Consider the following 288,358-nt stretch of genomic DNA (forward strand, 5'->3'; position numbering starts at 1 on the left):
TTTGGCATCTAACGCAATTTCACCAATGGACTTTAGATTATATTAATTTAATGTTGAAGCACTTTTATAATTTATTTATGCACATGTAATATAAATACATATATGATTTTTATTTTGACTATTTAGGTACTGTGATCATAAGTTTATAGCACATGTATTATGTATTATATGGTTACGTTTATTCTTGGTTAGCACTTTTAGAATTTTCACAGCATTTGCACATTTATATAAAATTGTTGCATACCATTAGCAGTGCCACACCCACTCCATAATTCCTCTTTAATAAATTTTTTACATCTGCTCTGGCAATTGGTTTTAGTGGGAGCAGCAGCTTTTAAGTCGTTTACCAACTAGTCCATAGCACAGAACTATCTTTTTCCTTTTTGTAAACCCAATTGAATTTGAAAAATTTGAAAATCCATGGTTTGTTGGTGTGTATATATATATATATATATATATATATATACGCATATATAAATTGATTTGACCTAGGTCTCAGGATTGAAAGGTACAGCCTTGGAATTTCTAATTTTGCCCTTTAAAATCTCTAGTATGCCAACCAATGGATAATTCAACCCATTGTCTGACCAAAACTGCAAGATCACTTTTGGGTGGACTTGACTCTTTAAGTTTATGACATTTGGCACTTGCACTGATGACAGGCTGAGCAAACAAATATTTACTATATTTATGTATGCGCCTAAAGATATTTATTGCTAGTCATAGTAAAATGCAACTACCGTCCCAATAATGTCTTGTGTGTAAGCTTACACTTCGAGAGCGCGCATGGTAGAAGTGTCGATTACATTTACTTGGCAAATAGATAAAAATAGATCAAGGCAAGGCATTAAAGGTAGAAGCTAGCATCACAAGCTTTTCATCAACTTCTGCTCAGAAATAAGGTAAGACAAACTGTTAAGTACTTAAAAACTCAAGAGTTTCTGATCGTAATATTACTTGGAGTGGATGCCTTAATACTGGTGTCACCCGGGTGACGTGTCACTGTCGTATTCTTGGAACAGAGAATGATGGCTGTTTAAATTCCCCTCTTTGTGTGAATGGCTAGCTGTGAGTGAATGCCTGGGCAGGAGATACAAGTAGATTGGGCTTTTGGTCGCATTAAAGGAGAAATACTTTATTTTATGCATCAAAAAAGAGACAAATGGACTATGACACCACTACAATATATGCCCATAACATACAAATAGCTAATACTGCATTTTAGTCTTCAATTTTAGTAATTTGGGGCAATTCCTCATTTTGTACCACCCGGTGTGCTTATTGTGAATCTTTCATGTGTTGTGAAGTGGATGAAAACAATTTTGAGGGCACTTTTTTTTTCTTTTTTAATTCAAATACATACATTTGAAAATTGAATCTTCTACTGAAATCTCATATTCTATAGCGGAGATCTGCATGGGTTGGGGGCAGAATTCTGGTCTGTTCCTAGACACCGAAGATAAGTATTCCAAACAGCCATAACTGAATAGAATTTAGGTGACCTGAAAACAACCAACGGCAGCCTTAGCAAACCCTGATTGGATGCATTTAGTTTGCTGATGCACTGTGTTTTATAGAGAACTATCATGCTTTTTTTAACAATATTTTTACCTTTGTATTTTTGTATGTCACTGATTTCCTATCGCCTCTTTCGCTTATTTCTAATACACAGGAAATAACCCAAATCTGCTTGTGCTTGGTTCGCTTCAAGCATGTTAATCGATTTTCAAAAACATTGTTATAAACCCAATTGAGGTCTATGTGGGAGGCGAAACTTGTTATTCAATACTAGCAATTTGTAGGGATAATAAGCAAGCTATTGGCTAATAAAAGTCATGGGAAGCCAGACATTGCCACGGGGACCAGGTACAAATGCCAAAATTGAAGTACAATATAGCATAATATTGCTTACCTTACAAAATTGTCAGCTCTGCCTAAGAGTTCCAATTTATACTGATAATATGGCTGCCCTGAGCCCACTCTTCGGGAATGGGTTATCCATTCCTTCAGATTATTGGCTTTTGGGACTCATTGACAAGGGCAAAGTCATTACATTACAAATTGTTCCTTATTTCTGGGGGTGTCATACTGTATATGTGTTCCAGTGGTGGCTGTATGTCATTGCTTAAGGAAGACAATGCACAAGCTGACATAGAAGGAGAGCAGTTGGCAGACAGAGTAATAGTATTGTCAGCCTGTAACTGTGTAAGAGAGGATTAGTGTCTATTTTATGGTGGTCTTCTCCCTGTTTATAGTTAGTCTGGGCTGGACATTCTTTTCTTTACCATGGCATATAAAGTGGGGGAAAAACAGCTAAGCAGGGTGGTGCATGGGAAAAGATAGCCATAAGGATCTATATTATGTGGTGGAAATATAGCCATGTGCTTCCCTTCAGAAGACCCCAACTTGGGCTTTGTTCAGCAATGTCAGGTTAATGGACTGTAGCCTATGCATGAACTCAGACTTGGAACACCACCAACCAATGTGTCTCTGCAGGACCAGGGATATCATGGAAATAACTGTTCTGCCAGTTATCATTTGTTGTTAAGTAAAGCATTCAGAAAAGCAAGTTCCATGACTAGTCAATCCGTTAACCGTATGACCGTATGATATGTCTAGCATAGTGTAGAGCACTAGTCAAACATAAGGCCCCCTGGCTTAATCCGGACCACCAGACCATTTTATGTGGCCCTCGCACCCAGCTGGAACATGGCTTAACCTCCACCTCTGACTCTTGCCCTCTGCTCCCCACTCACCTGTCAAGGTTAAGCATGAAAGCCTTTTGTGATTACAAAGACAGCTTTCCTTTTGGTGGCTTGTGGCTCTCACAGATCCCTTCCTGCCCTGCTTTTTTTTTGGGGGGGGAGGGGGTGTATATAGGGGGCTGTGGAAGATGTGTGCAGAGGTGGCAAGTAGGGGAGCGTGGTGCACAGGTCAGAGCTGAGGAGGAGTAGGGATTGAAGGGAGATTTGTACAGCCTGTGAAAGACTGCCAAACACTGTATTCTCTATATAGCGCACTCGTCACCCCTTCACTCTGCATGCCGCGTACTCCTTAATTCTGCACACTGCACACAGCGTACTCCTGAACTTTGCACTCTGTACGCTGCATACTCCTAAAATCTGCACTCTGTATGCCACATACTCATGAACTCTGTACTCTGTATGTAGCGCACATCTGAACTCTGCATAGTCTTATAGATAACAACCGGCTCTCTCAGGGGAGCCATAATGCGGTTGAGGTCTGCAATGAAATTGAGTTTGACACCCCTGGTGTATAAGGCTCTCACACCCTGGAGGGGCTGTTACAGATCAAGGGCAGATGCCTGGTGTCTGTTCTTGTGGCCTTCTGGGTGAAAGAGCGAGGAGGATTCTGCTGCTGTTCTGCAATGTAATTGGTGGAGACTGGTCCAGGAAGCAATATGCCTTTTCAGTCCCTCTGTTACAGAGCTACCTTTAGACTGTAAGGTTGCATTCACCATGGGCCATATGGCTGTGCTGAAACTTTCAGGCCCTGTGGTCACAAGAAGGCATTGAGCGCTTTATTAGTATAAGATTACTGGTAGCACAGCCTCTTAGGTCCCATGACTTACAATAGGACAGCTGGCATGGGAACTGCTTATCAACTGCCACTATTATATAGAGTTAGTTAGTGCCCTTTTAATCTAGGTACCCACCCTGCAGGTATGGAATAGCTCTCCCCTAGGATTTAAGGGATATAAGGGGATAAGGTGGAGTGTAATGAGTTTGAGAGCTATGGCAGAGCTTTAGCAACATGTAGGAGCTGTAGTCAAACAGATTTCCCCTCTGGGGTATCCAGCTTGAGGGTGATGACCTCAAGAGTGAATAGGGAAAAAAAAATAAGCCTCCCAAAGAGGACCTGGCTATTGATTTGTGAGTACTGCAGTATTCCTTCCTTACCCCCTAACTGGGAACAGTTGTTTTCTGTTAAAAAAAACATTACTATAGATGGTAAGATGGACCAAGAACCTGTATAATTTCATTCTGCTCTTTAGAATGTATAATGAAGCATGATACTGTACCAATTGTTTGGACTGATTGTGTTACATTACAGTAAAGCAAGTTATTCGGCAAGGATTCATGTCTTTGTGTGATGGGACTAAAGTCTTATGTAAATCGGATAGATGCATTTGCTGCGGTGGCAGGCCATCTTTTTAGGTGGGATTGGGAAAGCCATTTAATTATTCACATCTAATTCTAGGGAACAGAAGACAGCAGCCATTTCTGGTCTAGGATGGTGGACAGCAGTCTTCCATTGTTGCACCTGTAGGTGGGGTGCAGCGTGGCGCTGCGACAATAATTCACACAGGCATGTGCAATAAAACTTGCATTGAAGAAATGCAGTAAAAGCTCAGAAGGTCACCCAGCCGGGCATACTCACAGTTCAGCAGCAGGACAGGAACAGATTCCAGCCGGAATGACAGCGTGTGTTGAGCCGGAATCTTTTGCGGTCTGACCGTCAGCTCCCAATCAGGAGAATGTCCAGAAGAGATGCGACCCTACACTTACCCTCCTCATTGGGCACTTTTCCCTAGCACTATTACTGCCCCTCACAGGAAGGATATCTGTCCACTCGCCAAAAATGTGCCAAACCCGAGAGTCAGGACCTTATATAGGCTCTACCTTACCCAAGATGGCTGCTTGAGTCACATGAGGTGGCAACATCCAATTGAATAGCTCCCCCCAGTGACCTAGGAAACCACAGAGGAACCTTGTTCCTCATGACTTCCTCATCAACAGCACCGCTGCGGTGAGTGCCACCTGCTGGGGAGAAAATAAACTACACCTGCCTACACACCTCCCTCGTCACCGAGCACCTTTGTATTATGGGCCTCTGTGAGGAAGCAGTGCATTGTGAAATTGACCTGGAACCCCGTGTGTACTGATGCCTCAAATGTGTACTCTTGCTCAGGCTTGGTGATTGCAGGGGACCAGTTGCATTGCTGAAGGTTCTTTCTGAAGCACAGAATAAAGGTACAGTGCATCTGGAAAGTATTCACAGCACTTCACTTTTTCCACATTTTGTTATGTAACAGCCTTATTCCAAAATGGATTATATTCATTATTTTCCTAAAAAATTTACAAACAAAACCCCACAATGACAATGTGAAAGAAGTTTGTTTGAAGTCTTTGCAGGTGTATTAAAAAGAAAAAAAAGAAAAAAATCCTATGTACATAAGTATTCACAGCCTTTGCTCAATACTTTGTTAAATCACCTTTGGCACCAATCACAGCCTCAAGCATTTTCTATTATGATACTACAAGTTTGGCACACCTATTTTTTGGCAGTTTCTCACATTCTTCTTTGCAGGACCTCTCAAGCATCATCAGGTATTCCTTTTTAGTCTTGGCTGTATGCTTGGGGTCATTGTCCTGTTGGGAGATGAACCTTCGTCCCAGTCTGAAGTCCAGAGCCCTCTGAAGCAGGTTTTCATCAAAGATGTCTCTGTAAATTGCTGCATTCATCTTTGCCTTGAACTTGACTAATCCCCCAGTTCCTGCCACTGAAAAACATCCCTGCAGCATGATGCTGCCACCACCATGCTTCACTGTAGGGATGGTATTGGCCACGTGATGAGCGGTGCCTGGTTTACTCCAGACATGACACTTGCCATTCAGGCCAAAGAGTTCAATTTTTGTTTCATCAGACCAGAGAATTTTGTTTCTCATGGTCTGAAAGTCCTTCAGGTGCCTTTTGGCAAACTCCAGGTGGGCTGTTGTGTGCCTTTTACTGAGGAGCTGCTTCCGTCTGGCCACTCTATCATACAGGCCTGATTGGTGGAGTGCTGCAGAGATGGTTGTTCTTCTGGAAGGTTCTCCTCTCTCCACAGAGAAACGCTGGAGCTCTGTCAGAGTGACCATCAGGTTCTTGGTCACCTCCCTAACTAAGGCCATTCTCCCCATTTGCTCAGTTTGACTGGACAGCCCACTCTAGGAAGAGTCCCGGTGGTCAAAAGCATCTTCCATTCACAGATGATGGAGGCCACTGTGCTCATTGGGACCTTCAATGCTGCAGAATTTTTTCTGCTCCCTTCCCCAGAACTGTGCCTCCATACAATCCTGTCTCGGAGGTCTACAGACAATTCCTTGAACTTCATGGCTTGGTTTGTGCTCTAGCATGCACTGTTAACTGTGGGACCTTATATAGACAGGTGTGTGCCTTTCCAAATCATGTCCAATCAACTGAATTTACCACAGGTAGGCTCCAATCAAGTTGTAGAAACATCTCAAGGATGATAAGTGAGGGTTCACCTGAGCTCGATTTTGAGTGTCATGGCAAAGGCTGTGAAAACTTAAGTACATGTGATTTTCTTGTTTTTCATTTTTAATAAATTTGCAAAAAATGTAAAACAAAGTTCTTTCACGTTGTCATTATGGAGTGTTGTTTGTAGAATTTTGAGAAAAATAATGAATTGACTCCATTTCGGAATAAGTAACAAAATGTGGAAAAAGCGAAGCGCTGTGAATACTTTCCGGATGCACTGTATTTACGCCTCATACTGATATCCCTAGACATTAAAAGCATTTATGTTTGGGGGGGCCCCACTACAAGTGTAGATTGGGCTTTAAGAGTTGGGCTTTAGAATGACTCTTTTTATCCTCCCACCTTGCCCTTCAAACATGGAAGAAACAATCCAGGGGATTGCTTTGGGCAGTAATAGCGGTTCTTGTGTCAGATACTTTTATCCTCCAGTGATTGATCCGACCTGGCTGGAGTTTTATGTGAAGAATTGAAGTGTGATGTTACTGTCCCAAAAGGTTAACAGTGAGCACAGTAGCCGTGAGTCCCAGATCTCTTAATACCCTGGTGAATGATTTATGTCGGAATACATATCGGAAAAAGAGCTGACACGACATGCTAGAGTCCTGACAAATCCCCCAAAATATTTATGATCCGTGTTTCACCCAATATGCACCGGATCCCTATGCTATCCTTTGTATTCAGTTTTCCATGATCCATCTGTTATTACAGAAGTCCTCTACAAGAAACATTTATATATACATAACTTTATGGGACTTACAGAGCTTACCTGGATTGTGCTACGTGTTAATGGTGCATCTGCTCTAGCGATTATTCCTGGACTGTGCCTTCCAACTGTCCTTTCTTAGCAGGGACTGTCCCACAGGATGTAACTGAGTGCATTGAAGGCATCACATCAAATGTGAGGCCTTCTCTTTCTTGTGGCTGTAGGTTAAAGCTGAATTCTAGACAGATATAAATTAACCACTTCAGCTCCGGAAGGTTTACCCCCTTCATGACCAGGCCATTTTTTGCAATATGACACTGCAATACTTTAACTGACAATTTGTGGTCGTGCAACACTACCCAAATAAAATGCATGTCTTTTTTTTCTCCCACAAAAAGCTTTCTTTTGGTGGTATTTGATCACAATATTTTTTACTTTCTGCTAAAAAATGTATCCAATAAAACATTTTAAAAATCAGGGTGTGGTCTGGATATGTCGCAGAGTGAAGATGTGCTGCACTCAAGCTCCCAGCATTGTTTCAGGCTTTGACCATTATTATTGCCTATATACAGCAGTATGCCATCTGGGAAGAAGCGCAATGTGAAGACCCCTTGCAAACCTCCCAAGACGAGCAACTCCAAAGTGAAGATTCCTCATTTTTATACAGGCACACACAAACCCAGCTCTGGATCCAAAATGGTGACTACATTTGGCTGCATGGCCGAGGCTTCCTCCTCTTGGGTGCCTTCAACCTCCCCGGCTTCGTCTATGTGCTCTGACTCCTATTCCGGGACCCCATTGGCACTGGCATTGGGTAAACAGGTCTCACCCTACTACCCTAGCAACACACCCACTCGGGCGGATGAAGGACTCACAAGCCCTTCCCACCAAGGCCGACATCGAAGCCCTTATGTTAGGGGTTGAAAATGCCCACCGTAGAGATCTACAGGGAGTCCAGACAGAAGTGCAGGTGCTGTCAGACCGACTAACACCATGGGAGACGGTGACTACGGCTGGGCAACGGGTGACGGAACTGTAAACCAGTGATTTCTAAGCTGAGGCGGCCATGGCCCTACAACTGCATCTTGAAGACTTGGAGGATAGGAGCTGCGGCTTCACGGCCTCCCAGAAGCTACAGGCACATTTGCGGGAAACAGTACTAGCCATCTTTCATTGGATTTTAGACACTACTCCACCTGCCAACATGGAGCTGGACAGAATACATAGAGCCCAGGGTCAAACAATAGGACCCAAACTGGCCGTGGGATGTTATATGCCGCCTCCATCACTACACCCATAATGAAGCTATTCGCCGCAAGGCTTGGGAGACTGGTGAGGTAGACTTTGATGGAGTACAAATCAAAATTCTTCCAGATTTATCCTGGGCTACCCTGCAAACTAGAGCCCTCCTTTGCCCGGTTCTGAACTGGGTCCAACAGCTGGGGAATACATACCGTTTGGGTTACCTCATCTCAGTTATGATTCAAAAGGGCCCCTCCTCTTTCACCCTCCGGTCCTACTCTGATTAATCAGGACTTGCCTTGCTAGAAGTGGATCCTTTCCCAGTGCCCAACTGGTTACAAATGCCACTTCCTATCTGGCCAGCCTTCCCTTCAGCCCAGGACTCGTCGTCATTCCAGAGCACTATCTCCAGAGGGTCCTCAGGAGTTCTCATCCATGGTGATGTTGGATCTCTGAGTTGTGCCTTGCAGTTTCTCCTAAAATTTTGTATTACACCGAGTTGTACGAGCTGCTCTGTCTGTGAGTAATTTTTTATATGCTCTGTTGTTATACGTCCGCAGTAGTAAATGTTGTAACGTTCTTAGAACTATTCTCCACTGCGTTGTCCACTTTCCCTACTGAGACTGATGTGTCCTGTCACTATCGCCAAGGGCTTCGTTCAGATTAGATGGCTGGCTAATTATCAATGCTTAATGCACTGGATCTCTGCATTGAGGCTACAAGACTAATGCTGTGTACACACGACCGGACTTTTCGACGGACTCTGATCCGACAGTCTTCCCGACGGACTTTCGGTGGAGTTCCGGCGGACTTTCTGAATGAACGGACTTGCACACACACAATCACATTAAAGTCTGATGGATTCGAACGTGATGACGCACGACCGAACTAGAATAAGGAAGTTCATAACCAGTAGCCAATAGTTACCCTAGCGTTTTTTGTCCGTCAGACTAGCATACACACGAACGTATTTCTTGGTCTGAAGGGGGAGGCGTTAGCACGGAAAACTCCCAATATCTCACCGTGCCATGCCAATAAATTTGAGGACTATCTTGATACCACGAGATAAAAAGTAATAATTTTTATTTAATACATAGAAAAAGGAAAAAATATATATAATTATAAACATTAAAAATAATAAATTACAGAGCCAATGTATACTTCATAATGGCATACAACCAAATAGTATAAACATGTCCAGCCCTCTATTGTTTAGGAGAAGCCAGTAATCCAAGAGTTGGTGCCCAGACTGATAGCAGTTCTTTTTCTCAACTAGTTTCACGACCATTAGTCACTTCTTCAGGAGATATTAGGGCGTATCTGGGGTATAGGTTAATAATAACTTTTGATTAGAAGTAGGCAAGAGTTATGTACATGATTGAATATAATTACAGTACAAGTTCATTCATTAAGTACAGGGAGCATTATTTACAGTAAATAGAAGGAGACGGGGCTTACCATCCGAATCCTCAGAGGCACACACAGCATGGGTGGTGCCCTGTTATTAACAGGGCTTACCACCCTGGGGGTGGACACGGGAGGCTCAATTTATAAATCAGATCGGGCTGTAACAAGATTTTTTTTTAAAGTAAAAAAATAATAATAAGTTGTGTAGACGTGCATAGCTAAAATTTTCATTCATATATCTAATTATTATTACTAACATAATACCTCCGGGGGGGGGGGGGGGGGGGTAGAGAGAAGAAAGAGAACTTAAGAAGGCATAGACAGGGGAATGGGGGAGGAAAGGAAGGGGACAGGGGGGGGGGGGGTGAAGGGAGAAAAAAAGGGGGAAATGAAGGAGAGAAAGAAAAGGAAAAAAGGTGTAGGGAGAAGTTACAAGGAATGGATAAGTAGAAGGGGGAAAGAAGGGGGGAGGGAGAGAAATAGAGGGAAAAAGGGGGGAAGAGAGAAAGAAGAGAGAAAGGGGGAGGGAAAGAAGGGGAAAAGGGGGAAGGGGAAAAAAATAGAGGTAGCCACCCACATGTGTGTGCGCACGCACACACAAACACACGTATGCCTTTATATGCACCCACGTGCGTCCGTTCACCCACGCACACACACAGCTGGGGTACCACAGAATAGTAGAAATAGACACCACCTACCTGGCAGTAATAGATAATAAATTTAAAATAAAATTGGCAGCATCCAGAGAGAGCTGTTTTGGCGTTCCCCACTATGTAAGCACAGTTGCTTAGGCGGAATGTCTCTGTAGATATTCTGGGACCAAGATTCCTATGGTAAAAATATTATGCTCTAAGTACTTGAGCTAATTATATGAGAAATATTTAAGAAGAGGTCCATTGTAAAGACGGACCTCTGTTACCTGTAAATGTGGGGAGCATCAATTGTTGCTCTGGTGGGGCATCTGCTCTGAACGAGCTGTCACAAGAGACGCCCTTTTTGAGCCTCCAACCCGGCGCGTCACGAACCCGACGATGGCGCCGAGCAATGACGTCACCGGGTCCGCCGCTCCTAATGCGCATGCGTCAAGACGTGACTACGCCCCAGCCTCTGATTGCCTTGGAACGGTCCGTGGTTCAGAGGCACAGGCGGGTCCTTCCTCCAAAACACGAGGGGGAAGGAGGGAGGAACTCCGCTCTGATGGAGCGGCGCATGTCCGCCCACGGGAGTTAACCTCCCAATGCCGATCAGTCCCGGAGGATAATGCAAAGCAAGCCCTGACTCCATGGTAGTACAAAAATGAGTTTTAGATCCATAAAAAAGAATTACAAAACAATAGTACAATATATAAATCGTTATACATGGGTAATCTCACCGACAATATTATCCAAGTAATCTATGAAAGATGGAAAAGAGTTGTTATATGAAATAAACCATTTATGACAACAATAAATGGTAAAATGCAAAAAAGAATATTTCTTGGTCTGGCGGAGTTCCAGCAGGAAAATTTAAAACATGTTCAATTTCTAAAGTCCGCCGGATTTTCCCTACTGTTATGCATAGATACGTATATACCTTTGGCCCAGAGTTTAGGCTATTAGATTACTATCCTTCCATCTTTTGATCCTGTGGGCTACAGTTCCCGGGCGAAAAAATGGAGGGGCTCTGCTGCGTTGTAGTTGGGGGTATGGGTCTGAGGGGATCGGCTGTCAAAACAAGCAGGCATTCCCACCGTGTTCAGCTTACACATTGACAGAAGGAACATCAGATGAAGATCCCACTCTCTACACACTCTGTATACAACCTCTGTTGTTCCTTTCTGGGTTCTAGATCCATCTCTAGATGCCTGATAGTTAAGCTTCAATTTGCCCTACCTCTCTCTACTGCATTGAGGGAAGAGATACCCTTTCCTACCTGGGAGTTAGTCCTACCTATGTAGCACTACACCCTACGCACTACAATTCCTATACTTGCTCCCATGCTGTCAAGGATCTGGGAGTACTCACAATTCACAGCTGCCCTCTATGTATGTAATTTTAGTTCATGTTGCATGTCGTGACGCATAGAGAGTAGTACTGCAGTTCGGTAATAGAGATTAGAGAGTAGTACTGCAGTTCGGTAATAGAGATTGGATAGATACAGCTGTATATTTAGCTTGATGCCTTTGGTTGTTTTTCTTGCAACAAAAAAAAAACTCTATGAGGGATGCTCTGATGTTGCTCACCACAGGCAACTTGGTTGCGGGGATTGGGACAGAGGGCTCTTACCGTTCTGTACTGTTCTTTGACATGTATGTTTACCTTTGATTATTAAGAATTTATGGCATTTCCACTGTTCATGTGTAATGTTTGCTGGAGTGTGCCAGGTGCTCCATCTCTTGGCTGTGTTTAACCACTTCTCTCCCTTAAGCCTGCACTTAGGCGGCCTTGTGGCCATTTTTTGAGTGTTCTAGTGGTTTTCCACGTGCTGCTCTAGAGGGGGCAGCTACGTTAACTTTATCCTCTTTGAGGTTTCTTTCTTCTCTGTCTCCTTTTTTACTATCCATCTCTTTCATCTTTTTTTGTTGACCCCCTCCCCCCCTTTTTTTCTTTCCTCTAAGTTGGTCGAGTGACAGATACCCTATGTTTTGTATCTCTGAATGCCAAGGGACTCGGTACACCAGAGTAGAGATGCATGCTTTTGAATGACCTGAAACGAATAGGTGCAGATGTTGCATTTCTCCAGAAAACACATTTTAGAGATGACCACCTTCCTTTCCTTAGAAACAGGTATTATCCCTTGACTTCCTATGTCCTAAGGGAGTTTCTGTTATGAATTCTGGTTTCTGGTAAGGTTCCATGGAAGTGTTAGAGAACTCTTGTGGATGCCGGAGATCACTTCCTGTTCCTTAAAGGTACGATCAGTGGTGTCAAAGTAACCCTGGCCACTATCTATGCTCCTAACATGCAACAGGATCTCTTTCTTAGAAACACCCTGGATAAACTTTGGGAATTTGCTGATGGCCAGTTGATCCTGGGTGGTGACCTTAATGTCCCTCTAGTACCTAGCGTAGATACCTATTCGGGTTCTTCTTCGATCCTTCCTGGAGCACGTAAGCGCATCTCAAAATCCCTTCATGAAGCTCAGCTGGTCAACGTATGGAGACTGCTGCACTCCGATGAGAGGGACTACACTTTTTTTCTCCACCCCTCATAAAATATACTCTTGTATAGACTATTTATAGTCAGCTACAACCCATTGTTGAAACCTTGATTAGGTCAATTACCTGGTCAGATCATACACAGATTATTTTGAAATACAACATTACAGACTCCCAACTACTCCATGTTCCGTGTGTACTACTTTAGTACCAGAATATGGAGACTAAATGAAAGTCTCTTCCGGGACCCTGCCTTTCTCGTGGACGTTCTGAAGGAGATAACATGTATTTCCAGGTAAACGATACCCCTGACTGTGACCCTGGGGTTGTTTGGAAAGCTCACAAATCCGTGATCTGAGGGGTCCTGATCAAACATGGAGCCCGGGTTAAGCGAGAAAGAGAGGCGCAAGTGTCTACTCTTCTTGCAGACATCTAACGCTTTAAGCTCTACATGAAAAAATCCCCTCTCCAGACACTGAGTGAAACTCCTGAGTCTTCTGCTTTACAGGTCTAAAGCGGCATTACAAAGGGGTCAGAGGTACTTTTTAAATTCAGCAATAAATGTGGTAAGCTCCTTGCTAGATCCCTCCTTGACCACCACTCTACCACATACAGTATGTTCCGCAGATATCATACCCAGATGGAAGGAAAGACACTCTTCCCAAACAAATAGCCCAGTCATTTCAAAATTATTACTCTTCTCTTTACAATTTGAATCTGAAACCCCCTCCCAACCTAGAATTAATGATTACTTGGCAGCCTCTGGAATTCCATGCCTTCAATCCCTGGTATGGCGAGAATTGGAAGCCCCAAGCAGTGGTTGGCTCAGCTAAGTCTGGTAAAGCTCCGGGCCTGGATGGCTTTACAGTACAGTACTATAAGTTCCTATCACCTGCTCTGAGTCCCTACTTGGTCAAATGCTAAATATTCTAGGAGACTCAGCTTCCTTTCATAGGGAGTCTCTGAAAGATCTTATTTCGGTCTTCCCTAAGGATGGGAAAGACCCCATGCAATGCGAAAGTTACAGGCCGATCTCCCCGATAAATGCAGACCTGAAGTTTTTACCAAGATACTGGCCTCCCACCTTCAAAAAGCCTGTTAATCTCGGACTCCATGCATATTCTTGGGAACAGATTTGGAGAAAGCGTTTGACCAGGTTAACTGGCAATTCATGTTTGCTGTTCTGAGGCATATTGGCCTAGGGGACAACATGCTCCGCTGAATCTCGAGTATTTACTCTTCACCGAAAGCACTGGTCAAGGTGAATGGTGTCCTGTCATCCCCCTTTCCAGTCATGAATGACAGGGATGCCCATTGTTACCCCTTCTATCTGCTCTTACATTAAAGCCCTTCCTATGCACTGTTTAAACCCTGATATACAATGCATGTGCATCGGGTGATCCCAAAATAAGGTCTCGGCTTATGCCGACCGACATGATTTTCTCTTAGACCAATCTGTTAAAGTGGTTGTAAATCCACTTTGAAAAAAAAAAAAACTAACCCCCTCAAGACAAAGGCATAATAAGCTAGTATGCATATCATAGCAACATCACTCCCGGGGGTTACTTCCGGGTATCAAGGTGCTAGCACTGTGATTGGCTGGAGCCGCGATGATGTCACTCCCGCGCATGCGCGCGGTAACTGCACACTCACTGAAGCAACGGCACCTATGTGCTGTTGCTTCAGTTTGTGTCAGTGCGCATGTACCGATGACATTGGCACATGCAAATACAGGGGATATGTCCTAAACCATGCAGGTTTAGGAGACATCCTGGGTAGCTACAGGTAAGCCTTATTATAGGCTTGAAAAGTGAAAAGTGGTCTGTAACTATAGGGGTCCCTTTATTATCTTAAGATCCAGGGACTGACAGTCACCACTGTTTGCTCACTGAAGGCTGAGAACTGAGTGATCAGCGGCCTTTAATCGCTCTGCTGTTGGTCTTAGAAGCAGCTGGAGACAGATGCAACATTGGATCGATGCTCCATCCACCTAGGTAAGTATAATTTTTTTTTTTTTAAATCTCTTTTAAAGGGAAAAAAAACCTTCTCTCTCCTAAGAACCCTCCCTCCCCAAGCAAAGATTCCCACTGTAAAATATCTCCCTCCCTCAAATATACCCCCAAAAATTAAAATGTCTCTAAACCGACCCCCCAAAGCAAACATATCTCCCTCAGTCAACACCTTCTCCCTCAGCAAAGATTCCTAATTATGATGAAAATCTTTCTTCATCCAATCAAACTCCCTCCCAAAAGCAAAACCCTGCCATTAACCACCCCCTGTAAACTTATCTACAAGAAACTCCCTCCTTCTCCAAAAAGCAAAACCACCCCCCTTTCCTTAACCCCCCCTCCCCCCACAAAAAGAAACTCCCCCAGGCTGAAATTCTCACTTCCTCCTTCCCAAAACTAAATTCATGCCTTACCACTTACCAGACTTCAGATTCAGGATGGAAAAAAAAAAAAAGAGTAGGAAAACTCCTGAAAAGTCTCCCTTCGGTTGTGTGATATGATACCTCGAGGAGTCGTCTAGGACAGTGATGGCGAACCTCGGCACCCCAGATGTTTTGGAACTACATTTCCCATGATGCTCAAATACATTGCAGAGTGCATGAGCATCATGAGAAATGTAGTTCCAAAACATCTGGGGTGCCAAGGTTCGCCATCACTGGTCTAGGAGTTCCCTCAACCATGCACTGTCAATTGCTGGCATCGGAGACCTCGCAGTAATTTCATGCTTTTCCAGAGGACCTCTTATTAAACTGAGGGGATGGGGCACAATACAAGTGAGGCTGGCTGCTGCACTCCAAAACTCTGATTGTTTCTACTGTGCTGATGCTGAGGCTAAACAGCAGGTACACTGTCTGGGCATTTTGCCAGGATGACCACCCCTGACCCCCACTTATCTATGCCCCTGAAGGACTGGGCGATCTCTGTTGTCCCTCCAAAAACAATTTGAGGGCCTTGAAGTCCCAGATCTTTACAAATACTACCAAGCAGCACACTTGGGACATCTTATAGACTGTTGCCGGCATGGTGATGTCAAACTCTGGCCTCCTATAGAACAAGACCAAAGTTCGGTGATGTTACATACAGTGGTGTGAAAAAGTGTTTGCCCCCTTCCTCATTTCCTGTTCCTTTGCATGTTTGTCACAATTAAGTGTTTCAGAACATCAAACCAATTTAAACAATAGTCAAGGACAACACAAGTAAACACAAAATGCAATTTGTAAATGAAGGTGTTTATTATTAAAGGTGAAAAAAAATCCAAACCATCATGGCCCTGTGTGAAAAAGTGATTGCCCCCTAAACCTAATAACTGGTTGGGCCACCCTTAGCAGCAACAACTGCAACCAAGCGTTTGTGATAACGTGCAATGAGGCTTTTACAGCGTCCTGGAGGAATTTTGGCCCACTCATCTTTGCAGAATTGTCCTAATTCAGTTACATTAGAGGGTTTTCGAGCATGAACGGCCTTTTTAAGGTCATACCACAACATCTCAATAGGATTCAGGTCAGGACTTTGGCTAGGCCACTCCAAAGTCTTCATTTTGTTTTTCTTCAGCCATTCGGTGGTGGACTTGCTGGTGTGTTTAGGATCATTGTCCTGCTGCAGAACCCAAGTTCGTTTCAGCTTGAGTACACGAACAGATGGTCGGACATTCTCCTTCAGGATCTCTTGGTAGACAGCAGAATTCATAGTTCCTTTTATCACGGCAAGTCTTCCAGGTCCTGAAGCAGCAAAACAGCCCCAGACCATCACACTACCACCACCATATTTTACTGTTGGTATAATGTTCTTTTTATGAAATGCAGTGTTCCTTCTACGCCAGATATACTTGGACACACACCTTCCAAAGAGTTCCACTTTTGTCTCATCGGTCCACAGAATGTTGTCCCAAAAGTCTTGGGGATCATCAAGATGTGTTGTGGAGAAATTGAGACGAGCTTTGATGTTCTTTTTGCTCAGCAGTGGTTTTCTCCTTGGAACTCTGCCATGTAGGCCATTTTTGCCCAGTCTTTTCCTGATGGTGGAGGCATGAACGCTGACCTTAACTGAGGCAAGTGAGGCCTGCAGTTCCTTGGACGTTGTTGTGGGGTCTTTTGTGACCTCTTGGATGAGTCGTCGCTGCACTCTTGGGGTAATTTTGGGCAGCCGGCCACTCCTGGGAAGGTTCAACACTGTTCCATGTCTTCGCCATTTGTGGATAATGGCTCTCACTGTGGTTCGCTGGATTCCCAAAGCTTTGGAAATGGCTTTATAACCCTTTCCAGACTGATAGATCTCAATTACTTTCTTTCTCAATTGTTCCTGAATGAACATCGGCATGATGTGTAGCTTTTAAGGATCTTCTGGTGGACCTTACTGTGTCAAGCAGCTCCTATTTAAGTGATGCCTTGATTGTGAACAGGTGTGGCAATAATCAGGCCTGGGTGTGGCTAGAGAAATTGAACTCAGGTGTGGACAACCACAGTTATAGTATGTTTTAACAAGGGGGGCAATTACTTTTTCACACAGGGCCATGATGGTTTGGATTTTTTTTCACCTTTAATAATAAACACCTTCATTTACAAATTGCATTTTGTGTTTACTTGTGTTGTCCTTGACTATTGTTTAAATTGGTTTGATGTTCCGAAACACTTAAGTGTGACAAACATGCAAAGGAACAGGAAATGAGGAAGGGGGCAAACACTTTTTCACACCACTGTAGATCCCCTTTGTGTTTTGAGGACCTTCCTGCTCCTCCTAAAAAAACCTTGCTTATCGGAACTACGACCCATCTGTGTTTCCAGCTCATCTCTACGAATAAGTGGTCCTCCCTAGAATCTCCACTGTCACCTATACTAGGTAATCCCCGTTTGTCTACTGGTCACTGAGAGGGGCCTTTTAACCCGCTGATTGAGTGGGGGGATTATCAAGCTTCACATTTTGGCTCCTATTACAGACCCTGATGGATCATGATGGACTTTTTCAACTGGGTATTTGGAGAGCTTTGCACATATTCAATTTTCTACAGACTCTTCCAGCTCCTGACAATTACTGCCACAACCTGATTACACTTGAAGAGTACTGCTCTGAAAGTGGCACATTCTCGTGCCCTCTTGGCAATGTACAACCTTTTAGTTTCTCCACCCGAAAACTTCCTGCCTCCCTACTTGGCAAAATGGGAATCGGACCTGGGTAGATCACCGTTCCAATATAACCCGATTTGCCTTGAAATCCTCAACGAAAGTGCAGGAAACCAATTTCAAGATCCTTACCCGGTGGTACCATACCGCATCTCTCCGTCATAAATACTTCCCGACCACCTCTGCTCTGTGTTGGAGATGTCAAGAGGAACCACTAGGCTGAAACGAGAGACCTACACACACATATGGACATTATGGAACATGTCCATTTATACTGAGGAAGGTGAGGCTCTCATTGAATTGACACCTAATTTTTGAAGGTACCCCCACATCTCATAGCAGACTAACTCAGAGTCTATATATTATATATACATTTTTCTTCCTCCCTCCCTCCTCCTCCTCCTCCTCCTCTTCTCCTACCCCCTTCTAGTTCTTCCCCACCTGATTTGTCAATTACCTGTAAAAATTGGACAGTTTCCCATCACCTATAGAACTAGCCTGAAAGTTTCTCTGCTGTGGGATTATCTCCCGAATTATGACACAACATGACAGCCTGTTAGCCCTAGGGGGGTTTCCCTCATGATCCCTTGATGCATTCAAGTCCTCTTTCACACAAATCTGTTGCAAGTGTAACTCGCTATCATTGAATGTTATGTTTACTTCTGCTCTTGCATGTGTAAATATATTCTGAATCTGCCATTTTCACTTTCTTAATTTAAAAATTTGAAACAAAAAATGTTAAAAAAAAAAATCTAATTTCTTCATCAGTTTAGCCCAATATGTATTCTGCTACATATTTTTGGTAAAAAAAATCCCAATGTATGCGTATATTGATTGGTTTGCGCAAAAGTTATAGCATCTACAAACTATGGGATATATTTATGGAATAAAAAAAGTGACGTTTCTGCCAGCCGGAGAACCTGTCAGTGGTCGGAGGTAGAAGGGAAGCTGTCACCACAAGGGGGCCACAGTGAGTAGCTGAAGAAAGTACCAGAATTATATTTTCACTGAAAGGGCACAGTGGAGAATCGGGAAACTTCAGGCCATGATCAAGTCAGGAACCCAACTAGCGGAGGAAATGCTTGCAGACCACCCTTGTGTGTCAAGCGAGGGACTGAGCCAGTTAGCAGGGGTGAAGCTGGAGAATAGGGATGAGCCGAACACCCCCCTGTTCGGTTCGCACCAGAACCTGCGAACAGACCTAAACTTCGTGTGAACTTTAGAACCCTATTAAAGTCTATGGGACTCGAACGTTCAGAATCTAAAGTGCTCATTTTAAAGGGTAATATGCAGGTTACTGTCCTAAAAAGTGTTTGGGGACCCGGGTCCTGCCCCAGGGGACATGGATCAATGCAAAAAAAAGTTTTAAAAACTGCCGTTTTTTCAGGAGCAGTGATTTTAATAATGATTAAAGTGAAACAATAAAAGTGTAATATTCCTTTAAATTTCGTAGCTGGGGGGTATCTATAGTATGCCTGTGAAGGGGCGCATGATTCTGGTGCTTAGAACTGTCCCTGCACAAAGTGTCATTTGTGCAGGAAAAAAAGTCTTTTAAAATCACTTGCGGCTAAATTGTCGGGTCTCCGTAATACAGAGAACACTCAATGAGTGTTCTCTGTATTAGCCGACAATTCATTCATTCATTGATTAAAAAAAAAAAAAAAGCGTGGGGGTTCCCCTAAATTCAATTACCAGGCCCTTCAGGTCTGACATGGATATTAAGGGGAACCCCGTGTCAAATTTAAAAAAAAATTGCCGTGGGGGTCCCCCCAAATATCCATACCAGACCCTTCAGGTCTGATATGGATATTAAGGGGAACCCCGCATCAAATTAAAAAAAAAAATTGACGTGGGGGTCCCCCTAAAAATCCATATCAGACCCTTTATCCGAGCACGCAAGCTGGCAGGCCGCAGGAAAAGAGGGGGGGATGAGAGAGCGGCCCCCCCTCCCTCCTGAACCGTACCAGGCCACATACCCTCAACATTGGGAGGATGCTTTGGGGGTCTGTGACCCCTCAAAGCACCTTGTCCCCATGTTGATGAGGACAAGGGCCTCATCCTCACAACCCTGGCCGTTGGTTGTGAGGGTTTGCGGGCGGGGGCTTATCAGAATCTGGAAGCCCCCTTTAGCAAGGGGACCCCCAAATCCCCCCCCCCCATTTGAAATGGTAAGGGGGTACAAAAGTACCCCTACCATTTCACAAAGAAAGTGTCAAAATGGTTAAATAAGACAAACACACTTTTGAAACATTCCTTTATTAAAAATGAAAAAAATAAAAAAAAGATTCCAGCGGTGCTAATCCACTCTTGCTATCCAGCGACGGGTCTCCGGGGTCCAGCGATGGATGATCATATCCAGCGACGGAGGATCTCTCAGTCCAGCGCTGTCCATACATCCTTCTTCTGTCTCCACTCCGGAGACACTGCAGAGAGCCCAGCGCTGACGTTTCTTATATTAGGAGGGCGGGGCCACCCGTCACCTGACCCCGCCCCTCTGACGCTGGAGAGGGAAGCCAGGGTTTCCCCAGTGACGTGTGGGTGACCCCGCCCCCTCTGATGTAACGCAGGTTTCCGTTACATCAGAGGGGGCGGGGTCACCCACACGTCACTGGGGAACCCCTGGCTCCCTTCACCAGCGTCAGAGGGGGCGGGGTCAGGTGACAGGTGGCCCCGCCCTCCTAATATAAGAAACGTCAGCGCTGGGATCTCTGCAGTGTCTCCGGAGTGGAGACAGAAGAAGGATGTATGGACAGCGCTGGACTGAGAGATCCCCCGTCGCTGGATATGATCATCCATTGCTGGACCCCGGAGATCCGTTGCTGGATAGCAAGAGTGGATTAGCACCGCTGGAACCTTTTTTTTATTTTTTTCATTTTTAATAAAGGAATTTTTCAAAAGTGTGTTTGTCTTATTTAACCATTTTGACACTTTCTTTGTGAAATGGTAGGGGTACTTTTGTACCCCCTTACCATTTCAAACAGGGGGGGGGGGGATCTGGGGGTCCCCTTGTTAAAGGGGGCTTCCAGATTCTGATAAGCCCCCTGCCCGCAGACCCTCACAACCAACGGCCAGGGTTGTGAGGATGAGGCCCTTGTCCTTATCAACATGGGGACAAGGTGCTTTGAGGGGTCACAGACCCCCAAAGCATCCTCCCAATGTTGAGGGTATGTGGCCTGGTACGGTTCAGGAGGGAGGGGGGGCCGCTCTCTCGTCCCCCCTCTTTTCCTGCGGCCTGCCAGGTTGCGTGCTCGGATAAAGGTTCTGATATGGATTTTTAGGGGGACCCCCACGTCAATTTTTTTTTTTTATTTGATGCGGGGTTCCCCTTAATATCCATGTCAGACCTGAAGGGCCTGGTAATTGAATTTAGGGGAACCCCTACGCTTTTTTTAATCAATGAATGAATGAATTGTCGGCTAATACAGAGAACACTTATTGAGTGTTCTCTGTATTACGGAGACCCGACAATTTAGCCGCAAGTGATTTTAAAAGACTTTTTTTCCCGCACAAATGACACTTTGTGCAGGGACAGTTCTAAGCACCAGAAACATGCGCCTCTTCACAGGCATACTATAGATACCCCCCAGCTACGAAATTTAAAGGAATATTACACTTTTATTGTTTCACTTTAATCATTATTAAAATCACTGCTCCTGAAAAAACTGCAGTTTTTAAAACTTTTTTTTTCATTGATCCATGTCCCCTGGGGCAGGACCCGGGTCCCCAAACACTTTTTAGGACAGTAACCTGCATATTACCCTTTAAAATGAGCACTTTAGATTTCTCCCATAGACTTGTATAGGGTGTTCCGGCTTTTCGAATTTGCTGCGAACAGCCCAAATTGTTCACTGTTCGCTGAACAGGCGAACAGGCAATGTTCGAGTCGAACATGAGTTCGACTCGAACTCGAAGCTCATCCCTACTGGAGAAGTATCTGGAGTGCCAAACTAGGGACCCAGCAGAGAAGTGAGGGTGACGCTTCAGGGAGATACCACTGCCAACCTTGGAGGAGTTCAAGGGATTCATAGTCAGTGAATCAGTGTGTCTAGTGAGAAACCAGGAGCTCAGTGTTAAAGAACTACAAGTAGAAGTTGTAGTGGAGCTGAAAGAACTGTTACATTTGAATTAGGAACTGTTAAAGGACTGTTAGCATAGGAGACAGCAATCCTGTATGTTTAGAAGTAGCACCTTGCAGGGGCCTTTCCCTCTACGGCTGTCCTCCTATTGAAGTCTCGGAGTCTGCCAATTGAGTTTGCAACTATCTAAGGGTGTCCTGGCCCTAACCCTCTTTCCACCAAAATATATACAAAGGACTGTCAAAAGAAATAAAACTTGTTTTACATCCAAGAATTGTCTGGCGCCCAATGACTTTTCACCATCTTTCCCAAAGAATGACAAAGCAGTGGTAGTTGGAACAATCATTAATTCAGGACTGGACTACGCAAACTCGCTTTACATAGGATTACCACAATATCAACTTGCGCGATTACAACTGATCCAAAACACGGCGGCAAGGCTGATAACAGGAAAAAAACCCTGGGAATCCATCTCTCCTTCGCTGAGGAGCTTACATTGGCTAACCGTAAAAAATCGGATCACGTTCAAGACCCTTTGCCTCACCCACAAATGCGTGCATAGAGAAGCTCCGCAATACCTAATGGAGAAAATAAATCATTACACACCAAACCGCAGTCTTCGATCAGCCAACAAAAACCTCCTCCTCGTGCCCAAAGCCCGGTATAAATCCAAGGGTGATCGGAGATTCGCTGTCCAAGGGCCTCTGCTATGGAATGCTCTACCAAACAACATCCGCCTGGAAGAAAATCACCTGGCTTTTAGGAAAAAACTCAAGACCTTCCCTGTTTTAGCAGATGATCAAAGCTCGCCACAGCGCCTAGAGGCGATTCAGTTCGCATTGTGCGCTATATAAGTATTTCATTCATTCATTCATTCACAATCCACCACCTATTGAAGGATGTCAGCTATCTTTGGCCTTGCAGGTTCTCATTAGACCAAAAGAGGTAAAAGACCTTGCTACATTCGACACGCCCCTCCCCCATAAACTGACAATGCTGCTGTCTGCTATGCCACCTGTGCTCGTTCATCCAGAGTGGAAGCATTTTAATGCAGGAGGTATACTACTGACCAGATCACCAGGTGAAAACAGAGGGGTAAAGCCTAAAAAAAAAGACAAATTCAGCCACCACATCTAATAACTGGAATAAAGTAATACCGCGCTAATGTTCAATCATAAACAGGTTCTGAAAATGCTGCAGCTCAATTGTGGGATACACACAGTAAATACGATAAAAACAGAAAGGATCCACGCTAAATTATTAAATTGTCCAATAATAAAAAAAATTGCAAAATCCTTGAGGAATAAGCATTGTTCTAATAAATCACCCAATTGTGGCAAAGGTGAAGATCCCTTTTAGTTAATATAGTGACAGCACCACAGTGATTCTCTCCGCCTTAGTGAACACCACTTTACGAAAAACACACTTACCAGATGACAAGCTATACAGGCATGTGGCTATTGTCCAGCCAAGGCCTTGTAAGCTTGAACGTCTACTTGAAGATGGGGCTGGATGACTGGAACCAAGAGCTCATAATACTCATGTCCGGACAATGAAGTCAGACGACGTCCTAAAAGACCAGGATAACCCAAAAAGAGAATCTCTCCATAGTGAAAGATTGCCTTAAACTTTTATTAGATGTAAAAAAATATTGCAGTTACAGTCAGATCCGTAACTTCGGCATAAGGATTGTCTCTAAGGGCTAAGTCGGTCAGGCTGGGGCGCGAATCGGGGCTGGGGGAGGTGCCGCCACTGCCCCCGGGTGACCGGGGCTGGCACGGCGGGGAGCAGATGGTGGTGGCAACTCTGGACGCACGCCGGCCTCTCCCATGGATCGCCCCAGCTGTGGTGGGTGCCTCTCCCCTGCCCCTTTCCCGCTCGCCTCCCCCTCAACCCTTCGCGGGTGAAGGGGGTGCCAGGGGACTGCACCTCGGCCAGCACCTAGCAAAAAGACATAGATTGGACTTGATGTACTTGTGTCCTTTTTCAACCTCACCTACTATGTAACTATGTAACTTATAAGTCGATTAAAATCCTGCATGGATATAAAGCCGGTCGGCTACATCAAACACCTGTCCTTCCGGGATACAGACAGCGATGTGGCGTACCTCCAACAACGCGTTTCCTCATAAAGTGACGTTGTCCTGGGGCACGTACTGCAGACACCTTCTGAGGCACAGAATAAGGTATTTATTCCTTATTCTGGCATCCTTAGAAATAAAAAGCATTTATGTTTTGGAGGCCCCACTGCAAGAGTAGATTGGGTCTTACACAAAGCAGCCCCAATCCTCTTCTACTGGGGTGCTTGCCAGCAACATGGGTGCCCCCATGGAAAGTGGATTTCCCTGGGGGCACTCGTGTGGGCTCGCTCCTAAAGCCTCATGCACACGAGACGCAGTTAAACGCGCGTTCAGATGCAGTTGGACAGTTTTTTCAACTGCACCTGAACTCATTCAATGTTATCCTATGTGTCCATGCACACAGTCTCGTTTTTTTCCGTTTATATGCAGTTGCGTTTAATCTCGTTTTTCCAGAAGCAAAAAAATGCGTTCAGAAACAAAAATTTCTGCGTTTCAGACGCAAAACGCGGCAAAACGCGGTAAAACGCGGCAAAACGCCGCTACCGCGTTTAGCCGCGTTTGCGTTTATATGCGTTTTTAAAGGTGACCTTTTTTTTACATTAAAAATCTCAAAAATGATTGCAAATGATGAAAAACCATTAGAAAAATATTTTAAACAATTGCAATTGCAAGTGGACAATCCACAACTTGTGGCAAGTGACGTGGCAAGTGGACAATCCACAACTTGTGGCAAGTGACATGGCAGGTGGCAAGTGATGTGGCAAGTGGACAATCCACAACTTGTGGCAGGTGACTGGCATGTGACGTGGCAAGTGGACAATCCATAACTTGTGGCAGGTGACGTGGCAAGTGGACAATCCACTTGTGGCAGGGGATGTGGCAAGTGACGTGGCAAGTGGACAATCCACTTGTGGCAGGTGATGTGGCAAGTGACGTGGCGAGTGGACAATCCACAACTTGTGTCAGGTGACGTGGCAAGTGGACAATCCACAACTTGTGGCAGGTGATGGGGCAAGTGATGTGGCAAGTGGACAATCCACTTGTGGCAGGGGATGTGGCAAGTGACGTGGCGAGTGGACAATCCACAACTTGTGTCAGGTGACGTGGCAAGTGGACAATCCACAACTTGTGGCAGGTGATGTGGCAAGTGATGTGGCAAGTGGACAATCCACTTGTGGCAGGTGACGTGGCAGGGGACGTGGCAAGGGACGTGGCAAGTGGACAATCCACAACTTGTGGCAGGTGATGTGGCTGGTGACGTGGCAAGTGGACAATCCACATCTTGTGGCAGGTGACGTGGCAGGTGACGTGGAAAGTGGTGTGGCAAGTGGACAATCCACAACTTGTGGCAGATGGCATGGCAGGTGACGTGGAAAGTGGACAATCCACATCTTGTGGCAAGTGACGTGGCAGGTGATGTGGCAAGTGACGTGGCAAGTGGACAATCCACAACTTGTGGCAGGTGACGTGGCAGGTGATGTGGCAAGTGATGTGGCAGGTGATGTGACAAGTGGACAATCCACATCTTGTAGCAAGTGACGTGGCAGCTGACGTGGCAAGTGACGTGGCAGGTGACATGGCAAGTGACATGGCAAGTGGACAATCCACATCTTGTGGCAAGTGACGTGGCAGCTGACGTGGCAAGTGACGTGGCAGGTGACGTGGCAAGTGACATGGCAAGTGGACAATCCACATCTCGTGGCAAGTGACGTGGCAGGTGATGTGGCAAGTGATGTGGCAAGTGACGTGGCAAGTGGACAATCCACAACTTGTGGCAGGTGACGTGGCAGGTGATGTGACAAGTGACGTGGCAGCTGACGTGGCAAGTGACGTGGCAAGTGGACAATCCAAAACTTGTGGCAGGTGACGTGGCAAGTGACGTGGCAGGTGACGTGGCAAGTGATGTGGCAAGTGGACAATCCACAGCTTGTGGCAAGTGACGTGGCAAGTGGACAATCCACAACTTGTGGCAGGTGACGTGGCAGGTGACGTGGCAAGTGAACAATCCACAACTTGTGGCAGGTGACGTGGCAAGTGGACAATCCACAACTTGTGGCAGGTGATGTGGCAAGTGATGTGGCAAGTGGACAATCCACTTGTGGCAGGTGACGTGGCAGGGGACGTGGCAAGGGACGTGGCAAGTGGACAATCCACAACTTGTGGCAGGTGATGTGACTGGTGACGTGGCAAGTGGACAATCCACAGCTTGTGGCAGGTGGCATGGCAGATGACGTGGAAAGTGGACAATTCACATCTCGTGGCAAGTGACGTGGCAGGTGATGTGGCAAGTGACGTGGCAAGTGGACAATCCACAATTTGTGGCAGGTGACGTGGCAGGTGATGTGGCAAGTGGACAATCCCCAACTTGTGGCAAGTGACGTGGCAGGTGATGTGGCAAGTCACGTGGCAAGTGGACAATCCACAACTTGTGGCAGGTGATGTGGCTGGTGACGTGGCAAGTGGACAATCCACAGCTTGTGGCAGGTGGCATGGCAGATGACGTGGAAAGTGGACAATCCACATCTCGTGGCAAGTGACGTGGCAGCTGACGTGGCAAGTGACGTGGCAAGTGGACAATCCAAAACTTGTGGCAGGTGACGTGGCAAGTGACGTGGCAGGTGACGTGGCAAGTGATGTGGCAAGTGGACAATCCACAGCTTGTGGCAAGTGACGTGGCAAGTGGACAATCCACAACTTGTGGCAGGTGACGTGGCAGGTGACGTGGCAAGTGAACAATCCACAACTTGTGGCAGGTGACGTGGCAAGTGGACAATCCACAACTTGTGGCAGGTGATGTGGCAAGTGATGTGGCAAGTGGACAATCCACTTGTGGCAGGTGACGTGGCAGGGGACGTGGCAAGGGACGTGGCAAGTGGACAATCCACAACTTGTGGCAGGTGATGTGACTGGTGACGTGGCAAGTGGACAATCCACAGCTTGTGGCAGGTGGCATGGCAGATGACGTGGAAAGTGGACAATTCACATCTCGTGGCAAGTGACGTGGCAGGTGATGTGGCAAGTGACGTGGCAAGTGGACAATCCACAATTTGTGGCAGGTGACGTGGCAGGTGATGTGGCAAGTGGACAATCCCCAACTTGTGGCAAGTGACGTGGCAAGTGGACAATCCACAACTTGTGGCAGGTGCCGTGGCAAGTGACACGGCAAATGCAAGTGTACAACTGCTCTCTATGCTGCTGCTGCTCACTCTGATCAAAATAGCAGAAATAGTTAAAAAAAATGCTTTGAGAGCTTGGGGAGGGTCTACATGATGTTATCTTTATAAACGCGTTTAAACGCAAACGCGTCTAAACGCGTCTAAACGCGGCATGCAAACGCGGCAAAACGCGCGTTTCTAAACGCGCGTTTCAGCTTTTTTTTAACAGAGGTTTCATCTGCGTCTCGTGTGCATGAGGCCTTAGTCCCACTGCTGCGTCTATTGACACAGACAGCAGGAATCTGTCCCAACCCTGGATTTGACTGGATTTGATTGACAGCAGCAGGGGCCAATCTGTCAAATGAGGAGAGAGACCGCAGCTGGAGCCTCTGCGCTTGTTCACATCGCTCGATTAAATCGGGCTCAGGTAAAAAGAAGGGGGGGTGGGGGAAGCTGCAGCACAGAAGATTTTTCACGTTAATGCTTAGTTAGTTTAAAAATTACCTTTGCAGTGGTCCCTTTCTCATACATGCACATGCACTGCAAGGGGGTAAATTCTCATTTAGTCCTGGGGTAGAGGAATAAGCAATAATACTTCAAAGAGAAATCCAGCCTGAGCTTGTTTGTGCTGGGCTTCTTCTATTGGTTACAGAAGTACAATTCGTTTTGCACTCCTGTGACCCGTTTTCAGCAGAGAGCGATCTGAAGTCTGCCCTCTGCTGACGTCACTGGAATCAGTTGGTGCATCACGTCATCAGGGCAATCACATCACATGCCTGAGGAAGGGGCCCTGCGCGGCTCCGAAACGTTGCACTATCTTTGTGTTGTGATCATGCAATAAATCACCCATTTGGACGCTACTTGTGTTGTTCCATGGTGTGCTGGCAAATATCTTCACCGTGACTTGAACCAGTATCCAGCTGGTTGTTGCTACAGCATCCAAATCTGAGAGCGCATTCAGGAACGTGTGAGATGGGAATATGAAGTACTAATCAGGACAATAAAGTCTGTATCCACCGGGTGCCTGGACTGACACCTGTCTCACCGCACTTTTACCCCCCGCTAGCGGCCAAAAAAGGATTAAAACCGCCGGCAATATGCCGCAATATCGGTATTACAGCGTTGCCCCATTGATTTCAATGGGGAGCAGCGGTGGAGGAGCGGTAAACACACCACTCCTTCACCACTCCAAAGAAGCTGCTGGCAGGACTTTTCCCTGACGTCCTGCCAGCGCACCGCTGTAGTGTGAAATCCCTCGGGGGTTTCACACTACAAACAATGGTGCAGCTTTTTAAGGGCGGATTGCAGGCGCTATTTCTAATGCTATAGCGCCTGCAAAACGCCCTGGTGTGAAAGGGGTCTCCGTGTAGAGGCGCTGGGGGACAGATGCAGCATCTGACTGATGCTGCATCTGCCCAGGTAAGTATGATGGGGGAAAAAAAAAACAAACCAATGCTTCTCTTTTAATTTGTTTAGCTTTCCCTGGAAGCCATCACTTTTTTCCACTCCCAGGATGTGGGTGGTCCCACTCTCCAGTACAATGCAGAACTGCCATTCCTGCATTGTACATATTGACATTGAAAAGCCTGCAACCAGCAGAGCATTGAAGCAAAGCAGCTTCAGGAGACTGGCCTTGCAGCTAGGAAAAACCCTTCAGGAGTGAGGAGTAATGTACATGTCACAAACCTGGTGGAGATCGAGCTGTAGAGAGGGCTTCTCTTGCACCTCCTGTCCAACACCCCTGATAGAGATGACAAGGAGTGAAGGACAAAGAGTGTCACAAGGGCCAATATAGCAGGTGGCACCAGCTGGGCCTTGGCAGGAACCCGATGGCCGTAGATCACCAGACAGGCATTGAGAACTGGAACTCTGTGTCGCTGGGTCAGCAGGCAAAAGCATTGTCAGAACATAAGCCAGGGGGTCATCAACTGCTGGGCAGAGCAGGTACAGGAACGTGAGACTGAAGCGAAGACAGGCTACAGGTCGGCTTTGGTACACAATCGGGCAGTGAGTCAAACACAAGCCAAGGTCACAGATAGGCAGGCGGATGTCCAAAGGAAGGTACAGGTGAAGCCGGGTCAAACACAGGTAACTGGAACAGATCAAAGCACAGGTTAACAGAAACTAGCTGAAATATCACTCAACAATGTGTATGTGTCATTGCTCAGTTTAAATAGGCTATCTGATGCCATGACCTTGTAGAACTTATGCCGCGTACACACGGGCGGACTGTATGGCGTACTTAGTCCGTCGAAACACATTTCAGCTGACAGTCCGCTCGTGTATGGGCTTCAGCGGACTTTTTCAGCGTGCAGTCTGGTGCACTAAGTATTTCGGAATTTCCGTAATTCTGTCCGTCATACTTTGGATTCAGCGGACAATACGGTCGTCAGTGTGCTAGTTGGACGGACTAAGAATGGCGCATGCCCAGAAAGGATTTACACGGCGGAAGGGTGCTTTGCTGTGTATTGGACTTCCTATTTCTAGTCCCGTCGTACGTGCTGTACACATCATCGCGCAAGCTTTCGAGGGACTGTTCGTGTATCCGTGTGTGTGGTCAATTCCGTTCAGTGGAAAGTATGACGGACTGTCCGTCGGATTGTATGACGGACTAAGTACGCCATACAGTCCACTCGTGTGTACGCGGCATTAGGCCCAGTGACCCAATGCCCTTTTACCCCATGACCACACACCACCCCTCCAAAACCCTCTTCACAAAAGACCCAACTAGGTCACTACAGCATGTTTTAAACATGTACCTCTCCGATCTCCTCTTCCAGCAACCCAAAGAGCTGCCTTACCACAGACCACCAATTTACCTAACACCTACCATAGGGCAGGAGGGTTGGAAACGCTTCCTCCTCCGCTCTGTGACTGAACGTCACTTCCCCTCACCTCCTCTCTTCTTAGCCCAGGCTCCGCCCCCACTCCTACCCCTCCCTCTTTCTTAAAGCGTCCACCCTTACTAAAAATGGCAACTGTGCAGTCCAGCACAGTCATGCCATCCCTTCACCTATCTCTTTCTGTCTTTGGCTCCGGGACTCCCTTGACCTTGTAGGGCTTAGGCCCAGTGACCTAATGCCTTTTTACCCCATGACCACATACCACCCCTCCAAAACCCTCTTCACAAAAGATCCAACTAGGCTTTGGAGTAAATGGCCATCCGGCCTTATTTTATTAACAAATATAAAATTTAATAACATAATTTAACATTACCATCAACTTTCAACTTCTTTGAGCTGGTTCCTGGGTGGGGGGGAAACACCCACCCACTGGTCACTGCTACCACATGTTTTAACTTCAACCCTATGCCTCCAGTCGGAATCCCCTGACTCAGAGGCGTTACCAAACCTAGCAGTGACCTACCCCTTTTAACCCTTCCAGGTACCCCCTGTAACCTGGAAGTAACATAAACCACTCCCATCACATGGATGGGTACAGCATGTTTTAAACATGTGCCTCTCCGATCTCCTCTTCCAGCAACCCAAAGAGCTGCCACAGCCCACAAGGGGTAAACCCTTACCCTTCCGAGCACCTCCAAACCCTCAGAGCCCTCTGGATCCCCTCTTGCAATCCCAGGGCCCACAAATCTGTACCGACCCAATTCAAGTGCACCCCATTACTCTTCAAGTACCTCCACGTGTCCACCTCTAATTCCCTGTTTCGGATCGCCAAACCCCCGTTCTTAATGAAGAACCTGCTCACTTCTTTGTTTACTTTTATTCTGGCCCTATCAACTTTTTTGTCCGACCAAGCCCACCTCCAGGACATCCTGCCTATCATATCCGACCAAATGACCACCATTTTAGGATAAGCAGCTTTTATCCTCAAAAAGGTTGCACTTTATATCCCTAATCAAGTCACTCATGGATCTAGCTCCCATGTCATTCCCCCCAACATGTAATAACAAAACATTGGGAGGTCGGTCCAGTCTGCAGAATGTAAAAACTTCCCCCAGTACCCTATTCCACCGCATGCCCGGTACCCCGATCCACCAGACCAGAGCCTCCTGCCGGGGTATCCTGGATTGTCTGCCGTTCGGCCGAACGTCAGCCGTCTTGGCTCCCCAGTAAACGTACGAGTGGCCAAGTATCCACACCAAGCCAACCTCCTGACCTGGAAAAGAAGATTAACAGCACAAACAGATACGTTAGGGAAAAACAAACATTCCAACACAATGTACCATAGCCCCACCGTGCAACTCCCTACAACATGTGCGGGCGAACATACAACTTAAACCTATCCGAATCCCACCTACCTATGCGCCTAACCACCTCCTGACTCATTCCTGCCTTTGACGCTTCCGTCGCAGCCCCAATTCAGAAGGAATGGGAGGAAAAACTCTTGTGGTCGAAGCCTGCTGCGGCCAAACATTTTCGGAACACTGCAATAAATTGGAATTTTGAGAGGGACCCACCATCCCCATGTATAAAGAAAGAACCCCCGCCTCGCGGGTGTCTCTCCAAAAAGGCTGTCACCACTTGTACCAGGCAGAGATCAAACCCCGAAATCCTCCCAACCTCTATCTGTGCCCCTCGTCCACTTTGATCCGTCTTGGATCATCTGATCCATATCCTGAGGGAATCATAGCTACATTCTACATCCCCCGCCACAAGCCCTCCAGCAACTCCCTTGGACGGGCTTATCAGCTCGCTAACTCTCAACGGACCAAAGAAAGCAATTGCCAAAGCCGCCCGGAATAAAATGTGTTCATAGACCGAGCTACAAACCTGCTCGACCACTGAACCCAAAACGTGAAGCATGTCAAATGATACCGGCGCCTCCCATCTCTCTTTCTATAGCCTTCCTATAGCCCTTCACCACCTGCTTCACCCAGAAATCCTTGGTGTAGTCCCTGTGCCCCTGCCATTTAAACAGGAACGTCAGACCTGCTAACTTACGGTCAATCGATGCGACACTCCCGTATATAAACCCAGGCTGATAAAATAAAGCACTGCATGAGCCATACCTGGATCCTCCGGAGAGCATGGAGTCGGAATATGTGAGTGATATTTTAATATCTTTTTCTGTGATATTTCATTTTAACTAATAAACTTATTGCGCAATGTTCCCGTTTCTGGCCTTTTCTCTCTGGCCCATAGCCAAAACAAGAAGTAAGAAGAAATCCTTCCAAGGTGAGGAAATCCCCTGTTAAGACCAGGGGAACCAAAACTAGCATCCCCATTGGAAGATTTCCTCTTAATTCCAGTGACAACCCAAAATCTGGGGTTTTCTTTCACTTCCACATTCATTGATATGAAACAAGACAAATAGAGAGGAGGGATCTCCTTAATGGTTCTTCAAAAAGTTAAAGGTTGTTCTAATCCAATTCCACATTATCCAAAACAAAAAAAAATAAGTTTTGCCTTAAGTTAAACCAACCTAAGGCTCGGTTCACACAGGACGCGGCACGACTTGCAGTGCCGCGACCTGCCGCGACCTCAGCGGCGACTTTCAAAACGACTTCTGTATAGAAGTCAATGCAAGTCGCCCGAAGTCGCCGCAAAAGTAGTACAGGAACCTTTTTTCTAAGTCGGAGCGACTCGAGTCGCTCCTATTAGAACGGTTACGTAGTACAGAACGGGGGCGACTTGTCAGGCGGCGAAGTCGCCTGGACAAGTTGCCCCTGTGTGAACCGAGCCTAAGACTCAGGTTAAGGTTGGTGGTCAGGAGGTGTAGGGACTCATTTTAAGTATATGCTTATTGACACTTAAAATTCCAAACTATGAACTACGTCTGACACTGGGTTCCCAACTCCATAACTCAACATATTACAGAAAAGTGTTTGTGTATTGTGTACTATGGTGTAGGTGGGGTGCAGCATGGTGCAGTGGCAATAGCTCACGCAGCCAGTTGAAATAAAAAATATATATTGATGTAATGCACCAACAGTTCACAATAACCCAGTGGGACAGCTACCCAGCCAGTCCCACTCACAGTTGCCAATAACTTGCTGTAGTAGTTTCAAGCCGAACCAACAGTATCTGTTGAGAGGGGACAGAATGTGGCCTGGCCATCTCGTGCCTAATCAGGAAAATATCCAGGGAGATGCAACCCTATGCTTTCCCACCTCATCAGAAACCTTTCCCTATCACTAGTACTGTCCCTAACAGACAGGGTATCTTTCCCTATTCTACTCACTTGTATAGAGCGGGCGAAACCCAGAGGCCAGGGTCTTAAATAGATTCGGGCAGATCTAAGATGACCAACAAAGTTACATAGATGGCCAGCATCCAACTGCCCCCTTGCTGATGTTACTTCTGCCCCCTGTGTTCCACGGTGGTTTCAGGAAGTGAGGCAGCCATCTTGCTCCCCCAGACCCTCGGTTCCTACAGCTGCTGGTTGGCACAGTGACAGGGAAGACCATCTCAGGAGGACTTCATACATCAATGAGCCTGTTTATTCTGTGATCCTGTAAGTGCTTTAAAACTGTTGCCTTTTAATAAAATTGCTAACATAATGCACTTAGAAGTGCCTTTCTCTGCATATATTTTTCCGAGCCTGCGTCTCTCCTGCACGGGTTCCTGTCAGCTTGATATCCTGCTATCTTGGATGATCCTGAATGTATATAGCACCTAGAGGACCCTTCTAGCAGAAGCGCTCCTACTTACCATTCTTCAGCATCCAATTGGATCGCTGCCCCAAAGACTCAGGAAACCATAGGGGAGCCCTGTTCCTCATGATCTCCTCTCCCCCTGCACTGCCACTGTTGTTAAGTGCCGCCTGCAGTGGAGACAGCAGACTGCACCTGCCTACAATATTTTAGTTACTGTAAAATTAATGGATGGAAAATAGTCAAGAACTTTTAAGTTCCATAAATCAATGTTTCTGGTCATATCCATCTATTGCAAAAATGACTTTACTAAAAATCAACTTCTTCTTATATAAACAAATGTTCAACTCATGGAAACCTTCCAGCTATTTAGAATGACTGGTACACACTATGAGGTTTTTTTTTTCCAAAAAAACTGTCAGCTCTGGTTGGAGCCACTGTACTAATGATCCAATGTTAGTACAGCGATCTCCCCCTGCTGAGCTGTTGTGTTCTGACACCCCCCCTGCCAGAGCGCTGATCGGGAGCCGGTTGGCTGCTGGTTTTACAGCATGCTCATCCAACAGAAGCCAGCCAAATGTCCGGCTTCTATCAGACCGGCTGCCATACACATGGGCCGAATGTTGGCCGGTTTTTATTCAACCGGCCAATGCCACCCGGCAATCAGCCTGTGTGTACGGGGCTTTAGATGTATTGACTCAAAAGCAAAAATGAATCCATTAACAACTAAGAAAAAGTAATTATTGCAAAGTAACTGAACTAATTATTTTCTATTTTAGGAGAACCTTAAAGCAATCAGGACATGTGAAGCATAAACAACCTACAGCTAATAATGCAATTACCTTAATTTTCATGCATCCACAGTGCAGACACAATTCAAAGACTCATGGAAGGGGATTTCAATCCGATTGGGGTCAATGACAATAGACCAAAGAATGACCCTCCACCAGATCTGGAAGGGGATTCCAATCCGATTGGGGTCAATAACATTACACCAAAAAGTAACTCTCCACTGGATCCCTTTGTAGTATTGAGAGGCCTGCCATTCCTTCACATAGAGGACACAAGTGACCACAGCTTGGACGATGACACAAACTTTGACACTGAAGAAGATGAGCCAACTTTCTTTACAGGTGATACCCTCTTTATCCTAGAGGATGTCGACCCCGATACAGAAAATTGCAAATTTGTTCTCTGTCCAATGACTCCATATAGTGCTGATACTTCATTAAACATTGAAGACTCAAGTCAAAATATAAATGTTGACCTAGTACCAAATCGCTCACTGTCTCGTAGGTTTAGATGCCATACCAGTAATGTTGACCATCATTATTGCATGTGGCATGGTTCTAAATATTGTTGCAGAACTCCAGAGCCAAACTGGGATGTTAAAGAGACTATAGAAAAGGAACTTTATGACGATTGTCTCAACTATTTGGAATGTTCTGATGTCCTGACGGATTATGCCAATGGAATCTGGCTGAGTGCACTGCTAGGCAATGAGTCCGTCTTTTTACTGGAAACTGACCAGGATGATGAGACAAAAGCGAGCCAAAATGAGAGTGATGTACTCCCGAGTGATGTGACCTATGTAAATGAAGGATCAAGTAACACTTTAGCTATGGATGATTTAACTAGCCTCTGTGTCAGTCACTCAAAGGCACCGGCAGTAGATGAAAAGGGAGACCTCTCTGGAGAGCTTCTAAAAGTTCCAGAGACAGAGATGGTGATTACGGTAGGGCACCAACAAAACAACACTTCCAGTCCTCAAAAAAAGAAGAAATGTAAACTTCCTGGTGCCTCTGCAGCCATCCAAGATGACCAGGCAGGAATTGAGGTGGAAAACAGCCCAGAAGAACACCGATCGGCATCGATGAAAAAACGTAGCAACGGTAATCCATTTATGGAACTGTATTTGGTGACAATGACAGATGAACCAGGGTCAGATCCATTAATATGTGATCCTTTTGAAGAAAGAGAACAGGGGGTGGAAAAGCTGATCTTGGTGGAGGACACGATTGATAAGCAATGTCCAGGAATTCATACAGAAGAGGAAGTCCACCAGCTGTCCAAGGGAGAAATTCAAGATCAGTTTACTCTGGAAAGCACGAACTTTTATGACAGTGGGCAAAGCCAGATGCAAGAGAAGCAATTGATGGAAGCCGATATTGTTGTAGAACATGTGGATATAAATAGAGTGTGTACAATAGAAAGTGCAGAAGAAGATGATACCAAGGAAGATAATTATATCAAAGAAGACGATCATATCAAGGAAGACAATAATACCAAGGAAGATTATCATACTAAGGAAGATGATCATACCAAGGTACCATACACCCACATATATTACTACTAAACGCTACAGCGCACTGAATTTAGATTGAACTGTACAACATTCCTTTTGCCTTATGCCCCATACACACGGACGGACAGTCCGACCACAAAATCCGTCAGATTTTTTCCGATGGATTTTGGCCGAAACTTGTGTTACATACACACGGTCCCACAAAGTTGTCGGGAAATCCTATCGTTCGGAACGAGGTGACGTACAAAACATACATCGGGACTACGTAGAGGCCAGTAGCCAATAGCTTTCGTCTCCAAATTTTTTTCTGAGCATACGTGATACTTTGTGCATCGGAATTCTCTACACATGATCGGAAAAAAAGTCCGATCGGATATTGTTGTCGGAAAATTTTAGATCTAGCTCTCAAACGTTTTCAGTCGGAAATTCCGAAAGAAAAAGTCCGGTAGAGCCCACACACGATCGGATTTTCCGACAACATAATCCGATCGCACTTTTTCCGTCGGAATTTCCAACCATGTGTATGGGGCATTAATCTCACCGCACATGTTCCAATCTGAACATACAATCTCCTTTAAATCTACTAAATTTGTAGTGTGTAGACATGCTTGAGTGGATACAAAGTGTATAGTTTAAGTAGGTTATTATATTAAATAGCGATGGTAAACCTAAAGGAGATTGTACAAAGATTGCACAGTCAGATTTTATTGTGAGCTTAAAGTGACCCTGTCATAAACAATTTTTTTGGAAATGAATACACCTGGAAAATAAGCAAGCACCGCTCCATCCAATGAGAAATCTTCATATGAAGTCCAGAGTGCAGCTGACACCTCAAGGAGTGTCGATCTCCTGGGTCTCTTACAATACAGAGGTGTGAAGGTGACCTTATGCAGGTTTGAATTTTTCTGATACAATCCACCATAATCATGGAACCCAAACATCATTGGTTTAACCGGCCAGTTAACGTTGGGTTTATTTCTTGCCACATCTCTTTGGATACACAGGGGATTGATTTACTGAAGGCAAACAGACAGACTGTTCACTTTGCAAAGTGCAGTTGCTCCAGAGCTTAGAAAATGAGGTGAATCTTCACTTGCAAATACTATCCAATCACGTGAAAGGAAAAAAAAAAATGTGTGTTTGCATGCTCATGATTGGATGATGGTAGTCAGCAGAGTTTCTATTCACTTACTAAGATCTGGAAGAACTGCACTTGCAAAGTACACAGTCCATTTACCTTTAGAAAAACAACCCCATAGTGTAAAAAATGCATGTTATGCGCATTGGTACGCTGTGGGGCTACTCATTCTTTTTTTTGGGGGGGGGGGGGGGGATTTCTTTTTATTTTGTTTTTCATACACAAAGTACACAAAACAGACAATCAGCACTACATTGTCACAGTACCAGAAGCCCGCACGGCTCCATTAAATACATTCAGGTTTCTCATACAAGGGTATGAGTTTGCTTCACAGTATTCACAGCTATTCATTCTTAATGGCCCCCCAATGCACCGCACCACAAAGCACGAACATGTGCTCCCACGTGTTGTGGTGCACTGAGTTACCAAACATCATGAATTTTGGTGTATTAGAGCTGGTTCACACCACACAAATGCACTCCAAATCTGTTGCGGATGCGTTTCTGCATGCACGTTTTTAACGTGTCTTTGATGCGTTTCAGTGCATTTTCAGTTCTTTTTTTTTTTCACTCTACTGGAGTCTGGTGTGTTTTTGATGCATTCCAGTGCATTTGTGACGTGTTTAACATATTTTCCAAACCTAAAAAGAGATCCGTTATCCTTCCCATTTATAGTGGAGCTGGAGGATCTCATTAAAGACGAGTGGGAGAGGTCTGACAAAAGATCTAGTCTTACAAACAGATTAGCCAAGATGTACCCTTTAAAAGAGTCAAAAGTGAAGCCTTTAATTAATGCTCCCATCATCGATTCCTCATTAATGTGCCTCACCCGCCACGTCACACTACCAATCGAGGATGCTGTTTCCTTTCGGGATGTGCTCGACCGAAAGATGGACCTAGAATTGAAGAAGGCATATTCCATGGCTGGGGGAGCCTGTAGACCAGCAATTACCACAGCAGCAGTGGCCACAGCCATCTCAGGATGGGCATCTAAAATAGAAAAAGACCTACAGGATGGCATTGAAATGGGAAAGATTATTTCCTCTCTGCAAGAAGTCAAGCTAGCAGAGGCATCAGTAGATATTATAAGATCTTCAGCCAAGGCTATGCTGGCCTCCGTAACAGCTCAAACCGTGGATGGCCGATACAGCATCAAAAATAAATTGGTGCAGAATTCCATATGATGGCGCAAATCTGTTCGGTGCCAAGTTAGACTCTGCCATATCCAAGGTAACAGGAGGGAAGTCAGGCCTGATCCCCTCCGACAGGAGACCCAAGACACAGAAAGGACCTGTTTACAGACGTAATCTTCCGGACAAATATAGAGAGTCCAGGTCCTACTCTCCTGGTAGGGAATTTAGAAGGGACTGGAAAAACACAAAACCTTCTTTTCAAAGGATACAGAAATCTAAGGCCACCCCGGCAGGGGAACAGAAGGAACTTCACCAAGATCTGGTCAGACCATATAAAGGATTTATGGACATTGTCCACAATCCGATTCGGACACAGGTGGAAATTCAAAAACAGACTCCCACCAAATCATTTCCAGGCAACCAGAGTACCATCCTCAGTACCCCAAAGGATTCTGCTAGTAAAGTACGTAGCAGAATTGAAACAAAAGGGAGCGATCCTGGAGGTCCCATCATGCCAAAAGGGAAGAGGGTTCTACTCTTCCTTGTTTCTGCTAAAAGACAGGGGATTTGGATCCTGTATTAGACCTCAAGATGCTCAACAAGGATATCAAAGTGGAGGCTTTCAAAATGGAAAACTTTCAATCCATACTTCTAGCAATAAATCTGGGCGATTGGATGCTTTCAATAGATTTATCGGACGCTTATCTGCATATACCAATTCATCCGGCCTTTCAATAGTTTCTCCGGTTAGCCATAAACCAACATCATTTCCAATTCCAGTGCCTCCCATTCGGCATCTCTTCGGCACCCAGGACATTTACAAAAGTATTGTTACCGTTGGTGGCTTTCCTCAGAGAAAAGGGATTACGCGTCCACCATTATCTGGACGACATCCTACTTTTAGCAAAGGATCAAGAGACGTTGATTCATCACCGAGAGATCCTCCTTACAACCCTCCAGAAGTGGGTGGATAATCAATTGGGAAAAGAGCTGTCTGCGACCCACACAAAATATGATATTTTTAGGGGCAGATCTAAACACCAAAACAAACAAGATACAGCTCCCACAAGAGAAGATCCGGCCTCTGATACAGAAAATGTAGAAGCTGCTATCAAGGAATCACTTACCAGCCAGAGCCTGTCTGAGTGTACTAGGGTCCATGTCCGCAACCATACCCATGGTGCGATGGGCACAGTGACACATGAGAACCTTACAGAACTCATTCCTCAGGCAGTGGGATGGAGTCTCAATGCGTCAGCCCATCTTCATCTCCAGATCGGTGAAGCAATCAATATGGTGGTAGACGCGCCCGAGCAATCTCAGGAAATACAAACCGATAGTCCCTCCAGACCCGGAAGTAGTCACTTCGGATGCCTGCCAGAGCGGTTGGGGGGCCCACTATCAAGACCAGGCAGCCCAGGGCCAGTGGCATATTCAGGCTCAAGGTTTGGTCTCGAACATTTTAGAGCTCAGGGAAGCCGTTTATGCCTTAAGGGCATTTGCACCATTTCTGACGGACAAGAATGTGCTCATTCGAATGGACAACCAAGTAGCAGTGTCTTATGTTCAGAAGCAAGGGGGTACCAGGAGTGCCACCTTGATGGAAGAAGTTCGGCCCATCTTGGAATGGGCTCAGATACATCTAACAAGTTTAAAAGCAGTGTATGTCCCAGCGGCACAGAACATACTACCCGACTGCCTGAGTTGAGAAACGCTATCCAACAACGAGTGGTGGTTGAACCCTCGGACTTTCTCCCTCCTTACGGAAATCTGGGGAACGCCGGAAGTAGATTTAGCAGCCACTCCGACGAATACCAAGTGCCACAGATTCCTGTCAAGAGGTTCATTCCCATCGGTGGAGGGAGTGGACTGTCTAGTTCACCCATGGAACTTCAAGTTGGGGTATATATTCCCTCCAACTCCGTTAATTGTGAGGTTCCTATCCAGGCTTAGGAGATCCTCGGTGACGGTATTTACGATTATTCCACTGTGGCCGAGGAGGCCGTGGTTCACGACTCTTACAGCTCAGCCTTCAACCTCCAGTTCCTCTCCCAATAACTCCGAATCTTCTGTCTCAAGGTAAATTTTTACATCCTGCATCAGAGAAATTGCACCCGATGGCCTGGAGATTGAGAGGGCTAGACTAAGAGCGCAAGGCTGTTCTCATGAAGTCAACCCTGATGCAAGCCAGGAAAGCCACTACCAATACCATCTATTCAAAGGTTTGGGGAAGATTCTGCTTCATGGCACAACAGAAAGGATGGAATTCCCTTTCTCCGCAACCCTCTCAGGTCCTGGAATTCCTCCAGTCGGGGGTCAACAAGGGTCTAAGCTTAAGTACCCTAAAGGTTCAGGTATCAGCTCTGTCAACTAAAACAGATACTAAGTGGGCATTCCACCCATTGGTAATCCAATTTACAGAGCCTATCTAAACATTAAACCCCCCCAGGAGGCCAGTCTTTCCATTATGGGATCTTTCAATAGTTCTCCATGCTTTCGCTTCTCCTCCGTTTGTTCCATTTGAAACTATCTCTTTATGGGACTTGACTTTAAAACTGTCTTTTCTCATTGTGATTACATCAGCTAGGAGAGTGTCGGAGATCCAATCATTAAGTTAGTTCTCTTTCCTGACAAAGTAGTCCTCAGACCTTCCGATTCCGAACACTTCATACCCAAAGTGGCAACTTCCTTCCATTACAACCATCATCCTTCCATCCTTCACGGACGATCAGGGTAATCCTCATCCACTAAATGTCAAAACAACCATCATGAACTACTTAACTGCTACCACCTCTTTTAGGAAAACGAACTCTCTTTTGATCATTCCCCATGGAACCAGGCGTGGGCAAGCCGCCTCCTCATGCACTATTGCATCCTGGTTAGTCAGAACCATTAAAAAAAGCTTACTCCACCCAGCATATGGTGATTCTTGAAGACATCAGGGCTCATTCAACTAGGGCAGTGGCTACCTCTTGGGCAGCGTATTGCAGGGTCTCACCAGAGACAATATGCAGGGCAGCAACGTGGTCCTCCAGGAATACCTTTTATTTCCCACTACAAGGTGGATTCTGCTCATTTATCCATGGCCGACTTCGGCAGAACCGTCATTAGAGCCAATTCTTCAGCATTATAAGGAATAAATATTATTTTACTTGCACCCACCCAACTGGCGAGTTATTTCCCAGTGTGTGCTGCCATGAAGGCGTCAGGAAAATGGAAAATTGTATACTCACCTTTCCGTAATTTTCCTTTCCTGACGCATCTTCATGGCAGCACACAGTTGCCCTCCCTGTTTCTTTTGTGATGATATTTACAGAGAATGCAGCAGGGTGTCTCCCCTTCAAATTTTATAGTTAATCCAATCCTGTCAGGTTGTGGGGGCGGAGTCACAACCCAGTGTGTGCTGCCATGAAGATGCGTCAGGAAAGGAAAATTACGGAAAGGTGAGTATACAATTTTCCATTTTCCATGCGTTTTTGATACAAAAAAAAACAAAACACTAGTCTGCATGTGGTGTGAACTGACCCTTAGGCAGCTTACTAAAATATGCAGACTGCTTTTACACAATGCATGTTAATATGTAACATAACTTGCTTGCAGATAGTATAGCTGATATCGCACCGCATTCGGTGCAAACACGCACAGGACCCTTATTTCAGTTCGGACCAGAATCGGATCGCATGTGTGTTCAACTGTCAGTTCGCAGTGCGATATGCGAGCTGAAATGGGGTTGTCGTTAACATATAATAACACTCCCCAGCAGTTCGCATATGGCAGTGTGAACTGCCGTGCGTGCAGGGTGCGATGCAGGAATCCGCAGTTGATTTGCAGGGTTCTCACATTGCAATAGTGTGAACTGGGCCTAAGGGATCCTGGGGGGTCCATCCTTAACCGCTTCCCGACTGCTCTCATACAGATATCCTGTGGCAGAAGGGCGAATACAGGCAGATTAACGTACCTGTGCATTGCCCTTTAAGAGTTGGCTTGCGGGTGCGTGCACACCAGGAGCTCCGTGACCGCGATCACGGGTCCTGCGGACCCGATGTCCGTGGGGTTACCCGCAATCGCCTCACGATGAGGAAGTATGGGGAGATGCTAATGTAAACAAGCATCTCCCCCGTTCTGGCTAGTGACACTGTCACTGATCACAGCTCACTGTAATCGTGAGCAGTGATCAGTGACATGTCACACACAGCCCCTCCTCCCCACAGTTAGAATCATTCCCCAAGACACACTTAACCCCTACAGCGCCCCCTAGTGGTTAACTGCCAGTGGAATTTTTACAGTAATCAATGCAATTTTTTAGCACTGATCGCTGTATTAATGCCAATGGTCCCAAAAATGTGTCAAAATTGTCCGATGTGTCCGCCATAATTTCGCAGTCACGATAAATATCGCTGATCGCCGCCATTACTAGTAAAAAAAAAAAAAAAAGGATCAATAAAAATGCCACAAAACTATTACCTATTTTGTAGACACTGTAACTTTTGCGCAAACCAATCAATGAACGCTAATTGCGATTTTTTTTTAACCAAAAATATGTAGGAGAATACGTATCGGCCTAAACTGAGGGAAAAAAATGTTTTTTTAAATATTTTTTGGGGATATTTTTTATTGCAAAAAGTTAAATATAATGCGTTTTTCCAAAATTGTCGCTATGTTTTTGTCTATAGCACAAAAAATAAAAGCCGCAGAGGTGATCAAATACCACCAAAAGAAAGCTCTATTTATGGGGAAAAAAAGGACGCAAATTTTGTTTGGGAGCCACGTCGCACGACCGCGCAATTGTCAGTTAAAGCAACGCAGTGCTGAATCGCAAAAAGTGCTCTGGTCAGGAAGGGGGTAACTTCTTCCGGGAATGAAGTGGTTAAAGAGAGAGGACTGCCATTGCTAATCCTCTCCTGAAACTGCTTGTTGACTGGTTGTGTCTAACTTCTTTACTTTTAAGTCATTGATTCACAACAAGCCAGTTAAAGGATTCCTTACGTCTATATTTGTTACGAAAGTCCAAAAGCAGCAACATGGCAGCCAGGCAACTGGTATTTTCTCATCAGGTTCCCTTTAATCAATCACATTCTATATGCTTGTATATAACGTATGCAAGAATGTACGAGGAATTCCCAGGATACCATTTAGGCAGGGGAATGACTGACAGGTGCTGCTGCCGGATAGAGACAGTGATTTGAAAAAGATTGGGATAAACAGAGCGGGATCCTAATTATAGAAGGAGGCTGATAATAGTTGGATAGCCTGGTGGAGATTAGGACAGCTGGATCAAGAAATGTGATCTGCGTACTTGTTTTATATGTCGCACATTTAACCCCCTCAGTGCTGTACACCAAATGACACTCTCTATGCCCCGAATAAGGGACTACATTCATCACCCCTGTCTGCACTCATTTACCTTTTTAACCACTTGCTTACCAGGCACTTAAACCCCCTTCCTGCCCAGACCAATTTTCAGCTTTCATCGCTGTCACTCTTTGAATGACAATTGTGCGGGCACGTTACAGTTTACCCAAATTCAATTTTTATCATTTTCCACACAGATAGAGCTTTGCTGCTGCTTTTTTATTTTTTTTGCTAAATAAAACAAAAAGGGACCGAAATTTTGAAAAACAAAACAAAAACAAAAATGTTTCATTGTTTGTTATAACATTTTTAAAACAGGTAATTTTTCTCCTTCACTGATGTGCGCTGATGAGGCTACACTGATAAGGCGGCACTGATAAACACTGATGAGGCGGCACTGATAGAAGGGACTGATGGGTGGCACTGATTGTTGGCACTAATGGGCACTGATGGGTGGCACTGAAGGGCACTGGTAGGCACTGCTAGGTGACACTGATAGGCAGCACAGATCTGTGGCACTGCTTATTAGACACTGATGGGCACTGATGGGTGGCACTGTGGGCACTGGTAGGTGGCACTGGTAGGGGGCACAGTGGGCAGTGGCAGGTGACACTGGTGGGCACAGCCGTGAGGGTCTGATGTCCCTCTGACAGAAGCTGGTGATCGGCTTTTTTTTCCCCTCATGCTGATAGCGTGAGGAAAAAAAAATACAGAATACCAAGTTTCTGTTTACATCACGTCATCATCCGTCATTGGCTGACAGCTGATAACGTGGTAAGGATCGACCCCTTACTCGGATCTGTGATCAGCCGAGTCTCATAGACTGATCACAGAGTGTGCCACCCGCAGCGTCGTGCAGACTGCACTTGCTCGGGAGGACATCCATGGAGGGCGACAAGTAAATCAATTACTGATTTTTTCAAAAAAATATTAGATAAGCACCTGAACAACCACAACATACAGGGATATACAAGGTAACACTGACATATAATCACACACACACAGGTTGGACTTGATGGACTTGTGTCTTTTTTCAGCCTCGCCTACTATGTAACCTACATAGGATTGCATTCATCATTACTGTCCCCACTCTGATTTACCCAAAAGCAGATTCCATTCATCAACACTGTCCCTTTACTAGGGCCATATACAGGTTCATCTCATTAGATTAAAATATCATCAAAAAGTTTATTTCAGTAATTCTATTCAAAAAGTGAAACTCATATTTTATATAGATGTATTACACACAGTGATATCTTTCAAGCATTTATTTCTTATAATTCTGATGATTATGGCTTACAGCTAGTGAAAACCCAAAATTCAGTATGTCAGAAAATTAGAATATTACATAAGATCAGTGACGTACCTATGGGGCGGGTCGCCCCGGGTGTCACACATTGATTGGGGGGGTGTCAGGCCAGCTATCAGGGACGGGACAAAGCAGGGCGGGTCCTCTGTAGCTGTGGCTGGCTCTCTATATTTGTGCGTGTCAGCAGTAGGGATGAGCTCCGGCGTGTTTGCTTGCTCCACGTGCAGAGCCCGCCAGGAAGTCGGCGCAGCGCTGCGCTAATCACAGGCAGTGAGACATTGTCCGATCTCTGCAGCTGCGCATCGGGGCAATGCCTCACTGCCTGTGATTAGCGCGGGCTCTGCACGTGGAGCAATGCGAACACATCAGCAGCGAATCGTAATGCTCCTCTGTTATTCAGCTCACAGTCAAGCTCTTTACTGCCACCTCTGGCTGCTTCCTGCATGTACACCCCTCGTGGAATGCAGCTCCAATGGTGTCTCACAGGGACATGTAGAAACAGGACCTGGGACTAGGAAAACCACCTTACAAGTGGGGGCTGTGAGTAGAAGTAGGGAGCTGTTTGTGTACAGGGGGGGGGGGGGCAGCTGAGTTTGTACAGGTAGTGTGTGGTGTGGGGGGGGGGGCTGAGTGTGTACAGGTGTTTGTGTGTGTGATTGGGGGGGGGGCTGAGTGTGTAGATGTGTGAGGGGGGCTGAGTGCATACAGGCATGATCAGTGAAGGGGGGGGGGTGCCAGATATAGGATCTGCCTCGTGTGCCAATGCTCTAGGTATGCCCCTGCATAAGACCAATAAAAAAAAAAGATTTTTGATACAGGAATGTTGGCTTATTGAAAAGTATGTCCATGTACAGTATAGTACGCACTCAATACTTGGTTGGGGCTCCTTTTTCATGAATTACTGCATCAATCCGACGTGGTATGAAGGTGATCAGCCTGTGGCACTGCTGAGGGCTGAGGTGTTATGGAAGCCCGGGTTGCTTTGATAGCGTCCTTCAGCTCATCTGCATTGTTGGGTCTGGAGTCTCTCATCTTCCTCTTGACAATACCCCACAGATTCTCTATGGGGTTTAGGTCAAGTGAGTTTGCTGGCCAATCAAGCACAGTGATACCATGATCATTAAATCAGGTATTGGTACTTTTGGCAGTGTGGGCAGGTGCCAAGTCTTGTTGGAAAATTAAATCAGCATCTTCATAAATCTGGTCAGCAGAGGGAAGCATTAAGTGCACTAGAATTTCCTGGTAGAGGGCTGCGCTGACTTTGGACTTGATAAAACACAGTGGGCCAACACCAGCAGGTGACATGGCTGCCCAAATCATCACTGACTATGGAAACTTCACACTGGACCTCATGCAACTTGGATTCTGTGCCTCTCTACTCTTCCTACAGACTCTGGGACCTTAATTTCCAAAGGAAATGCAAAATTTTCCACAGTCTGTGATGATTTGGGCAGCCATGTCATCAGCTGGTGTTGGTCCACTGTGTTTTATCAAATCCAAAGTCAGCGCAGCCCTCTACCAGGAGATTCTAGAGCACGTCATGCTTCCCTCTGCTGACCAGCTTTATGGAGATGCTGATTTCATTTTCCAGCAGGACTTGGCACCTGCCCACACTGCTAAAAGTACCAATCCCTGGTTTAATGATCATGTCATCACTGAGCTTGATTGACCAGCAAACTTGCCTGACCTAAACCCTATAGAGAATCTGTTGGGTGTTGTCAAGAGGAAGATGATTGACTCCAGACCCAACAATACAGAAGAGCTGAAGGCCACTATCAAAGCAACCTGGGCTTCCATAACACCTCAGCAGTGCCACAGCCTCCATGCCATTCTGCATTTATGCAGTAATTCATACAAAAGGAGCCCCAACCAAGTATCGAGTGCATACTATACTGTACATGGCCATACTTTTCAGTAAACCAACATTTCTGTATTAAAAATCCTTTCTTTTATTGGACTTATGTAATATTCTAATTTTCTGAGATACTGAATTTTGGGTTTTCACTAGCTGTAAGCCATAATCATCACAAATAAAATAAAGAAATGGTTGAAAAATATCACTCTGTGTGTAACACATCTATATAAAATATGTGAGTTTCACTTTTTGAATTACTGAAATAAACCCCGGGTTGTATGGGAGTCCTTGTCACAGCACTTGGAGGGGGAAGAGAGGAGAGCAGGCCGCCGGATAATCGGAGTGCAAGGAACATCACTAGTAGCAGAGTGTTCCCTGCACTCGCTGTCACACACAGCCCCGCCCCCTGGTCCCGGGACTTTGATAGACAGATCACCCGTCCAACCTGGAACGAGTGACGTGTATCAAAGTTCCCCAGCCAGGGGGTGGGACTGTATGTGATGCCGAGCGGCGGGAACATACTGCTATTGAAAGGAAAGCTGTTCCAGTGATGTCCCTCGGCGCTCTGATCATCCCGCCAGCTATCCTCTTCTCTCCTCTCTTCCCCTGCATGATGGACACGGGAAGGCAGCATGATGGACACGGGGAGGCAGCATGATGGACACGGGGAGGCAGCATGATGGACACTTGTGGGCAGCGTGATTGACACGGGGAGGCAGCATGATGGACACTTGTGGGCAGCGTGATTGACACGGGGAGGCAGCGTGATTGACACAGGGAGGCAGCATGATGGACACGGGTAGGCAGCATGATGGACACAGGGAGGCAGCATGATGGACACGGGGAGGTAGCATGATGGACACGGGGTGGCAGCATGATGGACACGGGGTGGCAGCATGATGGACACGGGGAGGCAGCATGATGGACACGGGGAGGCAGCATGATGGACACGGGGAGGCAGCATGATGGACACGGGGAGGCAGCATGATGGACACGGGGAGGCAGCATGATGGACACGGGGAGGCAGCATGATGGACACGGGTAGGCAGCATGATGGACACGGGTAAGCAGCATGATGGACACGGGTAGGCAGCATGATGGACACGGGTAGGCAGCATGATGGACACATGTAGGCAGCATGATGGACACATGTAGGCAGCATGATGGACATATAGAGGCAGCTTTGATGGACACGGACAAGCTGCATTGGTGGACACAGGCAGGCTGTGTTGGTGGACACGGTTCAAGCAGCATTGATGGGCACAGGTTAGGCTGCATTGTTGGGCATGGATAAAGTTGTTAATATTTATTTTTAGAACTTAATTCTGCATAAAATATTTAAGTGTAATTTCAGGAGATAGTTTATGAGGGTGTATTTAGGGGTGGGGCAGGGTAGGGGTTGGGTGGGGCAACTGGTGGCGAGTAACTATTGAGGCCTGGCTCAGCCCTGTCTAAATGCCTTGGCTGCAGTAAAATAGTTCATGTTAGGCAGTTATTTCTATTGCCCATTACAAAACATTCTACTTCGGGGATTTACCTAATACCTGTGATGACTCCTTGTAACTATGACTTCTATAAAAACCTGTAGTTCTTTAGCAGGGATGAACTCCTCTAGTGGACTGGGACAATAAACACAGCCCTAGTTTGTCATTGCATCAGACAGCGGGTGTCACTATAATACCAGGAGAACATAAGGATTATATATGTACTCGGAGAGCAACAGGAATTTTTGTTCAGTGCACAATAAACTCTACTCAACAGGTTTCTGCACTGTGCTATAGTGCTTTGAATGAGAGTCAGCTAACGGCCCAATCACACCATATATTATTATTATTCAGGATTTATATAGCACCAGCAGTTTGCACATAACTTTACAACTTAGGGCAGACAGTACAGTTACAATTCAATACAAGAGGAATCAGAGGGCCCTGATCATTAGAGCTTACAATCTAAAACCATATACACACCATTGCCCAATGTAGTCCCAATGAATAGACAAGGCACTTTGCTTTATGCCCTATTGTTACAGTTCACACCAGCTCTGTTGGTGTGCGCTAATGCAGTTTTATGCAGCATGTTTTGTATTTTGTCTTACTACATACATCCCAACTTTTTCAGATGGGAATGAGTGACACCCATCAGCAAAAGTATGCAGGCATAGGACACACCCCTTATTACGCCCCCTTAAAGGAGAATTGTACAAAAAAGCAAGATTGGTTGCTGCTTTTACACTGATGCACTGCCGAATGCCACAAGTGCAGCAGGCACTGCTACTCCTCTGACAAGTGATCCTAGTGTGTTTGACAGGTGTGAGGAAGCGATATGTTGCCTCCTCACCACCTGAATTAAACCAATGATTGCAGTGCAATGCATGCGATTGCGACATGGTAGTACGGCAATTCGAAGTTAAAATCAGGTGTGAGGAGGTGACACTGTGCCGGTGATCTTTGACTTCTCCCGTGTTGTTGAGGTAGATCTCCACCTTTTTAAGGTTGCCTACCCTTGGTGTAGACTTTCCCTCTCTTCCTGTCTGGTAAAATCCATTGTCGGTGGGACTGTAAGTGAAGGAAGATCTTTGCAATGGGCTCCCAGACAGAAATAAAAACTTAAGAGAAAATGAGCCCCTCCGTACTGTAGTCAGACTTTAATTGAACTCATTGCTTAAGCCGGCCATACATGGATCGAAATTCAGCAGGGTCTGACAAAATTTCGATCCATGAAGGGCAAGGAGGTTGTACAAAAGTCAATCTACCAACCGACTTCTCTGCAACTGCCCTGTTGGATATTCTCCGTTTGATCATTCTATAGCCGGCAGCACCGATCAGTGTATTCTGATGAAGGGGAAGTCTCCCCACTGTCAGACTACAATAGCTCAGTGGGAAGGATTCCCCAATCCACACATTCGATTGTTAAATTAAATAAGCTGATCCATCTGTGGGCTGCTTACACAGCTAAGTTTTAGTGAGAAACACTTGGTTGATATGGCTCATTCAGAACTAAAACTAGCCTACAATTGATTGCCCCATCCATGGGTGGATGGAGGAATCTCCACTGCCAGCTATTATATTTAGCAACCCACGATACCCATGATTGCCTGAATACAGTCTTGGTGGTGCTGAACAATGACTTCTGATAGGTTGAAGTCACTGCCGGGCTGATAGATTTTCCCTCCCGACTCAGTCGATTTTACTTTAGCTGGGTGGTGTGAAATTCAAGCCAGGCAATGTGACAGAGTTTCTTTCCAGGAAAAATAGGTACGAAATAGGTCAGGGAATAGGTCTCTTTCAGACAGGCGGTTGTAAAAATGGGCTGCAAATTTTTTCTTGTAAAATTAAATTCTCACTGGACTCATTAAAGATCTTGTGGTGCTCTCATCCTTTCAAAGTATTTTATGTTTCTATGGTATAGTTAATGAATGGGAGAATGGTATTTGTTTGCATACCTCCCAACTGTCCCTGGTTTTAAAGGACTGTCCCTGATTTGGAACAAAGTCCCTCTGTCCCTCATTCCTCCTCACTTGTCCCTCATTTTGGTCTGATCTGATTTATATAGATGTATATAAAATGCATTATTTATCTATCAAAAAGTGTTTTCCAGCGCTAAATCTTTTATCCAATTTCTAAATTGAGGATAAAATGGAATAGTAGTGGTAAAAAAGGCACTTGTTGGTTTAACCGTTTCCTTACCGCCTCACGCAGATATACTGCGGCAGAAGGGCACGTACAGGCGGATTCATTTACCTGTACATTGCCCTTTAAGGCTGGATTCACACCTATGCATTTTTAGTGCTTTTTGCATTTTGCAGATTTGCAGTACAGTCCATTTAACATGGTTTTCCTATAGAACATGTTCTGTAGTGCAAATCTGCAAAATGCAAAAAGCACTAAAAATGCCTAGGTGTGAATCCAGCCTAAGAGGCGGCTTGCAGGCGTTCACGCGCCGGGAGCTCCATGACCGCGTTCACGGGTCCCAGGGACTCGATGTCCACGGGGATACCCGCGATCGTCTCACGGTAAGCAAAAACGGTCAGATGCTAATGTAAACAAGCATCTCCCTGTTCTGCCTAGTGAAACTGTCAGTGATCACAGCTCCCTGTAATCGGGAGTGGTGATCAGTGACGTGTCACACACAGCCCCCCACAGTTAGAATCACTCCCTAGGACACACTCAACCCCTACAGCACCACCTAGTGGTTAACCCCTTCACTGCATTTTTAAAAAAAATTGTGGCTATTTTTTTGTTTATAGCACAAAAAATAAAAACCTCAGAGGTGATCAAATACCACCAAAAGAAAGCTCTATTTGTGGGAAAAAAAGAACGTCAATTCGCGCAATTCTCAGTGCCAAATCGCAAAAAGTGCTCTGGTCAGGAAAGGGGTATATTCTTCTGGTGCCGAAGTGGTTAACTAATCTTTCCTTTTGCACAATTCTCCTTTAAGGGAGGCGTGACAGGGAGTGTGTCCTATGCCTACATACTTATGCTAATAGGTGTCCCTCATTCCCATCTCAGAAAGTTGGGAGGCATGGGTTTGCAATGGGCAAGATGAACATAAATAGATTCCAAACCTTGAAATGTATGATAGAAAATCTCAAGTACTGGCTGACCAGCCACAGTAAATCTGGGATTCCCAGCATGCATTACAACAGACGGGGTGCCGCTGGTTTGATGTGTTTGCTGAGTACCTTCCGCCACCTCTTCCCCCTGTGTTGCATCTATAAATAAATGATCGTCCAGATGGAGGGTCATAGAGTGTTTTCACAACCGCACATGCTTTAAATAAAGCTTGATAGATGACCTGTTAATGAGAACAAGCAACAGCATTGGAAAGGGAATCATCTATGGTTGCCACCTCATCCCTTTAGGCTGGATTCACACCTGTGCAGTTTTAGTGCTTTTTGCATTTTGCAGATTTGCACTACAATCCATCTACCATGGTTTCCTATGGAATACGTTATTTAATGCAAATCTGCAAAATGCAAAAAGCACTAAAACTGCATAGGTGTGAATCCAGCCTTAAACCCGAACACATGCTAATTACACAGGTTATGTGGCTGATTAAGGTGGTAAATAAATTCACGTGGTGCCTTATCTGCATTTGATTAGCATCAGAACCTGTGTTCGGGTTTAAAGGGATGAGGTGGCAACTCTAGAATCATCATTAATGAGAGCGCCACTCAAAAGGAGAAGTTCTGCTTTAAAGACTCGTCCCCTGCTCCTCTTGAACAATTGCCACTTTTGAGGGGGGGGCAGGTACACCAACTTTGCCAGGTACTCACTTCCCACTTCAGTTCTCCTCCTTTCCTCCCCCCCTGCAGTCTTCTGGGAAACTGACAGGTCCCAGAAGACTGCATCCACCATTCACAATGTGCAGCGCGACTTAAGTTGTCACACCTGGGTGCCCATAGTGAAGATGCCGGGGAATGAAGACAGTGGGTTAGACCGACTAGGGTGAGCACACCGCTGGATCCTGGGACAGGTGAGTGCCTGTTGTTTGACTGCTTGCTGCCTGCACACTATCAAATGATGGCAGGGTTGGTGTGGCTCTCGTTCTGGGACAACGTCATTTTTGTTGCTAGGACATGGTACGACCCTGTTCTCTGTAAAGAGCTGTGTCCACGGCTCTTTAACCATGTGATCAGCTGTGTACAATCACAGCCAGTCACATATAAACAAGGAGGTGCCGGTAACCGTCTCTCCTCGCCTCACACTGAGAGCGTGTGAGGAGAGGAGAGCCAATCAGTGGCATCTCCTCACAAGGGGACATGTAGGAATGTAATCAGGGCACTGATCACAATAGTGCAACACAGTGTCACCATTCAGTGCCCACCATAGATGGCATTGATGGGCAAGCAGTGGAAATCAGTGCCCACCACTGCACACAAGTGCCATCAATCAGTGCCCATTAGTGATGCCAGTCAGTGCTGGCAATCAGTGCCACCTATCAGTAATGCCCATCACTGCTGTCAATCAATGCCCATCAGTGTCACCCATCAGTGCCACCCATGAATGCCCATCAGTGCCACCTAACAGTGCCCATCTGTGCCGCCTATCAGTGCCACATATCAGTGCCCATAAGTGCGGCATATTAGTGCCTCCTGATCAGTGCCTATAAGTGCCACCTCATCAATGCCCACCAGTTCAGTCTATTAGTGCCCATCAGTGCTGCCTCATCAGCGCACATCAGTGAAGGTGAAAAATTGCTTAGTTACAAAATTTACTGACACAAAAAAGTAAAAAAGTTTTTTTCAAAATTTTTGGTCTTTTTTTTGTAAAAAAAATAAAAAACCAGCAGTGATTAAATACCACCAAAAGAAAGCTCTATTTGTGTGCAGAAAATTATAAAAAATGTGTTTAGGTATAGTGTAGCATGACCGCACAATTGTCATTCAAAGTGCGACAGTGCTGAAAGCTGAAAAAGGGCTTGGGCAGGAAGGGGGTGTAAGCAGGGCCGGATTAACATAGGGGCTATTGGGGCTGCAGCTCCAGGCCCCTTACCTTAACTATTTCCCACCCAACCACTGCACATATACAACCGGGTGGGCACTTCCTCCTTCTGAGTGGATGTTCAGGAACATCCCTCAGAAGGAGGGGGGTCATGCGTGTGGCCGCACAGCAACGCGATCCCGATTCGCTCGTGTCACCCGGACACGGCGCATCTCCGATTGGCAGGAGGGCTCTGTGATTGGCCCTCCGGATCACATGATGGTTGTGTCCAAATACAGCCATCATGTAATGTAAATTGAGAGCCGGTTGTTAGGCGATCAGCTCTCCTCTCTTCATTCGGAAGTTGTCGGTGAGGAGAAGAGAGCAGATCGCTGCAGCCGCCCGGTGATCAGTGAGTATGAGCTGTTTTTTACAGCCGTTTACACACTGATCACCAGCCCAGTGTTCCCACAAATAACCCCACACATGTCCCCCAACAATGTAAACACACAAGATCCCAAAATAGTGTCCCCAAAACACGTCCCCACACACAGTAAAAACACCTGTCCCACATATGTAATAATAAATCCACATGTCCCATTGATCATCTGCGCACATCTGTACATGACCATCTACACACATAAGTCTGTATGTGATCACACAAACCAATTATTATACACTTAACAGGATTTTTTTTACCAAAGACATGTAGCAGAATACATTTTGGCTTAAATTTATGACAACATTTGATTTTATTGGATTTCTTTTAAAATAAAGATTTTAAAATCTTTTTAAATCTATTTAAAAAATAAAATATTGTTTTTTTTTTTTTCAAAATTTCCGCTCTTTTTTCACTTATATCGCAAAAAATAAAAAATGGAGTCGTGAATAAATACCACCAAAAGAAAGCTCTATTTGTGGGAACCAAATAATAAAAAAAAAATTTGGGTATAGTGTAGCACAATTCGACAGTGATTCCGCTCCCTTAAGAAACTCACTCACCAAATTTAAATGCCTTGTACTCTCATGCTTGGCATCAACACTTTTAAACCCACCAGGGTTAACAGTACTTCCGATATCTGACCGTGCACAACAGAAGAGGATTGCTCCACCTGGTATAGGTGACGGGTCCTCCGGTAGCAAGAGACACATTTATCTAGCTTCCTCCCCAGAGGTCGTTCTCCTGTAGCAATCGGGAGTGAACTCACGTGTCATGGACCGGTGTGACCAGAATTGTGTGGACACTAGTTGTGTATCAGCCTTAGGGCTGATACAAGTGGAGCAATCCTCTTCTGTTGTGCACGTGCGGATATCGGAAGTACTGTTAACCCTAGTGGGTTTAAAAGTGTTGATGCCGAGCATGAGAGTGCAAGGCATTTCAATTTGGTGAGTGAGTTTCTTAAGGGAGTGGAATCCCTGTTACAAACGGTGTGGTGGAAGGAAGTTCATTTTAAAGAATAAATCATAGAGCAGTCATCACCAAGCTAATCACTTGAAAATTGTCACTTTTATGGCCTTTAATTGGATTTTTTTCCCTTTTTCTGTTTTTTAATACATTTTTGATTTTATTATTCATCTTTTTTACACAGTTTGTTGTTGTCACTATCAAAGTGCCGCATCTGGCCCCCCAGGCCGCAGTTTAGAGACCCTTGTTCTAAATTAATACCTTTTTTGATTAAGGGTCAACATTCAAGTTGCCAAGATTTTTGGAGCTTATCTCTACCTATCGACTTCTGTTCAACGGCCCTGTCACATAAAAGCTGCTCGATCAGTGCTGCAGCTCTGATTTGTGAATTCTGACAGCGGGAAGGATAGCTTAGCGGGGAGGATTCACCCATCCACCTTAAGGCTGGATTCACACCTATGGCATTTTTAGTGCTTTTTGCATTTGGCAGATTTGCAATACAGAACGTGTTCCATAGGAAACCATGTTACAGTAACTGGACTGTAGTGCAAATCTGCAAAATGCAAAAAGCACTAAAAATGCATAGGTGTGAATCCAGCCTAAAGGTATGGATGGGGGAATCGGTTCAGTTTTTTTGTTCAGCCTTTTGACTGAACAGAAAAAAAAAACTGAACCATGTCAGCATGGCAAGCTTAATGGGACCCTCACAAAAGCAGCCATCTCTACATAATGCTAGTTTTAGGACAGTGAAGATAAACCTATTTTTACTGCATCACTTGCCTTGAGTATGTGGCACATAAGGCCTGGTTCACATCTATGCAGATTGCAGTTTGGATATTCCAGGTGCATTTTGCGTTTTTTCAATACATGGTTTTGATCCATTGAAATCTATGGAACTACAAACCATAAAAAAGTTCTGGCCCTTTCTATAAAATGCACAGATGTGAACATGACCCATAAGAAACCATGTTAAATGGACTGTAGTCTGCAAAACTGAAAACGCACTAAAAAATGCATAGGTGTGAACCAGGCCGAAATGAGTGAATGACTGCTTCCAGCAGAACCTAATCACGCAGGTGATTTGCTTTGCAACTCAGTGCTCACATTGTTCTAGCTGTAAAAATTTTCATTTTTTTTTTGCAGATCTGCAATTATATAAAACAAAAACTGAAAGGAGTCATTACAGGCATCAATGAGTGACAGCAAAATAAAGTGATAGGAAGCGTTTCCTTTCAGCTAAAACTGATTATGTACCTTATATGAATGATAAATTACATTGCTGTAATGAAGGAACAAAACAGAGATATTTGACATCAAAACTTCTGTTAAAGCTGCAGGGTTTGTTCAGCGCTTTTAGGGCCCCTCCTGCCTTGCGTGTTGCGGTGACGCAGATTTACCACAATGCACAGTAATGCACCATCTGTGGCACAGAGCTATTCATTTAGAATGGCACCCCAACACATAACTACAGTAGTGGGGAGTGCTGCAGCACACCACATGTCACAATATTATGGTGGCTGGCTGGCTGCATATCTCTGATTGCATAGTCACATTATAGTTATTCTGGTTGAAAAAAGACACAAGTCCATTCAGTTCAAGGTACTCCTGCAGGGATTTTAACATTGCTGCTGTGTGTGGTCACTCAATAGTCCTCACCAACATGTCGTAACTCTAATGCCGTGTACACACGATCGGAATTCCGGCCAGAAAAAGGCAGATGAGAGCTTTTTATCGGGAAAAATGCGACCATGTGTATGCTCCATCGGAATTTAGCTGTCCGAATTTCTGGCAGCCAAAAATTTATAGCATGTTCTCAATTTTCCCGACGGAAAAACTTTCTATCGGTAATTCCGATCGTGTGTATGCAATTCTGACACTCCAAAAATCACGCATGCTCAGATTCAACTACGAAACAGAAGCTATTGGCTACTGGCTATTGAACTTCCTTTTTCTAGTCCTGTCATACGTGTTGTACGCAACCCCGCATTGTAAACGATCGGAATTTGGTGTGACCGTGTGTAGGCAAGACAGCTTGAGCTGAATTCCGTCGGAATTCCGTCGGAAAAAGCTCTGATGGTTTTCCCGACAGAATTCCGACGGTGTGTACGCGCCATAATAAAGACTGAACAAGGAATACATTCCTCAGCTCTTAGGACTCTTTCACAGTGCCTACCTTCCTCTGAAAAGCAATCAGCTGTGGATCTCTTTTCAGAAGGTGGTATAACAGCACCTTCCAGGAGTTTAGGAGGTGATCCAGCTTCACTGTTTCAGGTCTCCATTCACCATTTCAGGTCTGATTTCAGCCTGAATTTTGCCATTCACACTGGAGCCACACCGAAAATTTGTGAACCGGCTCCATAAAGAGCCGGGCACAATCTTCTGCTATGCGAATTGGATGCTGGAAACCCACATCTAATTTGCATAATTGTGAACCCAGCCCAAAGGGAATAGTAGAATTAATTTATTAGTATCAATGGACCTCTTTAATAAGGGAAATGCTGCTTAACCCATCACATCCTACATTGAATTTCCAGAGTTCTGTCTAATAATATTTTCCATTTACCCAGATTAAAGCGGGATTCCCTGCCGTTTTTTTTTTTTTACCTGTGTCACTGGTGGGCGATTCCTACGGTGTCTTTGCAGTCACGATCAGCGTCTTTTTAACCCCCGGCGTGACGATTTTATTGCTAAGGAAAACGTTAAAAAAAGCAGTCTGGCGGTTTCCATTTTCACTGTGGGCGTTTCAAGCCCACAGGCATTTACTTCCTGGATGCGATGACACTGAGCTCCCAGCATCCACCGCTCCATCTCGCACATGCTCATTGAGTGTCCTCTTTGTTTTCCTTCCTCTTGCCTCGTGTGCTATAGTGGTAATGGCAGATAGAGCTGCCTGCCCACTTTCAAAATGGCAATTTCGGACATGCCCTCGTCACGTGACCGGCGTCCTCCTTCCGAAATCTCACAAGATTTCGGCATGACTGTGTCCCCCACTGATTCCTGGGAAATAGCTAAAAAAGTTCCCAGGGACCATTGCGAAGCCGATAAACACGCCTACTCCCACGGGAGGAGAGCCCGGAAGTCGGCATAAACATTAAAAATAAAAGGTAAATACTGCATATTATTTTATTTCAATGGTCATAACTGCATCTATGTTCCAAAGCCATTTGAATAAGATGAACTTGCAATTTTCTGTACAAAACCACTTTAAGTCCTTAATTATATACTATGATACTTTCATGTATATATTTTTTTCACAGCTAATACAATTCCTGAAAGAAAACATTCGGCCCACAGAGCCACCTTCTGAGTTAAAAGTTGTTGAGAACACAGAACAAGAAAAAGGAGAAGAGGTCCAAGAGTTGGAGGGCACCCAAATATATCCAGTGGAGTTAAAGAATCAGGATGGGAGTCCTTCCTTTGAGAAAATCGGAGAGTATATCCAGGAAAATTATGGTATTGAAAATGAGGAATCACCTGTATCTGGACTTCTTGTATCCTTTAAAAACACTGAGATAAATGAGGTTATAGGAAATGAGTCAGTAATTGTAGATCATGGTTTGGAATCTGTGAACGGTGAATTACACACTGCTGACAGCAAACCAAAAATTTTAGAAAGTGTATCACAAATTGTGGATGTCACTTTACAGGTGATAAATAGTGATCTACATCTATGTACAAATTCTTTTGATGGAGCCATTGACACAAAATTCACTGAAAACATGACAGATAATCTGGACGTTTGCAAACAAGAATATGAGCATGAAATATCCAGTATAAATGGGAATGAATACAGCCAGACCATGGACAACTGTGCAATAAAAACTGATGATCTACTTGGCCAATCACCAAGAGAGAATGCGGATTCTGACAGCCAGAGCATGGAAAACTGTGATTTAAATCCTGATGATCTAACCAACCAACCACCAAGAGAGAATAGTGAATCAGACAACCAGACTATGGCCAAGTGTGCACGAAATCCCGATGATCTAGTTGACCAACCACCAAGAGCGAATGATGAATCAAACGATATGTCCATGGCCAATTGTACAATAAAAACAAATGATCTAGTTGGCATACCCCCAAGAGAAAATGCTGACTCAGACAACCAGACTTTGGACAACTATGCAATAAAAATTGATGATCTAGTTGACCAACCCCCAAGAGAAAATTATGAATCAGACAACCAGACCATGCATAACTGTGCAATAAAAATTGATGATTTAGTTGTCCAAACCACAAGAGAAAATGATGAATCAGACAACCAGACCATGCATAACTGTGCAATAAAAACTGATGATCTAGTTGGCCAACCCCCAAGAGAAAATGATGAATCAGACAACCAGACCATGGATAAATGTGTAAAAAAAATGTATGATCTAGCTGACAAACCCCCAGGAGAGAATAACACAATGAGCATACCCAAAGTATCAAATGATACCAATGTATGTTTGGAACCTACAGACGGATCCAGTAGCCTGATGGTTGATAACAGTCCATCCACTGACGATAACCTAAGAACTAACTCAGTCCAAAACGTCAGTGGAAAGCAAATGAAGCGAAATGCATCGGCCTACCAGGGGATCGGCATGCATAGTAAGAAGAAGGCACTTGAAAAATTTCCATTAAACAGCTTTTGTGCTTCAATTAGTAGAGAACATCATGATATAATCAACAATGTTGTGGAAAATTACCAAGGGGGCAATGCTGAAAGACATTTGAGTTGTTTTGGTGGCAATGGTGAAATGCTAAGCCTTGTTAAAACCAAGGATGGCATGTGTTCTAATTCAACTGAAATAGAAAAGGCACATTCGCTGCATGTCAAGGATAACATTCCAAATTCTCAGGAGCTGTCACAAGTGTGCCGAGACCCTGACACAATTAGAGGGGCAGAGCTAGTCCGGGCTCAGAGCATTGACCTAGACCAGTCTGGAGGCACCAGCTGTTCCTTGTATTTCATAAGCTCTCCAAGCCAATGTGAGAAGGGCACAGATAGCAAAATGGTAAAGAAGAAGTTTAAATCTGCTGGAAAAGAAGCCACCAAAAATACAGAAAATGAAGCAAAGGCGCTGGATGTTAATGAGGGTTTTCAACCAGAAGAAGAGAAAAGGCTCAAAAGGCAAAGTAGTATTGACACGGCCGTCTCAAAGGACAGCAAGAATGGTAAGAAGGTTTTCTAGGCAAGTCACTGCTTCTCTTTCATACGCTGCTTGAGATGATGTATTTACACTCAAACCCTTAAAGCTATACAACTATGTGCTTAGAAATACAATTACAGTATTTATTTTTAGAATGCACATTTTAAACTATTTTTAGGCACTTTAGATGTGCTCCTTTTGGATACTTAATATTAGTTACCAACTAGTTCCTCCATTTATAAGCACAAAAACACACTAATTTCCACATGAATAGTAACCTTCAACTGGCATTATTTTTAAAGCTTAGCACAGGAAAGCAAGATTAGAGCTGCAGAGGATCACAATGAACGCGTCCATTGGATTGGGCATGTTGACCAAGCTTTTAATGTGTGTGTTGTAAAAAAACAAATAGGTGGGGGGGATTTACTAAACTGGCGAGTGCAAAATCTGGTGCAGCTCTGCATAGAAACCAATCAGCTGCCAGATTTTATTGTCAAAGCTTAATTAAACAGATGGAAGTAAATACTGATTGGCTACCATGCACAGCTGCACCAGATTTTGAGTGTTTCAGTTTTAGTAAATCAACCCCAAAGCAACAATATGCAGTCAGAAGAGACATTTTGGGGATTACAACATCCAGTTAGTATGACTGATGTTATCAGCGCAAAAGATAATTTCATAATGTATGTGTACCATATATGAATCATATCATGCAACAGTTTGCATCTATTTATGGATATCTTTAGTTGCATTAGTTAAAGGCACTCACTCTGCAGTGGCCATCTTCCTTTCTTATATTAGTGCAGCCTTAGCTCTAAGGGACAGGTGTGTGTGCTGTTATTAGTATTCTCTCCCTGTCAAGGCAGGAAAGTGAGCTGTCTGATCTTAAAACTAACAACTGACACTCTTTGTTGGCTGTCGGAGCAGGATAAAACTGTCATTTAAAATATTTCCCTTTATGTAATCCCAACTGTTAGATAACAGCTTCTTATTTCTGATATGAGCACTGAGCTCAGGTAGGAGATGGGCCAGCCTTATGGCTCAACACTCTGTCTGACATGTCTGCTCAGACAGGGAAAGAATACAAGTTAATAAAAACAAAAAATATTTTGAGATATGTGCGTACCAATCATTTTGGACTGGAGATTCATATTATTAGAAATGACCATTGCTGGCTTGTTTTCCCTAAATGTCTTTAAAAAAATTACCTTAATGACATTACCAGTCAGATATGGCTGATTCAGTTCTGTGTATAACTGGATTTTCATTTCCAATAAGATAGATAAGATCCTTACTAATATCTCAAGCTCACCATACACATATAGAATTTTCAGCCATATGCAGTGTGTATGACTATTCGCTCGATAGCGACTTGACTACTAACTGATAGAATAAAATAATTTCCATGATCGAAAGTGATCAGTCAATAACAACATACACTATATTACCAAAAGTATTGGGATGCCTGGCTTTACACGCACATGAACTGTAGTGGCATTCGAGTCTGATGGTCGGATGTTTGGCCAGCAAAAGACAGATGAGAGCTTTAAATCGGCAAATGCGACCGTGTGTATGCTCCATCAGAATTTTGCTGACCGAATTTTCGCCAGCAAAAGATTGAGAGCAGGTTCTCAAATTTTCAGACGGAAAAAGTTTCTGTAGGAAATTCTGATTGTGTGTATGCAATTCCGACGCACAAAAACTCACGCATGCTCAGATTCAACTACGAGACGGAAGCTATTAGCTACTGGCTATTGAACTTCCTTTTTGTAGTCCCATCTAGGGATGAGCCGAACACCCCCCGGTTCAGTTTGCACCAGAACTTTCGAACGGACCCCAAATTTGTACGAAAGTTAGAACCCCATTGAAGTCTATGGGACTCGAACGTTTGAAATTAAAAGTGCTAATTTTAACGGGTAATATGCAAGATACTGTCCTAAAAAGGGTTTGGGGACCTGGCTCCTGCCCCAGGGGACATGGGTCAATGCAAAAAAAAGTTTTAAAAATGGCCATTTTGGCGGGAGCACTGATTTTAATGACGATTAAAGTGAAAAAAAAAAGTGAAATATTCCTTTAAATATCGTGCCTGGGGGGTGTCTGTAGTATGCCTGTGAAGTGCCACGTGTTTCCCGTGTTTAGAACAGTCCCTGCACAAAATGACATTTAACGGAAATAACGTCATTTAAAACTGCTTGCGGTTTTAATGTTATATCTGGTTCCTGCAATATGGTTGAAAATCATTGAGAAAAATGGCATGGGTAGCCCTCCCTGCCCATTACCAGCCCCTTTGGGTCTTGTACGCATATTAAGGGGAACCCCGTACCCATATTAAAAAAAGGAAATACGTGTGGCCCCCAGGCCCTATATACTCAGAACAGCAGTATACAGGCGGTGCAAACAAGACAGGGACTGTGTAGGTTTGTTGTGTTAAGTTGAATCTGTTTGTAATTTTCAACTGGTACATTTTTAAAGTGTAGCTCCAGTCAAAAAAACTATTTTTAAGCTTTTTGGAAAACATAGGGAAGGGTTATCAGAGCACACAGACAGCACACACAATCTCCTACCGCTGACTGCAAGCTCTATTTAAACGAGCAAGATAGTTAGCTATATAGGTGGATATAGCGGTGTATACTGCGTTCAGAACACGCAGACAGCACGCACAATCTCCTAACACTGACTGAAAGCTCTATTTAAATGAGCAAGATAGTTAGCTAGATAGGCGGATATAGCGGTGTATACTGCGTTCAGAGCACACAGACAGCACGCACAATCTCCTAACACTGACTGAAAGCTCTATTTCAAACGAGCAAGATAGTTAGCTATATAGGTGGATATAGCGGTGTATACTGGGTTCAGAGCACGCACAAGCTCCTACCGCTGACTGCAAGCTCTATTTAAAATTAGCAAGATAGTTAGCTATATAGGTGGATATAGCGGTGTATACTGCGTTCAGAGCATGCAGACAGCACGCACAATCTCCTAACACTGACTGAAAGCTCTATTTAAAACTAGCAAGATAGTTAGCTATATAGGTGGATATAGCGGTGTATACTGCGTTCAGAGCATGCAGACAGCACGCACAAGCTCCTACCACTGACTGAAAGCTCTATTTAAAACGAGCAAGATAGTTAGCTATATAGGTGGATATAGCGGTGTATACTGGGTTCAGAGCACGCAGACAGCACGCACAAGCTCCTACCGCTGACTGCAAGCTCTATTTAAAACGAGCAAGATAGTTAGCTATATAGGTGGATATAGCGGTGTATACTGTGTTCAGAGCACGCAGACAGCACGCACAATCTCCTAACACTGACTGAAAGCTCTATTTAAAACGAGCAAGATATTTAGCTATATAGGTGGATATAGCGGTGTATACTGCGTTCAGAGCACGCAGACAGCACGTATAATCTCCTAACACTGACTGAAAGCTCTATTTAAAACGAGCAAGATATTTAGCTATATAGGTGGATATAGCGGTGTATACTGGGTTCAGAGCACGCAGACAGCACGCACAAGCTCCTACCGCTGACTACAAGCTCTATTATAAAAGATAGATATATCGCTAGCTATATAGTTGAATATAGCGGTGTATACTGCGGTCAGGGCACGCAGACAACAACCACTACAGAAGAGCAAGAACGAAAAATCGGCCGATAACGATCGGTGTATACTGTGTTGAAGGTACACAGAACACCCACTAACTGCTACAGACGCCAACACACTACACAAGGCCGCCGTGCTGGCGGCATTATATAGTGTCGGGTGTGTACTACACAGCCTGGGCTATGATTGGCCACAGGCAGGATGCCTGTGGCCAATCATGGCTCTCCACACTGCCGGCGCTGTGATTGGCCAAGCATGCGGGGTCACAGTGCATGCTTGGCCAATCATGAGCCAGCAATGCACTGCGCCATCGCAGTGCATTGTGGGCCATGAGTGCCACACGAATTTGGCGTGAACGGCCCATAACGTTCAGAATTCGCCGAACGGGCGAACAGCCGATGTTCGTGTCGAACGTATGTTCGACTCGAACACGAAGCTCATCCCTAGTCCCATCGTACGTATTGTATGTCACCGCATTCTTGACGGACGGAATTTGGTGTGACTATGTGTATGCAAGACAGCTTGAGTGAAATCTTGTCGGTATTCCGTCGGGAAAACCATCAGAGCTTTTTCCGACCAAAATTCTGATCCTATGTGCGCGGCATCAGTCCGTAGGGTTCAATATTGAGTTGGCCCACCTTTTGCAGCTATAACAGTTTCAACTCTTCTAGGAAGGCTGTCCACAAGGTTTAGGAGTGTGTCTATAGGAATGTTTGACCATTCTTCCAGAAGGCAATTGTGAGGTCAGGCACTAATGTGGATGAGAAGGCCTGGCTCGCAGTCTCTGCTCTAATTGATCACAAAGGTGTTCTATCGGGTTGAGGTCAGGACTCAGGCTAGTCAAGTTCTTCCACCCCAAACTTGCTCATCAAAGCAGACCAGTGCACAGTCATATTGGAACAGGAAAGGACCATCCCCAAACTGTTCCCACAAAGTTAGGAGCATGTAATTGTCCAAAATGTCTTGGTATGCTGATGCCTTAAGAGTTCCCTTCAATGGAACTAAAGGTCCAAGCCCAACCCCTGAAAAACAACCCCACACCATTATCCCCTCCACCAAATGATTTGGACTAGTGCACAAAACAAGGTCCATAAAGACATGAAAGAGCGAATTTGGGGTGGAGGAACTTGAGTGGCCTACATAGAGTCCTGACCTCAACCCAATAGAATACCTATGGAATGAATTAGAGCAGAGACTAAGACATCAGTGCCTGACCTCACAAATGTACTTCTGGAAGAATGGTCAAACATTTCTATAGACACACTCCTAAACCTTGTGGACAGCCTTCCCAGAAGCATTGAAGTTGTTAAAGACAAAGGGTGGGCCAACTCAATATTGAACATTACAGACTAGCACTTGTACACACGGTCAGATAATCAGTCGGAATGTATCCTATCGGACCGTGTCGTCGGATAATCCGACTGTGTGTGGTATGCATCGGACTGATTCCGTCTGAATATCTGTTGGACCCAATTTTCCAACATGTTGGAAATATTTCCCGACCAACTGGGCTGATCGGACATACTCCGATCATGTGTAGAGAATTTTGATCGGACCAAGTGCCACGCATGCTCAGATCAAATTCCTACATCAAAGCTATTGGCTACTAGCCTGAATGTAGTCCCACCGTAAAGAAATTACGTCATCACGTTCTGAAAGATCGGATTTTTCGCCAACTTTGTCCGACCGTGTGTATGCAATAGTTTCGGACAAGATCCGATGGACAAAATCCGACGGATTTGGTTGTGGAAATCTCCGACCGTGTGTACAGGGGCTAAGACTGGGATGCCATTAAAGTTCATGCGCATGTAAATGCAGGTGTCCTAATTCTTTTTGTAATATAGTTTATATAATTCAGAATAATAATATAATAATACAGAAGATTTTTTAAGTTTCGAATATAAAATACACATATACACTTTGCTTCTGATCCATTGACATTAGCCAGGCCTACTGTCGAAATTGATGGTAAGGTCGAGTCCACTAACTGCATGAAAGTCAAACGATCTTTCAGACAATGACCAGTTTCGGCCCAAATTCTATATGTGTATGGCCAGCTTTAAAATGAATGGCTTCATATTTACCTTTGAGTTTGGTTTGCATTGAAAATACACTGGAGGGTGAACCTCTGATTTCTACACCCTTCAAGAAGCCATTTTGTTTTGTGAGCACATCTTTTTATTTTTAGCTGATGGACAAAAAGCTAAATGTATGTAAAGTATTACAAGTATGTTTTATAAGTAATATTTACCCCTCCCATGACTCTCCCATGGAAAAGTATCACGTCATTGTTTTTTTTTTTAAAGCCATTTCCACTATTATGTTGACATGTGTTCTATATTTAAAAACAGATCTGTCGTTTCTGATGGTGGATTGATCCTGGTCAAGGATCAGTCCACTCAAAGTCATATTTTGGTGAGAAGTGGCTGCTGGCTTCCTTTATGTTATGGATATTTCAAAATTGAGATCTGTCTGCCATAATTCCCACGTCTTTTCCTGTTCCCCTGGGAGTTTTATGGGATCCCACCCACCTTTTTGTGTCCAAGCTCCCCTGTTGATTTATACTATATAACACCTGCTCTAGCTCAGTATAGTACACTTTGACAAGAAACCGAATACAGTGGAAAGGACATCAGAGCTTTAGCTTCTGCCCTGTGCCAATCTGAAATAATGAAAGATTTTAAGCGAACATAACATATGATCTTTCTTTACTTTTATAAATCTGAATGTCCACTTGTTGCATTATAACAGGGGTCTCCAAACTTTTTAAACCAGCCTTTCTCAACCTTACCCCAGAGGAACCTTTGAAAAAAAAATTCAGGTCCAATTCATTGGTGGTCAATGAAAAGAATGCCTTTCTTAAAGCTGTAGTCAGGATGCCACCCTTACAAACAAATAAAAAGATCATTGGTGCCATGCAGCTTGCTCTGTCAAGTGGGATTGACCCATAACTATGTAGCCCTCATCAAATGGGAGGTAAGTCAGCCAAAGCCACCCCAAACAACCTCTGGAGCAAACCCTAAGGTTCCACAGAATCCTGGTTGAAAATGGCTGTTTTAAACAAAGGGCCAGTTTTTTGTCCTACAGACTTTAGGAGGCTAGATATGGCCAGTGTGGGTAGAAAATGTCCTGGTCTTAGTGGAAGTAAACATTGCCTAATCTTTGGTGTCAGTGGGAAGGACGGTACTCTATCATTGATGTAATTGAAAGGAATTGTGGCTCTTTGTTGGTGTCAGTGGTTAGAATAGTGCCCCATTGTTGGTGTTAGTGGGAGGAATAGTGCCTCATCATTGGTGTCAGTGGGAGTAATAGTGCCCCATCGTTGGCATCAGTGGATAGAATACTGCCCCATCATTGGTGTCAGTGGATAAAATAGTGCCCCATCATTGGTGTCAGTGGATGTAATTGTGCCCCATTATTGGTGTCAGTGGGAGGAATAGTGCCCCAGGGGCTGGGTAAACACAAGTAAAAGGCCACATCTGACCCCCAGGCCACAGTTAGAAGACCACTGCTTTCTAATATTGGTTACATTTTCTGGTGACAATCCCCATTTTCAGATGTCTGTCCTCAGCAAACAAACATTCCTTGCAATGTCCCCATTGGTGTAGTCCAGGACTGCTATCTAATGCTGCCATGTAGCCATCTTAGGGATGGCCCAGTTCACGTTGACAAAGCGCTGAGTACAGCGGGGAACACATCTAAGCTTTATCTTCTGCCCTGTGCTAATTTGACATAGATTTAACTTTTTGTGGTCATAACATGTCACCCTTCCTTTTTTCTGAATGTCCTCCTATTACAATGATATTATCGTTGTCATCCACCCCCATTTTCTGGGAACAGTTTAGTGTGTGAGATGTTTTTCCTTGGCAAACAAACATTCCCGATGATGTCTCCAGTGGTGTAGTCCAGGACTGTTATCATACACTGCAGGAGTAGCCTTGTTAAAAATGGCTCCAGTAAGAATGTGTGGCCAATGTTTCTCAGGCCAGCTTTCCTATGCACTGCATATATAGCGTATACATTTTTGGTTATTGTGTAGACATAGTTCCAAATGGGGATGTCATTTTGTGGGTTTGGTTATAAGTTAGCATGGTCAATAGAGTTCCCTCTTTCATTGGGAAAACCGAGTAACTGTATAACATAAAAGTACTAAAAAACCTCACAATAGCAATAGTAAGTGTGTAGGTGCAAGAAATCTTAGGCACTGTAGCAGGGGGACCCCATGCCACTCGGTAGATTGGTGGCTTATGCCAGATTTTGAGAGAAGCAAGCACACTGATAATTCAGGTGTGTGCTGGCTTTATAATAGAGCCAGTGATAGAGCTCAGGGCCCCACTCTCCTGAGGGTGGTCAATGTGTCTGAGGGGAGCCATGTGAATTGCTGCTGTGCTTTGAGGTCAGGATGGGACAGAAGGCCCAAGTCTGAGAAGGAGTCCATGTGGGACAGGAGCAGCTGGAGCGAGAGCATCCAGGAGGGACAGGCATGGCTAAGGAGCTGCAAGGAATGATGTAGAGTTAAAGGTAAGCGTATGTGCTTGTGTTTGATGGTGGGGAAGACCAAAAAGTATTTTGATGGTCAGGAAGACCCTGCAGAGGTATGCCGAGCTGTTAAGCTGCCTCAAGAGAGCCAGGAGGCTGAATGTTCTGCAGTGATGGGGAGAACCCCCTGTGTGGATGTTATAATCCCCCTGCTTGGCTGTGATAATTCACAGCAGAAGCCGATCTGCGGTTGCCAGGCACTCAATGTCCTCTGGCACCCGCCGATCCTCGGTAAACTACACAGAACATGGATCTGCTTATATAAACAAGGAAGATCTCCATTCTCACAGGGGAGAAGGGATGGATTCAGTGTTCCTATAAAGCATGGACTAGAGTCCATCTCTTCCCCTAGTAAAAGCAGCATACATAGTAAGCACAAGCACTGGTTAGGCACACAGTTAACCCTTTGATCGCCCCAGATATTTAACCCATTCTCAGCCAGTGTTATTAGTGAATATTTTCAGCACGGATCACTGTATTAGTGTCACTGGTTCCCACAAAGTGTCAAAAGTGTCACTGTGCGATTGTCCACCGCAGTATCGCAGTCCTGCTTTAAGTCGCTGATCCCTGCCATTACTAGTATAAAATATATAATGTACACTGATCTTGCACAAAACCTTCAATACATATTGGCCTAAATTTTATGAAGAAATTCGATTTAAAAAAAAAAAAATATATATATATATATATATATATATATATATATATATATATTGGATATCTTTTATAGCAGAAAGTAAGAAATATGGTTAATTTTTACAAAATTGTGCATATTTTATAAAGCGCAAAAAATAAAAGACAGATTGGTGATCAAATACCACCAAAAGAAAGCTCTATTTGTGGGGAAATAATGACATGCATTTTATTTGGGTACAGAGTCGCACAACTGCGCAATTGTCAAGTAAAGTAACGTAGTACCATATTGCAAAAAAATGGCCTGGTCATAAAGAGGGGGTAAATCTTCTGGAGAGCAAGTGGTTAAGGAAGGAGTAAACTGAAAACGGCCATACTATAGCAGTTTTTCAGTATGCATACATGATAATGAGAGGCAATAAAGGACCTTTTATAAATTACACTGGGAACTGTGATGGATGAGCTACATTGAAATGTGCTGATATTGCACCAGGGAAGCTGTGATTTGTTTACAGTATATATTGGAATTTTATATCAAACTCCTGACAGCCCATGCAGGGTATTGTTGCAATCATTTATGATATATTGCAAAATTGTGTCAGTCTTGCAATAACAGCTCGAAGCTTGATAAATATTTGATACAATGTTGTCTCTTTCTCTGTTAAAAGAAGACAAATGAAAAACATACAGAATTGTGTTTGATACAAACTAATTGAACTTTCATTCAATTGATGAACTGTACAGGTCAGGGGTAGGCAATCCCCGGCACTGGTGCTGCCAGCGGCACATGAAGCCTCTTTTGCCGACACTCGACTCCATCCCCATCAGCAGAGCAGCGCAGGGAAGTGTCCGTGAGACACTAAGGCCCTTTCACACCGAGGCGGTTTTCAGGCTCTACAACGCTAAAAATAGCGCCTGTGTAGCGCCTGAAAAAAACGGCCCCTTTCACCCCAGTGTGAAAGCCGGAGGGCTTTCACACTGGAGCGGTGCGCTGGCAGGACGGTGAAAAAAGTCCTGCTAGCCGCATCTTTGGAGCGGTGAAGGAGAGGTGTATTCACCGCTCCTACACATTGAAATCAATGTGGCAGCGCGGCTATACCTCTGGCAAAAGGCGCTTTGCAAGCATTTTTAACCCACAAACCACCCCGCTAGCAGCCGCATACTGCCGCTAAAATGACGGTAAAGCGCCCCTAAAAATAGTGTGAAAGGGGCCTAATGCATTCCAATTTCTACGCCACACCTGCACTGAGGGGGAGGGACTGCGCCCCCACACATTGTAAATGATGGGAAACATTGTTTGGTTCTCTTAACTTTGCTGTAGCTGCGATCATCAGCTCTTGTGATGGGGAAGAAATTGGGGGCAGTTCTGCTAGAGAGGGGTCCCTGTTTCTAGGAGGAGGACTGTCATTGGCCACTGCTAAAGCCAATCACAACCCTGCTAGTCCTGCCCGCCATCTAGAGGAAGATGACTCGCTTGGTTGCCACTACTAATCACAGAAAGAAGGAATTTCACTGTGATTGAGAAAATCACAATCAGTTGACAGTTTGCGAAATTACTGTTGAGCTTCTGGGAACTTTGTTGAAATGATTCCTGAACCATTGTGTCACTTACTACTGAACCCCGGCACTCTGTGTCCCTTTAGGTCACAGCCAGTATTCAGCGCAATGAAAATCACACCCAACTTTTCCTGTGGCGCAGAGCACCGCACTTTTTCTCAGCTGCGGAGGCCCAACTTATGATCCTCTACACAGCCCCACTGCTTTCAGAAAATGCCCCTGACCTGAGCTCATCATTGCGCATCCATTCCAGATGCTTGTATGTGACATCCCATACATCCCATACATCCCATACATCACATACATCTCATACATCACATACATCTCATACATCACATACAAGCACATGGGCTGGATGTGAGAGGTGGATCAGCAGGATGAGTGTGCCAGGACAGGTAGATGTGTCTCATCTCTGCTTCCTTTCACCACTCTGCATATCACGCATATCATAGATGAGAAGAGGGTACAGCGGTGGAGCAGATGAGCAGAAGGGGTTCAGTGGTGGGACAGAAGAGCAAAAGGGTACAGCGGTGGGGCAGATGTGCAGGGAGGTACAGTGGTGGAAGAGATGAGAAGGGGGTTCAGCAGTGGGACAGAAGAGCAGAAGGGTACCATGATGGGACAGATGAGCAGGAGGTTCAGTGCTAGGCCAAATGAGAAGGGGGTTACAATGGTGGGACAGATGAGCAGGGGGTTCAGTGTTGGGGCAGATGAGAAGGGGGTTCAGCAGTGGGACAGAAGAGCAGGGGGGTACAGCAGTGGGGCAGATATGAAAGGAGGTGTATTGGTGGGACAGATGAGCAGGTTACAGTGGTTGGGTAGGAGAACAGGGGGACATAGGTGGGGCAGAAGAGCAGGAGGTACAGAGGTGAGACAGATATGCAGGAGGTACATTGGTGGGGCAGATGAGAAAGCGGGTTACAGTGATGGGGCAAATGAGCAGATGGGTTCAGTGTTAGGACAGATGAGAAGGTGATTCAGTAGTGAGACAGAAGAGCATGGGGATACGGCAGTGGAGCAGCTGTGCGGGGAGGTACAGTGGTACAGATAAGAAAAGCGGTACATTGATGTGGCAGATGAGCAGGGGGGTTACAGTGGTGGGACAGAAGAGCAAGAGGGTACACAGTGGTGGAAGGGATGAGAAGGGGGTTTAGCGGTAGGACAGAAAAGCAGGTGGGTACAGTGAAGGTGCAGTTGAGCAGAGGGTTACAGTGGTGGGACAGATGAGCATGGGGGGTGTTCAGTGTTGGGCCAGATGAGAAGGGGGTTCAGTGTTAGGACAGATGAAAGATGGTTCAGCAGTTAGACAGAAGAGCATAGGGGTACGGTAGTGGAGCAGATGTGCAGTGAGGTACAGTGGTGGGACAGAAGAGCAGGGCGTACAGTAATGGGTCAGATGTGCAGGGGGGACAGTGATGGGGCAGATGTGCAGGGGGGACAGTTGTGAAACAAATGTCCAGGGGGGACAGTGATCTGAAGTGTGAAGTTGCATGAATTAGAGCTGGTCTGAGGCGTGACTGCAGGATGTTAATTTCTCACTACTATTCTAGTAGTTTACAGCATTTACTTTATAAAAAATGTTTTCGAGAGTGTGACATTTTTTTGTTATAAAATCGCCACGCTCAATTTCTTTGAAAACGTTTTTTGGCACTGTGCTCAAAAGGTTGCCTACCCCTGGTATAGGTGGAAAAGTAAAGATTATCACAAATGGTGCAAGTAGTATTGATGTGTTATAATGGATCTTTATGGAAATGGAGGCATTTTTTAGCCTAGGAATTTATCAGCCATTAAAGCAATGCTATGCTTCCGCCAAAAAATAGAAACGATGGCTCACTGCAATCAAAGACTGTGAATACTTACCTATTTGGTGAGTCCAAAAGTATTGAACAATTGAACATTTCTGAAAGTGTTGAATGCTTCGGCTCCCTATCATGCACTGTGGTTCCATCCTCCAACCTCTATGTCATTACAGGACTCAGCAGGGCTGCAGGGACCAACAGGAGGAACCACAGCGCATGGATGCAGGCATTCAGAGGCTGGAATAAGCAGGAGTTATGGCTCCCCACCCAATGGAGAGTTAAAGTGTTTGTTACCCCAACACTTCATTTCACACTTCATGGTTTGATCTGTGGATAGGGTTGCCACCTGTCCAGGAATCACCCGGACAGTCCGGGTTTTTAATCATGTGCCTGGGTTTCAGGCGGACTGAAACCCAGACACATTATTCAGACCGGGCTGTGGCTCCCCAAGTGACCAAGATAGTCGCACACAAATGTGTTTCTGTCGGGAGCTGTGGGTGGCTGGCAGGCAGGTTCGGCATCACTGAGGGGGCAGGGCAATGACATCAGCAAGAGCAATTTGGCCACACCCACTGTTCACTGTGGCGTGCTATGCGCATCACATTACTTCTCTCCTTGGGGCACCCAAAGTGTTCTAGGCTGATAAAGTGTTTGGGTTTGGCTTGAAGAAAAGGTGGCAACCCTACTCTGTGCTCCGTTCCCTGCGAGCGTCGCAACACATGGGGGTGGAGCCTGGTGGCAAATTCAAAAAGTACAAAAAACATAACACATACAGTACATTACTGTATCAAATCATTTCACCTCCCTTTTGTCCCCAATGCTTTGTCCAGTGCCCTTCATGTAGTTTTATATATATATATATATATATACTGTATACACTGTATACACTGTTCTTTCTGCCTGGAAACTTGAGAATGTCCATAGCAACCAAAAAGTGTCCCTTTACTTCAAAAGTGGTTTTAGACCAGCTGGAAAACAGCGATCGTAAATTATAATCACTTGCAGAATTGAGCGATAGTGAATCGTGGGTAAATTAATTTTATTATTATTATATTATTATTTTTTATAATTATTTATAGATATTTATTTTATTATAATTGATGATTTTGTGTTTCAAACGTTATCATACACGGGATGTCTACTAGACTCTTGTTTGGACAGATTTAAGTGAGTTATTCCTAATGCCGCGTACACACAACCGTACTTTCCGGCAGACTAGGTCCAACGGAAATCAGTAAAATTTCTATGCAAAACAATGGTACCATTTTGAGATTCAAAAATGTGACATAATGATACCGCCAGGGAGGCTACAAAATACACTCATATGCCATTGTCTTGAAGAACGTAACTATTTATACAAAATAAAGTACAGCTGTGAGTGCTTACTTCGCTTATCCAATCATAGGCAAGCAAAAATAAAAATAAAATGTTTCATGTTCCATTGCACATGGATGGGTATTCAAAATAAATGCAATTTTACCTTCTATTCACAAAGATGAACATACTTTCCATACTCTTTAAATGCTGTTCTTACACCTGTAGAATCTCTTCAAATGCTTGGATGAGAACATATAAAAATTGATTGTCTGACCATTCGATCGATGGTACCTCCATAAAGTCAATTTTGAATGCTTTTTCATTGAGCACTCTATTGCGTACACACAACCATCCGATGGGAGCTTTTCATCGAATTTTCCGACCGTGTGTATGCCGATCAGTCTTTTTCTGTCAGCATTTCCAACGGTCTTTAGATTGAGAGCCTGTTCCAAATTTTTCAGATGGAAAACCTTTCTATCAGATTTTTCGATCGTGTGTATGCAATGCCGACACGCAAAATTCCGGCGCATGCTCGTAAACAATTCGATGCATGCTCAGAAGCATTAAACTTCCCTTTTATAGTACCGTCGAATGTGTTGTATGTCGCGGTGTTATTGACCATCAGAATTTGGTGTGACAGTGTGTAGGCAAGACAGTTTGAGCGAAATTCCGTCGGAATACTGATGGGAAAACCATCAGAGCTTTTTCTGACGAGAATTCCAATCGTGTGTACGTGGCATTAGTCAATGTTTTGATTTTCATAGAATGAACGTTCTACTTCCGGTTTAACTGTGAAAAGTGCGCATGAAGCTAGTTATGATTGTTCTCACGTGGGAGCAAATTCAAAGATTAGGAAGCCAGTCGATGCCATTCGATTCAATGAAAATTTTCCATTCTTGTCCTTTGCCTTTTTTTTTTTTTCTCCGGCTCTGGTCGAAACCGATTGTTGAATCATTCCCCTAAGCCCCTGTACACACGGTCGGAAATTCCAACGGAAAATGTCCGATTGGAATGTGTTGTCAGTTAACCCGACCGTGTGTGGGCTCCATCTGACTTTTTCCGTCGGAATGTCTGGCCAACAAAGTTTGAGAGCTAGATATAAAATTTTCTGACAACATGATCCGATCGGACTTTGTCCAATCATTTGTAGAGAATTCTAATTGGACAAAGTGCTACGCATGCTCAGATACTAGCCTGAACGTAGTCCCGTCGTAACGAACGAATGTCACCACGTTCCGAACAACCGGATTTTCCAATAACTTTGTCCGACCGTGTGTATGCAACACAAGTTTCGGACAAAATCCGTGTGAAAAAATCTGACGGATTTTGTAGTCGGAATGTCTGACCGTGTGTACAAGGCCTAACTCTTAGGTAATCCAATTAACATTCTAAAAATAAAAATGTTCTAACAAAATTCTACAGGTGTAAGGGCAGCTCTAAGGAGGCTTCAGAAGTAAGGAAGGTGGGACCAAGTCAGACCTGGACAGATGAAGCCATCTGTTGGCACAGTGCTGACTTCTTTGCACTTGTGTATAGACTGTGTATATAGAAAGTCTTGTGTTGTGGGTGTGAGGGGTTATATGTCTTACCAGCACACAAGCCCCAAGCACATGTATGGATGCTATTTTCAGATATCTTGTAATACAATCCTTGTGGACTCCAGAACCTTCCCTTTCTTTTGCTGGTGTGCAAGGCCTCACTGAATACTTTTACTATAGCCAGAATCTCTGGAGATCTACTGTTACTGGTTGTCAGAAAAAGGTATAATAAAGATCCCTTTACACAAGTGTCATCAGTTCCACCACGAAAAGGCTTCATGCACATGGACACGCAGACGCCTTACAGCGCGCAGAGCCATGACAACCCTCTTGTAATTTATTGTATTGTAACTGTACTGTCTACGTTTATATTGTAAAGCACAGTGCAAATTATTAGTGCTATATACTGTATTTATTGGTGTATAACACTTACTTTTTCACCATGAAAATTGGGTGCAAATAACATGTGCGTGTTATACGCCAATACTTCAATTTTAGCTGCCTCGGATTTGGACAGGGAGGGGGACTGGACAAGCGCCGTCAGATTATATACAGGAGAATCTCCTGTTTACTTGGCGGCCTCTGTAATAGGAAGTCCTGTCTCCTGGGCCGCCATTAGAACACTGTTCTTTTTATCATAGGAGATTCTCACCATATGTAATCTGTCGGTACTCGTCCCGCCTCCTCCCTGTCCCCTCTAAGCTGCAGATGGGCATTGATCAGGCTGCATTAATGGCAATGACGAGGCTGCTGCATTGATGGCAATGACGAGGCTGCTGCATTAATGGCAATGACGAGGCTGCTGCATTAATGGCAATGACGAGGCTGCTGCATTGATGGCAATGACGAGGCTGCTGCATTGATGGCAATGACGAGGCTGCTGCATTAATGGCAATGACGAGGCTGCTGCATTGATGGCAATGGCGAGGCTGCTGCATTAATGGCAATGATGAGGCTGCTGCATTAATGGGAATGACGAGGCTGCTGCATTAATGGCAATGATGAGGCTGCTGCATTAATGGCAATGACGAGGCTGCTGCATTAATGGCAATGACGAGGCTGCTGCATTGATCGCAATAGCGAGGCTGCATTGATGTGGACTGATGAGGCTGCATTGATGGCACTTGTGAGGCTGCAGATGGGCACTGACCCTTATTTTGCTTCAAAGTTCCCTATTTAACCACTACAATACAGGGCACTTTCACCCCCTTCCTTCCCAGCCCAATTTTCAGCTTTCAGCGCTCTAGCGCTTTCAGTGACAATTGCGCGGTCATGCTACACTGTACCCAAATGAAATTGTTATCATTTTGTTCGCACAAATAGAGCTTTATTTTGGTGTTATTTATTCACGATTCCGTTTTTTTTTTATTTTTGCGATATAAGCGCAAAAAAAGCGGAAATTTGGAAAAAAACAATATTTTCTTTTTTCTATTTGAAAAGAAATCCAATAAAATCAAATTTTGTCATAAATTTAAGCCAAAATGTATTCTGCTACATGTTTTTGGTAAAAAAAATTCCGTTAAGTGTATAATAATTGGTTTGTGTGATCACGGACATATGTACGCAAATGATCGTGTACATATGTGTGCAGGTGATCACGTACATATGTGTGCAGATAATCATTGGGACATGTGATTTTAGTGGGACATATGTGGGGGACATGTTTTTATTATTAGGGACATGTGTTTTTATTATTTGGGGACATGTATGTTTTGGGGACATGTGTGTTTTGGGGACATATGTGGGGACTGTGTTTGTACTGTGTGGTGTGTTGTGTGTTTACACTACACTGATGATCAGTGAGTAAAAAGCTGTAAAAAGCAGCCCATACTCACTGATCATCAGCCGGCTGCAGCGTTCTGCTCTCCTCTCCTCAGCGGTGACTTCCGTGTGAGGAGAGGAGAGCCGATTGCCTAGCAACCGGCTGTTTGTTTACATCACATGACGGCCGTGATTGGACACGGCCGTCATGTGATCAGGAGGGCCAATCACAGAGCCCCCCTGCCGATCTGAGATGTGCCGTGTCCGGGTGACACGAGCACATCGGGATCGCGCCGCTGCGCGGGCACGCGCGCGCGTGATCCCGCTACTCCTGGAGGACGTTCCTGAACGTCCTATCAGGAGTAGACGGCTCCCACCCGGCCAATGCATATATACGGCCGGGTGGGAGCCGTCTACTCCTGATAAGTGGTTAAAATGTTATTTTTTTTCTGAAACTTCCCTCTTAACCATTTCAGCCCCAGAAGGTTTTACCCACTTCCCGACCAGAGCAACTTTTACAATTTGGCACTGTGTCGCTTTAACTGCTAATTGAGCAGTCATGCAATGTTGTACCCAAATGAAATTTGCGTCCTTATTTTCCCACAAATAGAGCTTTCTTTTGATGATATTTGATTGCCTCTGCGATTTTTTTTTTTTGCAATATAAACGGAAAAAGACCGAAAAAAAATTATATTTTCTACTTTGTGTTCTAAAAAAAATTCAATAAACTCAATTTTAGTCATACATTTAGGCCAAAATGTATTCAGCCACATGTCTTTGGTAAAAAAAAATTCAATAAGCGTATATGAATATTTCATTTTTTTGTCCCAAGTGATTGAATAATGACCAAAAAAAAAAAGAATTTACAAAAAGTTGTCACTAACTGATATATTACTCACACGTGCCATGGTTATATGTGGAATTGCACCCCAAAATAAATTCTGCTGCTTCTTATGAGTACGGGGATACCACATATGTGGTACTTTTTGGGAGCCTAGCCGCGTACGGCACCCCGAAAATCAATCGCCACCTTCAGGATTTCTAAGGGCGTAAATTTTTGATTTCACTCCTCACTACCTATCACAGTTTTGAAGGCCATAAAATGCCAAAATAGCACCCTCCCTCCCAAATGACCCCATTTTGGAAAGTAGATACCCCAAGCTATTTGCTGAGAGGCATGTTGAGTCCATGGAATATTTTATATTTTGCCACAAGTTTGTTCTGCAAGCTGTACGGCTGTGTGGATGAAGTCAAACTGATATTATAAATGCTTTCATTCTTTTAAATAAATTAAAGCGTTTGTTACCCCAACACTTCATATTCCTGATATGTGCCTGCTGTACCATGCACTTGTATGAGAAAGTCTCCTGTTCGCTTTGTATTGCTGCCCATATGTGAAATCCAGTGGCGGCCACTCCATTATAGCGCAAAAAATTACCTGGTCATTAAGAGGCCAAACCTTCCAGAGCTGAAGTGGTTAATCACTTTTTAAATACAATGGGACTCTTCGACTGCATTGTGGGTGCAGTGAACGTTGCAGGTGCTCCAAAAATGCTTTACCTATGTTGTGCTTTTGGTACTTTTTTTAAGTTATGTGTCTAATGCCGCGTACACACGATCGGAATTCCGGCCATAAAAAGACCGATGAGAGCTTTTCATCGGAAAATGCGACCGTGTGTATGCTCCATCGGAATTTAGCTGTCCAAATTTCCGCAAGCCAAAAATTGATAGCATGTTCTCAATTTTCCCGACAGAAAAACTTTCTATCGGAAATTCCGATCCTGTGTATGCAATTCCGAAATGCCAAAAATCACGCATGCTCAGATTCAACTACGAGACGGAACCTATTGGCTACTGGCTATTGAACCTTATTTTTCTAGTCCCGTCGTACATGTTGTACGTCACCGCGTTATAAATGATCGGAATTTGGCGTGACCGTGTGTAGGCAAGACAGCTTGAGCCGGATTCCGTCGGAATTCCGTCGGGAAAACCATCAGAGATTTTTCCGTTGAGAATTCCGATCCTATGTACGCGGCATAAGTTTCACAGCTGATTGATGGGTAGAAGGCACCCAGAAAATGCACTGGAAATGCAGAAAAAAGGCATTTGCGTGTAAAAGCAGACTTGACTTTCAGAAGATTTACCTCCCCCCTCCTTCATGACCAGGCCATTTTTTGCCTTTGGTTACTTTAACTGACAATTGCGTGGTCATGCAGCACTTTACACAAACAAAATTTATATGATTTTTTGATCACAACAATTTTTTTTTACTTTTTGCGCTATAAATGAAAAAAAGACTGAACATTATGAAAAACTAAAATTTTTTTTACTTTCTGGTATAAAACATATCCAAAAGGTAAAAAATAGAATTTCTTCATAATTTAGGCCAATATGTAGTCTGCTACATATTTTTTGTAAGAAAAAAACCCCAAATAAGTGTATATTGATTGGTTTACGTGAACGTTATAGCGTCTACAAACTATGGGATATATACTGGATTTTTTATTTTTTTTTTAATACTAGTAATGGTGGCGATCAGTGACTTATAATGGGACTTTGATAGTTTGGCGGACAATCTGACACTCACTGACACTTTGTGGGAACCAGTGACAGTGATCAGTGCTAAAAATATGCACCATCACTGTACTAATGACATTGGCTGGGAAGGGGTTAACATCTAGGGCGATGAAAGGGTTAAATGTGTGCCTAACCAGTGTTTATTTGTGTACAGTACTGTGTGGTGCTTTTACTAAGGGATGTAACTGTTTTTATACCCTGCAGGGAAATAAAAGCAGCCATATCCCCACTGACAGGACAGAACTCTTTATTGTTTACACTCATAGAGCTTTGTTCTGTCATCTTCCTCACTGATCAGCAGGTGCCGGCAGTCCTTCACTGGTCGCAGGGCCATCTTTACGGCAGGGCAAAAGCCTGCCCCTTGAGCCTACACTGCCTGAAAATAGTTGACGAGTGGATTCAGGAGGGCAGAAGAAAATGTTTGCCCAGGGTCCAATCAATATTAAAGATGGCCCTGACTGGTTGGCTGATCAGATTGTGCTGTATCTAATCAATGCACAGAGGACGTGTTGGCAGCGTGGCCACGCACCCCCTACCCGGAAGCAGGGGAGCCACTGTGCTGCCATAAAACTATGATTTGCGATCGGGAAGTGGTTAAAGTGACACGAAACTCTTTTTTTTTTTTACATTAATTATGCTAAAATCAAGTATGCTACAGTACTGATTTATTATTATTATTGTTATTTATTTTATTTTTTATGCTTCTTACTGTTGTTTTCAGGCCTTTTCTCTTGTGCATGTGCCCCATCCCCATCGTACTACTGTAGAGTGAGCAGTGGCGTTATTTCTGGTCCTATGCTTCACTCTATGCATACTACAATTCCCATAGAGCTGAATTTGTTGCCATGTAGATATGCGTAGATATGGACTTCTCCAAAGCCTCTCCCATCCTCTTGGACTCCCTTCCCCAGTACGTCTGGTCAGCCCCTACCCTGTCCGCCTTTAAGCGATCCCTGAAACTTACTTATTCAGGGAAGCCTACCCTGCCTCTACCTAAGAACATTACCAGAGTCACTTATTACCTTTTGTACCCCCTCCCTTTAAAATGTAAGCTCCATGAGCTGGGCCCTCCTATTCCTTCTGTATTGAACTGTACTGTAATTATACTACCCCCCCCCCCCACACTGTAAAGCGCTGCGTAAACTGTTGGCGCTATTTAAATCCTGTATAATAACATGCATAGCTCCCAACTGTCACTGATTTCCAGGGACTGTCCCCAACAGTGGCGGCTGGTGCTAAACTTTTTGATGGGAGGGTGACAAACAAACCCCCCCTAGTCTTCACTCAGCCCCCCCCCCATGGTACCCCGCACTCACCCCTACATGGTCCCCCTCCCCCCACGGCCCCTCTGCGGCTTCTTCGGCTTCACCTCCCAGCCAACCCGATCTGCCACCTGTCCTGTTTGGCCAGGAGGAGAGGCTGCAAGACAATATCGACTATTGATTCGCTAGTGTCACAAAGGGGTGGGTTCGGGGCACAGTGCCCAATTGTTTTCAAGCCAATTAGAGCCTCCAGCTCTAATCATGTGGCTTGAAAAAAAAACTCATAGCAAGCTATGAGTCCGGCGCTCTTCATGCATCCCTGCATGCAATCTAGGGGGGCAGCACCCCTGCACCCCTAATGGACCTGGCCCCTCATTTCAAAGTCCCTCTGTTCCTCTCTCCTCCTCATTTGTCCCTCGTTTGGGACTGATTTATATAGTTGTATATAAAATGTGCTATTTATCTATCAAAAGGTGTCTTCCAGTGCTAAACCTTTCATCCTTTCAATTTGTAAATTGCTGCATTTGTAAATTCCAAAGGCATAATAAAGGAATAGTAGTGGTAAAAAAAAAACTCTTGTGGGTCCCCCCCCCCCATAATGATGGGGGCATGGCAGGGTTTGTGCTTACATGCTTTTGCTAATAGGTGTTCAGATCTCAGAAATTTAGGAGGTAAGGATATGTAGTTCATCTCAGGGGCAAGCAGGAAAAGGTGCATACCTCCCAAGTACATTTTAAGATGGGAATGAGGGACACCTACTGGTAAATGTATGTAGGCATAGGACACGCCCCCTGTCACACCCCTTTTAGGCTGGGTTCACATTGCAGCGATGCGGGAACTCCGCGAATCCGCGGCGGGTTCCCGCATCGCATACCTCCCGGCGGCAGTTCACACTGCCCTATGCGAACTGCTGGGAGTGTCAGTGAAACGTTAATGACACCCCCAGATCAGTTCGCATATCGCAGTGCGATCTGCAAACTCGGACAGGACACCCATGCGATCCGATTGTTGAGTCCGATTCTGCTGCGGACCAAAAAAAGGGTCCTGTGCGAGTTTGGGCCGTGTGCGATGCGAATTCAGCCATACTATCTGTATGGCTGAACTCGCATCGCACAGAGATCGGATGTGATTTGCACTGCAGTGCGGTGCGAATCACATCCGGTTCTCGTAACCGCTGCAATGTGAACCCAGCCTAAAGGAGGAGAATTAACCAAAAAATAGGTAAATTAAATCCACAAGGGCTTTTTTTTTTACCACTACTGTTTTAACAATTTTATCTACAACTATATAGATCAGATCAAAGATCAAAATGAGGGACACATGAGGAGGAATGAGGGGCAGAGGGACATTGCTCCAAATCAGGGACAGTCCCTCGTAATCAGGGACAGTTGGGAGCTATGAAAGGTGTCTATGTTTACAAGGAGAACATGAATGTAACCACCCTAGAATAGAAAGTCTGGGAACAGCAAAAAAAAAAAAAAAGCTTTCATTTGATAAATGAAACAGGAAGAAAGAGATAGAAAGTGCCTTCTAGTTTCCCTCTGCCTAAGCATGTTAACACGTGACATAACGGGCATAAACACGCATGCATTAATGTGAATGGACCCTAAAACTTCCCATGTTGCCTTCCATTAAAAATAATGGGTGATCATACAGAGTAGAAGTAGGTGATCCATAGTCATATAAGGTCTGGTACAATTGCTTTGATAAGGTGACATCACTGCAGCACCGTATGTGACTAGGAGCCACCTGACCTAGCAGTCCAGTCCCCTCTGAAACAAACAGCGGTCAGCTTTCATTGCATGTTGTGAAACAAGACGCGTTCAAAGTGCAGCTATTCTAGAGAACTTAATCAAAGTAGTGACTGCACCTGCTTACGCCATCAGTTGTGACTTTCCACTGAACAAGCACTGTGCATGAGAACACGGAAAGGGTCTATTTTTACTGGTGACAAACCTGCTCATTGAGGGAGGTGGGCAGATGCAAGGAAACTAATGCTTGGGGGTAAACTAGACAATAAATTGCTTGTTTTCATCCTTAATAATTTAGAAAGAGCCTTTCCAAGCAGTGTATTTTATTTATAAGGGGAATGTGGTGAGTGAGTGTTCTGTTCATTTGGTATACAGTATCTGTAAACACCCTGCTGTAAGTCGGTGACTAGTAAATTTAGTTTGCTGGGTACTAGCTTCCCCAGGGCAGGTTGTAACTGTTCACATGGCTCTTCTCTAACTTCAGAGTTGCTAGCGTTCTCTGCTGCCCCTGCCACCAGATGTCACTGGTAATTAGGGCAATAGTCATGGGGATGGTAACAACCTTGGATTTTGAATATTTATTTCACCCCTGGCCAATCACTATGAGGTTCATTGCCAGTGGCACGTGCTGGTAGAGGAAATAAATATTTGGGGGGTGGTCTGGTGAGTTCCCTGGTGTTCACAGTTTTTGTGTTGATTAGGCCAGAGACCTGTTTTGGGCTAAGGGTGCCACCTCTCATGTGTCTTGTTTTAGTCTGGCTGAAACCTGAATACATTATTTAGTGGGTGGGGGTGCTCAGTGCCAGTCGTGGGGATGATAGGGTGGATGGTTCCCCACTACTCCTGGTCTCCCACCCCCAGTTTCCATTTCCTTATCCTCACATAGCCTTAGCGGATGATGTCATTGGTATTGGAAGCCATGACAACTCTTCTCTGCCCATCTGCAGTCTGTCCCTGCCCCCCCACCCCCCCAAATCCCTTCACAAAGTGGATACTGGGGGAGAGAGGAGCGAATCATTCCATGGAGGAGTCAGAGCAGACTGTACTGCACTAAACTGACTTTATACACTCCACTAAATACACTGTATTGTACATAACATACTTCTCACCCAGGTCTTTTACTACAAAAATCTTTGGTGTGTGCCACTAAAGTGTTCAGGTTTGGTTTGAACAAAAGGTGGCAACTGTAGTTTGGGCCTAGCACACAGAATCCTCAAACTGCCCTGCCTGGTAAAGGAAAGTATGGTACTCATAGTGGAGAGCCAGTGGATTAAGTCCTACTGGAGGGGGATGCAGTCGACCCTCAGAAGATCTTGGTGCTCCTTTGGATGGAGGAGGAGTGTAGTAGAGTATGGAATCCCTGTTGTTGAAGTTATCTTAAACCCTTAAAGTGTAAGTAAACCCTCCTATCGTTTTCAGCCAAGGAAGCTGCCATCTTTGCCTCTGTTTAATGTTCAACTGCTATGGTGCTGCACATGTGATTCATTATGACACCAGCCATTGGATGGTTTGATAGTTTGGCTGAGAGCACAGCCAATGTGCAGTTAGCATTCCCGGCATGCCTTTTTTTTTTTTTAACTGTTTAAATCGATGGGTTTACTTCTACTTTGAGGCCGGGTTCACACCGCTGCGATGCGGGAACGCCGCGAATCTGCGGCATTTTCCCGCATCGCACACCTCCCGCCGGCAGTTCACACTGCCCTATGCGGACGGCTGGGAGTGTCAATGATATGTTAATGACACCCCCAGATCCGTCCGCATATCGCAGTGCGATCTGCCGACTCGCACAGGAATCGGATCGCATGGTGTGAACCCCCATGCGATCCGATTCTGTTGCGGACCAAAAAAAGGGTCCCGTGCGAGTTTGCTGCGGGAGCGATGCGAATTCAGCCATACTATCTGTATGGCTGAACTCGCATCGCTACGGAGATCGGATGTGATTTGCGGTGCGAATCACATCCGGATCTCCCCCCGCATCAGTGTGAACCCAGCCTAACACTCTTTTCCTGTGAGCTGAAGCAATAAAGGTTTGAAAAAGACTAATGTGACTGGCGCCCTTGGTGGTTGTGACTCTCCACTGTGGCCATGGATCCACCTGGGGTAATGCTGGTGCTTCCTTGCATTGGGGATTCTTCTTTCCCCAGCCAGGGTTTATGCTACATATCTTTTGAGCTCTTCAATGGCAAAACTTTAATGCTGGAAATGTTGCTGAGATCCTAAAAAAAATCAAGAGCACCACCCTAGTTCAAACTGTTGTTGTATGCTTTAGTAAACAGCTATTCTTTTCCTTATTCATATTTTTTTGTCCCTCCTTTTTTCCATGTAGGTTCTTTCCACCTCTATTGCTTAGAGCAGTGGGGGTCAACTTACTTGATATGAGAAGCCTCAAGTGCAGCCCCCTTGACATCACAAAAGGGGCCCACATAGAGGCATATCCATGGGGCAATATGTGTGGTGCACACAGACCCCAAGAGAGGGGGGGAACTGTGCCCCAGGGGCGGACTGACAACTCATGGGGCCTCCAGGCAATAGGAAATTATGGAGCCCCCTGGGCAATAGGAAAAGATTATGGGACCTTTCGGGCAATAGGAGATTATGGGGCCCCCAGGCAATAGATTATTGTGCCACACAGTATACACATACACACATACAGTATACACACACAGACGCACAATATACACACACAGTATACACACACAGAATACACATACACACACTGAAAAGGTACTGGAGAAGCGGGGCAGCTATAATCTTGGGATTTTTTTTTTTAAAAACACAGATTTTTACATACTGTCCCTGGTTTTATTGAGGCTGGCAACCCTGATGGCGCCCCTTAGTGGCATGGGGCCCTCGGGCAGTGTCCAAGTACCCGAATGGTCAGTCCACCCCTGCTGTGCCCTCACACATTGCAGAACATGAGGAGATGCTGGTTCTCAAACTTACTTGCCTGACAAAGGAGCCGTGTGGGCAATACAGAGCAGGGCACACATAACAGTTCACCCCACATCTGCTGGAGGTGGAGCCCAGTGGGAGCCAAACCCTACAGCTGCCAGCCCCATTTATACTATGTAATCAGTGAGCGCTACTGAAGTGCCCATGGCTACTTGATAACTGTCCTCTGGAGAGGAAAGAATGTCTCATCCGATCCTCGCCCCTGGCAACAGTCTACTCATAATACATGGACCATAAAGAAAGGCTGCTGGGACCATTGAAAAATAGCATATAAACTTTATTATCATACAAATTCTTAAAAAATATATTGAATGTATACTGTATATTGCTTCATAATTTGTATTTATTTATAGAAGATTATTATTTTTGCAGAGGAGTAACTACAGTGGTCACAAATGTACACCTGGACAGAAGGGGCAGTGGAGGGGGGGGGCATTTAGTGGAACCGGCCCCCATCCATTTTTCCTCCTGCAACTGCTGAAAGTCTGCTTATCCTCCTCTCCCTCCCGCAGGCATTCAGTGGCTGCAGGAGGAACATTTAGGGGATCAGTTCCTCTATATGCCGCCCCTCCTATCAAACTTTCTCTTCTTTCTGCATCCCTTGACCCCTTTGTGTTCCCCTGGTTCCCCCTCGTCCCTACACAGCTCTGACAGCTTCATCCCTCCCTTCTCCTGCCGTCTGCTGCAGGGGATGTGTCAGGAGGCAGAGTATGTCATTTACCAACACTTCCTTTTCTGAATGTACAGAGTCAGTGATTGGCACCAATCTCTGACTCTGTTCATTCATTCATGAGGCTGCAGAGATGGAGATTGAGTGCTGTGTCCTCAAACTCCTTTCTCTGTCTCAAAAGTAGAAAAACAGAGGTCTATTCAGACCCCTGATATTTCACCAAAGCCCCCCCAATGTGGCTTCTCAACATTTTAAAAAAAATAATAACAAAATTGTAAAAAATATAAAACAATTAAAATAACAAATATAAAAAATTACTGACACCAGTGGCGAGACTACCAGGGTTGCAAGTGCACTGCTGGGGGTCAGGGGGGTTCTTCATTCTTTGTTGCACCGGGGCCCTGAAGGTTCTAGATAAACCTGTGGATTTTTGCATATATTGCAGGTATAGTTGGGGGCTTTTCATTTTACCATGGTGTGTTTTTAGGAGTTTGTCTAATAACAAGGTGTATATGCTAAATTTTAATGGTCACATCAGCCTAATTCTTTATATTTCATGTATTATGAATAGAATGTGGAAGGGTGATGAGCTCTAATTTGGCTTTTTTGTTGTTAGGTTACATGTTGGTCTTTACCTCACGTACTACTGATCTCTGACTTCTCCTCCTCACCTACTGACCTCTGTCCTCTGCATCACTTACTACTGATCTCTGAACTCCGCCTTACTTACTAGTGACATGTGAACTTTGGATCACTTGCTACTGACCCCTGTATTCTGCTTCCCTTTTAGCCAATATTCAGCGCAATAAATACTCTGATACCCCTAACTAAAATCTAGTGCCTTCAGAAGTCACCTAATTAGTAAATAGAGTCCACCTGTGTGTAATTTAATCTCAGTATAAATACAGCTGTTCTGTGAAGCCGACAGAGGTTTGTTAGAGAACCTTAGTGAACAAACACCATCATGAAGGTCAAGGGACACACCAGACAGATCAGGGACAACGTTGTGAAGAAGTTTAAAGCAGGGTTAGGTTAAAAAAAAAATATCTCAAACTTTGAATATCTCACGGAGCACTGTTCAATCCATCATCCAAAAATGGAAAGAGTACGGCACAACTGCAAACCTACCAAGACATGGCCGTCCACCTAAACTGACAGGTCGGGCAAGGAGAACATTAATCAGAGAAGCAGCCAAGAGGCCCATGGTAACTCTGGAGGAGCTGCCAAGAGCCACAGCTCAGGTGGGAGAATCTGTCCACAGGACAACTGTTTGTGCACTCCAAAAATCTGCCCTTTATAGAAGAGCGGTAAGAAGAAAGACATTGAACGTTTTGGCCTAAAAGCAAAATTCTTTGTGTGGCAGAAAACGAACACTGTACATCATGCCGAACACACCGTCCCCACCTTGAAACATGGTGGTGGCAGCATCATGTCGTGGGGAAGTTTTTCTTCAGCTGGGGCAGGGAAGCTGGTCAGAGTTGATGGGAAGATGGATGGAGCCAAATACAGGACAATCTTAGAAGAATACCTGTTAGAGTCTGCAAAAAAACTTTAGACTGGGGTGGAGGTTCACCTTCCAGCAGGACAAAAGACCCTAAACATACAGCCAGAGCTACAATGGAATAGTTTAGAGCAAAGCATATTTATGCATTAGAATGGCCCCGTCAAAGTCCAGACCTAAATCCAATTGAGAATCTGTGGCGAGACTTGAAAATTGCTGTTCACAGACTCTCTCCATCTAATCTGACAGAGCTTGAGCTATTTTGCAAAGATGAATGGGCAAAAATGTCACTCTCTAGATGTGCAAACATCCCCAAAATATAATTGCATCTGCAATTGCAGTGAAAGGTGATTCTACAAAGTATTGAGCCCAGGGGGGCTGAATACAAATGCAAACCACACTTTTCACATATTTATTTGTAAAAAATGTTGAAAAGCATCTATCACTGTCCTTCCACTTCGCAATTATGTGTCACTTTGTGCTGGTCTAACTCATAAAATCCCAATAAAGTACTTTTATGTTTTTTGGTTGTAACACGACAAAATGTGGAAAAAGTCAAGGGGGTATGAATACTTTTTTAAGGAATTGTACATATTTAAGGTAGGTAGCGCCACTCTTGTCTGTGTATAAGATACCTTTTTTGACAGCTGAATAGAGTTTTTTAATGGGAAAACCCACGTTGCAACCACAAGGCTAGAGATTGGCTTGTGGTTGCAGCCCTATTCATTAGAATGGGTTGGGTTGGAAGTGGTAATCTCAGTTTCACAACATATGTACAATAAAAAATAAATATATTCCCAATTTGCTAATTTGTATTATTTTATTTACAGCCCCCAAAATCCTACATGGCATCCAAGCTGAGATGTTTCCTGATCGCTCTGGAAACCTGAAGCTCTTTTGTCACTTTGGGGACATCCATGCCGATTCCACTATCACTTGGACTAAGGACTCTAAGTTGCTAGCTCGAATGCATAGAGGGTGAGTGAATCTCTTTCTACATTGGTTAAAAACATACTATTATATGGATGGCATGATCACAGAACTGTAAACCAGTCTGACACAGTGGTTACTGTATGCTGTTCGATAAATAACTAGCTATGGAAAATTTGCATTTTTTGAGTTTTGCTAAGAAGTCAAGGAGTCCTTAACACTACGTTGTGCTTGGCTTTGCTATTAGTTATTTACTTCAGCTGCTCCCATATTATTTCTTTATGCAGGCCATACACGGTCGAATTTCGAACTAATTTTCTTTTCAAAATCAGAAAATTCGTTTTTTTTGTGATCCGATGATGCCACCATTGATTTTCGAAATTCGGCCGACCAAGCCTTCAATTTCACCTCATGTTGCTACAGAAAATAATTTTCTTAGCTGGGAATCTTCTTTTCTCTCCGTAAATTTTCTTTTATCTCCGTACATTTTCTTTTATCTCCGTACATTTTCTTTTCTTATTACGTTTCTCGCACGATTCTCCCATCATTGATTAGAAAATCGTTCGTTTTTCTAAAAATTTCCAACATTTCCTCAAATTTCCTCAAATTTTATTTCCGCACGAAAATCGGCTGTTGCTGCAGCCCACTAATGGTGCGAAATTCATACGAAAATTCTTAGATACGATTTTCGAAAGAAAATTCTTTCGAAATTCGAACCGTGTATGGCCGGCATTATATTGTAACATTATTTGGCTTGTTACTTTATCTGCCTGGTGAACTGCGCTATACCCACATGCACCTGTCATGACTATGGCAGTGCAGTTACTGTGTATTAAAAATATTTCAAACCTTGAAACACCAGATACAACCTAATCATTACCCCAATGCTACCAACATAACCTTTTTGTTGATAAGGGACACCCACACTTGAGATGGGCCCAACCCATAGTTCTCCAAAATTTTTATTATAACTACCTTCAAAGAACCAGAGATCCCTGACCGCTACTATGAACTTATTGACCATAAAATCGATAAAAAACAAATAGGAAAACATAAAACAGTATAAGGAAGCTAAAAGAGGGAGTGCAGGGCAGGGATGGCGAGATGATCCCGTCTGACTCTCGCAATGCTCCAACTGATCTTCTGGCAAGGTTCCCTTCCTCACACCAAGGACCAACTCCCCCCCCCCAAGCTCCTGCCCCTCCAATCAAGTTTCCCTGCCTGTTTCCCTTAGATTGAATGGCGGTGCTGGGACCTGAGAGCAGAGGGACGGGTCAGCCGAGGGCGGCCGACATCGTGGGCGCCCTGGACAGGAAAGTGTGCTTATTAAAAGTCAGCAGCTACAGTGTTTGCAGCTGCTGACTTTAAAAAAATTTTTTTAAAGCTGGCCCTCCTCTTTAAACTATGCCTTAAACTCTGCTTCTTCTGCACACCCCGGTCATGTCAGCCCTCCTCTAATGCCGCGTACACACAACCGGACTTTCCATCAGAATAAACTCTGACGCTCTTTCCGACGGAGTTCCTCCGAAACTGACTTGTCTACACACAATCACACCAAAGTACGTTCATTTAGAATGTGATGACGAACGACGGGACTAGAATAGGAAGTTCAATAGCCAGTAGCCAATATCTGCCCTTGCGTCGTATTTGGTCCGTCGGAATAGCATACAGACAAACCGATTTCCCGATAGGAATTGATTCTGTCAGAAAGATTTAAAGCATGTTCTATTTCTAGGTCCGTCAGAATTTTTATAAAAAAAAGCCAGATGAAGCCCATCTGAATTGTAAAATGAATTTGATAAATACAGTAACGTATAAAAGTGAAATAAGATTTGATTCCTACTTAGGCTGCTTTATAGAATATAATATAATAAAACAGACTAGAGTAGAAAGGAACAGAATAGAAAGGAATAGAATAGTTCCAAGGGTAGCCATGGCACTCTATGTTTGAAGTAAATGCCCAGATGCTCATCTGCAAACAAATCCATATAAATCCAAAACTGGTTTACACGCACTCACGAGTCTTGCAGAGGAGGTCGATCAAAAACTGCAGTGTTTTTATTGTCAACATTGCGATGAAGCTCAGTCCATCTTTCTCAAGACCTCAGGAATAGAATAGAATAGACAAGGTTAGAATAAAACAGAATGGAACAGAATAGAATATAAAAGAATATAATAGAATAAAATAGAATATAAAGAACAGAACAGAATAAATCAATATTAAATAATGGCATATAATAGAACAGAAAACAGAATCAAAAATAAAATAAAAAAATAGAATAGAAAATAAAATAGATTAGAAAAGAATAGAATAAAATAGAACGAATATAGCCATCATTTTGAATCAATTCAAAAAATTTAAAATATACGAAACTAAACCAAATATGCCAAACGAATTCCGAAAACTAATTATTCTAACATAGTAAATATGATGACATTAAATTATTAACTTAACAAACAAATCCAAAACTAAATGAAACACATTTTCCATCATGCACATCTCTAGTGGAGGAGATTCCAGACTCCTAGGGAATGAATGTGAGGCTGCAACCTTTTCTGCTGCAGTCAGGATGCTGAAACCCTCAAATCCAGTTCATGAGTCTCCCAGCAACCATCAAACTCAGACGTTCTCAGCACTGAGGACATCCAACTTCAAAGGCCTAAACTGCCGGCTGCTCTGAGTCGATTCGGATGGAGACTGGGGACTCTGGGGACTCTGATCTGTTGGACACAGAGGAGGTTTCACTGATCTAATAGACACCTGTTGCCTCTATAAAGAGAACCTGTCACAAGGGGCATAACTACAATTCAAGGTGCGCTATAGCAAAATGTTTACATGGCCCCCTAGGGACCTCTCTCTGTGACACCTGGCAATGTCATTTAGGACAATAGTGTAACTGATCCTAATGTAAAGCATGTGTAAATCGAGAACAGGCAACAGAAGAGCCATAAACATAGTTGGTACACAACTACGGATAAGTGCAGGCGAGTTTGCCATGGAAAGGTCTAACCACTTTTTAGCTGAGTTTTCAGTCTCGGGAATACTGTTTACTCAGGAATACAGAGTTAAAGTGGATGTAAACCCGAATTTTTTTTTTTTTTTGTTTTTGATGTCATAATGTAGAGTATAAGATTTCCTATAATTTGAGCCCAGTCTTTCCCCAAAGAGGTAATCCATCTCGGCGCAATCCTCTTTTATTGTTCAGTGAGATAAATCTTGACAAACAGAGAAAAACTTTGTCAAATCCTCCCCCCTTGCTGTGAGTGACAGGTTATTTACATATCTCGTGCACTAGCCTAACAGACATGCATTCTTTTTTAATTCCCTCCCACTCCTTTCTTCCGCTGCTCTGCAAGGATTGGCTGTTCCACACCTCAGCATGATTTATCATGCTGAAGTCATGTGGGGACTTTTCTGGGTTTTGACTGGATGTTAGTGATCTTAGCAGCAGTTCAGTGTAAGAAATACACAGGAGAAAATGCATGTTGATAAGGGGAGTGTAGAGGTGGGCGGGGAGTCTACTGACATCACGAATCCACCCACTGAGCCCTGGAAAACAGACCCACCCACAAAATCTGCAGTTTTTCGGATCTCATAGCAGACAGAGGGGAGACATTTGACAGATAAGTATACATGCAGGAGGCATGTATATCCTTCTAGATAACCAATATTGCAGTAGTTTAGAAAGATGAGATTGGGTTTACATCCACTTTAATATTAAAATGCTGGCCAGGATGTCTAGATGCCCTGAAAGCATTAACTCTACACACAGATAGGGGGTGCAAAAGAAATCGGTGATTAGGGTTGTTACCTATTCGGGATTCCCCTGGACAGTTTGGATTTGGAATCATGTGTTTCAGACTGTTAGACCCGGACACATTATTCAGACTGGACTATGGCTTCCCAGAAGAGTTGCTGGCTGCAATTGTCTAAGCTGAGAGTGTCTGTTACACTCTCTTTCACATTGCCCAAAGCCAGGACTATCAATCTCCCCCAAACACACACACAGATGGGAATGGAGAGAGGGCTCAGTCCGCACCTCCTTTCTTCTGCCCCTCTTTGTCTGCCCACATTCTAATTCCCAGCGCTGTACCTCAGAAAAGGAAAGTGGGGATGGGAAGTGGGAAGCCCAGCAGCCTCAGACACTTCTGGATGAGAGGTGCTGACTGCCAAGGGGTGAGTGAACTTACCATCCATCCCTGTCTGTGACTGAAGTCTCCCCCCTCCCTCTCCTCCCTCAAGTGAGTACGCTAAGGTAAATCAGGGTTCTCAGAGCACTCATTACATCACTTTACACCAGAGGCCACAGTGTTCCTCCTTACATCAGCATCCTCTCCGTATACCAGAGCATCCCTTATGTCAGACTTCTCAGAGTTCTCTCTTACATCAGAGTCTGCAGAGTCCCCCCTTACAGTGAAAGGGAACTCTGAGTTCAAATGTAAAAGGGGAACTCTGCGGATTCAGCTGTAAAGGGGAAACTGAAGATTCAGATGTAAAAGGGGAACTCTGTTGACTCTGATGTAAGGGGGGAACTCTGTGGACTCTGATGTTAAGGGCGGATCTTGTGATTAACTTCATATTATTAGAAATGTTATTTAATAGCAACATCTATGCATAGTTTATGCATACCATGAACTTTTTCTTCAATCCAACCAAAACACCTGTATATAAATGGTATCATTATAAAAAATAGGCAGATATCTTTCAACAATGTTTTTTTTATTTTATTAAACCCAGCACTGTAAGGAGTGGAGAACACAGGAATATTATTAGATCTAGAAATCCTTTTCTTTTTATCTTTAAACAGCTTCTCACAAGATGTTTTCTTAGCAATTCTCAATCTAAAACAGATTCGGAAAACAAAGCAATCCCACATCAATTTGGCTTCTTTATCAAAATTGGTATCTCTACAGAGTCTCAAAAATTGGCCAATGGGGATGCTTTTTATAGTGTGCAGAAGGTGTTCCCAATCGGCTCTCATCACTGCATTGCCAGTTGTTGACTTTCTGTGAAGTCCAGATACAATCCGATTCCCTTCACTGGACAAATTCACATCCAGGAAAGAAATCAAGCTAAAATCTGGCTTGGCTTCAGCTAAAATCTGGATTGGCTTGATTATTCAGATAATCAAGCCAATCATTCAGCCTTCCAATCTCTGTGAAAAAAATGAACAAGAGATCATCTATGTAGCGAAAGTATGCCTTCACAAACGAGCGATAGGGATTGCTGACCAAAGATGCGGGACCTCTCCCACCAACCCATGTATAGGTTGGCAAGGGAAGGTGAGAACTTGGCTCCCATAGAGTCCCCGCACCTCTGGAGGTAGCAATCCCCATCAAACATGAAGAAGTTGTGCGTTAACAGATAATCCAGACTGAAAAAAGCATAAGTGTGAACGTGTCCTATCGGAAGCCATGTTAAATGAACTGTAGTGCGCTTCTGCAAAAAGCACCTAAAAATTGCGTAGGTGTGAACCGAACCTCAATCAGTTTCAGTTTTTGGTTTGTTGGCTGCATGGGGAAACTATATGTGTTCAATTTTAATATGATTATTTAAAGTGTAAACTATAGAAAAAAACTTTTATTTTTATTTTGGATAGAGCAAGGGAGCATTATAGCCCCTGTCAGATTTTCTTTCCCCATCTGTGTCCCATTGGGAAGATTTCCCTTCACTTCCTGTCCCATAGCCAAACAGGAAGTGAGGAAATCCCTGCAAATTAAGGGAATTCCTTAGGGAACCCCCATTCACCAGAGCTAGTGTTCCCATTGGAAGATTCCCCCTCTTTTACTTTTCTGGGGACAACCCAAAATGTGGGATTTCCTTTCACGTTCACTTTCAGTGATAATGGTAAACAGGACAACTAGAGAGGGTACACGGGGGCACAGACAGCCCAAAAAACGAATAGGTATTCAAATCCATCTGCACCCTATCGAAACCAAAACAGAAAAAGGACTTTTCAAACGGTGGAGAATCCGACGGACTTTGCAGCTGAGGTCCGCCGTACTTTCAAACGAACGGACTTGGCCACACACGATCACTCCAAAAGTCAGACGGATTCGAACGTGATGACGTAGAATAAGGAAGTTCATAGCCAGTAGCCAATAGCTGCCCTAGCTTCAGTTTTAGTCCGTTGGACTAGCACACAGACGAACGGCTTGTCTGCTAAAAGCTGAGTCCGGTGGACAAATTTGAAGCCAGTCTTATTTCTTGGTCTGCCGGACTTTTGGGAAGAAAAACTCTGCTGCAACCTACACACGATCGAATTGTCCGACAGACTCTGGTGCTTCTGACCAAGTCTGACAGAAAGTCCGATCGTGTGTACGTGGCATTAGTTATGCTTTAAGTTGAGTGTTTGCATGATGGCCTGTGTTTATGTGTGGGCAGGGCCGTCTTTAATATTGATTGGACCCTGGGCAAACATTTTCTTAGGGCCCCCCTCCCCCCATGCAATTTCGCTCTCCACCTTCTCTGAGACATAAAATAAATAGCAGCTAGACTTAAAATCAGTTTACTGTATCAGATCAGGCAGCAATTGTGACTGGTTGCCAGAGGTTACAGAATATCATTACTGCTTACTGGCTGGTTGCTAGAGGTTACAGCACTCCTTAAGGCTGACTGATTAGTTGCTAGAGGTTACAGCACATTTCTGCTTGTTGATTGGCTGCTAGAGATTTCTGTACAGTAATACTGCTCACTGGTTGCTATAGGTTACAGCACATCTTCTCCTCACTGCAGGGGGGCATGATAAACCTATGAATGCTGCCTTTATTTACATATCAATGAAGTGTAGTGGGTAGCACTCTCACCTATCAGTAAGAAGGGTTACTGGTTCAAATCCCAACCAGGACACTACCTGCTTGGAGTTTGCATGTTCTCCCTGTGCCTGTGTGGGTTTCCTCCGGGTACTCCGGTTTCCTCCCACACTCCAAAGATGTGCGGGTAGGCTAGTTGACTTCTGTCCAAAATTGGCCCTAGGATATGAATGGGGACCTTGGATTGTGGGCTCCTTGAGGGTGGGGACTGATGTGAGTGTGCAATGTACAGGGATAGGGACAATTGTACACACTCAGGTTGAACTGGATGGACTGGTATCTTTTAAAAGGATAACATCTCCCCACCTGCCAGTGACACCTGCCCTGGCACTGACTACATAGCTGTTTCCAGGGAAATAGTGCTAAACACTGATTCTTTAACAAATGTTACACTTTGTTTAGCCTGAAGGCAAGGAGGTAACGCTTCATACTTGTGCGGCCTAGGTACAGTTTGTAGGAAATCTCTGCTTCGCAGCAGGCCTCAAATTTGGGGTCCCTGCCACGGAAACTGGTAAACCATATAGCCACCAATCCATAGCACTCTGTCACCAGCTACCACTTCCTCCTCTCCTGAAATGGCTGTTTCTACTTCTTTAGTTGCTTGACACTCCTCCTTACCTAGAAGGTTAGCGTGAAGGTTTAATTTCGTTCCCAGTTCCTATACACTGTAGAAGTGAGATCACCTTTAAGGTCTAGCTGGCAACCTGATCAATTTAAAATGTTGTGTAATTTTTGTTTGTTGGATATTGCTTACTATGTATTACTAAGTACAATATATTTGTTGGTGGTGCACAGGTGTAGTTTAGGTTATTAGTTTATCATACACTGTAGAATTTCTCTCACTTGTCATTTCCAATAATCAGACCAGAGGATTCACTTAACCAGCAACTCAATTTACTGAATAAAGATGTGGAAATACAACTGCTTTCCATACAGTTCTTTTTAGTTTGATTCCAGCATTTTACATGGCAGTGCAACTTGAACTGTGTTTATGGCAATGCCTTTAGGGGCTATACTGTGGTGTCTCACCACTTTCTTTGACTTGTAATAGTGCCCATCTAATGGTGGTTCACTCATTACAGTCCCGTTCTGGGTCTTGCTAAGGGATGACCCACTTCAGTGCAGCACTACATTGCTCTGTCTATGGTTCCTCTCTGTCCCATGACCAAACTCCAAGAAAATAGCTCTTTTGGGACATACCCCCTTCCACTTAAATATCTCAACCACGGGGCTCTCCCCAGTAAGCACACTACAGTAAGTTAACCCCAACAATACCACCCCCTCCCAGACTGTATGCAGGCCATGATGTAGGGCAGAGGTCTACAATCTTTCCAAACAAAGAGCCAGTTTACTGTCCTTCGGACTTTAGGAGGGCTGGACTGTAGTGCACCAGTGGGAGAAAACAATGCCCTATCTTTAGTATTAGGGGGAGGAATAGCGCCCCATCAGTCAGTGGGAGGAATAGTGCCCAATTGTTGGCGTCAGTGGAAGGAATAGTGTCCCAGCATTAATGTCAATGGGGGGAGGGAGAGAGGATAGGGCTGTATTGTTGGTGTCAGTGGTGGGAGGAATAGTGCCCAATTGTTGATTTCAGTAGAAGGAATAGTTTCCTATCATGGTGTCAGCGGGTGGGGGTAGTGCTGTGATGCTGGTGTTAGTGGGAGGAATTGTGCCCCCATTGTTGGTTTCAGTGGTAGGAGTAATGCCCAATCATTGGTGTCAATGCAAAGAATATTGCCCCATCGTTGGTGTCAGTGAGAATAGTGTAGGGGATATTCAGCCACAGGCCACATTTATAGTTTGGATTTATCTTTATTTGATTCATAAGTAATTCATGTTTCTAGATCTATTTTACGAGTTGGATTTTCATTTCAGTGTTTGAAGAGTTTGGGCAGCAGCACTGAGGTCATCTCAGTGATGATAACTATCACTCCTTATATGACAAAAATGTGTGATCATTTTTCCTCCTTCATCTTCGCTGTTATCCCATTATTGATTTTCACACAAATCTTTGCAATAAGATGCTGGTCTGACTCTCCGGCAGGGAATCGTATATGTTATGCCGTGTACACACAGCTGGATATTCGACAGCAAAGGTCCAACTGAATGAATCCATTGGACAATTCAACCGTGTGTGGGCTTCATCTGACCTTTGCTGTAAAAAAAACAGACAGACTTTAGATTTAGAACATGTTTCAAGTCCGACTCGAGTCTGGTCGAAAAATCAGTTTGTCTGTATGCTAGTCCGACGGACAAAAACCGACGCTAGGGCAGTTATTGGCTACTGGCTATGAACTTCCTTATTCTAGTCCAGTCGTACGTCATAACATCCGTTGGACTTTGGGGTGATTGTGTGTAGATGTTTCGGCGGAACTCCGTTGGAACTCTGTCAAAAAGTCCTTCGAAGTTCAGTCCGACGAAAAGTCCGGCCATGTGTACACAGCATTACTGTGATTGTATACCGCCTTGGCATACCTTCCTATAATAGCTGGCTAATGTAAACACGTGAGTTCTCCTTCAGCAGAAGCCTTTTAACAATTGTACTAACCACCTCTTACTAGTTGTCAATCAGAGGAAAACTGTCCCGTCTTTCACTACAGTCTTCAGCCGCAATGCGTATGCAAAAAAAAAAAAATCTAGCTTTAGTAGTGGGGGCTGAGGTTCGGACAGACAAAAGACTTTCCTTTACGGAATAGAAACAGCTGGATGTTCAAATAGTTAGCCATACGCAAAAAGAGCAAGGTATAGAATAATGGTCTCAGCCAATCCCTATCTCCATTTCCTTTCCCATCTACTTTTCATCAGATGATTGAATATGGTTGATAGAGGTCTCCATACATCCTTAGACGCGTTTCTTGGATAGAGATCCACATCATCAGGAGTTCATTAGTGGAGAATGGGTATGTTCACTAAATACAAAAGAAATATACGTAGAATATCATCATGGTTTAAATTCATTTTAGGCACTAAAAACTTGAATTTAAACCATGATGATATTCTACATATATTTCTTTTGTATTTAGTGAACATACCCATTCTCCACTAATGAACTCCTGATGAAGTGGATCTCTATCTAAGAAACTCATCCAGTGTGTAAAGGAACTAAATGTATAAGCTACAATATACATAAACAATGTTGAACAGAAATGTATATGTTGAAGTCTGGACAGTTTTAGTATGGAAAAGTCTATGGATTGACATATCTGTTTTTTAATATTGCTGTTCTAATAGAATACATTTTTGTAATAAACGTTATATTTTTAACGTTCATTTTGGTAGTGACGTTAAAATCCCACCATGGTGATGGGTTTATACCCGTAAATAAATTTGGATTTGTCTATACTTAAATTGAACCATTAACATTAGCCCTTGATCCATTAAAGCTTGTGATCTAAACCTAGAAATACAGGTTATCATTGGTGCAATTTCCTTTATTTTACCCAGCTAGTTTGGTTTCATATACTTCGCATTGATTGTTGGTAAGCCCTTACACTATGTCATTGGTCAATTTAAAAAAAGCCAGCTCGGGAGAAGGAGCCGTAGTGACCCGTGACATAGATCCTGTAGGTGGATATAGTCTGGCACTTGGCGTACCCTACTGAGTGGCTGGGTCCCTAACTTCGAGCCCGCTGCAGAACTCCTAGGGACTGACTCTGGAACTACATGTATACAAGTCCTTGCAAACACGTGCGGTGGTGGCTTCACTTGTTTGCCTTCAAGCTGAACGTGGTTAAGTGTAGCGTGTACAGTGTTGTAAATAGCTGGTGGAGGACAATCAGTTCTTAGCACTATTTCCCTCAAAATGTCTCTGTAGTCATGCCGGGACAGGTGTACTGACAGGTGTTAAGACGTAATCCTTCTGTGTGAAGGGACTGGCAAAGTAGGTTATCATCTGGCCTTGAGGTGGCACTAACCCACATGTGAGATAATGCAAATGTAATAGCATGAAGTTCCCCCATGTTACCCAAAACGGTATACCAGTACAAAGTCACGTTACAAAATACGGAACACTAAAGTCTTAGCGCACTATGTTCTTTGCATGTTTTCCCTTTGGTTTGAGTGAGTTAACTTTTAGTAGTCTGCTTTCCTTCTGCTTTCTCAATTAGCCCTAGTATGTGCGTATATTTTGGCTGGGCACATGGATCATCGCATTCTGCATTACAATCTAGAGGTGAGCAGCTGGGGAAGGGTTCAGGGAAAACCTGGCAACCCACCCCATAAGAAAGAAAAAAACACCAATTCTCAGGCCTTGAAGTTAATCAGACTAAATTGGAAGCTCTTTTTTTAACCTTTCTTTGCCCCTGTAATCTCACATCATTGCAACCTTCACTTTCCTTTTCATGGATGCCCCACAGTTAAAATCTAACGGTGCATTGCAAAGCCCTGTATCATGCCAACTACCCACCTATTACATACATTATACATTGTACATTCACATCAGTCCCTGCCCTCAAGGAGCTTACAATCTAAGGTCCCTATCTCACATTCATACATACAAATAGTAGAGCCAATTTAGAACGGAGCTAATTAACCTACCAGCACGTGTTTTGAGTTTGGGAGGAAACTGGAGTACATGGAGGAAACCTATGCAGGCACAGAGAGAACATGCAAACTCCAGGCAGGTAGTGACGTGGTTGGGATTCAAATAAATGACTCTAGTGCTGCTAGGTGGAAGTGCTAACCACTTAGCCACTGTGCTACCCTACCTATGCTTCGTAAACTGACCTTCTATCCCAGTAGGCCCCCTTACTTACTTTCTGGATTGGCAGAGTGGCCGTGGTAAAAATGACCCTAATAGCCAAAATATTGTACCTCTTTCAAGTCCTCTCAGTCCCATCATATTTTTTTAAGATGCTTCAGCGATGGGTACTATAATATGTGTGGGGGGCCCAAAAAACCTTGCTTGCCGAAATCATTAAAATGTTTACCCAGATTGGGTGGTGCCCTCTGCCTTCCCCATTTTTCCAATTATTATTTTGCGTCTCTGCTGGCCCAACTGACAAAGTATCATGTCACCTGGGAAACGCGCTTAAGGGTGAGTATTGAAGCGACGGACTATGACCCCGCCTCTATAGACAATTTATTATGGCTTAACTCTTCAATGGCTAACTAATTCCATATCCCTCCAGGCGTAAACTTCAATAAATATTATTGAACAAAAAAAATTGCCAAATTCTATGGAAAAGGCTTTAATCAAGTGTATCAGCCATAGTGCTCAGAGCACTGACCCGTAACATCAATGAGAGTCAACTGAACAAATATATACAGTGCATGCATGTAGCGATATGTGCTCCTTACATATGCACTATATTACCAAAAGTATTTATATATATATATATATATATATATATATATATATATATATGCACACCGTAGGGTTCAATATTGAGTTGGTCCACCCTTTGCGGCTAATACAGCTTCAATTCTTCTGGGAAGGCTGTACACAAGGTTTAGGAGTGTGTCTATGGGAAAGTTTGACTATTCTTCCAGTTGCGCATTTGTGAGGTCAGGCACTGATGTGGACAAGAAGGTCTGGCTCGCTGTCTCCGCTCTAATTCATTCCAATGGTGGTCTATCAGGTTGAGGTCAGGAGTCTGTGCAGGTCAGTCAAGTTTCTCCACCCTAAACTCAATCATCTATGTCTTTATGGACCTTGTTTTTGCACTGGTGTGCAGTAATGTTGGAACAGGAAGGGGCCATCCCCAAACTGCTCCCACAAAGTTTGGAGCATGAAATTGTCCAAAATGTCTTGGTCTGCTGACACCTTAAGATTTCCCTTCACTGGAACTAAGGGGCCAAGCCCAACCCCTAAAAAAACAACCCCACACAATAATCCCCCCTCCACCAAATGATTTGGACCAGTGCACAAAGTCCTGATTACAACCCGATAGAACACCTTTGGGATAAATTAGAGCAGAGACTGTGAGCCAGGCCTTCTCATTCAACATCAGTGTCTGACCTCACATATGTGCTTCTGGAAAAATGGTCAAACATTCCCATAGACCAAGGATCTTCAAGCAATGGCCCTCCAAGCTGTTGTGAAACAACACTCCCATGAGTCATTGTAAAACTCTGACATTCACTGGCATGACTAGGCATCATGGGAATTGTAGTTACTGAACACCTGGAGGGCCATAGTTTGGAGACCCCTGCCATAGACACACTCCTAAACCTTGTGGACAGCCTTCCCAGAAGAGTTGAAGCTGTTATATCTGCAAAGGGCCAACTCAATGGTGAACCCTACGGACTAAGACTGGAATTCCATTAAAGTTCATGTGCATGTAAAAGAAGGCGTCCCAATACTTTTCGTAATATAGTGAATATCCTTTGCTTCCTTAGCCAAGCAGCACAGTTATTATGATTTACTCTGATTTAAACCCTGCAAGTACCAGTGACCACTGCCCGACTAGCATCATGTTCATAGCTGTGGAGAGGCGAAAGCAGGATGAACTCTGGCAGATTATTTTATAGCAATGAATATATAAATGAAATGTGATCCATGATTTGCAGGTCAGATGAATGAAAGGCCTCCTCCATTCGTTGACCACTCTATGAATGTTTCATTCATAACAGTTATAGTACGGTTCCTATAGATGGAGGAGGGGAGTGGAAAGGGTAACTATAGTTGACACTTTTGATGAGTGCATTTGACAGGTCCTTCGGGCTCTATTAAAGAGGAAGTAAACCCTGATGGGTTTACTTCCTCTTTTTTTCCCTGCAAAGGTAAAGCATAATGGACTACTATGCATCGCATATAGTCCATTATGTGTCACTTACCTGACACAGGAGCCAGCGAAGTCGCCGCTGTCCCCTGTAGTCCGCCGCATCCATCTTGCTGGTGGCGTCTCGCAGCTCCGACGAATCACAGCGGCGAAGCCGCGATGACGTCACTCCCGCTCATGCGCACGGGAGTCGCGTCTTGCAGCTCCGCCGCTGCCATTCGGCGAAGCCGCGATGACGTCACTCCCGCGCATGCGCACGGGAGTCGACAAATTAGGCAAATCCATTCTTGGACTTGCCGCATTTAGTGCGCCTGCGCGCCGCTGTCTACGGCGCATGCGCCGTAGACAGCGGTGCCCATTTTCGGGCAAATATCTCCTAAACCATATAGGTTTAGGAGATATTGCTTGGACCTACAGGTAAGCCTTAATCTAGGCTTGCCTGTAGGTCAAAGTGGTTTGAAAGGGTTTACTTCCTCTTTAACCTCTGCCACACCAGAAAACGATGGCAGCAAGGATAGGTGGGCATTGGAGGATAGAAGATCTCAACTAAGGCAGCAGCACAAGAGACACATCATGTTGACCATAATGCCGCGTACACACGACCGTTTTTCCGTCAGAATAAACTCTGACGGTTTTTCAGACGGAGTTCCACTGAAACGGTGTTGCCTATACACGATCACACTAAAGTCCGATCATCTAGAATGCGGTCACGAACAACACGTACGACAGGACTAGAAAAATAAAGTTCAATAGCCAGTAGCCAATAGCTGCCCTTGCGTCATTTTTGGACCGTCGGAATAGCATACAGACGAATGGTTTTCCCGATAGGAATTGATTCCGTCGGAAAGATTTAAAACATGTTCTATTTCTAGGTCCATCCAAATTTTCGAAAAAAAAAAGTCAGCTGAAGCCCCCACATGATCGGACTATCCAATGAAATGATTCTGTCTGACTTTTTCTGCCGGAAAGTCCAACCGTGTGTACACGGCATAATATCTCTCAGTGCCATCTACTGACAGAAGGCAAAACTGGCAGCAAGGCTGAATTTAGGGAAAACAAACCAAAGACTACAAATTATTAGCTGACTACAGCCATGCAGCACTAAATTTAAAGACACTCCTGCTTAACCACTTCAACTCCAGAAGGTTTTACCCGCTTCCTGACCAGGCCATTTTGTGCGACACGGCACTGCGTCGCTTTAACTGATAATTGTGCAGTCGTGCGACACTGTATCCAAATAAAATTGACGTCCTTTTTTTCCCACAAAAAGAGCTTTCTTTTGGTGGTATTTGATGACCTCTGCGTTTTTTATTTTTTTTGCACTATAAACATAAAAAGACCGACAATTTTGAATAAAAAACAATATTTTTTACTTTAGGTCAATATATATTCTGCATATTTTTAGTAAAAAAAAAAATCGCAATAAGCGTATAATGATTGGTTTGCACAAGAGTTATAGCTTCCATAAACGATGGGATATATTTAGAGACTTTTTTAAAGTTTTTTCTAGTAATGGCGGCGATCATCGATTTTTAGCGGGACTGCGACATTGGAGCGGACAAATCTGACACTACGTGACACTTTTTCTGGACCAGTGACACCAATACAGTGATAAGTACTAAAAAAAAATGCACTGGTCGCTGTATAAATGACACTGGCAGGGAAGGGCTTAACAGCAGGGGCCATCAAGGGGTTAAGTGTGTCCCTGGGTGGTGCTTTCTAATTGTGTGGGGGGCGGATACACTGGAGGAAAAGAGAGATTGTGCTTCAGTTTAGCTGAAACACAAAGATCTCTCCTTTGCTCCCTGACAGATCAGCGGTTTGTCTTGTTTACACTGCTGATCTGTCTCTCCACAGAACGATCAGCGGGCCGCCATGGTCATCACGGCCGCCGGACTTGCTGATTGGCTCTGGCTGTGTCCAATCACAGCGGGAGCTGCGCATGCGTGCCCCTACACCGTGCGCACAAAGTCACGTACAGGTACCTGATTTTGCGCAGGCGGGCCGCCCTGCCACAGTATATGTACGTGGGGGGGGGGTCCAAAAGTGGTTAAGGCAGGGTGGCTATGGCTACAAACAATATTTAACCACTTAAGGACGGCAAGATTTTCCCCTTTAATGATCAGGCTAGTTTTTGCGATACAACACTGCGCCGCTTTAACTGACAATTGCGTGGTCGTGCGACGTTGTAACCAAACAAAAATGACGTCTTTTTTTCCACACAAATAGAGCTTTCTTTTGGGGGTATTTGATCACCTCTGCAGTTTTTATTTTTTGAGCTATATATAGCGATCAGTGCTATAAAAAAGGAACTGATTGCTGTATAAATGACACTGGCAGTGTGTTAACACTAGGGGACGATCAAGGGGTTAAATGTGTTCCCTATGAGGTGTTTCTAACTGTGGGGGGGGGGGTGGGACTGACTGGAGGAGGAGAGAGATCGCTGTTCCTAATCACTAGGAACAGACGATCACTCTCTACCCCCCTGTCAGAACGGGGATCTGTTTGTTTACATTGACAGATCCCCCTTCTGGCTCTCTGTGGAGCGATCGCAGGTGGCCGTCGGTCATCGTGGCCGCCCAACCATGCCCATCGTGCCTGTTATAGCTCTTAAAAGAGCTGACATACAGCTACGGCGATTTGCGGGAGCAGCCGGCTGGTCGGCAAGTGGTTAATATTTACCGTATCAAAAAAAAAACATTAAAAAAAATCTATTTTGTATTCCTGACCATAGGAAATAAAGAAAATAAACATGAAGCCCTTTAACATGCTACGGTTATAAATACATTGGCGATTCTAGTTTGCCCTGTTGTTTCTGAATGTGAATGTGAGATGACAGTGATTGATAGATTAGAGCACCTGCCAGGAGCAGGAAAAGTGCCTTGTGATTGCTAATGATAGAAGGCTGATACGCTGCACATGTCAAACACAGGGCTGGCTGCAGCTGTCAGGACAGGAGAATGTGGATAAACACAATGGGCTTACATAGAGATATTGGAAATTATTTAAAAAAACAAAACAGTACTTGCCCATAATAACTTGCACCCTGCAGGTATATCAACCTCCACTTTTTTTTAGTACACCTCCGTTATTAGAGGAGGATGGCAGCTTAGGGACTCTACTTTTTTTTTTTTTTTCACATTTTTTATTTAGGAAAAGAAGGCAGTTTCCAGAATATACAGGTGTCAATGGGACTCTACATTTTACAGAAGATTTTTTGTGTTTAAATTACATTGCACACCCAGTGGCTAAAATATTTTTGATACACATTAGGATTTATTTCACTTGCCATCTTCTCATCCTCCACCCTGCTACAATACGTGACTGTTGACTGTCTGCAGTTCAGTGCCACTGACCTGCCTTCTGCCTGCTCTATAGTACTAGTGAACGACACCAACACTGGTAATGCCGCTAAAGCTTTGTACACACGATCAGATTGTTGGCCAACAAGACCATGGACTTTTGTCCGACAGGCGTCGGCCCAAATATTTCTTGCATACAAACGGCACACAATTGTTGGCCAACAAATACGAACGTAGTGACGTACTACTTTGTTTTTCAGCTCTTTAGCGCCACCCTTTGGGCTCCTTCTACTAATTTAGTGTTAGTGGAAGTTTGGTGAGTGTTGATTCGCTCTTTTCATTTCGTGCTTTTCAGTTTGTTTCTGAACGGCCGTTCGTCAACCAGATGTGTTGCGGAATCGGAGGAGATAACGTGTTATTTATTATTTGCCTTGGAGTTATTGCTTTGACATTATGTTTTGGTTGAATAATTGATTTGGTATATTTTCTATATTTTTGGATGCAGAGAATGCACTTTTTCTATTGGCAGATAGCATGTCTAATTTTATTTGTTTGCACAATAAAAAATTGTGTAGAATAATACTTGGCTATGTGTTTTACTTCAAATGACAGTTTGGGAGTAGGCAGTTACATTTAAAAAAAATACAATGTAAAATTAACCATTTGCTGCCTGCCCATTGTCAAATGACGGCTGCAAAGTGGTTTCAAAATCCTGACCGGACGTCATAGGACGTCCTCAGGATTTTGAGCTGCTGCGCGCCCCCGGGGGCACGCATCGCGGCTATCGTTGTTGCGGGGTGTCAGTCTGACACCCGGCAACTACGATCTCCGTAAAGAGTCTCCGACGGAGACTCTTTACCATGTGATCAGCCGTGTCCAATCATGGCTGATCACAGTGTAAATAGGAAGAGCCGGTGATCGGCTTTTCCTCACTCGCGTCTGTCGCGAGTAGAGGAGAGCCGATCAGCTGCTCCTCTGACAGGGGGAGTCTGTGCTGATCGATTATCAGCACAGCCCTCCTGAGGATGCCCACACTGGACCACCAGGGACGCCACCAGACCACCAGGGATGCCCAGCACCAGGTATGCCACCCTAGACCACCAAGGATGCCAGTCAGTGCCCACAATAGATGCCAATCAGTGCCCACAATGGGCATCACTGGCATGCATTATTGTTTAGCACTGATTTGCATCCATCAGTACAAAACAATGCAATACAATGTCGCTTATCAGTGCCCATCCGTGCTACCTATCAGTGCCCATCCGTACCAACTATCAGTGCCCATCCATGCCAACTATCACTGCCCATCCCTGCCCATATGTGCCGCCTATCCATGCCCATCTGTGCAGCCTATCCATGCCCATTCATGCCGCCTATCCATGCCCATTCATGCCGCCTATCAGCACCCATCAGTGCCACCTATCAGTGCCACATATCAGTGCCCATCAATGCCATCTCATCAGTGCCACTTCATTGGTGCAAGCTCATCAGTGCCGCCTTATCAGTGCCCGTAAGTGCAGCCCCATCAGTGCCCATCAGTGAAGGAGAAAACTTACTTATTTACAACGTTTTGAAACTGAAACAAAAAAAACATATTTTTTTTCAAAATTTTCGGGCTTTTTTTATTTGTTTAGCAAAAAATAAAAACCATAGAAGTGATCAAATACCACCAAAAGAAAGCTCTATTTGTGGTAAAAAATTGATGAAAATTTCATTTGGGTACAGTGTAGCATGACCGCGCAATTGTCATTCAAAGTGCGACAGCGCTGAAAGCACAAAATTGGTCTGGGCAGGAAGGTGTTTAAGTGCCTGGTATTGAAGTGGCTAACAAGGGACACCAACATAGTTGTATCTTTGATCTTAAAAACTACGGGATAATGGTGTTGTGGTAACTTGCCCAAATAAAAAAAATAAAAAATAAAACATAATAATATTATTCTTGATATCACTAGAAAAAAAAAAGCCTTTGAAAATTAGTTTGCAATAACTCCATCAGTATCACCAGCAAAGCAGCTTCATTATTATCCCATTAAAGAAGAAGAGAATTGTGCGCTGCATTTCGAGATTTCATAATTTGCCGCGTCACGAATGTTAATTCTCCATTACAAATGTTAGTTTACAAGACTGGCCATTTCTGGTTCATCCTTGCTTCCAAGCATGCGTGTTTGTACTTTGGACTGTTGTCTGACGGACTTGTGTGCACACGATAGGAAAATCCGACAACACGTATTTGTCCGCAGAAAATTTTAAAACCTGCCATCCAACATTTGTCTGTGGAAAATCCGAAAATCCGTCTGATGGACCATACATACAGTCGGATTTTCTCCCAACAGCCTGACAATCACACAATTCCCATTGGAAAGTCCGATTGTGTGTACGAGGCTTAAAGCCCCGTACACGCGGACAGAATGTCGGGAGAATCAGCCTGTGTGAATGGCACCCTGTCAGAGAGAAGCCAGTTTCTGTTGGATGAGCATGCTGGGAAATCCAGCAGCCGATCGACTCCCGATTAGCACTCTCAGCCAATGGCGAAGAGCGCTGATCGGAGTGTTCTGACAGAGGGATGCCCCTGTCAGAACACAACAGCTTAGTGGGGGGATCGCTGTACTAACTTCGCTTAGTTCGTACAGCGGCTTCGACTGGAGCTGAAAGTTTTTTTTTTCGTTCAACCTGCTTGGTTGAAAAAAAAAAAAGTCCTAGTGTGTACCTGGCTTTAGGAGCACAATTGATGATTTGATTCTCTTTCCTTTCTTTCCGCTGGGGGGGGGGGAGCCTCCCCCTTACTGCTAGCGGCTATATCAACTGGCAGTAACCGTATGTAAAAAATCCGACAGATTGGTTGTACCAAAGTTGATCGATCGATCGACATGGGTACAATCAGCCTGCCCATACATGGATCAAAATTCAGCCAGTCGCTGCTGTACCAGCTGAATTTTGATCCAATCTATCGCCAGCTTAAGTCTAGGCTCTGCTAAACCAGAAGGGGATGAACACAGCAAAAGGCCATGTCCTGTAACCAAGTTAAAGAGGAAGTAAACTCTGATGGGTTTTGACTTCCTCTTTATTTCCCTGCAAAGGTAAAGCATAATGGGCTACTATGCATCACATAGTAGTCCATTATGTGTCACTTACCTGAAGGAGAAGCCTGCGATGTCCCCATCTTCCTCGCTAGCAGCGAGCGCCCATTCTTCCCCTTCTTCCTTCCTGGGCCGCGAACTCCGGCTCTGTGACTGGCCGAAGTTGCCTGACGTCACTCCCGCGCATTCACGGCATTACCCGAGCTAGAAACGGCACAGCATGCCCTTTCTAACTTCGGCGCATGCGCCGAAGAAATCACCGTACGGTGATTTGCAAATATCTCCTAGACCGTGTAGGTCTAGGAGATATTTCAAGCACCTACAGGTAAGCCTTAATCTACAGTAGGTTTACCTGTAGGTTAAAGTGGTCTGTAAGGGTTTACAACCACTTTAAATCTAAATCAGATATTTTAGATTTTACCCAGTCCTATCCAATGCCGCATAATAAAATATCAAATACAGGATTTATGGTGTTGGGTACTTACTGACCCTCCCAACTTATAAAGCGTTTATTCATGGCATGAGTCATAAATTAAAACCTGCATCTCATGGCCCTTAACTGGCACAGGAGAGGGCTGAAAGTGGCATTGTCCCACCAACTGGATAGACCATGAGACAAAACCAAGATTCTACTGGTTTATAGCTAAAGAGGAACTAAACTCTCTTAAAGCGGGAGTCCGCCGTTTTTTTTTTTTAAAGCCAGCAGCTACAAATACTGCAGCTGCTGACTTTTAAAATAATGTCACTTACCCGCCCAGCGCACCCGCGATGTCGGCACCCGAAGCCGATCTCTCGATCATCTCTCGGGTGCTGCCGCTGCCATCTTGGGTATGGGAATCAGGAAGTGGAGCCTTTCGGCTTCATTTCCCGGTTCCCTACTGCGCATGCGCGAGTCGCGCTGCGCAATAAGGATGGTCCCCGCTGTCTCTGGGATCCATGTGTTTCCCAGCAGGCAGCGGGGGACCTTCGGAAAGGGGCGTAGATTCTGCGGAAAGGGGCGTACCTTCTGCAGAATCTACGCCGGAAGTGGGTGCAGATACCTGTACTGTACAGGTACCTGCACCCCCTCCCCCCTGAAAGGTGCCAATTGTGGCGCCGGAGGGGGGGAGGGTTCCAATGAGCGGAAGCTCCACTTTAGGGTGGACCTCCACTTTAATCAATTTACATTATTTTGAATGCTTATGCTACTAGCCTTAGTAAGTAAATAGGAAAATATATTATATTTTCGTGTTTTAATTTTTTTACATTTTTTTTTTACATTTCTTCAGTTTTAAATCCCACACCACCTTCAGTTGTTTCCTTTGCCCAGGCCAAAATTATGTCATACATTCCAGGAGTTTTCAAGGGCATTTTTCTTTTAATTTAGAGGAGGGGTTTTCTCAAATCTGTTCCTGCCTGCATGCCTGAGCTAAGGGCAGATGGACTTCAGGAAGTAAATGCTACATGAATCATCTGCCCTTATCTAAGATGGCCACTAGACATGTGAAGAATGGAAAGATTTGTTTTGTTTCATTTATATTCATTATGTTACTAATTTTGTTTCCTTTTGGAATTTGTTTAATGTGGTTTTTCGAAATTCCAAATTTTTAGAGCAATTCCAATTCAGATTGGTTGAAAAATGATCGACCAATTCATATTCTGTGTGAAGAATAGCTGATTGTTAAGCAGCGGGCTGGGAAGCCGGCCGCTGAGGCCTTAACAGGCGATGAGTCATCAGTTGTCAGCAGGCTTCCCCACTGACAGCTGAAATGTAAACAAAACCCTTCGGGTCTGGTATGGATTCTAAGGGGAACCCCACACCAAAATAAAAAAGGGCGGGGGACAGGATGTGGGGGCCAGGTTCTGGGCCCGTAGACCCCCACAACCACTGTCAATATGGGGACAAGGTACTTTGGGACGGGGGGCATGTTGAGGGCATGTGATCTGTGGCATGTGGCCTGGTATGGTTTCCTGACCTGCCCGGGGGCATGCTTTTTTTTTTTGTGTGGTGTTCCCCTTAAAATCCATACCAGACGCAAAGGGTCCCCCACCCTGTTTTTTTTTACAGAATTTTCTATTGCCTGCATTGTTTTGTTTACATTTCAGCTGTCAGTGGGGAAGCCAGTGGACAGCTGATAAGTCATCAGTTGTTAAGGATGCAGCAGACGGCTTCCCGGCCCACTGCTTAACGACCAGCTATTCTTCACACAGCATGTGAAACAGTCGATCATTTTTCAACTGATCCAAATTCCAATCGCTCTGAAAATTTGGAATTGATTACAAAATGAATAACCTTAGGAGTTTCAATTTGTATGCAATCAGGCAGGCCCTTGCACTACATGGTTTTGCTAAATCTGAAGGAAAAAATCAGCAGAAAATCTGATAGTGTGTATGGGGCTTAAGAGTTAAGAACTTTTTTAAAGTGGATCTAAACCCAGTGTCATCCTTTCTAAACTACTGCCATCCATAGGGGTTATCTATAAGGATATACATGCCTCCTGCATGTATCTTTACCTGTCCGATGTCTTCCCTCTGTCTGTTATGAGAACCGAAAAACTGCAGATTCTGTGGGTGGGTCTGTTGTATGGAGCTCGGTGGGTGGCGTTGTGAAGTCAGTAGACTCCCCGCCCACCTCTACACTCCCCTTATCAACATGCATTTTTTCCTGTGTATTTCTTACACTGAACTTCTGCTATGAACTCTAACATCCAGTCAAAACCCAGAAAAGTCCCCACATGACTTCAGCATGCCCAATTATGCTGAGGAGTGGAACATCCAATCCTTGCCGAGCAGCAGAAGAAAAGAGTGGGGGGGTGGGGGAATTAAAAAATAATGCATGTCTCTTAGGCTAGTACTCGAGATATGTAAATCACCTGTCACTCACAGCAAGGGGGGAGGATTTGACAATTTTTTTCTCTGTTTGTCAAGATTTATCTCACTGAACAATAAAAGAGGATTGCTCAGAGCTGGATTAACTCTTTGTGGCAAGACTGGGCTCAAATGATAGGAAATCTTATACTCTACATTATGACATAAAAAAAATAAAAAATAAAATTTGGGTTTACATCCACTTTAAGCACTTTTTTTCATCCGGGTTGAATGGATTGAATTGCCACACTCAGCACACATAAACAGCAACACACCAAAGTGCAGTTTAAACAAAGTATCACAATATTACAAAATTGCTACATATCTGGTCAAAAACAGCCCTTTGTCAAGAAAAGGTTTAGGCCTCTTTCACACTGACGTCCCGTTCAGGCCCGCCTGTCAGTTTTTCAGGCGGACCTGAACGGGTGCTCCATAGAGGTCTATGGAGCGTCGGATGTCAGCGGTGACATGTCCGCTGACATCCGACCCGCTCCGATCCGAAAAAGTGTAACGGAGGAAAAAGCTATTTTTCCATCCGTCTGCGGATCGGATCGGGTGACGACGGGCACTGCGGTCCGTCATCATCCGATCTCCCATAGGGGAGAGCGGCGCTGTGACAGGTCCGTCCCTGCGCAGTGTGCAGAGACGGACCTGCCATCTCCCTGCTCAGCGGGGATCGGCGGAGTGATCCCCGCTGAGCAAACGGACATCCACGGGGCGGATCAGAACTGATCCGCCCCGTGTGAAAGGACCCTTAATGTATTTTGTGTTGAACTTCTGTTTGAAAACGTCTCTTTTTTAACTGCCATGTGTCGTCTTTTAATGGTTTTATATATTTTTATTTCATAATATATTTTCAATAACATTTTTTATATTTTTTGCAATAGTTTCTTTACAATATACATTGTCTTTGTTGAAGAGTGCAATAATGAAGAAAATAAAATTTAGCAGCTAATAAACGTTTCTAGTGTCCATTCTAGGTTATACCTTAGTACTTCTCTCGCTGCTCTCTATCAACTTAAATTATTTAAAGTGTATCTAAAGGCATAATGTCTTTTTGTTTTGGGTGTATTTTTCTGGTCACCAAATCAGAAAAATAGGGGAAATCCAAAATTGTACAGTTGTTACCAGAACGAGGGTTGAGAAAAAGTCTTTCATTGGGGACAAATGTTTTGGTGACAATTGCATCCAGCTGGAATCAAGTTTGCAGCTGTGGAGAGCAAAGAGCAAGGGGAGTATTGGTAGTAGGGGTGCAACGGATCGTCACCGATCCGTGATCCGAACGGGTCGCCCCACTCGGATCGGCACATGCCTCAATCCACAGAGCACTCCGCGGTCTTGGCCTTAGGAAAGGCTGTGGCTTCGGCCTAGCTCCGAAGCGGCGCCCATCTTTCTACACCCAGGCCCTTTACAATGTAATCGTTCCGACAGAATGATCACTTGTAAACAAATGACGTCGGTTCCTCTCTCCCCACTCTGTACTAATCTGTACAGTTAAGGGGAGAGATCGGATGGAAGCAGCCATCCTTCCATACCCTGCCAATACTCTGCAATACCCTGCAATACTCTGAAATACCCAGCAATACCCAGCAATACTCTGCAATACCCTGCCAATACTCTGCCATACCCTGCCAATACTCTGCCATACTCTGCAATACCCTGCAATACCCAGCCATACTCTGCAATACCCAGCCATACTCTGCAATACCCAGCCATACTCTGCAATACTCTGTGATACCCAGCCATACTCTGCAATACTCTGCGATACCCAGCCATACTCTGCAATACTCAGCCATGCTAAGCTGTACCCAGCCATACTCTGCCGAACCCAGCCATACACAGCCATGTTCAGCCATACCCAGCCATACTCAGCCATGCTTAGCCGTACCCAGTCATACTCAGCCAATATTACAGTGGGGGAGATTGTGGATATTACAGTGGGGACTATATGGTGGTGGAATTTTCACAGGTTTTTGCAAATTCAATTATTATTTGCTGATCCGAAAAATGAGCCGATCCATGACTCTGATCCGAGGAACGATCTGATCCGTGAGTTTTTTGATCGGTTGCACCCCTAATTGGCAGATTATCATATCTACTTAATGACTGCCCTATAGCAGATTTACTGCTACAGAGCAGCCATTCTATGCAGATTCATATATATATATATATATATATATATATATATATATATATATATACGTGATTCTGCACTTCCGCCTGGAAAGGGGGGGACGTGCGCACACCGCTTCTGCTGTATTTAGTCACAGTAGAACCCAATCAATGTGTGCCAGCCGATAGATGTTCGCCGGCACCCCCAGATATTAGACACGCAGAATGGAGCTCTGCCTATGTAAACAAGGCTGAACTCTGTTCTGTCAGCAGGGATGTGATGGGTTTTCTTTGCACAAAAACACTGGATAGGCACACATTTACCCCTTTGATCGCTCTAAATGTTTAACCTCATCCTACCCAGTGTCATTAGTCCAGTGGCAGTGCATATTGTTAGCACTGATCACTGTACTGTCACTAGATCCTGCAAAGTGTCAAAATGGTTAGTTAATGTCAGATTGACCGCTGCAATATCGCAGTCCGGCTAAAAATCATTGATCGCCGACATTACTAGTATAAAAAAAATTTTTATTCCAGTATATATTTCATAATTTGTACCACCTCAGCGTAATTGGGCATGCTGAAGTCATGTAGTTACTTTCCTGTCTTTTCACTGGATGTTAGAGATCATAGCAGAAGTTCAGTGTAAGAAATACACAGGAAAAAATGCATATTGATAAGGGGAGTGTTGAGGTGGGCGGGGAGTCTACTGATATCACGACTCCACCCGCTGAGCTCCAGACAACAGACCCACCCACAGAATCTGCAGTTTTGCGTAAACCAATCAATATGTACTTATTGGGATTTTTATTTTTTTACCAAAAATATGTAGCAGAACACTTATTGGCCTAAATTTATCAAGAAATTTAATTTTTTTATTTTATTGGATATGTTTTACATCAGAAAGGAAAAATAATTTTTTTAAAAAGGTTTTAAGTGTAACAAATAAAAGATGCAGTGGTGATCAAATACCACCAAAAGAAAGCTCTATTTGTGGGAAAACATTTATATCAATTTTATTTGGGTACAGCGTTGCATAATTGTGCCATTGTCATTTAAAGTAGCGCAGTGCCATATAGCAAAAAATTGTCTGGTCATGTAGGGGGGTAAAACTTCCGGAGGGCAAGTGGATATAGCATTGATTATCCTAAATGTGAACAACAGTATTCAACAATTGTTGAACTAGACACTGGCCAACTGATCGGTTTGGGGGCCTCCAGAAGACATGAGGTCATCATCAACTGATCCAGCTGTTTGAACAGTCATCTTAGGTCTATGTGTACCCTTAGGTCTTGCATAGATGGACAAATACAGATTGCAGTTAGCTTGCATTTGATAATGGTTTGAGATGCTTCTGAGTGCCGATTGAGTTCTTTCATAGGTACTTCAAGGCTTCTGCAAGTTGTGTTTACATTCTTATTGATTGTATGGAGAGACTAGCCCTTACCTAATACTTGCATACAAGTAACCACTAGTAAGAAATCTACAAATATTTCTACGATCTTAAAAGTGTGAAGAAAGAAAAAAAATGGGAAGATGGCGGGACCATGCAGAAAGCACAGTGCGACTTGCGCATGCGCAGTAGGAAACAGGGTGTGAAGCCTCAAGGCTTCACTTCCTGTTTCCCTTACTGAGGGTGCCTGCACCCCGGAGCCAATGAATGGATTGGTTTGGGGTGCCAACATTGCGCGATACCTGGACAAGTAAGTGTCCTTATATTAAAAGTCAGCAGCTACAGTATTTGTAGCTGCTGAAGTTTTCATTTTTTTCCCCCAGGCTGGAACTCCGCTTTAAAGTAAAAAATATCCCAGTGATTGTATTGCCCCATCTCCCCCCTTTATACTTATCTGAGCCCTATCTTGATTCAGTGCTGTGCCCGTCTGCAGTGGCTCTCTCCTCTCTGTTAACAGAGGCAGCCATTGGTCCTGCTACCATCAATCAAGTCCCGTGAGCAGAGAGGGGGAGGAGCTGAACTGAGCCCTACTATGTGTTTCAATAGACGCACACGGCCAAGATCGGGATTGAGCCTACAGGTGTGCCCTCCTTGCAAACTGCTTGCTATGGGGGCACACAAAGAAGAAGAAGAGCCAAGAGAACAACGGGGGACTCAAGAAGAGGGGGATTGGGGCAGATCTGTGTAAAGCCATTGCAGGGAAGTGAAACATGTTTGTTATTTATTTTTATTTTTTTTAATTATTACCTTTATGGATGCTTTAAGGAGTGATAACCTGTGTGGTAATCTTTGTGAATTTACTTTGGTTTTATTTGAAGGGCTTACATTGAGTTTGGCAGTGTTATAATCACACTGGTGGTAAAAAAACAAATAAAACCCTATGTAGAGAGAAGGCTAACTGAGGCATATAATGCACCTCGAATTACATAAGCTTTGGTATCAAGGAAATAATGGCCAGACAAGAAAACAGAGATTGTAAATTGAGGTCGGGATGTCTAAGAAATCAAATTCTCCAAACAGCTGCTTGAAAGGATCACTGACAGATTTACGATCCTCTGGAATCAGGTCACCAGCTGATGCAAACTCTTACTATACAGGCTGCTGCTTCAAGCTGGCCTTAAAGGGTAAGTTCTCTCTTTCATGGAAAATGAAAAAGGTGAACTAACTTGAAATATCCTGGCCACCCCTCTAGACCCCCATGCACATACACTATATTACTAAAAGTATTGGGACGCCTGCCTTTACACACACATGAACATTAATGGAATCCTAGTCTTATTCTGTAGGGTTCAATATTGAGTTGGCCCACCCTTTGCAGCTATAACAGCTTCAACTCTTCTGCGGAAGGCTGTCCACAAGGTTTAGGAGTGTGTCTATGGGAATGTTTGACCATTCTTCCAGAAGCACATGTGTGAGCTCAGGCACTAATGTGGGTGAGAAGGTCTGGCTTACAGTCTCTGCTCTAATTCATCCCAAAGGTGTTCTATCGGGTTGAGGTCAGGCCAGTCAAGTTCCTCCACCCCAAACTTGCTCATCCATGTCTTTATGGACCTTGCTTTTTGAACTGGTCCAAATCATTTGGTGGATGGGGGATTATGGTGTGGGGTTATTTTTCAGGGGTTGGGCTTGCCCCTTAGTTCCAGTGAACGGAACTCTTAAGGCGTCAGCCTACCAAGAAATTTTTGACAATTTCATGCTCCCAAGAGTCCCAACTTTGTGGGAAAAGTTTGGGAATGGCCCCTTCCTGTTCCAACATGACTGCGCAACCGTGCACAAACATCTAGTCCATAAAGACATGAATGAGCAAGATTGGGGTGGAGGAACTTGACAGGCCTGCACAGAGTCCTGACCTCAACTCAATAGAACACCTTTGGGATGAATTAGAGTGGAGACTGCAAGCAAGGCCTTCTCGTCCAACATCAGTGCCTAACCTCACAAATGCGCTTCTGGAAGAATGGTCAAACATTCCCATAGACACTCCCAAACCTTGTGGACAGCCTTCCCAGAAGAGTTGCAGCTGTTATAGCTGCAAAGTGTGGGCCAATTCATTATTGAATCCTACAGACTAAGACTGGGGTGCCATTAAAGTTCATGTGCGTGTAAAGGCAGGTACTTTTGGTAATATGGTGTAGCAGTTTTGCAGTACATCTTAATACACAGCCCCAGAATGAGTATCCATCATAATGCTCACAAGAGCTCATTGGTTTAGCGCAACCATATGACCAACAAGAAGCGATCCTTTCTTCCAGGACACCTTACTGAAAGAAGAAACTTCAGATGCGCTTCTCATTGGCCAACATGGTCACATGGCTGCTCTGACCAATAAGAACTTGCCCTTGCGAGCATTGTAATGGATGCTCACTCTGGGGATGTGTTCTGCTGTGGTGTATAGACAAGTACACCGGTAGGATAAGGCATTACAGCCGCTATGCGCAGCGGATCTGGAGGGGTGGCCAGAATATCTGGAGTTCACCCTTTATTTTTTTGAGAAAAGGTGTACTAAAACTTTACTGGGTTCATTCAATATTTTGTGTGGCCACCATTATTTTCCAGCACTGCCTTAACACTCTTAGGTATGGAGTTCACCACAGCTTCACAGGTTGCCACTGGACTCCTCTTCCACTCCTCCATGACGACATCACAGAGCTGGAGGATGTTAGAGACCTTGCGCTCTTCCACCTTCTGTTTGAGGATGTCCCACAGATGATCAATAGGGTTTAGGTCTAGAGACATGCTTGGCCAGTCCATCACCTTTACCCTCAGCTTCTTTAGCAAGGCCGTGGTTATCTTGGAGGTGTGTTTGGGGTCGTTATCATGTTGGAATACTGCCCGGCGGCCCAGTCTCCAAAGGGAGGGGATCATGCTCTGCTTTAGTATGTCCAGGAAAATGTTAGCATTAATGGTTCCCTCAATGAACTGTAGCTCCCCAGTGCCGGCAGCACTCATGTAGCCCCAGACCATGACACTCCCACCACCATGCTTGACTGTAGGCAAGACACACGTGTCTTTGTACTCCTCACCTAGTTGCCGCCACACACGCTTGACAACATCTGAACCAAATAAGTTTATCTTGGTCTCACTAGACCACAGGATATGGTTCCAGTAATCCATGTCCTTAGTCTGTTTGTCTTCAGAAAACTGTTTGGGAGCTTTCTTGTGCATCATCTTTAGAAGAGGCTTCCTTCTGGGATGACAGCCATGCAGAAAAATTTGATGCAGTGTGCGGCGTATGGTCTGAGCACTGACAGGCTGACCCCCCCCCCACCCCTTCAACCTCTGCAGCAATGCTGGCAGCACTCATAAGTCTATTTCCCAAAGACAACCTCTGGATATGACGCTGAGCACGTGCACTCAACTTCTTTGGTCAATAATGAAGAGGACTGTTCTCAGTGGAACCTGTCCTGTTAAACCGCTGTATGGTCTTGGCCACCGTGCTGCAGCTCAGTTTCAGGGTCTTGGCAATCATCTTATATGTTTATTTAGAGCAACAATTCTTTTTTTTGAGATCCTCAGAGAGTTCTTTGCCATGAGGTGCCATGTTGAACTTCCAGTGACCAGTATGAGAGAGTGAGAGCAATAACACCAAATTTAGCACACCTGCTCCCCATTCACACCTGAAACACTAACGAGTCACATGACATGGGGAGGGAAAATGGCTAATTGGGCCCAATTTGGACATTTTCACTTAGGGGTGTACTCACTTTTGTTGCCAGCGGTTTAGACATTAATTGCTGTGTGTTGAGTTATTTTGAGGGGACAGCAAATTGACACTGTTATACAAGCTGTACACTCACTACTTTACATTGTAGCAAAGTGTCATTTCTTCAGTGTTGTCACATGAAATGATAGAACCAAATATTTACAAAAATGTGAGGGGTGTACTCATTTTTGTGAGATCCTGTAAAATATATGTGTAGACTCTCATCACTCTTGTAAAACAAGAACTTTACATGTCATTCAAATAGCAAAGTGAGAGGGTGTGACAGACCCGACAGGCACAGGGGCTTTTAGAGGGGACTGCAGGGTAGCCTACTGACTATGGGCCCTGGCATTTGAGGGAGCTATAAACATTCAGTAAGATGTCCTGTTACATAATGCAAGATGATATTTCATTACCACATTTAACAGTTAAGGAAACCATGATGCCAACTTGAAACTGAGTGAGACGATGGAAGTGAAAAGAAAACTCGTAAACATAGGCCCCATAAACACTATTAGATTTTTGTCTTCAGATTTACCCAAACCTTGTAATGCAAGGGAACTGTCTGATTGCATGCAAATTGAAACTCTTAAGGTTTGACCTCATATTATATGGTTTTGGTAAATCTGAAGACAAAAATCTGCAGAAAAAATCCAATAGTGTGTATGGGGCTTAAGACAGCCCTGTGTCTTCTTGAATACTGATGCCAGACTGTTTTGGGGTGGACTCCTTAACTAATCAAGACTTGTTCAGGTGCCTGGCTGTTGATTAGCTTACTGTTAATTAGGTCACTGTTTAATTAGGTTATTGGTAGCTGCTATCTGTTCATTAGATGTACTGTTAGATGTACTGATGATATTACTGTTTACATTTTGCATTGTTTAGGATAATGTGATGGAGCTCTTATTTGATTTTGTGTGGTATATTCTGAGTTTTCACTAAAGAGTTCCAGTTTGCACCTAAGCTAGTGTCACCTAGTTTGTGAGTGCAGTTCTCAGCTATAATACCTGTTTCCAGAGTGGAAGAAGCTGTATTTTGGCAGAAGCACCCAGGCAGGGTGCTAGGCGGTCTGTCATAAAGGGCATCTATTGATTTGTCATGCAGGAACTAATCGCTGTAAAGACTCACTAAAATGTTAAGGGAAGCCTCATTAATTCAGTAAAGTATGGAGGGAAGAAGTGACTGGAGGGCCCATGTTAGACTAGCAATCCTGTGTTTGGCGACAAATTACCAGGAACAGTATCGATAAGAGATCAAAAGAAACCACTAACCTGACATCATCAAGTGGTTATTTAGTAATCTTGTTGCTAGCCAGTTCCCACCAGCATCACTATCTCTAGTCTGACATGAACCTAATGCCCAATGACCATATGTTGTTATTACACTCTGCTACGTTCTGTTTTTATCAACATTGATCTAATATGGAACTTGTTATATCTCATTCCAGTCCTAAGGATAATTCTCCTGTGTCCCTCGCCATTGTACAGACCAGTAAGAAGGACCAGGGGGTGTATCTCTGCACACTGAAGAACATGCATGGAAAAGTGACAACGGAATTTCAACTTACATCTGAAGGTAAACATGTGTATTTAGTATGTAGCACCTCCCTGACACCTCATAGGCAGGATAGCACCTCCAGAGGCTAGGGGCGGGCTAGCATTTCACCCCAGATTTGAGTCCTAAGGGCTAAAATGAGAAACTTAGAAAAAATATTGGGCACCAGTCACTTGGCATTGTTTTATTGCAGAGCGGTTAAGGAAGTGAGGGTTAGGGGCCCCAGACACTGTAGCAGAGCACTTTAGAGACTCTCCAGATTAATGTCCAACTTTACAGTGTCAGAACCTTTAAGCCGACCCGACAATACAGTAAGCACGTTCCCTAATTTCAGTGCGTCCTATAAGTGAGTCACAGGCCATTCTAAGAGACCAGCCTTCTTCCTTGGCCTCCTTGCAGGGATCCTCCCCTGGATCTTCTCCCTGGCACAGCTTCCTCCACACCAGGCAGAACAGCTTCAGAACAACTGAACAGCACACATTGGGCCCCAATACAGGCTAATAGGCCTAACAGCAGAGCTCCATCCAGCAGCACCGCAAATCAGCCTAGGAAAGTGAGTGAGCACATGGCCTGTCCCGAATTATATATATATATATATATATATATATATATATATATATATATATATATATATATATATATATATATATATATATATATATATATATATATCCCAGCATGCACCAGTGGGAAAAAATCTCTTACTTGATTGGCTGAAGAAAATATAATTATTCATAACTTAGTTTTGTTTGGGAGGGCTCATACTATGACCAGTGGTGCAGGTGATATCTACTGGTGAAAAATCACAGGCCAACTTAGGCCTGGTTCACACCTATGTGTTTTTATGCTGTTTTTTTCAGAAATGCACTACAGTACATTTAACATGATTCTCTATAGGACATGTTCACATCTATGCTTTTTTCAGCTGCTGCATTTTTGGAAAGGGTCAGGGACTTTTTTAAATGCAAAACAGTGCATTTTTGGTTCAATAGACTTCAATTGATATGCTGCAGAAAAGCTTGTAGTATGTTTTTGATGCAGTATTGGCCAAAATAAGCATAACAAAAGCAAAATACATCAAAAACTGAATTGATATAAAGTTTCTGGACTAGAGATTTTAAACCACATTATATGTGGAAAAAAGGAAGGCGTTGAATGTCTGTTTGATGTAGGTGTCCTCTTTCATGCCTCTTGCAAACCAGTTGTCCTCTTTCTCCAAAATGTCCAGCTTACCATCCTCAAAAGCATGTACCTTTACCTTAAAGAGGAGTTCCACCCAAAAGCGGAACTTCCACTTATACGCTTCCTCCCACCCTCGGGGCCACATTTGGCATCTTTCAGGGGGCAACAGGGACTTGCTTTTGGCAGGTGCCCTGCTATATAAATCCTGTATAATAAATAATAATATTAATAATAATCATTAATCAATAATATGTAATAACTGCTCATCGTTAATCAGACCTTGCTTTTATTTCCAGTGTTGGAGCAGCTGACACGTTATCAGGATGTAGAAGGTAATGTGAATAGCATGGAATTACTGCTTTGATATTGTTGCCAACATATGTACAATTACTGTTGCTTGATGTTGTTTTATCCATTTAGAAAAAAAGTGATAAAATTATATTTTATATTATATGATATACTATATTAAAGCTGAATTTAGGGCACCGAAACTTTAATTTATTTAAATTGTTTAATAGCCACAAAGGACATAAATCCACTTTGTGTGCACCAAATACCTTTGCATGCTCAGATATTACCTTGTAAAAGTAACAGTGACATCATCACTGTGTTGTACAAAGCCTGTGCAAAGAGCAGAGTTGTGGGAGGGGCCTAGTAGCTCCACCTTCTACAGGCTGCCTGCACAGAAAACCACAGGAGGGGGCGGAGACCAGACCAGTCACTCTGCACAAGGAGAGAGAGCAGTAGTGAGTGGTCTTTATTACAAGAAGTTTCTTCACAGAGAGGAAGTCTCACCCTGTATTACTGCACAGATCTGGAAGAAATACACAAAGCACACCAAGGTTCAAGGAAGGATACACACTTCATAGGGACAAGGCCGACGTTCCAAGGATATGGAGGTCCCCTTTTTCTCAGTGACAGGTTATCTGGAGACTAGGTGCATTTATGTTCCCAAAATATTGGTTTCAGTTGCAATTTTGGAGTCCTGGCTATTCTCTATGTTTAGGAGTTAATACCTGACTGAGGTTCTAACCTAACTAAATAAAACATTTAGCTTGATTTGGGAATTATGAAGTTAGGTTGGAAAAAGAAACGTCCATTGCATTCCACCAAAAGACAAAGCAAAAATGAAAACCTACAGCTACAGAAACCTAAACCGACAGTTTATCTGGGAAGATGAAGTAAAAAGTAAAAATAAAGTAATAGTCCAATTTGCTCCAATAGAGATATGGATCGGACTTGATTTTCCAGTACATGCCACAGATACGTGATTGGATTGAGATCTGGCAAATTTGGAGGCCAAGTCAACACTTAGAAGTCACCTTCATCCATTGCTCCATGATCCACCTCTGATGCTCGTATGCCCAATGTGGGGGTGCTTTTGACTGTGGACATGGGTCAGCAAGTGCACGTTAACCAGTCCGTGGCTACACAACCCCATATGCGATAAATTATGATGCACTGTGTGTTCTGACCAGGGCTTTTATTCTCAGAGAATAGGTACGGGAACTCCCCTTTTCCGAGTCTACCCTTGTCTATGCCCCGTACCTACCTCCAAGCACTGTTCCTTGGTGCCACCCCATACCTACCTCCCAGTACTGCCCCTTTTAGACAATACAGAACCAAGTAACATTTGTACAGTTGTATACATTTTGTTAACGATAACAAGAAAAGCAGTAAAATAGATCCCCTGCGCCATAAACAATAGACCCCACTTCCCCAGCAACAATAGATCCCCCAAGCAACAACAATGGACCACCCACAACAAAATATTCACCCAGCTGCAATAGACTCCTGGCAGCCAGGATCATAGACCCCTCCCTCAACAGTAGATCCACCCGTCCCTCAACAGTAGACCCCCCCCCCACCAACAACTGACCCTCCCTCAACAGTAGATCCCCCCCACCAACAACTGACCCTCCCTCAACAGTAGATCCACCCGTCCCTCAACAGTAGACCCCCCCCACCAACAACTGACCCTCCCTCAACAGTAGATCCCTACCACCAACAACTGCCCCCCCCCACCCTCTGCAAAAAATACATCCCCCACAGCAACAATAGTATGCCAGGCAGCCAGCATGAATAGACACTTCAGCACACCCCAGCACCCCTTTCTCATTACATGCAATCAGTGTCAGAGGGGCCAGAACTGCGTTCCCCCTGAAAAGAAAGCCCTGGTTCTGACACCTTTCTACTGGAACCAGCATTAACTTTTTGGGCAATTTGAGCTACAGTAGCTCTGCCATTGGATCGGACTACACGAGCCAACCTCCCCCTGTGCATGCCATCAATGGGCCTTGGCCACCTATGACCCTGTTGCCAATTCGTTGCTTTTGCTTCCTTGGACCACTTTTGGTGAGTCCAGACCACTACAGACCGGGAACATTCCACAAGAGCTGCAGTTTTGGAGTTGACCCAGTTGTCTAGCCCAGGGGGTCTCCAAACTTTCTATACAAAGGGCCAATTTACTGCCCTTAAGACTTTTTTGGGGGGGGGGGGGAGAAAAGGTCCAGATGTTAGTGGAGATAAGCAATGTCCCATCTTTGGTGCCAGTAGAAGTTGTGCTCTATCGTTGGTGTCATTAGGAGGCATTTTGCCCCATTATTGGTGTCATTGGCAGGAATCATGCCCCTTCCTTCATTGGGGTCAGTGGGGGGAAATTATACCTCACTGTTGGATTGTCTGGAGAAGAGACGAGGATATGATTTAAATTACAAATACCGTACTGGTGGCCCCGCAATAGGGATAAAACCTTTTTCGCTGAAGGGAATTTAACAAGACTCGTGGACACTCATAGAAGAAAAGACGTTTAACCTTAAACTATGTAGAGGGTTCTTTACAGTAAGAGCGGCAAGGATGTGGAATTCCCTTCCGTAGGCGGTGGTCTCAGCAGGGGGCATCAATAGTTTCAAGAAACTATTAGATAAGCACCTGAACGACCACAACATACAGGGATATACAATGTCATACTGACATATAATCACACACATAGGTTGGACTTGATGGTCTTTTCTTTTTTGATCTCACCTTCTATGTAAAATAGTGCCTCAAGGGCTGGATAAAAGCATGCAAAGGGCCCCATCTGGTCCCAGGGCTGCAGTCTGGAGACTACTGGTCACATTGACTAAAAATCATTACACTAGCCTGTTTTTTCTGCTTTCAACACACCAACTTCAGGGGCAACATGTTCACATATTGCCTAATATATCCCACCCACGTTCAGGTGCCATTGTAACGAGAAAATCAATGTTATTTATAGATATTTATTGGTACCATTGCACATAATTAGCAGACTGTAGTAATGCCACCTTATGATCCGGGGGGGGGGGAAAAAGACACATAGACAGAACCGTAGCGCTGTCACTTGGTATTTATAATCCTCAGCTCAGCGCCTGCTTATACGATCATTGATTCCAAGTATGGCATTGCCAGGGAATGAATCATTTTTGGGAAAAGACACGGAGAACAGACACTCGAGGTGGGTGATGAGGACACTCTGTTCACTAGTGCAGAAAATGTCCTTCGTCTTGTCTATAATTAGATGAATGGTTCACCCAGTTTACTGCAAAGATGAAAGCTAATCATGCTTTTGGACGGCTCCGCAACTCCCCGGTCCTGATGGACAAATAATATTCCGGAGATGTGTTATCAAATTTGCCTGGCAGAGATTGTCACCTGTCACCTTGTAAAAGGTCCTTTGCTTCTCCTCTCCAGCTGATATCGCTAAATCATCTTAATCAAGGGCAACACTAGTGACGTTAAGGGGGATGTGAACCTTTAATTGGATGACATTTAGTTCCTAAAAGCACTAGTGTGTCGTAAACAATCGCCGTATTTTTTCCTAAGAAAATACAGTTTTTGCCTTTTTTATTTTTCTTTATAAATTTTTTATTATCCTTTCTTATATTTCAATACAGATGATCTGCAGACTCTTTTCAGCCACTCACTGTCTACATTTACTGAAAGTAGAACTATAGGCCAAACTTTTTTTTCCCCCATTTGGATAGAGCAAGGGAGGATTATAACCCCTGTCAAATTTTTTTTTTTGTCACCTGTGCCCCGTTTTGGAGATTTTCCTTCACTTCCTGTCCCATAGCCAAACAGGAAGTGAGAGGAAATCCCTGGGAATTAAAGTGGTTGTAAACCCTTAAAACCACGTTGACCTACAGGTAAGCCTAGATTAAGGCTTACCTGTAGGTCCAGGAAATATCTCCTAAACCTACACGGTTTAGGAGATATTTACTAAAAGACAGTGACAGCTGTCTACGGCGCATGTAGGTGCACTATCGCCGTTAGCGGCATGCCGCTGCTAACGGCGATATGCCGTTAGTGGCGGCTCCCATGCGCATGCGCGGGAGTGATGTCATCGCTGCTCCGGCGCTGTGAGTGGCCGGAGCAGTGATTCCCGGAAGAAGATGGACGCTCCGGACTACAGGGGACAGCGGTGACTTTGCTGGCTCCTGTGTCAGGTAAGTGACACATAATGGGCTACTATGCGATGCATAGTAGTCCATTATGCTTTACCCTTGCAGGGAGACAAAGAGGAAGTAAACCCTTCAGGGTTTACTTCCTCTTTAAGGGCATTCCTTAGGTACCCCTCAGTCACCAGAGCTAGTGTTCCCATTGGAAGATTTCCTGTCTTTTACTTTTCTGGGGACAACCCAAAATTTGGGATTTTTTTTCACGTTCACTTTCAATGATAATGGTAAACAGGACAAATAGAAAGGGTGAATCTCCTTTAGGCTGGATTCACACCTATGCAGTTTTAGTGCTTTTTGCATTTTGCAGATTTGTACTACAGAACGTGTTCCATAGGAAACCATGATACATGGACTGTAGTCCAAATCTGCAAAATGCAAAAAAGCACTAAAACTGCATAGGTCATGAATCCAGAATAACGGGGGTACAGGCAGCCATAAAAACAAATACGGGGGTCCCTGACTTACAAACGCCCGACCTACGGACATCTCCTACTTATGAACCGGGCGCTGCGGGGACCCTCTGCCATTTTGCTCGGACATCGGGCGGAAATCGGCCATTCTGCGCATGCGCGGCCAGACGGAGCCTTGGAAAATTATGGAAAACCTCGGAAATATCAGTAATTTGCCACGCAAGTGCAGAACGGCATTCGACGGGACATCGGAAATGTCCGTAATTGTTGTTCTGCGCATGCACGGCCGACTTACGAACATTTACGAACTACAAACAGGAGGACAGTCCCTAACGGGTTCGTAACCTGGGGACCCCCTGTAGGTGTTCAAATCCCTCTGCACCCTATCCAAACCAAAAAAAAATATTATACTAAATATTAGTGAGTGGAAATCCCTGCAAATTAACCACTTCCCATCCGGGCCAATTCTGACCCTTGCACCTACATGTAAAAATCAAATTTTCTTTTTTTTATAGAAAATTACTTAGAACCCTCACACATTATATATATATATTTTTTTAAGGAAAGGTCCTAGTGAATAAAATGGTGGGTGTTGCAAATTTTTTTATGTCACATTTTTTATGCCACACGGTATTTTTGCAGCAGTTTTTCAAATGCACTTTGTTTGAAAAAAACACTTTCATGAATTAAAAAAAAAAAACACTTAAGTTAGCCCAATTTTTTTGTATGTGAAAGATGATGTTACGCTGAGTAAATAAATACCTAACATGTCAAAATTGCGTCTGTTTGCAGAATGGCAAGAAAACTACAGAGCTTAAAATTCTCCATAGGCAACGCCTTTACAGGATACCAGTTTAGAGTTGCACAAGCGGCCTGGTGTTAGGATTATTGCTCTCGCTCTGACGTCTGCTTACATATGTATGCGGGAGTAACGAATGCATAGTTAGTCAAGTTGAAAAGACACAGGTCCATCTAATTAAACCAATAAAAAAAAATAAAATAAAAAGTCACACTTTTATTTATTAATTTTATTTTATACACAATAATTTTTCCACGCTTTTTTTTTTTTGGAATAACTTTATTTCTATCACAAGGGATGAACAACATCCCTTGTGACAGCATGGGCCGTGACAGGTCCTCATGCATGTGGGAGTAACGAATGCATAGTTAGTCAAGTTGAAAAGACACAGGTCCATCTAATTAAATCATTAAAACATTTATTTTTCAATTACACTTTTATTTATTTATTTTTATTTTATACACAATAATTTTTCCCCAAATCTCTCCTATAGTCTCCCATGCAGCCGATCAGACACAGATCAGTTTGATCAGCTGCTTTCCTGGCCGCTGACAGCCAGGTAAACAAAGGGGTGAAACCGGAAGTGACAAACTACTCCGGGGTTACAGAGAGGAATGATGTCACTTCCTCTCTCTCTGTACAGGGCAGCCATCGCCAGCAGCCACATCGCGCCTGGGTACCACGATGGGACGGTGGGGCCCAGGAAAGGCGGCAGCGGAGGGGGGGGGGGTGGGACCCCCTTCCGCCACCCACAGAACTTATTGAGTGGCTATTTAGCCTTACAAGGAATCGCCGGCTGAAAAACTCCATACCAGGATGATGCCCGTAGGTGCAGGCATCATCCCGGTATAATTACTGAAACCCGAGGATGTCCATAGATGTCCTACAGGCAGCAAGCAGTTGAGGGAATTCCTTGGGGACCCCCAGCTCACCAAAACTAGTGTCCCCATTGGAAGATTTCCCCTCTATTACTTTTCTGGGGACAACCCAACATTTAGGATCTTCCTTTATTTTCATTTTCAATGATAATGGTAAGTAGGACAAATAGAGAGGGGGATAAAAACCTGTAAGGGGTTCTAATCCATCTCCACTCTGTCTAAAACTAAAATTATTGTCTGCCTCTCTATTTGTCCTGTTTACCTTTTATGAGTGAGAAGAAAAGTGAAAAAAATCCCATATTGTGGGTTTTCATCAGAACAGAAATATCATTTATTGAGGACACTAGTTGTGGTGACTACCATGGATTCCCTAATTTTGGAGAGATTTCCTCTTACTCCTGTTTTGGCTATGGGACAGGAAGGGAATCCACCCTAATGAGATCCTCTCTCCTTCTATCGACATGCCCCTTTGTTGATGTAGCACTACCCCCGTAGGAGCTGCAGATGTCTGGGTTCCCCATTTCTGCACAGCCAGTCCCTCAGCATTTCCTTCTTGCATCCAAACACAGAAATCAGCCGTTTAGCTTGTTTTTTGCTGTTTTGTTAGGGGATGATAACTTGGATGAGGTAGGGATTATGGGATGCCCAACTTGAAAAATATCCAGCAAACAGAACTAGGGACAACGTCCTGCCTATTTACGGATTCCACTTCTTCCTCCTCCTGCACAAACTTGGTTCTTTTGCACAGCTCTGCTGAGTCGCACCCCTAGGAACTAACAGTCTCTGGTTAGCCCAGCACCAGCCCGATACAGACTAGGAACTCTCAGTCCCATAGTAAAGTAGCCAGCCTCCTGAGCTCCAGCCCCAGGTAAAAACCCCTCCCTGGCAGGGATCCCCCAAGGAACACCGACAGACTCCCTCATCACTGCTTCTCCATCTTCCACCTGACTCCCTGACTGGCATGATTGCTATTTAAAGGGCACCTTAGTCCCCTGCCAGGCCCACTTCCTGGAGATTGGCTATGGGCCCCTAAATATTCAAAGCAACCCCTCCTAGCTTCCACCCATTAACTTCTAGAATATTCTCCAATATTCTAGAACCAGGGAGAGGCACCGGAGAGCTGAATGGATGAGTCTGCTAGAGGGTGCTACATCAGAAAACAAGCACTTCAGCACAATTTATTGTCTCTGTGTGCTGCATCTCCCTCTCCCAGTCTAAGCTCTGCTGTAAAAGGACTGCAAGTGGCAGATACCAAGTCAAGTTCATGTTGTTATACTGCATCAAAGCAAAAAAAATAAAAAATTTGATGATGTATTGATGAATACAGAGCTACATTCATTTGTGTCTCCTATATCTTCCTAGAGTTCAGCTTTAACTGCTTGCTGACCACCACACACAGATGTATGTCAGCAGAATGGCACAGGCAGGCAAATGGGCGTACCTGTACGTCCCTTTCAATTTGCTGCCTATCGGGTCCCTGATGTTCGCCGGCAGCCCGCAATTGCGGTGAGGAGAGGCACAGCGGGGAGATGTAAACAAGGCATTTCCCTGTTCTGCCTAGCAACATGACAGAGATCCACTGCTTCCTGTCATCGGGAGCAGCGATCACTGGCATGTCAGTGCTAGCCTATCCCCCCTACAGTTAGAACACCTCCCTAGGACACACTTAACCCCTTTATTTCCCTCTAGCGTTTAACCCCTTCCCTGCCAGTGTCATTTACACAGTAATCAGTGCATTTTTATAGCACTGATCGCTGTATAAATGACAATGGTTCCAAAATAGGGCCAAAAGTGTCCGATGTGTCCGCCATAATGTCGCAGTCACGATAAAAGTCACAGATGTCCGCCATTACTAATAAAAAATAATAATAATAATAAAAATTGCATAAACCTATCCCCTATTTTGTAGACGCTATAACTTTTGTGCAAACCAATCAATATAAGCTTATTGCGATTTTTTTTAACCAAAAATATGTAGAAGAATACATATCAGCTTAAACTGAGAAAAAATTTTGTTTTTTTATATATTTTTTTTGGGGGGGGGGGATATTTATTATAGCAAAAAGTAAAAAATATAGTTTGTTTTTTTTTCAAAATTGTCACACATTTTTTGTTTATACCGCAAAAAATAAAAACCGCAGGGGTGATCAAATACCACCAAAAGAAAGCTCTACTTGTGGGGAAAAAATACGTCAATTTTGTTTGGGTACAACGTTCGTATGACTGCGCAATTGTCAGCTAAAGCGACTCAGTGCTGAATCGCAAAAAAATGCTCTGGTCAAGAAGGGGGGGGGGTAAAATCTTCCGGGGCTGAAGTGGTTAAGTATTATGAAACCAGTGCAGAAGTTATAATCAGCATTACCTATCCACACTGTTATATGTTATTCATTCTATATGGAGTAATCTCATTTCTCACCCTTCCCCTCCATTACAGCGAAAAAAAATTAATCCGCACAGTATTTCTTTATAAGAACTAAACAGCAATAAAAAATAATTATAGCAATACTGTATTTAAATTGCTACATGTAGAACAAGATAATGTACACTCAGAACCGATGTGTAAAAGAAGCCATGATCCTGAAGTTCTGTTCTGTGCAATTAGCTGAGGAGAGAATAATGATGTCAAATAGAGAAAAGGAAAAAGGAGACTGGAGGTAGGGAAGACAGAGTAGGGCAGAGTATAAGGTCCATTGACAATACCCATGTTAAAGCTGAACTCTAGAATACACAAATACTGTCTAAATTCCTGGTGCCCAATCTGCGGCCTGAGGGCCACATGTGGCCCTTTGGTGTTTGAAGTGTGGCCCTTGAGCCCTAGTAGTCAGTACAAGGAGCATTCATTTTGTAAATGGTCCATTGACTGTAGTAAAGTTCAGTGGTCTCACGCAGTATGTTCCTAGTCCTTGGTCTTCTATAGCATGCCTTCTGTCTCCAACAATACTAGTAAAGCAAGCTCTGACTATTTCCTCTACAGTTTTCTGTAGCATTACATGTAAGGTCCCCTTTCTCCTGCAGGTTGACAACCACTGGTCTTAATACAAGATTCATATGTATTCTTCCTTGATTCTTGGTGAGCTTTTTCTCCAGATCTGTGTAATAATCCAGTGGGAGACTTTCCCTCTGTGCAGGAACTTATTTTCAAAAAAGACCAGTCACTTCTGCTCTCTCTCCTTGTGCAGGGTAACTGGTCTTGTCTCCGCCCCCTTCTGTAGTTTTCAGCAGGCAGCTTGTAGCGGGTGGAAACTACTAAGCCCCTCCCACAGCTCCAAACTCTGCACAGGCTATGAACAGCACAGTGATTATGTTACTGCTACTTTTAAAAGGTAATATCTAAGCTTGCAAATGTGGATTTATATAAATTGTGGCTATTGAGTAAAATATTTAAATGAAGGTTTTGGTGCCTGGAGTTCAGATTTAAAGATACTTGTAGGGGTCTACTTTTAACCACTTAAGCCCCGGACCAATTTGCAGCCAAAGGACCAGGCACCTTTTTGCGATTTGGCATTGCTTTGCTTTAACTGGCAATCGCGCGGTCGTGCGACGTGGCTTCCAAACAAAATTGGCATCCTTTTTTTCCCACAAATTGAGCTTTCTTTTGGTGGTATTTGATCACCTCTGCGGTTTTTATTTTTTGCGCTATAAACAAAAATAGAGCGACAATTTTGAAACAAATTAAATTTTTTTTACTTTTTGCTATAATAAATATCCCCCAAAAATATATAAAAAAAATTTTTTTTCCTCAGTTTAGGCCGATACGTATTCTTCTACATATTTTTGGTAAAAAAAATTGCAATTAGAATTATTGATTGGTTTGCGCAAAAGTTATAGCGTTTACAAATAGGGGATAGTTTTATAGCATTTTTATTAATATTTTTTTTGTATTGTGACTGCGACATTATGGCAGACACATCGGACATTTTTGACACATTTTTGGGACCATTGTCATTTATACAGCAATCAGTGCTATACAAATGCAGTGATTCCTGTGTAAATGACACTGGCAGTGAAGGATTTAACCACTAGGGGGCAGTGTAGGTGTTATGTATAACGTTATGTTTTTTTTTATTGTAGGGGGGCGTGGCCTGGCATGTGACATCACTGATCGTCCTTCCCTATAAAAGGGAACAGACGATCGGTGACAGCCACACTAGGAAGCAAGGGGAGAGGTTTGTTTACACAGACCTCTCCTCGTTCTTCAGCTCTGTAACCCGATCACTGGACACCAGTGGCGATCGGGTCCGCTGGTCCCGCTGCCACAGTCACGGAGTTCAGGACCGGGTCGGCGGCGCGCTCCCGACCCACGGTTGGGCACTTAAAGAATCACGTACAGGTACAAGGACACCAGAAACTGTAGATCTGCACCAGGCTTGGAAGACTGAATCTGCAATAGACAAGCAGCTTGGTGTGAAGAATTCAACTGTGGGAGCAATAATTAGAAAATGGAAGACATACAAGACCACTGATAATCTCCCTCGATCGGGGTTTCTACCGGTTGTAAACAGCACCATTTTTAAATAGGGAAAGCATCTGAACACAGTGATCTTGGTGTGATCAGATGCCTTTAAGGGCAGAGGAGACATTGGGGGCTATCAGACCCCAGATCTCTCCATAAAGAGTACCTGTCACTGCCTATTGCTATCACAGGGGATAATTATATTCCCTTCAATAACAATAAAAGTGATCAATAAAATTTCTTTTAACACGACGGTGTAAAAAATAAAGAAAAATTAACGCACCCCTGCCCCCCCCCATGCTCACACGCAATGGCGAAGACACACATCAGTCCCACACGCACGCAAACAGTAATCGCTCCGTGCATGTGAGCTACCACTGCGAACATCAGATCGCGGGCAGTCATTCTAGCAACAGACCTCCTGTGTAACTCTAAAGTGGTGACCTGTAAAGGCTTTTAAATTATCGCCTATGGATAGAAAAATGTACTTTGCCATTGCACGGGCGTGCGCAATTTTGAAGCGTGACATTTATGGTATCTATTTACTCGGAATAACATTATCTTTTACATTTTATCAAACAACTGGGTATTACATTGTGTGTTTGTGCAATAGAATTTTTAAAAAATTATATTTTTTCCAAAAAAATTGCATCTGCAAAACTGATGGCTAATACTGTGTGACACAAAATATACTCACCAATTTATTCTTTAGGGCTTCTGCTTTAAAAAATATATAAAGTTTGGTTGTTTAATTTTCCAGTAAACAATGCTGATTGTTACATGTAAACAATAAGTGTCAGAAAGGGCCTGGAAAGGAAGTCGTTAAAGGAATGCTATTAATAGGTTAAAAAAAAAAATTAAACATTGACATTTTTTTTTCAAATTGTTATATATATATGTGTGTGTGTGTGTGTGTGTGTGTGTGTGTGTGTGTGTGTGTGTGTGTGTGTGTGTGTGTGTGTGTGTGTGTGTGTATATGTATATATTAGGTTAATAATAGTGTTTCAACAGTCTTTTCAAGTGGCTTGACAATACATAGCAAATAATGACTATCCTGACAGTACATGGGCACCAAATGGTCAATCATATGCAATGCACAGGAAATAAACAGTTGTTTCAATATGTACTCGACAAATGGGAAATCATGACAAAATGCAGGCGAGAGATGGGCAGTTGTGACAATAGACAAACAACAAAAAACAATAGTGACAATACACAAGCAAAAAATAGGCAGTTATAATGATATGTGGACAGCAAATGGGTAATCCTGAAATTATGACAAACAGGCAATCATAACAATATTATATACAATTGTGCAGCACTAAAAAACACCCAAATGATTCAATGTCATAAAAGCAAGAAGTGTATCATAAAATTCATAATAATAAAATTCATATTGAACAATGATAAATGAGTAATAAACTATAACAGGCATGTGGACTGTGAAATCTCCACACTAATAAATAATGTGCATTAAAAACCTTGATTATAATATTTATATTAAAACATAGTCCATAAATTATTAGAGGTGAGCCATAGCAAGCATGTGCATAGTAAGGTCTCCACACTACTGCAATGTGTATTCCACGGCACGTGTCCTCCACCGATAATGGCTTACCAGACAAACTGTGGCTCTTAGTAAAGAGAGAAGAAAAAATGCTTGTAATAACCATAGATTCAAGTATAAATCCCACAGCTTCAGATCACATACATTTGCTTAATCTCCATCGGCCTCTCAGGCATGGGACATAGAAAAGAGCAAGACCACATGCAATAGTGTAAATCAATGGAGAATTTATATTAAAAACCGGTTTAAATCACTTACATCCGCACTGTATGTAATGCCTCGTTTCCACTGAGCAGATCGGTTTGGGTCGGTACAGTTTGGAAGGGTTAGAATGGTCCGGCCTATTCAGGTGAGTGTTTCCACTGCAAGTCGGACCACCAGGGGCAATACATGGTTTAGAAAAAAAGCCTAGCCTGGCGTCACACTGATTGGCAGACGTTTTTCTGTGCGCCAATAGTGGAATGTATCGTAGCTCCGCCCTAACCGTACCGTACCATTTTCCATGGCCCCACATCTAACGCAGGACCCTGAGTAGTGCGGTATGGTTCGGTTGTATGGGCCGCTTTCATAATGGAAACACTCAAAATAGAGTACCATACCGAACCGCAACGAACCGATCCGCTCAGTGGAAACAAGGCATAACGTTCAGTAAATACTACAATGGCCAGAATCCTTAGTAATGGTGACGTCATGGTTTCTGACTCCTTTCAACGCGTTTCATCATAAATACCATCATCAGGGGCATTAACAAGCAATATACTGTCAAATATTTCTCCTCATTTTCCTACCTCCACTACCAACCCCACCCCAGCAAAAATAGAGCACATTTCGACTGGCTGCACCAGGGTAATGATAACCCATAGCAGCCAAGCAGATTTCTCCATTTAAAAGTTATGGAAACCATCAAGGTGTATTGTTGTTATATAGACCACTGCACTTTTTTTAATATGTAAATTATTCTTGAAACTATCACACATCTGTTAACAGGTGGAGAGGAGGTTGAATTCAATCAGCTTTTCTTCCGAGAAGATTTCATCTCTGACATGTACTTCGGTGGAAATCTCCATGGTCGGATAGCAACAGAGGACTTGCATTTTGGAGAAGGGGTCCATAGGAAAGCTTTCCGAAGTACAGTGATGTGTGGTCTATTGCCAGTGTTTAATCCGGGTCACCTGTGTGTCCTGAAGGTGCACAATGCTATCGCCTATGGGACGAAGACCAACGACGAACTTGTGCAGAAGAACTACAAGCTGGCTGTACAGGTTAGATAAGCTTTAGATGATCTTTTACTATGCAAGAGTTTCTCATCCATGCCACAATTTTTATAGACAACTTTATAGACCTCTACAACTTTTATAGACCTTTATCTATGTAGCATTAGCAGCGTCCCAGGAACTTTCCACCACCCAGCATCTGAGGGTAGATCTTTAGTGAGTGAGATAACAAGATCTTTCCCCAAACCCAGTACTTCAGTGCAGTGCCCTCCAGAAAATGTAATTCTTAGGCAATCTTCCCTAGGCTCTTAGTCAAGCATCTGCTGAGAACAAGACTACAGATTTTTGTCTTTAGTAACTCTCTCCCAGGGGCAACAGCCCCCAGGAGACTGGAAGAGAACAATCTGCTCAGGCATCACATTTATCACCTGCTCAGCCACCTTCTGGGTGCCTTCTTCCAGGAATTGACTGAGGTATGATAAATATTCAGCTGATTGTTTGAATCCCCCAGCCCTATGTTCTGGAAATTGCCAGAATCAGGGGGAAGCAGTCAGACTCTCAGCTCTGGAAACACTGAGCAGACCCACACAATCAATCACTGCTCTATTTAAGAAGAGCCAAAAACGAAATTCATCTAGCAACCTGAACAGAAGAAGGTACTACATCTTAAACCTATATAGATGTGTATCTTTCTATCTATCTGAGCCAGGGCCTTCAAAACTATGGAGGTCCCTTTACCCCTAAGTCTTCGTTTTGCCAATGGTGTTAGTTGACATCTGTGTGGTGTGTTGGCTGAAAAAGTTAATTTCCATTTTTGTTGTGTAATGCCCCTTAACGGGCCTGCCCATGTCAGGGAGAAGTGGTTAATGTTTTTAGCCGCCTTTTCCTCGGTGTGTGTGCCGGCTTTCACTGAGGACCAGGACACCCCCCCATGTTCTATAAAAGGGAAGAGATCTGGATCCTGTGGGGGGGGGGGGGGGGGGGTTCTGGAAGGAACTCTCCTCTAAGGCTACTTTCACACTGGGATGGAGCATTAGCGGTAAAGCTAATAAATAATAGAGTTTTGAGTTCCTAGAGTTCCTCTTTACATCAGAGGACAGGGATTACCGCTGGAGAATCAGAGGACAGGAATCACCGCTGGAGAATCAGAGGACAGGAATCACCGCTGGAGAATCAGAGGACAGGAATCACCGCTGGAGAATCAGAGGACAGGAATCACCGCTGGAGAATCAGAGGACAGGAATCACCGCTGGAGAATCAGAGGACAGGAATCACCGCTGGAGAATCAGAGGACAGGAATCACCACTGGAGAATCAGAGGACAGGAATCACCACTGGAGAATCAGAGGACAGGGGCCCCTTGTCAGGTCACTTGACAGAGCTCCTTTCCCGTCCCAGCACTGTATACAGCTCCCCCCCCCCCCCCCACTACACAGGGCTGAAATAACATTCCTTTACACACAGTCTGTCAGCCCTCAAAGGGTGTATCTGGCTTTTATGTTGAGGAACAGTAAAGAGTGCTGTAATGGGAAAGGAGCTCAGCAGCCAGGCATAGCATGCAAGGCGGAGGGGGTGGTCAGGGGGCTTTGGGGTGGCAACTTAGAGAGGGCAAAGCTAATCTGGAGCCTGCAGCCCTTTAGGGGCCCCCCGAGGAGGTGTTAAGGGATTTGTTTTAGCAATTTCTGAAGGTTTCTATGTCAGTGTCGGCGGGTGTTGGGGGAAGGTCACCTCCCGGAGGTGTGTCTTTTCCCCAGTTGTCAGAAAAGTGGGGTAAGTAGACATCCCGGGTGTGGGGGGTTCAGAGAATCCCAGCTGGTGACTAGGAGACACTGAGCAGTGTCAAACCTCACCAGTGACATCAGTCCCATCATGGCTACAGGGTGGCACTCTCCCCCTCTTGCCTCACTGAGCTTGTTTACCATTCCGTGTTGCCAGCACACAGCACAGACACTTCCCCACCCTGGGCTTTTCTCACCTGTGCTCCTCTCCATTCAGGAAATGGCTCACAGCTTCTCTCCAGTCAATGGGAACAGAGGGGTTTGGCTTGTGGAAGGCAAAGGAAAAACCCAGTACTGGATTGTGGCTGTGGGGCCCTAGGGCAGATCAGAGCTGGATTTTGTGGAGGATATAATAATATGACAGGGAGGGTGCAGGTGCAGAAGTAGTGAAAGTATGTGGAAAGTATGGGGCTGCTTACCCAAGTCCCGGTACATATTTAGATTGTAACATGTAACTTGTTCAGCATCAGACTGCTCTCCCCCCAACATCTCCCCCTCCCTTGTAACAGCGATCCGGGGATCTTCTCCCTGTACCCACTACCACAATTCTAAAAGAGTACAGCCTTGTGGGGCTCTGTCTACATGGCCGCATCATTGATTCACAGATCCCTGTGAATCAATGAACTGCAGCTACCAACAGTCTTTGCAGCTGTCGGCTTGTAGTTCTCAATGAATTGCCAGGGGGCTGTTGAGTGCTCTAGGTAGTTCATTGGTCTTCCTGTCTTTTAATAACTTCCAGCCTGTATTGGAGGTATGGGCAGACAGCTCCATAGACAGTCTGCAGGACCGTGGCATTACACCCACAATCTGCTGATCGCGGGTGCAATGCTTTTTAGGTTCCCAACCGAAAAAAAAAAAATAGATGCACTTTTTTTTAACCTGCAAAAAAAATATGCATTTATTTAATATGAAGTTATCTTTTAATGCTTAACTTTTCACATGCTTATGGCTCCTGCCTGGTCCTCGGGCAATGGTGAGCATGTCTTTGGGTGAGGTATTACCCAGTGCAAGGGTAAGTGATCCAATTCAATGCCTGGTGTAGCCTAAAGAACCCACCCCAAGGGGGAACCTCTCATGTGATCCTGCTTAGTGCCTAATGAGAAAAAGAAACATGGAGGACATGTAGTCTACTCCCCTTATAGGCCTATTGATGGGACGCTTGCCTCTACAGGCACATGAACTTTAATGGCATCCCAGTCTTAGTCCGTAGGGTTCAGTATTGAGTTGGTCCACCCTTTAGAGCTATAACAGCTTCAACTCTTCTGGGAAGGCTGTCCACAAGGTTTAGGAGTGTGTCTATGGGAATGTTTGACCATTCTTCCAGAAGCGCATTTGTGAGGTCAGGCACTGATGTGGATCTGGCTCACAATCTGTGCTCTAATTCACCCCAAAGGTGTTCTATTGAGTTGAGGTCAGGACTCTGTGCAGGCCAGTCAAGTTCCTCCACCCCAGATTTGCTCATCCATGTCTTTATGGACCTTGCTTTGTGAACTGGTGCGCAATCATGTTGGAACAGGAAGGGGCCATTCCCAAACTGTTCTCACAAAATTGGGAGGATGAAATTGCCCAACATTTCTTGGTATGCTGACGCCTTAAGAGTTCCCTACACAGGAACTAAGGGGCCAAGCCCAACCCCTGAAAAACAACCCCACACCATAATCCCCCCTCCACCAAATGATTTGGACCAGTGCACCAAACAAGGTCCATAAAGACATGGATGAGCGAGTTTGGAGTAGAGGAATTTGACTGGCCTGCACAGAGTCCCAACCTCAACCTGATAGAACACCTTTGGGATGAATTTGAGTGGAGACTGCTAGCCAGGCCTTCTCTCCAATATCAGTGCTTCACCTCACAAATGTGCTTCTGGAAAAATTACCAAACATTCCCATAGACACACTCCTAAACCTTGTGAACAGCCTTCCCAGAAGAGTTGAAGCTGTTATAGCTGCAAAGGGTGGGCCAACTCAATAATGAAAACAAGGGTGAACAGCGGCGCTAGATATGGTGATAACATAAAATTATATAACAACTGAAATATAGGTATACATAAAATGTGTGTGAATAAGCACACATGATATTAAAACATTTGTTTAAAACATAATGTCCATAAATGATCCGAGATCTTGTATGATTAGCACCTGGAGGCAGCTCCCTTAGAGTGAAGCGATGAGCTCTGTGTAGAAATGGGAACAGAGGGGCGCCAGACTGAGTGCAGTATAAATCATATATTTAATAAAAACAAGTAGTAACTCACAGGTTAAATTAGATGAGTTCAGTATGCAGTGAAAATCGCCAGTCCTGGAGTCTCATAAATGTCTTCCCTTTGCAGCCTGGGGCACTGGTGTGATCTTACAGGGATCCAGAAAATGCTGGGAACCAGGAGGCAGGAAACAAGAAGCAGCTGGTCGTGACTTCACAGGAACAGGAAGTGTGATTATTCACAGTGGCAAGGAATGGTAATGCATTTCGAAGCTACAGCTTCTTCATCAGACCATGATTAGCTGGTGTAGTGTCACAGTTTGCTGCCTATCACAGGATGGTGCGGAAGTGACGTTGTTGCGTACTGCGCATGCGCGATGCGTTCCAAACGCTCGCGCCGTGCGTTCCAACATAGTTTCGGCAATACAGTTCAGCGAAACCATCACATAATGTTACGGACGTGACGTTACACACAACACAAACACGGGCCACGTTGTTGCGTACTGCGCATGCGCGATGCGTTCCAAACACTTGCGCCGTGCGTTCCAACATAGTTTCGGCAATACAGTTCAGCGAAACCATCACATAATGTTACGGAAGTGTTCGTTACAACACTAATACTTCCCTTGTTACCTAGTAGGTTTTGCATTGCTGGGACTTGTAGTGCCTATCCTGAGCTACATGCTTCAATGTTCAGTGTCCATCCTTATCCCCGTGCTTCAATGTTCAGTGTCCTCATCCTTATCCCCGAGCTTCAATGTTCAGTGTCCATCCTTATCCCCGTGCTTCAATGTTCAGTGTCCTCATCCTTATCCCTGTGCTTCAATGTTCAGTGTCCTCATCCCTATCCCCATGCTTCAATGTTCAGTGTCCTCATCCCTATCCGCGAGCTTCAATGTTCAGTGTCCTCATCCTTATCCCTGTGCTTCAATGTTCAGTGTCCTCATCCCTATCCCCATGCTTCAATGTTCAGTGTCCTCATCCCTATCCGCAAGCTTCAATGTTCAGTGTCCTCATCCTTATCCCTGTGCTTCAATGTTCAGTGTCCTCATCCCTATCCGCAAGCTTTAAATGTTCAGTGTCCTCATCCTTATCCCTGTGCTTCAATGTTCAGTGTCCTCATCCCTATCCGCAAGCTTTAAATGTTCAGTGTCCTCATCCTTATCCCTGTGCTTCAATGTTCAGTGTCCTCATCCTTATCCCTGAGCTTCAATGTTCAGTGTCCTCATCCCTATCCCCCTGCTTCAATGTTCAGTGTCCTCATCCCTATCCGCGAGCTTCAATGTTCAGTGTCCTCATCCTTATCCCCCTGCTTCAATGTTCAGGGTCCTCATCCTTATCCCCGAGCTTCAATGTTCAGTGTCCTCATCCCTATCCCCCTGCTTCAATGTTCAGTGTCCTCATCCCTATCCGCGAGCTTCAATGTTCAGTGTCCTCATCCTTATCCCCCTGCTTCAATGTTCAGGGTCCTCATCCTTATCCCCGAGCTTCAATGTTCAGTGTCCTCATCCCTATCCCCCTGCTTCAATGTTCAGTGTCCTCATCCCTATCCGCGAGCTTCAATGTTCAGTGTCCTCATCCTTATCCCCCTGCTTCGATGAGGACACTGAACATCGAAGCATGGGGATAAGGATGAGGACACTGAACATTGAAGCTTGCGGATAGGGATGAGGACACTGAACATTGAAGCACAGGGATAAGGATGGACACTGAACATTGAAGCTCGGGGATAGGGATGAGGACACTGAACATTGAAGCTCGGGGATAGGGATGAGGACACTGAACATTGAAGCTCGGGGATAAGGATGAGGACACTGAACATTGAAGCTCGGGGATAGGGATGAGGACACTGAACATTGAAGCATGGGGATAGGGATGAGGACACTGAACATTGAAGCATGTAGCTCAGGATAGGCACTACAAGTCCCAGCAATGCAAAACCTACTAGGTAACAAGGGAAGTATTAGTGTTGTAACGAACGGCCCAGTGTTTGTGTTGTGTGTAACTTCACTTCCGTAACATTATGTGATGGTTTCGCTGAACTGTATTGCCGAAACTATGTTGGAACGCACGGCGCAAGTGTTTGGAACGCATCGCGCATGCGCAGTACGCAACAACGTGGCCCGTGTTTGTGTTGTGTGTAACATCACTTCCGTAACATTATGTGATGGTTTCGCTGAACTGTATTGCCGAAACTATGTTGGAACGCACGGCGCGAGCGTTTGGAACGCATCGCGCATGCGCAGTACGCAACAACGTCACTTCCGCACCATCCTGTGATAGGCAGCAAACTGTGACACTACACTGGCAAACCTGGCAGTCTTATATTACAGAGGAAATAGAAACAGAGAGATCTGATGGGCTGGCCAGCCCGTCAATCAAATACACAGATTCAAAGAGGTAGATGGCTGGAGACTGAAGTGAATGTAAATATGAGTAAGAAGCTTGCTGATTAATAGTGGAAGATAAGTTTATAACGTTTGCAGAAATCGATCAATTCACTAATTGATTAAATACATAAATATAAAATGTATAAATATACCTCAAATTTAAAATGAATACATTTTTATAAGTAAATTAATTAAAAAATGAATTAAGAAAATTATTAGCAATTTGGAAATCAATTGATTATTATAAATTATAATGAATTAATAAAATGGTGAGAATGGAGGAAAGAGAGGACTCTATGCTAGGTATAATATTAAGTTTCTAAGTTATATCATGACCAAAACATCATGTACATGTTCACAACATGCAGTTGTAAACATGTACATGTGCAACAAACGCATGTATATACGTGAGTATATACAAACATCTTTCTGTCCCAATACTCTCTAGAGGGAACATACTATTGTATAAAAAAGGGGAAGGGGGAAGAGAAAAAAAAAAAAAAAAAAAAAGGGGGGGGAGGGGGTGGTAAAAACAAAAACAAAAAGGGGGGGTGGTAAAAAAAAAAAAAAAAAGCGGTGCCAAATGTGTGTCTGTTGCCCAAATGAGCTATTTAGTGGATAAAACTGGGTATCCATTCGCCAGTAACCGGGCAACCCACTGAGGCATGACCAGGGGAAAATCACACCAGCACCTGATTAAATAACAGTGCTGATTTCGATCTCCTCGTTCATTCCTCTAGGCGACATAGTATCCAAAGTGAAAATCCAATACGTTTCCTGACGACACAGTCTTTTGAAACGTTCTGCTGGGGGAAATTTATCTGGAATTGATTCAAGGACCCAAACTTTTAGATCCTTGGATGATTGTTTATGATATTCTAGAAAGTGGCGGGGGACACTGTGTTTAGGGAGACCAGCATCGACAAATCTGCAATGTTCCCCAAATCTGGCTCTAAGGGCTCTGATTGTACGGCCCACATATAGCATGCCACAAGGGCAGGCTAGACAGTAAACCACAAACATGGAAGAACAGTTATGGAAGGTGTTTCATCTTTTTTATGCCTAACCCCCCGATCCAGCCCCAACAAAAGAAAACACGACGACGACGAGGCAGGAGAGGGGGCAGATCTAAACACACCACACCCAGAAAAAATGCGGAGACTGTAAAGATCTTCAATTTGTCTTCCATTACATTTACTGATGATGAACTGTCATTATTACAACGAGGTCTAAATTTCGCCCCTACTATTCCACTTAATCCATTTACCATTTTCAAAGATTTGAACAAATTCATCCGAAATATTACTCTCAAGAGACATTTCAGTCTACAGGCCAACAAACACAAAGATACCATAGTAGCCAATGTCAACACCATCCCAGTGCCTGACACCATTTTCGATACCTCCATAGAAATACGAGCCATGAGCGATTTGATGGAACTATGGGAGGATTGTGATAATATGGAGCAAATCCTTGAATTCCAACAACTAGCCCATTCTCCACCTATTAAACATACCTCTTTTAAACCAAAGTCTATCTTTAACCCCACACATAACAAAGGCCCCTACATAGAATCATTTTATCAGGTGGTATATTCAGAACTTCTGGAAATATGTAAACAATCCAAATCCATACATAATAAAGCCAATCTCACCTCTCAAGAACGTCTAGCTATAAACAACTTAAGTAAGAACGAACAAATAATTATCAAAATGGCAGACAAAGGCGGTGGTATAGTCATTCAAGACCGAGCCACCTATCTTGATGAATCACACCGCCTACTTTCTGATCGTAGCACATATACAAAACTAAAAACAGACCCTTTACCAGATTTCATCAAGGAATCCAAGAATTTGATTACCATAGCTTCATCTGAGGGTGTCCTTTCTAAAGCTGAAGCCTCTTTCTTCCATAGAGAATATTACAATGTACCGTACTTCTACCATCTTCCAAAGGTACACAAGAACCTTGAGAATCCTCCTGGACGTCCCATTGTGGCATCCATGGAGAGTATTACCACCAGTTATTCTCTCTACATCGATCAATTCCTCCAACCTCTGGCCCAAGCTCTCCCCTCGTATATCCGGGATGGTACCCATCTCCTAGAGTTATTACAACCATATACTTGGGAACCAACATATCTGTGGGTATCGTTGGATGTGTGTTCATTGTACACCTCGATCCCGCATGAGGTTGGACTACAGGCGGTTTTGCATTTTTTATCCGAGGACAGTGACATCAATTCCAGACAGTCACAGTTTATTCTGAAAGCGACCAGATTCTGCCTGGAACATAATTACTTCAACTTTGAGGATGATTATTACCTTCAGAATACTGGGACTGCTATGGGGGCAAATTTTGCCCCCAGTTATGCAAATCTCACGATGGGCCTATGGGAGACCAGGTACATATGGGCACATAACCCATTCGCAGCGCACCTGGTCTTCTATGGGCGCTACATCGATGACATTATTATCATCTGGGATGGTCCTCTTCATACTGTACAGGAATTTCTATCACACTGCAACTCTAACAATTTTGGTCTTTCCTTTACCTCAGAAATAAATGCCACTTCTCTTTGTTTTTTGGACCTGGAACTCAGTCACCAAGAGTCCACAATTATAGCTAAAGGTTACACCAAGCCCACATCAGGGAACTCTTTTTTACATTTCACCAGTTGTCACCATCCGAGATGGGTTAAAAATGTCCCCAAAAGTCAATTTTGCCGGTTACGGCACAATTGCACTAGGTTGGAGGACTATAATGCACAAAGTGTTCACCTCAAACAGAAATTTATAGAGAAAGGCTACCCCCCAGACCTCATCGATCAGGCTCATATGGTTTACAATACCAATGACATTCCAAAATCAAAACAGCGATCACAAGAAAATGTAGGAACAAGATTCATAACCCAATATCACAACAAACACTGGAAAATGGAGAGCGTTTTCAAAAAACACTGGTCTATACTACAGCAAGACCCACACTTAAAAACCAGTATTCCTACAGTGCCACAATTTGCCTATAGGAAGGCTCCAAATATAAAAGGGAAAATCGCTCCTAGCAAAATTAAATATGCCCAATCTATATCCAATAACATTCAACTAACACTCATTCCTCTGGTGGGCATGTTTCAGTGTAAAAAATCCCTGTGCCTGACTTGTGCTCATATTGAACATGGTCAAAAATCCTTTGCTCATAAGGGTAAGACATACACATTCAACACCTTCCATAACTGTTCTTCCATGTTTGTGGTTTACTGTCTAGCCTGCCCTTGTGGCATGCTATATGTGGGCCGTACAATCAGAGCCCTTAGAGCCAGATTTGGGGAACATTGCAGATTTGTCGATGCTGGTCTCCCTAAACACAGTGTCCCCCGCCACTTTCTAGAATATCATAAACAATCATCCAAGGATCTAAAAGTTTGGGTCCTTGAATCAATTCCAGATAAATTTCCCCCAGCAGAACGTTTCAAAAGACTGTGTCGTCAGGAAACGTATTGGATTTTCACTTTGGATACTATGTCGCCTAGAGGAATGAACGAGGAGATCGAAATCAGCACTGTTATTTAATCAGGTGCTGGTGTGATTTTCCCCTGGTCATGCCTCAGTGGGTTGCCCGGTTACTGGCGAATGGATACCCAGTTTTATCCACTAAATAGCTCATTTGGGCAACAGACACAAATTTGGCACCGCTTTTTTTTTTTTTTTTTACCACCCCCCCTTTTTGTTTTTGTTTTTACCACCCCCTCCCCCCCTTTTTTTTTTTTTTTTTTTTTCTCTTCCCCCTTCCCCTTTTTTATACAATAGTATGTTCCCTCTAGAGAGTATTGGGACAGAAAGATGTTTGTATATACTCACGTATATACATGCGTTTGTTGCACATGTACATGTTTACAACTGCATGTTGTGAACATGTACATGATGTTTTGGTCATGATATAACTTAGAAACTTAATATTATACCTAGCATAGAGTCCTCTCTTTCCTCCATTCTCACCATTTTATTAATTCATTATAATTTATAATAATCAATTGATTTCCAAATTGCTAATAGTTTTCTTAATTCATTTTTTAATTAATTTACTTATAAAAATGTATTCATTTTAAATTTGAGGTATATTTATACATTTTATATTTATGTATTTAATCAATTAGTGAATTGATCGATTTCTGCAAACGTTATAAACTTATCTTCCACTATTAATCAGCAAGCTTCTTACTCATATTTACATTCTCTTCGGTCTCCAGCCATCTACCTCTTTGAATCTGTGTATTTGATTGACGGGCTGGCCAGCCCATCAGATCTCTCTGTTTCTATTTCCTCTGTAATATAAGACTGCCAGGTTTGCCAGCTAATCATGGTCTGATGAAGAAGCTGTAGCTTCGAAATGCATTACCATTCCTTGCCACTGTGAATAATCACATTTCCTGTTCCTGTGAAGTCACGACCAGCTGCTTCTTGTTTCCTGCCTCCTGGTTCCCAGCATTTTCTGGATCCCTGTAAGATCACACCAGTGCCCCAGGCTGCAAAGGGAAGACATTTATGAGACTCCAGGACTGGCGATTTTCACTGCATACTGAACTCATCTAATTTAACCTGTGAGTTACTACTTGTTTTTATTAAATATATGATTTATACTGCACTCAGTCTGGCGCCCCTCTGTTCCCATTTCAACTCAATAATGAACTCTACAGACTAAGACTGGGATGCCATTAAAGTTCATGTGCGTGTAAAGACGGCCGTCCCAATACTTTTGATAATAACGTGTATGTGCAGACGGGACACCTGACATTAAAGTGAACCTGTTGCTTTGCCCTAATTGCTTAGTATGTCGGATCTAGTGACATTATTCCTCCCTCAACTTTTTGACTGTTTTGGAATTGCATCTTATATGTCTTTGCCTTGCAGGAATGCCATGTTCAAAACACTGCGCGTGAATATGCCAAGATTTATGCAGCAGAAGCTGAGGAACTGAAAGAGTTTGGGACAGTTCCAGAGTAAGTGACGTGTGTGAGAAGTGCATTCATGTTTAGCGTTATCTGTTGCACTTTTAGGACACATTCATATGGGCTGTGGCTTGAAACACAGTGGCTTGCGTTGTGTGCACTGCCCAGCCCCATCCAGCCACAGCAGCTGTCAGCCTCTCATAGTTTTACAGGTAGGTGGTAGTGAGGCTGCACAGGGCTCCTGTGTGGGATGTATACATGCTGGATCCACAATGCTTTTCTTTACTGCTACAGCAGAAATTATTACACATGTGCAATTTGTTTCGTTCCGAATTCATTTTTTTATGAAAATCCAAATTTTTCAGAATATTCGTAAATTCAAATATCCTAAAATTTGGAAATTCATACATTTGGAAATTCGTACATTTGCACATTCGTAAATTCGTACATTTGCAAATCCGTAAATTCGTACATTCGTAAATTCGTACATTAGTAAATTTGTATATTAGTAAATTTGTAAATTCAGAAATCTGAAATAATAATTAACTAATAATAACTTAACTATTACTAAGTATTAAATTATAGGTATTGTAATTTCCTTTCAAATTTGGCTGTTAATGAAGGTAACAAATGCAAATGTATCCAAAGTTACGAATTATCAAACGAATGGAACGTAATGAATTAATAATAATAAATAAGAATATTATTTATTTATTTCCGTTCCATTCGTTTAGATGCGGCATTCGTTATTTCGGATAATTTGTAACTTTGGATAAATTCGTATTCATTACATTCACTGACAGCCAAATTATATCCCAGCCTGCTTAGTGCAGTGCCCGGTAGCCTTTGTTTTTCTTGCCCCTCCTTTTACGCCCGCAGTAGGAGCGTTGCTTTTATCTTGCCAGGGATCATGGGAGATTTGCTGTTCTTAGATATCAGATGTGAAAAGGTTGTTTGAAACTCAGTCCCTCTGCCTCCTGCATGTCGGAGGGGCACCTGTGTCTGTCTATTAGCAGCAGCCAGCTACTTGGAATTGTAGAGAAGCTGCGGAATTCATTTCTGACATTTTACTGACGGATCAGAGAGCAGGAGGAGGCCAGGAAGAGGTGCACTATTATCCATTCGGGGGGCAAAAGAATTCATTTCTTCAATGGTACTTGTAGCATAGGGCTGAGTGAAAGACTATTACAAAGAATACAACTACAGCTGTGATGTAAAGAAGAAACATGGTGACCTCTCCTTTGAAAACGCTCAATCTGACCCTTTGGCTTCAGTCTCCAGGAGAAGTATGCAGTTCAGGCTTTGACTTTACTTGCTACATGCTTGTTCTGGGTTCATTTTTGTGGCATACCTTTATTTTATTTTTTTTACATTTTTATTGTGGAAATAAAAGTTCACAATTTTGAAAAAAAAAGAAGTTCACAAAATACTAAAAAGATCATGACAGAGGAGGAGAGGGAAGTCCTCCCCTCAATGATAGAGTATACATCTTACTTGAAAATGGGCTTAAAGTTACATCTTGATGGCTACATTCAAAGTCAAAAGTCTATAAGGGAACATCTAGGTCAGGCTTTCTCAACCTTTTAACCCTAGTTGAACCCCAAAAATAATTTTCAAGTCTCAAGGAACCCTTACTAAAACCAATTCATCAGGAGTCAATAGAATAAATGCCCCTTATACTGTTGGTCAATAGGAAGAATGTTCCCCTTAAAATGCTGCTCAGAATGCCACCAAGACAGCTAAAAATATATTTTGTGTCATGCGGCTGACTTTGCGTGATGCTGAACCTTGAACTCCGTAGACACCATCAAAAAGATGGTTCATCAGCCACAGGTCAAGGAACCCCTAGCAACCTTTGGAGAAACCCCAGGAACCCTGGTTGAGAATGGCTGATCTAGGTAGTCAGCGAGGACACTGCTTCTCAGATAAGAGGTGGTGTCTGGTGTGGGGGGAGAAAAGAGGAAGGGCAGGAGGAGGAAAGTAGGGGAAAAAAGAGGACATAGAGCTTGAGTGTATGTGATAGCATAGCTTATTATGAACCTAAACAGTTGTATTAGGAACGGCGGCTCCATTCTAGAAGTGGTATGACGGTATTGGGAGAGGCAGTCATCTGTACTCAGGTGTATCATGTTTAGCAGGTGTCAGAGTGGGAGTGGGATCCTTGTGGTGTCGGACAACCATGGAAGCCAAAGTTCAGTGAATTTGTTCATTGTTAAATGTGTTTTGGCAAAGAGAAATTCCATGTGGCAGTGATCGTTAATCGATGAGATAACAGTAGAGAGTGGTGGAAGAATGAGATTTTCCCAAGAACACGCTACTGCTAAATGGGCTGTGTAACAATGGCGTGATATTTAGAGGGCCATGATGATAGGCCTAGACCAAAGAGAGCCACCTGAGTTGTTAGTATACATGAGATACCACTAATGTCCTGTAGTAAGGATGAGCTCAGGTGTGCTCGCAACCCGCACGTGTAGAGCCCGCCAGGAAGTTGGCACTGCACAGCGCTAATTAGAGGCAGTGAGACATTTCTCGATCTCTGCAGCCGCACATCAGGAAATGTCTCACTGCCTTTGATTAGCGCTTTGCAGTGCCAACTTCCTGGTGGGCTCTACACATGCAGTTTGCCAACACGCCTGAGCTCATCCTTATCCTGTAGTAGATTAGCAATACTTTTCCAAAAGGAGGCTATGTGGGGGCATTCCCACCATATGTGGAATGTGTTACCGTCGATGTCACAGTTGCTCCAACATTTGGGAATATTCAGGCTAATCTATTTGGCGTGTAGTACCATTGGAAATACATTTTCATTACTGTCTCCCAGTGCGCTACATTCCTGGAGAGAAGAGAGGTAGTTGTAGAGCTTGATACCACGTGTTAAAGGGCATGTTGATTTGAAGTGTTGCTTCCCAGAAGGTCACCTGGAAGGGTTTCATGTTCGGGTCAGGATAGCAGATCATAGATATGGGGAATACCTTTTGTTTTATTTGCTGGTGAGTTGTAGAACATGAGCATGTCCTTTGTTATTTTATTAGTGGGGCATACCTTATTTTGGATGCAGTGATGTTATCACAGGGTTTCTGTGATTCTCTATGCAGTGAGGGCAGATCATAGCTGGTAGGAGGGGCCAGCTTGGTACTGTACATACGGTAGGTTCCTAAAAGCCATCACAGCAATGTATCTCAATACTCCTCTCAAGAGCCCTCAGCCTTAATGAAAACTGTGGGCTGGCTCTTGGGAGGTGTTATGTAATTATTAAAATACCGTGATGGGTGGATGTCAGTCTGGAGAAGTGGGCATTCCTAAGCAGACTCGTGCCGATGCCCACATGTGATGTTGAGGCTCCATTATTGAAAGCATAAAATCAATAAGATCTCTTTTAGAAGGGGTGAGGAAAAATTGCAATGGCACAACCTGCTTATTAAGTTCAATGGGGCTGTGCCGTGCAATTGCGTACCTTCGTATTGAGTTCAATAGGGCCTTTTAATGCAATGACACAACTTGCCTATTGAGTTCAATGAGGCCATGCCCTGCAATGGCACAACCTGTCTATGTAGTTCAATGGGGCCTTGTTGTGCAATGGCACAATTTGCCCATTGAGTTCAATGGGACCATGCTGTGCAATGGCGTATCCTGCCTATTGAGTTCAATGGGGCCTTGTTGTGCAATGGCATAACTTTCCTATTGAGTTCAATGGGGCCATGCCATGCAATGGTGTAACCTGCCTGTTGAGTTCAATGGGGCCTTGTCGTGCAATGGCATAGCTTGCCAATTGATTTCAATGAGACCTCGCCATACAATGGCACAACCTGTCTATTGAGTTCAACAGGGCCATGCTGTGCAATGATGTAACCTGCCTATTGAGTTCAATGGGGCCTTGTTGTGCAATGGCGTAACCTGCCTATTGAGTTCAATAGGGCATGTCGTGCAATGGCACAACTTGCCCATTGAGTTCAATGGGACCTCGCCATGCATTGGCACAGCCTGTCTATTGAGTTCAATGGAGCCATGCTGTGCAATGGCGTAACCTGCCTATTGAGTTAAATATGGTCTTGTTGTGCAATGGCACAACTTGCCAGTTGCGTTCAATGGGGCCTTGTTGTGCAATGGCACAACTTGCCCATTGAATTCAATAGGACCTCGCCATGCAATGGCACAACCTGTCTATTGAGTTCAATGGGGCCATGCTGTGCAATGGCATAACCTGCCTATTGAGTTCAATGGGGCCCTGTTGTGCAATGGCAAAACTTGCCTATTGAGTTCAATGGGGCCATGCCTTGCAATGGCACAAATTGCCTATTGAGTTCAGTGGGGCCTTGGCGTGCAATGGCACAACCTGTCTATTGAGTTCAATGGGGCCATGCTGTGCAATAGCGTAACATGCCTACTGAGTTAAATAGAGCTTTGTTGAGCAATGGCACAACTTGCCAATTGAGTTCAATGTTACCTCGCCATGCACTGGAGTAACCTGCCTATTGAGTTAAATTGGGCCATACAATTGAGTTTAATGGAGCTAAGCCAAGCAATGATGCAACTTATCTATTAAGTTAAATTGGGCTTCACCATGCAATGGCACGCTTCTGCAGCATTATAGGGTTAAATCATGTGGAGATGAGGCTTTATAATGCCTCCTCACCCTCTGTCCAATGTCATTGCTTTTTGGAGGGCACTGCACTCCACCACAAGTCTGAAAGATTCCTAAAAGGATGGGAAAGGGACAGTGAGGCTTGTTTGTAGTGGGAAGCACAAGATGATGCTGGTTGTCCTCCCGCCATGAAATGGTTAAAGGCAATACCAGGCACATTCTAACACACTACAACACACCAGAAGCAGTACAATCATTACACTCATTTGAACCCAGACCCTCATTTTCCTGTGTCACTGCCCTACACCAGACTACTCCTAACTGCAGCTCTCCGGCAAAAACAAATGTCTACAAAAAAATCTGCCAAACTAGATGACGGAACTTCCAAACAGGAAGTTAAAACTACTGCAATACTCTTCACAAGCCATCCAATACAATAAAAACTTGAGTCATGAATTTTTGAATGGTGAAGTATCTTTGTGAATATGCCAGGAACCCTGGGAAGGAGCGGCATTTACTAAGTGCTCACTGACAGATGAATCTATCATTAGCCGCAGTGGTACAGTCAGTGCTATCCGCTCACTGTGGAAGAGACACCTTCCGCCAAGATCCTGGCAATCACAGAGGTAAAAGCAGAGAGTTCTCTGGGCACATTGATTAAAGAAGACATTAATTAGATGTTCTGTCCTGCCGGGGAGAAGGAACACACTGATAGGAGGGAAGGAGCCGCTGCTGGCATTAATAAGGTTCACACTGGCTTCAACCTACAACTCTGCATGGAATCATTTTACTTGAAATAATCACTTTAAAGCCAAACTCCGGGCAAATTACTAAATACACAGGAGAAGTTCAAATATTGGAGCTGGTTTACCTGCCAAAGAATCTGTATCTGTGTCCATCCAGTTCAGGGGTTTACACAGCTCTGCTACACAGTACAGTCAGGTGGATGACACTGAAGTCATCTCTGCACTCTTAGTGCGGGTTCACACAGTGACTCTGAAGCCAACCCATACAGCGCAACTTGAAGAATGACTTCTGTATAGAAGTCAATGCAAGCCACTCCAAAGTCACCCCAAAGTAGTACAGGAACCTCAGACTGTTGAGTCTCTCCTATTAGAATGGTTCCATTGCAATGTAATAGATGCGCGACTTGTCAGGCGGCTAAATCTAAATTTACCCCTCTTCATGACCAGGCCATTTTTTTGCAACAATTGCATGGTCGTGCATTCATGCACATAAGTGAAATGTATATCATTTTTTTCTCACTAATAAAGCGTTCGTTTGGTGGTATTTGATCACCACTGCGTTTTGTATCTTTTGCGCTATAAACTATATAAGACCAACAATTTTGAAAAAATAAAAAACAATATACTTTCCGCTATAAAACATATAAAATAAAAAATAATTAAAAAATATAATTTTTTCATACATTTTGGGCAATATGTATTCTGCTATATATCTTTGGTAAAAAAAAAATCCCAATAAACATATATGAATTGGTTTGCGCAAAAGTTATAGAGTCTACAAACTAGGGCAAATACTGGATTTTTTTTTTTAAATATCAGTAATGGCAGCTATCAGCGACTTATAGTGGGATTGCAAAATTGCAGTGGATAGTCTGACACTTTTTGACATTTTGCAGGAATTAGTGACACCAATACAGCGATCAGTGCTAAAAATATGCACTGTCACTGTACTAATGATACTGGCTGGGAAGGGGTTAAACATCTAGGGAAAGGGGTTAAATGTGTTCCTAACCAGTGTTTATGTGTCTACTGTGTTAGGTGCTTTCACTAAAGGGTTTTGATGGATTTTATTGCCTGCATTTCAGGGAAAGAAGATCCATCACTTCCCCCTGTCATGACGGAGCTCTGCCTTGTTTACATAGGCAGGACTCTGTTCTGTGTCTCTCCTCGCCAATCAGCAGGTGCCAGCGGTATATCCTTCGCCCGGCACCCGCTGATCGGCTTTTGCAGTGTCTAATCATAGTACAGCCACAGTGCATGCTCCCTACCTGGAAGTGCCAGATCACATACTAAGTACGTGATCCAGTGCAGGAGAGCCATATATCTAAGTGATAGGGTCAGCAAACACCATATTTTCAGGTATTTGCACTGCAAAACATTTAATGATTTAGTAAAGTTTTTTAAAGGCAAAACATTTTTCAATCGAGCAGTTTTTATTGCTGCCTTTGCCCCCATTAGGGAAATTGACCCTCTCCATTTGTCAAGTTTACTGTGATCACCGAGAGTAAAAGTGAAAGAACAACCCAAATTTTGGGTTGTCACTAGAACAATAACAGAGGGGGAATCGTCCACTTCTTCTTGTGACCCTATAATGCAGACCCACCCCAAACATGCTCATCCATGTCTTTATGGACCTTGCTTTGTGCTCTGGGGCGCAGTCATGTTGGAACAGGAAGAGACGATCCCCAAACTGTTCCCACAAAGTTGGGAGCATGAAATTGTCCAAAATGTCTTGGTATGCTGATGCCATAAGAGTTACCTTCACTGGAACTAATTGGCCAAGCCCAACCCCTGAAAAACATCCCCACACCATAATCCCCCCTCAACCAAATGATTTGGACCAGTGCTCAAAGCAATGTCCATAAAGACACGGATGAGCGAGTTTGGGGTGGAGGAACTTGACTGGAGTGCGCAGAGTCCTGACCTCAATCTGATAGAACATCCTTGGGATGAATTAGAGCGCAGACTGCGAGCCAGGCCTTCATGTCCAACATCAGTGCCTGACCTCACAAATGCGCCAAATCCGTCAAAATTTGGTGTGATTGTGTGTGGCCAATTCCGTTCATTTGGAAAGTCCATCGGAACTCTGCCGAAAGTCAGTCGGAAAGACCGTCGGACCTAGTCCCTCTAAAAGTCTGGTTGTGTGTACGCGGCATTATACGTATGTTCTTCTGGCGGCCCCTATTGATCATCAATTGATCCAAAAGAGAGTTGAATACCTTTTCATGATATTTTGACCTGTCTCCACTCCTTCCATTCTATGCCCCAGTGCTGCTATGTCCTCCATAAAGCCCTTCAATAGCTTGTTTACATGATGCTTCAATAGTAGAAATAAGTATTGAATATCTGCTTTAGGTGTCCGTTTATGAAGCAGTAAACAGCGGTGAGCCCAAGGATCGCCACTGATCACAGTCCATAAACGGTTTATGAAACAGAGATAATCGGGGAAGAACATGTTTCAACATGAATGTTCTCCCGCCGATGATCTCCTCACACTGAAAATCCTCATTGACTGACACAGAAAAACTGACAGTTTTTTTTTTTTTTTTTCGAAAAGGAACGTTTATTGAGCATGAAAAAAAATACATAGGATAACAGAAACACATGTGGGGTGCAACATGCACCAAATATACGGATAAAACAGCTGTTAACAATAGCATGGGCTGAGAGATCAGTCCTCTGTTTACAAGTTTAATAGTACATTAACAAGAGTAGTGCGGTGTGTTCAAGGAGGGGGGAAGAGAGGATCTCAGGGACTGGGAGTCGCAGGCAAATCCACAGCCCAGGTTGCGTAAGGTTGTTCAGAGGGGGGGGAACATGGAACCATCATCCTGGGGCGGGGACCCCTCCTTCAGCTACGGGGGTCAACAGGTCTCATCGGGCCGGCACAATAGCTACAGGTTACACTGGGCTGTACATGTATCCGGATCCCCCACCCACTTATCCCATATCTTGGCAAACTTGCCCGGGCAGCCCCTATGTGTATACAGCAACTTTTTATAGGGGAGAGTGGCGTTAACAGCCGCCTTCCATTGCCAGGCAGTGGGGGATGTTGAGCTCAACCAGGTGCGGGCTATCTGCAGCCTGGCAAGATATAGAGTCTCTTGCAGGAAGGTAGTCAGAATCCTTGTCTCCTCGGGTACAAGGAGAATCCCCAGCAAACACTGGCGGGGACAGAGCGTCAACGGGGAGCCCATTTGGTCATGGAGGAAGTCAACAATCTGTTTCCAGTAAGCCTGCAGCTCAGGACAGGACCAAAGGAGATGGTAGAACGGGGCTTGGGGATCACCACACTTAGGGCATGTCGGATCGTAGCCAGGTCTAAATTTGGACAGCCGCCTAGGGGTTAAATATGACCTGTGTAGCATGTAAAGGTGTGTAAGTCTGTCTGAGAGTTTAGGGGAGACCAGCTTAGGAGTATCTAACGCATTTTCCCAGTCCGCGTCCTCGATAACCCCCACGTCCTCCTCCCATCGAGTCTTGAGTCGATATGCACGGATGGTTGCCCCCGGCGTGAGTAAGTTGTTGTAGAAGAAAGAAATCATTTTCTTAGGGTCGTCTCCTAGTACCGCCGTCACTATCGGGAGTGTCTCAAGTCTGGGGATAGGGGATCCGAATAGAGAGTTAAAGCGGAGGTCCACCCTAAAGTGGACCTTCCGCTCATCGGAACCCTCCCCCCCTCCGGCGCCACAATTGGCACCTTTCAGGGGGGAGGGGGGTGCAGATACCTGTACAGTACAGGTATTCTGCACCCACTTCCGGAATAGCTCTCTGCGGAAAGGGGCGTAGATTACGCCCCTTTCCGCAAGTGCCCGCCCCTTTCCGCAAGTGCCCCACTGCCTGCTGGGAAACACACAGATCCCAGAGGCAGCGGGGACCGTCCTTATTGCGCAGCGCGGCTCGCGCATGCGCAGTAGGGAACCGGGAAATGAAGCCGAAAGGCTCCATTTCCTGATTCCCATAGCCAAGATGGCGGCGGCAGCACCCGACAGACGATCTAGAGATCGGCTTCGGGTGCCGACATCGCGGGCGCGCTGGACAGGTAAGTGTCACTATTTTAAAAGTCAGCAGCTGCAGTATTTGTAGCTGCTGGCTTTAAAAAAAAAAAAAAACGCGGAGTCCCGGCGGACTCCCGCTTTAAGGGCATGGCGGAGCTGAAGGTATCTAAAGAACATTCGGTTAGGGAGGCCGAATTCGTCTTTGAGGGCTTGGAAGGGTCTGATATTTCCATTGGTAATGACCTGGGACAGAAAAATAACGCCCCCGGCCAGCCACAGAGAGCGGCCGGGGATTCTAGATAGTTCGGGGAGCAAGGGATTATCCCAAAGGGGGGTATGGGAGTGGAACCTGGGGGCCCCAGTAATGGACGTAGCCTGCTGCCAAACCAAGCAATGATGGGACAGCATGCCACTCCCCGAGGTGGGTGATCCCCGGGGGCCGCGCATAATGAGACGGAGCGGATACATGACCGGAGCCGAGTGAGGGGAACACACCAAAGTATTGATCCCTGTCAATCTGATTAAAATAATAGAAGTGGGACAGTTGGGAGGCCAGGTAATAATAGTACAGGTCTGGTAGGGCAGTGCCACCCAGGTGGGAAGGACATTTCAGAACACTCCATGAGAGCTTGTGCCGAGACGAACCCCAAACGAACGTATTTAAGAGGGCCTCCAAGGATTTAAAGGTTCTGAGTGGGATTCGCAGGGGAGCGTGCCAGAACATATAGAGCAGCTTGGGGAGTAGGATCATTTTGACCAAATTTACATGGCCCATCACCCCAAGGGGGAGACGGGACCAAGTCTGGGTTACAGAAACGGACAGTTAATGAAGCTGTGATCTCAGCGCTTCACTGGCGATCTGAGTCAGAATTCACCCTCCAAGATTCACCGGCACAGAGGTGGAGAATCGGGGAGTGAAGAGATTTCTGGGGGATCTGAGGAAGATTATTAACTTCCTTCTACCTCAATCAGACCCCCCAAGACAGTTACCATGTCCGTCTGTGATATATTATGTAGGGGGACTCTTTATTTTCTTAGCATTAACTACGCCATCTGTCCGCGTACTGGGCAGTGATACTTTATCACTGCTTAACCAATTAAGGACCGAGCCTCTTTCTGAGATTTGTTGTTTACAAGTTAAAAACTTTTTTTTTTTGCTAGAAAATTACTTAGAAGCCCCAAGCATTATAATTTTTTTTTCTAACACCCTAGAGAATAAAATGGCGGTCGTCACACTGTATTTGTGCAGTGGTCTTACAAGCGCACTTTTTTTGGGAAAAAAAATGTACTTTTTTGAATTACTAAATAAGACAACAGTAAAGTTAGTCCAGTTTTTTTTTTTTATGTTGTGAAAGATAATGTTATGCCGAGTAAATTGATACCCAACATGTCACGCTTGAAAATTGGGCTCGCTCGTGGGATGGCGACAAACTTTCCTTTTCCCCCCTTAAAAATCTCCATAGGCGATGTTTAACAAATTCTACAGGTTGCTTGTTTTGAGTTACAGAGGATGTCTAGAGCTAGAATTATTGCTCTTGCTCCAACGATCGGGGTGATACCTCACATGTGTGGTTTGAACATAGTTTTTATATGCGGGTGCTACCCAGGTATGTGTTCGCTTCTGCAGGATGGGACACGTTTAAAAAATGTTTTTTTCTTATTTATTTCACATTTATTTTTTATTTTTATACTGTAAACATCCCTTGTAATAGAAAACAAGCATGACAGGACCTCTTAAATATAAGATATGGGATCAAAAAGACCTCAGATCTCATATTTACGCTAAAATGCAATAAAAAAAAGAGAAAAGAAATTGTCATTTAAAAAAATGATAAAAAAAAAAAATGGCCCTTTAGGAGCTATGGGCGGAAGTGACGTTTTGATGTCGCTTCCGCCCTGCAACGTCATGGAGACGGGTGGGGGCCATCTTCCCCTCACTTGTTGTCTCCATGCCCAGCCAGGAGAAGGACCGGAGCACAGTGGGAGGGGAGGGTGCCCTCTCCTGTCGCCGATAAAAGTGATCTTGCAGCGAATCTGCTACAGAGACCACTTTTATCCTGTAGCCGACCGCCCGACGAATACGAGGATACCGGGGTTATGGCAGCTAGCTGCTGCCATAACAACGATATCTGTCCTCAACTTTAGGACGTATATCGGCACGTGCGCTGGTCGGCAAGTGGTTAATAAACAGACATCTCGGTGTTTCTGTGAATTTCTGGTTCTGTAATCTGGTAAAGTCTCACGAGATTCCAGTATCAGGGTTCTCCAATGTTTGAAGCGTTTGTAGATCTCTTCACTCCTCCAAAGGAGAATCGCTCTATAAAGCTTCATAAACTGGCATCCAGAGGAGAATGCCAGAGAATGAAACAGTGACATTTTTTCACTGCTTCATAAAGGGACACCTTAGCGGGAAGAGCTCTTAAATGCTCTCTAAGGTCCCAGTCCATGTCCATCACCTTTGGCTCTGGCTGGAGTATAGTTTTTCTATTAATACATTTATAAGGCAGCGGGTTATCATACTGCACCTGTATAGTGGATATTGATCCTGAGAGGCCAGGGTTAGATGTCAGTTGTCCATGTCCATCCTTTTCAAAATGTCAGTCACTGCTGGGTGTTATATTCCCACTCTTTTCTCCAGCCTTATGCCCTCCAAGAGCCGTCCCATACCCCAGAAAGCTTCCCTCTGTCCCTCTGTAGCCACCATCCATCCCCGGAGGCCTCGGTCCAGAGGACTGCCATGGCTATGGTTTATGCTTGGACTGTCGCCTTGACCCTTGGTCATGGAGTTACTGTTGGGTGTTGTAATCTCATGTCCTTGTGTCAGGATTCCGCAGCCAGGGCAGTCTTTAATATTGATTGGACCCTGGGCAAACATTTTCTTGGGTCCCCCCATACTACTCCCTATTTTTACACAGGACCCCCTTCTCCATACTAACCCCATCATTACATAGGGCCTGCCCCCCCAGCGGTTTCCCCTTGATAGTGTCCAGAGGATGTCAGACGAACACCAGGCACACCCCACCAAACCCTTCGGAGAAGAAGTTCTTCAACGGGTCGAAGGTCTGCTGCTTGACGGGCATGGTGAGGGAGAGGGGTCAGTGTGACTTTGCCTGGGACTCACAGACCCTCTCTCCAGACAAGGTTTACTTTACCAAGCTGGCCAATCACCTCACAGGCTGCAGGCATGACACCCAACCAATCGCCAGTGCCCCCAAAATCTCCTGAGTAATAGCCAGATCCATTTATCAGCTATTTGCAGGCAGCGTGGGCTCAAGGGGCAGCTGCTTTGGGCCCCACAACAAATATTGGGCCTGGGGCAGCTGCCCTTTTGCCTTGTGTTAAAGATGGCCCTGTCCACAGCCCGACCCATGGGACCCTCAGCTATGCTCTGGAGAGCCACATTCCGGCGCTGCGGTCCCTCTCCTCATATCAGGGGAGAACCGCGCCTCGCTCCCTCCTGAGCCACCGCCATCTCCACTGTGCGTCCCGCTTCTCTGCTCTGCGCCGTCAGATACGCCCGTAGCCCACCTGCTTGGCTCCTGCTCCCACCTGGCGTCTGAGCAGCTGTAAGGTGGCATGTGGACATGCTTCCTGCAGGTGAGTAGAGAGCCGCTCACCACCTAATCTCCTGGAGCCCGGGGATCACAGCACGTTCAGTCAGCGTGTCTACTCGTGTCACGCCCCCAACAGCACAATTGTCATTCAAAGTATGACAGCGCAGAAAGCTGAAAAATGGCCTGAGCAGGAGGAGGGGTAAAAGTGCCCAGTAGGTAAGTGGATAAATGAAAGATACAAATTTAAAATATTGTAAGATGGTTTTGTTTAACGTGTTCGATTTTAGTGATTGGTAAACTTGGTCACCTTTAACCAAAATAATGCTTATTATTCTGAAACCCAAAGTAATAATAGATTAAAAAAAGAATGCTAACCAATATAAACACTTATTTCCTATGGTTTTAGTTAAATTAATTAATTTCCAGACGGCCCTAAAATATAATTGATATTCCAAAAAGATATATTTTTTTTAAAGTTTTCTTTCTTTTTATTTTTTAGGATTATCCCAATTTTTCTCATTCACCGTCCAGCAAACAACATCCCATATGCTACCGTGGAGGAGGAGCTAATAGGAGATTTTGTGAAATACTCCGTCAAGGATGGAAAAGAGATCAATTTTCTCCGGAGGGATTCAGAAGCTGGACAGAAATGCTGCACCTTCCAGCACTGGGTGTATGAACGGACCAATGGAAACTTGCTTGTCACAGATTTGCAAGGTGGGATATGTTTACTTTTGTTTCCATATTGTCAGAAGAAGGTGTGCCTTCCATGATATTGCAATACATTAAAGTATATTCAAAGCCAAAAGTGTAGGTAATGGTTAAAGTGGCTGTAAACCTTAGACATGAAATATGAACAAAGCTTATCCTTCTATAGTGTGTACATGTCTCAATCAAGAGCACTAAGTGTCTTTTCTGTCTGCTGTCTAGTTCCTCTGCTGTCTGCATGAGTCACTTCAGACAGGTTTTTCTGACACTAAGAGATACAAAGGTGACAGGGGAGGGAGCTCCAGCACACAGCCTGTGATTGACAACCTCAGCTATGCTCCTGTGTGAAGGGTGGGTGTGTCCCTTCCCCTCAATCAGCTCTCAGAGCTTTCCTCATTGAGTTTTGCAGAGTGTAACTTCAGATCCTCGCCCCCTGTTTTCTGACAGCTCAGACAAGCTGTATAAATTCTGGACTTTGAATGGTTGTAGAGAGGAGAAGACTACAGATAAACAGGTACAACTTCTGTAGGAGGATTTGTTTCATCTCTGTGTATCACCTGAGGTAAGTCACTTCACTGAGTGTATTCAAGGGTTTACAGCCACTTTAAAACTGCCTTCTCCCAGCTCCACTTAAGGTGGCCCTGAATATGAGAGGGCTATACTATCAATTAAATGACCCTTTTACTTTTCCCAGCTTTGGAAAAGAAAAGGGGGACTTTGAACCTGATTTTCAGGCACAAAAACCAACATTTAAATACATTCCCCAATAGTCACAAAGGATATAAATCCACTTTGCGTGCAACAAAAGCCTTTGCAAACAGTTATTGCCTTGTAAAAGTAGCAGTGACATTATCACTGTAATGTACATAGCATGTGCAGAGAGCATGGCTGTTGGAGGGGCTCAGCAAGCTCCACCCACTACAGACTGCCTGCAAAAAACTACAGGAGGAGGCGGAGACCAGACCAGTAACTCTGCACAAGAAGAGAGAGCAGCAGTGAGCGGTCTTTATTACAGGAAGTTCCTACACAGAAGGAAAGTCTCACATTGGATTACTGCGGAGATCTGGAAGAAATTCACAAAGCACACCAAGGTTCCAGAAAGAATACACATGGCTTTTGCATATAGATGACAGTTGCTTTTCCCAGAGTTTTAGGTTTTAACCACTTCCTGGTCGCACTATAGCTGAATGAGGGCTACAGCATGGTCATCACGTTCTGGGAGTGGGTCTATTGACGTTCCCCCCAGAACCATGCCCTTCCTTCAGACACAGTTGATCACAAATTGGAGTAAAGGGCCAAACACAGCGGCCCTTTACCAACTGATTAGCTGTGTCCAATCACAGCTGATCATGATGTAAACACACTTGTCGGTTTTTGGCATTCCTTTGTGAGGAGAGGAGAGCCGGTAACCGGCAAGTGGCAAAGGGGACATCTACACTGATAATCAGGGCACTGGTCATCAGTGTCCTGATGACCAGTGCAGCCCCAACAGTGCCTATCAGTGCAGCCCCAACAGTGACCATCAGTGACGCCCCAACAGTGCCCACCAGTGCTCATTAGTGCTGGCAATCAGTGCCCATCAGTGCCACCAATGAGTGCCTCCTCATCAGTGCCACCTATCAGTGTCTATCAGTGCTGCCTATCAGTGCCCATCAGTGCTGCGTCATAAGTGCCTCCTCATCAGTGCCACCAATGCCACCTCATCAGTGCCCATAAGTGCCGCTTCATCACTTCCCATCAGTGCAGCCTATCAGTGCCCATCAGTGTTGCCTTATAAGTGCCTCCCCATCAGTGGCACCTGTCGTGGATAAACCACCATACTCTTTTGCGCTAATAAGCGCCCATTCAGTCTAATGGTATAATGCATCTTTAAATAACCCATGTCTCCCCTTTGCCCCAGTAAACGGACATAATCACCATCTTAGCGTCATAGCTCCTTCATCTGCCCTCATCTCTTCTACCTTTTATTCATATAAACAATAGAGCCTCATGTTTTCACAATCGACCAATCAAGCACAGGTGTTCCCTCAAACAGGAGGGTTTATACAACAACCAATGAACAATGGGGAGTCTTATGGGCGTGTCTGGGCATGGGCAGCGTGTATGATTTCCCACCCCCTGTCTCTGTAAGCTATCCTCAGCTAGACAATGGAAGCCGCATGGCTGGGTTAAATCATGGACACTGTCCGACCATAACGCACCCAAAGGCTTACGTTTTTACCTTTTTTCGTGAGTCCTTATTCTTCGTTGTTCAGAAAACAACGCATACCTGGGCTATACTACTGTCTCTGTTGACGGGAGATTATCTGCAGGCATAAGCCATGGCACCCCAAATATGTTGCTCAGGCATACAGGGGTGACACGAGCGCACATCCACTAAACCGATAATGTCTTTGCAGAGTGAACACAGTCCCTCCAGACGGTCGTTCTGTGCATCGCACAGCGGCCCTTCGCCGGCCGACATATCCCCACTCCACAAACACTCTTCTACATCCCCAAGGAGCTTTTCACTACCAGACAGATCTCAACCAGGGTCAGTCTGCCCCAGTCAGCTCTTTAAAACAGGCTGCGGGAGTGAAGGGGAGCAGGCTGAAGGAGAAAAATTACCCATTTGCAAAATTTTACAACAGAAATAAAGAAAAACCTTTTTTTTTCTGACTTTTTGGACTTTTTATGTTTTTTTTAGCACAAAAAACCCCCCCAGTAGTGAATAAATACCACCAAAAGAAAGCCCTATTTGTGTAAATGTCACATGAGTGCAGTGTTGCATGACCGCGCAATTGTCATTCAAAGTTCCACAGCGCTGAAAGCTGAAAATTGGCCTGGGCAGGAAGGGGGTGAAAGTGCCCGGTAGGCAAGGGGTTAAGCAGAAGTCTTCTGCTTTGCTTACCTCTCTTATTGCACTATGGTTTTTATCCACCTATAGACCACACAAGAAGAAGTATAGAGCAATATGTAAGGAAAGCTGTAGCCTCTGTAGAGACATGAAGCCATCCATATCTATTCTTCAAAGCAACCAGTTAAGTTGGTTGATGTGGACAACGCCCCTTCTCCTTCCCAATGGTCCTTACAAATCATTCCAACAGTGGTAGGTCATCTCATCCGCTCGTGCTGACCCTAATATATCGCTCTGTACTGCGGCGGGTGAGTGAGAAGCCTGCCAGGGAATGAGATTTCGAGTCCCATTCCCAGCAGGGAACATTCAGATATCAATGTGAAGAAAATCACTGGCACCAGACACATCAGAGCTCTTCTACCATCTGTCTGCTATTTAATGTGACTTACAGCATTCATTTCACAAATTATAGAACACTTCTGCACCGTACCAATTAGAATCATCCGAATTATATCTTTATTTAAAGGGTCAGTCCACTCTAAACTAATATTTCAGGTTTTGGTATATGCATGAAGAACGTCACCCGGGTATATGGAAATTAAAAGTCAGCATATACAAATACTGTAGCTGCTGACATTTAGGAAACAGATACTTCCCATCTTATGGAGCCCAGCACAGTCTTTCCTGTAGCTGACTCTTCTCGGGGCTTCGGAACGTCAGCGCTGCCATCTTGGCTTTGGGATACTAAACAAACACAGTTTAATTGACATTGTCCCTTCTATTTCTGTATGGGGATGATGGCACTGTATTTATTTTAATAAAAAATGTCCTAAACGATATACAGCTGTCACATGACCCAGATTTTCCCAGCCTGACTGCAGGGAAACATAAGCAGGAGGAGCGTCTTGTCCTCTGCTGCTGGTCACATGTTCAAAAACAAAAACAAAAAATAGCCTTTGATAAAACGAAATAAATAATATCAATAAACTGTTTTACATTGTCATACAAAGATATATTTGAAATCAAATCTTTATTAGTTTTTGGCAATAACATGGTGTGGGCAGATTTCTGACAGCCATAGTCTGTGTCACACCCCTCCAGCCTGTGTCTTAGAATAAGAGGGAGGTGAAGCCACCATAAATCTACATGTAATATCCCACTCCCATTGTGTTTAGCTGGTTAGTGGGCATGGAGGAGGAGGGAGTGGGCTGTCCATGACCACTGTATATACGCCCACATGTGTGACTCTATTGTCACCTGGACTGCTCAGATGTGATGGGGTGGAAATGCTCAGCATTGAAACCCGCAGAAAACTGAGCATGTGCAGAGCTGCCACCACAGCTGCAAAATCCCTATCTGGATTGGGGGCATGAACAGAATGTGGAGATAGAGAGCAGTAGGGTCAATAAGTTTTTTTTGCAGAATACAGAAAACAAATCTCATAGTGACTGAGTGAGTATGAACAGCATGCAATACACCATTTATTGATAGTATTTTATGACGTGGGTTTAGTGAGACTTTAACGACTGCACTGGAGCAAGGGGCGCAGGGAGAATGGTTATGTAGCCTCCTGGTATGTGTGGTATTATCCCTGAAGTCGACAGGCGTAGGTAGGGGGTTGAGCTGAGGCAAATTAATAAAAGGTATTTGCTCCCTAAAAAAAAAAAAACTGCCATTTAGTTAGAAGTTGGAGGGATGAAGAGCAAGAGGGTAACTTCAGTTTTCTGGTGCAGGTCCCCTGAAACCCTTTTACTGCCATCGATGTATGGCATATGACGTCGGCAACCGAGGAGGGTGTGCAGATCTCACAATCCATCTGTTGACTTTCAGGCTCTACAGCCAACCACGTGATCACCTTCATGGATCTCTAGAAATGTTCCACCTCCGATCTACCCAGCCCACCAACTTGCACAGTCCCTCCACCACAAATCCCGAGCTCCAATGTCGTACCAGTGAGCCTGGGGCCTACATGATGGATGTCACCAGGTGGGGGGAAGACAAGTGGACATCCCTTGTATATCTATGTACATCCCCTAGTAAGAACCTGGAAGTAGCGTGTCTAATGCGACTTTCAGTTTTTGCTGTCCCATTTCCAGGCCGTTATGGAAAATTTAGAGTACTGAAGTGTGTCGCTGTTTCACAGATGGAGGATCTTCACTCCATCCAGGACAAGAACCTGACATAGATACAGACATGGGACAAGGTCCTCATACTGTATATAGATATGCTGTAGCTACTAATCGGATATTTATGTCCCACGTGGAGATTACTAATACACATTTCTCTCCCTCTGCAGGTGTCGGAATGAAGCTAACAGATGTTGGAATAGCAACCATAAGCAAGGGGTGAGTTTACCGCCATTTCTGACCATCATGTCCATTGCATTTATTTTACCACACGTGTCACATGTACATTGTATATCACTTACCTGTACAATTCATACCTCCCAACTTTCTCTGATTTCAAAGGACTGTCCCTGATTTGGAGCAATGTCCCTCTTTCCTCCTCATTTCTCCCTCATTTTGGTCTGATCTATAAAGTTGTATATAAAATGCACTTTGTATCTATCAAAAAAGTGTTTCCCAGTGCTAAACCTTTCATCCAATGTCTAAATTGCTGCATTTGTAATTTCCAAAAGCCAATCTAAAGGAATAGTAGTGATAAAAAAAAAGCACTTAGTGGGTTTAACTAATCCTTTTTTTTGTACGATTCTCCTTTAAGGGGGCATGGCAGGGGGTGTGTCCTGTGCCTACATACTTTTCCTAATAGGTGTCCCTCATTCCCATCTCAGAAAGTTGGGAGGAGGTATGACAATGTGTATGTGCCATATGTTATTGCACAGCCTATCCCATAGTTTCATTACATAGTTCAGTGTACTGTACTTAAAGAGGTTCTTCACCCTAAAGGGGAAGTTCCGCTCATCTGATCCCTCCCCCCCTCCGGTGCCACAATCGGCACCTTTCAGGGGGGAGGGGGGTGCAGTTACCTGGATAATCCAGGTATCTGCACCCACTTCCGAGCAGACACCCGCAGACGCCATGCCCCCCCCCCCGTTGTGTTCTGGGAAACACACAGTTCCCAGGACACAGCGGGGGATCTGAAGAGACGCGCAGCGCGACTCGCGCATGCGCAGTAGGGAACCGGACAGTGAAGCCGCCATGCTTCACTTCCCGATTCCCTGACAGAGGATGGCGATTGCTCGTCATCTGCCGCCGACATCGCTGGACCCTGGCACAGGTAAGTGTGATTTTATTAAAAGTCAGCAGCTGCAATATTAGTAGCTGCTGGCTTTTAATATTTTTTTTTAGGTGCAGAACCGCTTTAAAGAGGAAGTAAACCCTGGTTGGGTTTACTTCCTCTTTGATTCCCTGCAAAGGTAAAGCATAATGGACTACTATGCATCGCATAGTAGTCCATTATGTGTCACTTACCTGACACAGGAGCCAGCGAAGTCACCGCTGTCCCCTGTAGTTCCGAGCGTCCATCTTCTTGGTGGGTCTCCGTGGGTCTCACTACTCCGGCGCTGTGATTCACCGGAGCAGCGATTAAGTCACTCCTGCGCATGTGCACGGGAGCCGACACTCGTGGCATATTGCCGCGATCTGCGGCTTGCCCAGTGCGCCCAGTGCGCATGCGCCGTAGACAGCGGTGGCTGTCTTCAGGTAAATATCTCCTAAACCATATAGGTTTAGGAGATATTTCTGGGCCCTACAGGTAAACCTTAATCTAGGCTTACCTGTAGGTCAAAGTGGTTTGTAAGGATTTACAACCACTTTAAAGTGCAACTAAAAGCTCCTGTGTTACAGTCTGACAAGTACCAGATCCAGTTATCTGTGATGCATAAGCCTCATAAAGAAAATCCAAAACTTCCTTTGCCTCCCCTGACTGAGCCTAATCCTCCATTTGTATCTCACACGCTCCCCCTCCCAGACACCGCCGTTTTCCATGGGAGGGTTTCAACAACAGAGGCCGTTCTGTCAATCTAGAAAGCAGTGGGTGGAACTAAATGATGATTAACACTTCATGGTCTCACAAAAAACAATGAGAGCAGGAGGAGCTCTGAAGAGTGAAAGAGGGTGGGGCATACTGGTGCTGTGTGTGTTTCTATGGATACACACAGCTCGGATCGGGAACACGCTCACACGGAGGAGGGAAGTACCATCGGGGTAATGTAAACAAGGATGTATGGGACCAAAAAGCTTTTAATCTCACGTTAACCCTTGACAGGCTGCAGTGCCATGCCACAACCTCTTATATTACACACAGTTGCAGAGCAGTTGTGGCATAGCCCCCTTCACTTGAATATTGTATTATTTTTGACACACTGCAGATTGCAGATTGGCTATCGGGGCTCATAAAATCACGACTTAAAAGCCTACTTTTACCAGGCACCAGTTGCCTGCGTATACAAGGCAAACTGCATTAAGGGCTGTCAGATCAGGTCCGCCTGTCAGTTTTTTAGATGGACCTGATCGGACCTTCCAGTCCCCTCTATGGAGCGGCGGATGTCAGCGGATATGTGTCCACAGACATCAGATCTGAGTCTGTCTGCCAAAAATAGACAGATGGTGGTCAAATTTTCCATCTGTCCGGGGGATCAGATGGCATCGGATGGAAACGAACAGGCGGTCAGATCAGCCAATTAGAGAAACCTGAAAATAGGTAAGTATATACATCTTTCTTACACAGGTTAGTAAGCATCAGTGTTGGGGGGACGGGGGATTTTTTAAGAGTAGTTAATTAAGCTGGAATTCCACTTTAGACATTATTCTTATGATAGGACCCCCTTAAAGTGGTAGTAAACCACAAGCTGGCTCCCAATCACAAGCCATGGCCGAAACCTGTCATAGACAGCTCAGTAAGGGTGCCCGTCTCCATACCACTGGAGGGCAGGCGTGACGTCAAAACGTCACTTCCGCTCATAGCTCTTAGAGGGACATTTTTTTTATTTTTATTTTTCAAATGACATAAAAAAAAATAGTTTTTGTGTGTAAATATGAGATATGAGGGCTTTTTTGACCCCAGATCTCATATTTAAGAGGTCCTGTCATGCTTTTTTCTATTACAAGGGATGTTTACATCCCTTGTAATAGGAATAAAAGTGACACAGTGATGGAAAATGTGCGATTGGATCGTGTTGTCGGAAAATCTGATCGTCTATGGGCTCCATCTGACTTTTTCCGTCGGAAATTTCCGCCACACAAAGTTTGAGAGCTGGATCTAAAATTTTCCAACAACAAAATCCGATCATTTAAATTCCGATCGTGTGTAGACAATTCCGATGGACAAAGTGCCATGCATGGTCAGAATAAATTACGAGATGAAAGCTATTGGCTACTGGTCCCTCTATAGTCCCGTCGTACGTGTTCTATGTCACCTCGTTCAGAACGATCTGATTTTTCCGACAATTTTGTGCGACTGTGTGTATGCTAGACAAGTTTGGGCCAAAATCCGTTGGAAAAAATCCGATGGATTTTGTCGTCGGAAAGTCCAGGGCATTAGACTGGGATGCCATTAAATTCATGTGCGTGTAAAGGCAAGTGTCCCAATACTTTTGGCAATATAGTGTATATGTGGGAAGAGGTTATAAAATACATTTTTTAATCAAAACTTTCACCCCACTTCCAACCAAAAAAGCCCTTGACCCTGGCCTTAAAGTCGTTGTAAACCTCAGACATGATATATGAACAATGTATGTACTTGTCTCAAGCCATAGCAAGTATTATTTTTGTCTGCATGAGTCACTTCTGACAAGTTTTCCTGCCACCAAGAGAAAAATGGTGCCAGGGGAGGAAACTTCAGCAGTTTTACAGCTTCCACTCTGTTCCTTTGTGCTGTCTGAAGGGGGGTGTGTCCCTTCCCTCCAATCAGCTCTCAGACCTCTCCTCACTGAGTGCTGCAGTGTGTAACTTCAGCTCCACACCCACTACTTTTCGGAGCTTAGAAATCATCTATAAATTCTGCACTTTCAATGGATGTAGCGAAGAGATTACTGCAGATAAACAGGTATAACTTATGTAGGAGGATTTGTTTCATCTCTCTGTATCACCTGAGGCCAGTCACTTCACTGGGTATATGGAAGGGTTTACAACCACTTTAAATGCCTCAACAGGGGATGTATCTATGCCTTCCAACAGAGCTGGAAGCTCAAAATCCTGTGATAAACTCTAGTCTAGCCCATTGCAAGAATGCATTCTCATGGGATTTTGAGCTCCAATCTCTGCCACCACTGAAGGCCAGGGCCAAGGTATGTACATTTTATATGAGGGAGGCAGAGGGCTGGCCAAAAAGTGGACTATCTGCCATGGGAGGTCCTACAGAGAAATGATAAGGGTTTGGGGTTATTGTTATTTCAGTTGATATTAACCTCTGAAAGGTTGCTGACCCCTGCTCTAAACTATTTATGCACTCTCCAACCATCATCTGGGCACACCTTTCCAGGGATTGGCTGGGGCTGCATAAATATTCAGGCTGCTCATATGACTCTCCCTCCCACTACATTCTGTAAGTCTCCAGGAGACAGGGGGAAGCAATCAAACTTGTCACCCGCAGAGCCCAGAGCAGCCCAAAATAACCATATGCTGCTCTGCTTATTACAGGAGAGCCACAGAGCTAAATGTGCCAAACAAAAACCTAGCAGCTTATCTGGGAGGGTGCTACAAACATAATGCAATAACAGGGCTGGACTAAGACAAAAATTTGTCCCACTTTAATTTCGACATCAGTGTGTCCCTGTCAGCAGTCTCCTTACATCAGAGTGTCCCCATCAGCAGTCCCCTTACATCAGAGTGTCCCCATCAGCAGTCCCCTTACATCAGAGTGTCCCCATCAGCAGTCGCCTTACATCAGTGTGTCGCTGTCAGCAGTCCCCTTACATCATTGTGTCCTCATCAGTAGTCCCCTTACATCAGAGTGTCCCTATCAGCAGCCGCCTTACATCAGTGTGTCACCGTCAGCAGTCCCCTTACATCAGTGTGTCCCCATCAGCAGTCCCCTTACATCAGAGTGTCCCCATCAGCAGTTGCCTTACATTAGTGTGTCCCCATCAGCAGTCGCCTTACATTAGTGTGTCCCCATCAGCATTCCCCTTACATCAGAGTGTCCCCGTCAGCAGTCCCCTTACATCAGTGTGTCCCCATCAGCAGTCCCCTTACATCAGTGTGTCCCCGTCAGCAGTCCCCTTACATCAGTGTGTCCCCATCAGCAGTCGCCTTACATCAGAGTGTCCCCATCAGCAGTCGTCTTACATTAATGTGTCCCCATCAGCAGTCGCCTTACATTATTGTGTCCCCATCAGCAGTCGCCTTACATTATTGTGTCCCCATCAGCAGTCCCCTTACATCAGAGTGTCCCCATCAGCAGTCGCCTTACATTATTGTGTCCCCATCAGCAGTCGCCTTACATTATTGTGTCCCCATCAGCAGTCCCCTTACATCAGAGTGTCCCCATCAGCAGTCCCCTTACATCAGAGTGTCCCCATCAGCAGTCCCCTTACATCAGAGTGTCCCCATCAGCAGTCCCCTTACATCAGAGTGTCCCCATCAGCAGTCCCCTTACACCAGAGTGTCCCCATCAGCAGTCCCCTCACATCAGAGTGTCCCCATCAGCAGTCCCCTTATATCAGAATGTCCCCATCAGCAGACGCCTTACATTAGCGTGTCCCCATCAGCAGTCCCCTTACATCAGAGTGTCCCCGTCAGCAGTCCCCTTACATCAGTGTGTCCCCGTCAGCAGTCCCCTTACATCAGTGTGTCCCCGTCAGCAGTCCCCTTACATCAGTGTGTCCCCATCAGCAGTCGCCTTACATCAGAGTGTCCCCATCAGCAGTTGTCTTACATTATTGTGTCCCCATCAGCAGTCGCCTTACATTATTGTGTCCCCATCAGCAGTCGCCTTACATTATTGTGTCCCCATCAGCAGTCGCCTTACATTATTGTGTCCCCATCAGCAGTCCCCTTACATCAGAGTGTCCCCATCAGCAGTCCCCTTACATCAGAGTGTCCCCATCAGCAGTCCCCTTACATCAGAGTGTCCCCATCAGCAGTCCCCTTACACCAGAGTGTCCCCATCAGCAGTCCCCTCACATCAGAGTGTCCCCATTAGCAGTCCCCTTATATCAGAATGTCCCCATCAGCAGACGCCTTACATTAGCGTGTCCCCATCAGCAGTCCCCTTACATCAGTGTGTCCCTGTCAGCAGTCCTCTTACATCATTGTGTCCCCGTCAGCAGTCTCCTTACATCAGTGTATCCTCATCAGTAGTCCCCTTTTATCAGAGTGTCCCTATCAGCAGCCGCCTTACATCAGTGTGTCACCGTCAGCAGTCCCTTTACATCAGTGTGTCCCCATCAGCAGTCCTCTTACACCAGAGTGTCCCCATCAGCAGTCCCCTTACATCATTGTGTCCTCATCAGTAGTCCCCTTACATCAGAGTGTCCCCATCAGCAGTCCCCTTACATCAGAGTGTCCCCATCAGCAGTCCCCTTACATCAGAGTGTCCCCATCAGCAGTCCCCTTACATCAGAGTGTCCCCATCAGCAGTCCCCTTACATCAGAGTGTCCCCATCAGCAGTCCCCTTACATCAGAGTGTCCCCATCAGCAGTCCCCTCACATCAGAGTGTCCCCATCAGCAGTCCCCTTATATCAGAATGTCCCCATCAGCAGACGCCTTACATTAGCGTGTCCCCATCAGCAGTCCCCTTACATCAGTGTGTCCCTGTCAGCAGTCCCCTTACATCAGTGTGTCCCCGTCAGCAGTCCCCTTACATCAGTGTGTCCCTGTCAGCAGTCCTCTTACATCATTGTGTCCCCGTCAGCAGTCCCCTTACATCAGTGTGTCCCCGTCAGCAGTCCCCTTACATCAGTGTGTCCCTGTCAGCAGTCCTCTTACATCATTGTGTCCCCGTCAGCAGTCTCCTTACATCAGTGTATCCTCATCAGTAGTCCCCTTATATCAGAGTGTCCCTATCAGCAGCCGCCTTACATCAGTGTGTCACCGTCAGCAGTCCCTTTACATCAGTGTGTACCCATCAGCAGTCCTCTTACACCAGAGTGTCCCCATCAGCAGTCCCCTTACATCATTGTGTCCTCATCAGTAGTCCCCTTACATCAGAGTGTCCCTATCAGCAGCCGCCTTACATCAGTGTGTCACCGTCAGCAGCTGCCTTACATCAGTGTGTCACTGTCAGCAGTCCCCTTACATCAGTGTGTCCCCATCAGCAGTCCCCTTACATCAGAGTGTCCCCATCAGCAGTCGCCTTACATCAGTGTGTCCCCGTCAGCAGTCGCCTTACATCAGAGTGTCCCCATCAGCAGTCCCCTTACATCAGTGTGTCCCTATCAGCAGTCCCCTTACATCAGAGTGTCCCCATTAGAAGTCACCTTACATCAGTGTGTTCCTGTCAGCAGTCCCCTTACATCAGAGTGTCCCCATCACCAGCAGCCCCCTTACATCAGTGTCCCCATCACCAGCTGCCCCCTTACATCAGAGTGTCCCCATCACCAGCAGCCCCCTTTTAAGCAGAGTGTCCCTATCACCAGCAGCCCCCTTTTAAGCAGAGTGTCCCCATCACCAGCAGCCCCCTTTTAAACAGAGTGTCCCCATCACCAGCAGCCCCCTTTCATCAGAGTGTCCCCATCATCAAAACAAATCATCTAATACTGTATATTGAGAATATATAGAGAAGTCTTGGCACAAATCTATATTGTGCCAAAATATCACCAGTTGTGTTGAAGGCGACTATCTGCAAGTCTATAAATCTGCCTCTGCAACATGACGTATTCCTTAAACCGCTTAAGGAGCACCCCGCGTACATATACTGTGGCAGGGCGACCCAAAAGCACAAAATCATGTACCTGTACGTGATTTCTTTCTTCGAGTCTGGGAGGCGCGTGCGTATGCCACCGGCAACCCGCTCCCACAGTGATTAGACACAGCGGGAGCCAATCAGCAGGTTCGGCGGACCCCTTGTTCGCCGACACCCGGCATTCGTTCCCGATAGGGGCAGAACGGTGATCTACCTATGTAAACAAAGCCGTTCTGTCAGTGGGGAGGATGGAGATCTTGTGTTTTTTCTAAGCAGGAACATGGATCTCTCTCTTTCCCCAGTCAAAGCACCTCCCCCACAGTTAGAAAGCACACCCAGGGAAGACATTTAACCCTTTGATTGCCCCTGATGTTAACCACTTCCCTGCCAGTGTCATTAGTACAGTGGCAGGACCACGCAATTGTCAGTTAAAGCAATGCAGTGCCATTTTGCAAAAAAATGGCCTAGTCAGGAAGGGGAGTGAAGCTTCCAGGGCTGAAGTGGTTAATTCACAGCAGAGGGCTGCATGCCTTTACTGAAACATTCTTCATTGTGTTTTCATTATGCGCTCAGCATTCTCATCATTAAATTTTCTCACTTCCACACACAAGGATTAATATAGTTCTCCTTTTCTCCAAGTCGTGACTCTCCAAATGCCTTATTAGAGTAGGTAATATTATTTAATGAGTAAAAGGTTTCCAAAGGTTCCAGCCAGTAATGAATGATGGAAGTTTTTTAATGGTGAGCAGTTGCTTTTTCTTTCTGGCAGCTCATTCTTATACTAGACGTTTCTTCACTTAAAGCTGATCTAGTTATATAGTCCTAGAACATTATTAACCACTTAAGGACTGGAAGGATTTGCCCCCTTAATGACAAGGCCATTTTTTGCCATACGGCACTGCGCTGCTTTAACTGACAATTGCGCGGTCGTGCGACGCTGTACCCAAACAAAATTGATGTCCTTTTTTCCCCACAAATAGAGCTTTCTTTTGGTGGTATTTGATCACCTCTGCGGTTTTTATATTTTACGCTATAAACAAAAAAGAGCGACAATTTTGAAAAATAAAACAAACAATATTTTGCACTTTTTGCTATAATAAATATTCCCAAAAAAAAATAAATAAAGATTTCTTCATCAGTTTAAGCCGAGATGTATTCTTCTACATATTTTTGGAAAAACAAAATCACAATAAGTGTATATTATTGATTGGTTTGCGCAAAAGTTATAGCGTCTACAAAATAGGGAATAGATTTATGGCATATATTTTTATTTATTTATTTTCTTACTAGCAATGGCAGCGATCTGCGATTTTTAGCGACATTGCGGAGGACAGATCGGACACTTTTGACACATTTTTGGGACCATTGACATTTATACTATAAAAATGCACTGATCACTATGTAAATATCACGGGTAGGGAAGGGGTTAACACTAGGGGGCGATCAAGGGGTTAAATGTGTTCCCTGGGAGGTGTTTCTAACTGTGGGGGGGAGGGGACTGACTGGAGGCAGAGAGAGATCGATGTTCCTAATCACTAGGAACAGACAATCACTCTCTACTCCCCTGTCAGAATGGGGATCTGTTTTTTTACATGGACATTACATTGAGAGATCTGGCTCTCTGTGGAGTGATCACTGGTGGCTGGCGGACATTGCGGCCGCCGGCCACGCACATCAGCTTTGGCGTCGCACCATGGGTGCGCATGCACCATAATACGATACCCAATGTAAGGGGGCACTACTTTACCACCAATGTAAGCAGGCATTACATTAATCACCTATGTAAGTGTGCAAACATTACCACCAATGTAAGTGTGCAAACATTACCACCAATGTAAATGTAAGGGGGCACTACATTATATCACAACGCCCAATGTAAGGGCTTACTACATTACCACCAATGTAAGGGGCCATTACATTATCACCAATGGAAGGAGGCAATACATTACCACCAATGTAAGGAGGCACTAAATTACCACCAGTCAGGGGCGAACTGACCATTCGGCCACTCGGGCACTGCCCGAGGGCCCCAGGCCACTAGGGGGCCCCATCAGGGTTGCCAGCCTCAGTAAAACCAGGGACAGTACAGAGACATGTAAGAATCTGTATTTTTTTTATATCTTTCTCTGAAATGTTCCTTACCGACATTCTTTTGGTCTAAAAATCCAGAGATTATAGCTGCCCCACCCCTCCAGTACCTTCTCAGCCAGTAGAAACATGTCTGTGCATACTGTGTGATTGTATACTGTGTGGCCCCATAATTTCTGATTGCCTGGGGGCCCCATAATCTCCTATTGCCTGGGGGCCCCATGAGTTGTCAGTCCGCCCCTGCCACCAGTGTAAGGGGGTGCTACATTACCACCAATGTAAAGGGGCACTACATTACCACCAGTGTAAGAAGGCACTACATGAATCACCAATGTAAGGGGGCGCTACATTACCACTAATGTAAGGGTGCAAACATTACCACCAATGTAAGGGAGCGCTACATTACCGCCGATGTAAGGGGGCGCTACATTACTACCAATGAAAGGGTGGAAACATTACCACCAATGTAAATGTAAGAGGGCACTACCTTACCCCAATTTATATGTAAGGGGCACTACATTACCACCAATGTAAGTGGGCACGACATTACCACCAGTATAAGGGGGCTGTACACTGACCACCAATGTAGGGGGGCACTACATTAATCACCAATGTAAGGGTGCAAACATTACCCCAATGTAAATGTAAGGGGGCTCTACATTGACCACCAGTGTAAGGGGGCTCTACATTGACCACCAATGTAAGGGGGCTCTACACTGACCACCAATGTAAGGGGGCTCTACATTGACCACCAATGTAAGGGGGAACTATATTGACTACCAATGTAAGGGGGTTCTACATTGACCACCAATGAAAGGGGGCTCTACATTGACCACCAATGTAAGGGGGCTCTACATTGACTACCAATGTAAGGGGGAACTATATTGACTACCAATGTAAGGGGGCTCTATATTGACTACCAATGGCACCGGCAATGGAACTCTATCTGCACTATTTTGCTGCTATGATGAGATAAAAAGATTTGAGGCTTCAAACGGTCTTTAAAAAAGATCTGTAAACTGAAAACATCATGAAAACTTCCAGGCTTTCAAGCCCATGCTTATATATTTGATATCCTCTGTATTTTCCCTTTCAATGCCTGCGGTGTGTTGGATCGCTCATCCTATTGAACAAAAATGTTCCCACTCATTTATTGATATTATTTGACCACAAGCTGCGATGTGACTCATAGAAGCAGCAAGATGCTGTAAAAATATGCGTTTGATATTTCCAGACGCAGACAGCTTTATTTACAATTGTAGTTTTCTGCAATTATAAAGCTACCTTTTTAGTTGTTTCTTTTTATCGGTTTTCCTGTTTAAGATCCCTGATTGGGGTGGGAGATGTTCAGAGCGTAGAAGGTCCCTTTATTCCACTTCTTATCATCTTGGCTCCTGTACATTCCAATAATATTGCTTAAAGTGTAAGTTCACTCTTTGACAAAAAAAAAGAAAAAGTGAACTAACACCGTTCACGCTCCCCTCTGCCCCAGCTTCCGCTGCACTTACCTCCGAGGGTGATTCGCTGCCGCCGATGCAGGAGTCCGGGAATTTGAAAGCCCCACTCTGCTTCCCTTAGGACTTTCCGGATGGATCAGAACGATTCTGATTGATCATGGGCTGGCATGTGACCGCTTTGACCAATTGGAATCACTCTGATTAGTCCCGGAAGCCGTAAGGGAAGAAGAGCACAGTTTTTATGTTCCCACACTGGTCTTACCCACACAGTATTTTTGAAGAGACAGCCATTGAAGAATAAACTCTTATTGCCCAAACACAAGAGTCATGTGTATTCTTCCTTGCCTAATAGTCCTAAAAATGTCCCCTCCCCCCTCCTAACACCTATGCTGATTAACCAATGAGAAAAAGATATATATATATACATATATATATATATATATATATACACATACACACACTATATTACCAAAAGTATTATGACGCCTGCCCTTACACACACATGAACTTTAATGGCATCCCAGTCTTAGTCCGTAGGGTTCAATATTGAGTTGACCCACCCTTTGCAGCTATAACAGCTTCAACTCTTCTTGGAAGGCTGTCCACAAGGTTTAGGCGTGTGTCTATGGGAATGTTTGACCATTCTTCCGGAAGCACATGTGTGAGCTCAGGCACTGATGTAGACGAGAAAGCCTGGCTCGCAGTTTCCCCTCTAAGCCCTTGTACACACGGTCGGAGAATCCGTCGGAATGTGTCCTATCGGACCGTGTCGTCGGATAATCCGACTGTGTGTGGTATGCATCGGACTGATTCCGTCGGAATATCCGTCGGACCCAATTTTCCAACATGTTGGAAATATTTCCCGACCAACTGGTTCGATCGGACATACTCCGATCATGTGTAGAGAATTTTGATCGGACCAAGTGCCACGCATGCTCAGATCAAATTCCTACATCAAAGCTATTGGCTACTAGCCTGAATGTAGTCCAATCGTAACGAAATTACGTCATCACGTTCTGAATGATCGGATTTTTCGACAACTTAGTCCGACCGTGTGTATGCAACAGTTTCAGACAAGATCCGACGGACAAAATCTGACGGATTTGGTTGTCGAAATCTCCGACCGTGTGTACAGGCGCTAATTCAACTCAAAGGTGTTCTATCAAGTTTTGAGGTCAGGACTGTACAGGCCAGTCAAGTTCCTTCTCCTAAACTCACTCATCCTTGTCTTTATGGACCTTGTTTTGTGCACTGGTCCAAATCATTTGGTGGAAGGGGGATTATGGTGTGGGGTTGTTTTTCAGGGGTTGGGCTTGGCCCCTTAGTTCCAGTGAAGGGAACTCATAAGGCGTCAGCATACCAAGACATTTTGGACAATTTCATGGTCCCAACTTTGTGGGAACAGTTTGGGGATGGCCCCTTCCTGTTCCAACATGACTGCGAACCAGTGCACAAAACAAGGTCCATAAAGACATGGATGAGCGAGTTTGGGGTGGAGGAACTTGACTGGCCTACATAGAGTCCTGACCTCAACCCTATTTATTTTTGGGATGAATTAGAACGGAGACTGCCTTCTCATCCACATCAGTGCCTGACCTCATAAATGCACTTCTGGAAGAATGGTCAAACATTCCCATAGACACACTCCTAAACCTTGTGGACAGCCTTCCCAGAAGAGTTAAAGCTGTTATGGCTGCAAAGGGTGGGCCAACTCCATATTAAACCTTACAGACTAAGACTGGGATGCCATTAATGTTCATGTGCGTGTAAAGGCAGGTACTTTTGGTAATATAGTGTGTGTGTGTATATATTTACCTATTTTCAGCCCCCCCTCCTTGTCATGTGATCGGACTCTCCTGTGTCATCCAGTGACAGCTGCAGGGGAGAAGAGGGAGCGCTGCCAACAGATGGAACATGGGAGCCTATGGGTAATGTCACTGCTCCTGGATTTCCCAGCTGTTGTCAGAGCACTCGCTCTCTATTCTCCTCTGATTGGTTGACACGAGGATCACATGACCAGAGCAACCTGAAAATAGGTAAGAATATACATCAGGTTTTTTAAACAGGTTAGTCAGCATAGGTGTTAAGAGGGGGAGGGAACATTCTTAAAACTACGTTTCCTTAGGCCCCATATACACAATCAGAAAATCGTACGGAAAATACCACTTTCAAATCGATCGTACGATAATCGGATCGTTAGTACAGAGCTTTCGAGAGCCAATCATGACAGTTCATCTGACATTATTTTCCTATGATGCCGGATGGGACAATTTTCATTTAATCAGTACAGCTATCGTTCGAAAATACAATACAAATTTACTACAACACATGGGCGGCACGGTGGTGTAGTGGTTAGCACTCTCACCTAGCAGTGAAAAGGGTTGCTGGTTCAATTCCCAACCACGACACTACCTGCCTGGAGTTTGCATGTTCTCCCTGTGAGGGTTTCCTCCCACACTCCAAAGACATGCAGGTAGGTTAATTGGCTTCTGTCCAAAATTGGCCCTAGTATATGAATGGGGACCTTGGATTGTGGGCTCCTTGAGGATAGGGACTGATGTGAGTGTGCAATGTAAAGGGATAGGGACAATTGTAGACACTCACTCAGGTTGAACTGGATGGACTGGTGTCTTTATTCAACCTTACTAACTATGTAACTATGACATCACTTCCGATTTTTTTTTTCTGTCGTTCGGGACTTTTCGTGACTTTAGTAAACTCATCAGATTCATCACTGAGGGGGCAGCACTGGAGAAGAGGTGAGCATTGCAGCCAGCTGTTTCTTTATTATGAGTACTGGGGGGGGGGGGGGGGGGGGGCATTTTATAATGGAAAAGGAGAGAGTTATTGGCCTAAGGATTATGACACGCACAGTACAAAAAGCACGAAAAAGGGAATGTCAGCTCATGATTTATTTTTTTGCAGAATTCAGACATACTCAGAGCAGAAGAATCATATATAAAAGTTAATATAAAATTCAAATATTATTAATGAAGGCCTAGTCAATTTTTCATGTACATGCAGTATAATAAAATTTGGTTTGCGATTAAAATGAGAATTTCCAGGTTTCCGTATTACAAAGTTATCTATAAAATATGCGAGGCAGATATTAAACATTTACATTGTATTTCTCTGATATTGAGGAGAATATAGCCGTTTCCTTTTTTTTTAGATTTGATAATTCCGTTTTTTCAATCTATGGACATCATAAAGTACTCTGCTGCCCCAATGCAACCAATTAGAATCAGATCTACCCTGAAAAAAAGAGAACAGATGAAGAAAGAAAAAGAAAATCAGGCTGTTTGCCATGGAACAGCTTATCCGAGAAAAATAAATAAGCCCCATTTATTGTGGAGAACAAATAGCAGGAATCCACTCCCTCAATCCATAAATTCTATTTTTTGCACAACTGATGCAAATATTTAGATTGCTGGAGTATTAATTTAACACCATAATTACATAATAGACACATAACAAGTGCATAACAATATACAGTATTAAGCCAAAAGTGCAGGACCCAGAGGGGTTTCTTTTATTGGATCTGAATGCATTGATTACGCATTGTAATGTATATGGATATCTTTTGATATTAGTACCCTGACCCCCTGAAGAAGCTCTTCTGTGAAACGCGTAGGGACATGCCTCTCACCCTTTATTTATTTCATCATAGCAATTCATCTACAATCTAAGACTTCATTTTTGCATGGAGTAGGTTTATCTGTGATATGCTAACATATTCATTAAATTAAGTATTATGTATAGGTTGAGTGGTGAGAGATACAAACAGGGTATTTTTACAATACATTTTTCCAATTAGTAGACCACATACCTTAATGTGAAGTGCGCTAAAGTGTTTTAACAATGCAAAATAAATTGTATTGAATTAATATGTAATCTGTCTATTTTTTCTAGAAAGTTACAACAGTTTTTTAAAGCTTCTAGAAGGATGCATATACATCTATAGCGGACGCTGTTCCTCCCACTGATACAAGGCATTATTCCTCCCTGACACCAACAATGGGGTCTTATTCCTCCCACTGACACTAATGTTGGGGCACTATTCCTCCCTGACACCAACAATGGGGTCTTATTCCTCCCACTGACACTAATGTTGGGGCACCATTCCTCCCTGACACCAACAATGGGGTCTTATTCCTCCCTGACACCAATAATAGGGTATTATTCTTCCCACTGACATCGATGGTGGAGCATAAATTCTTCCTCTGACACCACTGATGGGGCACTCTTCCTTCCACTAATACCAAAGATGGGGCACTATTTATTCCACTGATACCAACGATGGGGCACTATACCCCAACCTAACACCAATGATGGGGCACTATTTGTCCCACTGACACCAATAATGGGGCACTATTCCTCCCACTGACACCAATGATGGAACACTATTTCTTCCACTGACACCAACGATTAGACACTGTACCCCACTCTAACACCAAAAATGGGGCATTATTTCTCCTACAGACACCAGTGATGGGGCACTTTTTCTCCAACTGACACCAATGATGGGGCACTATTCCTCACACTGATACCAATGATGGGGCACTATTCCTCACATTGATACCAATGATGGGGCACTATTCCTTCCACTGATACCAAGGATGGGGCACTATTCTCCCCACTGGCACCAACTATGGGGACACGATTTTTTCCACCAATAACAATGATGGGGCACTAGTTGTCTTACTCACACTAACTATGGGGGCACTATACCTCCTGCTAATACTAAGGATGGGACACTATTCCTCCTCCTCCTAACCACAGGGGTGCTGTGTCATTTTTTATTCCCACTGACCACCAAACATGAGGCATTATCTATTTTCACTGGTCACCGTCTGGCCCCCGCTAAATTCTGGAGGACAGTCAACTGGTTGCGAAAGTTTGGAGGCCGCTGATCTTGAGGAATGGGATATACATACAGTGGAACCTTGGTTAATGAGTAACGTGGTTAAAAGCGTTTTAAAAGACAAGCAATTTTTTTTTTTTAAAGTTCTGACTAAGTTTGCGAGTGTTGTCTCACAAAACGAGCAGAATTCAAGCTAATGTGGTGTGCAGTACCACATTTGGCCAGAGGTGCGTGGGCGCCGGCGACACGGAATGGTTCGGAGACGTTCAGAAATACTCGGAATCACTCAGAAATACTCGGAAACACTCGGAAATCCTCAGTTCACGAGTGTTTCAGATCCTTTCCGAGGGTTTTCAAGTTCAGCCGAGCTGTCCCTGTGTATTTCCAAGGCTCTCCGACGCCCCCCCCCCACTTCTGGCCACATGCGGTATTGCATGCAATAAACGTTAATGCGGAAAGGAATTATCTTAGTTTTCATTGACTTCTATGGGGAAACTCGCTTTGATATGCAAGTGTTTTGCATTACAAGCATTCTCCTGGAATGGATTATGCTCGTAATCCAAGGTTCCACTGTAGTTACATTGGCTCACGCTGGATCAATGTTATTATGTAAAAAAAATGCATATCTGGAACTCTTCTTTAAGCTCATTACGGGTCCCCTTTACACTGTGGGAGAGTGACAACATCATTTAGATTTGCAATTGAAAGTTGTGCAGAACTGCTCTAGCCACTGAACATACATAAGGATTGTGTTTTTATCATAGTAGAGGTGCTATCAGATATTTGAATTTATCAGGAATTAGTATGTGCTTGTGGATAGTTTTTTTTTTCAACCTCTTTGCACTTAAATCCATGTATTTCTTTCTCCATTCTCTATTTCAGTTACAAGGGATTTAAAGGAAACTGCGCTGTCTCCTTCATCGATCAGTTCAAGGCCTTGCACCAGTGTAACAAGTATTGTGAAATCCTCAACCTGCAGCCCCTGAGGCCTGTTAACCCGAAACAAAAAAAACCCGCTCCCACCAAGGAGAAAGCCCAACCAATCCCGACCACCTCTCGCAAAAGTCGCAACAGTACAAAGCCGAAAAATAAAACATAGCGAATCGCTGGGCTACGCCTATCTATATGAACTGTCTTGTGTCATGTGACTGATGAACTCACAGGACCGCACTGGCAGCCATGAGGGTAAATCGGCCAAGGACCCATAGCAATCAGTGCCCCAGTAGCTGCATGGACATAATACTGCCTGCTATCCTGTTATCAATGTTATCCACTGAGAACAAATGTAAAGAGACATTGTAGGTTTGCTGCTCCTTGGAAAATGCTGCCGTAGGCCTATGCCTATATGATAAATATGACTTCTATCTGAACTGGCTTTGGTAGGAAAGCCCTGACGTATAGGCCTGAAAGAAAAATGGAGGCTGCCATTTCTGATCATGCTAGTTCCCTGGTTGTGATGCTGATCTTGTAACTTTTAACACCCTCTAAGCTACTGACTTGGAAAAAAAATGGGGGCAGATCTCAACTTTTGACCTGTATGCAGGGGCAGACTGACCATTTGGCCACTCGGGCACTGCCCGAAGGCCCGGGTCACTAGGGGGCCCCATCAGGGTTGCCAGCCTCAGTAAAACCAGGGACAGTATGGAAAAATCTGTGTGTTTTTTTTACATCTGCCCCTTACCAACATCGTTTGAGTCTAAAAATCCTGAGATTATAGCTGCCCCACCTCTCCAGTACCTTCTCAGCCAATAGAAACATGTCTGTGTATACATGTATGTGTATACTGTGTGGCCCTATAATCTCTGATTGCCTGGAGGGCCCATAATCTCCTATTGCCCGGGGGCCCCACAAGTTGTCAGTCCGCCCCTGTCTGTATGCTGATTACTTTGCCAGTGGCCCATAAAGTACTGAAACCATTAAATCAGCATCATGGCCAGGCAACAGGGGCTTTCAAAAGATGGGATTAGCAATAGCAGCCTCTGCATTTCCTTTTAGGGGGAAACCTATTAAAAAGTTTTCATAGATTCTGGGAAGGATTTGTGTGGATTTTGGGCAAAGGGGAAATGGGACCTTTTGGATTGCCCGGCACAGTGGCATAAATGGATGGAATACTATTCATGTTAATGGGGCCCCTGGCAGTCTACGGCTTTAACAAAGATCCCACTTATCGCTCTGAGCTTTGAAAGTGCCAGTTCTGCTGTACTTTGCCTGTGTGTGCTCTGACTCAATTAAAGGGAGACCACAATGTATTTTCTGCCTTTCTGCAGTATCAGTAACAAAATTAGTGATGTACCAATGCTTCTGTTAGAAATCAGGCAGGCTGTGCAGGGCCCCATGAGAGGGACCCCCTTGCCTTGATGTGTGGGTGCAGGTGTATATCCCCAAACATGGCTCCAGCCACATGAACAAACCACTCATCACGTGGCCAGCATATCCATGTGAATGAGCCCTTAATTATGTTTTTTTTTTTTACACTTTTACATTATTCAAGGCCTGGGGGTGACTTTGGTAAAATTTTAGAGGTCTAAATCGATCCCTGGTGTCTACAGAGTAAATGATTGAGGACAGAAATTCTCATTACTTTTACTGCAGCCTCAGCTGCTACAGTATGAATGAACAGGAAGCACTCTACGGAGGCTCCCTATTCATTCACAAACTGAAGCATAGTAAACACATTGGAGGGGGTGGAGATGCAGGGGAATCAAAGCTGCAGATGAAGGAGATCCTGGACAGGAGATGAGAGGGGATGATCAGAGTGACAGAGTAAGGCCAATCCCTGAAGTTGATTCCCCATGGCTGCTCCTACAGAGGAGGAGAATCCAACTGTGCTGTAGGGAGGGGGAACTGCCTGTGCCTTAAAGCTACTTGGATTCCCCTGTTGAACTGACCGGGCCTATCCCATTTATCACCAGCCCTGGATGTGCCACTCATGTTTGCAAGGTAGAAAGTGTGGTTGGATCCACAATGTATAGCCATTCACACCAAGGTAGTTTGCTCTTGTGTTTTAAACACACATGGGGCAAAGTGTGTTATGTTGCACATGGGTTGAGATCAGGCAGCCCATGCATTTGATAGGGTGGACCAGAATTTTTGCAGCAGTCTGCAACTTACGGTACTGTGTTACCATGTCTTGTGGTGTGCTCCAACATTGGTAAGGTAGGTTGGTTTGCCACACAATAAATGGCACCTAAATGTACATAAGTTGTGCTGTAGTAACACACTCCTTCCTGCAGAGCAATTGGTGTAAATGGGCCCTTAGAAAGTTATTCATTTTCAAACCATGTGACCCAACTTTTCAGTGTGCATTAAAGTAGAACTGTGACCAGGCTATGGGCATTCAACTATATGCATATTCTTAACAAGCACTAAATAAGCTTTAAACCGTGCCCTGACTGACCTCTGTAGTGTCAGCTACCATGGAGCAAATCGTTCTCAAACTTTAGAATAGAAGCAATGAAGTCATTCAAGTTGGGTCTTAGCACTCTGGGAAAAAAGTGTTGCGCTAAAATAAAAAACAAATATGTGTAAATATCACCAGTATACCCCGTGTATTTAGCCCAATATAAACTTCAACAATTATTGACAAAAATAGTAATTTACACAATTACAATGTGAACAAATATATAAAAAGAATAAAAGTCCTTTAGTGGAAAACCAGACACAGTCCCCCTTGGTGCAAGTAGAAAAATCAAGATGTCCTCCAATCCACAGGAATATTGAATGCAAACACCCTGGTGCCGATACCACCAACTTAAACAGATGTAAGCTTACCGACTCCCTTTGACCCAAGAGAACATACGCTCCAAGGGTCAATTACGCTTAGATGTAAGACTACTGAGGGGCACTCCGGACAACAAACATTGGAACTTGGGACTCAGTGCTGGAAATCACTTCCAAGGCCAGGTTGTACACGAAACCAGTATCCAATGGTCGCAGAACAGGTCACACTCCCCAAGAAGACCATACAGGACAAAAGAATGGGGCCAAATAACGTAATTCCGTAAAAAAAAAAGATTTATTAAAAGGTTATCAAGCTTACATTTATGCAGTTGATTAAGCGCTTCTCACATAAAGAATGGCAGCATTGGAGTCCTCCCGATGCATTTCGTCTGCTTAGACGTCGTCTCTGCCCTCCCCACTTCCTGTGCACCTGCACTATAATTACACATGCATCACCATTCTTAATCTTTTTTTATTTCACCTTGCATGGGCCTATGAAATATTTTTTCTGGTCTCAAAAAATGTCTACCTACAGTTTGCAGGTCATTAGTGTGATCACTGAATTTTAGAATGCTTTAAGGGCAGTTTATTTTTACACCCTCCTGCAACATAATTTGTTTGTAAAATTAAATTATTTATAATAACAGAAAAATGCAGACAGGAGAAAAGTAGATTCCCCTAACATTAATGGTCCGTTTAGAGGTGCCCCCTTGCTGGTCAGAGTGGGTAGGGGACCAATTCACTATTGCTCACTGCTCAAAGAACCCCTAGCAACTTCAGGAGGAACCCCAGGATTTCACGGAACCATTTTTAAGAAAGGCTGCCTTAGAGATTAGAAGGTTGGCAGGATGCCAGAATAACTGCAGGGAAGGTGGAGCGTAGCTACAGAGAGAAAGTAGAACTGAGAAGTTTCATGGTCAAACTTTGAGGATGAATTATTCCACAGTGTCTGCAGCTACAGAGATCCGCGAGGGCTTGTTTCAAAATGTATTTGCAATTTGTTAAGCATTTGTAAATATGCAAATGCCTATAGCCTGGCCATATATTTGCTGGAAGGGGGAGCTGAGCTACAGTGAGAAAGTAAATGTAGAACAGAGAAGGTTCATGGTCAAACTTTGAGGATGAATTATTCCATAGTGCCTGCATGCGGCTACAGAAATCAATGGGAGCTTGTTTCAAATCTTATTTACAATTTCTTAAAGGGGTTGTAAGGGCAGAAGGTTTTTTTATCTTAATGCATTCTATGCATTCCTCTTACCTGAGGTCCCTCTCTGTCCAGCGATGTTCACGAGTGTCTCAGCCATCCGAGATTCTCCTTCCTGATTAGCTGGTGCCATTGGCTCCCACAGCTTTCAGTCAAAGTCAGCTAGCCAATCAGGGGATAGAGTAGATGGGGCCGTGTTTGGGCTCCATGTCTGAATGGACACAGGGAGCTGTGACTCAGCTTGGGTGCCCCCATAGCAAGCTGCTTGCCATGGGGGCACTGAACAGGAGGGAGGAGCCTGGATAACAGAAGAGGGGCCCAAGAAGAGGAGGATCCAGGCTGCTCTGTGCAAATCCACTGCAACAGAGCATGTAAGTATGACATGTTTGTTATTTTTATAGGAAAAAAAATGAGCCTTTACAATCACTTTAAGAATTTGTAAATATTTGAATGGCAATAGCTTGGCCATAGTTCTGCTGGGAACAGGAGCTGAGCTACAGACAGACATTAAAAGTAGAAATTAGAAGATTCACAGTCAAACTTTGAGGATGAATTACTCCACAGGGCTACAGAAATCAATGGGGGCTTGTTTCATAACTTATTTACAATTTGTTAAGAAATTATAAATATTTTATTGCCCATAGCCTGGCCATAGTTCTGCTGGGAACAGGAAGCTGAGCTACAGAGAGAAAGTAAACATAGAACTGAGAAGGTTCATGGTCAAGCTTTGAGGATTAATTATTCTATAGTGTCTGCGGCTACAGAGATAAATGAGGGTTTGTTTCATAGCTTATTTACAATTTGTTAAGAACTTTTAAATATTGTAATGCCCATAGCCTGGCCATAGTTCTGCTGGGAATAGGGAGCTGAGCTACAGAGCAAAAGTAAACATAGAACTGAGAAGGTCCATGGTCAAGCTTTGAGGATTAATTATTCCACACTACCTGCAGCTACATAGATCAATGGGGGCTTGATTTATGACTTATTTACACTTTGTTAAGAATTTGTAATTATTTGAATGCCCATAGCCAGGCCACAGTTCTATTTTAAAGTCCAACTCTGTTTTTCGGTAAACTAGAAATTTATGATTTGAAATGAAAATTTAGAACAGTTTCCTTTTCATAAAAATGGAACATAGGCAAAGTACAGAAAACACTCACATCCATTAGAATCACAAGACGGTGAAGTCTTGAATACATGCCATTGAGATGTGGGTAAATACATAAAATAACTTCAACTCTTTGTCCAAAATGGGTAATGCTCATCGAGATTCGATTATAATCAACCTATAAAGATAACAACTGGCTTTACTAGTGCTGTAATAGGACTATATTCTGCCATAGAGTTACTAGAAGTTTAGAGAATAGTTACTATGACCTGTGAAATATTTTGTAAGGTATTCCAATAACTTCAGTGAAAAACAGTCAAGTTCTTTTGGTAGACAGTATTGGATACTTTGTATCACCTGATGATTTTCTTATACTATCAGTGTACAGTTTGGAAGCATTTAAAGGGATTGTCCACTTTTTCGTATAAAAGTGTACCTGTCAGCTACACAAAACAGAGGTCCACATATTGGAAGTAGTGGCTGTACGGGGATATAAAGAGCAATAAGCGTTCTACTCCTGTGTTTGTCACTTGTTGTGTATGGCTAGAAATGAAAACCCAGTCACCCAAGGTCACATGCATGGTCAGCTTAACTCGTCATGTTTTTTCGGTTGGTACAAAGCTCTGCATGCCTGTCAGTGACTGTATTCAGACTGTGTTAGCTTAACCATCAGCAATGATTCCCAGTCTACACACTGATATTAGTCAGAGAAATTAAGTAAGTCACACAATAGGTGAAGTGCAATTATCCCAAAGCATATAATATGCAGCCTGTTCATTTTGTATTTGGCTTTTCTTCGGTCACTTCAGCTAAATTTAGTAAAGTGCTGTATAAAAAGCCATTATTTTGTCTCAGCTCCTGTATGCTCCCAGCTGAACCTGACACTTTTTTGCTTAGTAGTTATTTTGGGGTATTCTGTTTTCTGCTGAGCGATATGTTGTTACTCTTCTCCTATCTATGATATTAAGAAATAATAGCGGTTAAACACAGAGTGATACATTATTTTTTTCATATGAGAACATCTACTGTATTTTTTCTAATTATAAACAATGTAATCACATATTCTATTTATATATATCGTGTGGTCCCATTTACTAACATTTATGTAGGTGGAACATAATGCATGCATCATATATATAATGCCAATCATTATGACAATAAGATATGTAATAAGGAAAAGAGATGAGTGCAATATCCCCTAGGAAACCTTCATCCACAGTTATCTTTTATCCCTTAAAGACTTTAGTGACAAGATGTCTCTGTAATTGCTACACACCCTTTGGCAAGGCCATAAAATGGCGTATTAACTCACTTACCAACCTCTTATATGTCTTGGAGACTAACGTAGTGATATCATCCTGCTTGTTTCCCTAGTTTCACCCACCTGTTGTGGGCAGCACAAGAAATGTGTTCTCCCTGTTAACATTTATTATTGTTATCAATGTTATTTCTTTTGGTAATATACTGTATGCCATGCAGAACCTTCCCACCGCAGTCACCAGCTAGCAAACAGCAGGTGCTTCCTATCAAACAAAGTAGCTTTGGGTTTACTCACTTTAGGGAGAATTGAGCAAAAGAAAACAAAATGATAGTAAAGCAGAGTGTAAAAAATATTAATACACACATTCATCCATTGAATTGCAGAAACCATTTATTTTTTATATTAGTATAATTATGTAATCCTAAAGAAGCTTATAGGATTTTTTTTTTTTTTATTGTTTCATGTCTAAGAGCATTTTACTGTTATTACCTTTGTTTTTCTTGCATTATGTTTAATTACAATGTATAGTTCACAGTTTTTGCGATGTCAGACTCATGTAATAGATAGGAATTTATTGCTTAGAAAGTATCCCGGGGTTATAATATTGGTAGTTTTTTTTTACAGATCAACGGGAGTTGATTAACTAGGCTTACAGGGTGGAGAGAGCTCATGGAGAGCCATCACACTTGTGGTACCATTGTCATGGAGGGGCATCACACGTGTGTTACCATTGTCATAGAAGGGCATCAAATTGTGTTATCATTGCCATGGAGAGGTATCACTCTTGTGTTAACATAATCATTGAGGGGCATCACACGTTTGTTACCATTGTCATGGAGTGGCATCACATTTGTGCTACCATTGTCATGGAAAGGCATCAAACTTGTATTATCATTGTCATGGAGAGGTATCTCCCTTGTGTTACCATAATCATGGAGGGGCATCACACTTGTGTTACCATTGTCATTAAAGGACATCACACTTGTGCTACCAGTCTCATGGAGGGGCATCACACTTGTGTTGCCATTGTTGTGGAGGGGCATCAGGCTTGTGTTATCATAATCATGGAGAGGCATCACACTTGTGTTACCATTGTCGTGGAAAGGTATCACCCTTGTGCTGCCATAATTATGGAGGGGGATCACACTTGGGTTAACATTGTCACGGAGGGGCATCATACTTGTGTTACCATTGTCAAGGAGGGGCATCATACTTGTGTTACGGTTATCATGGAGAGACATCACCCTGGACAGAGCTACAGTTTAGTCCAGGCACATGATCAAACATGTTATTTTAGCATTTAGTCATTTGCTGCATGTCCAAATGACCTTTTCTTGCTGACAGTATCCAAGATTGGAAGTATGCTTTAAGGCAGACATGCCCAATATAGCAGTACAGAGCACACCAGTACAAATCAGATTTCAGTTTTCAGCAGTCAGGTAATTACTGTCTGGTTGTGAGTTATTGTACTTTGTACTATCTTATTAAAGCCTGATGATGGTGGTAGCTAGCCACTTCAACTGGACTTATTTTATAAAGATATGAAAATGAATATGGATTTGACCCCCATACTAATTATTAGAAAGACTAATGAACTTTCTTTGAAACTTCTTTTCCCAAGAATTCTCATTCAAAATTCTACCCATCTATGGACAGCATAGATAAGACATAAAAGCATAGATAAAGACATATTGCCATGTGGCTCAGTTTTAATTTGATAGGAACATACCCCAGCAACACAACTAACACACCTTACTTTTTTCCCCTGTGCATTCCCTGTGGCAAACTGAAAAAGCTACGCCATTGCCTCCGAGCTGGCAGCAGTGTCACCAGCCTTCATGTGAGGTCCTTCAGTTGGCCATTGGACTGCCATCTGACCAATCTAATAGAAGTGTGTTCCTGACACTTATTGGAACTATGGAAGCCATTTGTATGTGTGATGAAACACACAGAATGACATACCTGCCAATGATATAGTTTTTTAAGACGCTCCTCGGTAGCTTTTAGCCACTATTTCACCCACTTCAGTCCAAAAAGTATATGCAGTTATCCAGAGCAGCTCATTACAGATCAACATTCTTATGCTTAGTAAGTTGGCTAAAGAAAGGTTCTGTTACTCGCAGTTACCTGCTCTTCATAATTCTAAGCAAAGGTTTCTGATTTCTTACGTAGTTCTGAAAAAGTCACAAACTTTGCAAATGTTTTGCACTACCGGTCAGCGTGTACCTGTAAATTTGCACATATTTTGTATTTGTGCTTCACTGTGTTTTTCTTGCCCTTCTACATTGTATGTGTCTTCTGTTTAGAATTATATTTTGGAACGATTGTTGTGCGCTGTGCCTGAGAAGTTTACAAGGATCTGTGTGAAATGTCAGGCGATATCCTGTTTAATAAAGTGTTTTACAATGTAACAAGGATTTATGTGCCTCTTTTAAGCCGGGTATGCACTATTCGTTTTTTGGTTGAACAAAAAAAACTGCCAGCTCCGGTCGGAGCAGATGTACTAATCATGCGAGGTTAGTTCAGCGATCTCCCCCACTGAGCTGTTGTGTCCCCCCCCCCCCCATCAGAACACTCCTATCAGCGTTCTCTGCCATTGGCTGAGAGCACTGATTGGGATTCGGTTTTCCAGCATGCACATCCGACAGACCGATATACACACAGGCTGAATGCAGGCCGTTTTTTAATTTAACCGGAAAATGTCTACAGACATTCTGCTTGTGTGTATGGGACTTCAATATTGAACCAAAAATCTCATTAACATTCTGTTTTCAAAATCACAATGTATAATGAAAGCATGCATTTCACTGAGATTGCTATACATTCGTCTGCTGGGTCTCAAAACACAGCTCTACCATATAGCACAGTCCTGTCTGGCACCTGGTTTTTGCTGCAGTTATTTAACACATACAGATCTTTTCCCTCTCCTAGCCTGTGATTGAACAGTGAAAGGAGAAGCAGAACACTGATGAACTCATCTCTGGTTAACCTCTTATCAGTATGCTCCTAATTAGGGGGGGGGGGGTTATTTACTAAAGGAAAATCCACTTTGCACTACAAGTGCACTGCAAGCGCACTTGGAAGTTCAGCCACTGTAGATCTGAGGGGGACATGCAAGGAAAAAAAAAATGAATTTTTGTTTGTACATGATTGGATGATACAAATCAGCAGAGCTTCCCTTCATTTCAGAGCTTCCCCTCAGATCTACAGCGACTGCACTTCCAAGTGCACTTGTAGTGCAAAGTGGATAATGCCTTTAGAAAATCAACCCCATGGACTGCAAGAGGCTGATATCAAGTCAAATTCAGGTGCTTACTAGGGATGAGCCGAACACCCCCCGTTTCGGTTCACACCAGAACCTTCAAACGGACCTAAAATTCGTACGAACTTTAGAACCCTATTAAAGTCTATGGGACTCGAACGTTCAAAATCAAAAGTGCTAATTTTAAAGGCTAATATGCAAGATATGCAACAGACAACACCAGCAATAAGGAGTATCTTCAGGTGTATACTGTGCTGGAGGCACAAAACACCCACTTTAACTCCTGCAGATGGCTGTATTAGAGAACGCCAGCAATAAAGGGTAGATACAGGTGTATACTGTGCTGTGCTGGAAGCACACAATATCCACTAACTCCTGCAGATGCCTTTATTATAGAACACCAGCAATAAAGGGTAGATAAAGGTGTATACTGTGCTGGAGGCACACAACACCCACCCCACTTCTGCAGATGCCTTAATTCGAGAAAAACGGCGATAAAAGGTAGATACAGGTGTATACTGTGCTGGAGGCACACAACACCACTTTAACTTTAAGATGCCTGAAAAAAGAACACACTGTCCCTGCCTATCTAGCTCTTTCCCTGCATGCAGGAACACACTACACAAGGCCACCGCGCTGGCAGCCTTATATAGTGTGGGGCGTGTACTAAACCCCCTGAGCTATAATTGGCCACAGGCATCCTGCCTGTGGCCAATTATGGCTCTCCTTGCTGCCGACGCTGTGATTGGCCAAGCATGCCAAGCATGGCCAAGCATGCGGGGTCACAGTGCATGCTTGGCCAATCATGAGCCAGCAATGCACTGCGATGGCGTAGTGCATTGTGGGCCGTTCGTGCCACACGAATTTGGTGCGAACGGTCCACAAAGTTCTGAATTTGCCAAACCGAAGAATGGGCGATGTTCGAGTCGAACATGCATTCGAGTCGAACACCGAGCTCATCCCTAGTGCTTACACTGCTTGTAAAAAAAAAAAAAAATAAATTAAAGTGTATGTTTTAACTTGTAAAACAACCCGTTCAATTTAAAATAGAAAGAAAAGGCAAACATTTGTGTATACATATAAAAAAAAATATTATAATAGATAGATAGATAGATAGATAGATAGATAGATAGATAGATAGATAGATAGAACCTGGGCAGTGAACTTTGTGTGATGGGGATTAGATATCACTGGTGACATGGACACTGGGCAGTGAGCTTTGTGTGATGGGGATTAGATATCAGTGGTGACATGGACACTGGGGATTAGATATCAGTGGTGACATGGACACTGGGCAGTGAGCAATGTCAGTAGTGATATGGAATACTAGGATGAGAAGTTTGTGTGCTGGGAGATAGGTAGCACACTGGAAAATGATATTGGGTGGTGGAAGTGTGTATGCTGGGGTCATATACAGAGGAGAGACCAATGTGTGTGGTATCTCACTGGTGGCTGTTTTTCTCTGATTTTTTTTTTATCTGCATGGACTTGGATGCTTACATTTACGGAAGACTACACTTACTGTAAACCTTCCAAAATGCCCTGAAAAATTGAAATAAAGAAAAATTGGCATCTATCTTCCCTACCCTCATTTACCTAAAAGTTTGTTTCTGCTAATACTATAAACCCAAATATAAAAGTTAAATCCAACTTCCAAATCCAAGATTTTGTTACCAGGGGTGACACTGCTGATTTTTATTTGCTCTACACAAGCAAACATCTATATCTTCTTAGCCACCCCCGCATCGCCTTCTCAACAGATCAGACCTTCATCATTGAGGATCCTTTTATACCGGTATCTGTTACATTCACAGATTATTTTTCTTACAAGCAAAACACTTAGGAAGGCAAGGCTTTCTGACAGAAATTCAATTTCCTCTTGCACCTAATAGATGGAGACAAACATAATGAGATTAAATGGATTTTAGAGCTCTGCTGTAGAGGGGTCTGGAGTCTGGGAAATGTGACAAGTCTTCTAGCCAAGTGGCAGATGCTGCATGCTGGATTGTAAACTCTTGTGACGTTATGGCCTTAAAGGAAACGTAGAGTTTTTTTTCCATATATTTTCTTTATATGTTATGTTCTAGAGTAAAACGTGCATTTAAAAAAAAAAACTGATAACCATTTATATTCAGAGAATTTTTTTTGCAATCAGCAGGAGATGATTGTAGATGTAGTACTCCAGAATTTTACTTGGCTTAAAGGCTAAGCTCATGTTTATTTTTCTAACTTCCCTAAGTACCAATATACCATTAATGTATCTCTTTTGCAAAAAAGAAAAAGCTTTCTATACGTCCTAGGACAGGCAATACCTCAGTCACCAGTTTTTTGTATTAAAAACTCCATTACTTCCTGGTATCTGTCCCTTAACCACTTTCAGACCGGACCATTTTGCTGGTAAATGACCAGAGGTCTTTTTACACTTTGGCACTGCGCTGCTTTAACTGGTAATTGCGCGGTCATGCAATGTTGTACCCAAACGAAATTTGCGTCCTTTTCTTCCCACAAATAGAGCTTTCTTTTAAAGGTATTTGACTGACTCTGCGATTTTTATTTTTTGCGATATAAACGTAAAAAGACCGCAAATTTTTTAAAAAAAAGGTATTTTCTACTTTTTGTTATTAGAAAAATCCAATAAACTCAATTTTAGTCATACATTTAGGCCAAAATGTATTCAGCCACATGTCTTTGGTAAAAAAAAAGTCAATAACTGTATATTTATTGGTTTGCGCAAAAGTTGTCACATCTACAAACTAAGGTACGTTTTCTGGAATTTACGCAGCTTTTAGTTTACGACTGCCTATCTCATTTCTTGAGGTGCTAAAATGGCAGGGCAGTACAAAACCCCCCCAAATGACCCCATTTTGGAAAGTAGACCCCCTAAGGAAATTGATAAGTGGCATGTTGAGCCCATTGAATATTTTATTTTTTTGCCACAAGTTGCGGGAAAATTACAAACTTTTTATTTTTTTATTTTTTTTACACAAAGTTGTCATTAAATGATATATTGCTCACACATGCTATGGGCATATGTGAAATTACACCCCAAAACAAATTCTGCTGCTTCTCCTGAGTACGGGGATACCACATATGTGGTACTTTTTGGGAGCCTAGCCGCGTACGGGGCCCCGAAAACCAAGCACCGCCTTCAGGCTTTCTAAGGGCGTAAATTTTTGATTTCACTTCTCACTACCTATTACAGTTTTGAAGGCCATAAAATGCCAAGATGGCACAAAACCCCCACAAATGACCCCATTTTAGAAAGTAGACACCCCAAGCTATTTGCTGAGAGGCATGTTGAGTCCATGGAATATTTTATATTTTGCCACAAGTTGCGGGAAAATTACAAACTTTTTTTTTTTTTTACACAAAGTTGTCACTAAATGATATATTGCTCACACATGCTATGTGCATATGTGAAATGACACCCCAAAATAAATTCTGCTGCTTCTCCTGAGTACGGGGATACCACATATGTGGGACTTTTTGGGAGCCTAGCCGCGTACGGGGCCCCGAAAACCAAGCACCGCCATCAGGCTTTCTAAGGGCGTAAATTTTTGATTTCACTTCTCACTACCTATTACAGTTTTGAAGGCCATAAAATGCCAAGATGGCACAAAACTTCCACAAATGACCCCATTTTAGAAAGTAGACACCCCAAGTTATTTGCTGAGAGGCATGTTGAGTCCATGGAATATTTTATATTTTGCCACAAGTTGCGGGAAAATTACAAACTTTTTATTTTTATTTTATTTTTTCACAAAGTTGTCACTAAATGATATATTGCTCATGCATGCCATGGGCATATGTGAAATGACACCCCAAAATAAATTCTGCTGCTTCTCCTGAGTATGGGGATACCACATATGTGGGACTTTTTGGGAGCCTAGCCGCGTACGGGGCCCCGAAAACCAAGCACCGCCTTCAGGCTTTCTAAGGGCGTTACAGTTTTGAAGGCCATAAAATGCCAAGATGGCACAAACCCCCCCAAATGACCCCATTTTGGAAAGTAGACACCCCTAAATTTACGGGTACACTAGTGAGACTAGGTAATAAATGGCGGGTGCCCTGAAACTATAAAAAAATAACTAACCAACCAGCGTCACCTGTAACAGTTATATGGTGATCACTGGTGAAAGGGTTAACTAGGGGGCAATCAGGGGACTTTATGCGGTAGTATATGGGGGTCCCTGGCGCTATAAAAAGCTGCGGCGAACCTAAATACCTACCTGCCTAACTAGCGTCACCTGTGACACTAATACAGCGATCAGAAAAACGATCGCTTATTAGGCTGGGTTCACACTGGAGCGATGCGGGAACGCCACGAATCCGCGGCGGGTTCCCGCATCGCATGCCTCCCGGCGGCAGTTCACACTGCCCTATGCGAACTGCTGGGAGTGTCAGTGAAATGTTAATGACACCCCCAGATCAGTTCGCATATCGCAGTGCGATCTGCAAACTCGGATCGCATGGTGTGAACACCCATGCGATCCGATTCTGCTGCGGACCAAAAAAAGGGTCCCGTGCGAGTTTGCGGCGGGTGCGGCGGGTGCAACGCGAATTCAGCCATACTATCTGTATAGCTGAACTCGAATCGCACAGAGATCGGATGTGATTTGCACTGCAGTGCGGTGCGAATCACATCCGTTCTCATAAACCGCTGCAATGTGAACCCAGCCTTAGTGACACTGGCGACGGGGGGTGATCACGGGGTTAAACCTTTATTGGGGGGGTTAGGGGGGTACCTTAGAACTAAAGGGGGCTAACCCTAACTGCCCTAACAGTTATTACAGTCACAAATGGCACCCGCCGGGTGATCAGGGGGTTAAACCTTTATTAGGTAATAAATGGCGGGTGCCCTGAAACTATAAAAAAATAACTAACCAACCAGCGTCACCTGTAACAGTTATATGGTGATCACTGGTGAAAGGGTTAACTAGGGGGAAATCAGGGGGCTTTATGCGGTAGTATAAGGGGGTCCCTGGCGCTATAAAAAGCTGCGGCGAACCTAAATACCTACCTACCTAACTAGCGTCACCTGTGACACTAATACAGCGATCAGAAAAACGATCGCTTATTAGGCTGGGTTCACACTGGAGCGATGCGGGAACGCCACGAATCCGCGGCGGGTTCCCGCATCGCATGCCTCCCGGCGGCAGTTCACACTGCCCTATGCGAACTGCTGGGAGTGTCAGTGAAATGTTAATGACACCCCCAGATCAGTTCGCATATCGCAGTGCGATCTGCAAACTCGGATCGCATGGTGTGAACACCCATGCGATCCAATTCTGCTGAGGACCAAAAAAAGGGTCCCGTGCGAATTTGCGGTGGGTGCGGCGGGTGCGGCGAATGGCTGAACTCGAATCGCAGAGATCGGATGTGATTTGCACTGCAGTGCGGTGCGAATCACATCCGTTCTCATAAACCACTGCAATGTGAACCCAGCCTTAGTGACACTGGCGACGGGGGGTGATCACGGGGTTAAACCTTTATTGGGGGGGTTAGGGGGGTACATTAGAACTAAAGGGGGCTAACCCTAACTGCCCTAACAGTTATTACAGTCACAAATGACACCAATGCAAAAAAAAAAAAATGCATTGGTGTCACTGTGACTGGGGGGGCAGGGGTAATTGGGGGGGTGATCGGGGGGTAAAGGGGGGGTGTGAGTGTGCCTGGCATGTTCTACTGTGAAGTGTCGTGTTGGTGCAACTCACCGATCCTCTCTCCTTGGTGCCGGAACGAAAAATACCGACACGAGGAGAGATTACATCACTTCCTCTGCCTGTGTTTACATTACAGGAGAGGAAGTGATGTCACGAAGGATTTCCATTCGACGGGAGCGATCGCGAGGGGGTGGCCATGAATGAATGGCCGCCCCCTCATCCCGGATCGCTCCTGAACGAATACCGACCGCTGCAGGCACCTGCGGGAAGGCAGGGACTTATATATACGCCCATATGCCTGCCCGTGCCATTCTGTCGACGTATATCGTCGTGCGGCGGTCAGCAAGTGGTTAAGCCTTGTACACACGGTCAGATTACTGGATGAATTTCCATCAGTTTTTTTTGGATGCCAGTCTCAAATCGAAAGTGAAAAGGGTACTCACCATTAGAAAATGTTCTGACGACAGAATTCAACATCAGAAGTGACGTAATGTGTTGATTGTTTTGTATGTGTTCTTTCATTTCTGAGCATGCCTAGTCTTGCTCTTCAGATTTTTTTTTTGTCAGAAAACCATACTAATGAAAAGAAAATCGGACGTTGTGATAACATCAGACAAAAATTTTCAAGCCTACACATCCAGTTTTTGTCTGCCAAAAATTAGTAATCGGCTGTCAAAAGCAGCATACTAACGATCAGAAAATCAGCAGAACATTCATCGGACAAAATTATTTATCTTCAGATTTTCGAACTGTGTGTACGGGCCTTTAGGTTGGGAAAACTGTTAAATCGTTACGCAGCTGATCTCATTAACACACACCATGCACTTGCCCTCTACCTCCAGGAGATTGCTCTCACCCACCTCTATACTCAAATACGATCAATGTCGATAAACACAATTTTCACTAAATACACAGCCCTCAATTGTTCTGTACCTTTTTATTTGCATAGATTGTTTATTTGGCAGAGTGTGCAGGAGCTGAGCAATCACATAACAGCTAATGTGGAACAGACAGTGATGTAAGTAACTGAGTTAAAATAAACGGAGTTATGTAACACAGTTACTTTAGAGGATAATGAGTAATCTAACTGATTACTCTTCCCCTCATGCTAACTCAGTTGCCATTACTTGGGCGGTGTTACCTCAATTACATCTACCGCCTGGGAGGCCCCGCCGTGGCCACGCTGCCTGGCCGTTCGTTCCACCACGGGGAGGGAGGGATTTTACCCGCTGAGCTGAGAAGAGGCTGAGACTCAGAGAGACTGTCTGGACCGCCCCAACCCGCCCCGCCTATCCAGAGAGAGAATGTAGGGAGGCAGGGCGGACACTGAAAAATTAAGTCAGCTGACCAGCTGACACCAATCAAGTGAAGGGGAGGTTCTCTCTCTCTCCCCATGAGGAAAGGCATCCCTGGAGGCATTCAAGTAAGTGACTGATGATTCAAATTGCAGTGCAATCGATCTATCCCAAGTCCTCCACCAACTATGCTTCTTACTGATCCCATCCCTACCCACCCACCATCACTTCTACAACAGAAGTTATGGGGGGATAGGGTAGGGATGAGATTAGTGGTGGTGGGGGATGGGATCAGTAAGAGGCAGAGGTGGTGAGGGTGGGAGAGGATGGCACCACCACCCTCCCCAAGTACCATGCTGCCTGCCCCCTCCAAGTACACCACCGCTGCCACCCCCCAAAGTACCACTGCTGCCACCCCCCCAAGTACACCACCACCACTGCCACTCCCCCAAGTACACCACCATTACCTCAAATACCACTGCTGCCACCACTCAAGTACCACCGCTGCCACCCCCCTCAACATTTGGGTTCAAATAAATACCAAATGTTCTAAAATACTGTATATAGTGTTTTTATTCTTCAATCAGTTTATATAAACATCTTTGATAGTAAAGGTGTTATAGAACGTAATTGCATTATAGAATATTTTAAAAAAAGTCACAGTTACTGCTGAGTAACTAATTACTTTTCCAATGTAGTAATTGAGTTACTAACGCAACTACTTTTTGGCAGAAGTAATTTGTAACTTAACTAATTACTTTTTTAAAGTAAGATGACCAACACTGGGAACAGAGCTGTAGTACTGAAAAGAGGAGAAGTGTGTCCTCCAAGTCTGTAAAGCTCTCCATTTGCTATACAATCTGATTGTATAATCTTCTTTAGATCCACCATTAACTATATTGTACGTGAGAAACATGTGAAATTGCAGCGCTATAAGTCCAATAAAAGGTAAATAACGTTCATAGATTCTTAAACTTAATGGTCTTCAAACTTTTCAATCAGCTGGATTTCTCACTCATCGGAACTCCAAGCTGCTCAATTAAGTGCAGCAACAACCCATGTAACTCCCAGAAACAGCTCTCTTCTGGTAAGTGCCAAACTTAAAAAAATTTAAACTGGAACTCAGGATGTATCGAAAAGAAAGGAGACCCTGTAGTGTATTATTGCTTCAAATCAGCTGTAAGAACATGACATCCATGCATCTAGTGCCACTCAAAGTGAAAAGATGTGACCATCAATCACCAGCCTCCACCCACATGTAATGCACACTAACCACCGTAAATGCTCCTAGGTGACTGTGTAGCAATAAAGCTTATGTGGATGGGAACCACAGACATCAATCTGGAATAGCCTTTCTACTCTCCTTGGAGGAGTGCGACTTACACACACGTAGCTGAATGACTCAGAGGAGGGACCCCACAACCTTCTCCACTAACTTAGTGCGGGTGCCATTTTTAGCTGCCCATAGATGGATAGAACTTAAAATGAACAGTCTAAGGAAAATTTGTCCGAAAATTCTCAGAACATTTTTTTTTTCCCGGAAGACTTTGTTTGCTTTTAATATTTTATTTTAATATAAGTGGACTTTACCAAATGAAAACCACATGCACTGTTAGAAATTAGTTTGTTCAAGAAAAATGTCCATCCTGCTCCTTCAAATTTACCCATCACTGTGTTCGAAAGTTAACTTTGCTTTGACCCACTAATGATTAGAAAAACAAATTAACTTTCTTTTCCAAAGAATTCTCATTTGAAATTCTACCCATCTATGGCCAGTTTTGGATTTTCAATTTACAAAAGCTGTTAAGAAGTAAAGAACTAGTGCTGGGTTTTCTAATTAGAAATCCCCACCATGCACTGGACATACTGAAGCATGGTGGAACACCCTATATTAAATATGTATTTGTAGAATATGTATCGAATACTAACATTTTTAAATAAAAACTCACATTATACAATTAAAAAAAGGACAAAAAAAACAATATACAGAAATTATAATATCACATTATACAATTAAAAAAAGGACAAAAAAAACAATATACAGAAATTATAATATTTTGGAAAATATTTTAACTCTCATTGTTTTTAACCACTTGCCGCTCGCCCTATAGGCAATTGACAGTGGCAAAGGGGTTTCATAATCCTGATCGGACGTCATATGAATTGATCAGGATTATGAGCCGCTGCACGCCCCCGGGGGCGCGCATCGCGGCGATCGTTGTTGCGGGGTGTCAGTCTGACACCCGGCAACTACGATCTCGGTAAAGAGTCTCAGACGGAGACTCTTTACCACGTGATCAGCCGTGTCCAATCACGGCTGATCACAGTGTAAATGGGAAGAGCCGGTGATCGGCTTTTCCTCACTCGCGTCTGTCAGACGCGAGTAGATGAGAGCCGATCGGCTGCTCCTCTGACAGGGGGGGTCTGTGCTGATCGATTATCAGCACAGCCCCCCCGAGGATGCCCACACTGGACCACCAGGGATGCCACCAGACCACCAGGGAAAAGGTAATCCTCCCTAGACCACCAGGGATGCCAGTCAGCACAATGGATGACAATCAGTGCCCATAATGGATGCCAATCAGTGCCCACAATGGGCATCACTGATTGGCATGCATTATTGTTTGGCACTGATTGGCATCCATTAGTACAGTATAACACCAATGCCGCCTATGAGTGCCCACCTGTGCCGCCTATGAGTGCCCATCTGTGCCACCTATCGGTGCCCACCTGTGCCGCCTATCAGTGCCAACCTGTGCTGCCTATCAGTGCGCACCTGTGCCGCCTATCAGTGCCCACCCATGCCCATCTGTGCCGCCTATCCATGCCCATCTGTGCCGCCTATCCATGCCCATCTGTGCCGCCCATCCATGCCAATCCGTGCCAGCTATCAGTGCCAATTTGTGCCACCTATCAGTGTCCATCCGTGTCGCCCATCAGTGCCGCCTATCAGTGCCACCTATCAGTGCCACATATCAGTGTCCATCAATGCCACCTCATCAGTGCCACTTCATTGGTGCCACTTCATTGGTGCCCATCAGTGCTGCCTTATCAGTGCCCATCAGTGTAGCCCCATCAGTGCCCATCAGTGAAGGAGAAAACGTACTTATTTACAAAGTTTTGAAACTGAAACAAAAAAAACATTTTTTTTTTCTAAATTTTCGGTATTTTTTTATTTGTAGCGCAAAAAATAAAAACCGTAGACGTGATCAAATACCACCAAAAGAAAGCTCTATTTGTGGGGAAAAAATGATAAAAATTTCATTTGGGTACAGTGTAGCATGACCGCGCAATTGTCATTCAAAGTGCGACAGCGCTGAAAGCTCAAAATTGGTCTGGGCAGGAAGGTGTTTAAGTGCCCTGTATTGAAGTGGTTAAAAGAGAAGAGATATATATACACAAAACATGACCTTATTTCCTATTTAACCAAAAAAAAGACCTTATTGAGATGTAAGATAGAACACCCAAAAGTAGAAATACATATACTCTAGAAGAGAAACAGAAGTAGGAGGTCATCAGGGAATTGTCTGAACTTGAAGACTCTATCGAATCAATAAGACAACCAAGTCTTGAGCCAACACTACTAATTGGCTGCCCAGGAGGGTGGGCAGGAGGAACCACAGGTTGTGTTCTCTTCTGCTCCAACTGCTCCTTTCTGATAACTGAGAGGATGTGTGTAGACAGAGGACAGGGGGTCTGTGCTTTACTGTTAGTGCCTGGAGTAGAAATAAAGGAGAGGGCAGACAGGGTGGGAAGAATTCAATTGTCATTGCCTATTGATTGAGCATGTGTATTGTCATTACCTACTTATTTTGATTTATTGTGCTTCCCCACATGTTGTAACAATTGTTTGTTTATTGACCATGTATTTGTTACGACTGCCCAATTTCTGCCTAAGTATTGCCACAGTTAACTATTAGTTGCACACTAGACATGTGCAGAACAACAAAATTAGTTTCGTTTGGATTTGTTAAATAACTAATTTGGTTTATTTAAATTCATTTAATTTGTTTTCGGAATTCATTTCGTTTTGTTTACTCATTTTCAAATATGATTCCAATTTTCCGAATTCAATCACAATCAATTTAACCAAATTTAATTCAATTCCACCGAATTCTAGAAAATTCAAATTTCCTTTTGACTCAAATGCGGCTGCCGAATTTTTCACATCTAAAGTGGGGTACACACTATAAGAAAATCGGGCAAACTTTCATCCAATTTTTCTTGATGCTTCACAGCAAATCGGAACCGATGAAAGAAAATTCATATGAAAATTCTTAAGCCGCGTACACACGGGCGGACTGTATGGCCAACTTAGTCCATCAGACAATCCGACGGACAGTCCGTCCTACTTTCGAATGAACAGACTTGACCACACACGGATGCACAAACAGTCCGTCGAAAGCTTGCGCGATGACGTGTACAGACGTACAACGGGACTAGAAATAGGAAGTCCAATACACAGCAATGCAACCTTTCGCCGTGTAAATCCTTTCTGAGCATGCGCCATACTTAGTCCGTCGAACTAGCCTACTCACGAGCGGATTGTCCGCTAAAACCAAAGTATGACGGACAATATTACGGAAATTCCGAAATACTTAGTCCGCCAGACTGCACGCTGAAAAAGTCCGCTGAAGCCCACACACGAGCGGACTGTCCGCTGAACTGTATTTCGACGGACTAAGTTGGCCAGACAGTCCGCCCGTGTGTACGCGGCTTTACGAATATTCTCGTACGACAAAAGCTTTTTTTGTTGTTTATTGTTTCTGATCATGCACAGTCTTTCTTTTCTGATTTTTATTGTACGAAAATTGTATGAAATCGGTTACACACGATTGTGTACACACTATGTGAAAATTCTTTGGACGAAAATGTTCGTCCGGTTTTCTAATAGTGTGTACGAGCCATAAGAATTGCAGTATGTTTACGCTTCATGCTAGTTTCCAAATTAAAATTGAATTTGAATTGAATTTGAATTTCCTTATTTCAGATGAATTTCATTTTTTGTTATTTCAGAGGATTTGTTTACATTTATTACTATTGTGATTTGGAAATTCGGATACATCCAAACTTCCAACTAACAAAAAATTTGTCTGAATTTCGATTGGGAAAAAAACAAATTGCACATGTCTATTGCCCACATATTGCTATGATTGCCCATATTTTTCCCGTTTAATGCCTACATTTGCCTGCTTGATGTCCAACTTGGCGCCACAAGCCCACCCACTTGTGTGACATTAGCAAATTATTTAAACTCCTAGCCCTTGTACACACGGTCGGACATTTCGACAACAAAATCCGTCAGATTTTATCTGACGGATTTTGTCTGAAACTCTTGTTGCATACACACGGTCAGACAAAGTTGTCGGAAAATACGATCGTAGAGAACGTGATGGCGTTATTTCAGTTACGACGGGACTACGTTCAGGCTAGTAGCCAATAGCTTTGGTCTAGGAACTTGATCTGAGCATGCGTGGCACTTTGTCCGTTTGAAATTCTCTACACACAATTGGACAAAGTCTGATCGGATCATGTTGTGGGAAAGTTTTATAGCCCAGCTCTAAAACTTTGTCCGTCAGATATTCCGACAGAAACAGTCCAATGGAGCCCACACACAGTCGGATTATTCCGACAACGCGGTCCGATCGGACATTTTCCGTCGGAATGTCCGACCGTGTGTACAAGGGTTTAGACTGCAGCCCCTCCTTCCCTCACCGCCCAACTTTCTTTCTGGTCCTCTACCCCGCCCCACCAGCTTATCATATGGTGGCCCCGCCCTGCTTCTCAAATAGTAATCGGATGCCCCGCCCTGCTCTTCCTAGCTTGAAATCTGTTTGTATTCTGCCCCGCCCTCATCCCCTCCCCTTGTTTCCGGCTTCCCTCCTTCGCTAACTCTCAGCCTCTGCAGATCTGAAGCCGATCACAGGAGCAGGTGAGTTGGGCGGAGGACTGTCGGACTGATCCACTACTGCATGCAGGGGGGTGCAACCTGCTGCTCCTTCACTTACTCACAACTCTGTGATGCTCATCCTGCTGCTTCACCCTCCTGCTAGGTCATTGGTTTGTGCTGTGCTCATTGCTATGACAAAGAAGGGCATGCTGCTGTAGGACTACAGATCCCAATGACCCCTGCAGACATATGATTAGCTGTATATCCTGTATGGGGAACTACTGGCTTTATGTTGTCTTCACATGGAGTGAATGGGACTACCTGAGCAATGCATAGAAATCTAGGCTTACCATGTACTGCATTCCATACTAGTCAGCCTGCATACAGGAACACACCCAGAAACTAAACGGCAGCATGTATGGCGATGCAGCACATTGCACAGCACGGTAATGTTGCTGTGCACTGCAGCATGTACATCAGAGCTGCACTGTCATAGTGTGTCGGGGTGCTGGTCAAAATGAATGGCATTAGGCAGTGTTCATATTTGTAAATGTACCAGTGGCATACAGTAACATACCAAATCCTATAGATGGTGCCCTAACGTGTGTACCTCTTTATAGGTTTGTTTGTTTGCTGCACAAGGCAGCAAGGCTGCTGATGTCTCCCTGCTTCACCAGAACAATATGTATAGGCAGGGCAGGACTTACCATTGGGCTTGACTGGGCTCAAGCCCATGGGCCCCACCCAATAGGGGCCCCGCAGGCCCCGCTGAGATACATAGCCAAGTGTACTTGGCTCGGCTCGGCTCACAGTCCCGCCCTATGATGGACATAACAGAGGGTCTGGGCGTGACGGAGAGCCGAGCCGAGTACTCTCTGCTCTGCTTGGGACTGCGAGAGGACCCGAGTGCCTTCGTGAGGACCTGAGAGCCGCCGAGAGGACCAGAGAGCCGCCAAGATACCCAGGACTCTGTATCTCGGCAGCGCTATTTTTAAACTTCAAGACTGCAATGACAAGGCTGCAAATGACAAGGCTAAACTGACAAGGCTGCAATGACGCTGGACAAGGCTGCAGATGGACACTGATAAGGCTGCATTGATGGGCATTTAAATGTAATTTTTTTTCCCCTTAAACGCCCCTCCTAAAAGTTTTTTTTCCTTAAAATTCCCTCCTAAACTTGGGGTGCGTGTTATACGCTGGCACATGTTATATGCTGATAAATACGGTAATGTATAGACGGTAGGGCCCGAAAGTGACTCAAGCCCAGGGGCCCCCACCACCCTAAGTCCTGCCCTGTGTATAGGGCTACTCCAGCCAGACAATATAGGCCTGCATCCCATTAAGAACATACAGTCACTCTTCAGCCATTTGGGTATGCTAATATATAAGGTCAACTTCTGTTCGTTACTCCAACCCGATTTAGTCCTGTGGACTAATGCTCTCCACTAGGGATGAGCCGAACACCCCCCGGTTCGGTTTGCACCAGAACTTTCGAACGGACCCCAACTTCGTACGAACTTTAGAACCCCATTGAAGTCTATGGGACTCGAACGTTCGAAATTAAAAGTGCAAATTTTAATGGCTAATATGCAAGATACTGTCCTAAAAAGGGTTTGGGGACCTGGCTCCTGCCCCAGGGGACATGGGTCAATGCCTAAAATGTTTTTAAAAATGTCCGTTTTGGCGGGAGCACTGGTTTTAATGATGATTAAAGTGAAAAAAAAGTGAAATATTCCTTTAAATATGGTGCCTGGGGGGTGTCTGTATTATGCCACGTGTTTCCCGTGTTTAGAACAGTCCCTGCACAAAATGACATTAAACGGAAATAACATCATTTAAAACTGCTTGCGGTTTTAATGTTATATCTGGTTCCTGCAATATGGTTGAAAATCATTGAGAAAAATGGCATGGGTAGCCCCCCCTGCCCATTACCAGCCCCTTTGGGTCTTGTACGCATATTAAGGGGAACCCAGTACCCATATTAAAAAAAGGAAATGCGTGTGGCCCCCAGGCCCTATATACTCAGAACAGCAGTATACAGGCGGTACAAACAAGACAGGGACTGTGTAGGTTTGTTGTGTTAAATTGAATCTGTTTGTAATTTTCAACTGGTACATTTTTAAAGTGTAGCTCCAGTCAAAAAAACAATTTTTAAGCTTTTTGGAAAACATAGGGAAGGGTTATCACCCCTGTATAATTTGTTTTGTCATACATCTTTTTTCATCTCACTTGCTGTTGTCTCCTTCCGTTTGCAAGTAGGAGATGTTTGTAAGTTGGATGTTTGAAAGTAGGGGCCTGCCCTATATGCTCTGCAGAAATGGCGGAACAAGGTGTTGGTATTGCCACAACATTGTAAGCCCTCAAAGTGACTCTTGGTGGGCGCTGGAGCGCCCTGCTGTGAACGATTATATCAAGAAATGTAATTACATGCCATTGTTGAACAGTGGTAGAAAAATTGACCTTTGGTGGTTGTGGTGCTGGTGCCACAACACTATAAGTCCTCAGTTACTCTGGGTGGGCACAGGAATGGGCCTTCCTGTGAAATATTATATCAAGAATTGTAATTACATGTCCCTGTTAAACAGGGGCAGAAAAATTGGGCCTTAGGCACTGGTGCTGGTGCCACGACACTGCAACCTCTCCCATATACTCTAGTTTTATTGCAGGAATTAGCCCTGCTGCAAAGCATTGCATCAAAAATTGTACTTAAACGCCCCTGTTAAACAGGGGCAGAAAAATTGGGCCTTAGGCACTGGTGCTGGTGCCACCACACTGCAACCTCTCTCATATACTCTAGTTTAATTGCAGGAATTAGCCCTGCTGCAAAGCATTGCATCAAAAATTGTACTTAAACGCCCCTGTTAAACAGGGGCAGAAAAATTGGGCCTTAGGTACTGGTGCTGGTGCCACCACACTGCAACCTCTCCCATATACTCTAGTTTTATTGCAGGAATTAGCCCTGCTGCAAAGCATTGCATCAAAAATTGTATTTAAACGCACCTGTTAAACAGGGGCAGAAAAATTGGGCCTTAGGCACTGGTGCTAGTGCCACCACACTGCAACCTCTCCCATATACTCTAGTTTTATTGCAGGAATTAGCCCTGCTGCAAAGCATTGCATCAAGAATTGTACTTAAACGCCCCTGTTAAACAGGGGCAGAAAAATTGGGCCTTAGGCACTGGTGCTGGTGCCACCACACTGAAACCTCTCCCATATACTCTAGTTTTATTGCAGAAATTAGCCCTGCTGCAAAGCATTGCATCAAAATTGTACTTAAACGCCCCTGTTAAACAGGGGCAGAAAAATTGGGCTGATGGCATCACCCAGAACCAGAAATGTTCTTCCAACATATCAGCGGAGGAGGAAGAGGATAGACAATCAACATAACAGGACAGTCACTCAGCATCAGCATAGGCCGTCTTGAAGGGATGTGACATTTCAAAAAAAATTATTCGGTTACATCAGCTTCAGGTGCTTGGTAGCTGTAGGTGATCCAAGACTGATTCATCTTGATGAAGGTCAGTCGATCAACTGATTCGGTGGACAGGCGCACCCTGTGATCGGTAACAAAGCCACCAGCAGCACTGAAGGTGCGTTCCGAAAGAACGCTGGATGCAGGACAGGCCAGTAGCTCAATTGCATACTGTGCAAGCTCTGGCCAGTGATCCATCCTCAAGACCCAGTAAGCCAGAGGATTTTCGGTGGGAAAGGTGTCCAAGTCTGACCTTGCCCCTAGGTATTCCTGCACCATGTAAATCAGACGCTGGCGAAGGTTGCTGGAACCGATCATACCTTGGGGCTGTGGGCTAAAAAATTGTCTGAAAGCATCAGTCAGACGGCCACCTTCTCCACCGCTCCTTCTGACCGATGCCTCAGCAACACGTTGTCCAGGACCAGGAGTTTGTAACCTCCCAAGGCCTCCCGGAGATGTCTCATCCTCTGCTCCCTCTGCGATGGCAAGATAAGGTCGGCAACCTTACCCTTGTACCGTGGATCAAGGAGAGTGGCCAGCCAGTAATGGTCCCTCACCTTGATCCGAAGAATATGAGGATCCTTCCGCAGGCTTTGCAGGATCAGGGAGGCCATGCAGCATAGGTTAGCTGAGGCATTCGGTCCGGAGTCCTCTGGGTCACTAAAGACAACATGATCCGCAGCTACCTCATCCCAGTCAACGTACAAGTCCACGTGTTTCTTGGGACTGTAAATCATCCCTACAAGACTGCTGCTGCTGATGCTGAGTGCCAGCCTCCACCTCCATGCTGACACAATCATCCTCCTTCTCCTCTTCCTCCTCCTCATCCTCTTCCTGTGTGATGGGTTGCACAGCAGGAACACTGTCTGGATAAAGGGGGCCTTGAGAGGCAAGGAAGTCCTCCTCTTCCTGCCTCTGTTCTTCCTCAAGTGCCCTGTCCATTATTCCACGCAGCGTATGCTCCAAGAGGTGGACAAGAGGTACAGTGTCACTGATGCATGCACTGTCACTGCTCACCATCCTTGTGGCCTCCTCAAACGGTGACAGGACAGTGCATGCATCCCTGATCATGCCCCACTGGCGTGGTGAGAAAAAACCGAGCTCCCCTGACCCTGTCCTGGTGCCGTAGACGCACAGGTACTCATTGATGGCCCTCTGCCTCGTGTGCAGCCGCTGCAGCATGGCCAACGTTGAGTTCCACCTGGTGGGCATGTCACATATAAGGCGGTTCTTGGGCAGGTTCAACTCCTTTTGGAGCTCAGTCAGCCGAGCACAGGCATTAAATGATCGGCGGAAATGCACACAGACTTTCCTGGCCTGCTTCAGGACATCCTGTAAGCCGGGGTACCTGCCCAAGAACCGCTGCACCACCTGGTTAAGGACGTGAGCTACACAGGGTACATGGGTCAGTTGTCCCTGTCGGAGGGCGGAGAGGAGGTTGGTGCCATTGTCGCAAACCACCATTCCTGGCTTAAGCGAGCGTTGAGTCAACCACCTCTCGGCCTGCCCCTGCAGAGCTGACAAAACATCCGCCCCAGTGTGGCTCCTGTCCCCCAAACAAACCAGCGCAAGCACGGCATGGCATCGTTTTGCCTGCGTACTTGCGTAGCCCCTGGAACGCCTATGGAGCACCGCTGGTTCTGAGGACAGAGCACTGGAAGAGGCCATGGAGGAAGAAGAAGAGGAGGGGGTGGAGGAGAGAGGTGTGTCACAACCAATAGTAGCATTTTGGAGGCGTGGTGGCGGAACAACCTCCAACACTACTGCACCTTGTCCTGCATCCTTCACAGCTGCCAGAAGAGTGACCCAATGGGCCGTGAAAGACAGGTAATGTCCCTGTCCATGCCTGCTGGACCATGAGTCAGCGGTAATATGCACCTTACCGCTGACCGCCCTGTCCAGCGAGGCAAGGACATTGCCTTCCACATGCCGGTAGAGAGCCGGAATCACCTTCCGTGAGAAAAAGTGGCGTTTGGGGACCTGCCACTGAGGAACCGCACATTGTACAAACTCACGGAAGGGGGCCGAGTCTACCAACTGAAAAGGCAGCAGTTGAAGTGCTAGCAATTTAGCCAAGCTAGCATTCAACCGCTGGGCATGTGGATGGCTGAGAGTGAACTTCTTTCGCCGGTCCAGCAGCTGGGGAAGGGACATTTGCCTGCTATAATCGGACATGGGTGTACCGCTAGCTGAGTGCCCGGAAGCACTTGGCTGTGACACACCTAATTCTACACCTTCATTCCTCTCAGAGCAGGTTTCAGAGAGGACTGAAGGTCTAGTGGGGTTGGAGATGCCAGCTGATGAGGAGCAAGGAGAGGTCCGCTTTGTTCTTTGGTGTGGGTCTTTGAGGTACGCTTGCCAACGAGCTGCATGGCAGGTCAACATATGTCTGGTCAAGCATGTGGTGCCCAAGCGGCTGATGTTTTGGCCACGCGAGATACGCTTGAGACATATGTTGCAAATAGCAGCGGTGCGATCTGATGCACTCGTCTCAAAAAAGGCCCACACCAAAGAACTTTTAGAATAACGCGCAGAGGCAGCGCCCTGCACAGGCGGAGCTCTGCGGTGTGATTCAGTCGGTGTGCTGCCCCTAAGCTGGCCCCCGGAGGGCATCCTGACTCATTGGACATGTGCCTCCTCCTCCTCCTCCTCCCCCTCTCTCCTACCAGGCACCCACGTGGAGTCAGTGCCCTCATCATCCCCTCCCTCTTCATTGCTGTAGCAAACCTGGTAATATGCTGCAGCTTGTGGAACATGACTGCCAGATTGCTGTCCTTCTTGAGCATCCCCTCTCTCTGCATTCACGCTACTGCCTTCCTCTAGCTGAGTGTCATCATCAGAGCCTACAAAACACTGGGCATCCTCCTGGAGCATGTACCCAACACTGTGCTCAAAGAGTTGAGGAGACTCCTCAGGAGGATGTGGTGGGTCTAAGGAAAGAGTCACTGATGATGACATTGAGACGAGGGAAGACGATGCGTTGGCAGCTGCTTTGCTAGTACCCTGAGACTGGGTGAGAGAGGATGAGGAGGATGAAGAGGGCTTGGTCATCCACTCTACCAAGTCGTTGGCATGTTGCGGTTCAACATGTCCAGCTGCCGAAAATAAGGACAAGCATGTCCCATGGCCACATGCTGATGACAATGCACTGCGTCTATGACCAGCACTGTTGTCTCTAGACACAGAGCCTGCTTGCCCTCTTTTATCGGCTCGCGCCTGTCTGCCTCTCCTTGCTGGCCTTCCAGACATGGTAATGGCCTGAAGGGAGTTGGATAAAACAGCAGTTGGGTAGTGTATATTGTGCTGGAGGCACACAACACCCACTAACTCCTGCAGATGCCTTTATTATAGAACACCAGATATAAAGGGGTATACTGTAATGGAGTCACACAACACCCACTAAGCCCTGCAGATGGCTCTATTAGAGAACAGCAATAAAGGGTAGATACAGGTGTATATTGTGCTGGAGGCACACAACACCCACTAACTCCTGCAGATGCCTTTATTATAGAACACCAGAGATAAAGGGGTATACTGTAATGGAGTCACACAACACCCACTAAGCCCTGCAGATGGCTCTATTAGAGAACAGCAATAAAGGGTAGATACAGGTGTATATTGTGCTGGAGGCACAAAACACCCACTAACTCCTGCAGATGCCTTTATTATAGAACACCAGAGATAAAGGGGTATATACAGATGCAGATGGCAAGTGGGCTCAAATAGAGAAGAGCTATGTAGGTGGATATAGCGGTGTGTACTGGGTACAGAGCATGCAGACAGCACGCACAAGCTCCTAACACTACTGACTGCAAGCCCTATTATAAAAGATAGATCACTAGCTATATAGGTGAGGTGAATATAGCGGTGTATACTGCGGTCAGGGCACGCAGACAACAACCACTACAGAAGAGCAAGATTGAAAATCAGCCAATAACGATCGGTGTATACTGTGTTGAAGGAACACAGAACACCCACTAACTGCTTCAGACGCCAACACACTACACAAGGCTGCCGCGCTGGTGGCCTTATATAGTGTGGGGCGTGTACTACACAGCCTGAGCTATGATTTGGACACAGGCATCCTGCCTGTGGCCAATCATGGCTCTCCTCGCTGCTGGCGCTGTGATTGGCCAAGCATGTGGGGTCACAGTGCATGCTTGGCCAATCATGAGCCAACAATGCACTGCGATGACGCAGTGCATTGTGGGCCGTGAGCGCCACACGAATTTGGCGCGAACGGCCCACAACGTTCGGAATTCGCCCAACGGGCGAACAGCCGATGTTCGAGTCGAACGTATGGTCGACTCGAACACGAAGCTCATCCCTACTCTCCATACTTCCCATACTCTTTTGGATATAGATTTTGGAGCCATGGAACACACTGCACTGGTTCTCCAAGGCTCCGGCCCCCTTTTGGGATCTCACTCCCTAACACAGGAGTTATGTTGTGACAATTTCTATCCTCTTCCTGCCTTGTCTGCTTGGCACAACTAAGGTGACTCACTTCTTCTCTCATTTTGAGTCATGATCTCCCCTGGTTGAATCATTAACACATGGGACTAAGGATACACGTCTGGAATTCTTTAGCCTATTGTCCCTGAAGAAGACTTCCATTCATTGTATGTTGAAACGCGTTGGACATTGTCTGTCTCCTTGACAGTTGTTTTGGGCTAGTCTGGTTACATGCTGTCCTTACCATCATGTGTTTGATTTGATTTTACTGCTCTTCTCTACTTTGTAGCATTTTTCAATACATTTGTACTTTTTGATCTTATCTCTGTTTATGGTTCAATAAAGTCCCACCCTTTGAGGAAGCCCTTCTCCACTCTATGTATTAGGGATGTGGACCCTAATCAATCTTTGCCGCTAGTTGGCCTAAAATCTTTCTATTTCGCTGTCATCAATATCTTCTATCCAGCTTCTTTCAGGTTCTGGACCTTTGGCCACCTTGATTAATGTAACTCCTGTGTATGTGCATGAGAGTTTATAAATTTTGGCATCCAGTAAATCCAAACACAAAAGAAGAATGCAAACAGGAAGGTAAGAAGCCTTTCTTGCAGAAAAGACGTCAAATGTCTCCTTTGCAATAAACAATTTTCCTGTTCACATTTTTTCGCAAAATTACTATATTTACACTTTTAGAAGGATTTCATATTTATAGCACTATGCATATTTGTGTTCAGCTTTAATGCATTAGGATCAATTCTCAGAGCTAACACACCTGGATTCGATTACTTACTTTAAAAAAAAAAAAAAGAAACAGTTATTTTCAGTGAAATTTGAAAATTGCTGTCACATGTCTAAAATGAAGGTACTTATCCATATGCTTTGTGATTTGAGCTTATTATATTTCATCATTTTATAGATTTTCTACTAGACAGCAGCACTTTTTTTTTTTTTACATATTTCCATGGTAATTGATTTTACATATTCAACACGGTAATCAATCAAGTCATTGAAAATGACTGTTTACCATTACCATGCAAGGTGAATAATCTGCAATCCCCATCTCTTGCCTCTCACTAAAGACAGCTGGATAATCTTCACAATGTACATGAACTTCAGCTATTTAAAGGGAAAGAAAACCAATTTAAAAGTACATTTCTCTACAATTGTCTTGTATAAGCGACCAATAAATCTTGTGGGCATGAATAATTCGGAATCTCAAGCTTCACTTCTCAGGATGTTGATTACAGTTTTACTGTAGCCTGATGGAGGTGGATAAGCAGCATTTCTACATGCATTCAACAATAAATGTTTTATACATCACAGCAAGAACTTGGCGAATGAGACAAAGTTCTGCACCAGATTGATTTCTGTATGCAGAAGCATTTTGTCTTCAGAGCCCAGCATTTCATTTGCAGTAAGTCTTTGGCTAGTCTATGCATTGAATTTACAATGTGTAGTTTTCATTGTTCAATATTCAGGCCACAAACTTTCCCCTCTGCTATCACTGTTTTTTTCTGGTTGAGTTGCCTTGATTTTTGCTGCTAAAAATTGATTTATCTTGGTCAAATAATAACAAGCCTGGCAGACTGGGCCAAAGAAATAACAGGAACGCCACTTTACACCTCTGATCTGCCCAGTCTGCCAGGCTGGGCAGATCAGAGGTGTAAAGTGGCATTCCTGTTATTTTTTTTATTTATTTAACTACTTGCTGTCCATGGCAATTTTTAATTTTTTCACGCTAAAATCATATTTTTTGTTGTGAACCCCCAAACAGTAGAAATTAAATAGAGAAATAAATAAATACTTTATTGTCATTGCAACGCAAATTAAAATGAAATTCTATAAAAACTCCACACATGTAAACATATGACATCCTCAACATACACACATGTAAAAATTTCCCCCCCATATAAAAAGCCTAAAAAAAAGAACCCCCACCACCGCAGCAAAGCCAGGTCACCTGCAGTTAAATAATATTATTTAAAATGACCATTTAGAGCCTTGATAGCCCTTGTAAAGAAACTTTCCTTAAATAGGTTTGTCCTCACCTTTATATTTCTGAAGCTCCTGCCAGATGGCAGGAGCTCAAAAAGATAGTTTCCAGGGTGGGACGGGTCACTCACTATTTTTCCTGCCCTGCTGGCACAACGGGACTTGCACATTTTGTTTATATTGCAATTTAGGAGCCATTTATCAAATGCAAAGCTTCAGGAAAAAGTACCATAACATGGATTTTTGTGCACACAAGCACAATATATGAGTAATACCCATTTTTTTGGGTAAAATATAAGAGATAATATTGTGTTGAGTAGATAGATAACAAACATTTTAAAAACTCTAAATTTGCATGCAATGAAAAAATGGCAACACGGGGGCGCATGCGCGAGGCTCGACATGGCAGACGTTCTTCCATAGAGCTCCGCACTCCCCACTGCTCTAACGGATCGCTTATGACAACCTGAACCGATATTTTGCTCTGAATTCCACGGGATCGCTCTCTGAAGCTACGCTGTACCTTGCGGTATGGTACTCACGGGTCCCAAGGGCAAAAACAAGCCGAAACCCATTAAAGAAGCTCTGGCCCGGGCCTCCTCCAAAATGGCGGCGAAGGCCATGGCGAAACACCACGTTGCATCTCCGGCCTCGGACAGCGGTGATGAAGAGGACACCGACACTAACATCTGCGGCTCCCCACCTTTACCCTCCGCAGGTATGTCGCAAACGGCCTTCCTAAGACACATGGAGTCTATGCTCCAGAAAGCTCTCAAGACTACCTCTGAACAGATCACTGACAGGCTCTCACGAGAAATCCGGGAAATAGGTCAGCGCACTGCTGATCTGGAAACGAGGGTGAATGATATGGAACTCACCCTCCGGGAGCACTCACAAGATCTCTCCACACTCAGGGAGGAGAATGTTACCCTGTTATCCCGATTAGAGGACGCCGAAAACAGATCCCGTAGGTCCAATTTACGCCTACGTGGCATCCCCGAATCTGTTGAGGACATTCAGTCGTTCACCACTGCCCTGTTCCAGGAGCTGTCGCCCTCTCTTCCTATAGAGAGACTGGAGTTCGACAGGATCCACCGAGCCCTCACATGCCGTCAACCAGACGGTCCCCCACGGGATATCATTATAAAACTACATTTTTTCCGCACGAAGGAGCAGTTAATCAATGCCGCCCGTAAGAAAGAGGAACTTATCTTTCAAACCCACAAGTATCAACTCTTCTCTGATCTGGCTCCTCTGACTATTGCTAAACGGCGCGCTATGAAACCCCAGCTCCAGATTCTAATGCAACACCAACTTAAATACACCTGGAGATTCCCTTTTGCCTTGCAATTTACACATCTGGGTCAACAACACTCATGCTCATCCCCGGAATCTCTGCAACGGCTCCTGGAAGCGCTCCACTTGGCCCCGTCGGCCCAACACTCGGAAACCGCGCTACCCTGCACACCCGCCCGAGCTGCTGCCCACCCGTACTCGGCTACGCCTAAACGCAACAACCCCACTCCAGCCTCCGTTCGTAAGGGGTCCCCGCAACGACGATATGAAGACACTGTCCTCAGTCCGAAGACCCGTACTCCACGCTGATTTGTCCGTAGATACCTTCTTCTTTTTTTCCTCCTGGTACTCTCGGGGTACCCCCACTGTGTCCCTGTTTTACAGGACTCCACAGTAGTCTTGCTACGATGGTTCTACCACTCAAACATCCTCAAGCTTCTAGTTATTCTGTTTGCCCTTGCTTTCCTGCTTTCTGTTTTTTGTTTCTCTTTTTGTTCTTGTTTTTTATCTTTTAATGTTTCAATTTTTAATTTTTAAATCTTTGGCTCTAATTGTTAATTTAGAATTTTTGAATTTTTTATCTTTTTCTTTTTACTTTTTATTTTTTATTTTTTTCCTCACTGCTTTTGTACCATCATATTGGGTCCCAGCTAATCCTGCTGAACTGTACGCAACCAGATCACATTGAGACGTCCCCTGGGACTTACGTGCTCCATATGGAGCTACTGGCAGGGTTCAGTCATGTATGTACATTTTTCTTTCTTTCTTTTTTTCTTTTTTTTTTTTCTTCTTTTTCTGAACCGGCCGCTCACCCTTATTGTTTTTTTTTTTACGTGGTGTGTACATTGGGGAGGGGGGGTGTGAGGGGTGGGGGGGTTGGGATTGTTTCCTTTCCCCCCTTCTCTCTGCTTTGGGTCACCCTTCCTTCCCAACCGTTTGTACCCTTTTTACTACTCTCGCATTGCATCCCCCTTGAGTGTTCAACTGTCTGTTTACTGCTTTGTAGCTTATGCTGCTTACTCCTCCATATAAGTTTTTTGGGCTGCTGTCCTCCCCTCTTCCTTTTTTCCCCTTCCCCCTATTCCTTCCCTCTCTGCCCCTATCCCCCAGGTTACTTTTTTTTCTTCTCCTTTATCCTTTGTTTCTTCTTTTTCTTTTATCTTATCTTTCATCTATTTCCATCCTTTCCTCAGCATCCCCTCTTTCCTGCCCTCCCCCTTCCCCCCCCCCCCCCCCCCGCCTTCCCCACTATCCCTGCATCAGCCCAAAGGTTACTTATGTTAAGCCCATTCAAGGGGGCTCTATGCCTTCTCGTTATTGTTTATGGTTTCGTGTTATGCTTACTCAGCCTGTTGTTTTCAGGATTATTGTAATGTTTCAAATGTTAGATCCTTTAGCAGCGGGGAGTTGTCACTGCTCCCCTACCTTAGGGTACCCTCTCTCTTGGGCCGTTTTTTGGTGGGCCACAGAGAGGGTGCGCTATTTAGTTGGGCAATACCAGCTGCACTTTCCAGTTCTCAACTTCAATGAGGTGCCCTACGCTCATTACACCACACTTTCTTTCCCTTCATCCCACTCTCTGTCCCTATCCTCTCTTTCTCTCTCTCTCCCCACTCTCCTTTTCTGGTCAGGTGGTCCCTCTGCCCTTACATTCACTTATTAATGGTCCCCCATGTACATCCGGATGGCCCCCCTAAACATACTCTCCCTTAATGTTAAGGGACTTAACTCCCCGAATAAGAGGGTCAAGGCCTTCCGCACCTTTGCTTTCCTGAAGGCTGATGTTGTCGCCCTCCAGGAGACCCATTTTTCTGCTCGTAACACCCCTAAATTTTTGGGTTCTCGGTACCCTTTAGTTTATACTGCCTCTGCTGAATCTAAACAAAGAGGTGTTCTACTGGCCTTCCACCACTCCCTACCCTTCACAGTTACCACAGAAATTAAAGATCCTGCAGGCCGGTACATTATTCTAACAGGCTTGCTACAAGAAGTGGAAACAACATTTGTCTCCTATTATGCCCCCAATGTTAATCCGATCCCCTTTTTCTCCCATCTATTGAGGGTAATTAAGTCCCATGTTAAAGGTACCTTAATTATGTGCGGTGATTCTAATTTGATACTCCACCCGCATCTTGACAGGTCACCCTACTCCCCGGGTCATTATTCCCCCTCCTCACAATTACGTAGCCTAATACAGCAATATTCCTTGTTGGACACATGGAGAGAATGTAACCCGCTGAAGAAAAATTACACTTACTATTCCCACCCGCACAACTCCTTTTCTAGAATTGACCATATCCTTGTCCCAATCGCATCCTCTCCAATCCTGTTACATTCCATTATACACCCCATTACATGGTCGGACCACTGTGCTGTGATCACTACGATCTCTTCATTAATACCCTGTTCTGACACCAAAACTTGGTGCATGAATAAAGCCCTCCTAACAAATCAGTCCTACTGTCTAGACATCCAATCGGCCCTTAACGACTATCTCTCACATAACTCCATACCCGATGTCTCGTCGACCCTACTTTGGGAAGCCCACAAACCAGTAGTCAGGGGTACTTGTATTTGTACTTGCTACCCACCTTAAACGGGAGAAGAAAGCCAGGCTCCGACAGTTGGAATCTGACTTTCACCACCAGTTTTTAAAATTTCAGGTATCCCCCTCTAGTACTAATAAACGGAACTGGACCTGGAGTCTATCCGCCGGTCTTGCCACAAGATCTATACCAAGGCCAATAAACCAGATACCTTCTTGGCACTCCGCCTCAGGCGACCGGATCATAACTACGCTCCGGTTAGGCTTCGACTGGCTAATGGCATCCACACCAGTAACCCTGTTAGAGTCCTTTCTGAATTTCGTAAGCATCTCGCCGATTTATATAAGGAACAGGGACCTTTTCCCTCCCAGGAGGCAGATACACTATTTCGGGACATGCCCATACCTAAACTGCCTGACGCCAGCCGAGAGTCTATCGACAAACCAATCTCGGTCGATGAGGTTCTCAGAGCTATTAAAACACTCAGACCTCACAAGCGCCCTGGTCCAGACGGCCTGCCTGGCTTATATTATAAAAAGTTTGCAACCACCGTAGCCCCGCTTCTTGCCAACTCGTTTAACTCCTTACTAAAACAACAATCCCTCGGTCGCGACACTTTGACTGCCATCATTACTATGATCCCCAAACCCAGCACTGATCACACCCTCTGGTCTAATTATAGACCCATTTCCCTTTTAAATGTGGATGTGAAAATCCTAGCTAAAGTCCTTGCTTTGAGACTCAATCCAATAATAGGTCACTTGATCCACAAAGACCAGGTGGGCTTTATCCCCAGTCGTCAGGCCAGCGATAACGTCCGCCGAGTTGTCCTTCTACAGCACATAGCGAAATCCCGTAAGATTCCCATGCATCTCTTATCCCTCGATATCAGGAAAGCCTTTGACACAGTCTCTTGGCCTTATCTTCACTATATATTAGGACGTTGGGGCTTTGGCCCCAACTTCTTGCATTGGATTAACTCTTTATACGCTCACTGCAAGCATTTATAAAATATTCCGGTTTCAGCTCAGAATACTTCCCCATTCGTAGGGGTACGAGGCAGGGCTGTCCCTTATCCCCACTATTATTTGCCCTAGTAATCGAACCCCTTGCGGCCCTCATTAGAACGAACCCTAATATTCATGGTCTGGACATAGCCTCCACGTCCCACAAACTTTGCCTCTTTGCCGATGACGCCTTACTATTCATCACTTCCCCACACATCTCTCTGCCCAACCTCCTACAACTCCTATCTAAGTTCGCTAAGATCTCAGGTCTGGAAGTTAACCAAGCGAAATCCAAAGCCCTTAATGTGTCCCTTTCAATGACCGACCTTAACCTTATACAGATGAACGTCCCTTTCCAATGGTCCTCTTCCTCGATCCCCTACTTAGGAATTAAATTAACCAGTGACCCCACTCAACTGTTTCATTCTAACTATATCCCAATGCTGAAACACTTGTCCTCCCTACTTAATGTTTGGCTACCCCTCCACGTATCCTGGCTTGGTCGCATTGCGGCTGTGAAAATGTCCCTACTGCCTAAACTGCTTTACTTATATAGGGTTCTCCCGGTCTCCGTTCCGCCCTACTTCCATAGAGTGATCCAGAGCAGGGTATATAAATATATCTGGGGTTCTAAGTCCCCACGCATCTCCAGACCTACCCTGCTCCGCAGTAAACTTAATGGGGGCCTGGGAGTTCCCAACTTCCTTCAGTACTACCATGCCGCTCAACTTGCACAACTAACTCTCTATCACGCAAGGACTGAGATTCCCCTTTGGGTCGTACTGGAGGCAATAGATCTCCATCCCATCTCTATCGCTAATCTTCTGTGGCTCCCTGCTTCAGCCCGAGGCCCCTTATCTAACCCTTTAACCCAGCACTCCCTTAAAATCTGTGACAAGCTGAGTAAACCGTTTAAACTGCTTTCTCCACATTCGCCTTTACTCTTCCTATTTGGCCAACCGCTCTTTTACCCAGCCTTTTCCTAGCCGGCCTCTTTCCAGGCGTGGTCTCAGGCCGGTCTGGCATTTATTCGTGATTTCATCTCCAATGGTACTGTCAAACCCTTCTCAGTCCTCCAGTCACAGTTGAACATCCCCCCACGGGAATACTACCGATACATTCAAATCACCCACTTTATTCGTACACTCTTGGGTTCCCACAGAATCTCAAAAAATCTCTCTATTTTCGAGAACATATGTGACTCCGACCCACATGCCCCAGGTACCATCTCCATCCTTTATGCTCACCTCACATCCCTTCCTTCCTCACCTCCATCATACGCCTCGGCCTGGTCTACGGACCTGTCCCTTAACTTGGATGCAGACGATTGGGCAGGGATATGGGCAACAACTAAAATAGCATCACAGAATGTGATTGCACTGGAGGCCAGCTATAAAGTTCTCATGAGGTGGTACCTGGTCCCGACTAGGATCGCTCGATACACCCCAGCCTATTCCCCGAACTGTTTTTGTGGTTGTGATTTAAGGGGTACACACCTCCATATATGGTGGACATGCCCAGTAGTAGCACATTTCTGGGGAACTATATTTCAAATGGCCTCTGTCTTACTTAATATTACCCTTATTCCTGACCCGGCCCTTGCCTTACTTAATCTTCCTCCTCATAATTTGTCTAGAGCACAATTGCGTCTCCTTACTCAACTTACTACGGCCGCCAAGCAGACCATTGCGAAGGCCTGGAAGACTCCACTGTTGCATATAGCGGAAGTCAAATGCAGAGTTACTCAAGCCATGATACACAGTAAAATTGAGGCTACAATATTAGACAAAATTCCTCAACACCTTAAAATTTGGCGCCCGTGGTCTGATCACTACCTTCCCCATGACTTTGATAAACGCCTCCTGGAGCCATGATTTTGTGATTTTACGATTTCTTTTTTTTCTTTGATATTTTCTTTTAGGACCCGGGGGTGGGGTGTTTTCAGCCCCCTAGGCACCGGAGGACCACCTGGCCAGAACTTACTCCCCCTTTTTGCCCCACTTTCCTTTCCATCTTTTCTCGCTATTTCTCTCTCTCCTTTCTTTTTCCGTTCCCTCTCCCCCCCTCTTCTTTCTTGACTTATATTTTTCACACCCTTTTTCACACTCGTTAAACTTTGTTGATGATGTAGCACTTATTCCTTTTTACATCCCTGTTACTGTTGCCCAGCTTGCTCGGGCAGAGTCTCTCTTCTCATTGGCTGCCCCGATATAAACTGAGCCTATAGTCCTATGATACCAGCATTGCCACTGTTTCTTGATATTTGCTCCTATTGAATGCCAAATTGCGAAATAATCTATATGTATTAGCGCACATAACCTTTATCCTCCCCTATCTCCCTATACAAAAGCTCTGTTACCAATGTCTGTCTCCTGTAAAAGACTGTAACAGTGACTGTACCATTTGTATCTTTTGCTTGTTGTCAATAAAATTTTTGAACAAGAAAAAATGGCAACACACTACGGTATCTAAAAATTTTCATAGGCGAGGCTTTAAAGCGGAGGTCCACCCTAAAGTGGACCTTCCGCTCATTGGAATCCTCCCCCCCTCCGGCGCCACAATTGGCACCTTTCAGGGGGGAGGGGGTGCAGGTACCTGTACAGTACAGGTATCTGCACCCACTTCCGGGATAGCTCTCTGCGGAAAGGGGCGTAGATTACGCCCCTTTCCGAAAGTCCCCCGCTGCCTGCTGGGAAACACACAGATCCCAGAGGCAGCGGGTCGATCCTTATTGCGCAGCGCGACTCGCGCATGAGCAGTAGGGAACCGGGAAATGAAGCCGAAAGGCTCCACTTCCTGATTCCCATACCCAAGATGGCGGCAGCAGCACCCAAGAGACGATCGAGAGATCGGCTTCGGGTGCCGACATCGCGGGCGCGCTGGGCAGGTAAGTGTCCTTATTTTAAAAGTCAGCAGCTGCAGTATTTGTAGCTGCTGGCTTTAAAAAAAAAAAAAACGGCGGAACTCCCAGCGGACTCCCGCTTTAAAAGCTTTAACAGATTATCAGTGTAGATTTAATCATGAAGTTACTGAAGATAGAGTTATTGCTCCTTATGGTTAATGTTATATGCTTGTTGCAGTAATTATTCTGCTCCCGTTTACTTTGATTAGATTACTAGGTCATTTTCCAGAAAGGGAATCCCCTCTCTGATGAAAAAAACTCAACTAAAATATCTCATGCACTATTTTATGAAGTTATGGGACATTTTAGTAGTGAAAACCTGGTGTAATTTACTGCCAGCAGTAGCCGGCATCCTTAAAAAACTGTATAAATAGCTGGTTGTTAAGAAGCGGGCAGCTGGTGTAATTAACAACCAAAAAACAACATGGTTGTTAAGGACTGGGCAGCCGCTGCTTCCCTAACAACTGATGAGTCATCAGCTGCCAGCAGGGAACGTGAAAAGCATTGTTGGCAATGAAAAATGAAGGAAAAACGATGTGGGGTGCCCAACCAATCCATTCCAGGCCCTTCGGGAACCCCTATGCAAAAATGTAAAAAAAGGGCATGGGGCCCCCCCAAAATCTATCCTTATGTCGATGGGGACAAGGGCCTCCTCCCAACAACAGTGGGCAGTGGTTGTGGGGGTCTGGGAGTGGGGGGCTTATCAGAATCAAGAAGCGCCCTTTAACAGGGGGTCCCCCCAGATCTGACCCCCCCCCCTATGTGAATGAGTATGGGGTAGATAGTACCCCTAATCATTCACCAAAAAGAAAGAATAGTGGAAATAAACTTAGGAGGCAGTTTTTGATAAGTGCACAAAAGGCCTATTTCTCTCAAATATTGTTCACAAATCTGTCTAAATATGTATTAGTGAGCACTTCTCCTTTGCCAAGATAATCCATCCACCTCACAGGTGTGGCATATCCATATGCTGATTAGACAGCATGATTATTGCACGGGTGTGCCTTAGGCTAGCCACAAAAAAGGCCACTCTAAAATGTGCAGTTTTATTGTATTATGGGTGGTCCGGGGGTCCGAAAACCAGTCAGTATCTGGTGTGACCACCATTTGCCTCATGCAGTGCATCACATCTCCTTCACGTAAAGTTGATCAGGTTGTTGATTGTTGCCTGTGGAATGTTGGTCCATTCCTCTTCAATGGGTGCACAAAGTTGCTGGATTTTGGCAGGAATTGGAACATGCTATCATATATGCTTCCAGGAATTGTGTACAGATCCTTGCAACATGGGCCATGCATTATCATGCTGCAACATGATTGCGATTGTGATTGAATAGGTGATTGTGAATGAATGGCACAACAATGGGCCTCAGGATCTTGTCATGTTATCTCTGTGCATTCAAAATGACATCAATAAATGCACCTGTGTTCCTTGTCCATAGAATATGTCTGCCCATACCATAACCCCACCACCACCATGGGCCACTCGATCCACAATGTTGACATCAGCAAACCGCTCACCCATACAACGCCTCACACGCTGTCTGTCATCCGCTCTGTACAGTGAAAACTAGGATTCATCCGTGAAGAGAACACTTCTCCAAAGTGCCCAACACCATCGAATGTGAGCATTTGCCCACTCAAGACGGTTACGACGACGAACTGCAGTCAGGTCGAGACCCCAATGAGGACAACGAACATGCCGATGAGCTTCCCTGAGATGGTTTCTCACAGTTTGTGCAGAAATTCTTTGGTTATGCAAACTGATTGTTGCAGCAGCAGGTGGCTGGTCTCAGATGATCTTGGAGGAGAAGATGCTGGATGTGGAGGTTCTGGGCTGGTGTGGTTGCACGTGGTCTGTGGTTGTGAGGCTGGTAGGATGTACTGCCAAACTTCTCTGAAATGTCTTTGGAGATGGCTTATGGTAGAAAAATGAACATTCAATTCAAGGGCAACAGCTCTGGTAGACATTCCTGCAGTCAGCATGCCAATTGCACGCTCCCTCAAAACTTGCGACATCTGTGGCATTGTGCTGTGTGATAAAACAACACATTTTTTAGTGGCCTTTTATTGTGGCTGCCTAAGGCACACTTGTTTAATAATGATGCTGTCTAATCAGCATCTGGATATGCCACACCTGTGAGGTGGATTGATTATCTCGGCAAAGGAGAAGTGCTCAGTAACACAGATTTAGGCAGATTTGTGAACAATATTTGAGAGAAATAGGCCATTTGTGTACATAGAAAAAGTTGTAGATCTTTGACTTCAGCTCATGATAAATAGGTGCAAACACAAAAGGGTTGCGTTTATAATTTTGCTCAGTGTATATTTCTACACCTGCACAATTTTAGATTTTTAAACTATTTACCAAAACATATTCAAGCTATAGTTATGTAATGGATATGGGCTGAAAGTGCACACTCCCAGGTTTAATTTTAGGGTATGCACATTCAAATTGGAGGAAGGATTCAGAAATTAAAGCTCTTAAGATTATCCACCCCCCCCCCCCCTTCAATTGGACAATTGAATTAAAAGCTGTTTCATGGCCAGGTCTGGGCTACTCCTTCATTATTTCTTCATCAATTAAGCAGTTAGAAGGTCTGGAGTTGATTCTAAGTGTGGTATTTGTATTTGGAATCTATTGCTGTAAACCTACATCATGCATTCAAAGGAGCTGTCCATGCAAAAACAACAGGCCATTGTAAGGCTTCAAAAATAAATCCATCAAAGAGCTAGCAGCAACATTAGGAGTGACCAAATCAACAGTTTGATACATTCAGAGGAGAGAAGAATGCACTGGTGAGCTCAAAAACATAAAAAGGCCTGGGCGTCCATAGAAGACAACAGTGGTGGATGATCACATGATCCTCTCTATGTTAATGAAAAACCCATTCACAACCTCCAGACAAGTGAAGGACACTCAAGGTGGGCATATCATTATCAAAGTCTACAAGATTGAGAAGACCTCACGTGAGCAAATACAGAGGGTTCCCCACAAGGTACAAACCAATCATAAGCCTAAAGGATAGAATAGCCAGGTTAAACTTTGCCAAAAAAAATCTAAAAATGCCAGACCAGTTCTTTGGATGGATGAAACTAAGATGAATCTGTACCAGAATGATGGGAAGAAAAAAGTGTGGAGAAGGCTTGGAACAGCTTATGAGCTAAAGCACACGTCATCTGTAAAACATGATGGAGGCAGTGTGATGGCATGGGCATGCATGGCTTCCAGTGGTACTGGGTCATTGGTGTTTATTGATGATGTGAAAGAAGACAGAAGCAGCCGGATGAATTCTGCAGTGTTTAGAGTTGTACTGTCAACCCAGATTCAGCCAAATGCTGGAAGTTGATTGGACGGCACTTCACAGTACAGATGGACAATGATCCAAAACACACTGCAAAAGCAACCCAGGAGCTTTTAAAGCAAATTAAGTGGAATATTCTGTAATGCCCAAGTCAATCACCTGATCTCAATCCAATTGAGCATGCATTTCATGTGCCGAAGGCAAAACTAAAAGCAGAAAGACCCACAAAGAACAACTGAAGACAGCAGCAGTTAGAGCCTGGCAAAGCATCAGAAAGGAGGACACCCAGTCTTTGGCAATATCCATGGGTTCCAGACTTCAGGCAGTCATTGCCAATATAGGATTCTCAACAAAATATAAGAAAATGAACATTTTATTTATGATTATATCCATTTGTCCAATTAAATTTGAGCCCTGAAAATGGGGGGACTGTATATAAAAATGGTTGCAGCTCCTAAAATTTGTACTTGATATTTATGTTCAACCCCTTGAATTAAAGCTGAAAGTCTGCACTTCAAATTCATTTGGATTGTTTCATTTTAATGTTATTCTGGTGGCATATAGGGCCAAAAGTATGAAGATTGTGGCTGTGTCCAAAAATATATGGATCTAACTGTACATACCTTTAATCTGAAATTCTTTTCAAGTATATCATTCTTTTTTTTCCATGTACCTCCTTTTTTTTCACTGGAGCTGCTTTCCTTTAGAAGATTATTTTTGAAAGTCAGACACAGTATTAATTAAATGACCCTTACCCTGGTTGTCAGAGGACAGACTTAAATGCCAGCAAAAAAAATGATTTGTAGAAAATGTGCAATAAGTCCTGGCAACTAAAACAAATGCCATTTTCAGACTTTTTTCTGCAATGTATGAGTCATAAATATGATTCAATTCAATAGCATTGAGAAATATACACTTTATTTATTTTTCACTATTTAATTTGTTTCAAGGAAATTAATCATTTCTGCTGTCTGCTCTGTAACCTTGCAGCAATTTACCCAAACTAATTCCAAGGTAAAGTAGCCTACAATTACTTATCTGACAAAAAAAGGAAATTCAAAGAGGTGTAAAAAATAAAAATAAAAATAATAATAAAAAAAGGCAAATTGTCAGTGTCAGCTGTTCCTTAGAATGACTCCAAACCCAAGAACAAAAATATTGCAGCTTACCAGTCCTTAGATGTGATGGCTGGCTGCATTAGGTTTCTTTTTTTTTTAAGCTTGTTTTACTTTTTTCTTTCACCTGGTAAACCTTTCAGTAATACACTTATGATCCTAGGGTAACGAGGCTTATTCACTATACTATATCTAAGAAGAAGTGCTCATTAACTCACCATGTTCAGATGGTCCCTTTGACTTATTTTCCCCAAATCTCTGGGTTCCGGGACATGCCCAGGGAAGGTAAGATTGTCTTCTTCTCTCCCTCAGCAGCTTAGAGAGGCAAAATTATTTTTCTGGCCAATGAAACAATTACCGGTCATGCGCTTTACGCCTGTAAACGCATCTAAAGGCTTGTAAAATGGTCAGACAGCATCAGCTATTTTTTCTGAAAAGCTTCTAGAAGAGTTTGCAAAACATCCTGTGTGCTTGAGGTCTTAGCCCTTGTACACACGGTCGGAGAATCCATCGGAATGTATCCTATCGGACCGTGTCGTCGGATAATCCGACTGTGTGTGGTATGCATCGGACTGATTCCGTCGGAATATCCGTCGGACCCAATTTTCCAACATGTTGGAAATATTTCCCGACCAACTGGGCCGATCGGACATACTCCGATCATGTGTAGAGAATTTTGATCGGACCAAGTGCCACACATGCTCAGATCAAATTCCTACATCAAAGCTATTGGCTACTAGCCTGAATGTAGTCCCATCGTAACGAAATTACGTCATCACGTTCTGAAAGATCGGATTTTTTCGCCAACTTTGTCCGACCGTGTGTATGCAACAGTTTCGGACAAGATCCGACGGACAAAATCCGATGGGCAAAATCCGACGGATTTGGTTATGGAAATCTCCGACCGTGTGTACAGGGGCTTAAAGTGGTTGTAAGCCCTTACAAACCACTTTGACCTACAGGTAAGCCTAGATTAAGGCTTACCTGTAGGTCCAAGAAATATCTCCTACACAGTTTAGGAGATATTTGCCGAAAGACAGGCACCGCTGTCTTTGCGCCGTAGACAGCGGCGCGCAGGCGCACTGAGCGCCCCGCGGTCAACGGCAATATGCCATGAGTGGCGGCTCCCTTGCGCGTGCGCGGGAGTGACGGCATCGCGGCTTCGCCGAATGACAGCAGCGGAGCTGCAAGACCCCACCGAGAAGATGGATGCGCCGGACTACAGGGGACAGCGGTGACATCGCTGGCTCCTGTGTCAGGTAAGTGACACCTAATGGACTATGTAGTCCATTATGCTTTACCTTTGCAGGGAATGAAAGAGGAAGTAAACTCATCAGGGTTTACTTCCTCTTTAAGGTGGCTTCGGATTGGGTTCATCCTTTGAAAAATACCCATCTTTAAAAATATCTAAATATAAACTGAGATATATTGCAGCTTACCAGTCTTAAGATGTAGTGTAGTGATTCTCAACCAGGGTTCCTCCAGATTCGGGATGAGCCGAACACCCCCCGGTTCGGTTCGCACCAGAACTTTCGAACGGACCCCAAATTCGAACGAACTTTAGAACCCCATTGAAGTCTATGGGACTCGAACGTTCGAAATTAAAAGTGCTAATTTTAACGGCTAATAAGCAAGATACTGTCCTAAAAAGGGTTTGGGGACCTGGCTCCTGCCCCAGGGGACATGGGTTAATGCCTAAAATGTTTTTAAAAATGGCCGTTTTGGCAGGAGCACTGATTTTAATGACGATTAAAGTGAAAAAAAAGTGAAATATTCCTTTAAATATGGTGCCTGGGGGGTGTCTGTAGTATGCCTGTGAAGTGCCACGTGTTTCCCGTGTTTAGAACAGTCCCTGCACAAAATGACATTAAACGGAAATAACACCATTTAAAACTGCTTGCGGTTTTAATGTTAAATCTGGTTCCTGCAATATGGTTGAAAATCATTGAGAAAAATGGCATGGGTAGCCCTCCCTGCCCATTACCAGCCTATTTGGGTCTTGTACGCATATTAAGGGGAACCCTGTACCCATATTAAAAAAAGGAAATGCGTGTGGCCCCCAGGCCCTATATACTCAGAACAGCAGTATACAGGCGGTGCAAACAAGACAGGGACTGTGTAGGTTTGTTGTGTTAAGTTGAATCTGTTTGTAATTTTTAACTGGTACATTTTTAAAGTGTAGCTCCAGTCAAAAAAACTATTTTTAAGCTTTTTGGAAAACATAGGGAAGGGTTATCACCCCTGTATAATTTGTTTTGTCGTCCATCTTTTTTCATCTCACTTGCTGTTGTCTCCTTCCGTTTGCAAGTAGGAGATGTTTTTTAAGTTGGATGTTTGAAAGTAGGGGCCTGCCCTATATGCTCTGCAGAACTGGCGGAACAAGGTGTTGGTTTTGCCACATAGACAAAAAACGTTACCCTGTGACACTGCGCTATCCAAAAAAACAGAAAAAGCTGCTAACACAATCACAAGGATATAAAACAGTGAATAATTAACAAATATCAAATCATAGTGTAGCGCTAAAGGAATTATAAATAACCTAATCAATACATGATCATACAATAATTAGCCCAAAAAACACCTTAAGTGTGAAAATTCATAAGTGTGTACATATATAAAAATAAAAATGTAACACCAAAAAAGATAAATAAAAGTCTCTATATAAATGTTGATCCAATCCAGACGTGAAATAAGGGTCACCATCCACCTTCTTGCAATAAAGCTAGCATGCAGACACCCTGTGGTATTCCCGTCACCTTTCGAAATAAAGGCTTACCGGATAACATGGATCCAAACGAATATATATTCGAAGGATCATGCAGGCTTGTACACTCGAATGCGAGATTACAGATGTAAATTATCCAGGGAAGTAACGAGTCAGACTCCTCATACAGATGTCCCAGCTAGTTGTTAAATCCTCAGCGGTAAAATCCAACTCAAAATGTTGAACCCATACAAAGAAAAATAAGGGGCCACAATAGTGTAATTCCGTTTAAAAGAAAAAATTTAATAAAAAAGTAATGAACTCACATGTAACCAAAGAAATCAAGCGCTTATTCCATAAAAACAGTGCTACAGCAGAAGTCCCGACGCGTTTCGTCCTCTACAGACGTCATCTGGGGTAACACTCAACTGTAGCATCCTTACTTTTATAGCAAACAATCAATCAGGGCGAAAATTCCATCTGCCTGTGTCACCACATATTACTTCCGGTTTAAGATGGCGCCCAGCGTGCGTTCCACGCCTCATTACAATGCTACAACATGAATCAGCAAGCAATCCATGCCATAACATATATGAAATAGGTCAATAAGTAAAACAAACATTGGCCCATCTAAATGTACCGAACATTGGAATTTTATTCCTTGTTGCACCGTTGACAGCGTTTCCGGGTCATGGCTGGGTAATTAAAAGACGTGGGTATGGCTCCAATAGTTACCAATCACGGCCCATTACGCCAACGAGGCCACCCCCACCACGAGAAATTACTCCCATAGTGGGCGTATCGTATGTACATGAACCCTGACGCTTCTAGCTAGCGGCGCTGGAACGCACCGCATACCGGAAGCGCCAACACTACAGGTGCGTCCGACGTCGGAAGTGACGTAAAAGGAAATACGTCACCTCCAATCGGAGAGCATCCAACATCGGAAGTGACGTAAAAAGAAATACGTCACCTCCGGCCAAAGCGTATCCGACACCGGAAGTGATATAAAGGGAAATACGTCATCTCCGGTGCTCAGCGGAACGCATGTAAACATACTCCGGACCATACAATATAAGAGGGCTGTACACTTATACACCCCCCTACTCCACAGTGAGAAAATACCAAAACAAAAGGGCATCATACTAATATGTATGGAGTAAGAGTAATTATATATAGGCAATACTTAAAAATACAAAATACAAACCAGCACCGATATGACGTATGCCGGAATGTACATCGTAACAGATACTGATAACATATAAGGCAGATAGAATTCTGTCCCAAGAATAGTATACCATAAATAACAACAATAAAAAAAGTACCATTTACATAAAAATCATAAACTAGAATAAAAGCTAGAATAAAATGTTGCCGATATACATATTAACCATTATTAATGAAGGCATTAATATCCCATTCTACATTTAAGCCAAATGGCGAGTAAGATCGAATCGTATATATCCAGTAGGTTTCCAATCTGGAAACACCCCGAGTCATGGCACCACCCCTCCACGGGGGTGTGTATTTGTCAATAGCCAAAAACTGGGTACCTGTTGGATCGCTGTTATGACATTCCCTGTAGTGTCTCGGGACAGTGTGTTTGGAGACCTTACCCTTTATTAAGGCTATATGTTCCCCTACTCTAATCGCAAACGTCCTTGTTGTCCTCCCCACATATTGTTTGCCGCACGGGCAAGTGATCAGATATACTACATACCTGGTGCTACAGGTACAAAATGATTTTATAGTGTGTGTTCTATTAGTTGTCGTTGATGTAAACTCAGTTGTTTTATGTCTACCGGCTATATTAGATTGGCATACCACACATTTTTTACAAGGATAAAAACCTGTTAGATTGTGAAAAAATGATGGACGACAGGGTGGGTTAATAACATTGGGAGCAATACGGTTCCGTAGAGAGGGTGCACCCCTGAAGAGTACTTTCGCCCGCTCAGGTAACTTCGAGCTGAGGTGTCACGTACCTGGTTAGAGAGCCCCAACGTGCAGGGAGCGGCGCCTCGTAAACCACCGGCTCTCGAGCCCCTGGTGATGGAGACAGGGGTTCAGGAGCCCGGAGGACACAAGTGCCTAGCCGGATAGCAGATAGCGGATACAACTGGAACAGATGGTAACAGGAACGGCAGGTGCACCTGGCGTTGGATGTCAGTCAAGGACTGCTGGGCGGCTGGCACAAGTGGACCGGCAAGGTGGCAGAGTCAATGGGTGCCGGGCTTCAGGCAGACAGGCGTAGTCAATCAGGCTGGGTCGGTAACTATCAGGCAGCGGAGGTACAGAAGCGAGAGGCAGAGGCGTGGTCAGTCAGGCAGGGTCGGCAACTATCTGGCAGCGGAGGTACAGAAGCGGGAGGCAGAGGCGTAGTCAATCAGGCAAAGGTCAAGGGCAGGCGGAATACAGGCAGAGTCCAGGAACAGGTCGGGTATAATATCAGGAACACAATCACGAACAAACAGCAGAAGTCTCAGGAACGCTGTAGGCCGAACAGCGCCGAGGAGCAGGAGCTGTGGCCTTAAATAGTCTATTGGGCAACAGGATTGGTCGTACGGCCCGTTTGCGTACCCCCGCAGGTGGCCGTGGTTACGCTCGTGACCCCGCGCACGTCCGTACGGTGCGAACGCCCGCTTGTGTCGGCGCGCACCTGCGAACGTCTGTTGGAACCTGCGTGCACCCGCGCGTGTTTGTTCGCGTCGACCCGCGTCCAAGGGCGTCGGAGATCCCGTCGTACAGGAACCCTGCAGGTACGTCTCTTCTGTACGATCGGGGTAGTGGAACGACCGTGACATTGCCCCCCCCCAAAGGGCAACCTCCGGATGCCCAACTGCATCATCCTATCAGGATGGGACCTCTTAAAGGCTTGGACTAGTTTTGCAGCATGCAGGTTGGACTCTGGTTCCCACGAGTTCTCCTCAGGGCCGTAGCCCTTCCACTTTACCAAGAACTGGATCTGGTTCCGTCTCTTCCTGCAGTCCAGGATGGACTCGACCTCGTACTCCAGTTCCCCATCAATTGTCACGGGCTCAGGAGGATTGGTATTCCGGTCAACAAAGGGATCAGGAACCGCAGGCTTCAGTAGCGAGACATGAAAGACCGGGTGTATCCTGAATGACTCCGGGAGTTTCAGCTCGACGGCCACGTCATTTAGTTTCCTTACGATGGGAAATGGACCCACAAACCTCGGGCCCAGCTTCTTGGATGGGCAGGCAAGCTTCAAATTTAGTGTAGACAACCAGACCAGGTCCCCGACCTGGAGGTCAAGTTCCCCTCTTCTCCTCTTGTCAAAGGCCTCTTTATAGCATTTCTGGGTCTTCGCCAGGGTCTCTTGAAGAAGCTTGTTATTGTTCAAAAAAAAATTAAGGTCCTCCAGGACTGCAGGTACAGAACATTCGGGGAGACTACCGGACAAAAAGGACGGATGAAAACCAAAATTTGCAAAAAATGGTGACTGTTTAGTGGCAGAATGAGTAGCATTATTATAAGCAAACTCTGCAAGCGGTAAAAGTGATGCCCAATCATCCTGAGAGAAAGAGGAGAAACAACGCAGATATTGCTCTAACGTCTGGTTGGTTCGCTCGGTCTGGCCATTGGTTTGAGGGTGATAGGCCGAGGAGAGACGGAGCTCAATCTTCAGGGCTTCACAGAGGGCTTTCCAGAACCTAGACCTAAATTGTACTCCTCTGTCAGAGGTAATGTCAGCAGGAACACCGTGGAGCCTTACTACTTCCTTAATAAAGGCCTTGGCCGTTTCTGTGGCCGACGGGGTCCCCCTCATCGGTATGAAGTGGGCCATCTTGGTAAACCTGTCTACCACTACCAGGATAGAGGAGAAGCCTTCAGAGAGGGGCAGATCCACTATAAAGTCCATAGATATCATCTTCCATGGTCTGTCCGGGATGGGTAAAGGTCTCAACAAGCCCCAAGCTCCTAATTTGCTACCTTTATTCCTGATGCAGGTGGTGCATGCTTCCACATATTCCCTGCAATGCTTCCTCATCTGGGGCCACCAGAACGTGCGCTGGAGCAAGTCCGTGGTCTTGGACACCCCAAAATGACCGGCCAATGGATGGTCGTGACAGGAACTGAGGACCGCCGTGCGGATCTCTTGGGGGACGAAGATTCGGTCCAGGTGCCAGAGAAGTCCGTCCTTGGAGGTTAAGGAGAAGTCCGGTGGGATGGCTGGATCGCTGGAAGCCTGTTTAATTTGGGATAGGAGGCCTTCCTGGAGCAGAAGGAAGTTTCCTGGAGGCAGGATGGTGTCGGGGGTATGAGGTTCCACGGCTTCGTTGTACATCCGGGAAAGAGCATCAGGCTTCACATTCTTTGACCCGGGCCGGTATGTGATGTGGAACACAAATCTGGAAAAGAAAAGTGCCCACCGGGCCTGCCGAGGTTTCAATCGCTTGGCTGCTTTCAAATACTCGAGATTTTTATGGTCGGTATAGACCAGGATTGGATGAGAGGCGCCTTCAAGGAGATAGCGCCATTCCTCCAATGCTGCCTTGATCGCTAGGAGCTCCCGGTCACCGACATCGTAGTTGCGCTCGGCTTCTGAGAGTTTGCGGGAGAAGAAAGCCACCGGGTACAGAAGTGACTTGGGTCCCTGTCTCTGGGAAAGTACTGCCCCGACGGCCACTTCCGAAGCATCCACCTCTAGGATATAAGGCAGCGAGGCGTCGGGGTGTTTGAGAATTGAGGCAGAGATAAACAGGTTCTTCAGAGTTTCGAAGGCTTCCTGAGCCCTAGGGGTCCACTGAAATTTCTGGTTCTGCTTGGTCAGCTCAGTGATGGGGGAAATAATGGAAGAAAATCCCCTGATGAATTTTCTGTAAAAGTTCGCGAATCCCACGAAGCGTTGGACCCCTTTCTTGTCCGAGGGAGCGGGCCAGTTTATGATGGCTGAAATTTTCTGTGGGTCCATCTCTATGCCGTTCACGGAGATGATCAAGCCCAGGAATTGGATACTCTGCTGTTCAAAAACGCACTTCTCCGGTTTGGCGTAAAGGCCATGGAGGCGGAGACGGGCCAGGACACTTCTCACATGCTCCCGGTGTTCAGCTAAAGAGGAAGAGAAGATTAAGATGTCATCGAGATATATAACAACAAACAAATCAAGGTACTCTCTAAAGACATCGTTAACAAAGTGTTGAAATGTAGCGGGAGCGTTACAAAGTCCAAAAGGCATAACTCGGTACTCATAATGTCCGAAGCGGGTACGGAAGGCGGTCTTCCATTCGTCGCCTTTGCGAATGCGAATGAGGTTGTACGCGCCCCGTAAGTCTAACTTGGAGAACACCTTGGCCGACCCCAGTCTCTGAAATAATTCGGGCACTAACGGTAGAGGATAACGGTTCTTAATTGTAACTTTGTTGAGTGCTCGGTAGTCCACACAGGGCCGTAAGGAATGGTCCTTCTTCTGAACAAAGAAAATCCCTGCGCCTGCTGGGGAAGTGGATGGTCGTATGAAACCCTTCTTCAGGTTGTCGTCCAGGTAGGTTTTTAAAGCACCCAGCTCGGTTTCAGATAAGGGGAAGATCCTCCCGAACGGGATCTCCGCTCCCGGGAGTAGGTCAATAGGGCAATCGTATTGCCTGTGGGGAGGTAAAGTCTCTGCGCCCTTTTTACTGAATACATCTAAAAACTGGTGGTAAGCTTCGGGCACAACCCGTCGGAGCTCGGTGTCTGTTTCCATGCAGAGCAGAGAAGAAGAGGCAGGGTCTGTGTTGGCGGCTGGGAAGCAGTTTTGATGACAATATGCAGACGGGAACTCTACTTCTCCAGTGAACCAGTTAATCAGAGGGTTGTGGGCCTTCAACCAGGGCATGCCCAGGATCACAGGAAACAGGGGGGATTTGATGATATCCAGACTCAGGAATTCCTGATGAGTTCCGGCTATGGTGACGAAAAGCGGGGACGTCTCCTGAGTAACGGGTCCGGATTTAAGGGAGGAGCCGTCGGCCAGAAAGATTGAAAGTCCCTTTACCCTAGGCCGAAGAGGGATGTTATTCTTCAGGGCAAAAGACAGGTCCATGAAGCCGCTGCAAGCTCCAGAGTCTATGATGGCGTCAACGCTGAGAGTCCCTCCGGAAAACTGTAGGAGAAGAGGTACAACCAGGTGAGAGATGGTGTTGGTGCTGGGCAGAATGGCAGGAGAAGCAGAAGGTGCAAGAAGGCACTTACGTGACTTGGCGGGGCAGGTGCGAACGTAATGTCCAGATTCCCCACAATAAAGGCAAAGGTTGCCAGTTCTCCGGCGTTGGCGCTCCTCGGGCGTCAAGGAAGGGCGAAGTAGACCCAGTTGCATAGGCTCCGAGGGATCCAGAGCAGGTGGAGCAGGAAGGACCGGAGGGTTGGGACTTGGAACCCGCGGCATCATCCAGACTGGGCGAGAAGTGGAAGTTGAGCGCTCTAAACGACGTTCCCTCAAACGCCTGTCAATCTGAATCGAGAGATCGATGAGGGCTTCGAGGGTTTCAGGGGTTCCCACGCGAGCCAATTCATCCTTTAATGCCTCCGAAAGTCCCATGCGGAACTGGTAGCGAAGGGCTGAGTTATTCCACTCTGTGTCGGCACTCCAACGCCTGAACTCAGACACATAGTCCTCTACTGGCCTGCGACCCTGCTGGAGTACATGCAAAGCTGCTTCTGCAGTGGCGGCGAGTTGCGGGTCCTCGTACAGTCGGGACATGGCTAGGAAGAAATCGTTCAAAGAATCCAAAGAGGGGTCCTTCCGTTCGAGGAGACGATGTGCCCAGGTCTGAGGTTCGTCGGTTAATAGAGAAATGACGAACCCCACTTTTGTTGCCTCAAGAGAAAAAGTCCGGGGTTGGAGGGCGAAAAAGAGCTCGCAGGAGTTCCGGAAGGCCCTGAACTTATTCCGGTTACCGGAGAAGCGGTCTGGTGTAGGTACCCTTGGTTCTGGCGGCAACATGACCACTGATGGTGGGCCTGGGGACCCAGAGGCAGCCGGGGCTGCGGCAGATAGGGCCTGAACCTGTTCCTCCAAACGTCCGTAGCCTTCTTGTAGGCTCTTTACGGCCTGGGTGAGGCCGGCTAGATGATGGCAGAGTTCATCCATGGGAGACGCTCCCTGCGAGGGCTCAGACATCCTGGCTGTTCGGTACTGTCACGTACCTGGTTAGAGAGCCCCAACGTGCAGGGAGCGGCGCCTCGTAAACCACCGGCTCTCGAGCCCCTGGTGATGGAGACAGGGGTTCAGGAGCCCGGAGGACACAAGTGCCTAGCCGGATAGCAGATAGCGGATACAACTGGAACAGATGGTAACAGGAACGGCAGGTGCACCTGGCGTTGGATGTCAGTCAAGGACTGCTGGGCGGCTGGCACAAGTGGACCGGCAAGGTGGCAGAGTCAATGGGTGCCGGGCTTCAGGCAGACAGGCGTAGTCAATCAGGCTGAGTCGGTAACTATCAGGCAGCGGAGGTACAGAAGCGAGAGGCAGAGGCGTGGTCAGTCAGGCAGGGTCGGCAACTATCTGGCAGCGGAGGTACAGAAGCGGGAGGCAGAGGCGTAGTCAATCAGGCAAAGGTCAAGGGCAGGCGGAATACAGGCAGAGTCCAGGAACAGGTCGGGTATAATATCAGGAACACAATCACGAACAAACAGCAGAAGTCTCAGGAACGCTGTAGGCCGAACAGCGCCGAGGAGCAGGAGCTGTGGCCTTAAATAGTCTATTGGGCAACAGGATTGGTCGTACGGCCCGTTTGCGTACCCCCGCAGGTGGCCGTGGTTACGCTCGTGACCCCGCGCACGTCCGTACGGTGCGAACGCCCGCTTGTGTCGGCGCGCACCTGCGAACGTCTGTTGGAACCTGCGTGCACCCGCGCGTGTTTGTTCGCGTCGACCCGCGTCCGAGGGCGTCGGAGATCCCGTCGTACAGGAACCCTGCAGGTACGTCTCTTCTGTACGATCGGGGTAGTGGAACGACCGTGACATGAGGACTGGGTCACTTCTTAATACATCCCAGTGTTTATTTATAATGGTCTTAATTTGTTTCTGCTGTACCGAAAAAGATGTAAGCATAGACCATCTATAAGTATCATCAGGTTCCTGGCGTACTTTCTCAACTACAAGGCTCTCCCTGTTAGTGTCAATGACTTTCTGTATCTCTACATCAAGAACCCTAGCATCATATCCCTTATCCTCAAATTTTTGTTTAAGGATTTCTGCCTGTGTCCTGAACGTATCAAGGTCTGTGCAGTTCCTTCGCAGTCGTAAAAACTGACTGCGTGGTATCGAACTCAACCATGATCTGTGATGGCAGCTATCGAGGGGAATGAAGCTATTCCTGTCCGTCGGTTTAAAGTGCGTTTTGAACACAAATTTATTATCTACTAATTCAATCTCTAAATCAAGAAAATTAATCATAGAGGAGCTCATTTCAAACGATAGTGAGATGCCCCTGTCATTACAGTTCAAATTCATAAAGAATTCGGTCAACGAATCGGGTGAACCACTCCATAGGAGGAGGATGTCGTCTATGTACCTAGCCCACAGGACCAAAGAAGGATTCCTCTGGGCATAGACGACATCCTCCTCCCACTTGGCCATGAACAAATTAGCAAGACTGGGGGCAAATTTAGCCCCCATTGCTACGCCACGTTGTTGTAAATAATACTTATCGTTAAACCAAAAATAGTTATGTTCCATGGCAAATTCTAAAAGTTCTATGAGGTAATCACATTGAAATGATGCCAGAGAGTCCTCACGATCCAAAAAATGTCGGACAGCCTCTATACCCATTCCCTGAGGTATGCAAGTATAGAGGGACGCTACATCAGCTGTAGCTATAATACATTGCTCATGAAGCACTAAGTTTTCAAGTCTCCTAATTGTAGCACCAGTATCCTTAAGGTAAGATGGGGTTTTTTTAACAAGGGGTTGCAAATAAAAATCTATATAGCGGCCTATGCGTGAGGTGACCGAATTAATGCCACTCACTATGGGCCTACCAGGAGGACTCACCAGATCTTTGTGGATCTTCGGTAAGTAATAGATTACAGGAATTCGTGGGGAAATGGGAACCAAAAAATTTTTTTCTTTATTATTCAATATTTTTTGATCATAACCTCTATTAATAAGATCTTTAAGTTGTTTTTTATATACGATCGTGGGATTATTGGGAAGTTGCTTATAAGTACCTGGCTCACCCAAAATCCTGTGCATTTCAGTTTCGTATTGTTCCCTGTCCAGAATCACAACACCCCCCCCCTTATCAGCCGGACGTATAACTACGTCTTTTTGTTCACATAAAGATTTAAAACCATTTGTTGAAAAAGTGGTTCTATTATTACATTTCGTGGGGAGTCTATCAAGATCTTTTAATACTAAATCCTTAAATATTTTTACAGCTGGAACAGTGGGTACAGGGGGTATAAACAGAGACGGATTAGCCAACCCGGAATGGTTTTGCCACAACATTGTAAGCCCTCAAAGTGACTCTTGGTGGGCGCTGGAGCACCCTGCTGTGAACGATTATATTAAGAATTGTAATTACATGCCATTGTTGAACAGTGGTAGAAAAATTTACCTTTGGTGGTTGTGGTGCTGGTGCCACAACACTATAAGTCCTCAAAGTTACTCTGGGTGGGCACAGGAACGGGCCCTCCTGTGAAATATTATATCAAGAATTGTAATTACTAGTCCCTGTTAAACAGGGGCAGAAAAATTGGGCCTTAGGCACTGGTGCTGGTGCCACGACACTGCAACCTCTCCCATATACTCTAGTTTTATTGCAGGAATTAGCCCTGCTGCAAAGCATTGCATCAAAAATTGTAATTAAAACCCCTGTTAAACAGGGGCAGAAAAATTGGGCCTTAGGCACTGGTGCTGGTGCCACCACACTGCAACCTCTTCCATATACTCTAGTTTTATTGCAGGAATTAGCCCTGCTGCAAAGCATTGCACGAAAAATTGTAATTAAACGCCCCTGTTAAACAGGGGCAGAAAAATTGGGCTGATGGCATCACCCAGAGCCAGAAATGTTCTTCCAACATATCAGCGGAGGAGGAAGAGGATAGACAATCAACATAACAGGACAGTCACTCAGCATAGGCAGTCTTGAAGGGATGTGATATTTCAAAAAAAATTATTCGGTTACATCAGCTTCAGGTGCTTGGTAGCTGTAGGTGATCCAAGACTGATTCATCTTGATGAAGGTCAGTCGATCAACTGATTCGGTGGACAGGCGCACCCTGTGATCGGTAACAAAGCCACCAGCAGCACTGAAGGTGCGTTCCGAAAGAACACTGGATGCAGGACAGGCCAGTAGCTCAATTGCATACTGTGCAAGCTCTGGCCAGTGATCCATCCTCAAGACCCAGTAAGCCAGAGTATTTTCGGTGGGAAAGGTGTCCAAGTCTGACCTTGCCCCTAGGTATTCCTGCACCATGTAAATCAGACGCTGGCGATGGTTGCTGGAACCGATCATACCTTGGGGCTGCGGACTAAAAAATTGTCTGAAAGCATCAGTCAGACGGCCACCTTCTCCACCGCTCCTTCTGACCGATGCCTCAGCAACACGTTGTCCAGGACCAGGAGTTTGTAACCTCACAGTCTTTGGGAACGCGTTGCACAGACCTTTCTGCAAGGCCTCCCGGAGATGTCTCATCCTCTGCTCCCTCTGCGATGGCAAGATAAGGTTGGCAACCTTACCCTTGTACCGTGGATCAAGGAGAGTGGCAAGCCAGTAATGGTCCCTCTCCTTGATCCGAAGAATACGAGGATCCTTCCGCAGGCTTTGCAGGATCAGGGAGGCCATGCAGCGTAGGTTAGCTGAGGCATTCGGTCCGGAGTCCTCTGGGTCACTAAGGGCAACATGATCCGCAGCTACCTCCTCCCAGCCACGTACAAGTCCACGTGTTTCTTGGGACTGTAAATCATCCCTACAAGACTGCTGCTGCTGATGCTGAGTGCCAGCCTCCACCTCCATGCTGACACAATCATCCTCCTCCTCCTCTTCCTCCTCCTCATCCTCTTCCTGTGTGATGGGTGGCACAGCAGGAACACTGTCTGGATAAAGGGGGCCTTGAGAGGCAAGGAAGTCCTCCTCTTCCTGCCTCTGTTCTGCCTCAAGTGCCCTGTCCATTATTCCACGCAGCGTATGCTCCAAGAGGTGGACAAGAGGTACAGTGTCACTGATGCATGCACTGTCACTGCTCACCATCCTTGTGGCCTCCTCAAACGGTGACAGGACAGTGCATGCATCCCTGATCATGCACCACTGGCGTGGTGAGAAAAAACCGAGCTCCCCTGACCCTGTCCTGATGCCGCAGTTGCACAGGTACTCATTGATGGCCCTCTGCTGCGTGTGCAGCCGCTGCAGCATGGCCAACGTTGAGTTCCACCTGGTGGGCATGTCACATATAAGGCGATTCTTGGGCAGGTTCAACTCCTTTTGGAGCTCAGCCAGCCGAGCACAGGCATTAAATGATCGGCGGAAATGCACACAGACTTTCCTGGCCTGCTTCAGGACATCCTGTAAGCCGGGGTACCTGCCCAAGAACCGCTGCACCACCAGGTTAAGGACGTGAGCTACACAGGGCACATGGGTCAGTTGTCCCTGTCAGAGGGCGGAGAGGAGGTTGGTGCCATTGTCACAAACCACCATTCCTGGCTTAAGCTGGCGTGGCGTCAACCACCTCTCGGCCTGCCCCTGCAGAGCTGACAAAACATCCGCCCCAGTGTGGCTCCTGTCCCCCAAACAAACCAGCGCAAGCACAGCATGACATCGTTTTGCCTGCATACTTGCATAGCCCCTGGAACGCCTACGAAGCACCGCTGGTTCTGAGGACAGAGCACTGGAAGAGGCCATGGAGGAAGAAGAAGAGGAGGGGGTGGAGGAGAGAGGTGTGTCACAACCAATAGTAGCATTTTGGAGGCGTGGTGGCGGAACAACCTCCAACACTACTGCACCTTGTCCTGCATCCTTCCCAGCTGCCAGAAGAGTGACCCAATGGGCCGTGAAAGACAGGTAACGTCCCTGTCCATGCCTGTTGGACCATGAGTCAGCGGTAATATGCACCTTACCGCTGACCGCCCTGTCCAGCGAGGCAAGGACATTGCCTTCCACATTCCGGTAGAGAGCCGGAATCGCCTTTCGTGAGAAAAAGTGGCGTTTGGGGACCTGCCACTGAGGAACCGCACATTGTACAAACTAATGGAAGGGGGCCGAGTCTACCAACTGAAAAGGCAGCAGTTGAAGTGCTAGCAATTTAGCCAAGCTAGCATTCAACCGCTGGGCATGTGGATGGCTGGGAGTGAACTTCTTTCGCCGGTCCAGCAGCTGGGGCAGGGACATTTGCCTGCTATTTTCAGACGTGGGTGTACTGCTAGTAGAGTGCCCGGAAGCACTTGGCTGTGACACACCTAATTCTACACCTTTATTCCTCTCAGAGCAGGTTTCAGAGAGGACTGAAGGTCTAGTGGGGTTGGAGATGCCAGCTGATGAGGAGCAAGGAGAGGTCCGCTTTGTTCTTTGGTGTGGGTCTTTGAGGTACGCTTGCCAACGAGCTGCATGGCAGGTCAACATATGTCTGGTCAAGCATGTGGTGCCCAAGCGGCTGATGTTTTGGCCACGCGAGATACGCTTGAGACATATGTTGCAAATAGCAGCGGTGCGATCTGATGCACTCGTCTCAAAAAAGGCCCACACCAAAGAACTTTTAGAATAACGCGCAGAGGCAGCGCCCTGCACAGGCAGAGCTCTGCGGTGTGATTCAGTCGGTGTGCTGCCCCTAAGCTGGCCCCCGGAGGGCATCCTGCCTCGTTGGACATGTGCCTCCTCCTCCTCCTTCTCCTCCTCCTCTCTCCTACCAGGCACCCACGTAGAGTCAGTGCCCTCATCATCCCCTCCCTCTTCATCGCTGTAGCAAACCTGGCAGTATGCTGCAGCTTGTGGAACATGCTGCCAGATTGCTGTCCTTCTTGAGCATCCCCTCTCTCTGCGCTCACGCTACTGCCTTCCTCTAGCTGAGTGTCATCATCAGAGCCTACAAAACACTGGGCATCCTCCTGGAGCATGTACCCAACACTGTGCTCAAAGAGTTCAGGAGACTCCTCAGGAGGACGTGGTGGGTCTAGGGAAGGAGTCACTGATGATGACATTGAGAGGAGGGAAGACGATGCGTTGGCAGCTGCTTTGCTAGTACCCTGAGACTGGGTAAGAGAGGATGAGGAGGATGAAGAGGGCTTGGTCACCCACTCTACCAAGTTATTGGCATGTTGCGGTTCAACATGTCCAGCTGCCGAAAAGAAGGACAAGCGTGTCCCATGGCCACGTGCTGATGACAATACACCGTGTCCACGACCAGCACTGTTGTCTCTAGACACAGAGCCTGCTTGCCCTCTTTTATCGGCTCGCGCCTGTCTGCCTCTCCTTGCTGGCCTTCCAGACATGGTAATGGCCTGAAGGGAGTTGGGTAAAACAGCAGTGTAATGGAGTCACACAACACCCACTAAGCCCTGCAGATGGCTCTATTAGAGAACAGCAATAAACGGTAGATACAGGTGTATATTGTGCTGGAGTCACAAAAAACCCACTAACTCCTGCAGATGCCTTTTTTATAGAACACCAGAGATAAAGGGGTATATACAGATGTATACTGTGCTGTGCTGGAGGCACACACAACTTCCAATAACTCCTGCAGATGGCAAGTGGGCTCAAATAGAGAAGAGCTATGTAGGTGGATATAGCGGTGTGTACTGGGTACAGAGCACGCACACAGCACGCACAAGCTCCTAACACTACTGACTGCAAGCTCTATTATAAAAGATAGATCACTAGCTATATAGGTGAGGTGAATATAGCGGTGTATACTGCGGTCAGGGCAAGCAGACAACAACCACTACAGAAGAGCAAGATCGAAAATCGGCCGATAACGATCGGTGTATACTGTGTTGAAGGTACACAGAACACCCACTAACTGCTTCAGATGCCAACACACTACACTAGGCCGCCGCGCTGGCGGCCTTATATAGTGTGGGGCGTGTACAGCACAGCCTGAGCTATGATTGGCCACAGGCATCCTGCCTGTGGCCAATCATGGCTCTCCTCGCTGCTGGCGCTGTGATTGGCCAAGCATGCGGGGTCACAGTGCATGCTTGACCAATCATGAGCCAGCAATGCACTGCGATGACGCAGTGCATTGTGGGCCGTGAGCGCCACACGAATTTGGCGCGAAAGGCCCATAACGTTCGGAATTCGCCGAACGGGCGAACAGCCGATGTTCGAGTCGAACGTATGTTCGACTCGAACACGAAGCTCATCCCTACTCCAGAGGTTGCTAGAGGTTCCTTCAGCATTGGGCAAATTCTGCATTTCAGATAAGTTCCCACTGACACCATTGATCTTTTTAGCTACCCGTTAGGAGGCAATTCTTCCCAATGACCACAAGTGTAAGGACCATCACACTAATGTATCATGAGTTGGCGATTTCTAATTTTTAGCATGGGTTCCCTGAGGCTGTAGAACTATTTCAAGGGTTCCTTTGTGTTGAAAAGGTTGAGAAAGGCTGATGTAGCGGCTGCATTAGAAATGTTGTTATGGAGCAGGGTTCCCAGCACCAATCCTATTCCACGCTTCTGGGTATGTGCATTAGCATGTCCCCCCATTGGTCGCTGTGGTTCCTCCCACCAACCCCCAAGTCAATACTGTGTCCTGCAAAGACAGTGAGCAGTAAAAGCAACCACCCCATCCAGCAGGGGGAACATTATTCAACCAGATGGAGGAGTCAAAATGGATTAGTGTCGGGAACTCTACCATAAAGGAAGTTTCAGTAAATGGGCTGCTGGAGAAGGTTTAATGCCGCTTTGCTCACATCGTACTGCCATTATAACTTTGTTAGGCCCTAGAGCTGCTTTAAGGAGCCATTTTAACCACTTCAGACTCTGAAGATTTGGCTGCTGAGTGACCGGGCCATTTTTTGTGATTTGGCACTGCGTCGCTTTAACTGACAATTGCACGGTCGCGCAACATTGTACCCAAACAAAGTTGACTTTGTTTTTTTCCTACAAATAGAGCTTTCTTTTGGTGATATTTGATCACCTCTGAAGTTTTTATTTTTTGCGCTATAAACAAAAAAAGAGTGACAATTTTGAAAAAAAGCAATATTTTTTACTTTTTTCTATAATAAATATCCCCCAAATATATATATATATATATATATATATATATATATATATATATATATATATATATACATATATATATATAACAAATTTTTTCCTCAGTTTAGGCTGATGCTTATTCTTCTACATATTTTTGGTAAACAAAATTGCAATAAGCGTATATTGATTGGTTTGCGCAAAAGTTATAGCATCTACAAAATAGGGGGATAGCTTTATGGCATTTTTATTATAATTTTTTTTATTAGTAATGGTGCCGATCTGCGATATTTATCATGACTGCGACATTGTGGCGGAGACATCGGACAGTTTTGACACTATTTTGGGATCATTGTCATTGTCAGAGCCATAAAAATGAACTGATTACTGTGTAAATGACACTTAAAGTGGAGGGCCACCCTGAAAAAAAAAAATACATTAAAAATCTGAAAAAAAATCTGAAAAAAAAAATGAAATTTTTATTTTTTTTTTACTTACCAGAAATGCCTGTTGCTAGGCACATCATCCTAATCTGCCTCTTCCTCCTCCGCTGAGATCTTCTGTCTTCTCTCCTCCGTGCGGCGTCTTCTGGGTAATGAGTCGCACTGTGTTCTGGGAACTATGTGTCCCAGAACACAGCGCGCCCCATTCACAAAGCGCTGCGCGACTCGCGCATGCGCAGTAGGAAACGGGCAGTGAAGCCACAAGGCTCCACTGCCTGTTTCCATTTGCCAAAATGGCGGCGCCGGAACCCGAGACCGAGGGACGGGTCAGCCTCGGGCGGCTGACATCGCGGGCGCCCTGGACAGGTAAGTGTGCTTATTAAAAGTCAACAGCTACAGTGTTGTTGTTTTTTAAGCCGGCCCTCCTCTTTAAGGGCTACCTTGGACATGACAGCAATCATTGCTCCTGATCACATTGAACAGTAGATCTCTGTCATGACACAAGGCAGAATGGGGAAAGGCCTTGTTTACAAAGGCAATTCCCCATTCTACCTCGCCACACCGCAATTGTGGGCCGCTGGAGAACATTGAGTTCCCAGGACCCACGGCGGCGTGTGGCGGGCGCGTGCCACCCAAAAGGCGGCCAATTTAAAGGGACGTACCTGTACGCTCATTTGCCTGCCTGTGCCATTCTGCCGACATACATCTGTGTGCGGCGGTCGGCAAGCGCTTAAGTGTATGGTAGTACACTAAAAGCTCAACATCGCTTAAAGAAGTAGGAGCAAAGCCCAGATTTAGACCACAGTGGGCTAAAGCTGTTGGTTGATGTCACTGAGCCAGTCCAGACTCTGGAGGGATCCAGACTTTAATGTCTGGATCCACCCAGATGCCTGACAATGCTGGCTCAGCCCCTTGGCACACCGCCGAGAGCCTCAGGCAGCTGTTCCTGCTCCCCCACAGTGAGTGCTGGAGGGGCAGGGCACACATCCAGTGACTGACAGTCAGCACTCTGTGCACTCTGTAGACCGAGACCTGAGCAATCAGTGGTCATGTGATGCCTGATTCTTGGTCTTGGAACCGGCGGGGGACAGAGGTAGCATCAGTCCACTTAGGTGAGTATAAATATTTTCTTTTTTTGCATTCCCATACTTCTCTTTTAAAGTGTGCCTATGGTAAAAATGTAAAAGTCATATATTAATTTCCACATTATAGTTTAATTATTTCTAGCCAATCATATTAACCACTTAAGGACCGAAAGGATTTGCCCCCTTAATGACAAGGGCATTTTTTGCAATACTGCACTGCGTCGCTTTAACTGACAATTGCGTGGTCGTACGACACTGTACCCTCACAAAATGGATATTCTTTTTTTCCCACAAATAGAGTTTTCTTTTGGTGGTATTTGATTACCTCTGCGATTTTTATTTTTTGCACTATAAACAAAAAAAGACCGACAATTTTGATAAAAACACAATTTTTTTTAACTTTTTGCTATAATAAATATATTAAAAAAAATAATCAGTTTAGGCCAATATATATTTTTCTACAGATTTTTTGTAAAAAATAAATCGCAATAAGCGAATATTGATTGGATTGCGCAACAGTTATAGTGTCTACAAAATAGGGGTAGATTTATAGCATTTTTATTATTTTTTATTTCTTTTACTAGTAATGGTGGCAACCTGCGATTTTTAACGGAACTGCAACATTGCGGCGGACAGATTGGACATTTTTGACACATTTTTTGGACCATTGACATTTAAACAGCGATCAGTGAGAAGGGGTTAGCGCTAGGGGGCGATCAAGGGGCAATCAAATGTGTTTCCTGGGAGGTGTTTTAACTGTGGGGGGATGGGACTGACTGGAGGAGGAGAGAGATCATTGTTCCTAATCACTAGGAACAGCAGATTAGTCTCTCCTCCCCTATCAGAATGGGGATCTGTCAGTTTACATTGACAGATCTCTGTTCTGGCTCTCTGTGGAGAGATCCTGGTGGCTGGAGGACATCACGGCCGCCGGCCACCCGCATTGACTCTGGCGTCGTGCCCCCTATCGCTATTAAAGTAGCCAACGTACACCTAGGGCGATTCGCCCACGAGAGCCAACCTGCCGCAGTATAATGATGGTAGCTGGTCCTTAAGTAGGCTTGCCACCTGTCCAGGATTCACCCGGACAGTTTGGGTTTTGAATACTGTGTCCGGGTTTCAGACTGCCTGAAACCCAGGCACATTATTTAGACTGGACTATGGCTTTTCAGCAGGGTTACTGGCTGCAGTTGTCTAAGCTGAAAGTGTCTGTTACACTCTTTAACACTGCCCAAAGCCAACACTAACAACCCCCCCAAACACACACACAGACAGGAGAGGAGAGAGGGCTCAATCAGCACCTCCTCCCCCCTACCTCTCTGCATCTGCCCACACTCCAATCCCCGACACTGTGCCTCAGAATAGGAAAGTAAGTTGGGGCTGGAAATTTGAAGTCCAGCCTCAGATACATCTGGATGAGAGGTTCTGACTGCCAAGGGGTGAGTGAACCTGCCATCCATCCCTGTCTGTGACAGAAGTCTCCCCCTTCTCCCTCCTACCTCTGAGTGAGTACATCAAGGCAAATCAGGGTTCTCAGAGCACCCCTTACATCAGATGTCCCCTTTATACCAGAGTCCACAGTGTTTCCCCTTATATCAGAGTCTTCTCCGTACATCAGACCTGAGTAAACATTATCAAACACATCTCGAATAAAAAAGCACAGATTTTTACATGCAGCATTCAAATCAGGCGTTAAGAGCAGGGACAGTTTGGAGGTATAATACTAGGGCTAATGTAGGGATCCAATTAACCTGCCAGCATGTCTTTGGAGTGTGGGAGGAAACCGGAGTAGCTAGAGGAAACCCACACAGGCACAGGGAGAACATGCAAACTCCGGGCAGGTAATGTCATTGTTGGGATTCAAATCAATGACCCTAGTGCTGCCAGGTGGGAGTGCTAATCACTTAGCCACTGTGTCGCCCAAAAAAGTTGGCAGAATCTCTACGACAGATGCAGAGATCGTAATACATAACAGCAGATTCTTTTGGGAATAAAGTACAGCCTTTTCATGAAAACTCCTGTGCTGAAAACAGACTTCAGACAACTCGATTAATAAATGATTAATTAGTGTATTAGCATAGTTACAGTGTTAGCAGAATGTTATAGAAGCTCAGCATTTATTTACTGCCACTTATCACCAGCAGATGGGGGCAGCAAAATACCAATGATGATTTTCCAAAAATCCATGGTAGAGCAGCTTGTTGTTGTATTTTATCTGAACAATTTGCATTGTATATCATAAAGGACTCTGTTTTTATACACAGTAATGCTGAAATCTAATTTGTCTAACGTAATCGAGTTTGTACCCACGTGCCATGAATGTAGAAGTGCTTTCAGTATCTGTAACCTAGACCTGCATTTTCTTCATCTTTAACAGATCTATAAGGCTTGGGAGAGGGAAGTGTTTCAGTCAGTGGAGCTGGTGCTCAAAATTTTTGGAGGGCACAAACAAACTGAAAATTTTGGAAAAATTCTAAAAAAAACATCAACTGCAGCCTCACTGTACCCATCAAATGCAGCCACTGTGCCCATCAAATGCAGCCACTGTGCCCATCAAACACAGTCACTGTGCCATCAGTTGCAGCCACTGTGCCCATCAAATGCAGCCACTGTGCCCAGCAAATGCAGCCACAGTGCCCATCAAACGCAGTCACTGTACCATCAATTGCAGCCACTGTGCCTGTCAAATGCAGCTACTGTGCCCATCGAATGCAGCTACTGTACCATCAATTGAAGCCACTGTGCCTATCAAGTGCAGCCACTGTGCCATCAAACCATCAAATGCAGCCACTGTGCCCATCAAATACAGCCACCATGACCCCAGCACCCCCCCCCCCCACTTGCTGTCTTAAAAACACTTACCCCATCTTGGTGGCAGGTCAGGCAGCGGGTGGCGGCGGTGAGCTGTGGGACGGGCAGTGGGTAAGGCGGCGGTTCCTGTGTCCTCCATGCTTTCTTAATTATTTTCCTCCTGCTAGGCGTCCAATAGGAGCATCTGTCCTTTTAGCCAATTAAGTGACGGGTATCAGACCCACTTCCAGATTGGCCGGAAGGAGGATCAGTGTTGCAACCACGAATATTCATTTGCTGTTGCAATACACCTGGGTGGGTTCTGGACACATCCTCTGTGACCCGAGCCCACCCTATTTTGAAGCCTATTAGAGCCTCTGGCTCTAATCGGGTGCTTAAAAAAAAATGGGTCACTGTAATTCATGCATCCGGTGCCCTGAAAGGGGCCAGACGTGTCAATAGGGGGCGGCAGTGGCGGCCATGGATAGATTAATTCTATGCACGGATTCATGCTATGGATTCGTGCTATGGACGGGTCGCCACTGGTTTCAGTCCACATTTAATTTGGTTCAGCCACCTTTAGGGATGAGCCAAACACCCCCCCGGTTCAGTTCGCACCAGAACCTTCGAACAGACCAGAAATTTGTACGAACTTTAGAACCTCATTAAAGTCTATGGGACTCAAACGTTCAAAATCAAAAGTGCTAATTTTTAAAGTGGTTGTAAACCCTTACAAACCACTTTGACCTACAGGTAAGCCTAGATTAAGGCTTACCTGTAGGTCCAAGAAATATCTCCTAAACCTATACGGTTTAGGAGATATTTACCCGAAGACAGCCACCGCTGTCTACGGCGCATGCGCCGTAGACAGTGGCGCGCAGGCGCACTGGGCAGGCCGCAGAAAGCAGCGATATGCGGCGAGTGCCGGCTCCAATGCACATGAGTGGGAGTGACGTCATCGCGGCTCCGGCGAATCACAGCGCCGGAGCCGCGTGACCCGGAAGTCGCTCCGGGATCCACGGCAGCGGCAAAGAGGAAGACGGAGGACCGCTTCGGGGGCTTCGTTCTCAGGTAAGTTATTCATAATGAGCTAGTATGCTATGCTAGTATGCTATAAGGGGAACCCCGTTCCCAAATTAAAAAAAGGAAAGGCCCTATAAACTTAGAACAGCAGTATACAGGCGGTGCAAACAAGACAGGGACTGTGTAGGTTTGTTGTGTTAAGTAGAATCTGTTTGTAATTTTGAACTGGTACATTTTTAAAGTGTAGCTCCAGTCAAAAAATCTATTTTTAAGCTTTTTGGAAAACATAGGGAAGGGTTATCACCCCTGTATAATTTTTTGTCCGTCCGTCATTTTTCAATTCACTTCCTGTTGTCTCCTTCCGTTTGCAAGTAGGAGACGTTTGTAAGTTGGATGTTTGAAAGTAGGGACCTGCCCTATATGCTCTGCAGAAATTTGGGCCTAAGGTGTTGGTGTTGCCACAAGTTAACACTGTAAGCCCTCAAAGTGACTCTTGGTGGGTGCTGGAGCGCCCTGCTGTGAACTATTATATCAAGAATTGTAATTACATGGCATGGAACAGTGGTAGAAAAATTGGGCCTTTGGTGGTTGTGGTGGTGGTGCCACAACACTGTAAGTCCTCACAGTTACTCTCGGTGGGCGCAGGAACGGGTCCTGCTGTAAAATATTATATCAAGAACTGTAATTACATGCCCCTGTTAAACAGGGGCTGAAAAATTGGGCCTTAGCCACTTGCTGGAGCCATGACACTGCAACCTCTCCCAGATACTGTAGTTGGAGTGTAGGAATGAACCCTGCTGCAAAGCATTGCATCAGAAATTGTAATTACATGCCCCTGTTAAACAGGGGCTGAACAATTGGGCCTTAGCCACTGGTGGCATCACCCAGAACCAAAAATGTTCTTCCAAGCTATCAGCAGGATCATTGAGGAGGAAGAGGATAGTCAGTCAACATAACAGGACAGTCACTCAGCATCAGCATAAGCAGTCTTGAAGGGATGTGACATTTCAAAAAAAAATATTCCGTTACATCAGCTTCAGGTGCTTGGTAGCTGGTGGTGATCCAAGACTGATTCATCTTTATAAAGGTCAGTCAACCGAGTCGGTGGACAGGCACAACCTGTTATCGGTCACAAAGCCTCCAGCAGCACTGAATGTGCATTCAAAAAGAACGCTGGATGCAGGACAGGCCAGTAGCTCAATTGCATACTGTGCAAGCTCTGGCCAGTGATCTATCCTCAAGACCCAGTAAGCCAGAGGCAAAAATTGTCTGAACGCATCGGTCAAACGGCCACCTTCTACACCGCTCCTTCTGTGACTGACTGAAGCCTCAGCAACACGTTGTCCAGGACCAGGAGTTTGTAACCTCCCAGTCTCTGGGAACACGTTGTACAGATCTTTCTGAAAGGCCTCCCGGAGATGTCTCATCCTCTGCTCCCTCTGTGATGGCAAGATAAGGTCTGCAACCTTACCCCTGTACCGTGGATCAAGGAAAGTGGCCAGCCAGTAATGGTCCCTCTCCTTGATCCGAAGAATAAGAGGATCCTTCCGTAGGCTTTGCAGGATCAGGGAGTCCATGCAGCATAGACATTCGGGCCAGAGTCCTCTGGGTCACTAAGGACGACATGATCCACAGCCACCTCCTCCCAGCCACCTACAAGTCAATGGGTTTCTTGGGACTGTAAATCATCCCTAAAAGACTGCTGCTGCTGATGCTGAGTGCCAGGCTCCACCTCCATGCTGATACAGTCCTCCTCCTCTTCCTGTGTGATGGGTGGGACAGCAGGAACACTGTCTGGGATAAAGGGGGCCTTGAGAGGCAAGGAAGTCCTCCTCTTCCTGCCTCTGTTCTGCCTCAAGTGCCTTGTCCATTATTCCACGCAGCGTATGCTCCAACAGGTGGACAAGAGGTACAGTGTCACTGATGCATGCACTGTCACTGCTCACCATCCTCATGGCCTCCTCAAATGGTGACAGGACAGATCATGCACCACTGGCGTGATGAAAAAAAAACGAGCTCCCCTGACCCTATCCTGGTGCCGTAGTCGCACAGGTACTCATTGATGGCCCTCTGCTGCGTGTGCAGCCGCTGCAGCATGACCAACATTGAGTTCCACCTGGTGGGCATGTCACATATAAGGCGGTTCTTGGGCAGGTTCAACTCCTTTTGGAGCTCAGCCAGCCGAGCACTGGCATTATATGATTGGTGGAAATGCACACAGACTTTCCTGGCTTCCCTCAGGACATCCTGTAAGCCCAGGTACCTGCCCAAGAACCGGTGCACCACCAGGTTAAGGACGTGAGCCACACAGGGCGCATGGGTCAGTTGTCCCTGTCGGAGGACGGAGAGGAGGTTGGCGCCATTGTCGCAAACCACCATTCTGGGCTTAAGCTGGTGTGGCGTCAACCACCTCTCGCCCTTCCCCTGCAGAGCTGAAAAAATATCTGCCCCAGTGTGGCTCCTGTCCCCCAAACAAACCAGCGCAAGCACGGCATGGCATCTTTTTGCCCGTGTACTTGCGTAGCCACTTTGCACTCCAAGTGCAGTTTCAAGTGCACTTTTGCAGTGCACTTGTAGTGCATAGTGGATTTGCCTTTAGTAAATAACACCCACATTGCTTTTTAATTTGCCCCAATAATGCCATTTTCATGACTCCACACATTTCTGTCATGGTGCTGAAAATGAGGAATATTTTTGTCAGTAATGTGTGTAGCAGGCCCACAACATAATAATAATATTATCTGAAGAAGAGACTGTCACCTCATGTCTCAAAGAAAATTGGTTTGCACTGTTGAAGAAAAAAAGGCCCAAAAAAATTCAAAAGAAAAACCTAGGAGACAGCTAAAACAAACCCAAGCAGTAAATGAAAACAAATATTATTGCAGTTTCAAAGATAAGTTTATTAAAAAAATGCCTCTCAGACATTGTCTGGCATGTCAATGGCCCCCCTCACAGTACTTTGTATATCTGTTTCGGACCTAGCGGGCACTTTTGGGGGGGGGGTCAAGCCAGGATGGCCTGCTTCAAGTGTCGTCAGGTTGGATAGTTTAGAAAAGTCTGCTTCAGGCCCAACTGAGGCCACATAGTTTGTTGAGTTCCTTTTTAGATAATTGTGCAAAATGCAGCAGGAAAGCACTATATGATTCAGTTTATATTCCGCCATGTGGAGTGGAGTGAAAAATAGGCGGAACCGGCTGGCCATTATCCCAAAAGTGTTCTCCACTACTCTTATGGCTCTGGCCAGCCGGTAATTAAAAACCCTCTGGTCCGGGGTGAGGGTCCTCATCGGGAATGACCGCATAAGATGGTCCCCCAGCGCAAAGGTTTAATCTGCGACGTAGACAAAAGGGAGTCCTTCCATATTCTCCTCTGGAGGGGGAAAGCCCAAACTGCCACTCTGGAGATGCCAGTAGAACTCCATCTGGGCGATCACTCCACCATTCGACATTAGGACATGTTTCCCCACATCCACATACAGGAAATCGTAGGTAGCTGACACCACCGCCAACATCACTATACTATTATACCCCTTGTAATTATAATAGTATGACCCCAAGTTGAGGGGTGGGACGATGTGGAAGTGTTTCCCATCAATTGCACCTCCACAATTGGGAAAGTCCCAACAGGTGGCAAAGGGGGGAGGCCACAGTCTGCCATTCCTGTGGTGTTGAAGGAAACGGTGGAGTCAAACAAGAAAAAAAATGAGTAATTTTGCACATCAACATTGCAAGCAGATTAGACACAAACATTTTTGGCCAACATAAGTATAACATTTATTGAAATGAGTATTTAAAGACAAAAGTATAAGGTCCACTAAGCAGATTCCTCACCCCATCTGATGGCCCATTGCAAAAATTTAGGGGGGGGAGATGTTTTGGACAGGTAACCCTCTCCACTTCATTGAGAGCTGAATGCATATAAAATGTGTGTTAACTTTGGCCAGCCCCTGGACAGGTAAGAAGTGTCATAATAACAAAAAATAATAATACACACAAACAAATGGAAGCGCATTTTTACATTCTGCTTTTACCTATCAAGATAATAATAGGAGAACCAAACTTTAAACAGTAGCATTTGAAAGTATTCAGGCAGGCCCTTGCACCACATGTTTTGGTGAATTCATCCATAAATCTGACCACAAAAGAGGTGGGTATATTGTGTATGGGTTGGCAAAGTCAGCAGAATAGAGGATTGCTATCAGCTTACTTAGAGGTTGGGAGGGGGGTTAAATGAGTTTTGGCCACCAAAAAAAAGCCTCTGGCACTCTGCCAGAATTTAAGGACATGTTTTATGGGGTGTTTAGCGGAAAGCACTACTATGGAGCTGGCAAAATACATTGCTAAGTGATTAGGCTATAGGTGTATATGGGCCCAGGAGAGCATGCTGGGGAGGTTAGTGAAGGCAAATATGCATGCAGGACAAAAATGGAACTTTAAAAGCTTCCAGCATGCATGAGGACAAAGGGGCACAGCATATTACAGCATGTTACAATCATGGGAATGATGAAATAAATACAATACATTAGCAAATATTAAATACATATAATGTGATGTTAAAGGAGAAAACTTACCTTAATATAGTCCTTCTGCAGGACCTGAATGATGGCAGAACAGGTCTCTGGAATAATGATCCCCAGAGCCTGATGGGAGATGCCTGTGAAGAACTTGAGGTCCTGCAGACTTCTCCCTGTCACCAAGTACTGCAACATGGCAACTAGCCTCTGCTCCGGAGTGATGGCTTGCCACATGCAGGTATCCTGCTGATATAAGGGATCAGCAAAGCCAACAGGTGGTGAAAAACGGGGTCCGTCATCCTGTGATAATTCCTGAAATTCTCAGGATTATTATCCAGGATCTCACAAAAAAAAGGCATGTGCGAGAATTGGTCACGCTGGAGCAACCAATTCTTGCTCCATGAACTCCTCCTCGCTCTGTTCATGGACTTGTGTCAAAGCTAAAAGCCCAACATCAAGCCCCTGCACAGCACAAACTCTACTACAAGTACGTACAGGCAACATGGCTTCAAAACGGTCAGCTGGTCAGAATGGACTAACAGAAAGCACTCAAAAATAGCAAGGCCTGAAAGAACCAACTGAAAATCAGCAACGCATGGACAAGAACTCACTGAATATCAAATACAGTACTACTATAAATATTAAGCACTGACAAACAAATGCAAACTGACTACATGCACTGAAAAGCAGAAATGAACCCACAAGCACAAATTGAAGAGCAGTAACAATGTGAAGCACAAGCCGGGAAAGCACGAATCGTCTCTAACCAAACTTCTTCTAACACGCGATAAACACGAGATCAGCAGAAGGCCGCAGGGTGTTAGGAACTGTTAAAGACTATTGCCTCCTGCCTCGACTACTGCAACTCCCTTCTCATTGGCTTACCTCTACATAGTCTAACACCTCTTCAATCCATCATGAATGCTGCTACCAGACTCATCCACCTTACCAATCGCTCTGTGTCTGCTACTCCTCTCTGTCAATCCCTCCACTGGCTTCCGCTCGGCCAAAGAATTAAATTAAAAATACTAACAACCAGGCCCGGACTGGGATAAAAAATAGGCCCGGGCATTTTAGACTGAGCAGCCCATTTTTATGATTTTTTTAAACCAAATTACGAATAATGACAGCTAACCCTTTCTCAATGTATTTTTGTTATACTTAGCCTGGTTTAATCACTGTGACAGGGATGATGGGATTCTCACAAACTCACTTTGAGGACCAAGACGCCTCTGGGCTTATTAGAGAGCTGTACAGCCAATCAGTTCCACTAAATGCCACCCTACCACCCTCCTTACCAGTAGGTTTCCAACAGTTGCTTGCCCCCAGATTAGGGTGTACCCAGACACACCCCATGTGCACGCCTATGGGACCTGTCTTCACTTCTTACTGTGCAGAAGAGTTGGGAATTTGCTGTGTACATGCTTTGGGGGGATGCAGCTGAGCTGATTCTGCACACCACACCAATACTTCAGCCCACCAATACTACAGACAACTACACCAATACTATGGACCACCACACGAGGAGGCAGGGCAGCACAATGTGACATTTAAAGTAATATTAAAGTCGCTTGTCATACGTACCTCCTCTGGGTAGCGGTTTTGCACAGAGCAGCCTGATCCTCCCCTTCTCGGGTCACTGGTCAGCACTCCTGGCCCCTCCCTCCTGCCAAATGCCCCCACATCAAGCAGCTTGCAATGGGGGCACCCAAGCAGGCTCGCTCCTGAACGGCATGTCCATTCACACACAGAGCCTAATCCCTTAATGATTTCCTCCCCAACAGAGACTTAAGGTAGACATAAACTTAATATGTAATATGAGGACACATCTAAACAATGCATTGCATTTGTATAAAATAAACAGGCCCTTATACTATATATTTTCTGGTAGATCTAAAGTAGATTGTACAATCATACTGTGTAGTGTATGGTCATCTTAAATCATAACGTGTGAGTCTGAAATACTTGCATTACAGCTTGTTGACTTTTGTGTCTTGTTTGCATCTACAGTAGGCCCTGTGGCTGCTGTCTGAGTAAAATATGTCCATCTTTGCCATCAGCAACTAAAATCCCATCATTACTGTCACAAAAATAATCCCCATTGTTGGTGTCAGATCCACCTTCCTCTCCCTTCCTATAGGGTGCTTCAGAGTCTTCAAATTCCCAAGCTGACTAAAGTGATAAGGGCTAAGAGGCTTTAGCACTATGGTGGCTGCATGCAGCAGGGGGGACTGTACCACTGCAATATTGCCACAAAGTCCTACCCCCATAGTTACATGGTAAAAAAAGACCATCCAGCTCAATCAACATAGAAAAAAAAAAAAAAACACAAATAGAAAATCTCCATTTCTACAATCTTCACACTGTTGATACAGAGCCCCCAGTAAAGTATGATCCAATGTGCTCCAGTGGGGGGGAAAGAAATTCCTTCTTGATCCCGAGAGGTAATTGGATATTCCCAGGATCAACTTTACCTATAAATGTTAGTACCCAGTTATATTATTCTGTACATTTAGGAAAGAAAGAAAGAAAGAAAGAAAGGAAGGAAGGAAGGAAGGAAGGAAGGAAGGAAGGAAGGAAGGAAGGAAGGAAGGAAGGAAGGAAGGAAGGAAGGAAGGAAGGAAGGAAGGAAGGAAGGAAAGAAAGAAAGGAAGGAAGGAAGGAAGGAAGGAAGGAAGGAAGGAAGGAAGGAAGGAAGGAAGGAAGGAAGGAAGGAAGGAAGGAAAGAAGGAAAGAAGGAAAGAAGGAAAGAAGGAAAGAAAGAAAGAAAGAAAGAAAGAAAGAAAGAATCCAGCCTTTCTCCTAAAGAGAAGTATGTTTTTTTTTTTTGGCTATTTATACTTACCTAGGTGGATGCTGAATCTGTTCCCTGCCCAGGGCCGGATTAACATAGGGGCTGATGGAGCTGCAGCTCCAAGCCCCTGTCTTAAAATCGGCCTGCACAGCCTGCAGCATAAGCCCGATTTTCTTCTGTCCATAAACTTCTATGGGACAGAAGTGTGTGTAAATGTAGGGGTGTCTGGCTGCATCTGTGTTTGCTCACTGTGGTTATTACAATGTCACAGTGCACAGTTCCCCCCCTACACAAATGGGAGAGGCTGAGTTGGCTCTGCCTTTCCCCTCCCCTCTCCCTCTGTGAAGTCTGTGCAGTGAAGGAGCCGTGTGGGTGGGAAATTATGAACACAACACCGGTGTTCTGCCTAATACAGTCCGCCCATCAAATGCTGTCCGCTCCGTACTGCGCATGCGCAGTACGGAGCAGCCGAAGCTTCGGAAAAACTCTGAAGTTGAACGGCGCCTGCGCCGTGAGTGGAGGAGGTAGCCCCACTATCCAAGCGGACATAGGGTTAAGAATTTTAGAAGGCCCCTCGCGGGCGAGCTTCGCTCGCCACGCTTCGGGCTCGGCCTCGCTCCGCTCGGCTCTTTTTTATTCTAACTCTATGTCCACTTGGATAGTGGGGATAGAACCTGGACTCACGGCGCAGGTGCCGTTCGTCCTCGGCAATTTTCGGAATCTGTGTTCCTGTGTACTGCGCATGCGCAGTACGCAGGGGACAGCATCTGATGGGGGACACTATTTTACAAGACACCGGCAGATAGAAGGTAAACTGGATATCTCTGAGTGATCAGCCTCCAGAGGACCATCCAAATGTGAGCTCCGTGACTGGACTCTTATATCCCTTACCCTTGTTTTTTTACTTTTTTTCTCCAGCAGTAGCTGTTATAACTGCAGCCAAAGTGTTTAGAACTGTGTCATCAGCCTGTGGTAGTGCTTCGCCCCTTGTGCTTTTAGGTGGGTTTGCACTGATTTTCTGTGTTTTGGCCCATTGCTAGTGTATCCACAGTTTTCCTGCGTTTTACCCACAGTCCTATAGATTTCTATTAGGCTGTTTGTTTTTTCTGCATTTTCTGAAAGCGCACCAAAATTCCTGCATGCTGCATCTTTGGCGCTTTGTCAGAAAATGCAGAAAAAACCTGCAACCTGATATAAATCAATAGGACTGCAGATAAAACTGCAGATACATAAGCAGTGCAACCGACTGCAGCACACCAGTGTGACCCCAAAGGCTTGCACACACAACCCCCCTTTTACAACATGGTCTGATCAATACTCCTGGCATACATACACACAGCCATACCATCCCAGCTCAGGAGGGGTGGGGGCTCCAGGGATTTGATTGACTATGCAGACCCTCTCTATTCTATCCATCCGGGCAGAGTCCTGGAGGGAGTGGCAGGCTGCTGGTGGCAAGTGGCACATTGTATATGGTGACAGGCTGTGGGTGGCGAGTGGCACACTGTATCTGGTGGCTTGCTGCTGATGGCAAGTGGCACACCATATCTGGTGGCTTGCTGCTGATGGCAAGTGGCACACTGTATCTGGTGACAGGCTGCTTGTGGCAAGTGGCACACTGTATCTGGTGGCAGGCTGCTTGTGTCAACTGGCACACTGTATCTGGTGGCAGACTGCTGTTGGCAAGTGGCACACCATATCTGGTGGCAAGTTGCTGGTGGCAAGTGGCACACCGTATCTGGTGGCATGCTGCCGGTGGCAAGTGGCACACTGTATCTGGTGGCATGCTGCTTGTGGTAAGTGGCAACTGTATCTGGTGACATGCTGCTGGTGGCAAGTGGCACACTGTATCTGGTGACATGCTGCTGGTGGCAAGTGGCACACTGTATCTGGTGACATGCTGTTGGTGGCAAGTGGCACACTGTATCTGGTGACATGCTGTTGGTGGCAAGTGGCACACTGTATCTGGTGACATGCTGTTGGTGGCAAGTGGCACACTGTATCTGGTGGCAAGTGACACACTATCTGGCATGCCGCTTGTGGCAAGTGGCACACTGTATCTGGTGGCAGACTGATGTTGGCAAGTGGTACACCATATCTGGTGGCATGCTGCTGATGGCAAGTGGCACACTGTATCTGGCGGCAAGTGGCACACTGTATCTGGTGGCAGGCTGCTGGCGGCAAGTGGCACACTGTATCTGGTGGCAGGCTGCTGGTGGCAAGTGGCACACTGTATCTGGTGGCATCCTGCTGGTTACAAGTGGTACACAGTATCTGAGGGCAGGCTGCTGGCGGCAAGTGGCACACTGTATCTGGTGGTAGGCTGCTGGTGGCAAGTGGCCCACTGTATCTGGTGGCAGGCTGCTGGTTGCACGTGGCACACTGTATCTGATGGAAGGCTGCTGGTGGCAAGTGGCACACTGTATCTGGTGGCAGGCTGCGGGTGGCAAGTGGCACACTGTATCTGGTGACAAGTGGCACACTGTATATGGTGGAAGGCTACTGGTGGCAAGCAGCACACTGTATCTGGTGGCAGGCTGCGGGTGGCAAGTGGCACTGTATCAGGTGGCTGGCTGCTGGTGGCAAGTGGCACACTGTATCTGGCAGGCTGCTGTTGGCAAGTGGCACACTGTATCTGGTGGCATGCTGCTTGTGGCAAGTGGCACACTGTATCTGGTGACATGCTGCTTGTGGCAAGTGGCACACTGTATCTGGTGGCAGGCTGCTGGTGGCAAGTGGCACACTGTATCTGGTGGCATCCTGCTGGTTGCAAGTGGTACACAGTATCTGAGGGCAGGCTGCTGGCGGCAAGTGGCACACTGTATCTGGTGGTAGGCTGCTGGTGGCAAGTGGCCCACTGTATCTGGTGGCAGGCTGCTGGTTGCACGTGGCACACTGTATCTGATGGAAGGCTGCTGGTGGCAAGTGGCACACTGTATCTGGTGGCAGGCTGCGGGTGGCAAGTGGCACACTGTATCTGGTGGCATGCTGCTTGTGGCAAGTGGCACACTGTATCTGGTGACATGCTGCTTGTGGCAAGTGGCACACTGTATCTGGTGGCAGCCTGCTGGTGGCAAGTGGCACAATGTATCTGGTGGTAGGCTGCGGGTGGCATCTGGCATGCTGCATCTGGCGGCAGGCAATGGTGGCAAGTGACACGCTGCATCTGGTGGGAAGTGACAAGCTCAGGTTCCCACTGATTCTGCATCATGGTGAGCTATTTCACTATATATTAAAAATGTAGTAATAGAAATAATGGAATTTGATCATCCTGACGCCATATCAAGCATAGTGTCAGGATGATTTTAAGTGCTAACACCAGCCATTTGCCCGAAAAATCACCCCCGCCACCTATTTTCCCATCAACCCCGAGACTGCATCCCCCTCTCATTTATTTTTGTAAAGGGGGGTGTCCCTGAATGGCAGCTTGGAAATGTGGTCGCCCTATGTTGCTGTTGTTGAAGCAGCACGGCTGATATTACTGGTGAGAGTATATTCAATTTGTTTTAGCAAAACATTTTTGCATTTTCATTTTGTTTCCGGAAAAAGGCCCACCAAAATCCTCAGCACCAGGCCTATGATGCGCTTAATCTGGCCCTGTCCCTGCCGTGTCTTCGCTGAGAACTGAGCCACTGAACACCGCTGATGGCTGGGTTCTCTAACCTCCCCGAGTGGAGAGCTGCTGCCTATCAGTCAGCATCTCTCCTGCTCCGCTCCTCCATGCTCATTGGAGTGTTGAGCTGTGAAAGGGTGGGGACCGGCCGCCTCAGCGGCTCACTGAGACTGCCATCAGTCCAGGCAGTTGGCAGATCCAGACTTCCTAAGTTGGGATGACGCAGTGCCTGGACTGATCCTGGTGACATCATCAGAGAGCGGACTTCAGACCACTCTCTTCTGAAAACGGGTCACAGGAGTGCAAAATGAATTGCACTCCTGTGACCCAGAGGAGAAGTACATCCAAATGAGCTCAAGCTGGACTTCTCCTTTAAAACAATCTACTGTGCTGGCCAGAACCAGCTCCTGGGGGAGTCTATTCCACATTTTCACAGCTCTTACTTTGAAGAAACCTTTCTGTATTTTGGAGGTGACATCTATTTTCCTCCAGACTTGTTCAGAGCTGTTTAACCCTCAACTCTCCTTCAAGGCAAAGGAACAGCAGCAGTGCCTTGACTACTAGGAATATAATTGCACCAAAATAGTACAGGAGTAAAATCGCATCAAAATCGCTCACAAGTTGCACTGCATAATCACCCCTCAAATCACAACACAACACACATCACACTAGTGTGAACAATGCCTAAGTGCTGGACAAATACCCTGCAATCTAAAACAGCCAGGTATAAAAACGGTGTCCTCTTCTTGATGATACTATATGCATCTTTAACAGGGTGAATTCCCATTTACAAAACATTGCATGCTTACAGGCTGTGTGCACATAACATTTGAGGTTTGGAGTGAGTTGGGACTGTAGTCCTTGCTTGAAATAAAGTTCAGTGACAAGCAGATCTTGAAGCCCTCAAATCCCCCCTAAGATTGATCTGCTCTTGGTTGACACAAAGCTGGTCATGTAAAGGTTGACATGGTCACACAATAGTAATGTTTTGCCCCATGCAGACACCATATCACTACACCTGCCCCAGCCAATTTTATGCAGCCACCCCTCTCCCCCTTCACATTTAGGCATCTGCATTACAACACAGACCTTGTAAACTTCATTGCATGCTCCGGGCATTCTCTGCTACACACAGGGAGGGGGCATGGCTGAGCCGAGGACATAGACAGCAGAGACAGCCCGCAAGACAAGGAACATAATTAAGCTCAGACAGTATATGAAATCAAAATGCTGCTCCACACACTCCAGCATCACTCACTTGTCATGTATGGGCTGCAGATGAGGGTGGTAGGAGAAGTTCTGAGGGTGTTGAAGTACTCACCTGGCTCCTGCCTGCTCCCAATTGACCACCCCCCTCCTCTCTGTGGGGAGCTCTGCAGCCAAGTGACTCTGACTGTACACTAGGTGCCGATGCCAGCACAGTGCAGACCGCTGGTTGTGGGGGCCACAACCAGAGCTCATAGGGCCCCCTACTGCCAGCCCAGGTAGTGATTGCTGCATCCTCCTCCGCTGTCCCTCTAACTATCTGACATCATCGCTGTTCTCCCATTTCCTATCTGTGAGCGGCAGTCAGCACAGAGGAAAGACAAGCCTGTGCTATTGAGGCCCTGGCCTGGCCCGGCCCACCGGGCAAATGCCCACTGTGCCCAATGGCCAGTCAGGGCCTGCTAACAACTACGTACAAAGCTATCCACAATTTTGCCCCCAGCTACATCACTAGCTTAGTCTCTAAATACCAACCTACTCGTTTTCTTCGTTCCTCTCAAGACCTCCTGCTCTCTAGCTCCCTCATCACCTCCTCCCATACTCGCCTCCAGGACTTTTACAAAGCTTCTCCAATCCTATGGAATGCCCTACCCCAATCTGTCCGCCTATCTCCTACTTTATTAGCTTTTAGACGATCCCTGAAAACCCTTCTCTTCAGAGAAGCCTACCCCTCCCACACCTAACAACTGTATTTTCATTTTCTCCATCAGTTAATCCCCCACAGTTATTACCTTTTGTTTCAACTTGACCCTCCCTTCTAGATCGTAAGCTCTAACGAGCAGGGCCCTCTGTTCCCTCCTGTATTGATTTGTATTGTAAGTGTACTGTCTGCCCTCAATTTGTAAAGCACTGCGCAAACTGTTGGCGCTATATAAATCCTGTATAATAATAATAATAATAATAATAATATTGGTAGTACTGACTGGAGGCTGCCAGATATCACACTATAAGGGCCGGTTCACACTGCAGGCGAGGCGAGGCGACTCCGACTTGCCTCGCCGCGACCTGCCGCGACCTCAGCGGCAACTTGCAGATGACTTCTGTATAGAAGTCAATGCAAGTCGCCCCGAGGTCGCCCAAAAGTAGTACAGGAACCTTTTTTCTGAGTCGGAGCGACTCGAGTCGCTCCTCTCAGAACGGTTCCATTGTACAGAACGGGGGCGACTTGCGAGAGCGAGGCGAGGCGAGTCGTGTCGCCTCGCATCGCCCGCTGTGTGAACCGGCTCTAAAGGTTATTGTTTATGACTGTTAGAAATTCCCTACTTCCGTGTCTATTGTAGAGTAAAGCCTGGTACACATGAGTAAAATATCGGGAGGTGTTGGCTGGTTAAAAAAAAAAAAAAGTCAGAGATTTGGGCCACGTGTATGTCGGTCTGTTTGGCTAGCTTCTCTCAGACAAGTGTAGCGCCCTGCTCCTGATGGGCAGACACTATTATTTTTTTTTTTCAAATTTCGTTGTCTGAAGCTGTAGTTGGCTCAGACTAATTTTCTCTAAAGTTCTGGTTTCTGTACCAGTCCAGCTGGGTTGCGCTGGTTCCCACTTGACCGTAGGTGTCGCTGTCACTGCCGGTAAGTGTGGAAATGCAGCAGGCTGGATGCATTGAATACTACCTCTTGCTCAGAAATGTCTCAGTAGGAGTGTCTTTCCTGCTGTGCATTCTGGGAGAGGGCATTTAAGGTACCAACGTCATTTTTGGTGGTTCTTTTGCGGGGTCCACTATCCCGACCTCATGGCCCTCCTGGCCTGGGGTCTGTGCCACGTGGTTATGTGCCCCAGGGCCGGCTGGCTTGAGGCTGTGCAACTGAGAGGGTAGGCCCACAACAGTCAAGGGGCCTACTGATCCAGGGGTGGTCCTGTGCTGTCTCGCCTGCGGGGAGAAGCCAAGAAAACTGGAGGATCCAGGGGAGGACTTTTCTGGTAGAGGACCGAGCGGAAGGCTGGTGTCTCTGGAGGAGCCTGGAAACTCAGTTGGAGGACGCAACCCGGATCAACACCCATACAGTATCGCCAAGTCGACTGAAAGGATCTGGTACTGTATGGTAGTTCTTCTAAACTCTAAAGATTTCTTAAATTAACTGACAAGTCTGTGGCAGAGACTTTGTTGAGCATCTCATCGGCTGCTAGGTCAAGTGAGAGGGGCCTACCCGGGGATTGCTGGATCCAGTCTGTGGAGCTGTTTGTCCTCTGGATCTGACCAATACCTCTAACCCGCAATTACTAGGTGCCTGAACTCCCCTTTATCCTCTGACCCTCTATTGAAGGATATTTGTGTTTATCCTGAATAAATGTTTAAAAAAAGCACTAAGTGTCGGATTCAACATCATTTGGGCTACTTTCTAACGGGACCCCTGTGATGGAGAGGCGAGCAGGTGAGGTAACGGTAAGCCCAAATAAAACCAGCAGCTCCTTCGGGGGTTAGTGCTATACAAGCATGCTGGAAAACCAGCAGCCAACTGACTCCTGATCAGCGCTCTCAGCCAATGGCAGTCCCCCTATCAGAACACAACAGCTCAGCGGGGGAGATCGCCATACTAACTTTTCTTCGGCCGGAGCTGACAGGTTTTTTTTTGTTCAACATGCTGTGTTGAGCGGAAAAAAAAAACAAATGGTGTGTACTCGGCTTTAGTATGACAACTGGGTACTTGACAGCACTGTTAAGTTGGACATTGCTATCTCTTTTGAGTCATCTTTGCTCAGTGAGAATATACTCATTGTCTCTGCTAACCTGTTTCATTTCTACTTTTAAGATTTGACCACAAAGTGTCACAAATTGGTAGTTGCTACCTGTTTGTGTAAGTATAACCTGGAGTGCCAGAGGAGCAGAAGCCTTAAGTAGAGTTGAGGCAGGAACAGATGACCTAAAACTACCAGCCTTTGCGGAGGTAACCCTACACGTAGATGCTCTTTTAAAGATCAATCCAGTTTAAGTTTTTTTTTGGAAATTATGAAGAATTAAAACACCTGAAAGCCTATATATTTCCTTAGGGCTTTGGTGGAGAGAATTGTGCATCTGAATTCCCACGCTTGCATACCGGTTACTAGGCTCCTGTTTTTATGAGGAATTTACTAAACCTTCAAATTGAGTTGGAACATTATTGAATACTATGGTTGGGATATCTCTCTAAGTAATACTCAAATTATAAAATAGCCTGCAGATATTTTAACCCATTATATTTTATCTATAAGTGATCAATTGTTTTTGTTGTCTGGCCCTTTAAGATCCTTTTTTTTTAACATTAGTTAAACTGTAAAAATTTTGCCTGCCCTCTGTACTTGAAAATTAATTAAGCGGTTCACGAATTGTTGGACTCACTAGAATGTGTCTAATTTAAATAAATATCACAATTAATGAGCAATTTGATTTTGATTCAAATTTGATTTGCTGTGTAATTTTGATTCATTAGGGAGACAAAGTATGCCGTCACAGAGAATACCATTATTCTGGATCAGTGAGAAACTGGAGAAGGGTGGCATTTTAGATTAATTTATTTTCATCAGTTCCAAGATATCTCACAGTAGGAACACATAGGGGGAACAAAAAGTTGCAAGTACAATTTACCAAATTATTCCTTTAATATAGAATGTATGTGTTTTCATTCAACATACAAACAAAAAAAAAACTCTTTTTAATGTAGCACCCTCCTATAATATGTTGCTAAAGAGGCTCAGGTAAATGTAGTGTTTGACTCCTTTGTAAAGATTGGAGTGGCATGTGATTATTTTTGCCTGTTTTGGGTCTCACTGGCTGCAGGCTCAACTACTTCTCCCTGCCTTCCAGTAGGTTGGTTCTAGAATGTAGTGGGCTGGAAGAGGCAGACCCAGGCCTGAATGTTCATGTGGTCTCAGCTAATCCCTGGTGGATAGTGCCCAGTAGGTGACCGAGAAGGGTAAAAATAGTTTGAGGCCCGGAGAGCAGGGTTCTTGCCCAGGAGGAGAAGATTCCAGCTGTGCTTCTGGGCAGGTTAGCTGAAGCTTGCAGAGAGTTCATCGAGGTCCCAGCTCAGTGGGAGCTGAGAGGCTTATTGCAGAAGCTCACTGAGGTCCCAGCTCAGTGGGAGCTAGGGAGGGGGGCTTGGAACGAAGAAAGAAATGGCTGCATATCCAGAACTTCCTATTGCCTTTTATTTTGCTTCACAAAGATAACACCAGAGACACCAAACTGTGGTCACATAGACAGGTTTCATACATACATCTTGTGCTTAATCATTACCTAGGGAGGGGGGCTATTGTCTAGAATCACCAAGGTCCCTGCTCAGTATAGGAGCTAGGAGGACTAATTTCTGGAAGAAGTTGGAGCCAAATCAAGGATCTGGCCTGGAGATTCACAGGAGAAGTGTTTGGCCGATATTGGACAGGAGAAAAAAGAACACCCTGGGTAGAGGCCTGGAAGTGGGATCCTAATGACTGCCTGCTGTTTAACCCCTTTAGTGACTGTATCAGTGTTGCTGAATTGGGGCTTGCCCTGCTGGGAGTCTCAGAATTGCATATGTTTCTAGTCTCTGCCAAGAGGGAGATTTCCCTAAAGAGAGTAGACAGATCAGAGAGAGTCCTCCAGTTAATTTGTGCTCTAAATTTGGAGTAGCTCAAAGCATCACCCCACCCCAACCAAGTTCAACCAGCAATAAAGCATATAGCGCTACCCCTTAACCATTGAAAAGTGAGACTGGGTGGCCGTGTTTCTAGTCTCTGCCAAGAGGGAGATTTCCCTGAAGAGAATAGACAGATCAGACTGATCAGAGAGTGTTCTCCTGTTAATTTGTGTACTAAATTCGGAGTATCTCAAAGCATCCTTCCACCCCAACCAAGTTCAACCACCAATAAAGCATAAAGTGACACTCCTTAACTAGTTGCTGACCGCCGGGCGTCAAATGACGGACAGGCGGCGCACCTATTGTGGCGGGAGGCCGTCATATGACGGCCTCCCGTTTAAACAGGGAATGCGCGCGATGGTGCGCACGCATCCCTGTTTCTTCGGTGGCGGCGTGTCACAGAGACACCGCTCGCCACCGAAGGGGGTGAACAGCCATTCGTTATGGCTGTTTACCACGTGATCGGCCGTGATGAAGTCACGGCCGATCACAGATGGTCACACCCCGAACATGCACGGCGCATGCGCGCGAGCGTGCTGCGCGTGCACGTCGGTGGCGGCGTGTTCCCCGGGAACACTGCTCGTCACCGACGCTGGTAACCAGCCATTGGCCGGCTGTTTACCCACGTGATCGGCTGTGATCCTTTTACAGCCGATCACAAAAATGTAAACAAACTGCGGTAACGGGATGTTACCGGGTTCTCCTCCTCACACACCGATCGTGTGTGAGGAGGAGATTGCGGTAACATCTCGTTACCGCATACAGTGTACACCAATCATACTGATTGCCCCCCACCCCAATAAAGAGGACCTGTCACCACCCCTCATAGTACCTGTAAATCACAGTCCATCAGAGTACCTGTCACAGTCCATCAGAGTATTTGAGTACCTGTCACAGCACATCAGAGTACCCGAGTACCTGTCACAGCCCATCAGAGTACCTGTCAGCCCATCAGAGTACCCGAGTACCTGTCACAGTTCATCTGAGTACCCGAGTACCTGTCACAGCCCATCAGAGTACCCGAGTACCTGTCACAGCCCATCAGAGTACCCGAGTACCTGTCACAGCCCATCAGAGTACCCGAGTACCTGTCACAGCCCATCAGAGTACCTGAGTACCTGTCACAGCCCATCAGAGTACCCGAGTACCTGTCACGGCACATCAGAGTACCCGAGTACCTTCCACGGCACATCAGGGTACCCGAGTACCTGTCACGGCACATCAGGGTACCCGAGTACCTGTCACGGCACATCAGGGTACCCGAGTACCTGTCACGGCCCATCAGGGTACCCGAGTACCTGTCACGGCCCATCAGGGTACCCGAGTACCTGTCACGGCCCATCAGGGTACCCGAGTACCTGTCACAGTCCATTAGAGTACCGAGTACCTGTCACAGTCCATCAGGGTACCCGAGTACCTGTCACAGCCCATCTGAGTACCCGAGTACCTGTTCCAGTCCATCTGTGTACCAGAGTACCTGTCACAGTCCATCTGAGTACCCGAGTACCTGTCACAGTCCATATGAGTACCTGTCACCGCCCTTCAGAGTACCCAAATACCAGTCACCAAACCATCAAAGTACCTGTCACCAGGCCATCAGAGTACCCGAGTACCTGTCACCAGGCCATCAGAGTACCCGAGTACCTGTCACCAGGCCAGAGTACCCGAGTACCTGTCACCAGGCCATCAGAGTACCCGAGTACCTGTCACCAGGCCATCAGAGTACCCGAGTACCTGTCACCAGGCCATCAGAGTACCCGAGTACCTGTCACCAGGCCATCAGAGTACCCGAGTACCTGCCACCAGGCCATCAGAGTACCCGAGTACCTGCCACCAGGCCATCAGAGTACCCGAGTACCTGCCACCAGGCCATCAGAGTACCCGAGTACCTGCCACCAGGCCATCAGAGTACCCGAGTACCTATCTCCAGCCCATGTCTCATAGAATATACGTTGGGGTGTTTGCTTTCCAAAATGGGGTCATTTTGTGGGTAATTTCACTGTCCTGGTGCTCCAGGACCTTCAAAAGTGTGATGGGTAGGAATGAAATGAGATGTGTCATTTATGCTCCTAGAACGCCTGAACGTACTACTTCAATGTTCGGCCTCTCTATGTGGCCAGGCTGTGTAAAAGTCCTACACATGTGGTATCGCCATACTCGGGAGGAGTAGCAGAATGTATTTTGGGGTGTAATTTTTGTTATATACATGCTATGTGTTAGAAATATCTTATAAATTGACAATTTTGTGTAAAAAAAAAATGCGTTTTAATTTTTTTCCACATATTCCAAAAACTTCTGGAAAAAAATGAACCGTTCAAAAGACTCATTATGCCTCACAGATTATACGTTGGGGTGTTTGCTTTCCAAAATGGGGTAATTTTATGGGAAATTCCATTGTCCTGGTACTCCAGGGCCTTCAAAAGTGTAATAGGTGGTTGAGAAATGAGATGCGTAATTTTTGCTCGTAGAACGTCTGAAGGTGCTACATCAATGTTAGTGCTCTGTATGTGGCCAGGCTGTGTAAAAGTCTCACACACGTGGTATCGCCGTACTCGGGAAGAGTAGCAGAATGTATTTTGGGGTGTAATTTGTTGTATGCATATGCTGTGTGTGAGAAATAACCTGATAATATGACAATTTAGCAATTTAGTAAAAAAAAAAAAAAAAAAAAAAAAAAAGAATCTTCATTTTGCAAAGAATTGTGGGAAAAAATGACAACTTAAAAAAACTCACCATGCTACTTACTTAATACCTTGGGATGTCTACTTTGTAAAAATGGGTCATTTGGGGGGTATTTGTACTTTCCTGACTTGTTAGTGTCTCAAGAAATGAGGTACACCTGATGTACTGAAGGCCTGATCAGAAGTGATCAATTTTCAGTGATTGGCACCATAGTTTGTAGACTCTATAACTTTCACAAAGACCAAATAATATATACTAATGTGGGTTATTTTTACCAAAGATATGTAGCAGTATAAATTTTGGCCAAAATTTATGAAGAAAAATGACTAATTAGCAAAAATTTATGACAGAAACGAAGAAAAAGGCATTTTTTTCACAAAATGTACGTTTTATTTTATTTATAGCACAAAAAATAAAAAACCCACTAGTGATTAAATACCACTAAAAGAAAGCTCTATTTGTGTGGAAAAAAGGACGCAAGTTTCATATGGATACAGTGTAGGATGACTGAGTAATTGTCATTCAAACTGTGAGAGCGCTGAAAGCTGAAAATTGGTCTGGTCAGGAAGGGGGTGTAACTGCACTGTATTGAGGTGGTTAAGCTAGTCATTAAAAAGTGAGACTGGCTTCCGGTATACCCAAATGACAAGAGAACCTGGGGAAAATCAGTGGGACCCATTCATTTGCTTGCCCTACATTGAAATAAGTGGAAAAAAATATAGCACCGGATGTGTTTTAATCATTTCAAGACTGCAACTTGAAGAGAGGTCATCTGTCTCACCCATGGCTGCCAATCTAATAAGTATATCCAAACTTGCAGTGGCAAATTTAGCACATGTAATGCCAAACTTTTTTTTATTTTTGGATTGAATGTGGAAGGGTTAAAGAACCTATAAGGTTTCAATTTATTAGTAAGACCTCATCTGGAATATGCAGTTCAGTTTTGGGCTCCAGTTCTCAAAAAGGATATCGGGGAACTGGAGAAAGGGCAGAGAAGGGCAACCAAACTGATAAGAGGCATGGAAGAGCTCAGCTATGAGGAAAGATTAGAGGAACTAAATGTATTCACTCTTGATAAGAGGAGATTAAGGGGGGATATGATCAACATGTACAAATATATAAGGGGTCCATATGGTGAACTTGGTGTTGAGTTATTCACTTTACAATCAACAAAGAGGACAAGGGGGCACTCTTTACATCTAGAGGAAAAGAGATTTCATCTCCAAATATGGAAAGGTTTCTTCACAGTAAGAGCTGTGAAAATGTGGAATAGACTCCCTGCAGAGGTGGTTCTGGCCAGCTCAGTGGATTGCTTTAAGAAAGGCCTGGATTATTTCCTAAGTGTACATAATATAACTGGGTACTGTCATTTATAGGTAAAGTTGATCCGGGGAAAATCCAATTGCCTCTCGGGGGGATCAGGAAGGAATTTTTTCCCCTGCTTTAGCATATTGGATCATGCTCTGCTGGGGTTTTTTGCCTTCCTCTGGATCAACTGTGGGTATAGAATTGGGTATATGGGCTGGTATGATATTATTATATATATATATTTTTTTTTTTTGTGGTTGAACTGGATGGACTTGTGTCTTTTTTCAACCTGACTAACTATGTAACTATGTTTATTTATTTATTTATTTTTTGCTCAATAATTTTTTCAGGTAGTGGGAGCATTGAATTACTGAATATGTATTGAAAAGGTATATTGGAGTTGACTGGCAGCTCTGCTTGTCCGAGGATTTCGTAGGATAGACTACCTTAGGGAAAGGTAGGATAAAAATTACAGGATAGGATAGGATAAAAATGACAAGCGCAGCTCCACATATAAAAGTCTAGAATTAAACTTTATTTAAATCCTCCAAGAAAAAACGAATGCGTTTAAATGTTTTAATGGTCCCCCTTCTTCAGGGCTCTAAATATATGTAACCGTGGATATAATCAATGTCTTATCTAAATGATATTAAAATATTATTACGAAAATTCACAAATAAAAATCAATACATAGAAAAATTATTATAAGGAATAATAGAATATAGTAATAAGCAATTATTGATTAAAAATTCAAAAAATTTAATTCTTTCTGGTCTATTCAATAAAATATTTATATTTGCATCCATATATATTCTTTTAAAGATCAGGTTAGTTAATTAATAGAATCTTAAATCGTCAAATCGCCAAATATAGTGATGGTATTCGATGATTTTCATTGGTGTCTGTGTCACGCTGGGGAGATTTATCCCCTCTATTTGGTCCTGCTGACCGTTGTCTCCAGTGTATAAAGAGATAAGAAATCCAACATTTTTAAGTTATCACAGGAAAGGGAGATGAGGGGGAAACCTGTACTGGTGACAGCTCTCAGTACATTGGGTATAGCTGGTCATACACTAGTAGAATTAAATTTAAAAATTTTCATTTAAAAAAAGTTTGTTCCATGTTGTAGTCCTTACTGGGGTCAAATCACTGTTGTTGACCACAGTGATGGAAAATGTCAGAGAAGCAGGATGGAATTATGTTCTCGAAAGAACAAATTTCAAAACATCAAATGTTGTTTTCAGTCAGGGGAGGAAGCCCATTCACTCCAAAATCTTATAATAAAAGTAAGCAAATTTTTTAAGCAACAACAGTCAACAGTCATCAAATGTACTGAGGATTTCCATATATACACGCTCATTCAAAAATCTATTTTATTTACTATTTGTGCACTGGTGTGCAGTCATGTTGGAACAGGAAGGGGCCATCCTCAAACTGTTCCCACAAAGTTGGAAGCATGAAATTGTCCAAAATGTCTTAAGAGTTCCCTTCACTGGAACTAAGGGACCATGCCAACCCCTGAAAAATAAACCCGCATCAAAATCCCACCTCCACCAAATGATTTGGACCAGTGCACTGGAGAGCTGGGGGGATATCTGGGGTGTAGGGAGGTCAGAGTGCTGGGAGGATATCCGGGGTGTAGAGGGGTTGGAGTGCTGGGGGGATATCTGGGGTGTAGGGAGGTCAGAGTGCTGGGAGGATATCTGGGGTGTAGAGGGGTTGGAGTGCTGGGGGGATATCTGGGGTGTAGAGGGGTTGGAGTGCTGGGGGGATATCTGGGGTGTAGGGGGGTCAGAGTGCTGGGAGGATATCTGGGGTGTAGAGGGGTTGGAGTGCTGGGGGGATATCTGGGGTGTAGAGGGGCCAACGTTCTGGGGAGGCATCAATCTAGCAGATATATTATATGCACAGGACAGCTTTGTTAATTTATTTTCCCATTGTTTCTTTGCTGTACAGAATGATTGTTCATGTAGTTAATGCGGAGCTACACCCAAAAGGGGAAGCTCTGCTTGCCTGCCTCCTACCTACTTGATGCCTGTTTACCTGAGCTGTCTCCATTGTAGGGGCCCCAGAGCATTACTTTGCCCAGGGGCCCATGATGCTATTAAGACAGCCCTGCGTAACTGTACGTCGGCTCGGAAACTTGCTATTGTGGGCTTCCATTGGCCAGCGGGGGAGCCAGTCAGCAGGTCCCACGGACTGGATGTCCACTGGCCACCTGCGATCTGTGTAAACAAGGCAAATCTCCGTTCTGACAGGGGAGATTACACAGAACCTGTCTTTCTGCTAAGCGGGGATAAATAACAATAAAAATGCCATAAATCTACCCCTATTTTGAAGACGTGATAACTTTTGCAAAATCCAATAAATATACACTTATTTCAATTGTTTTTACCAAAAATATGTAGCAGATATGATACATATCGGCCTAAACCGATGAATATCTTTGTTTGTTTTTTTTGTTTTTTTGTTTTTGGAAATGTTCTATAGCAGAAAGTAAAAAATTCAAATACCACCAAATGAAAGCTCCTTTTATGGGGAAAAAAGGACATCAATTGTGTTTGGGTGCAACGTCACACGATCAATTGTCAGTTAAAGCAACGCAGTGCTGTATCGCAAAAAATGGCCTGGTCACGAAGTGGGAAAATCCTTCCAGTCCTTAATTGGTTAAATAACAAAGATATTATATTTACCTGCTCTGTGCAGTGGTTTTGCACAGAGCAACCCCAATCCCCCGCTGGAGCCCCTGGCCCCTCCCTCCTAACGAGTGCCGTCAGAGCAAACAGCTTACAATGGGAGCATCCAAGCGGGCTTGTTCCCGAGCCGCTGCTCTACGTGTCCATTCAAACATAGAGCCGTGGCCCCGGCCTGCCCCCCTCTCTCTTCTCACTGACTCGCTGGCTGACAATAGCGTGAGCCTGCTGGTTGAAGGAAAAAAAATGAACTATGTAGGCCAGCTTTAGCTTTTAAAGCTGGCTTCCACTGTCTCCAATGTTTTTTTTTTTTTTTTTTGGTACAATGACAACGATTAATATATTTAAATGTATCACTGCTGCTGCCGGTTTTCTCCACATAAAAAAGTTATAAATTTGGATGCTGCTGGTTTTCATCTTGCCTGTGGGCATGTGAAGCCCACAGGCATCCTCTTCCGGGACACGGTGCTGCTGATAGCCCAGCATGCACCGCCCGTTCCACCGCCGATCTCGCGCATGCGCTGTAACTGCAAATTACAGCGCCAACAACAGCTCAGGTTGCCATCACAATGGGCGGCGTCGTAGGAAGTCCCGCCCGTTGTGATGGCAACTGAGATAATCAAAGCCTAAAAGAAGATAGATCGGAGACTCAGAAAGGAGAGAGCGCCGTTGTAGTTAGAGGAAAGGTAAGTATTAAAAGATCTTTTACCTTGCTGCCAAAACTTTAATATATGATATGGATTCTCTTGGGAAAAATATTTATAGCAATATTCAGCACATTCAAGCCACAGACTCATGGGAAATTATGACACTTATTTCCCATGAGGCAATGCAAGTAAGGAAGGGAGAAACAACACAGCGGGATAGGAACAAGGCAGATTAGGACTTCTGCATAGCAACAGGGTGTTCCAGGCAAGTGAATTTTTTTTTTTTTTTTACAGAATGATTTTTAGGACATTAAAAGGCAGAGAATAATGTGAAATGTGTTTTTAGGGTGGCCTTCCACTTTAAGCTCTAAGACTATTGACCGTTATAGTGTGGGATAGTGCCCTGGATGGATGACTGAGATCTTACCTAATTGTGGACACAGAAAGATAAGCATGCACTTTGCACTGCATTGTTTTTTTTTTAACATATATCTAGTTTTGTCATGTAGCTTTATGTGTGGCTGTGTTTACCTGAAATGTTTTTAACCTTTTCTTAATTTAAAAGGCAATTCTATCATATATATATATATATATATATATATATATATATATACACACACAGTATCTCACAAAAGTGATTACACCCCTCACATTTTTTGTAAATATTTTAATATGTTTCATCAATAACCCCTATCAGTGCCCATCAGTGCCACTTATCATTGCTCATCGATGCTCCCTATCAGTACCCATCAGTGCCATGTATCAGTGCTCATCAATGCCCATCAGTTCCACTTATCAGTGCTCATCAATACCACCTATAAGTGTCCATCAGCAGGACTCTGAGCTGAGAGCATCTCTCTCATGCAGCTCAGAGCCTGACAGTTCCCCTTCCCTCCTCCCTGGCACAGATCTGCTGCTTCTCGTTCCCGCCCCTCTCCTCCGGTGTGCACCACAGAAAGTGTTATGCCGCGTACACACAACGGGACTTTCTGGCAGACTAGATTCGAAGGACTTTCAGCGGAGTTCCGACTGACTTTCCGAATAAACGGACTTGCACACACAAGCACACCAAAGTCCGACGGATTTGAACGTGATGATGTACGACCGGACTTGAATAAGGAAGTTCATAGCCAGTAGCCACTAGCTGACCTAGCGTTGGTTTTCATCCGTCAGACTAGCATACAGACAAACTGATTTTTCTACCGGACTTGAGTCCGTCGGAAAGATTTGAAACATGTTTTAAATCTAAAGTCTGATTTTTAGACAGCAAAGATCCGATAAAGCCCACACACGATCAAATTGTCCGGCAGATTCGTTCCGTCTGACCTTTGCTGTCGAAGAGTTTGGTCGCGTGTATGCGGCATTAAGCTAAGCAACTGAATAATGAAACTCAGCTGCCTAGCTTCACAGTTCCCGCCGTGCACACCGGAGGGGAGGGAGGAGAAGGAGCAGATTGGCTCTCTCCTTTGAAGTCCATGCGAACGGAGGAGGGGGGACTGTCAGTGCAGGCTCTGAGCCATATGTGAGAGACGCTATCAGTTCAGAGCCCTGAAGCAAGCAACCCCACTGGGGCTGCAATATAATAAATCTATGCTTTTGGGTTTAAAGAGGAGTTCCACCTATATAAAAGTCAGCAGTTACAAAAAGTGTAGCTGCTGACTTTTATTAATCGGACACTCACATGTCCCACGGTCCAGCGATGTGCGCGTACAAAGCCCCGCTCCTCTCCACCTCCTCTCTACAGCGCCAGCATTGTCACTGTGGGCACGAAGCCACAGCCGGGTATGCACTGTGACTGGCCGGGCAATCATCTGGGACTTGTGACGTGTCCCAGATGATTGCTGAGAGGGAAGGGGGATAGGTGAACTTGCTTCTGCCACTGTGGTGCCCCGAGAGGAAGTGGAAGCTGGATCCCTCTAAAAAAGAAGGTAAAAAAATGACATGCCAAATGTGGCATGTCAGGGAGTCACCTTCACTCAAAGAGCAAGTTCCATTTTTGGGTGGAACTCCGCTTTAATATTGCTTTAAGAATACATACTTGGATTCATTTTGGTTCACTTAGCCCAATAAATAATCTTGGTACCTACCCTCTCTTCCCATCTTATTTTACTGCATTCTATTTGCTACAAAAAGTGTATTTTAATAAATAATTTCAGAACAAATTGTGAGGTTTCAGTAAACTAGAGACAAAGTTTAAATACGCCTACGTGGACAAGCCGCCCACACCCAGAACAATAAAGCCATTTCCTGTACAGTGGCTATAATAAAAATGATGCCAGTTTCTGAAGGTTCTGTATCATCTGTCATAAGAAGGGATGAAAAGGTATATTCTTCGCAGAGGGAAGATTTCCATGGATTGTGCAGAGAGATGTCGGGTGAGTAATGTACGTCAGGGCTCAAGAAACCTTGAGAATGGAATGATTATTTCTTCTAATAGACAGAAGGCTTAATTAATGGGAATGTAAAGAAATCCCACAGGTAGTCAGAAGTGATTTTTATGCTGTTTGCAGCCAAAGTCTATGAGGCTAAGAATGAACGTTCCTCTGTATGAGACAAGGGAAAAGACAATTATGCAAACAAGATATTATTATAGCATATTAATGAGGCTTCATATTAAAAAAAATCTCTTACAAGTTATATATATATATATTTTTTACCTGATGACAAATATTTCTTTTTACTAAATATATAGTAAACCTTTAAATACAGGATACATTCATGACTCAGGATTCCTGTAGTATTGTGGGTTTTCGGGTTTTCTAAAGAGCACAGCAGAAGCTGCTTGCCTTCAGACTTTCTTTCTCTGATTGAAGTCACCATAGGCCTTTTTTAACAGGAAGGCAGGGAGGGGGAGGGCACTGTAAACAACAAGATATTCTTTAACCGCATGTCGACTGCCTCACGTCGATATATGTCAGCAGAAGGGCTCGTACAGGCAAACTAACGTACCTGTACGTGACCCTTTAAGAGGCGGCCAGCGGGCGTGCGCCTGCGGCAAGCTCTGTGAGTCGAGTCGCGGGTCCCATGGACTCAATCGCCGCGACGACACCCACGATCGCCTTACAGAAGGAAGAAGGGGGAGATGCTAATTTAAACAATCATCTCCCCGTTCTGCCTAGTGACAGTGTCACTGATCTCTGCTCCCTGTGATCGGGAGAAGAGATCAGGGACATGTCACATGTAGCCATGCCCCCCACAATTAGAAACACTCCCTAGGGCACACTTAACCCATACACTACCCCCTAGTGGTTAACACCTTCACTGCCAGTGTCATTTACACAGGAATCAGTGCTTTTGTATAGCACTGATTGCTGTATAAATGACAACGGTCCCAAAATTGTCCAATGTGTCCGCCATAATGTCGCAGTCATGATAAAAATCGCTGATCGCCACAATTACTAGTAAAAAATAATTAATAAAATGAATAAAAATGCCATAAAACGATCCCCTATTTTGTAAACGCTATAACTTTTGCGCAAAACCAATCAATAAAAGCTTATTCCAATTTTTTTTTTACCAAAAATATGTAGAAGAATGCGTATCGGCCTAAACTGAGGAAAAAATTAATGTTTTTTTATATATTTTTGGGGGATATTTATTATAGCAAAATGTAAAGAATAACGTGTGTTTTTTTTCAAAATTGTTGCTTTTGTTTGTTCATAGCTCAAAAAATAAACACCGCAGTGATCAAATACCACCAAAAGAAAGCTCTATTTGTGGGAAAAAAAGAATGGCAATTTTGTTTAGGAGCCACGTCGCACGACCGCGCAATTGTCAGTTAAAGCAACGATATGACCGAATCGCAAAAAGTGCTCTGGTCAGGAAGGGGTAAATTCTTCCAGGGCTGAAGTGGTTAAGTATAACTAAAGGCAAACCTATTTTTGGTTTTGGATAGAGTGGAGAGAGATTAGAACACCTGTCAGTTTTTATTGCAGTTTCTGCCCCTGTTAAGGAGATCCCCCCCTCTCTATTTGACCTGTTTACCATTATCATTGAAAGTGAAAGTAGAAGAAAATTCTAAATTTTGGGTTATCCCTAGAAAAGTAATAGAAGGCAGTGGCGTAACTAGAACCTTCAGGGCCCCGATGCAAGAAACCATGAAGGGCCCCCCTGAACCCCAGCCAGGGCCCTTCCCTCCGGGTCCGGCAGTGGAACTCCAGGGTGTGGTCACAGGTATGACCTTTGTGAGCCCTGTAGTTCCACCACTGGCATCAGTAGTTTTTTTTAAATTATTTTCTTTTTAATTTTTAGGTACCCCTAGCTGCCTATGCTGCTGCCGGCCATATGTAGAGGGGGCTGCATGGGCCCCCTGCATCACAGGGCCCGGTTGCGGTCGCGACTGCTGCACCCCCTATAGTTACGCCCCTGATAGAAGGCAAATCTTCCAATGGGGACACTAATTCTGGTGACCTGGGGGTCCCCAAGTAATTCCCTTAATTTGCAGTGTTTATCTCTCACTTCCTGTTTGGCTATGGGACAGGAAGTGAAGGGAAATCTCTACAATGAGACACAAAAAAATCTGGCTTTCTTTATCCAAAATGAAAAAAAAAAAAAGATTTTGCCTATAGTTATACTTTAATGATGCACTTAAAGTGGACCATCATTTCAAAAAATAACTTTGCACTTTTAAAACACTCCCCATATCCTTTTATGTGTATTGTAGTGTTTTGTTAAATGTTTGTTTCCCTTTTTTCATTTTTCTCATGCTCTCTGCCTCTATTCTTGCCTAGTTGAAAATGACATTTATTCTACTACTGATGCCTCCTGGGATATACACATCAAATAATTCAGGAGCCCAAGAGGCATACGCTTCCACCCAGCAGCCAGAAAAGTGCAAACCCAGTGGCAGGTCATCGTGGGCTGCTGTTTGAACTAGGAGAGGAATCTGACTGACATATGAAAGAAAGCTGGCAGCACAGGACGCGGCTTGCTGAGAAGGATCACAACAGTTCAATGCTGGATTCAGTGGTACTGTGAGCATGTTTATACAGACTGGCAAACTTGTAAAAATGAGTTTACAGCGCCAGCTATTGGTTGGATATAAAAATACAAAATATAATTTTTTTCCAATTGTGATTTTTTTTTTGTAAGGTAACTTTATTGTATATAAAATATGCAAGTACAAAATAAAAAGGAGAATAGCGCAAACATTGCTTAGATATTAAAAGATGATGTAAACAAAATGTCCATGTGGTATACTGTTAGTGGATATTAAAAGAGTAGTTATATAACACAAACTCATCGAAAAACATAAGACACAGGAAGTCAACAAAACAATACATATAAGTATAGTAATCAAGAAAGTTAGCAAGTAAACCCTAGTTCCACGCAATGCCTTATGCCGTGTACACACGACCGGACATTCCGGCACAAAACGTCAGACGGTCTTCCCGACTGACTTTCGACAGAGTTACGCGGCAACTCCGAACGAACAGACTAAAGTCCGTTTGAAAGTCCGTTCGTTTTGAACGTGATGATGTACGACAGGACTAGAAAAGGAAGTTCAATAGCCAGTAGCCAATAGCTGCCCTGGCATCGTATTTGGTCCATCGGACCAGCATACAGACGAACGGTTTTCCCGATAGGAATTGAGTCCATCGGACAGATTTGAAACATGTTCTATTTCTAGGTCCATCAGAATTTTTAAAGAAAAACAATCGGATTATCCCACACACAATCGGAAAATATCCAAAGGAATTATTTTGTCGGACCGATTCTGCCGGAAAGTCCGGTCGTGTGTACGCGACTTTAAAGTGTTACTAAAGTCAAATTTTTTTTTTCAATTAAAATAACAAACATGTTATACTTACCTACTCTGTGCAGTGGCATTGCTCAGAATGCCCCCAATCCTCCTCTTCTCGGGTCCCCGGGGGCAATCTTGGCTCCTCCTCTTTTTTAGAGGGACCACCATAGCCAGCTGCTGGCTATGAGGAGAGATAGTCCCCATGGTCCCAAGCTGTGTGTCTATGGAGCCACGCTCCATAGACTTCCACAGCGGGACTTAGGCCTGCCCCACACTTCCTCTTCACTACATCTGATTGACAGCAGCAAGAGCCAATGGATCCTGCTGCTCCTCGAATGCTGTGCAAAGAGGCAAAGAAGGGAGAAGAGACGCTGCAATGCATAGTGCTAATCTCTTATTCCCTCTCTTCCCCTTCACACAGGGACACTGAAAATGTTTTTTCCCTAATGCAAATAATGCATTAAGGTAAAAAAATGTTTAGGTTTAGTAACACTTTAAGTATCAGGCCTTCCTCGATGTTGGAAGCCACTATAGTGGTTATCCCCAAGGAGGATAAAGACCCTACGGACCCGGCCTTGTACCGTCCGATTTCGCTCCTGGGCTCGGACGTAAAAATCTTTTGAAAAGAAGTGTCCATAAGCTTATCCACCCTGACCAGTCGGGTTTTATCCCGAATAGATCTACCAGTACTAACATCCGTAGACTTTTTTTGAATGCTCAAATTCCGGTGGACAATGGAGGCTCCAGGGCAGTTTTGGCCCCGGATGCAGCCAAAGCATTCGATAGCCTCGAGTGGGAATACTTGTTTAAAGTTCTTATTAGATTTGGGTTTGGACCAAACTTTATTAAATGGATAAAACTGCTTTACACAAACCCAAGAGCGAAAATTAAAATCAACAACGAGTTTTCTGAGACGTTCCTGTTGGAACGAGGTACGAGGCAGGGTTGCCCCCTCTCCCCCCTACTGTTTGTTTTGGCAGTGAAACTGTTGGCCATTGCCATTAGGGCTAACCCTGACATACAGGGATTTAGGAGAGGACAGTCGGAGGAAAAAATTGCATTGTTCGCCGATGATGTCTTGCTTTTTCTAGGGGATGTTCAAGCCTCATTGAAAGTGGTGATGAGAATGATTAGAGAATTTGGTCTTATGTCAGGATTAACTATTAACTGGGATAAATCCGCACTACTCCCACTGGAAATGGAGCTTACCTATGCTCCACAGGATATTGCGAATTTGAAGAAAGTGGAGAAGTTCAAGTATCTGGGGGTGTGGATTACAAGGGATATAAATTCCTATTTGGAAGATAACCTATCCCCACTCCTAGTAATGTTAAAACAAAAGTCTGATATTTGGAGTCGCCTCCCTCTTTCCATGGCGGGACGCTGCAATTTGGTTAAGATGGTATGGCTTCCTCAAATTTTGTATTTTCTCCACAACTCACCATTATGGATTGGGGAGAGGTGGTTTAAGAAAATAGAATCCCTATTTAGACTCTTTATATGGAGAAAGGGCCCGTCTAGGATTAGTTTACGGACGCTGCAGCTGCCGCCGGAAGAGGGGGGGCTGGCGATTCCACATCCCAGACTTTACTATTTAGCGGCTCAGTTGCAACACTTAGCAGGAGCAATAGTAACAAACGAAGCTAGTCCCTGTCATAGATTATTGATGTTAGGATGTCCACATAACACGCTCATGGAAGCGCTTGAGGCAAACTCGTTCAATATGCATTGCCCAACGATTACTCAGATCGCTAAACTTTGGAAAACAGTCAAGGTTCTATTGGGATATCAGAAGGTATCCATTCTGGCTCCCTTATGGGATAATAGAAATTTAGCTGAGCTATTTAAAGTTGAAAGATGCAGGGAATGGGTAAATCAAAGGATAGATAAATTGGCGCAAATGTTTCAGGGTTCAGATATTAAATCATTTGCGGATTTAAAGTTCGAGTTCTTCTTGTCGAACCGCTCGTTCTATAAATATCTCCAGGTCAGACATGCAATTCAGGCTCAATTTAGATTCCAAGAGGTGCAGCTGATTCAGATCCCGGTGCTATCACAAATTATGTCTCGAGACACACTTAAAGGCCTGATTTCATTCCTATACGCCACACTGGGGGATAAACTATTAGATCGAAACGGTATGATTAAAAGTAAAAGGAAATGGGAGAGGGACGTGGGCCCAGTGTCCATACCTGACTGGGATTGGATAATGGAACAGGGAACTAAGGTTTCTATCTCTCCGTCACAGAAAGCCTCTCAACTTTTTTTTTTCATCGAGTATATCATACACCCAGGAAAATGTTTAAACTGGGGTGGAGAGATAACGAGCAGTGTCCCAGATGGGTCACTGCCAGGTTGGAGATTTTATTCATATGTTCTGGAGGTGTCCGAAACGCTTTAGGTACTGGACACAGGTTATAGGTCATATAAATGGAATCTTCAGTTTAACATTGGTGGCAACAGCGAGGACTTGCCTGTTGGCTATAACGGAGGGATATAAAATCCCAAAAAACACGTTTACACCAGTTACTAGATGCCTTTTTCAGGCAAGAAAGTTAATCGCCCAAAACTGGCAGTCACATTCTAGCCCGCTACCTGAAACATGGCTAGCTAATACAATGAAAATAATTAGTAATGAAAGGGTTTTTTTTATTAAGCAGGGCAATAGCAAGAAGTTCGAAAGGATATGGGGCTCCGGACTGGTGAAACTGGGGATCCCTTCAACGGGTGGCGGGGTTTGATATTTTGGTTGTTTACTTGGTTTCGGATGTACTTTAAGGCCGCGTACACACGCGGGGACTGTTCGCTCAACTTTGTCCGCTGAACAGTGTTTCGGCGGACAGTCCGCTCGTGTGTGGGCTTTCAGTGGACAGTTTCAGCGGACAGTCTGACGAACAAAGTTTTTCGGAAATTCAGACTTTGTATGAACAACAGATCGTTCTCCTCACTTCTGACAGCACGGAGATCTGCTGTTTACATTGACAGATCTCTGTTCTGTCTCTGTGTGGAGCGATCGCGGCGAGCCAGGGGGGTCATGATGACTGCCGGGCACACGCATCAGCTCCGGCATCGTGCATGCGCCCCCTAGTGGCCAACAGGTGAACTGACGTAAGGTTTCCCCCACCCGTGCCATTCTGCCACAATAAAACTGCGGAGGCTGGTCAGGAATCAGTTAAAGGGTTACAAATAATAGGTATTTGACTAATTGAGTTAATGAAAGCGGTGACTTCAGACCAAACCATTCTAATAGGTGGGCATTCCCATACCATATGATAAAATGTGCCATCTGCTGAGCAGCATCTTGAACAAACAGCAGAGGGCAGCCTATTCAAACAGAAAAGAAGACTAGGAGTATAACAGAACCTGTAGAGAAACTTGGTCTGGATAACCTTGAGGAAATAACCACAGATATGCCTAAAGCAGATTTACCAAAACCATGTAGTACAAGGGCCTGCCTGATTGCATACAAATTGAAATTCCTAAGGTTTGACCTCATATTATATGGTTTTGGTAAATCTGAAGGAAAAACTCAGCAGAAAAACTGATAGTGTGTATGGGGCTTTAAGGTTATCTTGAGGAGATGACCATGGAGACTTGTAGTGGAAGAATTTCCTGCCAGACCTACTCAGTTCTGGAATGTCTAAGCACCATCTGGATCCAATCAGATTAAGTCTATCAGTTTTAGAATGAAGTAGGGAAGTGTAAGAATTAGAAACAAGTTTTGCATAAGAAGGGTCATATAATAGGTGTTCCAAAGGGGAGGGCTGTATAGAAATATTACACAGGCCAAATGGAGCCACAGCTGTATGTCGTAATTGCAGATAGTGCAAATAAGCTGTGGAGGAGAGATTAAAGGAGTTGTAAAGGCAGAAGATTGTGTTTGTTAACCCCCCCCCCCCAAAAAAAAATATGCAGATCCTGGTTCCCTTAAAGCAGATTAAACAATCTGTCCCCCTCTAAACTGTAAAAAAAAACTCCCTGAACCTGCCACTTCCTGTATCCCCCTCCCTGCGCTGACCACGATAACCAGGGCTGCTGAGCCCTGACCACCGTGGTCAGTGTACATCCCTTCGTCATCCGCAGTTGTCCTCTCTGCTCTGCTCTCTCCCCCTCACCCCCTCCTCCCTGCCTGTCAGCTTCATGTCTGTGGCTTTGTCTCTGCCCCACCTCCTGCCACTATTGTTAAAATTTAAAAAAATACAATGGTTACTGGCAGCCACTTTATTTTGGGCAGGCATACCACACTATGTAAGTTTTTTTCTAAAAATTAGGCTTGTAAATACCTATTTAGAGCTAGCTTCAGGTCGGTCACATGACTCACGGCCGCTTTACAGCTCCGATGGATGGCTTCTGCCTCTCTCAGAAGCCTTATCTCAGAGCTGTAAAGTGGCCACGAGTCACGTGACCGGCCTGAAGATAGCTCCAAATAGGTATTTACAAACTGCTTTTTTTTTTTTAAAACTTACACAGTGTGGTATGCCTGCCCATAATAGAGGGGCTGCCAGTGACCATTGTATTTTTATTTTATTTTAACAATAGCGGCAGGAGGTGGGGTGGAGACAAAGCCACAGACACGGAGCTGACAGGCAGGGAGGAGGGGGTGAGGGGGAGAGAGGAGAGCAGAGAGTGCAGCTGAGGATGACGAAGGGACGTACATGCTCAGCAGCCCTGGTTATCATGGTCAGCGCAGGGATCCTTGTTTTTAGAAATTACTTCCATAGTGTAGTATGCCTGCTTTTAATAAAGGGGCAGGCAGTGAATGTAGACTTAACAAACACTTTAATGCATTCTATGCATTAAGATAAAAAACCTTCTGTGTGCAGCAGCCCCCCTAATAGTTACCTGAGACCTATCTCTGTCAAGTGATGTGCACGGTTACCACAGCCGACCGGGACTCTGCCTCCTTATTGGCTGAGACACAACAGCAGCGCCATTGGCTCCCCTTGCTGTCAAAGTCAGTTAGCCAATCAGGAGAGAGAGAGGAGGCAGGGCTGGGTCACGGCTCCGTGTCTGAATGGACACACGGAGTTATGGCTCGGTTCGGGTGCCCCATAGCAAGCTGCTTGCTGTGGGAGCACTTAACTGGAGGGAGGGGCCTGGAGCACCAAAGAGGGACTGGGTTGCTCTGTGCAAAGCCACTGCACAGGGCAGGTAAGTATAACATGTTCATTATTTTTAAAGAAAGAAAAAAAACGAGTGGGAGACCAATTTTGATTTCTAGCCCTGGCCACAGGGGGGCAGGGTGGCAATTTCCCCCTAGGCTGCCCTAACAATATACGCATAATGGCCGGCGGCCACCGCTCACTATTTTTTTTTTCTTTTCGGGTCAGGGCAGGGGCTGCCAGCTGAGGCAGAGGGAGGGGCGCAGAAACTCAAAAGGCACTCACTTATGTAGTGGAGGCCGCTCTGTTCCCGCACCTCCCGTTGGTCGCGCTCACACTAATCCACTGACAGTGAAGTGAGAGCCAACCTATCAGCTTGTGGGGGGGATTTTCCCCCCTCCCCCCTCTCCTCCTCTCCTCCGAACACTACAGCATGTGTGAGCGGCCGCCCACTCTGTTCCCTCCCCTGCTTCCTCATTGGTAGAGGGAGGGAGCCTATCAGCCAAGCCTCCAGCAGCTGCAAAGCATCGTGGGACATGTAGTCCCTATTGCCGGTGGCCCAATAGCAATTCCTGGGCGCAAAAAATTCCCTAGCCTGCCCACAGGAAGAGGTCAAACGAGAGGCTGTGGGGGAGCAGAATGTCACCCCATGAGACTGATCCTGAGGACAGAGCAGAGATAATGTAAGTTTTTTGGTGAATGTGTTTTTTTTATTTTTTATTAAAAGGTCTTACACTATGAAGATTGCTCACTTCTTTCCCATTGTTTCAAGCTGGGAGCTGATATTATTAACCCCTTCATGCCTAAACCTTTTTTGACACTTGTTTACAAGTAACAAATCTTTTGTTAGAAAATTACTTAGAACCCCCAAACATAATATATATATATATATATATATAAATATATATATATATATATTTTTTTTTTAGCAGAGACCCTGGAGAATAAAATGGCAATTGTTGCAATATTTTATGTCACACTGTATTTATGTAGCTGTTTTTCAAATACAATTTTTTTGGAAGAAATACACTTTCATTAATTTTATCACTTCAATACCAGGCAGGCATTTTCATCCCTTCCTGCCCAGGTCAATTTTCATTGTGCGGTCATGCAACATTGTACCCAAATTAATTTTTTCCCACAAATAGAGCTTTCTTTTGGTGGTATTTGATCACCTTTGCGGTTTTTATTATTTGCACTTTAAACAAAAAAAGAGTGCCAACTTTAATCACTTCACCCCCGGACCATTTTGCTGGCCAAAGACCAGACCACTTTTTGCGTTTCTGCACTGCGTCGCTTAAACTGACAATTGGCTCCCAAACAAAATTGACGTCCTTTTTTTCCCATAAATAGAGCTTTCTTTTGGTGGTATTTGATCACCCCTGCGGTTTTTATTTTTTGCGATATAAACAAAGATAGAGCGACAATTTTGAAAAAAACGCATTATTTTTTTACTTTTTGTTATAATAAATATCCCCCAAAAATATATAAAAAAATTTTTTTTTCTCCCTCAGTTTAGGCCGATACGTATTCTTCTACATATTTTTGGTAAAAAAAATCGCAATAAGCGAATATTGATTGGTTTGCGCAAAAGTTATAGCGTTTACAAAATAGGGGATAGTTTTATGGCATTTTTATTAATAATTTTTTTTTTACTAGTAATGGCAGCGATCAGCAATTTTTATTGTGGCTGCGACATTATGGCGGACACATCGGATATTTTTGACACATTTTTGGAACCATTCTCATTTATACAGCAATCAGTGCTATACAAATGCAGTGATTCCTGTGTAAATGACACTGGCAGTGAAGGAGTTAACCAGTGGGTGGCAGTGTAGGGGTTAAGTGTTCCTAGGGGTGTGTTACTAACTGTGGGGGGGGGGCTGGGCTTTCATTTAGTGAACACTGATCTCTGCTCCAATCACATGGAGCAGAGATCAGCGTCACTTGTTGCTAGGCAGAACGGGGAGATGCTGTTTACAATGGCATCTCTCCATTCAGCCGCCCCGTGAGACGATCGCGGGTATGCCCAGGGCAATCAAGTCCGTGGGACCCGCGACCGGACTCACGGGGGTCCCGCTCGTGATGGCAGGAGGGCATTAAAGATTGGATGTACCTGTACGCCAATATGCCTGCCCATGCCATTCTGCCAACGTACATCGGCATGCGCTGGTCGGGAACTGGTTAAAAAAAACACAATATTTTTTACTTTTTGCTATAATATACCAAAAAAAAAAAAAAAAGAAGTTTACTCAGTTTAGGCCGATGTGTAATTTTCTACATATTTTTGGTAAAAAAAATTGCGATAAGCAGTAATAAGTTATAGCGTCTACAAAATAGGTTATTGATTTAAGGAATTTTTACTATTTTTTTCTTTTTACTAGTAATGCTGCAATTTTTATTGTGACTGTGACATTGCGGTGGACAGATCGGACACGTTTGACACTATTTTAGGACCAGTGACTTTTATACAGCGATCAGTGCTATAAAAATGCACTGATTGCTGTATAAATATCACTGGCAGGGAAGGGGTTAACACTAGGGGGCAATCAAGGGGTTAAATGTGTTACCTAGGGAATGATTCTAACTGTGGGGGAGATGGGACTGACTAGGGAGGAGACCGATCCTATATACTAGGAACACATGGTTTGTCTCCTCTCCCCTGACAGGACATGGATCTGTGTATTTACACACACAGATCCACATTCCTGCTCTGTCATGAGCGATTGCGGGTGCCCGGCAGACATCACAGCAACCGAGTACGTGCATAGGCTCCTCGGTGACGTGTACCTCAGTGTACCGCCAGGAAGCCAAGGATGTCCTATGATAAAGAACACACTGGTGACATCTATCATAGAACCTGGTCCAGGAGGCAGGACTTCGTATGACAGCAGCCGCACTGGGTAAGTGGGAGATCTCTGCTCTGTGTCATCCAGCGGCTTTTCTCTCTCTAATCCCCATGCACTGAACAGACTGCATTGATGGGCTATGGTGAGGCTGCATTGATGGGCACTGACAAGGCTGAGCTGATGGGCACTGGTGAGGCTGCATTGATGGGCACTGATGAGGCTGCATTGATGGGCACTGGTGATGGTGAGCTGATTCGTGGATTAATGGGCCACTTGACTAGACTTGCCCCCCCAGGCCTAAGGCTGCCAGCCCTCCCCTGGCTGGCCATGATAAATTAAATTCAGCTCTCTGCCTCCATTCTTGCTTAGGTGAAAATAACTTGTATTCTGCTACTGGTGCCTCCTAGGATATGTGCATCAGATAACTCAGGACTCCAAGGAGCATCACCATGAACCCAGTGGCCAGAAAAGTGCAAACCTGGGGGCATGTCATTGTGGGCTGCTGTCTAAACTAGAAAAGAAATGCAACTCTGTGGTACTGTGGGTATGTTTATATAGACTGCCAAACATGTGAAAATGTGTCTAGAGCTCCACTTATTGGTTGGATATAAAAATACAAAATATATATTTTTTCAAATGTGATTTCTAGCACTAGCCATAATAAATAAAATTTTCCGCCTTGTCTTTGTTTCTCCCTTGCCCCCGCAAGTATCAGCCGGTCAGATATGTTGAATATCTGTTTCCCCTGCTGTAAAGTAGAGGTCTTTCCTAATTATCTATTAGCAGGTATGATTTTAGGTACAAGGGATCTTGTAGTAACAGGGTCACTTTACCAAAAAAAAAAAGGTTGTAAATATGTGTCACATATTCAGGTTTTTCTAAAAAGGAGACACATTTTATTTATCCTAATGTGGGCTACTAGAAACTGCATTTGAAAAAATATATATACGTACATTATCTCACAAAAGTGAGTACAGCCCTCACATCTTTGTAAATATTTTATTATATCTTTCATGTGACAACACTGAAGAAATGACACTTTGCTACAAAGTAAAGTAGTGAGTGTACAGCTTGTATAACAGTGTAAATTTGCTGTCCCCTCAAAATAACTCAATACACAGCCACTAATGTCTAAACCGCTGGCAACAAAAGTGAGTACATCCCTAAG

General features: G+C 44.8%; 1 protein-coding gene across 2 annotated transcripts; it reads left to right on the top strand.

Moving 5' to 3' along the window:
• Window positions 1-34,618: 34,618 nt before the first annotated feature.
• On the top strand, window positions 34,619-190,430 carry ALPK2 (alpha kinase 2). Of its 2 annotated transcripts, none has more exons than XM_077462921.1 (10): window positions 34,619-36,089; window positions 57,939-59,841; window positions 88,107-88,254; window positions 119,680-119,807; window positions 121,265-121,300; window positions 134,544-134,818; window positions 146,047-146,135; window positions 159,464-159,681; window positions 164,805-164,853; window positions 179,032-179,299. In XM_077462921.1, the coding sequence occupies exons 1-10, from the start codon at window positions 34,650-34,652 to the stop codon at window positions 179,099-179,101; spliced, it is 4,356 nt and encodes a 1,451-aa protein (XP_077319047.1). In that variant the 5' UTR covers window positions 34,619-34,649; the 3' UTR covers window positions 179,102-179,299. The 2 variants fall into 2 exon arrangements, with proteins under 2 accessions (XP_077319047.1, XP_077319046.1); XM_077462920.1 differs by lacking the exon at window positions 179,032-179,299 and adding an exon at window positions 181,606-190,430 and having other exon boundaries at window positions 34,625-36,089.
• Window positions 190,431-288,358: the final 97,928 nt, after the last annotated feature.

The sequence above is a fragment of the Lithobates pipiens genome, unplaced genomic scaffold (genome assembly GCF_037356315.1).
Source record: "Lithobates pipiens isolate NorthernLeopardFrog02 unplaced genomic scaffold, aLitPip1_a1.2 Scaffold_3, whole genome shotgun sequence".
Taxonomy (NCBI): Eukaryota; Metazoa; Chordata; class Amphibia; order Anura; family Ranidae; genus Lithobates; species Lithobates pipiens.

What these genes read in the sequence shown, in the direction of transcription:
- ALPK2 (XM_077462920.1), top strand. Translation starts at nt 34,650, where the DNA reads ATGGAAGGGGATTTCAATCCGATTGGGGTCAATGACAATAGACCAAAG. An exon ending in CTCAAAGGACAGCAAGAATG is followed by an intron (nt 59,842 to 88,106) that starts GTAAGAAGGTTT and finishes TTTTATTTACAG; the next exon opens with CCCCCAAAATCCTACATGGC. An exon ending in ACTACAAGCTGGCTGTACAG is followed by an intron (nt 134,819 to 146,046) that starts GTTAGATAAGCT and finishes TTTGCCTTGCAG; the next exon opens with GAATGCCATGTTCAAAACAC.